The 213,832-nt window shown below is 47.5% G+C and overlaps 5 protein-coding genes across 14 annotated transcripts; 1 reads left to right on the top strand and 4 right to left on the bottom strand.

The window, feature by feature from the left end:
* On the top strand, positions 11,993-78,425 carry PFDN1 (prefoldin subunit 1). The gene is made up of 4 exons (XM_005661736.2): positions 11,993-12,141; positions 15,186-15,352; positions 42,704-42,788; positions 78,012-78,425. Exons 1-4 carry the CDS (start codon positions 12,109-12,111, stop codon positions 78,093-78,095), a joined length of 369 nt encoding a protein of 122 aa, XP_005661793.1. The 5' UTR covers positions 11,993-12,108; the 3' UTR covers positions 78,096-78,425.
* Positions 79,754-144,961, bottom strand: CYSTM1 (cysteine rich transmembrane module containing 1). 7 transcript variants are annotated; one of them, XM_013995211.2, is made up of 4 exons: positions 143,565-143,970; positions 123,895-124,117; positions 84,934-85,006; positions 80,207-80,231 (listed from the first exon to the last, which is right to left on the bottom strand). In XM_013995211.2, the coding sequence occupies exons 1-3, from the start codon at positions 143,688-143,690 to the stop codon at positions 84,951-84,953; spliced, it is 405 nt and encodes a 134-aa protein (XP_013850665.1). In that variant the 5' UTR covers positions 143,691-143,970; the 3' UTR covers positions 80,207-80,231; positions 84,934-84,950. The 7 variants fall into 7 exon arrangements, with proteins under 7 accessions (XP_013850664.1, XP_013850665.1, XP_013850668.1 ...); XM_013995210.2 differs by lacking the exon at positions 84,934-85,006 and having other exon boundaries at positions 79,754-80,231; positions 143,565-143,948; XM_013995214.2 differs by lacking the exons at positions 80,207-80,231; positions 84,934-85,006; positions 143,565-143,970 and adding exons at positions 97,613-97,942; positions 144,881-144,961.
* LOC106509580 lies at positions 117,026-118,951 on the bottom strand. Its single transcript, XM_013995208.2, has one exon. The coding sequence runs from the start codon at positions 118,423-118,425 to the stop codon at positions 117,793-117,795; it is 633 nt and encodes a 210-aa protein (XP_013850662.1). The 5' UTR covers positions 118,426-118,951; the 3' UTR covers positions 117,026-117,792.
* Positions 189,832-190,659, bottom strand: IGIP (IgA inducing protein). The gene has a single exon (XM_005661731.1). It carries the CDS (start codon positions 190,167-190,169, stop codon positions 190,008-190,010), a length of 162 nt encoding a protein of 53 aa, XP_005661788.1. The 5' UTR covers positions 190,170-190,659; the 3' UTR covers positions 189,832-190,007.
* Positions 190,734-212,218, bottom strand: PURA (purine rich element binding protein A). 4 transcript variants are annotated; one of them, XM_003354297.4, is made up of 2 exons: positions 211,431-212,218; positions 190,734-204,775 (listed from the first exon to the last, which is right to left on the bottom strand). In XM_003354297.4, exon 2 carries the CDS (start codon positions 204,629-204,631, stop codon positions 203,663-203,665), a length of 969 nt encoding a protein of 322 aa, XP_003354345.1. In that variant the 5' UTR covers positions 204,632-204,775; positions 211,431-212,218; the 3' UTR covers positions 190,734-203,662. The 4 variants fall into 4 exon arrangements, with proteins under 4 accessions (XP_003354345.1, XP_003354344.1, XP_005661787.1 ...); XM_003354296.4 differs by lacking the exon at positions 211,431-212,218 and adding an exon at positions 210,483-210,961; XM_005661730.3 differs by lacking the exon at positions 211,431-212,218 and adding an exon at positions 210,613-210,961.

The following is a 213,832-nucleotide window of genomic DNA, read 5'->3' as shown; positions in this document are numbered from 1 at the left end:
TCTCTCCCTTGTGTTCACATTCCACTGACAGGAGCTCATCATGTGGTGCTGACATAAGAGAACTGGGAAAATGCAGCCGAGGTGTATGTCCATGAGAAAGAGGAAATGGATTTGGCAACCAGCTAGTGAGTCTCCGGCACAGGAAGGCACAGGAGTGGAGAAGATCATTTGGCAAGTCTGGGGCTTGCACCTCTTCACTGATCCCTATTTTTACACGCCGACGTAGGCACAGGGCAGTCGGAAGTGAGGGTAAGCCACGCTTCTCCTCCCCAGGTTCAAGTTCTTGGCCATCAACAGGGGAGGGTAGGCGCCAGCCCGTTCTGGTCCCTGCTGTACATTGAACAGATCTTCAGGGTGAAATGATCTTTCAGTAGTTTGTTGTGTTGGCTGCCACTCCTGGCTGCCACTTATCTTCATATCTCAGTCCTTTACCTCAGCAAGCATTTATTGCGTATCTGCTGTGTGTCGGGTATACAATGTTCAGTTCTGGAAATGCAGCCGGGAACAGGGCGGGGCGGTGGGGGGGCGTGTTCATTTGTTTATTTGCTTATTGTCTTTCTCTCTTACTGGAATGTTAGTGTCATTAGCAGGGTCTGTGGCTTTTCTTATCTCCCACGGTATCCTCAGCCTCTGGAACAACACCTGGCCCGTAGGAGGAATTCTAGAAGTGATTGCTGCATACGTAAAAGTTTGCATGAAGACCCTTTGGTAATTTGCATCTGTAATGAGTGCTGGGTGTGGCCAAGAACAGGGTTCTCTAGGGCGGCCTACAGCACACCGACTTATTCCGGCTCAGGAGGTCAAGAGAGGGGTTCCTGGGGAAGAAATATTTAAGCTTAGAGTTGGAGGATAAGTGAGTGACCTGCAGATGGACGACCACATACAAAGACCTGGCATCGAAAGGGTGCGTGGAGGAACAAAGGAAGTTCAGTGTGGCTGGAGCCTACGGGGAGGGCGGGAGGGAGGCGGGGAGGGAATGCCGGGAGATGGGCAGGCAGGGACCAGACTGAGTGTCGTCTAGGCTTGAGGGACCACCCAAGTCTCTGTATCTGTTCTGAGGGTGCATCACTGAGTAGCTTCTCCCGCATGCAACTATTATATTTCAAGTCATCGTCCGATGACAGCATTATGTATTTATTTTATTTTTTACTTTATTAGTGATTCTCACTCTCTCATTAAGGTTTGACTTGGGATGGGCATTAGAGTTCCTGTCTGCCTGACCCTACAGCCCACGCAGAGACTTTTCTCCTTTTTAGCAAGACTGGCACCTAGACTCTTCTTGCAGAAGGGGTTTGGCGGGGGGCGGGGGGGGGGCGGATTGAACGACTGCCTTGATGTGCTTGGTGCTTTTACGTAAGACCTCATTTAATGATCCCAACCATTCTGGAAGGTTGGCATCTGCCTGTTGTAGATGAGGAAGCTGAGTCCTCTAGGAAAGGAGAATCTCCAGGCAGGCTCACGTTAGACGCATCGCTCCGAACCAGAGATGTTGAAGAAAACACGAGTCTTCATGGGGAAAATAACCCTGAATGGCTCTGACAGGCTGAGAACAGAACTGTAAAGGAGCCAACAGTCCTATGAGTCAGGCTAGGCAAGCAGCCAGTGAGAAAGTGTTGATTAATGTCTGGGCAGCTTAGCACGAGGACGGTCCAGGAGCGTTCAATGCGGTCCCACCCCACAGGGAGCGCACCGACTATGGAGAGAGACAGACAAGAGAACCATAGTTTCATCACCGTGTGAGAAGTTGCTCTCGAGGAGGTGAATCAGAGTTAGGGCAGCCCAGGAGAATCCATCAAGTTTACTGGATATGCAGAGCTGAGCTGGGACACAGAAGATGCACAAGAACTGGCAGTTCAGATACAGACCCAGTCTCTCTGTTCTTTTAACATCCTTGCATTTACCCCCAAACACTGGTGAAGTGCTGATTGTGAGTGAGATACTAAGGATAAGGCAGTGAACAAATAGACACTGTACCATCCTCAGCTTAGTACTGGAGGTAGCCACCTAATGAATTAGTACATGGACCCAAAACCTATATAGAATATCTAGGGTATACTAACATTTGCCCGTGGGAGGAAGAATTGAGAATCGGGGGGCCAGGGGGAGTTCCCATCATGGCTCAGTGGTTAATGAATCCGACTAGGAACCATGAGGTTGCGGGTTCGATCACTGGCCTTGCTCGGTGAGTTAAGGATCCGGTGTTGCTATGAGCTGTGATGCAGGTCAGAGACGCGGCTTGGATCCCACGTTGGCTGTGGCTGTGGTGCAGCTACAGCTCCGATTTGACCCCTAGCCTGGGAACCTCCATATGCCGTGGGAGCGGACCTAGAAAAGACAAAAAAAAAAAAAAAAAAAAAAAAAAAAAAAAAGAGAATCAGGGGGCCAGGAGCAGGAAGCTAATTTTCTTTTCCTGATATATGATTTATACATTTTTCATTTAATGCATGGTTTTCACATGAATTAGTTTTTTTTGTTGTTGTTGTTTTTTGTTTGTTTGTTTTTGTTTTTGTCTTTTTAGTACCACACCCTCGGCATAGGGAAGTTTCCAGGGCAGGAGTCGAATCAGGGCTGTAGCTGCCAGTCTATGCCACCAGATCCTTTAACCCACTGAATGAGGCCAGGGATTGAACCTGTATCCTCATGGATACAAGTCAGATTCTTAACCCGCTAAGGCACAGTGGGAACTATACTCAATATCCTATGATAAACCATAATGGAAAAGAATATGAGAAGAAATGTACAGATATGAATCACCTTGTTGTACAGCAGAAATCAACACATGATAAATCAACCATGCTTCCAAAAATTTTTAAAAATTCCTCTCACTGAAAAAAATGTGTTTCATGCATAAGTGGACAAAGCACCTTGTTGTTGTTGTTGTTGTTCAGAAACCACAAAAGTGCCAAGAAGTGGTTGATTTTCACTGATCCTCCACTGCCCTGAGGATTGGGAATTCACGGACTTCGACAGTCACTGCAGGGGCATGGTTGGGGAAACAAAGTCTGGGCTGAGTTCCTGGTTACAATGCAAAGTATGTAATTCCACTGTTTCCTCTAGAGCTTCTTGCATTTCAATGTCCTCCCTGTCCAGAAATTTGAATTTTCTTCTTGTCATTAACACCTGAAGTGTTTACATCAGAATGGCTTTAAAGTGCCAAGCCATGAGCTAATTTTTCCTTCTCCTTTCCAGAAAAGCATTCTATTAATATTGTCTTCTAGAGCTGCCCCTTCTAAGCCTGGAGAGTTTCTAAAAGATGCAGATTTTCTGGGCTCCAGCACAGATCCACTGAATCTACTGCTCCAGGAGGAAGGGGCCCAGGTATCCATCCTTTTGAAGTTTCCCTGGTAAATGTGATGACAAGCCACATTTGGAAGATCACTTTGGACAGGTAGGTCTTAATCTTTTGAGGGTTATTAGCCCCTTTGAGATGCTAGGGAGTCTATGCGCATCAGATCCAGAAAAAAAGCCATCTAGGCACAACACTTCGTGTACATTGCCAAGGAGAGCCTAGACATCGTAGGGTATTTATGGAGGGCCCGGAATTCCCAATGCGCAAGTCCAAACTGAAAGAACACCAGGTTCATCTTGCTTCTAGAGAGCAAAACCCTAGAGCTTCTCTCTCAACTTCTCTTTGTACTCCGGAATCGAGGACCTTTTCAAGAGCTGCCTGTTTAAGTGCAGTTGGGGGTAAGCGGCTACAAAAAGGACCTGCACGGTCTGAAGACAAATTGAGTCTCTGACTCCAAATCCTTCTTTTGTAGGCTCGAATGGTCTCGATGGAATCCACCCAAGAAAAGCCACGGGGCAGCATGGAAGGAACTGTGGAAGGGAACCCAAGACTCCTGAGCTCCAGTCTTAGCTTGGATACCAATTTCCTATGTTCTTCGTGAGCCACTTCCCCTTCGTAAGCCTCATTTTCTATATTTCTACGTATTTCCGTATGTTTTGTTTATTCTCAACTATAAGGTCAAGGAGTATGCCAGAAGAACTCAAAGATTCCTTCCACCTCTTTGAGTCTAGGATTCTCCTCTGGAAATTTTACACTGAACCTCACATGGCAGAACACATGGAAATATGCATGTGACAAATGGATGGGCCAAGGGTCCCTTGCAGAGTTTGCCGCCTGATGCGATATGGCTTTCTGTCCTTAGAAACTGATGTTTCAGGATAAGTATTCTTGCTAGGAATTCCTTAGGTATTCTACTAGTCACTGTGGTTAGAAAGACAAAGTCCTGTGTGGTCCTAGAAGCTATTTACCCATAGCCAGCTACCCTTTGCCAGCTTCCCAAACTCAGGCAGACTTTAGCTGAAGAGAAGAAAGAAACTTCCACATCCCTAGCAACTGTGGTTACTACTGGTTGTCTTTAACGAAACAGAGAGAGAGCACTTGTGTGTGCCCAAGCTTTAAACGCCAAACACTGTCTTAGATTCAGTCCCCTTCGATGGGACCCTCCATGCCTCCACTGCAAAAGAAGATTGTTTTCTTTCTTGCTTTTTTTGGGGTCTTTTTTGTCTTTTTAGGGCCAAACCCACGGCATATGGAAGTTCCCAGGTGGGGAGGTCCAATGGGAGATGGGGCCGCCGGCCTATGCCAGAGCCACAGCAACATGGGGTCCAAGTCACGTCTGCGACCCACACCACAGCTCATGGCAATGCCGGATCCCTAACCCAATGAGTGAGGCCAGGGATTGAACCCGTGTCCTCATGGATGCTAGTTGGATTCACTAACTGCTGAGCCACGATGGGAACTCCAAGATTGTTTTCTTGAAGTCCCCGACCTCCACCATCTGGAGAAGAATAAAAGTTCACTATTATGAAGTTCACGTACATATTAAAATAGAATTGATATACTTATTCAAGGCAACATGGAAACAATTGAAATTTTGGCAGCTGAGGTATAGTGGACACCTATTTTTTTTCTACTGTGACATCCCTCACCTCTTTCTTTGATAGTTATACCTAACGAACTCCTTTGTAAAGACGACACGCTTCCCTCGCTCTGAGCCAATGTGCTTTTTGAGTGGGGCTGATTCCCCTAACCTCCCAGGTATGGCTTGCACCTATCCCATCAGATGGGGAGCATTCCATGCCTTTGGCTATTGGGATTGTTTCAAAGATGGGCATATGATGGAGTTCCCTGGTGGCTCAGAAGATTAAGGATCTAGTATTGTCTCTGCTGTGGCTCTGACTGCTGCTGTGGTGCAGGTTCGATCCCTGGCCCAGGGTTTTCCACTTGCCATGGGTGCAGCCAAAACAAAACAAAACAAAAGAAATGTAGGCTACAGTAGCTTGTGTCTACATATGAGATTTAGTAACAAGGTGGGTGATGTGTGGTTTCCTGTTTCAACTAAGTTTCTTGCTTACTAGATGCCACATTCACTCATGTTCTTCTACTTTGTAAAGGGGAAATGTCACATTTTTAAGCTTCTTGTAATTTAAAAATCTTTATTCAGGAGTTCTCGTTGTGGCTCAGAGATAACGAACCCAACTAGTATCCATGAGGACATGGGTTTGATCCCTGGCCTTGCTCAGTGGGTTAAGGATCTGACATTGCTATGAGCTGTGGTGTAGGCTGCAGACGCAGCTTGGATCTGGTGTTGCAGTGGCTGTGGTGTAGGCTGATAGCTGCGGCTCCAATTCGATCCCTAGCTTGGGAACCTCCACATGCCGTGGGTGTGGCCCTAAAAAAAAATCTTGATTTAAAAACGTTTGGAGGAGTTGCCGTCATGGCTCAGTGGTTAACAGATCCGACTAGGAACCATGAGGATTCGGGTTCGATCTCTGCCCTTGCTCAGTGGGTTAAGGATTGGGCGTTACCGTGAGCTGTGGTGTAGGTCGCAGAGGCGGCTCAGATCCCACTACGCTGTGACTCTGGCGTAGGCTGGTGGCTACAGCTCCGATTAGACCCCTAGCCTGGGAACCTCTGTATGCTGCAGGTGTGGCCCTAGAAAAGACCAAAAAAAAGACAAAAAAAAAAAAAAAAAAAAAGAAAATTAAAAAAAAAAAAAAAAAGACATTGGGAGCTGCTAAATGTGGGTGCTCCGGGGAAAAGCTTTAGTCACCTTGTCCAAGGTGCAGCTCTGAGGGTGGAAAAACATCCTTCTGTGCCACTGCGTTTTGGTGCCTATTTTAAAAATGCATGTGGAGTTTTGTCCAGATCTCAACCCAACCCCATTGTATTCCTCTTCCTGTTTGAAAGGACCATGAACTTTTTCCATTTAGGGAAAGCCGGGGCGATAGCGACCTGGATCCTCCACTGGGCTTTTGATTTCCCTGATGTGTGGCTTTCCTATTCTTGAGCCTCCTGTTCTTGGCTCTCACCTCTGGCAGGCCCCACATCCTCACTTTCTCTGGTGAGCAAGGGGACAAATATCCCAGGCTTTGTTATGCTCTGTTACCCAGCTTCATCTCTTAGGCAAGGGTACATTGTCAGGTTAATTGAAAATACTCATTTTCTTGGGACATTTCCGAAGCAGATTGAATCACATGTGGCGAGGCGCCTGGAGAAAACCACCGCCGGTCCTCCTTTAGGACAGCTCACTTCCTCTCCTTGCATTTTCCAGTGACTCTTTCCTTTGGTAGGTACAGCTTAGTCTTCCCTTTCCCTCCTGGGAGAGTGCCAGCCCCAAACCTTTGTCAGTTAGAAGAGCTCCTTCAGAGTTTGTTGGCAAATGCGTCACTTGGGAAGGATGGCTCCTTAGTCGTGTCTCTAAAGCCCTCGAAGCACTGCTGTACAAGCTGTGCGAATGCCCCACGCCATCCCATCCAGCTCCCAGGCCCGTCACTGTACAGAATTCCTCTTCAAAGGAAGTGAGGGCAAACTCCCCATTCTTGAGAATCTCAGGAAGCAGCCCCCACTGGGAGAGAATCTTAAAAGCCTTCGATTGTATTTAATTCAATTTAATGCTCTCAGACTCTCCCCACATGCCACAGAGTCTCTGGAACCACAGAACTACTTTTTCTCACCATCCTTGGTGGAGTGACGGAGAGCTTGAAATGACGGGTCTGGAGACATCTAAGAAAGGATGACAGGAGTTCCCGTCATGGTTCAGGGGTTAAAGCATCTGACTAGAAACCACGAGGTTTCGGGTTCGATCCCTGGCCTTGATCAGTGGGTTAAGGATCCGGCTTTGCCGTGAGCTATGGTGTAGGTTGCAGATGTGGCTTGGATCTGATGTGGCTGTGGCTGTGGTGTAGGCTGGCAATGGTAGCTCCGATTGGACCCCTAGCCTGGGAACCTCCATATGCCAAGGTCCCCCACTTGGGGGGGGAGGGAACAACAACAAAAAGGTCCTACATCTGATACATGATGGGGTTAGGATTTGAATCCAGGCAATCGGGGTCCAGCATTTTTCTTTTAACCACTACACCAGAGTGCCTCTCCGTAAAGCTCTATGGTTGGGTGACCAGCTGTTTGGAAGTGAGGGATGTCCTGGATCACAGGACTTTGAATGCAAAAACCAGGAGAGTCTTGGGCAAGCCTGGTGGTTGGTCACCTGTATATAGAAATGTTATCTGAGAAGATGATTCTCTAGTCATTCAAGTGATGTAAAAGCAGCTGAGATAAGGCAGGGGAAGAGAGACCTTGCTTAAGAGAGGAAAGGAATTTTGAAAAGCAGGTGGGCTCTGGGGCTCTCCTCTTCCACTGCCTTAGTTTTGGCCCCCTGCTGTCTGGATGGCTCCTCCAGTTCTGCTCAGGTTTCTCCTGCCTTTTGGGAATCACGTCATCGAAAGCAGCCACGGCGGTTTTCTGGGGCTTAATGTGACCAGTCACTCCCCTGCTTCCAGTACTCTCTTGTGCTCAGTGAGCACTGCACTCACGGCACTTGGAATGCCCTCCACCGTTGGCCCTCATCTCTCTCCGTTTCTCTTAGTGGTTTACATGCTTCTGCGCTTCAGCCATAACATACAATGTGTATTTTGCTGAAGACATAGGCTCTTGCCTTGATGTGTTAGTCTCTTCTAGGAATATCTTTTCTCCCTTCATGGCCATTGCTTTTTTTTTTTTTTTTTTGTCTTTTTTGTCTTTTTAGGGCCACACCCATGGCATATGGAGGTTCCCAGGCTGGGGTCTAACTGGAGCTGTAGCTGCTGGCCTACGCCAGAGCCACAGCAACGCCAGATGCAAGCTGAGTCTGCGACCTACACCACATACAGCTCACGGCAATGCCCGGGTCCTTAAGCCACTCAGCAAGTGCAGGGATCGAACCCGCAACATCATGGCTCCTAGTTAGCTTCGTTAACCACTGAGTTCCCGCCGTGGCTTTTATTTTTCCTACAAGACCTGTGTGTTAGGAGCTCCTCCTCTGTGTTCTTCTAGCTCCTGGGATCACTTACTCTACAGGAGAATTTTCATATTCTTTTATAACCCTCTGTTCGCCTGTGACTCCCACTTTACTGTGAATTGCTCTTTTGTAGATCACAATACTTGACACATAATTATAGCTGAGGTAGAATAGCTGTAGTGTGTACCAGGAACTTTGTAAGCATTCTCCCATTTAATCCTGATAACAACCTATGAGCTGGGTAGGATTATTAACTCTATTTTACAGTCGAAGAGACAGAAGCTCTGAGAGGTTAGGTAATTTTCTTAGGATCTGACAGGTAGTAAATGGTGGACATGGGATTTGATGCTAGAGGGTCAGACTCCAAAGCCTATACCCTTAACACACTCTGCTGAACTTTCTCTCAAATGGAATGAATGCTTCAGGTTCTGTCTTACAAGATCAAATAACCTGAAGGTTAAGAACTTTGCAACCTGAAAAGCTCTGATGTCAGCAACTGCTAATCCCCCCCCCCAATATTTCTCTTTGAGTTCCTATTCATAATTACAGAATTCTTTGTGATTAGCTAGATACATAGTGGCCCATGATAATAACTACATTTCCCCCAGTCTTTCTTGTCATCAGGAATGGCCATGTGCTTCTGCCTGGGCCAATGTGATATGGACAGAGCCACACCTACAACTTCTGGGCTAGGCCTCTAAAGAGAAGGAGGGCGCCCCCTCATCCCTTTCCCCCTCCCACTAGCGAGGCTATGGACATGGCGGTGTTGAGTCATCTTGGATCACATGGAGAAGACAGAAGGAGCCTGGGAACTGTGCCGTTGTACACAGCACACACTTACCCTACCTTGCTTATGCCTGGATGGTTGTGACAGAGAAAGAGGAGCTTCTGTCTTGGTTCCGCCATTGCCATGTTGGATCTCTGTTGCAGCAGCTGACCTTATAGTCTAACTAATACAGTCCATTCACAGGGGGAAGGATTATTCTCATTACTCCTGCAGAGTGGCTTTGAGACTGCATTAGGCTAAATCGTAAGAATTAACTTTCTCTTCTCAGTAAAAGATATTATCATTGCTCAGGTCAAAACCTAGGAGTCTTGGAGTTCCCGTTGTGGCTCAGTGGTAATGAATCCAACTTGTATCCATGAGGATTCGGATTCAACCCCTGGCCTCTGAGTGGGTTAAGAATCTGGTGTTGCCATGAGCTGTGATATAGGTCGAAGATGTGGCTCGGATCTCATATTGCTGTGGTTGTGGTGTAGGCCGGCAGCTACCGCTCCAATTGGACCCCTAATCTGGGAACGTGCATATGCCACAGGTGCAGCCTTAAAAAGCAAAAGCAAAAGAAACAAAAGAAAACAAACTCCCCCCCAAAACCCCCAAATTAGGAGTCTTTATTTTTCTTTTAGATTTTTTCCCTGCTGCTGTGGGCAGGGAGGTCACAATGAAAGAAAGAGAGGGATCAAAGATGATTTGTAATCTCCTAATAAGTATGCTGAGTGAAAGATGGCTAAGAGTAACATGCTGTATGATTCCATGTCTATAAAGTTCTAGAATATGCAAACAAATCTAAAGAGACTTAAGAAGATCAGTAATTGCCAGAGAGATTGGGGGGGGGGAGACTAAGGGGGAAGCAGAAGGAGCATTAGATAACTTTTGTGGCGATAGATTTATTATCACAATTATGAAGATGGTTTCCTAGATGGGAACTTATCAAATTATACACTTTAATATATTCAGTTTATTATATGCCATTATACCTGAATAAAGATTTTTTTTTTAACAGAGAGTTTCCTGGTGGTCTAGCAGTTAGGATTTAGTGGTTTCATTGATGCAGGGTTTAATCCCTGGTCTGGGAAGTGAGATCCCGCATAAAGCAGCTGCCTGATAACTGTGTGACAAGTAATGTAAACAAAAACAAAAACAATAAAGGAAGAGTTTGCTGGACCTTGAAAGGCAAACACAACAATGCTAACTGCTACTTAATTACAACTATTTATCCAGTATCTACTTGTGCATTGTGTGAAACTTGGAACTTTTCACCTTGATCTTATTCTTTGCCCACATAACACTGTTAGGGTAATATTATTATTCTCTCTCTGTCTCTGTCTCTCTCTCTCTCTTTTTCTTTTTCTTTTCCCCCCAGGGCTGCACCTGCAGCATATGGAAGTTTCCAGGCTGAGAGTTGAGCTGGAGCTGGAGCCGTTGGCCTATGCCACAGCCACAGCAATGCAGGATCTGAGCCTCATCTTTGACCTACACCACAGGTCACAGGCAACACCGGATCCTTAACCCCTTGAACAAAGCCAGGGGTTGAGCCCTAATCCTCATGGATGTGAGTTGGGTACATTGGCACTGAATCATGATGGGAACTCAATAATATTGTTATTTCCATATTAAATAAGGAGACAAACTCTATTGCTACACAGTAAGTAGAACCAGACATATCTAGGCACAAGGTAGACCAAACCTTAGCTACCTTGGAATCTGTCTGGTTCTAAATTACCTGCCCTTTCCTCTCTCTTACAGGTTTTTAGACTAGGCAAAACATCCATTTCTTTCATTTCTAAAAGTCCAATTACCAGCCATCCCTCTGGTTCAAATGCCAGATATTTTACATAAGATTCTCAAAATGTGGTTTGCAGACCACTTGGGGCATTTGCAAAGGTGCAAATTTCTGGGCCCTGATCTCAAAGATTCTAAGTAATTAAGTTTGGGATAAGGACCAGAGAATCTCTGTGTGCGTGTTTAAAATATACATATTTTATTTTATTCATTAATTTTTTTGTCTTTTTGCCTTTTCTAGGGCTGCTCCCTTGGCATATGGAGGTTCCCAGGCTAGGGGTCTAATCGGAGCTGTAGCCACCGGCCTACGCCAGAGCCACAGCAACGCGGGATCCGAGCCACGTCTGCGACCTACATCACAGCTCACGGCAACGACGGATCCTTAACCCATTGAGCAAGGCCAGGGGTCGAACCCGCAACCTCATGGTTCCTAGTCGGATTCGTTTCTGCTGCGCCACGACGGGAACTCCAAAATATATATATTTGAAACAAACTAATTTGGTTTGTGAGAACCACTGTGTCAAGAAGGTCTTCCATGAGTGTTCAGTATAACTAAGTTCTTTGGAGGAACAGTTCGGCTAAGCCTTCCGGTTTTCTCTATATTGGCATGTATGAGGCGTGGGCTGAATTTTCGTTTTTTGTTTTTGTCTTTTTAGGGCCGCAACATATGGAGGTTCCCAGGCTAGGGGTTGAATCAGAGCTGTAGCTGTCGGCCTGCATCAGAGCCACAGCAGCCATCCCAGTCGTGTCTGTGATCTCCACCACAGCTCAGGCAACACCGGATCCTTAACCCTCTGAGCCAGGCCAGGGATCGAACCTGCAACCTCATAGTTCCTAGTCCGATTCGTTTCCTCTGCACCAGGATGCAAACTCCTGGGATTCTTTGTCCTCCCTGACAGCACAGGGACCCTGACTGAAGAGGTTTTGGCCTCATCTACATACATCTCAATTTAGCAGCACAAACTAAGGTATTTGTCAAAAATACTTAAAACCATGCACGAAATCTGCGCGTGGTGCGGTGTCTGGAAGGATGTGGAGAAACAGGCCAAGCCTATAGGTCACGAGAAACATGTGCTTTTAATCGGAATCTAGGGTTCTCTGGGTGGAGGGGGGATTCCTAGCGCTGGAGAGCGGAGGAAACCAAGCAGCTCGGCTCCTGCGCAGGCGTAGAAGGAAAGGGGACGATCCGCCAAGGCGCGCCCTTCCCCCACCCTTCTTTCCGGCCTTCTCCCAGCGCGCAGGCGCAGAGAGGGAATCAAGATGGCGGCTCCCGTGGATCTGGAGTTGAAGAAGGTAAAAGAGGGTTTTGAGCAGGCAGGCTTCTCTTTGGAAGCTAACGGGACCGTAGACAAGAATATCGAGTGAGACCCAAGTCCCGCGGAGGGAAGAAGGTCCCAGGGCATTGGGGAATGCTTTCCCAGAGTCCTTCAGGCGGGACTGGGTCGCCTTAGGCTGGAGTCGGGGCGAGCAGCTCTTTGCTGGAAGAGAGCTGGTAGGGCTGGGGCTGGTTAAGTCTGGCGGGCCGATAGCTGTTTTGAGTCCCTTGTTCCGGGCTCCAGAGCCCTTTCCTTGTTCTTGGAGCCTTCAGTCCTATTGTAAGGCCTGAAGTGAGCGTTTCAAGTTGGAGCCCCTTGAGACAGCTTGCCCGAGCTGAGGCATCCGTAATTCTGCATCCTAATTTGCTTTGACAAACTCCAGGTCCAACCTGTGTTTTTAGGCCACTTCTTCAATCCCGTACCTCTAAGGTCGCGACATACTCTTAAATCAGATATTCTCAGCACTGTTTGGCTCCCTCCCTAGCCCCTCCACCCCTCCCCTTTTAAAGGGTTTGTCAAAAAAGAAGCAAAGTCTAGTGAAAGTTTTCTAAATGGAATCGGTATCAGAAGGAATTGGGTTTCTCCCTTCCCATAGTTGCCTGTAAATGTGTTGTTACTCAGAGACGTTTTTGCCACTTAAAGAATTGTCAGGATTGTGACACCGCTACCAACTCAAAAGCATATCTTTTTTTTTTTTTTTTTTTGAGAGGGGGATGGGTTGGGGATTGGAAAGGATCTTAGACTTCATCTGCTCTAAACTTTTACTTTTCTAGAAATAAAAACAGTTACAGAAAAGACTCAGGCCATGGTTAGGATCAGAATCCAATATTTTCTGCCTTCCCGCCTTTTGGCCATTAGTTTAGGTACTTCAGAAGGGCATCTTGTACTAAAACCATTCCGGTCAACCTTTGTGTCAGACATAGGGCAGGTGAAATAGCTTTTGCACCCAATAAGCAAAGCTGTTTACTATTGCTCTGAGGATTTGTGTATGTCCTTTTTGCCATTTTTGTTTCGAAACTTGTATCTTTAGTCTTTACGTGGTCTCTAATGCTGTCCCATCTTAGCTTTAACAATATACTAGGTTCCTTAGCAAACTGTGTCGTAAAGCATCCTAAAAGCCCCCCTCCTTTTTTTTTTTTTCTGTTCAAATTAAGTCAGGGTTTAGTGAAAGAGCCAACAATAGAGTACAGCTGTGAATGGGTTTACCTCAGTATTATTTGAATTTGTTGCTAGGAAACCTGTGGGCAATGAATGCAAACTAAGAAAATGTTACGGACTTAAATTGATTGCAGACAAATTGATTACAGACTTAAACGATTATAGACTTAAATGAGTACAGACTTGAATTGGGTAGCTTTGACAACCAGTGAAATTAACTCAAAAAAACTTGTTTAAGGATATTCTAATGTCTTTATAATGTCTTTTTTTTTGGTCATTTTTGGCCACCCCACAGCATATGGAGCTCCTAGGCGAGGGATCAGATTGGAGTTACAGCTGCGACCTCAGCTGCAGCTGCAGCAATGCTGGATCCCTAATCCACTGTGCCGGTGGGGTTTGAACCCTCATCCCAGTGGCTCCCAAGACTCCACTGGTCCCGTTGCGCCACAGTGGGAGCTCGGGTCTTTTTTTTTTTTTTTGAGTGGAGACAAGTAGGACATTTTAGGCACCTCCTCTAACTCTAAACAAAATTTTGAAACCTTACTAGTAGGTGAGAACAAAGCCAGAGTAGAAGTTAAATAGCAGCTTTTGCCATGCATTGCAGCCACAAAAATTATTATTCAAGTATTAAGGCATAAATTTGACAGGATGTGAAAGTCATTCTAGGCTCTTCAACAAGAGTACCTAGGAGCTTTTTGAGTTAAGGGTACCCAAGGGTCAGATTTGGCTTGGTGTGTGCCTCTGTCATGATATAATTCTTCTTCCAGTGTTTCAAATATTTTCTTTTTTGTCCTTCTCTTAAAATATGCATTTTCTGAATATTACTATAGACAGCAGAACGGAAAGGTTTTTGAACTAGAAGTCAAGAAATGGACTTAAGAGCTCACTTTTAGACCTCTTAGTTGTTCAACCATGTGCAAGTCATTTATATCTCTTTCAAACATTTAGTTACTTAATTTATAAGCTGTGGTGATGAAACTGCTTGCCCTAACTCAGGATTGTTGAGAAGAGTAAATGAGGTATTTATTATTACATCTATTAGTGTTCTCATATTAATATTTACATATTAATAGTTCAAAAAATGTGGGAAAGTGCTTTGAAAACTAGTTGTAAAATATAAATGTAGTGAGTAGTTACATTTATGGTTCTTGTTTTGGATCTCTGGGTTTCATCCGCTGACTGTTGCATTTAGTGCCTATATTACTCCTTGGGTACCTGCTACTTGATATGTTTATTATTTACCATGTCTTTGTTCTGCTGCTTCAAATAGACAGCATCTTTTGAGGACTGGGTAAATTCAAAACAGTTGACCCTTGAACAACACAGGTTTAAACTGCGGGGATCCAATTGTACATAGATTTTTAAAGGTATTACTACAGTACCACACACTGTGTGATTGGTTGAAATCCAGATGTAGAACCAAGGATACAGAGGAACTGCTATATGGAGGGTCAGCTGTAAATTACACTGGGATTTTTTTTTTTTTTTGGCCATGCCTAAGGCATGTGGAAATTTCTAGCCCAGGGACTAAATGTGCTCCACAGCTATAACCAGAATCACAGCAGTGACAACTCCAGATCCTTAACCTCCTAGCCAGGAGGAAACTCCTGTACTCAGCATTTTGACAACATGGAGAGTCAGTGCCCCTAAGCCTTGAGTTGTTCAAGAGTCAAGAATATTTAGCATAGTGGCTTGATCATTTATAATTATATGAACGTTTATTGATGTTTGCGCAGGTAACAAACATCAAATTTTATAACTTTGTCTCAGCAGGCTTTATTTTAATATGTTTAAATTTGACTTAAATATTTTCTGTAAAATGTTTCACTTACTAAATCAAGGACTTTTTTTTTTTTTTTTAAGGCCTTCACAGAGCTTCAAGCTAAAGTTATTGACACTCAACAGAAGGTGAAGCTTGCAGACATACAGATTGAACAGCTCAACAGGACAAAAAAGCATGCACATCTTACAGATACGGAGATTATGACTTTGGTAGATGAGACCAACATGTATGAAGGTGTAGGAAGAATGTAAGTAAAATATATCCTTAAGGGGGTTATCTTGGAAGAGGTTTTGTCTGGATTAAATTGTAAAATTTGTTCACTTTAAAATTTAAATTAAAATATCAGAGTAGCTTTAAAGATTGTCTAGTCAATATCTTCTTTTTTTTTTTTTAAATGAGAAACTGATGTCTTTAATTTTTTTCTTTCTTTTTTTTTTTTTTTTTTTGTCTTTTGTCCTTTCCTAGGGCCGCTCCCACGACACATGGAGGTTCCCAGGCTAGGGGTCAAATCGGAGCTGTAGCCGCCGGCCTACACCAGAGCCACAGCAACGCAGGATCTGAGCTGCATCTGAGACCTACACCACAGCTCAGGGCAATGCTGGATCCTTAACTCATTGGGCAAGGCCAGGGATGGAACCCGAAACCTCATGGTTCCTAGTCGGATTCATTAACCTTTGAGCCGCAATGGGAACTCCTAATTTTTAACTTTGAAGTACATTTTTAAAATATTTATTTCCCTGTTCTTCTCTCTACTTACGTACATAAGCGTGTAACTTGAATGATAAAAACATGATTTGTTATGAAAAGATGTTTATAGTAGTTTTATGGGTGAAGATTGATTTAAGCAGTTGTAGTTTTAACCTCCCCTTAGCAACCTAATTATTAGTAGTCATTCACATTATAAATCTTTTAGTTGTTTGACTAGTGTTGTGAAATAAAAATACTCAGTTGTCATTTAAATACACTCATTCTGTCATACATGAGAAATCTAGTAAATCAATTTACCTATTGTTCTAATTATTATTATATGATTAACCACCTACATTTCACTTTTTTCCTTTTAAAAATATATTACCCTTATGGGAGTTCCTGTCGTGGTGCAGTGGTTAACAAATCCGACTAGGAACCATGAGGTTGAGGGTTCTATCCCTGGCCTTGCTCAGTGGGTTAAGGATCCAGCATTGCCCTGAGCTGTGGTGTAGGTCTCGGATGCAGCTCGGATCCTGCGTTGCTGTGGCTCTGGTGTAGGCCGGCGGCTACAGCTCCGATTTGACCCCTAGCCTGGGAACCTCCATATGCCGCGGGAGCGGCCCTAGAAAAGGCAAAAAGACCAAAAAAAAAAAAAAAAAAATTACTCTTTTGAGAAAAAATAGACCTGCTTTTTGTTTTCTAAGTAGTTAAATAGGAATGGAGAAGCCCTTAGCTACAGGTCACATTCCATCACAATGAGCTCAAAGAGACAGATTTTTTTTTTTTTTTTTTTTTCTTTAAATAAGTAAGAGAGGTACAGGAGGAGGGTTTTCTGAATTTTGGTCTTTGAATATTACTTACTAAGTGGACCATTACTTAAGTTTGGAGATCTTTTAGTTAGAAAGGAATTTGACCTCAGTCTTAGGATGACTTGTTTTGTGATTGATTGGAAGGAAGCATAACATGTGTAACATTTAGTAATGGCTTTGGAATGACATCATGAGAAATAGATCCTACTCTTGACTAGCTAATCCATATCTTTCTGGAAAAGAGATAGAATATGATAAACTGATTTGCTTTCTCAGAATAAATAATATACCACAAATAAATTTTATCTCCAGAGTTCATATTTTTCATTTTAGCTTGTTTTAAAAGGAGATTCTGAGAGTGTGTTATTGGGACACAAATTGGAATGAGGACAGAGTAGAACCCTTGAATGTGTCTATGCAGTGTGAACTGTGTTGTTGTATTTGCTATGGGATAATTTTATCCTTAATGTGAATATCCTTAAGTCTTAAGCTTTTCTAGCATGCTTGTTAATGTCGCACTTGGATTTCACATCATTACTTTAGCCTTTGTTCAAAACAGCTAAAGAATCTCTTTCCAGAATAGAAAAATTCTTTGATTATCTTTGTCCTTTCGATCTACAGTGAAGTTTTAATTTTTTATTAGAATAATTTAATTTATTAAACATTCTGCAGAAATGATAGGAGAGTTACTTTTTTTGCGTACTGCCCAAAGTGCTCCATATATGTTGTATTCCACACAAAGAACTGTAGAGTTTAAAGACTGGGATATGAATTAGTTAATGGTGGAGTTCCCGCTGTGTTTCAGCAGTAATGAACCCAGCTAGGATCCATGAGGATGTGGGTTCAATCCCTGGCCTTGCTCAGTGGGTTATGGATTCGGCATTGCCATGAGCTGTGGTGTAGGTTGCAGACGTGGCTCAGATCCCTTGTTGCTGTGGCTGTGGTGTAGGCTGACAGCTGTAGCTCCAATTCGACCCCTAGCCTGGGAACCTCCATGTGCTGCAAGTGCGGCCCTAAAAAGCAAAAAAAAAAAAAAAAAAAAATTAGTTAATGGTAGAACCCCTGTTCTACAGATGTGTTTACAGATTTGTTTCATGTAAATTATGCTTCTTAAATGTGTAGTTTTAAATGTTTAGATAAAGTGGAATACTTAAATGGTTTCAGACTGGTTCTAAATTTGACTTTTGTATTTTCTGCATCTCACTGGGGGGGTGTGAATTTGAAACTTGCATTTGTAGGGGCATGTAAGGTAGTGTTTATTGTTTGGCTGGAGTATTAGTGCCCTCAGGAAGAAAAGACTTGCTGAGTATTAGTCTGGTCATGAGTTCTCCTTCTTGATGCTAAACCTGAAATATCTATTTCTGCATTTATAGTCTTGAGTAATCTTGAGTATCATTGTGATTCACTTCTTTAATTCTAGTCTTTACCTTCATTTGACTTTTCTTTTTCCTTTTTAATATTATTTGGAAGTTTTAATTAGAATACTAAATTTTCTCAGTTGTCTTAAAATCAATAATTACGGAATCTAAAACAGTATAATTTTTTTAGAACCTGCAGTAGATTTATGTCATCCCTGAAATTCAGGCCTCATTGTGTCTAGCTCTGGACTATTGTAATAGCTTCTTAACTGTTGTTTCTGTCTTTATTCTCTTGGTCCAAATGCTTTCTTCATACATCTGCCAGAATTGATCACGTCATTATCCTTCATAAAATCTTCTGTTTTTCTTTACTTGCCCATGGGAAAAAGTCTAAACTCATTGGTCTAGCATTTACCATTATCATAACCTGTCCTTAATTTACCCTTCTAGCCTCAAATCCCACTCTTTCTATTCTCAGGTCAGCACATAGATTTCATCTCATAGATTTAACTCCATCCGTTGGTTTTGGGTTACCTTTGAGAAGGAATTTGAGTCTCATGTGGGTTTAAACATGTTTTAATTGATTAGTGATGTCTGTCTCGGGGTGAGGTAGAAGAGTAGTAGCACATATACCCCAAATTATTATCTCTACCCTTGGTGCATAGGCTTCCTCACACATGCCATGTTTTTGTGCTTTCTTGATTTTGCTAATTCTGTCCTTGGGCTGCAGGATCCTAGTTTCTCTTGTGAAATTTGCATCCTTCAAGACATAATTCATCTTTTCTCAAGATTTTTCCATCTTCCCTGGCAGCTTATTCACACTTTAAGTGATACCAGGAATTTTGTTCCTGTGGTTAGTAGAGCACATGGGCGGGTGGGGGGGCTGGGGGGTTGGGGGGTAGGGGTAGAGGGCAGAAATGGACAGAGTTTGAAATGGTATTGTCTCCTCAAGTATGTTGTCAGCTCTCTGAGACCATATACATATTTATTTTTGTTTTCTCAGTTCTCAGCATAATGTCTGGCACAAAATAGGTATTAAATGTACATTGATTTGAATTGAATATGATTCTCTTGTCTAAAATAACTGCATTTTCTTTTGGTTCTTTAGAAAGAAAATGTTTAGAAAGTGTCAGTAAGGATTGGAGTTTAGGAGTTCCTGTTGTGGCTCAGTGGTCACAAACCTGACTAGTATCCATGAGGACGTGGGTTCCATCCCTGGCCTTGCTCATTGGGTTGAGGATCCAGTGTTGCTGTGAGCTGCCATGTAGGTTGAAGACGTGGTTTGGATCCCAAGTTGCTGTTGCTGTGGTGTAGGACGGCGCTGCAGCTCTGATTCGATGCCTAGCCTGGGAACTTCACATTTTGCAGGTGTGGCCCTAGAAAGACCAAAAACAAACAAACAAACAAACAAACCAAAGAATTGGAGTTTATTATGCTGTTTGTTTATTTATTTATTAGCTGCTCCTGGGGCATATGGGAATTACTGGGCCAGTGACCCAAGATGCTACAGTGATCCTTAACCTATTGTGCCACCAGACAACTCCTACTTTTTATTTTATTTTTTTATGGGTGCATCCAGGCCATATGAAAGTTCCTAGACCAGGGATCAAATCTGAGCTGCAGCTGTGACCTACCAGTGCAGCTGTGGCAACACTGGATCCTTTAACCCACTGTGCTGGGCCAGGGATCGAACCTGGCCCAGCACAGTGACTGCAATTGGATTCTTAACCCACTGCACCACAGAGGGAGCTCCACAAGGGGACTCCTATTATGCTGTTTTAATATATGATTCAATAAAGATGAAATGATAAAAGTAACATATTTTGGAGTTCCCACTGAGGTGTGGGATCAGCAGTGTATCTGCAGCACTGGGATGCAGGTTCAGTCCCTGGCATGACACAGTAGGTTAAAGCATCTGGCATTGCCACAGCTGCAGCATAGTTTGCAACTGCGACTTGGATCTTACCCCTGGCCAGGGAACTCCGTATGCTGAGGGGCAGCCAAAAAGAGGGGGAAAAAATTTTTTTTAGCTAAGGTCGAAGGAATTGTTTATGACCAAAATCAGGTCCTTTGACCTGACAGGATTCTTCATTAAATCTATTGAGAAGTTTGACTAATTCTGAATGCCAACCAGTTGCAGAGGTGGTCAGAACTAACAAAGTAGAAAAACCCAAGCCTTTAGAATTACTTTGGGGGCAGTATAATCCTTAGAGAATAAAGGCTGTTTTATGCAGAATAATACCAATATAATTCTATGTATTTTACCTTCCCCATCCTCACATAGGATGGAAGTCAGGTTTTTTTTTTTAGGGTATGCGATTAGTTTACAAAGTCATTGCAAGCCCAGATTCCTTTCCAGCCATGAGCACGGAGAAAATTGTGGTGTTAAGTACTTCTTACAGATGGCTGGTTTTGGGGTAAAACAAGGAAAATCAAGCTACAGGGTAAGAGATGATGAATTGGTATATACCGTAAGCCCTACATATTCGTTGCTCAGAGCTATATATTCCATCCTGTCTCTTGGCTTGTTGCCAGCACATTTTAGTTCTCTTACTTCATATTCTTTGGAGAGGCTGTTATGTAGCCTGATACTACTACCACCAATTTCTAGTTTTGCTGCTTAAGCTGTTTGTGAGCTGACCTCACTATACTGCTTTGAGAACTATGATGAAAGTTACAACTGTGGAATGATCTGTCTGAATAGTTGGAAGTGTTTGTCTTTGCATCTTTCTAGCATGCAAGGAGGGAATAGACACAGATCCTAAATAAATGTTACATGAATGTTTGTTTGTTTCTTTTTTGTGTGTGAATAACAACCAGTTTATAATGGTTTATGGGAGTTTTCTTCCTAAATTTTGCATAGTAGAAGAGTATTTTTTAAAAATTGGAATTAGATTTGAAAGTGCACATAGATGACATTTAGCAATGACAGTGTTTGTAAAGGCCATCATTGGAATTAATGTCACATTTATTTTTATTAACAATAGGTATGATCCAGACTCTAATTTGATGTTAGGTCCATTATCCTAATATTCTTTTGCTTAAGCATTACATAAATAACATCTGGGCTTTCTAAGAGAAATAAATATCAAGCTTTTTATTTTTTTAATATGGGAGGAACTTGAGTAGATTAGCCTTTGAGAAGAATGATTAGTGCCTTTTTAAAACTTGAACCTAACTAAAAATAACTTTGTACCATATTTAAACTAATTTAGCAGTATGCTACCATTCTGCAGATATTTTTTACATTTAAGGAACTAAGAATGAACAATGGTATAAATCTACCAACTAGATAAGTGTCTAGCAATGCAGAAATTGCTCTTTGGGAGCAGTGTTGCTATTTCTACTTGTTGAAGTAATTTGATGGTTGATCTCTAGTGATTGAAAGATCCAAAAGTATAAAACTTAAGATAAATGTGGCACAGGTAGAAAATGAAAACAGTAGCTACGTTCCTGATAGGAAATAAAATTAACAACAACAACAAAAAATCTAAATACCGAGCAGTTTTTCAACTAATTAGGATGTAGAAATCTGAATTGGGTGACAGCTTGGTTGAAGTGCCCTTTGTTTAAAATATTATGTTGCTTTTGTTGAGATTTTAATTGTTAGTGTGAATGTTGACTTGTCATTTGAGTTGTGACATTTAGAAAAGCCAAGATGAAACATTTGCAGTTTGTCTAAGGTTGGCTATGTTAAATATTAATAGAAAGGAGTATAGTCATTGCTACCTCAAGTTTTGGAACCATTTTACAGTTTCCTGTTGCCGTAGAGGTGGTTTTCCAGTCAATTTGAAGTAATTTTAAAGCTGATGATATAGTTGTGCACTATTTTATTCCTAAGAGATTAGGCTGTAAACCACGTATCTTGGTGTATTAAACATTGGTCATAAGTATTATTGATATAGGAAAAATAGTTTATGTTGTTCTTTCTGGAACCAAGTTTGGATAATTTATTTAATGCTTCCTGTAGGAGAAAAAAAAATGCAGGTTACTTTTGGTGTGAGAGCCACATAGCAATTCACATTTATAAGCTCCTTTTATATTATCTTTAAAGGTATTAATCTGTATTTTAGATTGGAGAAAATGAAGCAAAGATAAAATAATTTTCAGAGGTAAGAAGGAATTTTTTAGTCATTTTTTGGATTTTATTTTAAAGGAAGAGATTTGGTATTGAGCTGCTTTTGCTAATATGACCCACCCTTCGTGTGTTTTTATATAGAGCCGTATAAAGTCATGACTTTGATTGCTCAGAGCTCTAAGGGGGAAAACATCTTTTCCTGTTGTGTAGGGAAAAATGACTTCGGTTTTGTTGATGCTGAGTACGTATGTAGCCTCAGCTGGGCATAGTCTCCTCTTCCGCAGATGTAGTACTCTAGGGAGGGGAGGTTTTTGAGTAATATTTTTAATTTCCTTGAGCTGTCAGTGATTTAAAAACTCGGTGTTGATTGTAACTGCTGACTGCTATTTAGAATGACATCACTGTTTTTATGCCGGGGAAGTTAACAGACATTTGTGTAGGAATTACATAGCCATGTTTCTTCTGCAGAAGAGTACTTGTAATAATTCTTTCTTCCCCTCCCATGTCCTTCAGAATCCAAACAATCTCTCTGAAACACTGGAAGTTAAAAAAAAAAAAAGTTATGCTAATTAGAAGTCTATTGTATGAAAGGAGGAAGAAGTCTGTAATGCTTAACTTGGGATATACAAACATGCTAAAATATTTTTATTTAATTTGCCCCCCCCCCACTACCCCTTTTAGGGCTGTACCAGTGGTATGTGAAAGTTCCTAAGCTAGTTGTTGAACCAGAGCTGCAGCTGCAGGCCCACACCATAGCTACAGCCATGCCAGATCTAACCCACAGTGGTGGCCTACACACCACAGCTCACAGCAACACTAGATCCTTAACTCGTTGAGCCGGGCCAGGGATTGAACCCCTGTCCTCATGGATACTAGTCTGGTTTGTTACTGAGCCACAACCTGAACTCCTAATTTGTCCTTGCTTAAAGTTGCTTAGTTTAGACTCAAACTTATTTAGAAGACATAAGTGTAATTGATTCGTTTTGTTACCATTACTTGGAAGACTTTGCTTCTGCATTTCCTAACATCAAAAGGCCTGACTTTTTTTTTTTGAAATCTGCTTTCCTTGCATGAAAGTAGCAAATTATTCTATAACACAAGAGGATGCTATAATATATCCCAATTGATAATAAGCAAGAATTAATGTGGCTAACTGAGGGAAGGGTAAAAAGTTACCTTGTTGTTCCCATGTAAATAAAAAAAATAAAGATAGCAGTAATCTTGAACTTCATTACTTTGTCATTGGGGATTTGGGTTCTTTAACTGACTCAACTCTAGCTGAATTTGAAGTAAAAAACAATCACTTGTAAGCTGTACCAAGATTTTTCTGATTTTAGCTGCTACTTATCTCATAGTGGCAAATTTAGGAACAACTTGCCATCTAATCTGTTTGAGAGAGGACTAAAATGTTCATGTCAAGAAACAGAGTCTACTTAGTGAGCCATCCAAAAAGGAACTCGGAAAAATGATTGGCCTAGAAGGTACGAGTCAGTCCATCTTTATATGCATACACACTTGGTGATAACTTACTGTTACCCTTTTCTTTCTTGTCACTTATATCAGAAGTTGCTGTGAATTACAAATATCCTTTGCCCAGATGGAATAATTAGAATTGCAGTGTTTTGCGTGCACCATTAGTGTCTGTGGTTTTGTAAAGAATGTATGCCCACTTTATTTTTAGAATTTAGGTTTGAACAGGCATTTCTGGGAGAATGTTATCTTATTTTCCTGGCCATAAACAAAGAGGTCTACCACTTCTTGTTCTAAGGAAGATCAGTTACCTTGAAATGGACCAGGTTACTTGGATGGCTTTGAAGAGGATTTTAAGTGTTCTTATATCAAAATTTGCACGGCAGCAGGAACCCAGTATTGCAAATCTATCTTTAAATTGATAGGAGCATGACTGCCCTAAGCCAAGCCTTTTTTTTACATTGTTTGGCTCAGAGTTGAAAGATTTGGATGGCAGTATGTATCCTATATGTGTATGCCTGAGTCCCTTGCCCTTGTGCCAAAATATGTTTATATTTCTCTCTGCCTTTCTGTTCTGTTTTGGTACCAGGAGTGTTCTGTACTGTTTGTGTCCTTCAATACTCATTGGATAGTAATTTTTGTTTGTTTGTTTTGTTTTTTAAGGCCACACCCATGGCATATGGAGGTTCCCAGGCTAGGGGTCTAATCAGAGCTATAGCTGCCAACCTAGGCCACAGCCACAGCAATGCCAGATCCTAGCCATGTCTGTGACCTACACCACAGCACACAGCAACGCTGGATCCTTAACCCACTGAGCGAGGCCAGGGATTGAACGCATAACCTCATGGTTCCTAGTTGGATTCGTTTCTGCTGCACCGTGACAGGAACTCCAGTAATTTTTTAAATTATTATTTTCTAGTGGTTATAGTTTATTTAGTGCTATATTTTAACCTACTAGGAAAATAAAGGTCACATCTTGGAAGAAGTTGGAGCATGGCTTGAAGCTTTTGTGTGGAAATGTTTGGCATTTGATGAGGCCAGAAAGTGGTAAACATCAGAGGTGATTATTTACCAGAATACTTAGAATACCAAATAGTGACCAAAAATAAGTGCCAGGTTTAAAATAGATTAACATACTACTGTTTCTTTTTCAGAAGTCATAGTGTGATTTAAAAATACACTGTGGTTTTTAATTAGCACAAGTGGAACCTAGTAGCGAGGGAGCTCCGCATCTGGAACAAGAGATGTTTACCTGCGATTGGGTTCCTGAAGGGCCCATGCTTTGAAATAATTCTGGTGAGTTCCCAGAACTCATCTTTTCTGACTTATGTGTGGCATGTAGTAGTTTATCTTTCTTTCCTTCTTGATGGACTTTCTTCCCTTGCCTTTTGGAGTATACCTCCTGGTTTTCTTCATTTCATTGGCCATTGCTCCTCAGTCTCCTTTACTGTTTGCTTTGCTTCTCCACTTCCAGGTATTACAGTGACCTCAGGGCTTGGTTCAGCCTTTGGATTTTTTTCTTCTCTCTTGTATACTTGATTTCTTAGTGATCTCATCCAGGCTTATCTCTTAAATGCTTTTATATATAGTGACAACTCCCAGCATTTTATCTTGGGTTAGAGCCCGTCCCTGAATTCCAGATTTGTGTATATCCACCTGCCTTCTGGTTTTTTTTTTTTTTTTTTTTTTTGGTCTCTTTAGGGCCGCACCCATGGCTTATGGAGGTTCCCAGGCGAGGAGTTGAATTGAAGCTGTAGCCACCGGCCTATACCACAGCCATAGCAACACGGGATCCAAGCCGTGTCTTCGACCTACACCACAGCTCGTGGTAACACCAGATCCTTAACCCACTGAGCAAGGCCAGGGATCGAACCCTCAACCTCATGGATGTTAGTCGGGTTCGTGAACCGCTGAGCTACGATAGAACTCCCCACCTGCCTTCTTTACATGTCCATTTGATAGTCTGATGGGCATGTCAAAACTAACTTTGCCAAAATAAAATTCTTGTTATTTACAAGTAAATCAGTTCCTCCCTCAGTCTTTCTTGTTTGAGCAAATGGCTTTTCTATTCTAGTTCTTCCAAATCATGACATCATCCTTGACTTCTCTACTTCAATCTTACTTTCAGTCTGTAAGCAAAGGCTCTGTTTAAATTTTGCCCAGAATCTGAACATTTTTACTTAACCCCAACCTGGTCTAAACTACCATTGGATTATTGCATTTGTCTTTTTATTCGGCTCCCTGTTTCCATCCTTAGCACTTTATAGCTGTTCTCAACTAAGCAGCCAAAGTGATCCTTTTAAAACATAAGACACATTACTCTAGCCAAAAACCTGCAGATGGCTTTTATGTTTTTATTAGTTAAAACAATCAAAGGCTTTTGTATTTGCTAGTCTTTGTGAATGAAGCCACCTTCTTCCAGATGTCTGTGTGGCTTATACCTTCTGCTGCTTCAGGTCTTTACTCAGAAGGCATGGCGGCCTCTCGTGACACCCTACTTAACATTAGTATACGCATACCTCCGCCTCCCACCTACTTGCCTCCTGTACTGACTCTTTTTTGGCTTTATTTTTCTCCTAGAACTTATAACCATCTGGCATACTATATAGTCCTAATTATCTTTTGTAAATCAACTTTATTGAACTATAACTTAATGTATAGTAGAACACATTCATTTTAAGAGTAGAGTTGGATGAATTTTGGCCAAGGTAACCACCCCTCTAACCACGGTATGGAGCATTTTCATCACCTTGAAACATTCCTTCTTGCTTCTTCCGAGTCAATCCTATACTCTGCCAAATTCTCTAGGCAACTGATAATCTGATTTCTATCCTATAGATTACTTCTGCCTGTTTCAGAACTTTATATGGACTATAGAAATAGAATCATTGTAGAATGTGTCCTCTTGTGGCTTCTTTCACTAAGCAGAGCACTTCTGAGATTAATCCATGTTGTGCATATCATTCCTCCTCAGGTACTGTACGTTGGCTTTTAGTCCTACTTGGTTAAGTACTCATAGCGCTGCCCTCCTCCCTGTGCTTGCCAGCTTCATCTTCAGGTTGGTTGCTGGGCTTCCAAGGATTCCATTTACATGTGACAACATCCAGAGTGTGAAAGTATTGTGGTTTTTGTGTCATTTTTGGTTTTTGTGGCATGTTTGTTGAAGCAAAGAATTCTTTCCCAGCTGACTTTCTTTTTTTTTTTTTTTTGGCTGTTCCTGTGGCATGTGGAAATTCCAGGGTAAGTATTGAACCTGTGCCACAGCAGCAACCAGAGCCACAGTAGTGGCAATACCAGATCCTTAACCCACTGAGCCACCAGGGAACTCCTTCACAGAAGTCTTCAAAATGACTGCCCTTCACATTTCATGATAAGAACTGAGCTTCATGCTTGGCTTAAATCTTGGGAGATGGAACTGCTGCAGTTGTGTAAAACCAATCATGGTTTACCACAGGAATCACCTCCCTGAGTCCTTGACTGTGGAAGCTACTCAAACAAAACTGGGGCTCAGGAGTTCCCGTCGTGGCACAGTGGTTAACAAACCTGACTAGGAACCATGAGGCTGCAGGTTCGATCCCTGGACTCGCTCAGTGGGTTAAGGATCTGGCATTGCTGTGAGTTGTGGTATAGGCCAGTAGCTACAGCTCCAATTGGATCCCTAGCCTGGGAACCTCCATATGCCGAGGGCGCAGCCCTAGAAAAGACCAAAAAAACAAAAACAAAAACACAAAATTGGGGCTCTGTTAACCAAGAAAGAGGAACTGATATTGGGTAGCCAACGAGTAGCATCTGCTAACATCATCAGCAGTGATCATAGTAGCCACTACATGAAAACTGTTGGTAAGATTTTTAAGCTGAATTAGGGAGAGTTAAATCAGGGAGTCCGGGTAGGAAGCTTTTGAAGTAGTTCAAGGCCACAAATTAAGATGGCAGAAGTGGGATGGAGAGGAAGAGGGTCAGTATGAAAGAAAGCGGGGAGTTGCAGTGATAAATTGGGAATCTGGGGATATGGAGGTTAGCTGTAGGTTTGGGACTTAGGTGAGTGAGCAGTGGGATCTGAGCTGCGTCTGCCATCTACACCACAACTCATGGCACACCGGATCTTTAATCCACTGAGCAAGGCCGCGGATCAAAACCGCGTCCTCATACATACTAGTCAGGTTCATTAACTGCCGAGCCATGACGGGAACTCTAGCACTTGCCTCTTTTTTAATACCTTTTTTTAAAAAATTGAAAATATAGTGGATTATAGTATTAGTTACAGGCGTCCAGTAATAGTGATTACAATTTATAGTTATTTTAAAATACTGGCTGTGTTCCCAGTGTTGTACAATATGTCCTTTTATCTTACTCGATAGCTAATAGTTTGTCGCTCTTAATCCCATACCCTGATACCGCCCCTCCTTTCTTCCTTCTCCTCACTGGTAACCGCTATGTTACCGTTTGTCCTCTATGTCTGTGAGTCTGATTCTTTTTTGTTATATTCACTAGTTTTTATATTTTATAGATTCCACATATAAATGATATCATACAGTATTTGTTTTTCTCTGATTTATTTCACTTAGAATAATACCCAGGTCCATCCATCTTGCTCCAAGTAGCAAAATTTCATTCTTATTATGATTGAGTAATATTCTTTTTTTTCTTCTTTTGGTCTTTTTTTTTTTGGTGCCTTTTCTAGGGCCGCACCCGTGACCTATGGAGGTTCTCAGGCTAGGGGTCGAATCGGAGCTGTAGCCGCCGGCCTACGCCAGAGCCACAGCAACACGGGATCCGAGCCGCGTCTGCAACCTACACCACAGCTCATGGCAATGCTGGATCCCTAACCCACTGAGCAAGGCCAGGGATTGAATCCGCAACCTCATGGTTCCTAGTTGGATTCGTTAACCACTGAGCCGCGACGGGAACTCCTGATTGAGTAATATTCTGTGTGTGTGTGTGTGTGTGTACGTACGTCTATATCCTCCCACCTTTTACCATCTGTGGATGGACCCTCAGGTTACTTTCATACCTTGATGATTGTAAATAATGCTGCTATGAACACTGGGATGTGTGTGTCTTTTGGAATTAGTGTTTGTTTGGTTTGGGGGGCTGCACCTGCATAATGAAATTTTGGAACCAGCAGTTGCACCTGAGCCACAGCAGTGACAATGCTGGATCCTTAACCCACTGAGCCACCAGGAAACTCCTGGAATTAGTGTGTTTTTTTAGTGTTTTTCTTTTTTTCAAATATTTACACAGGAGTAGAATTGCTGGGTCCTATGGTAGTACTGTTTTTGGTTTTTGAGAAACCTCCATACTGTTCCATAGTGGCTGCACCAGTTTATATTCTCTCAACAGTATATGAGGGTTGCCTTTTCTCCACTTCTCCATATCCTCTCCAACATTTGTTAATTGTGTTCTTTTTTTTGGCCATCATATGCAGTGGCTTGATGTGGGATTTCAGTTCCGAGACCAGGGATTGAACCGAGGCTGCAGCTGTGGAAGTGCTGAGTCCTAACCATTAGGCCACCAGAGAACTCCCTATTTGTGTGTATGTGTGTGTTTTTGGCCACCCTGCAGCATATGGAGTTCCCGGGCCAAGGATCAGATATGAGCCTCAATTGCAATTTATGCCACAGCTGCAGCAGTGCTGGATCCTTTAACCCACTGTGCTGGGCCAAAGATGGAACCTGCATCCTGGCACTGCAGAGACACTACGAATCCCATTGCACCACACAGCAGGAACTCTTGTGTTCATTCGATGATAACCATTCTGACAGCTGTGAGGTGATGTGCTATTAAGTTCATGTCTTCCTTTAATTCTTTTTTTTTTTTTTTAGACCGCACCTGGGCCATGTGGAAGTTCCCAGGCTAGGGGTTGAATCGGAGCTACAGCCGCCGGCCTCCACCACAGCCACAGCATCGCCAGGTCTGAGCCGCATCTGGGACCTACACCATAGCTCACAGTAACGCTGGATCCTTAACCTACTGAGTGAGGCCAGGGATTGAACCTGCAACCTCATAGTTCCTAGTCAGATTCGTTTCCGCTGTGCCACAACGGGAAATCCTTCTTGTGATGAGAATTTTTAAGATTTACGCTGTTATAACCTTCACATATACAGTATAGTATTAACTGTAGTAACCATGCTGTCCATTACATCCCCATAACTTAGTTATTTTAAAACTGGACGTTTGTATCTTGTGGTCACCCATTTTGTCCATTCTCGCCTCTGGCAACCACTGATTTGTTCCTGTATTTATGGGTTTGGTGTTTTTTCTTTCAGATTCCACTGATAAGTAAGTTCATACAGTATTTGTCTTTCACTTTCTGACTTATTTCCCTAAACATAAGGCCCTCAAGTTTCCATCCATGTTGTTGGTAATGGCAAGATTTCTCTGTTTTTAGTAGTTAATATTCTGTTAACTGTATTCCCTATTTTCTATATATATATTCATCCATTGAGGGATGATGAGGTTGCTTCCACGTCTTGCCTGTCGTACATAATGCCGTAGCGAACTTGGGGGTGTGCATATGTATAAAGTCGTATATCTTTTTGAGTTTTCATTTTCTTCAGATAAATACCCAGTAAGTAAGTAATTTAATTTTGAGGAAGCTTCATACTGTTTTCCATAGTAGCTGCATCAATTTACATTTCCACCAACAGTGCACAGGAGATCCCTGTTTCCACATCCTCACCAACACTTGCTATTTCTTGGTTTTGTTTTTTGTTTTTTTTGTTTGTTTTTGCCTCCCCTGCCAAAGTTCCCAGGCCAGGGACTGAATCCAACCCAGAGCTGCAGCCTACACCCCAGCTGAGATACAATTCATATATGACATTATACATCAATAACTGATTCTTAACCCACTCTGCTGCACTGGGGACCGAACTGGCACCTCCACAGAAACAAGCCAGATCATTAACCCACTGCAACACAGTGGGAACTGCTGATTTCTTGTCTTTTTTATAACAGCCATTCTGCCAGGTGTGAGATAAAATCTCACTATGGTTTTGATTTGCATTCCTCTAATGGTTAGTGATGTTGAGCACTTTTCCATGTACCTGTTGGTCAGCTATGTGGAAAAATGTCAATTCATATTGTCTGCCCATTTTAAAAATCAGATTGTTTTGTTATTGTTGTTGTGTTGAATGGGTTTTTATATATTTTGGATAGTAACCCATTATAGGATACATGATTTGTAAATATTTTCTCCCATTTCATAGGTTGCCTTTTCATTTTGTTGATGGTTTCTTCTGCTGTGCAGAAGTTTTTTAGCTTGGTATAGTCCTACTTGTTTAGTTTGGCTTTTTTTTGTCTTTACTCTTGGTGTCAAATTTAAAAAATGATCACCAAGACCAGTGTCAGGGAGCTTACCGCCTGGGTTTTCTTCTAGGATTTTTATGATTTCATGTCTTCCATTTGAGTCTTGAAGCCGTTTTAGGTTAATTTTTGTGTATGATGTAAGACAGTGGTCCAGTTTCATTCTTTTGCATGTGCCTGTCTAATTTTCCACCACTGTTTATTAAAGAGACTGTCCTTTTTCATTGTATATTTTTGGTACCTTTGTAGTAAATTAATTGGCTACATATGCATAGGTTTATTTCTGGGCTCGCCATGTTTTTTTTTTTTTTTTTCTTTTTCTTTTTTTGCTGCAGCTGTGGCATATGGGAGTTCCTAGGCCAGGGATTAAATCCGAGCTGCAGCTGTCACCTTGCCACAGCTGTGGTAATGCCAGATTGTTAACCCATCATGCTGGGCCAGGAATCAAACTCATGCCACCACAGAGACAATGCCAGATCGATAACCTGCTGTGCCACAGCTGGAACTCCTTGGGCTCTCTATTCTGTTCCATTGATCTGCATATCTGTTTTTCATGCCAATACCATACTGTTTTGATTACTATGGCTTTGTAAAAAAGTTTGAAATTGGGGACAATGATGCCTGCAACTCTGTCCTTGCTCAAGATTGCTTTGTCTTTATAAGGGTCTTCTATGGCTCTATATACTTTTTAGGATCATTCTGTTTCTTTGAAAAATGCCCTTGGAATTTTGTTAGAAATTGCATTGAATCTGTAGATTGCTTTGGGTGTGTGGGCATTTTTTTTTTTTTTTTTTTTTTTTTTTTTCCGCTTTTTAGGGCCGCACTTGCAGCATGTGGAAGTTTCCAGGCTAGGAGTCAAATCAAAGCCACAGCTGCCAGCCTATGCCACAGCCACAGCAACAGCAGATCTGAGCTGTGTCTGTGACCTACACCACAGCTCTCGGCAATGCCGGATCCTTAACCCACTGAGCAAGGCCAGGGATCCAACCTACATCCTCATGGATACTAGTTGGATTCGTTTCTGCTGAGCTACAAGGGGAATCCTAGTGTATGGGCATTTTAACAATACTATTTTTTTTTCCTGTCCATAGGCATGGAGTATCTTTCCATTTATTTGTGTCTTTTTCAATTTCTTTTACTAATATGTTGTAATTTTCAGTACTGGTTTTGCACCTCCAGTTAAATTTATTAGTAGGTATTTTCATCTCTTGATGCAACTATCGGTGGATTGTTTTCTTAATTTGTCTTCCTGATAGTTATTATTACATTATTAGTGTATAGAAATAGCAGATTTTTGTGTAATGGTTTTTGTATCCTGGAACTTTACTAAGTAAATTTTAGTAGCATTTTGAAGGTGTCTTTAGGGTTTTCTGTATAGGCCATGTCTTGTTTTATTGTGCCTCACTTATTGTGCTTTGCATATATTGCATTATTTGCAAATTGAAGGTTTTTTGCAACTCTCTAAGTTATTTGGTGCCATTTTCCAACAACATTTGCTCATTTCCTATCTTTGTGTCACATTTTGATAATTGTTGAAATATTTCTTTTTTTTTCTTTTTTTTTTTCTTTTTGTGATTGTATCTGTGGCATATGGAAGTTCCTAGTTTAGGGATCGAATTGGAGCTGCAGCCACAGCAATGTGGCATCACACCTTGTTTGCGACCTACACCGTTAGCCACAGCTTGTGACACTGCTGGATCCTTAATCCACCGATTGAGGCCAGGGGTTGAACCCCTATCCTCATGGATACTAGTCAGTCTTAACCTGCTAAGCCACGAGGGGAACTCCAACTTGCAATATTTCTAACCCTCTATCAGCAAAAAGATTAAGACTTGCTCAAGGCTCAGGTGGTAGTTAGCATTTTTTAAAAAATAAAATATTTTTTAGATAGGTACGTACATTGTAATTGTACATAATGCTGTTGCACACTTAAAGGCAACAATATTGTGTAAACATAACTTTATGTGTACTAAGAAATCAAAGAATTCATATGACTTGGTTTATTTCAGTGTTCATTTAATTGTAGTGGTTTGGAACTGAACCCACAATATCTCTGAGGATACTGGTGTGTAATATCATGTAATCTGCAATACTGATAACTTTACTTCTTCCTTTCCAGTTTAGATGTGTTTTTTTTTTTTTTTTTTTTCCTTGCCTAATTGCTCTAAGACTTCTGATGACATTGTTGAATAGAAGTTGCAAGAATGGGCATCCTTGTCTTTTTCCTGATATTAGCTGTAGTCTTGTTGTATATGGCCTCTATTAAGTTGAGTTGCATATGGCCTCGATTCTCTCTGCGTCTGCTTTGTTGAGCGTTTTTAGCATAAATAGATGTTGAGTTTTGTCATGCTTTTTCTGTGTCAATTAATATGATCCTGCGATTTTCATTCTCTTATTTTGTTATCGTGGTATATCATATTGACTGATCTGCAGATGTTGAACCATCCTTGCATCCCTAGAATAAATCCTATTTGATCATAGTGTATGATACTTTTTTTAAAAAAAATTATATTGGAGTGTACTTGTATTAATTTCTGTGGTACAGCAAAATGGTTCAGACAAACATATATATATGTTCATTCTTTTTCCCATATAGGTTATTACAGACTATTGAGTAGATTTCCCCCTGTGCTCTACAGTAGGTCCCTGTTAATCATCTATTTTATATAAAGTAGTATGTGTAAATGGGTGTGTGATTCTTTTAATGTATATGGTTTGCTGATACTTTCTTGAGGATGTTTGCATCTGTGGTCATCAGGGATATTGGCCTGTAATTTTCTTGTGGCATTGTTGTCTCATTTTACTATCAGGGTAATGTTGGCCTCATAAAATGAGTTTGGATTAGTTCCCTCCTAGTCTGCTTTTTCGGAAGAGTTCAAGAAGGATTGGTATAATTCTTCAAATGTTGGTAGACATATGACCCAGCAATTCTACTCCTGCATATATATCCGAAAAAAAGCAAAAACATTAATTCTGTATCTGCAATTGTACTTAAATCTTTCTTTTTTTTGTCTTTTGTCTTTTTAGGGCCACACTTGAGGCATATGGAGGTTCCTAGGCTAGGGGTCTAATTGAAGCTGTAGCTGCTGGCCTACACCACAGCCACAGTAATGCCAGATCTGAGCCGCATCTGCGACCTACACCACAGCTCACGGCAGTGCCGGATCCTTAACCCACTGAGTGAGGCCAGGGATGGAACCCGAAACCTCATGGTTGCTAGTCGGATTCATTTCCACTGTGCCATGACAGGAACTCCTTTTTTCTTATTTAAAAAAAATTTTTGGAGTTCCCATCATGGCGCAGTGGTTAACGAATCCGACTAGGAACCATGAGGTTGAGGGTTTGGTCCCTGCCCTTGCTCAGTGGGTTAACGATCCGGCATTGCCATGAGCTGTGGTGTAGGTTGCAGACGTGGCTCGGATCCAGCGTTGCTGTGGCTCTGGCCTAGGCTGGTGGCTACAGTTCCGATTCAACCCCTAGCCTGGGAACCTCCATATGCCTCGGGAGCGGCCCAAGAAATAGCAAAAAAAAAAAAAATTTTTTTTAATCTGTTCAGTAACTCTGTCTTTTGATTGGAGGTTTTAGTCCATGTACATTTTTTAAAGTAATTATTAATAGGTATGTACTTATTGACGTTTTATTAATTGTCTCTGTTTTTTGCTTTTTCTCATAGTCTCTTCCTTTGTAGTTTGATGAATTTTGTTAGTGGTATGTTCATACTCTTTTCTCTTTATATTTTGTATATATACTGTAGGTTGTTGCCCGTGGTTACTAAGAGGCTTACTTACAACAGCTTACATCTATTACCAGTCTATTTTAAGTTAATAACTTAAATTTGATCCCATTGTAATGCTCAACATTATTCCTCCCCCCATGTTTTATGTTTTTGATGTCACATTTGCCGTGTTTTGTCTTGTGTATCTCTTTTTTTTTCTCTCTCTCTCTTTTTTTTTGGCTGCCCTGCCAGCATATGGAGTTCCCAGGCCAGGGATCAGATCTGAGCTGCAGTTGCAGTTTGCACCACAGCTGTGGCAACGCTGGATCTCTTAACCCACTGTGTAGGGCAAGGAATCGAATCTGCATCCTGATGCCGCAGGATGCTGCCAGTCCTATTGTAAACAGTGGGAACTTCTCTCTCTATCCCTTAACTAATTATTATAATCTTTGTTATTTGTTCTACTTTTAAATTCCAGAATTTGGTTCTTTTTGTTATTAATCATTCTTGGTTTATATCTGCCCAATTTTATTTCAGAATTAAAAGAAATAGATGTTCTTTATCTTCGTCACATTTGAGACGCCTAAGAATATACTTATGTTAATGTCATTTTAAGATTATTATTTCCCTTTTGTTGGAAGTAAGATCATTTCCTGAATTAAAAAAAAAATTGCAAAAAAAAAAAAATGGAGTTCCCATCGTGGCGTAGTGGTTAACGAATCCGACTAGGAACCATGAGGTTTCGGGTTCGGTCCCTGCCCTTGCTCAGTGGGTTAACGATCCGGTGTTGCTGTGAGCTGTGGTGTAGGTTGTAGACGCGGCTCGGATCCCGCGTTGCTATGGCTCTGGCGTAGGCCGGTGGCTGCAGCTCCGATTCAACCCCTAGCCTGGGAACCTTCACATGCCGCGGGAGCGGCCCAAAGAAATAGCAAAAAGACGAAAAAAAAAAAATTGTTTTATGTGGGAGTATAGTTGATTTACAGTTTTGTGTTAGTTTTGGGTGTACAGCAAACTGATTCAGTTACACATAAACATTATGCATTCTTTTTGAGTTTCCTTTGCCCATATGGGTTATGACAGAATTTTTTTTTTTTTTTAATTTTTAGGGCTGCACTCACGGCATGTGGAGGTTCCCAGGCTAGGGGTCTGACTAGGAACCGTTTTTTAAGAATGGTCTGCTAGCCTAGAGGTTAAGGATCCATCACTGTCGTTCCTTTGGTTCAAGTCATTGCCATGACATGGATTTGATCCTTGGCTTGGGAAAAAAGATTTTAGTTTTAGTTTTCAGTGATTTGATTATACTACATCTAGTTTTCTTTGTGTTATTTTTTTTTAGTTTTAGCTTTCACATTTAGGTCTTTATTTTATTTGGTCTTTTTTGTCTTTTTGCTATATCTTGGGCCGCTCCTGCGGCATATGGAGGTTCCCAGGCTAGGGGTCGAATCGGAGCTGCAGCCACCGGCCTACACCAGAGCCACAGCAACGCGGGATCCGAGCCGCGTCTGCAACCTACACCACAGCTCACGGCAATGCCGGATCGTTAACCCACTGAGCAGGGGCAGGGACCGAACCCTCAACCTCATGGTTCCTAGTTGGATTCGTTAACCACTGTGCCATGACGGGAACTCCGGTCTTTTTTGTCTTTTTAGGACCCCACCCGTGGCATATGGAGGTTCCCAGGGTAGGGGTCCAGTTGGAGCTGTAGCTGCCGGCCTACACCAGAGCCATAGCAATGCGGGATCCAAGCTGCGTCTGTGCCCTACACCACAGCTCTTGGCAGTGACGGATCCTTAACCCACTAAGCAAGGCCAGGGATGGAACCCTCGTCCTCATGGTTGCCAGTCGGGTTTGCTAACCACGAGCCACGACAGGAACTCCTGTTTTTTGTTCAAATTTATTTTGCTTATGTTTCTGTGAGTGTCTTGGAACTGTGATTTGTTTTTTTTCCTCTTGTTTTAGAAATTGTTGTCCATTATCTCTTCAAATATTTCTTCTCCATTTTTTTCTTCTTTTTCTGCATTTCTAATTGCACATATATTTGACAGCTTAGTACTGTTCCTTAAATTTTACATGCTGTATCCTATTTTTTGTTTTGCTTATTTTATTATTTTTTACACCTTTCTCTGTGTGTTTAATTTTTATTACCCCTTCTTCAGGTTTCCTTGACCTTTGCCATGTACGTAATTAGTATTACTGTACATTAAATTCTGTGCTTGAGATTTTCTGGATCATATCATAGGTTGAATTTGGACCACAACCCATGAGAAAGTCAGCTTATGTTTACAGATTCTTAGGGAACATTTTTGTGTTTTGATTTTACTCACCACCAAGGCACAGGTGGACAAGTTTCTCTTACTTTACTTGCTGAGAGACAAGTTTATTTCTTTTTTCACCCTTAGACTAAAGGTGGAACTCTTTGGGAACCTGACTTTAATTGAAGATTCTCCTAATAACATTCTTACTCTGGATGGTGCCTAGGTTTTATCTTCTGTTTTATATCCTATTTCTGTGCCAGTTTGGATGCTCAAGATCTCTAGGATTCAGCAGAAGCTCTCAAGGTGAAAGCCAATTTATTGTCTCCTTACCTTCCACAATTCATGATTTTACTTAATTTTGGCCCTCTATAGAATCCTTTTTTTTCTTCCGGTTTTATTGAGATATATTAGTTTTAGGTGTACAGCATAATGATTTGACCTGCATTCATCGTGAAATGCTTATCACCTAGGTTTAGTGGACATCCATCATCTCGTATAGACACAAAATTAAATAAAAAATGTTTTTTCCTTGTGATGAGAACTTTTTGTTTTGCTGTTGTTGTTTTTTGTCTTTTTGCCTTTTCTAGGGCCACTCCTGAGGCATGTGGAGGTGCCTAGGCTAGGGGTCGAATCGGAGCTGTAGCCGCCCACCTACGCCAGAGCCACAGCAACGCAGGATCCGAGCCGCGTCTGCAACCTACACCACAGCTCACGGCAACACCGGATCCTTAACCCATGGAGCGAGGCCAGGGATTGATCGAACCACCAGCCTCATGGTTCCTAGTTGGATTCGTTAACCAGTGCACCACAATGGGAACTCTGTGATGAGAACTCTTTGGATTTACTCTCTTAACTTCATATGTAGCTTACAACAGTGGTAATTATGTTTATCATGTTATACCTTACATCCCTCGTACTTATTTATTTTAGTGGAAGTTTGTGTCTTTGGACTGCTTTCATCCAGTTCCCCTCACCTCACTCCCTGACTCTGCTAACCACAAATCTGATCTCTTTTTCCCTGAGTTGGTTTGTATGTTTGTTTTTGAACTATGTTAGTACCTGTTATACAGTATAGTGATTTGATATTTCTGTACATTTAAAAATGATCACCATGGTAAATCTGGTTATGATTTCTCACCGTACAAAGATACTAATAGTAATTGAGTATATCTCCCACACTGTACATTTTATACCCTTGACTCATTTCTTTTACAACTGGAAGTTTGTTCCTCTCAATCTCTCTCACCTATTTCTTTCTTCTCCTTTACTTCTCTCCCCTCTGGCAACCACCTGTTTGCTTTCTCTGTCTATAGCTGTGTTTCTGTTTTGCTACACTTGTTAATTTGTTTTGTTTTTTTATTATTTATTTATTTATTTTTTTGTCTTTTTAGGGCCACACCCACTGCATATGGCGGTTCCCAGGCTAGGGGTCTAATTGGCCTATGCCAGAGCCACAGCAACGCAGGATCTGAGCCATGTCTGCAACCTACACCACAGCTCACGGCAACGCTGGATCCTTAACCCACTAAGCGAGGCCAGGGATCGAAACCGAAACCTTGTGGTTCCTAGTCGGATTCGTTAACCACTGAGCCATGATGGGAATTCCTGTTTTGTTTTTCAGATTCCACCTCTAAGTCAAATGATAGAGGATTTGTCTTTTTCTGTCTCGTTTCACTTAGCATAGTACCTTCTGGTTCTATCCATGTTGTCACAAATGGGAAGGTATCACTCTTTTTATGGCCATTATTTTATCACATATGTGTGTATGTTTATATAATATATGCATATATTTCATATCATCATTAGCCATTCATCTATTGATGGGTACTTAGGTTGCTTCTATCCTGGCTGTTATAAATAATGCTGCAGTGATCATAGCAGTGAGTATATCCTTTGTAATTTGTGTTTTTGTTTTCTTTGGATAAATACCCAAGAGTGGAATTACTGGATCACACAGTAGTTCTGTTTTTAGTTTTTTGCGGTCTCTCAATACTGTTTTCCATAGTGGCTGCACTGATTTATATCCCCACCTGTAACAGTGCATGAAGGGTTCCTTTTTCTCCACAATGTGGAATCTTTCATTTGTGATTGTTCAGCAGTCTGAGCTGTTGTGAACAAAATGTTAATTTTTTTCTTTGTTGTTAATCAGGAAGAGTGTTCTAGGTGTCTGCTCTCCATTATACTGATAATAGAAGTCTTAGCCTTTCACAATATGGATGTATCATAATTTTAAGACTCAAACTGCAGCAGCTTGGGTCACTGTGGAGGCTTGGGTTTGATCCTTGACCCAGCGCAGTGGGTTAAAGGATCCTGTGTTGCCACAGCTGTAGCATAGGTCACAGCTAGGATTTAATCCCTGGTCTGGGAACTTTCATATGCTTCAGGTGTGGCCAAAAAAAAAAAAAAATTGAGGACTAAACCAAATTTTTTGAAAAAATTTTTTTGTTTGAATTTTGACTGTGTAATTGTTCTTTGAGGTAGACTTTTTTTTTTTTTGGCTTTTTAGGGCTGCACTCACGGCATATGGAACTAGGGGTCTAATTGGAGCTGTAGCCGCCAGCCTACACCAGAGCCACATCAACACCAGATCTGAGCTGTGTCTGTGACCTACACTACAGCTCACGGCAACGCCGAATCCTTAACTCACTGAGCAAGGCCAGGGATCGAACCTGCAACCTCATGGTTCCTAGTTGGATTTGTTTCTGCTACGCCACGAGGGGAACTCCTGAGGTAGACATTTGAATTTACTCTATACTCATCCTTGTTTAAAACTTGCATGGCTGAGATGTCCTCAGGCTTGGGATAAATAGGCCGGCTTCAGTGACGTTGCTCTGGCCTTCGAAGTTGGCACGGTTCAGTATAGCTACCTCAGGGTTGTGTGGCCATGGAAAAACATGTTTTTGTTGTTGAGTGTTCTTGCTTTCTAGTAATTTTATTTTCTGCTCAAGGGATTTAGTATCTGTTCAGATACTTTATTTTTAAAGGCCACATAAGTAATGACTTGACCTCTAATCTTAGCTTTGACAATTTCCCAGACACTAATAAAGATAATTTCTGATGACCTATTATTTGAGAATACTACTCACTGGGCAGCAATCAGTGCTATTTAAAAATGTATATTTTACTCTGAAAATTGTTTCCATGGCCAGAAGGCTTTGTTAGTAAAATTGTGCTTGTAATGACACAGTTTGGTGACTGTCGGGCCTAAATTTATAATACTTTCTACACGGTGTCACTGAAACTTATTACAGTTCAAAATAATTCTTCTTAAATACTACACTAAATAATTAGTTCTGAGAAAAATATTCTATAAGCCGTAGTCTTACCAGAAATAGCACCAGTCGCTGGGACTAATTGTAAGAATGTCTTAGACACATGGAGTTATGTAGTATTCCTTGTTTTGCATGAATGTGGGCTGAGTTAAGATTTTTACAAAGGATCAAGTTAGTACTGAACACTAGATAATCAATGAAATTATCTGCACTGTCCACATCAGGACACGTGCTTAATAATTTCTGGTGTAAAAGAAATTCAGGAGTTCCCTTCGTGGTGCAGTGGTTAACGAATCTGACTAGGAACTATGAGGTTGCGGGTTCGATCCTTGGCCTTGCTCAGTGGGTTAACGATCCGGCGTTGCTGTGAGCCGTGGTGTAGGTTGCAGAGGTGGCTGGGATCCTGCGTTGCTGTGGCTCTGGCATAGGCCGGTGGCTACAGCTCCGATTGGACCCCTGGCCTGGGAACCTCCATATGCCACAGGAACGGCCCAAGAAATGGCAAAAAGACAAAAAAAAAAAAAAAAAGGAAATTCACCAGATTGTATTATATATATGCCAAAGGGTATTTATGAAGGTGAGAGAGAGTTGCCTTCTGGATGTCTGGGCAAAGCTAGAGCTGCCCTTTTTGTTCTTTTTTTATATGTCTTGTATTTATAGCAACAGACTCTTGGTGAGACCCTTCCTAGACACAGTGTTTTTGTTTTTGTGAAATTGCTAACGGAAACTGCACATTGCTACTTTGATTGATTGATTGATTGGTGTTTTTAGGGCCGCACGTGCAACATATGGAAATTCCCAGACTAGAGGTCGAATTGGAGGTGTAGCTGACAGCCTGCACCACAACTACAGCAATGCAGGATCTGAACCTAGTCTTCGACCCACACCACAGCTCATGGAAATGTGGTATCCTTAACCCACTGAGCAAAACCAAGGATTGACCCTGTGTCCTCATGGATACTAGTCAGGTTCATAAAAGCTGAGCCATGGTGGGATCTCCCCCCCCTTTTTTTAAATGGTTGAACCTTGGCATATGGAAGTTCCTGGGCCAGTGATTGAACCTAAGCCGCAACTGTAACCTCTGCCAGAGTTGTGGAAATGCTGGATCCTTTAACCCACTGGTCCAGGGATTGAACCTGTGCCTCTGTGGTGGCATTCTTAACCCACTGCACCACAGTAGGAGCTCTTTGGCTTTTTCTTAAGAGATGATTAGTTTTTTGCTCAACTCGTAAATTACTTGCAAAAATTAGTCTGTTTAACTAATTATAATTTTTAACTAAAATCTATTATAGCTCAGTTGGACAATCCTGAAAGAGATTTGAATAATTGAGGTTTCCCATTGCTTCCAGTGGAAGGGGAATATTGCCGTTCACTTACTTGAGGCTATAAAATAATTTGTTCTTCCTTTCCCCACAGCCAAGAATTAAGTCACAAAACAGATTCAGTGTTAATTTTTAAAGCTTCCCCATATTTCCACTCTCATTAGCTGTAAATAATGTGCCTGAATGTAAAATGGAAAAAGTCGAAAAATTCCACTTGTATATTTTGGGCTTTTCAGAGGTATTGTACACTCTGGAAATAATAAAAAAGATACTGGGCCTTGTACAGTGCTTTTTGTGTGAGAAACTCATATAAACACTAATGCATTGATCCTAACACAGTACTTGATTGTGACTTTAAAAGGTCATGAATTACTGCTGTTACAAAAAACTTGTTTAAAGATTGGAGGAGGAGCTGTAATTTACAAATATTGTTTGAGAAATAGCTAGATAAAAGTTGATACAGATAAGTGAAAGATTAGTTATGAGGGATTTTTACTGTTTGTTAACTTTTCTCTTAATCTATGTTAGATTTTTACCCCTTTGTTTTATTTTTTTCTTTTGTCTATGAATCTTCTTTTATTACTATTATTATTATTTTTTGTCTTTTTAGGGCTACACCTACGGCATATAGAGGTTGCCAGGCTAGGGGTCAAATCTGAGCTGCAGCTGCCAGCTTACATCACAGCCACAGAAATGAGGGATCCATACTGCGCCTGCAACCTACACCGCAGCTCGTGGCAGTGCTGGATCCTTAAACCACTGAGCGAGGCCAGGGATCAAATCTGCATCCTCATGGATACTAGTTGGGTTCGTTACTGCTGAGCCACAATGGGTTCCTGTTTATGAATCTTCTTGAAGCCTAATTCCCTTCTTAGACAAGATGACAGAATTTACTTTTAAGGTTTTGTTCCTTCTCAGCCAAGGTTTAAACCTTTGGTGGTTTCCTGAGTTTGTCATATTAGCATTACAATACATTTTATTTTTTCTGATTTGGAAGATAATCCTTCTAGATTTCTTTTCCTTCTTGTCTGTCTGTCTGTCTTTTAATGGCCACACCCGAGTCATATGGAAGTTCCTGGGCTAAGGATTGAACCCAAGGTGCAGCTCTGGCAGCACCAAATCCTTTAACCCATCTGCACTGGATGGGGATTGAACCCACGTCTCAGCAGAGGCCTGAGCCACTGTAGTCAGATTCTTAACCCACTCTGCCACAGTGGCAAGTCCCCTTCTAGTTTCTTTAGTTTAATATTTGTGACATATAGCTGTTGATTTTGATGAATATAGTGGTCATGTGGCTTTAATCTTAAAACTTTTTTGTGTTTTGTAGGTTTATTCTTCAATCCAAGGAGGCGATTCATAATCAGCTGTTAGAGAAACAGAAAATAGCAGAAGAAAAAATTAAAGAATTGGAAGTAAGTTTTGAGTGAATATTGATAGTAGTAGTCAACTTTTAGGAGAAAAGCAATTACCTCATGGTGTAATACTAAATGAAAATGTTTGCCAGCCAAGGTCATGTTACATTGTTTTCATTTTTCCTAATTGTGTTTGAGCTATGAAGCAGTCTTTTGATTGCAGTGTATAAGACAGGAAAAAAAAAAAAAAAAAAAGACTGTATCCTCTTAGAACTAGGGAATTTTAGAAAAGATAGAATACTGTTAATCTAAATGTATTTTTTTCCATTGCTTTTGAATGAACATGTCTATTCTTAAAAAATAAAATAATACTGGAAGTTCATGTTGTGGCTCAGCGGGTTACAAACCTGACTAGTATCCATGAGGATGTGGTTCCCCTGGCCTCGCTCAGTCGGTTGAGGATCTGGCGTTGCTGTGAGCTGTGGTGTGGGTCGCAGTTGTGACTCGGATCTGGCAATGCTGTGGCTGTAGTGTAGGCCAGTAGCTGCAGCTCCGATTCAGCCCCTAGCTTGGGAACATCCATAATATGCTGCAGGTACAGCCGTAAAAAGTAAAGCGAAATGAAATGAATGTATATTTAAATACCATGATTTGTGGATGGGCATGAGAGTGGGTGATGTTAACAGTAGTTGAAGGATCTAGATATGTCATACTTTTACGTATTGTAATTCCTTTACATAGAAAGTTCTAGACAAGGACTGAGTAGTAAGCTGTAACTAATTAACTCTCTGAAGGATAGTGCTTCAGTGAGGAAAGCAATTTTTTTTTAAGCTAGGGAGAAAGATGATGGGTAACTTAGCAAATCTTTGGAAAATTGAAGTTTATTATTACAGTTTCTTTGAACATTAAAACCTTTGATGAAGTATTTCCTATGTGATGCAGTCTTTCCTATATATAGTAAAAAGTTGGACTGGACGAAAAACTGGCTACTACATTTCTTTGGGACCAAGATTTCCTGAATTGGGGGTGGATACAGTGACTTCATAGGTCACTTTATCTAATTTCTTTGAGTACTGTTTGAGGCAGTGGATCAGAATCTGACTCAGCCCTCTCCTGAATTGGTGAGACACCCCCTGTAGCCTCCTGGAGTTTCCCAGGGGCACTGACTTGGCATGGCCTGGGCAAGCATGTAATGTCTTAGGATACTTAGGCTTATTTTAGTTTGTCTACCAATGAGAATTTAAACATACTTGGTAATGGATTTGCAGCTTACAAAGATGTGTTGTAAAACAAAACAAGCAAACAAAAAGAAAAAAAACTTGTCCTCTAGTAACCAGGTTGTTGCTATGTCCTGTTTTATAATTTTTGTTAGCTCAACTCTTCTAGATTGGATTTTCCAAACAAAAGTATCTTTAAAAACTAAACAGGAGTTCTCATTGTGGCTCAGCAGGTTAAGAACCTAACTAGTATCCATGAGGATGCAGGTTCAATTTCTGGTCTCGATGAGCAGGTTGAGGATCCAGCATTGCCACAAGCTGTGGTATAGGTTGTAGATGTGGCTCGGATCCAGTGTTGCTGTGACTGAGGCGCAGGCTGGCAGCTGTAGCTCCCATTCGACCCCTAGCCTGGGAACGTCCATATGCCGCAGATGCGGCCCTTAAAAAAACAAACGACAGGAGTTCCAGTCGTGGTGCAGCAGAGACGAATCCAACTAGTGACTAGTATCCATGAGGTTGTGGATTTGATCCCTGGCCTCACTCAGAGGGTTAAGGATCCGGTGTTGCCGTGAGCTGTGGTGTAGGTTGCAGACACGTCTCAGATCCTGAGTTGCTGTGGCTCTGATGTAGGCCGACAGCAACACCTCCGATTAGATCCCTAGCTTGGGAACCTCCATATGCTGCACATGCTTCGGTGCGGTCCTAAAAAGACAAACAACAACAACAACAAACTCTAAGCAAAACTTGCTCATGTAGATTACCAAAAAAAATATTTTTGCAACTGTTGGTAAATATATCTAAAAATTGTCCTGATAAATATGTAGCAAGATACAAAGTAATAGTGTAAATAATTCTCTTATTATGGAAACAGAAAATAAGATCTGCATTTGAACATTAAAAGTGTTCATGAATATGTATATTAAATTAACACTAATTACCTTAAGGAAATTAGGATTTTTTTCTTATAATCTCTGTGTTGAATAAATTGTAACAATAACAAGTATATGTTAACTTAGAATTCACAATATTCCCAGGAGTTCCCGTCGTGGCACAGAAGAAACAAATCCGACTAGGAACCATGAGGTTTCAGGTTCTATCCCTGTCCTTGCTCAGAGGGTTAAGGATCTGGCGTTGCTGTGAGCTGTGGTGTACGTTGCAGATGCGGCTCAGATCCTGAGTTGCTGTGGCTGCAGTACAGGCCGGCAGCTGCATCTCTGCTTCGACCCCTGACCTGGGAACCTCCTTATGCCACGGGTGCGGCCCTAAAAAGCAAAAAATAAATAAAATAAAAAGCTATCGAGGTAAAATTACCCCGGGTGATGATTTTAGCGTATGAGTCCATTCCAATAAAGAGTAGGAAATTTTCCCAAAGTCTCATGTCATGGACTCTCTCAAATACTGGTAAGAGTATCTTGATATCTGTCAGATAGAAGTAGATGAGCTAGCTTGTTGGTACCCGTTTGAAATGCTAATTACAACCTGCTGAGAAGACTAGCTGAGTTAAACTCTAGTCGCTACCCCAGGAAGTTATTTTGCTTTTTTTGTTTTTAATACTTTGTTTTACATGGCATTTATGTTATAAATGCCATGTAAGTATACTGTAAAAAAAGAAAGAAAAGAAAACAAATGATTAAATGAAAATATGATCTTTCCCTTCTTCCCTGCATACCCTCAAATGTCATCTTTACAGTTTGGTGTATATCTTTAGAAACTTTATTGAATAAACGCATTCATACACACATATACACCTTTTTTTTTCTCTTTTTTTAGGGCTGCACCTGTGGCACATGGAGGTTCCCAGGCTAGGGGTCAGATTGGAGCTACAGCTGCTGGCCTATCCCACAGCCACAGCCACGCCAGATCCTAGCCGCATCTGTGACCTACGCCACAGCTCACGGCCGGCAATGCTGGATCCATAACCCCCTGAGCGAGGCTAGGGATTGAACCCGCATCCTCATGGATACTAGTTGGGTTCGTTTCTGCTGAACCACAACGGGAACTCCCTTTTTGCTTTTTTTGTTAATCCTCCTTGGACTAAGGTGGGTTTTCTGAATTTGAGGTGTAGTGACTTTCATCAGTGCTGAGAACTTATTTTCTCTGATGACTTCCTCCCTCTTTTCTGTATTAAATGGTGTTTCCCTCCAGGATTTTTTTCCCACCTTTAAACCAGCTGTTCCTACCATTGGACAGTAGCATCTTAACGGGTTTATCCATCTCCAACTTTCTCTTTTCTAATCCTTTTAACGTATTTAAGCTAGAATGATCTTTCTAAAATGTTAAATCTGGTGTGTTGTTCCTCTGTGTAAGTCCCATGTTGTTCCTAGGGTGACACTCAAGTTCTTTAATGTACCTTCAAGGCTTTTTATGAAATGACTCCTGTTTATTTCTCGCATGTCCCTCATATCCTCTTCCTTCAATTACACAGGATCTTCCAGACATGCAGAAATACTCTTTTCAGAACTTGCTGTTTTGTCTCTGTTTCTACTAAGTCTTTGCAAAAGTAGTTCCCTCTGGGAACTTCCTCCTCCTGCTCTTACCAACTCTGTCTGTTAACCCTTAAGATCTTAGCTTAGGGCTGCTTCTTCTAAGAAGCAGTTCTGATTCCTAGTGTTAAAGTATTTTTCCCTTGTCCTAATTATTCTCTTAGTTTCATAGGACAGTGTAGGGATTTGGGCATATAAACTGTTATCAGTTGAAGTAATCACAAATATGGTTTCCTTTTATTGGGAAGCTGGATGCACATTTCAGATCTCTACCTTGTTTTTACCAAGGTCTCCGAGTTATTACTCCACCTTCTTCAGGGCCTGAGTATTTACTGCCAGTCCACCCTGTTTCATCTTTATCCTGTTTAATTATCATTATCGTTATTAATTTCTACCCTAAGCTACCTTACAATTAAATTGGGGAGGCATGGTTTATACATAACTCTTCAGGCAAAGGCCAGGCTGTTCCATTTAGGATATTTTCATCCCTGAAGAAGAAGGGGTTTTGCTTTGGGCCCATAGTTGGGGTTTCTGACCAGAGCTCTTAACTTGGTCTCACTCTGTGTACCTCCTGACTTATATAGCGTCTGTATAAATGACACTATGGATAAAGCTTTTCTGTGACATAGCATAGGTGCTGGTCTGCTTCAGGGTCTCTCATCTGAGAGCCCATTTTCATTAGTATTTTCTGGACTCCTTTTTATCTACTTTCATATCTTACTGTTTGTGTGCCCCCTCCAAAAATTTTCCCCAGGATTTATTTTCGACTGCAGAATGTACCTAGAATTTGTTTAGCTTTTGATAACTCTAGTATGTTGCGCCTGCCTTGTGAAGCAGCCTGGTGTCTCACCTGCTGGCCCTTTTCCTCTAATGGAGCAGAGGTAGGGGTACTGTGCTCCTGCCCTCATATCCTTTAGATAGAGGGAGTTATATTACTTACTAGAAGGGTAAAGGCAAGTACTATCTTAACCTTGGGAAGATGGTCCACTGTCTTTTGCTTCTTAAAATTCCACATTTTAATACCCTTGTATTGAATTCTTAAGAATATAATCACTTTACTGGGGTTGATTTTCATAACACACTCAGGATGTGATAGTGTTAAGTAGATTTTTATCTTTGCTTGATAAAGATGATCGATCAAGTTCTTGGGAGAGAATGTCACCATTTCATCTTAGTGGTGATTAGTAGGCCAATGATGCTGACCCTATTCAAGAGAAAATATAAAATAGCTTTAGTATGATAGAGTTACCATGTTATTTATGTCATTGAGGGAATTCTCTGTTTTTTAAAAAAATTCTGAAGTTCTCTTGTGCAGTAGGTTAAAGATCTTGCAGCAGTTTGGGTTGCTACTGTGGCATGAATTTGATCCCTGGCCCAGGAACTTCCACATGCTATAGGCATGGCCAAAAAAATTTTTTAGATACTGATAACAAATAACTTTTAAAAGAAGATGACGGAGCATATAATAGATAATATAGTATATGTTGCTATTAGAAAAGTACAAATGAATAAATTTTTTCTTTGACCATGCCTGCATGTGGAAGTTCCTAGGCCAGGGATCAAACCCATGCCACAGCAGTGACAATGCCTTTAACCCAGTGAGCCACTGGGGAACTCCCAAAGACATAGTTTTTAAAAATGACATGAGTATAATTGGGATTTGGAATTATGACTTCATGAGTCTCATCTGTCTTTGTAAAAATATATTTTTTTGAAATGTATAGCATTGCTACAAAAAGAAAGTAAAGTGTTGTTTTTTAAAAGAAAATCAGGTTTTGGAGTTCCCGATGTGGCTCAATGGTTAGCGAATCCAACTAGGAACCATGAGGTTGCAGGTTCGATCCCTGGCCTTGCTCAGTGGGTTAAGGATCCAGCATTGCCGTGAGCTGTGGTGTAGGTCGCAGACGCAGCTCGGATCCCGCGTTGCTGTGGCTCTGGCGTGGGCCAGTGGCTACAGCTCTGATTCGACCCCTAGCCTGGGAACCTCCGTATGCCGCGGGAGCGGCCCTAGAAAAGGCAAAAAGACAAAAATAAATAAATAAATAAATAAGTAAAAGAAAATCAGGTTTTAAAGTTGAGTTAAAACCTTTTTGATTCAAGAGATTTATGTCTTCTAAAGAGTGAAAAATACAAGCTCTATTTTTGCTCATTTTTGGGGAAGTAAAAACAGAACAATTACTTGTGGATTTCTTTTGCAATTGCACAAACTTAGATTCACCATTCAGATGAGCTAGAGCTAAGTTTCTGACCTGATGAATCTCAGCTATTTGGAATCCTTGAGGTAACTGTAAGCTTTCAGGGATGGATTTGAACACATTTTGACCACCATTCTCCTGTGTTTTTCTCAGACACTTACTGCCCTCAGTCTAAAGTCCCCGTTATGTTTGAGGCACGTGTATATGCTGGTTGACCCCTTTCCTTCCCCTCTTTCCCTGACGTGATTACCGCCTTTCCACCACCCTGATGAGCTCAGCAATGACACAATAAAAATAAAAATAAGGAAACCAGGACATTCTGGCATGCATCATGTCACATCTGACGCAGCATGTTACCATCCCAGGGTTGTGAAATAGCTCTGCAGCCCATGCTATAAGTGAAATCTGAGAAAACTGTGAACGTCCTGATTCTTCCACAAAAGGTGGCTATTATAATGGTCGGACAGTAGTTCCCCAAACAAGAGAGGCAGGTGGCAAGAGACCTGGTAGAGGATGCCAGTGGCACTGTGCGTTTGACGGAGTTCTAAGACTCTGATGAGAGAATGTTTTGGAGGCGTTCCCATGATTGAGGAGGTTTTACTCTGCTGACTGAGCGTCATTTTTTCCGTGGTCTGGGTGGTGACTGGTAGGACCTTGGATAGAGGTCCAGGTTCTGCCCTAAGTGCTTTCCTTTGGGGCTGGTACCTTTGTGTGTGTGCGATGAGCTCCCTCTTTGGAGATGACGTCAAGTGGACACTACTTTGTCATAGGCACTGATTCTTGTGTTTTCAGTGAGGAGAGAAGGGCAAGTGTGAGCAAAGTCAGTGACAGAATGTTCTTTATATATTAAACAAGAATTACGCCCAGTGGTTCATCTGCTTGCATAACCGAGAGTTTAGAATTCATTAAAAAAAATTAGTCACTTATTTTGTGGTGAAATTTAGCATTTACAGACATATATATTAAACTGCATATCGTTGAACCAATAATTATAAAGCAGACACCTGTAACCATCCTCCGGGCCTGGAAATCAAAAATTGGCAGGACACCAGAGCCTTGCCCCTTTCTATTCCTGACTGCTCTCCCCTCCCCCAGGTAACCCCAAGTTCAGGGATCGTTGTTTCCTTTGTTAAATAATATAGTTTTACTACCTTCATATGTGTATTCCCTCAAAACAGTTTTTGAACCTTTTATGAACAAAATCTGTCTATTTTTTGCTGTGCTTCTGCTTCTTAACATTGTGTTTGTGAAATACATCCATGTTGTTACCCAAGCTTGTGACTTGTTCATTTTCATTTCTATACGTATTCCATCATGCGGTTGTACCACAGTTTATCTTTCCAAACCACTCATTTTTACCCTTGAGAAGTCAAGATGTCCTCACAGAATGTTTGCGCAGTTTCTCTCTTAGAGTTTTGCTGAGGAGAACTAATTTTCAGACACATCTCCTAGTCCAACCCAGGAGAGTTAGAGGCGGGAGAGAAGTGTCTCTACACTAAAAATTAGCTTGACGCTTTCCCACCTGCCGCTAGTAACTTGACAGCCAGATACCTCTGAGTGTCTTAAAATTTTTTTTTAAGTAATTGTAAGATTAGTAAATTTCTTTTCTATGTTGTTTTGACTTCTGGAGTCTTGGGTGAAGTTACTTCTATTGTTCCATATGTTGGGATTTCAGATATGAATACTTAATCTCTTTATAGAGTTCTTCTGCATTCTCAACATTGATAAACGTGAATGTTTGTTTTAAAATAGTTTTTAGTTATTTAAGACAAATCTAGAAGAGCCTGTTGGTTGGACGGCTAGAGTTATGGTGAACTATATATATTCTCTGTGTCCTGGTGTTTCAGGGCTTAGTGTAACTGTGTGATCTTCTGTGGCTTTCAGAGAAGAATGAGCCTGAAAAAGCCCATATGTGCTCTTTCTCTGGTTTAAGTATTCTTTATTTATTATATCTTGGTCAGTATATATGTGCTATGATTCAAGTGTTAATGTTTGCCCAGATATAAACTATCTGTGATGTATTTCATTTCCTCAGAAGAAGTATTTTAGGTCTGGTAAGAACTTAGAAATAAACAGTTCAAATAGATTTGCCCTTGATAGACAGCCTTTCGTACTTGTCTGTGGAGTACACATGACAGTTATTTAACACACACACACACACTCCTTTGTTTTGATCTTTTCACTGCTAGGTGTCTTCATTTTGTGATTAAGATTTTAAAAAGGATTTGCCTTCCCTTTAGTTCAGAATTCAGCTTTTCACGTCTTGATTGAGTTATCCTTTTCTTCTAGGATACATTCCCAGGGTGGCTTGATTCCCCTCCCTGAAACACTTAACTGTAACCCCAGCCAACTATCCCTTTGAATGCTTAAGAGGGTTGTTGACCTCAGCCTTCACTGCGGTATGCTTTATATGGTCTGTACTTTTCTGTGTCAAACCATAAATATTTGTCCCTAGCCTCCTCCCTCCCATGCTTGAGAGTTCCTCCAGTCATTTGCAGGCTGCCTAGTGAATTATTTCTCTTGGTGAGTTAGAATTTGAATTTTCCTTCATCTTAGTACATGCCTCCCTGTTCTTGCAACTAGATGGTAAGGTGAAATTAATCAGTATACTTTTCTTTTTGTTTTGTCTTTTTTAGGACCACACTCATGGCACATGGAGGTTCCCAGGCTAGGGGTCAAATCGGAGCTATAGCCGCTGGCCTGCACCACAGCCACAGCAACATGGGATCTGAGCCACATCTGTGACCTCCACCACAGCTCACGGCAATGCCAGATCCTTAACCCACTGAGCAAGGCCAGGGACTGAACTCATGTCCTTGTGAATACTAGTTGGACTCCTTTCCACTGAGCCACAACTGGAACTCCATCAGTATACTTTGCTTCACCCTAGATTCTTACTCTGACCCATCTTTATATCATGGGTCTTCTCTAACCTGAAGTAATAGATGCTGGCCAGAAGAAACGAGTTGTTCAGTACTCCGTGTGCACAAGGCCACACCCGTATTAATGAGCACACTGTGTACGTCAGCTCAAGAGATCAAGATCCACACTGATACTTGAGCCGTAAGTAAAGATCTCCAGGTCTACTAGACATAAAGCGGAACATTGCCGTAAGTAAAGATCTCCAGGTCTACTAGACATAAAGTGAACATTTATGATCCTGAACTAATTTAAATACCTTCTGTTGTGTTAAGAGTTCTGGATTCCAGCCCTTGCTGAACTCTAAGCCTCGGGGTCCTCATGTGTAAAACAAGGGGTTGGACTAGAAGATATCTAGGGTCACTTCTATTAAGTTTAACGTGACAGTCTCGGTCTTGTTCTGAATTGCCACTTTAGGAGCAAAAATGCCCCCTTAAAACCAAAAGATGGAGGGAGGCAAAACAAAAAAACAAGTTTCCTTTGAGTTGAGATCATTACCTTAATTTTAAAAGTTAATTGGAATCCTATTTTTGCAGCTAAAATAAAACCAGTTGTCTGCCTACAGCTTTTCCAGCTAAAATGTAATACGAGGTGACAGTATTTCCTTTGATATCTTTGTAGTAGTTGCGTAAATTACTGAAATTATAGAGATGTGTGTGATGGCTTAAAGGTAGTTTATATTAGCCATCACCTCTTCTTTTCTTCTTTCTTTCTTTCTGTCTGTCTGTCTGTCTGTCTGTCTGTCTTCTTTTTTAGGGCTACACCCATGTCATATGAAAGTTCCCCAGCTAGGGATCCATTTGGAGCTGCAGCTGCCATCCTATGCCACAGCCACAGCCACAGCCGTAGCAACTGTGTAATAGCTTATTAACTCCACATGAATAAAATAACATACCCAGGGATATACCGTTTTATCATTCATAGTGCCTTTTCCTATGCTGTCATATAAAATACATGACACTTAGAATAGTGGCAAAAAATGGAGTTCCCACTCTGGCACAGCAGGTTAAGGATCCAGTGTTGTCTCTGTGGCAGTGAGGGTTTGATCCTGGCCTGGGGCAGTGGGTTAAGGATCTGGTGTTGATGCAGCTGTGACAGAGATTGTAGCTGTGGCTTGGATTTGATCCCTGGTCTGGGAACTTTTGTATGCTATGAGTGTGGCAAAAAAAGAGAAAAAAAGTTCAGAAGATGTTGATAAATTATTAAATTCCTTGAGTGTACTTGGGCATTTTTTAATAGGTATCTTACTAAATTTTATAGAATGTTTTTAATGAATTTTAATCGATATGTAGATAGTTATACTGCTTAGGATTTTATCATTTTTATTTTACCATTTTATTTATTTTTCATAGCATTTTTACTACATTATTTCATTTAAAAATAATATCTATGGTGAGTTCCCGTTGTGGCGCAGTGGAAACAAATCTGGCTGGTATCCATGAAGACACAGGTTCAATCCCTGACCTTGCTCAGTGGGTTAAGGATCCAGCATTGCCGTGAGTTGTGGTTTAGGTCACAGATGTGGCTCGGACCTGGTGTGGCTCTGGCATAGGCTGGTGGCTGTAGCTCCGAATCAACTGCTAGCCTGGGGACCTCCATATGTCTCGGGTGCAGCCCTAAAAATCGACAAGAGCAACAACAAAATAATATCTATGGGTGATGCTGTCTTGCTAATTATGATTAATTAAAGGATTTTCTCCACTTCACTTCATCTTATTTTTAAACAAATCTCTCACCTGCCACCAGTATGATAAAAATACTTGAATTCCATCACTATTCACGAAGCCATTCTTTTGGGTACATAATTATCTTGTGAGGGAATTTTTCCAGAATGGAGATAGATGCATTGTACTCCTAACTTTTGTGTAAAGCAATTGAATTCATTTTATTCTGCTTTTGTTTTTAAGAAAATACATGAGGGTGGAACAGTACTCCAGGTCAGGAAGCATTATCAGTTTCCACTGATGTTTTATATGTGCTCTGTTTTTATATGAGACTCTAAAAGCTCAAACTCTGTGTGATGCTATAAAGACATGGAAAATGATTCTTTCTTAGGGTTGGAGGAAGTGATGACTAGTGTTTTTTTGCTGGTAGTATCTGATAATCCCCCTCCCTTTAGCTATTCTAGGCATGTTTAGTTGTCAGGCGTTGTCAGACTAAATTGCTAAAAATAACAAATAAGGGGGATGCTGTTCTAAGGCCAGCTCTTGCCACTGTCTGTAATCTGTTTAATTTAGTTCCTAAGGAGAAAGGGCAGAAGGAGCCCTGGTGCTTTTCTCATTGAATGGATGTTTTGTTTAAAGTGCTAACAAGTACATTGTTTGAGTTCTCTCTTTGCCCAAACCCCAGAGGGCTCACGTACCCACATGCACTTAGAGTGGAGAGCCGGAGCTGGGGGGCTCAAAGAGCATGCTCTGTTCAATGGTTGTTCTAGAGATTAACCAGGCGATTGTGGTCTTAAATGCTTTTGACAGTGGAAGTGTGTGTTAGCCTGGGAGAGAGAGAGAGAGAGACGGAGAAGATAGTGGTTAGAAATGGAGGAGTTGGGAGTTCCTGTTGTGGCTCAGCAGAAACAAATCCGACTGGTATCCATGAGGATGCAGGGTCGATCCCTGGCCTCGCTCAGTGGGTTAAGGATGATACGGCATTACCATGAGCTGTGGTGTAGGGCACAGATGCAGCTCAGATCCCATGTGGCTGTGGCTGTGGCGTAGGCCGGCAGCTGTAGCTCCGATTCGATCCCTAGCCTGGGAACTTCCATATGCTGCAGGTTTGGCCCTAAAAAAGAAAGAAAGAAATGAAGGAGTTATTGTGAGAACAAGGAAATCTCTTTAGTACTCTCCCCTAACCTAACTCAGCATTCCCAGTCAGGTTGTTTGATAAAATTAAGCACACATGGGATTCCAGTAGTTTTAACCCACATTACCAGCATAAACCTCTATATGGATTTGGGTCTTGACCTCTCTGTGCCTTAACGTCTTCCAAATAATAGCAATAACTTTGTGTAGAGAGAGCAGTCTAGTACTTGTGTGTAAAGCTGTGGAAGATCACTGAAGGAATGATTTCAGTGTCTTTCCTGTCCCTTGCTATGTATTTACCCGGCAGTGGAGTGTGTGAAAACTGGATCAAGTTTTCAGTTCTCTTTCTGGTGTTTGCACTCTGTGTTGACTCACCTGAGGGTTTATTGATTTTTATATTCTGAAATTGCTTATTGATTTTTATGTCTGAAGTCCTTTCTCCAAATCCTTTCCTTTGTGTAATTCTTCCCCTCCGTCTTTTTTTTTTGGTCTGAGCCTGACCACTTTAAGCAATAAAGAAAAAAATGGATTGCGGTTTTTTTTTTTTTTTTTTTTCCTTTTTGTCTTTTTAAGGCTGCACCCACAGCATATGGAAGTTCCCAGGCTAGGGGTTGAATTGGACCTGCAGCTGGCAGCCTACACCACAGCCACAGCAACTTGGGATCCAAGCTGCATCTGGAACCTGCACCACAGCTCACCGCCACGCTGGATCCTTAACCCATGGAGCGAGGCCAGGGATCAAACCTGAGTTCTCAAGGATCCTAGTCAGGTTCATTAACCACTGAGCTACAACAGGAACTCCCGGGAATGCTTATCACTTTCAGATATTTCTTAAGTCACCAAGCTGCCTTACTCCCTAATTTAATGAAATACATAATCATTTTAACTGAACTAAAGTTTCTCAAATGTTTAGAACACAGTCTTAGACATGCTCTGTGTTGTATGGATGATGAAGTCTAATGATTCTGATGGAATAACATATATGGCAGCGGTCTAAATCTTCACAAATAGTTCAAGACACATGTCATCTGTGGTTGAGCTTAATCAGCTCTAGAAATTTATTATGAAAAATATCACTTGGAGTTCCCCCTGTAGCACAGTGGGTTAAGAATCTGAACGCAGCAGCTCTGGTTATTGTGAAGGTGTAGTTTTGATCCTTGGCCCAGTGCAGTGGATTAAAGGATCTGATGTCACAGCTGTGGCTCAGATTTAATCCTTAGCTCAGGAACTTCCATATGCCACAGATGGAAAAAAAAAAAGAGGAGTTCCTCTCGTGGCACAGTGGAAATAAATCCAACTAGGAACCCTGAAGTTGTGGGTTTGATCCTTGGCCTTGCTCAGTGGGTTAAGGATCTGGCATTGCCCTGAGCTGTGTTGTAGGTTGAAGATGAGCCTTGGATCCTGCGTTGCTGTGTCTGTGGGTAGGCCAGCAGTTGTAGCTCCGATTCCACCTGTAGCCCGGGAACCTCCATATGCCATGGATGTGGCCCTAAAAGACAAAAAAAAAAAAAAAAAAAAAAGAGAGAGAGGGAGGGAAGGAGGAAGGAAGGAGAAGAAAAAAGAAACAAAAGGAGTTCCTGTCGTGGCACAGGGAAACAATCCAACTAGAAACCATGAGGTTTCGGGTTTGATCCCTGGCCTTGCTCAGTGGGTTAAGGATCTGGTGTTGCTGTGAGCTGTGGTGTAGGTTGCAATCTCGGCTCAGATCTGGCCTGGTTGTGGCATAGGCTGGTAGCACCTGCTCTGATTAGACCCCTAACCTGGGAACCTCCATATGCCATGGGTGCGGCCCTGAAGAGACAAAAAAAAAAAAAAAAAAACCCCAAAATAAAAACAGAAAAATATCACTTTCCACTCAGAGCCTAGACTTTCTTTAGGATTCAAATTCAAAGCCTTCATTGATGCAGACTCTGTGTCTCCCTTCTATCTCTAAAGAAGGCATGAGAAGCAAACAAAAGGTGGTCGAAGACATAGGAGCAAGAGGGAGTTTCTGGTCCTATAGTTGAAATCTTAAAATGGATCAGGTTTTGAACTGAATTATAAAAAACCAGTTGCCTTAATTTTTAAATGTGGATGCTCTCAAGATCAGAGGCTGCACTTTTCCACTTACAATTGATTTTTCCTTCCTTTGGGAGGACTAAACAATTCTAAGATTCATGACATAGGTTTTAGCCAATAGTAATTGTTAGACAGGCCACAAGAAATATATGCGTGTAAAAAAACAAAAGTATCATCAAGTGTTTGCTGGGTGTCTTGATTATATAGAGTACTTTGGGGCTGAGACTAACTATGGAGGCTTCTTGGTTTTTCAGTCTTATATAGTAAGGAATCTATAGTTTATTTGCTATGTCCATGCACTATTACAGGCAAAGAAGACATAATTAGCAAAGGCCCTTATGGTGTGGAGCTTATATTCCAGAGAATGGGAAGGGGAGGCAGATCATACACAAATAATACAATTGATAAATGCTAAAAAGAAAACAGAGTGAAGAGACAGATGGAGTTCCCTTTGTGGCTCAGCGGAAACAAATCCGACTAGGAACCATGAGGTGGCGGGTTCGATCCCTGGCCTTGCTCCGTGGGTTAACGATCTGGCGTTGCCGTGAGCTGTGGTGTAGGTCGCAGACGCGGCTCAGATCTGGCGTTGCTGTGGCTCTGGCATAGGCCGGCGGCAACAGCTCCGATTCAACCTCTAGACTGGGAACCTCCATGTGCCACAGGTGCGGCCCCCCAAAAAAAGAGAGATTCAGAGAATGGTGGGAGTGTGTAAGCTGTTTTATTTAATGTTGGCAGGGAAGGTTTCTCAGATAAAGTGATACTTGAGCAGAGGCCTGAAGGGAGGGAGGAAGCTGTGTGTACATCTAGGGGAACAGCTTCCAAGCAAAGGGAGCAGCAAGTATAAAAACCTGGGAATGAGAGTATAATTCACAAGTTGGGAGAACAGCAGGGAGGCCAGTTCAGCTGGAGCTGAGTGAGCAGAAATAGTAAGAGATGAAATCAGAGAGATGTCGGGGAATAGATTACATAGGGCCTGTAGGCTATATTAAGGATTTGGGGTTATGGTCTAAAATTGAGAGTTTGGGAGATTTTTGAATAGAAGAATGACATGGATCTGATTTAAGTTTTATTTTTATTTTATTTTTTTGTTATTTTAGGGCTGTACCCTAGGCATATGGAGGTTCCCAGGCTAGAAGCTGAATCGGAATAGCCTCTGGCCTATGCCACAGCCATAGCAATGCCGGATCCTAGCCTCTTCTGTGACCTACCCCTGGTTTGTGGCAACGCCAGATCCTTTGACCCACTGAGCAAGGCCAGGGATCAAACCTGCATCCTCATGGATACTAGTTGGGATCTTAACCCTCTGAGCCACAATGGGAACTGCTGATTTACATTTTTAAAGGACCATTCTGGTTGCTTTGTTGAGAATAGGTTTGGAGGGCAAGGGTAGAGGCAGGAAGACTTGTTAGGGGGCTACTGCATTATATCTGGGTGAGAAAGTGATGGTGGCTTGACCAAATGGTGACATTGGAAGCGGTCACAATCTGGATATATTCTAAGGTAGATCCAAGACAGGTGCTGTGAAGGGGCCGTGGCTGGGGGCTGTGCAGGCCCTTGGTTTCGTGTTGGCTTTCCGTGGCTTTCCCTTACTAGCACGGACCCCAGAGCTGGCAGGCCTGGGGTGCTGAGGGAAGCAGGTTAAGCTCCTCTGGGGTGGGGTGGCAGAACGTAGAGACTGACACCAGGTTCATCTCAGAGCCGAGCGTGTTGTCTGTGCAACTACGGTGCAGGGAGGGGTTGAACATAGTGCATTTAAAGCGCAGGAGATGAGAAACCTTGCTGTCTATCTGTGGTATCTTGAGTAAAATTTGAGGAAGGAGAGTACCTACATGGGTGAAAGCAGACATGCCTACTGAACTAGTTTTGAAGGTTAAAGTTCCCTAAGAGGATTTTATAATAATGAGTACTTTTACTCTTCTTCTGTACGCACTCACACATACGCAGATACAAACGTGCATGTTCCTATCCTCTTTCGGTATGTATTCAGAAAAGCTTCAACCTTTGGAATATATATATATATTTTTTAGTTCATCTTAAAGACTCTTAGCAAGTAATTAGTACTGCTTTTCTTTGCTTTGATATGCTTAGCATAACGCCTTGATATAGTTAAGAATATGAGCTCTGGAATCAAATGAATATAAATTTGAACCCAGACGCCGCCACTTGCTACCCACCTTTGGTAAATTACTTAGTGTTTCTAAGCCTACATATACTCTTTGTGAAACAGCCAGAACAACAGGGTTGATGGATAGGGACAATAAATAGCCACTTTATTTCCTGCTAAGTATGGAATCAACTGAAAGGCAGGCAGATCAATATACAAATTTTACATGTATTTTATCTTTATTACTGATAAAGATTTGGTTGAAGGCTGTGTCTTTTTTTTTTTTTTTTGTCTTTTGTCTTTTTTGTTGTTGTTGTTGCTATTTCTTGGGCCGCTCCCGCGGCATATGGAGGTTCCCAGGCTAGGGGTTGAATTGGAGCTGTAGCCACCGGCCTACGCCAGAGCCACAGCAACGCGGGATCCGAGCCGCATCTGCAACCTACACCACAGCTCACGGCAACGCCGGATCGTTAACCCACTGAGCAAGGGCAGGGATCGAACCCGCAACCTCATGGTTCCTAGTGGGATTCGTTAACCACTGCGCCACGACGGGAACTCCGAAGGCTGTGTCTTAATGTGCAGCAGTGATAATGCTTTCTAATAGTGATCCAGAAGTAAGTACACAAGTTAGATAAATTTACCCAGCAAATCTCTGGAAGTGTGGGACAAGCACAGGTTTCTCTCTGCAGAGGCAGCCAGAGCATATCTGTAAAACTTATGGAAAAAATGTATGCCTTCTGCAAGCAGGCAGATCCTGGCAGAGCCGCAGTTTCTTTTTCCAAACACACCAATCAGAAAAGTCACTGGTTTTCCTTGGAGTAGATTGAGGAGGCCCGGACTGTAGCTGATGAAGCCTGGAGGGGCGCGTTCTTTATTACAGAACGTACATACCTTAATCACTTGTATTGTGACTAGCACATGGTAAATACTTGCTAAATGCAGGGTTTTGTTATTTGCATACAATGGATGCTCAATAGCTATTTACTGATTGAGCATATTGCCACCACATGCTTATAAAGGTTTTTTTTTTTTCCTTTAAATTGGGAAAAAAATGAAAGATACACAAATCTACAGAGCTAATTTAGTAAACACTTTTGTGGAGTTCCCTGATGGCGAGCATGGTGGGTTAAGGATCCAGTGTTATCACTGCTATGGCTTAGGTTGCTACTGTGGCACTGGTTCGATCCCTGGCCTGGGAACTTTGCATGCCACGAGCTCAGCCATAAAAAAACAAAAACAAAAAGGAAAAACCTTTGCACTAGAATTAACCAGTGTTGGCATGTTGTAACTTTTTTTTTTTTTTTTTTTTTTTTAACAAAAATAACACCATGCTACTGAAATTAATGTATCCTTTATAACTTCCCTCCTGGCTCCACCTCCGTCTCATTCCCATTCACTAGAAGCAACTACTATCAGGCCTTAGGCTTGTCTTTCCATTCCATATTTCATAACATCTTATATTCAACGTGTGACATCATATTGTTCATGTCTTTCAATAACTTTCTTTTTTTAAGCTCTACCCACGCTAGTAAATATATGTAGTTTACTCAGTTTAACTGCTGTAGGATAAGCTTACTTATCCTGTAAGAATAGCTAACTTTCTATATTTATTCAAAGGACCCTTTTTTTTTTTCCTTTTCCATTTTGATTTATTGCAGGATATTGAATATAGTTCCCTGTACTATACAGTAAGACCTTGTTCTTTATTTAATATATAGTAGTTTCTATCTACTAATCCCAAACTCCTAATTTATCCCTCCCCCTGCTTCCCCTTTGGTAACCATAAGGTTGTTTTCTGCATCTGTGAGTCTTGTTTATGTCTTATAAATAAGTTCATTTGTGTCATATTTTAGATCCCACATGTCAGTGATGTCACATAGTATTTGTCTTTCTCTTTCTGACTTACTTCACTTAGTATGATAATCTCTGGTTGCATCCATGTTGCTCTGAATGGCATTATTTCATTCTTTTTTTATAGCTGAGTAGTACTTCTTTTTGTGTATGTACCACATCTTCTTAACTCTTTCATCTGTCGATGGACGTTGAGGTGTTTCCTTGTCATGGCTGTTGTGAATAGTGCTGCTATGAACATAGGGGCTCATGGACCTTCTGAGTTATAGTTTTGTCTGGATATATGCCCAGGCATGAAATTGCTGGATGATATGCTAGTTCTATATTTAGCTTTCTTTTTTTTTCCTCAGTGAAAATTATTTTTTATATTTAGTTTTCTGAGGAACCTCCATATTGTTTTCCATAGTGGTTGTACCAATTTACATTCCCACCAACAGTGTAAGAGGGTTCCCTTTTCTCTGCACCCCCTCCAGCATTTGTTATTTGTAGACTTACTAATGATGGCCATTCTGACCAGTGTGAGGAGGTACCTCATTTGCATTTCTCTAATAATTAATGGTGTCAAGCATTTTTTCACGTGCCTACTGGCCATTTGTATATCTTCTTTGGTGAAATATCTATTTAGGTCTTCTGCCCATTTTTAAAATGGGTTTTTTTTTTGTTATGAGTCATATGAGCTGTTTTTTGTTTGTTTGTCTTCTCTAGGGCTGCACCCGTGGCATGTGGAGGTTCCCAGGCCAGGGGTCTAATCGGAGCTGTAGCCGCCAGCCTATGCCAGAGCCACAGCAACTCAGGATCCGAGCCGTGTCTGTAGCCTACACCACAGCTCACGGCAATGCCGGATCCGTAACCCACTGAGTGAGGCCAGGGATCGAATCGCGCAACCTCATGGTTCCTAGTCGGATTCGTTAACCTCTGAGCCACGGCGGGAGCTCCATGAGCTGTTTGTATATTTTGGAAATTAAGCCCTTGCTGGTTGCATCATTTGCAGATATTTTTCCGTAGGTTGTCTTTGCACTTTGTTTTTGGTTTCCTTTGCTGTGATTAGGTCCCATGTATTTATTTTTGCTTTTATTTCTATTGCTTTGGTAGACTGACCTAAGGAAACAGTGGCATGATTTATGTCAGAGAATATTTTGCCTTTGTTCTCTTCTAGGACCTTTATGGTGTAATGTCTTAGATTTAAGTCTTGAAGCCAGTTTGAATTTATTTTTGAGTGTGCTGTGAGGGAGTGTTCTAACTTCCTTGATTTATATGTAGCTGTCCAGCTTTCCCAACACCACTTTCTCAAGAGGCTGTCTTTTCCCCATTGTCTATTTTTGCCTCCTGTGGTTGAAGATTACTTGCCCATAGGTGTGTGGGTTTATTTTGGGGCTGTCTGTTCTGTTCCGTTGATCGTTATGTCTGTTTTTGTGCCCGTACCACACTGTTTTGGTTACTCTGGCTTTGTGGTATCATCTGAAGTCTTGTAGGGTTATGCCTCCAGCTTTGTTCTTTATCTTCAGGATTGCTTTGGCAATTCTGTGTCTCTTGTGGTTTCATACAAATTTTAGGAGTATTTGTTCTAGTTCTAGGAAAAATGTTACGGGTGATTTGAGAGGGATCACATTAAGTCTGTAGATTGCTTTGGGTAGTATGGCCATTTTACCAGTATTTTTCCAGTCTAAGACATGGGATATCTTTCCATTTCTAAAGAACCCATTGTTAATAGCTTCAGTATATACCTTGTAAGTGCGGCCAGAGGGCCTGATGACTCCTTCCACGTGTAGCATAAATAGAGACATTGGTGGGTCTAGTCAGTGGGCTCAAGGATATGCAAGTGCCAGCAAATTAGTGATACTTGCTTATCTTACTTCCTAATAGCCATGGATTCTGTGGTGAAGCCATCTCATAAACTTTGTGACTTCTGCTTATATTTTAGAAATGGAGATCCCATGTTGTTCACAGAGCCAGAACCAGAATCAGTCAGAAGGAGAAGGGAGATCAGAGTGGGAACCCAAGAGTCCAGATTGCAGTCACTGTGTCATTGACCTGTACTCTGAAAGAAACGGGGAGTCTTATGCCATGGGGATACTCCCAGTAACTAATCCTTCTCGTATAAGTGGTCCTTTTCTTATAAAATGATACCCCCCCAAACACCAGTTCTTTGATTAAGGAGATTTGAAGTGACTTCTGAGTGGCCTAGCATCTGGAAATGGAAGAAAAGGCAGAAGGAAAACCACCCCTTGAATCATGTTTGCAAAGAGAAGTATGCCAAATGTTCTTTTATTACTCCAGTGTCATTAAAATTTAATTGGTGTTATGTCAGCTACTTAGATCAGAGCTAATAGCATATTAAACTACATTCTGTTTGTACCAGTTCCATGGTAACTTGGGTGGGTGTGGAGTTGGACAAGTGGCAGCTGTGACGTCTGGTCTATAGAGTGATTTCATTATGATATGAGCCCCTGTGTCACCCTGGATCACTAAGTGTCACTATGTGATGTGATCTGACTTCTCAGTGCCCCTCAGAATACTCAGAGCCATGAGCAAAGACCCTGAGTTGCTTGTCTGACCCAGAGGTTTAGCTTAGAGAATAGCGAATTCCTGGTGATACAGACAGGTAAAACTATGAGTTTTCTTTTTCTTGGTGAAAAGAAAGTCAGGACTTTTTGGAAGTTTTATAAGTAGTTCTTTGATATTAGAATGTGTTTGTAGTTTTCAGTTTGCCCTCTGATGACCTCTATAAATCAGCAGAGGAGGTGCCCATGAGTCACGCATATGGGCTTTTAGTGGCTTTGAGCTCTTACTTGTTTTCACTGTCTCCAGGTCCTTTTATGAGTTTCCGGTTGTCATATCTCTATTTTTTTAGTTGTATAAATATGTTACTCGATTGGAAAGTAGTAGTGATCACATAGAAGTTTCCTTGCCCTTGTTTGTCCATTGGCTCTCCCAGAATACCTTTTTTTTTGCTTTTTGCTTTTTAGGGCCACACCTGTGGCATATGGGAGTTCCCAGGCTAGGGGTCGAATTGGAGCTACCGTTGCTGGCCTGCGTCACAGCCACAGCAACTCAGAATCTGAGCCACATCTGCGACCTACACCACAGCTCATGGCAACGCTGGATTCCTAACCCACTGAGCAAGGCCAGGGATTGAACTCGTATCTTCATGGATACTGGTTGGGTTCACTGCTCATTTCCCATTCCCTAGCACCTGGCAAACATTAATCTGTTTTTGTGTCTCAATAGATTTGCCTGTTCTGGATATTCATATAAATGGATAATGTAGTATGTGGCTTTTGTGTCTGACTTCTTTCACTTAGCTTAGTGTTTTTAAGGTTCATATATGCTGTAGCATATATCAGTAATTCATTCCTTTTTATGGCTGAATAATATTCCATTATATGGGTATACCACATTTGTTTATCTGCTCATCAGTTGATGGGAGTTTGGGTTATTTCTACTTTTGGGCTATTATGAGTATTGCTGTCAACATTCACAGGTTTTTGTTAGAACACCTATTTTCATTTCTCTTGGTTGGTATATACGTTGGAGTTTGGAATTGCTGGGTCATATGGTAATTTTAGTAACTGCCAAACTTTTCCATAGCAGCTGCATCATTTTACATTTCTGACCATCAGTATATGAGGGTTCTGATGTCTCCATGTCTTTGCTAACACTTATTTCCCATTTTTGATTATAGCCTCCTTAGTGGGTATGAAGTAGAATTTCATTGTGGTTTTTATTTGCATTTCCCCAGTGAACAGTGATGTTGAACACCTTTTCATATGTTTATTGGCCTTTAATATATCTTTTTTGGAGAAATGTTTATTTGAGGATCCTTTGTTCATTTTTATTTTTTATTTGCGTGTGTGTGTGTGTGTGTTGGGTTTTCTGTTCCTGGACCATGTGGAAATTCCTGGGCCAGGGATTGAACCTGTGCTACAGCTGCAGAAACCCTGAATCCTTGGAGTTCCTGTCGTAGCTCAGTGGTAACGAATCTGACTAGGAACCATGAGGTTGCGGGTTCGACCCCTGGCCTTGCTCAGTGGGTTAAGGATCCGGCATTGCTGTGAGCTTTGGTGTGGGTTGCAGACACGGCTCGAATCCTGTGTTGCTGTGGCGTAGGCCTGTGGCTATAGCTCCCATTAGACCACTAGCTTGGGAACCTCCATATGCCGTGGGAGCGGCCCTAGAAAAGGCAAAAAGACAGGAACCCCCCCCCCCAAAAAAGAATCCTTAACCCCCTTAATTTTTATTTTTTGTCTTTTTAGGGCCGCACACGCAGCCTATGGAGGTTCCCGCGCTAGGGGTTGAATCAGAGCTACGGCTGTTGGCCTACACCAGAGACACAGCAAAGCCAGATTGGAGCTGCGTCTGCTACCTGCACCACAGATCACGGCAACGCCGGATCCTTAACCCCCTGACAGAGGCCAGGGATCGAACCTGCATCCTCATGAATCCTAGTCACATTCGTTTTCACTGAGCCATGACAGGAACTCCCTTTGCTCATTTTTAAATTGGATTGTATATCTTTTTGCTATTGAATTGTAAGAAGATAGAAATTCTTGACTTGTTTGGAGCATAGTAGGAGTGGCCTGACTTTAGGCTTTTGCCACACATTCTTGCATGTTGGTCTTGCCGCCACAGGTGAGTCAGTTACACCTCCACTTCCAAGAATGTAAGGTGTCGCCCTTACTTCCTCTCTCAGGAGGCACACCCTCATTCACCTGCCCCTTTACCGTGCCTACAGGCCACACTCCATAGTAAGCGCTGCTGATTCGATCTTCTTGCTCTTCTTGTAAGGATAGGGCAAACTGAAGCAAACTGATACTGTAAAGCTTGGAGGACTTGTAGAGTTTTAATAGTACTTATTTATTTATTTATTTATTTTTGTCTTTTCCAGGGCTGCACCCGCGGCATGTGGAGGTTCCCAGGCTAGGGGTCTAATCGGAGCTGTAGCTGCTGGGTTACACCAGAGCCATAGCAACGCAGGATCCGAGCAGCGACTGCAACCTACACCACAGCTCACGGCAATGCCGGATCCTTAACCCACTGAGCGAGGCCAGGGGTGGAACTAGCAACCTCATGGTTCCTAGTCGGATTCGTTAACCACTGAGTTACAATGAGAACTCCTACTAGTACTTATTGATAAATACTTGGCTTTCTGATCCTGGAGAAACACAGGAAAAATAATGTGTATTAGGAACTATCTTGCTTTTCTAAAATTTGTTTTCATGAGATTTCTTTAGTATGTATTGTATACATTTATTTGTCATATATAATGGAACTTAGAAAAGTGTCCTGGGTGGACTCTAATTTTGGGGAGTTTTTTGGGTTTGTATTAGAAAGGAATCAGGGACCCCAGGGTTGTGATATTGGTAGTGGTCTTTGTGCGTCCTTTTTCTGATCTCTTTTCCTCAGGCCCTGAATCAGACAAATCCTTGTCCTGCTTAGCATACTGTTAGTACGTTTATACCACACACAGTTCTCAGCTGTGGCATTGTGTGATCTCTGAAAGACATTTTCTTTGCTCCTTTATTTTCTGAATGTAGCATTTCAGCCCTCCTAATAATTTCCTTGGGTGTAGTTATACTGATACTTCTACAACCCTTGTGTTGGACCTGTATGAAGCTCAGTGTCTTCTTTGTAGACAGGAGGTAAAATTATTTGTCCTGACACTATAGTATGCATGCTCTTAGGGCTCATCTGTGACAGTTAAAATATCAAGTACTTTTCCTTCATGGAGTTTTAGGGTCAGGTCTCAAAAAGCCATAGACTTATTAAAATTGGAAGATATCCCAGAGGCCACTTGATAGAGCACCCCCCTCCCCTTCCTTCAGCCGTTTCTGCCATATCGTTCCTACTTGAATACATCCAGTGATTTCTAGTGCTCTCTCCTTTTGCCTGAACGACTCTTCTCTTGGTGTCTATGGCACAGTGTCCCTCCTTTTTTGCGTTCTTGGCTGCTTCCTCTTTTTTCTTCCAATCTTACTAAGTTCAGTTTTTAATAAGTCTAAGTCCTGTATTCTGTATTGTTTCTCTAGGAAGTCCAACCTTTTTCTGGGCTTCAGGTACTCCCTATATGCAAAAGTATAGCTGTAGCCTAGACTGGTTCTGTGAACTGCAAACCCAGTGTGTTTTTCCTCTCACCTCTCAATTGGATGTTTCACAGGGATCTTAAATTCAGCATGTCTAAAACTAAATTTATAACCTTCCCTGCAAACCTGGTCCATTTGGGAGTATTCTTTACCCTCCCCCGCCAAGTTCTGATAAATAATGAAGGTCATGGTGAAGGGCTTGGTGGAGTCCTTTTGTTGATTTTTCTCCAGAATATTTCTTAAATCTATTCTCTGTCTCCACTGCCACCACTTAAATAGTGTCACGTCCTTCTAAGATGATTGCCCTGGCTTCCTCATTGATTTCTCAGCATTCACACTTGTATTCTCTACCCCAGCGCTTCCAACCCGTTTTCCATCACACACCCAGAGAGCAAGATTGGCATGATTCGCTAGGGTAAGTGGACAAAGGCTAGGCAAGGCTGAGGCAGCTGCCGGGAGGGGCTTAGCCTGCCCTGAACCCACCCGGCCACTTGAGGGACAAAGTGGATCTAGATCTTGCACACACTTACCCATTTGTGATTCACTGGGCTTTCTGCAAAAAGCTCTGGTCTAACTCATTCTCTGTGTTACAGTCAGAAGGTTTTTGCTTTCTTTTTTTTTTTTTTTTTTTTTTTTTGGTCTTTTGTCTTTTTGTCTTTTGTTGTTGCTATTTCTTGGGCCGCTCCCGCGGCATATGGAGGTTCCCAGGCTAGGGGTTGAATCGGAGCTGTAGCCACCGGCCTATGCCAGAGGCACAGCAACGCAGGATCCGAGCCGCGTCTGCAACCTACACCACAGCTCACGGCAACGCCGGATCGTTAACCCACTGAGCAAGGGCAGGGACCGAACCCACAACCTCATGGTTCCTAGTCGGATTCGTTAACCACTGCGCCACGACGGGAACTCCGGTTTTTGTTTTCAATGGAAATTTTATTTTTGTCACTCATGCCTAAAATTCAGTGGTTTTTCATTGTCTTTGATACCAAATCTTTAATATGGCTTAAGACCCTGCATGATCTGACTCACCCTCCCCAGCCCCATCCTTCTAGGTTATCTGTCTCCCCGACTCCCCCCGTTCTGTACTTCAGCCTCACTGGCTGTCGTTTGGTGCCAGACATGCCTTGCTTCATGTGCCCTTTGCACAGGCTGCTCCATTTGCCTGGAATTGCGCTCTCCCCATGCCAACTCTCCACTTAATTAAGTCCTACTCATCCTCAGCCAGTTCAGAAGTACTTGTGTGAGTTCCTTGATTGTACCAGGTGGGTTTCCGCTACCAGACACTGTGCTTTTCCTCACAGTCCCTCTTGCAATGATAGGTCAATGTCTGTGTGCCCTGCAGCAGTGTAATCGCTGTGAATAAGGGAGTAACTTGTTCACCGCTCTGATGTCGATGCTCTCTGGGACTAACATATATTGAGTGCTCAGTGACTGTTGGTTAAATCCACCGTGTGTCAGTTCTCGGTGCTGGGATGAAGCATTAGTCAAGTCAGACCAAATCCCTGCTTTTACGGAACTTGCTTTCAGATACAGATAATCACTCTATAAGCAAAAAAGTATCATGTAGTAAAGGCGGTATTTTAGAAGGTTATTGAGGAGGCCTCTCTGAAAAGGTAAAATTTCAGCTAAGGTTGGAATGAAAAGAAGCAGCTAGCCACTTTAAAGTATCCAAAGGAAGAACATTCTAGGTAGAGGGCATAGATGATACAAATGCCTTAAGGTTGGTGGAATTGTTTAAACAAGTGAAAGGGGGAAAGAACTGAAGTAAAGTTGTAGTGGTTGGCAGAGTTCAGATCACGCAGGGCCTTATTGCCCAGGTTGAGGAGTTTGGATCTTTTTTTTAGGGCTGCACCTGCAGCATATGGAAGTTCCCAGGCTAGGGGTTGAATCAGAGCTGAGGCTGCCAGCCTGTGCCACAGCCACAGTAACGTGAGATCTGAGCCACATCTGCGACCTACAGCACAGCTCTTGGCAGTGCCTGAGCCTTAACCCATTGAGTGAGGCCAGGGATTGAACCCATGTCCTCATGGATACTAGTTGGATTTGTTACTGCTGAGCCACAGTGGGAACTCCAGGAGTTTGGATGTTATTCAGAGTATCATGGGAAGACATTAAAGGTTCTGAGCAGAAAGTAACCTGATTTATTCATCAGAGTATCCATGATAAACATCCAGGCGAGGGTGATGGAGGTTTGGACTAGAATGGTAGCAGTGGAGATGTATAGAAAGAAGAGGGTGGTTTTAGGGTATATTTGGAAGTAAGTTAAGACTGATGGCTGGATAGGAGGTATGGAATATGAGGAAAAGAGAAGAATCAGGGATGCTTTCTGTATTTTTTTGTTTCTGTGGTTTTTAAATTGAGCACTTGGATGACTGCCACTCACTGAGACGGAGAAGACTGGGAGGCCCTGGGGTGACTGTACATCAGGTGTGCTTGTCTTAGACATGTGATGTTTGGGTTCAACATCCAGGGGGATATGTTTTGTTTGTTTTTGTCTTTTTGCCTTTTCTATGGCCGCTCGCGCGGCATATGGAGGTTCCCAGGCTAGGGGTCGAATCGGAGCTGTAGCCGCTGCCCTACGCCAGAGCCACAGCAACGCAGGATCCGAGCTGCGTCTGCGACCTATACCACAGCTCACGGCAACACCGGATCCCCAGCCCACTGAGCAAGGCCAGGGATCAAACCCGCAACCTCATGACTCCTAGTTGGATTCGTTAACCACTGAACCACGACAGGAACTCCAGGGGGATATGTTTTATAAGCAATTTGATGTGTAAATCTGTAATTATGGAGAGGTCTGGGTCGGAGATACAAATACGGAAGTCATAGTGATGTTTAAAGATGTGAGACTAGATGAGGTTTCGGAGATAGAGGGATAGGAGTTCTGGGACAGCCTCTCAGAAAGTGCCAACATTTTGACGTTGAGTAGAGGAGGCGTTGTCAGCAAACGAGGACTTGGAAGGAGTGGGCAGGAGAGTAAGAGGACTATAGGAGTGTGGGATCTCGAAAGCTAAGAGAGGAAGTGTGTTGAATGCCATCGATGAGTAAGAATGCGCTGAGCAAGAAGAGAACAGCGTAACACCGCTTTGGGCAACAGAGATCATTGGTGACCGGGGCTGCAGTCATGCAGTCAGTTCAGGGGATTAGACGGGAAGCGTGATGGGAGAGGTTTGAGGAAGTGGAAGCAGCTACCCAACAATTGGTCCAAGAGATTTTTCAAGAAGGGGAGGAGAGAACGGGGGCAGTGACTATGGGGAATGTGGGGATGAGAAAGGGGTCAGGTTTTGGGTTTGTTTTCTGTGTTTTTTTAAAGTGACTCACCTTGCCAAGAAGGATTTTGCGGAGAAAGCAAAATTGAAGATTAAGAAGAAAGAAAACAAAATTTTGTGGGAACAAAATTTTTGAGGAGATGGAATCAATACCCAAATGGAGGGATTGTGTTTTGATAGGAGCTGACCCTCTATTTTAACAATAGGGAAAGAAACCTGTGTATGTACAGGTGTCAGTCAGGTAGCAGGTTTGATCATAGAAAGATGGAGCTCTCATCAGATTGCTTCTCGCTTCTCTGTGAGCTGGGAATGAGAGGGGAGGAGAGAGGGTAGGAGAGTTGAAGAGACAAGATAAAGCTTGAAAGAGTTATTTGGAGAGCAGACAAGTTACTATATTAAGGAAGTTTTAATAGAATTTCTGGATAGTGGTGAGTGCCTATTTGAGATTCATGGTCCCGCATGTAAAGTGAAACCATGCAGCGCAGTTAAGTGTTTTTCTCCAGCAGCATTCAGCTGTTTGGGTACTAACATATTTGGGAACAGTCATGGTCGATGGTTGGTTTAGCTTGGGTTGGCATTTTGCCAGGTAAGTCCCGCAGAGGGAGAGAGGAGCAAAGGGGGTTCACAAGCAGAATAAATACAAGTAGTGGACTGTGTGTGGGAGGGAGAAGCATGGAAGCAGAATGGATCATGAAAAACTTGAGTGACAAAGTTGAAGAAGTGCTGGAGGGAGAGTTACTAGATAGAAGTAAGCTAAAAAAGTAGGAAGTAGTGGTAGTGGAGCTGAAATCCTGGGGGAGCTGCTGTTACTGGTGGTGTCAGGATGTCTTGGTACGGCCGTGGTCTGGGTGGCTCAGGTGAAAATTGTGAGGGGAGAGGCGGTCACGGTATTGGATGGATCATCTTCAGTCTTGTTGAAGTCCCCTTGAGTGGGGCAGCAGTCGTGGAGAGAAAGACAGTGAGCCATCTGAATGAGGGTACTGATGGGTCGAGGCAGCAAGGAGGGGGGAAGAGGGTGGCACCCCATGATGCTACTGATTTCAAGAACCAGGGGTTTGGGAGGGAAAAAAGAGGAACCATCATTTGGCAGTAGGCTTGGATGAATGAATGGAAATTTATCCTTTGATGAGGCAGTTTTCATTGGAAGAGAAAACCTCTGCCGGTTAGATTCAGTGCTCCTTTTGAAGGCTCGCTCTTTTTTAAGAACAGAGGTTCGAAAACCATACCCTGCCGGCCAGGTCTGGCTCATTTGTTTTTGCGTTTTTACAACACAGTTATGCCCATTTGTTGACGTATTTTCTTTGTTGCTTCTGCACTGCAGTGGCAGAGTTGAATAGTTGTGATAGAAGCAACCCCACAAAACCTCGACTATTTACTGTCTGGCCCTGCATAGAAAAAGTTTGGTGACTTCCACTTCTGAACGAGGTTCTCAAAATTCACTGGACGTCAGCAGACTTGCCTGGAGGGCTTGTGAAAACACATTGCCAGGTGTCATCCCTAGAGTTTCTGATTTAGTGGGTCTGGCTTGGGGCCCAAGAATGTGCATTTCTAACAAGTTCCCCAGTGTTGCCGATGCTGCTGGTCTGGGGGCCACACTTTAAGAGAGCCATCGCTTTGGATATGGAAGGTCATAGTTGGGTTCCTTCTCCCTTGAATCTTCTCTGAGCCAAATGTCCCTACCTACGTCATGTGTTTATCACTTGACATGATTTATTGGCTTGCCTTATGCCTTTTAAGCTTGGTGCCCACAAATGTAATACCTCTTTGGAGGAGGCCTGATCTCCGTCTGCCATTTACATGGGAACATTGCCCCTTCTTGCTCTGAACTTAGGAACTTTCTTCCTCAGGTTGTCTGAGGACGGGCCTTTTTCTGGGACTTAAGGGAAACTGATGTGTTAGGGAGGCGATAGTAGGTAGAGATCGCATGAACTCTAGGGGCCTAAAAGGCTAAACATTGTCATTGGGAGGAAATGCTCGCGTAGCATAGAGGTTTGTCTTGGGTAGATTGAGCAGGGGATCAAAAGTGGGATTCGGGAGTCTGACCCCTACAGTGGCAGCGGCAGAGTCTCTTTAGCACATGAAAGAGCATCTGGGAGGAGCAACAAGGTCAGTGCTCAGGTGATCCAAGTCTTGTGTGCCTGTCTCTCGGGAGAGGGACCGCTGGAAGATGTCTCGAAAGCATTTGTTAAAAGACAGTAACCCCTGTTGAGATTTCTTTTTATTCTCCTGCTCCACGCGTAAAATTGCTTTCCCATTCTTTGAGTTTGTCTCCCAGCCACGTGCAGCTTAGCAGTTCCGTTGCAGCCCAGTTGTGTCCTTGACGGTGAAGTGGATGTGCCCAGATGAGTTCAACAGTGGACGAGCATCCTCCGCTCCCTTGTTTCTTTTGTACCAGTTCCGGTCCGGTTCGGCCTGTCTTTCCTGCCTGTGGTGAGCACTCCACACCCACTCAGGCCGTCACAGCACTTGCACTTTCGGGGCTCTGCCCAGCTGTCTCATTTCCCTTTCTAACTTCTCTCATTGGGCCCCCGCCTTGCCTTTGTTTTTCTCTTCCTCCTGCCGCCTTCGCATTTCACCCCACCTGCCAAGACGTGCCTGCTCAGCCTTCAGCGCCTTTGGCCACTAGCTGAGCTTGCTCCGTGTGGCCCGCTGGCCCCTCTGGCCGTCGTAGGGCTCTGCAGAACTGAGCGAGCAGGAGACCCAGGGAGGCCCTTGGGTTTGTAATTTGGGGTTGTCTAAATCCTCATTTTACAAGTGGGGGAATAAAAAGTGAGGGGGGAAACTTTTCTACACCCTAAGAAATGACAGACAAACCAAAACTACTTTAGAGAAAGAGAGAGAGGCAAAGTTCCTAAGAAAAGAAAAAAGTCTCTAGAGATGGTGTCACGAGATGAATTACCTCGGGAGTCTGTCTGATTGTGTCATGTCAGCAAAGTTCTGGACTTGGCCTCTTTCCTCTGTGAGAGGATGGGAATGAAACACCAGCTCCTCAGTCCGATGCCCGGAAAGAAGAACCTCAGGCTGATGCGCAGTAGCTCCAACCATGTCACCTCCCTGGTCGTGCCGAGCCCTACAGGAAACCTCAGAATTGGACGTCAGGACCAGGCCACACCAGAGAGTGGCTGCACCCAGAGCTCTGTGGTTGGAAGGCACTAGAGAACTTCCTAGGAACGGGATTGGAGGGAGGTCCCTTGGCGAGGCGGAAGGGCGCCTAGGCCTTCCTGGGGCTCCTGGTGGTGGTGGTGGGGGGGGGCGGTTAAGCGCCTCCCGGAGTTTCCTAGCAAACATCGCCCCCTTGTCGTGGCAGCAGCTCCGACGTGATGGCACCTGGAGCGGGACTTCCAACCCCAGGACACAGGAACTTGGGACGGTTTGTTCTATAGTGTCATGGGTTGACCGGGGACATCGTGAGGGCTTGACTCTTAGGGCCTGTTTGTGGGAGCAAGATTCGGATGCCCGTCGGGATCCGTGAGGGCCGAGCTTGAGTCTAGGGGCAGAGGTCAGAGGGCAGGGCCAGACCCCGAAAAGCACCCCGCGGGAGGAGCGTGGTCGGCCTCTGCCGTCGCGCCCTCTGGCGGGCGGTCCTCGTTCCGCAAGCGGAGAGGACGCGAGAAGGCGCGCGTGCGGGGCCATCAGGCAGGCGTCCTTTCCCCGCGGCGGGCACGTGTGGGCAGCACGTCCTGAGCTCCTGTCGTGAACCAGCCGTGCCTCCAGACACCGGGCCCGCGTCGAGGAGGAGAACACAGTCTTGCCCTCGGGGACCCTTTCTTCTCGCGAGGGCAGGCAGGCAGGCGACAGATGCGGCTTCAGGGGGCCTCGGGCGCTCTGGAGGAAAATCAGGGTGAGGAGGATAGAGCGTGGGCTGCCTGTGATCTAGAAGGCCTTTCCCACAAGGTGACCTTTGAGAAGGATCTGAAGGAGGCGAAGGAGCAAGTCACTCGGCTCTCTGGAGACGGGGGTTCCTACCCATAGACCCCAGGACAAAGGATAGGCAGGAGCGCGCCTGATGGGTTGGAGGCCAGTGTGCCCAGAGCTAAATGAGTGGGAGGGAGGGGAGGTCAGAGAGTTAGCGAAGAGCAAGACTATGTCGCTGGAGCTCCCGTCGTGGAGCAGTGGAAGTGAATCCAACTAGGAACCATGAGGTTGCGAGCTCGAACCCTGGCCTCGCTCAGTGGGTTTAGGGTCTGGCATTGCCATGAGCTGTGGTGTCGGTCTCAGACAAAGCTCAGATCTGGCGTGGCTGTGGTGTAGGCCGGGGGCTGCATCTCTGATGAGACCCCTAGCCTGGGAACCTCCATGTGCCACGGGTACACCCCTAAAACAAAAAAACCTATGCATAACTTTTTTTTGTTTTGTTTTTTTGTTTTTTGGTCTTTTTAGGGCCATACCTCTGGCACATGGAGGTTCCTAGGCTAGGGTCTCATCAGAGCTGCAGCTGCCACCCTACACCAGAGCCACAGCAATGCAGGATCTCTAACCACCCAGTGAGGCCAGGGATTGAACCCGTATCCTCATGGATACTAGTTGGGTTTGTTACCGCTGAACCACAACTCCAAAACTAGACAGAGCTTTTTGAAAAGGCTTTACCTTTTGTTTTGCAAGAGATAGGACGCCATTGGAGAGTTTTAAATGTTCAAAGATGACTCTGGCCACCGTGTGGCCAAGAAACTGAAGGGGGTCAAGGGTAGAAGAAAGCAGACCACTTAGGATGCTGTTCATTAAGGTCCGAGTCGGGGTCCGTTTTGAGATCGCACCAGCAGGATCCATTGCTTAGTTGGATGTCAGATGGGAAAGAAAGAAAATGCAGGATGATGGCAAAGCTTGTGTCTTGAGCAGCTGCAGGAACGGGGTGGTATTTACAGGAATGGGGAAGACCAGGGTCCATAGAGTTTCTGATATGACTAGTGGTTTTAAGAAGCTGTGGACATTCAAGGAAGAAAAAATTTAACTTAATCATTGGTTCCTTCACTTTCTCCATTCTCTCTGATGGTCTCACTTGTATTTGGGTCAATTCTACCACAGGCGTTTCTGGGAAAAGTACAATCCCAGCATAGGAACTTTCAGGGATTCTTAGCTAGGCCTCTGTGATTCAGTGTGGGCAGAAGCTATGGGTCTAGAAGAACTTGGGATAAATTTTGTCTCTGGGAGCATCCCTCATTTCAGGTGCTGTGTTGGTGGACTAGGGCTGCATAACAGATTACCAGATTACCACAAACTGGGCAATTGAAAACAACAGAAATTTATTTTTTCTTTTCTTCTTCTTTTTTTTTTTTTCTTTGCTTTTTAGGGCTGCACCCGAGACATATGGAAGTTTCCAGGCTAGGGTCTAATCGGAGCTGTGGCTGCCGGCCTACATCACAGCCACAGCAACTTGGGATCTGAGCCGTGTCTGTGGCCTACACCACAGCTGACAGCAATGCTGGGTCCCCAACCCACTTTGCAAGGCCAGGGATCAAACCCACATCCTCATGGATACTAGTCGGATGCGTTTCCGCTGCACCACAAAGGGAATTTCAGAAATGTATTTTTTCACAGTTCCTGGGATTGAAAGTCCAAAATCAAGGTGTTGCAGGGCCATGGTCCCTCTGGAGGGTCCAGGGAAGAACCCTTCCTTCCTTCTTCCTAGCTTATGGTAATTGGGGGCCATCCTTGGCCTCTGTAATCTGGCAGGGGCACCCCTTCACTGTCTGCCTTCATCAGGGCATGGCATTCTCCCTATGTGTCTCTTTGTCTTTATGTGGCCTTCTTGGAAGGACACTGATCATTGGATTTAGGGTCTCTGCTAATCCAGTATGAGCTCCTCTTGGTTCCATCTGCAAAGACCCTGTTTCAAATCCGGTCGCCTTCACAGGTACTGGGGGTCAGGACTGCAGCCTATCTTTCTGTGTGAGATACATTTCAATCCACACCAGATGCTTTGGTCCCATTTTGATTATGAGGGCCTTCTGGGCTTCGGTACATTTGAGGATGAAACAGGAACTATTGAAATATAGCTAGAAGAGTTCCCATTGTGGCTCAGTGGGTTAAGAACCTGACATAGTGTCCATGAGGATGCGGGACACTGGACTTGCATCCCTGGACTCTATCATCGGGTTCAGGATCCGGTGTTGCCTCGAGCTGTGGTGAAGGTTGCAGACATGGCTTGGATCTGGAGTTGCTGTGACTATGGTGTAAGCCTGCAGCTCCAACTTGAACCCTAGTCTGGGAACTTCCATATGCTGCAGGTGCAGCTATAAAAAGAGAGAAAATGAATAAAGGAAATTCAGTTACAAAATAGATACCGCTGTGCTCAGGAATGCTACATCTGTTGGGATGAAAAAAAATTTTTTTAATGTCCAGTTAAGTCTACTTAAACTAAAGATTTAAAGATAGACAAGTTCATTTTACATTATGTTTGAAACTTGAAGACTAGGAAAGGCAGTGGTAAAAAGTCATGAAAAAATACTGTACCTGAAAGGGAGCTAGAAGGGAGAGATGTGATAGAATGAAGAGTTTTAAAGCTGAGGATGACAGCCTGAATTTGCATGGCCAGAGGCCAGGGCAGTAGGGCAAAAGCTCTTGCGAATGTTCCAAGTTTCTGGTTTTGCTCCTGGGGCGGCAGTTTGGCAGAGATGGATTGCAACAGACCTGGGCACCTGGGCACTGGCCGACCACTGCAGGGCTAGAACCTTCCTTGCTCCGCTAGCCTTTTCCTTAGATTCTTACAGGGCTGGGACCCAAAGGTGCCCAGATGGCACACGGCACTCACTGCTTGGCAGCACCTGGTACCTGTACATCCTTCAGTGATGTGTCAGGAGTTACTAGTATTTGTCCCCTTTTCACTCCCCACCGATGCATGTAACAATTGTTTATCCAAGGAAGTTTTAAGTTCTCACTCTGATATCACAGTGATAGGACTGAATCAGGCTTAGCCACGTAGTTGAGCAAATTTCCTTAGCAACTGTGTACATTTGTGGCTGTCGAATTATCATGGTCACTGGGGCTTTTTAGTGGAGCTCCTGTTCTTTTGTAAGGAACTGTGTGCACGTTAGACAGATGGGAAACGAGTAGAGAGATAGGGCTCTTTCTAGCCTTCAGGAAATTTGAAGTTAGGAGACAAACAGGAACCAGAGGTTCACATAAGAACTGTGATAAAGATTTGTGGATGCCTCAGCATTTGGCACCGAAAGGAAACTATATCAAGTCCCCAAATGTATCATTTAATACATACCTGGACCGTGTGGGAGAAGGTAGAGGCAGGGAGACCTAGAGGGGCACCGGCCACGGCCTCAGGCAAGAGAAGCACTCATTTCCATCGTCCTGTCTCCGGTGGGAGATCGGTTCCCCAGCAAGGCCTGCGTCAGGCCGCTGAGCTGCCCTCTGCCCGGCCTTGCCCTGGCTTCCCCAGGTCATCTGGTCACTTTGGTGGTCCAAGTGAACCCCCAGCTGCTTGGGTAAGGGAAGGGCATTACTGGCTCCAGGGTGGCTCAGCCACATGCATCCTGGGAGGGGGTTATTTTGAGCAGTCCTCCGAAAGGGAGGCGTCCTGCATGTCTCTTAAGCAGGAATGCAGCCACAGCCGTGTCCTCAGGGCAGGGAGCAGTGGGGAATCACTTCTGGGGTGACCGCAGGGCAAATAACATATAGACATCATTTCCTTTGACTAATCTTGCGTAATCCTGGTCCAGATGTGCCTCCTTAAAGTAGTTTAAGCTCCTTGTCGAAATTGAGATTTTAATTTAGGACCCAGATGGGGTAGTAGGTACACTTCCAAAAGGTCTGTTTTACTCAGTGTGTCACTGTCCTGGATTCCTGGCAGGCAGCAGTTTCATGAGAAAAGCAGATTGCTTCCTGACTCATCTGCCCTGGTGAGATACGTGACAGAGCTTCTCAAAACTCACCACAGCCTATCGTCTCACCGGACAGGGCAGAGGCTGTGCTGTCCATTCAGCAGTGGCAGCGACCGGCGCCTGGCCTGGGCCGTGGAAAACCTTGAGAGACAGTCTGCTGTGGGGCCAGAGCTTTGTCCTGGAATTTCCTGGCCTTTGTCTGTCTGGTCTAACTTCATGTACCACGACGCCTGTTTTTAGAGTCTGCTTCCTTCTGGGGGAAGAGCGTCCCTGCTTCCTGTACCGGGTGACCCCTCCCCTGTGCCCATGGGTCGCGGTAGGGGACACTCCGGGCAGGTGTGTATACCTGACTTCTAAAGACAGCAGACTCCTGGATGGCACTGGTGACAGAGAAGCCATAACCATTGGGCATGTAAAGGCTGCCATCTGCCAGCCTGGCACACGCACCCTGGTCCTAACCCTTGTTTCTTTCTCATATTGCAGCAGAAAAAATCCTACCTGGAGCGGAGTGTGAAGGAAGCTGAGGACAATATCCGGGAGATGCTGATGGCACGGAGGGCACAGTAGGCAGCCTCTAGGGGAGGTGCTTCCTCCTGACCCCTGCCATTCCTGGCGAGGGCAGAGGGGCTTGTACAGGGAAACTGCGTCTGCGCTGCCTGATGGACATTTTATTATCTGGATGGTCTGGTAACCCTAGGTTTTCTGCACCATTTGGAGCCCCTTTCAGATCCCATCACTGTATTTTTCTCCTGGCTCTGTCTGCCACCCCTCTTCCCTGGGGGCGAGTCAGGAACTCCCAGGAGTGGGAAGATGGGAGCCGGGACAGATAGGGGAGCCCTGCCTGGGCCTGCAGCCAGTCACCTGGTCAGACCAATAAAGGACATCTGTCACACTCTACCAAGTCTGCTTTTCTTGAGCTGACGGATGAGAACAGAGAACCAGAGCGGCAGAGCTGCCTCTGCTCCTCCGTGTCCTCTCCAGGGCTGTGGCCCTGCTCCTCCTGTACTGAAGCGTTCCCCTCTCTTTCTCTGTTTCTATTCCTTTGAGTAAACCTCTCCCCTTCTGCTCCTCCGTGTAGTGCGCAGATAAGGAAAAAGGAGAGCAGGCCAGAGCTGAAGGTAAGCGAGCAGAGCAGTGGTGCCTCGGTGGCAGCTGCCTCCAGATCTCTTTCCTGCTTCCTACCAGACATGGGAAAAGGAAGTTCGATAATAAACCAACAGCACCTCCAAGATGGTCCCCCTCTGGCCAGTGTCATAGTGTGGACACCACAATCCTGAGGCCTCCTGGAGGCACGGGGGCCATGCTGTGCTGGAGCTGGCTTGTACCGGCTCAGGAGACCAGTGTGATTTTCACGAACTTCGTTGCAAGCCAGTTCTTAACCTACAGCCATTTAGTGAAATGTGTAAGTTTTCAGTTAAATTATATTTTTAGAAAGTTCGTAACTATTTAGAATATAGCCCTTCCTCATTTCTTGACTACAGCTGTCCATTATCTGTGTTTTTGAGGTTAACGGGCTGTTGTATCTGGACAGTGGAAAGACCTAACCGCGCCCTCCTGCACGTCTTCCCAGCTCCACCTTCAGGATACTATGTTGGTAGCTTGAAATCGGCTGCTGTGGGACCAGCCGTTTACTCCACAGAAATCAGGTGATGCTCCACAATCATGGCCTTTTGTTTGGTTTTGAGGAGAGGGAGAGCTGGTCGTTCAGGATTTACCAGCACGTGGGTGATTTGGAGGGAGAGTGGGCAGGCAGAGGGTAGGCAAGGCGCTGCCAGCTGCGCCTCTCAGGGCTGGCAGCCAAAGTCAGACTCGCTGCTGTGGTGGCTCAGCGCCACCCTGCGGCCAAAGCTGAGATGGATGGCCCGACTAGTTTGCATTAAGTGTGTGTGTGTGAGGGAGGCTCGGAGAGGGGACGGCCGGAAAAGAAAGCCTTGGGTATGGCCCTGAGCTCCGACTATGGCTTCCCCTCCCAGAGCAGGCCACGGGGCAGCCATACGTCCCACGAGGCCCGGGCCTAGGCTCTGGGTAAAAGGCCCCACGAGGCTCCTTGGGGACTCCATCTCTGAGTGGGACTAGGATGAGGATGCTAGCTCAGCCAGGGCCCCGTGACCGTGGCCGCCACCTGCCTGTAGAAGCTGGAATGAAGAGGTAGAAGCCCCGCATCATGTGCTGGATAGTGGCTGAGCAACCCAGGGCTTAAATTCTATCTGGAGTGATTGAGACAGTTGAGGTGTAGACAAATTTATTGAAACATACAGGGTGTTAGCAGAGAAATCATTCCGTGGTGTATTACATCATGCCACACTACCTTGAATGTATAATTTTTAAATTATAAATATAACGAAGGCTTTGGCCAAAAAAATAAAAGTCATTTAGCACATTTGTGAAAGGCCAACAAGAAATGGATTTTGAGTATTAAAAAGATCAAGTCACTGAATTACCCAGCAGCAACCCGTGCTAATCTAGAATCCCACTGTGGTGAAGGTAGACGTGTCTCTGCAGAGCTAGTCGTTGATTTCAGCCGTCGGAAGAGATGGGGGCAGGCACACCTGGCGGCGGTGGCGGCAGAGCTGGCGGGACAGGAGAGCCGGGCTGGTCAGGTGAGCATGTCCCAGAGGCAGCAGCAGCAGAGGGCCGTCCAACAGGCTGTGAGGCAGGTGGAGGGGCCCAGGTCATCCCTCCTTTGGTCTTCCACCACATACACTGCCGGAGGAAGGGGACAGGGCGTGAGCGTGGGCTGGCACAGAGCCCAGGCCGTCCAGCCTGTGTGCAGCCTTTCCACTTCCGGCATCTCCGGTGACGAGTGGAGGAGGGGGGCTTAGCTAAGGACAGTCCTCCCTGCAGGGGCAGACACTGGAGGACCCCACACAGTGGCTCAGGGCACAGCAGCTGGAGGGGAGCTGAGAAAGGTCCAGGGCTGTCGGGCCGGAGTTGGCCGGCACCGCTGGGTTTGTAGGAAGCAGGCCCATGTCCCGAACCCCACATGGCCGGGCCTGGGGGGAACAGGGGCATTTCTTCAGCTATACCCAAGAGCCAGAGAGTAGCGAACATCTCAGGGGGGGCTTTAGGCCCCAAACCATTAACCAGCAATCTTGGTTTTTCACCCCTGGCCAGCGCAGAATGTGCTCCAGCTTCTGTCCTTCTGCACAAAGCAGTGGAAGGCACGTGGGAGGGCTGGCTGGTGCCTGGATGGGGAAGGGCCTCTGAGCCCCGCCGGGGCCCAGGGCTCGATGAAGAGATGTGCGTGCTGAACGCATCCCCGGATCAGGAAGGACCCCCACCCACCTTTCACCCGTCAGCTGACTTGTGGCGGACATGAGCCGCCACTTCCCCTTCCACTGGCTGGTGCTCCGAGGACCTGCAGCCACGCTGCAGAAAACCCCCAGCCAGCAACCCTCATTCAACTCACTTGTAAGCAGTCAGGACCTTAAAACGTGCTGCACGTTCATGACTACATGGATCGTATAGATTAAACCAGGCCTTAGGCAGGCAGCTTTCAGTTCTATTTTCGTGTATCTATTTTTGCACCTCCTCTCTCGGGAGCCGGGCAGAATAGTCAGAATACGCTGCGTGAGGATGAACGGGGCCCAGTTCTGTTGCATCAGCCGCCTCCGTAGAGACATTCCTCCCTCGTCACGGTGTAGGTCGAACCTCAGCCCATTTGCATGGCCCCACTCAGCAGCACAGGCCGCAGTGTTCAGAGTCTGGGCAGGAGGACCGCCACCAGGGCAGCCCCCCCAGAGAGGAGAAGACCAGCCAGTCAGCGTCCTGAGGCTGGCCACGGCACAGGATCTGACTTCGAGCTAGATGCTACCACCACTCCCATCCCACAGGCAAGGAACGCGAGGCTGAGAGGTTGAATCTCTTGGTCCCGCACACGTGCCGAGCCGGGTCAGGGGCAGGGGGTGAGCCCAGGCTGCAGAGGGTTCGGCCTGAGGACCAGGAAGAGCACCGTCCACCCGTCCACCAGCCAGAGCCCACCCCCGCCCCTGAAGACCTGGGCCCTCCAGACTCCGGGGTCCCCAGAGCAGGAGAGCCCAAGCGGGGCGTCCCCTGCCCCAGTCCCCGCCTTCCCTGATCCTGCAGGGGCGCCTCTGGACAGGGAGTTTGGGGGTGGGAGAATCGCCCCGTGCCAGAGGACTGGCTCTGCTGCCCGTGGGACAGAAGGCTCCACTCCCCTGCCAGCTCTGCCGACAGCCTGCTCGATCCAGGCCTGAGACCGAGCCCCGGGTTGGGGTGCTACGTGCGAGCTCCTGCACAGTCTCTCTTAGGCTACCGCTCGTGGAAGGGCTCACCCCGTGCCAAGCGCCGTGCGGTGGGGATCGGGCCCCTGAGTCCTCAGGGCTTCCCCTTCTCCCAGCCCGTCCTCTGTGCGGAGCACTGGCCCCCAGGTGCCTCAGGCAGGGAGACTCCTTCTCCCCAGGTGGTCCCTGCCAGGCTGGAGTCACAGGGCAGACTCCAGCGCCTGCGGCCGCGGCCACTGCAAGCCTGTTCCGCCCAAGCAGCGTTTACAGAGGCTAGAAATCTGCCTGGCTCCGACCCAGAGGACTCCAAGCCAGAGGCCTGCGTCAGCGTGCCCGAGGTGCTTAGCGCTGTCAGAGCTTAGAAAGCCGAGGCCCTCGGGTCCTGGAGCACCGCGCCTTCCACAGCCCTTGGTGGCCTTTCCCTGTCCATTCGCCGAGGACAGAACCTGTGCCCCAGGCTGTTGAGAAAACGGAGGCTCCCCCGGACTGGGGTGGGGTGCTGTGCTGTGCGCGGGCGCCTGGAGGTAGGAGTGGCTTGGGTGTTCCTTGCTTTGCTTTCATCCCCCAAAGCAGCGGTCACTGGCCCAGGAGACGGCTCTGCGGCCAGCCCCACAGTTCCTCACAGCATGGGCTGCGGGGCCCGGAAACTGCACATTGCAGCGCCTGTCTTCCTAGATGCTCTCCGTAGGCGCAGACTCTGAGGTCCTGCCCCTTCAGAGGGTGCCTGCCGAGCTGGGCTGCCCCCGCACAGCACCCCACTCCAGGGGGGCCTCCCTGCTCCTCACACCTTCTACTCGGCCCAATGGGTGCCTCTGCCCCAGAGCTCCCGTGCTGCCTTGGCTGAGCCGTCAGGATGCAGCCCGAGGCCCAGGCCTCGACACGCTCCCTGGGCACCTGAAGCCAGGGGGCTGTGGACACCACAGCTTTACTGGCAGGAGCTGGGGCAGAGCTGATGCTCACGCAGGTATTCCACACCCAGTCCGCGTGGGCACTCGGAGCAGATGGCCTGTGCTGGCGAGCTGGTCATAAAAAGGGGGCAGGACTGTGGTTATGGAAGATGGTAAACTTGAAGGAAAGCTGGATCGAGTGTACACAGAAACCATACTGTCTCTGCCTCTTACGTGAATCTAGAATTTCTCCACAATTAAAAAAAAAAAAATCTCTTTGAGAGGAAGAAAAAATGTAGAGGGATAAGAAGTGCACTGGGTGGAGGTGGGGGCCAGGCAGGCAGTCAGTGCCCGGGTTGGGATGGGGCCGGTGTATGCAGGGGCTGCTCACACTGAGCTCCCCTAGGGATCAGGTGCCCCCGTGGCCAGCCTGGGCTCGGGCTGGGCCCCAGCTCCTTCTGCCCATGCAGGCCGGGCTTTAGACATTAGCCTCCGTACACAGCATCCAAGAGGCTAACCCTCCCATTAGCTGTCTGCTGTCTTAGGAGCCAAGACCACCCTATTCAGCCAGTGCCAGGAGGCCCTGCCCTTGTCTCAGGCAAGGGACTGATGCCCCTCTCTATTCCCGGATTGCTGTGGCTGAGTTGGGAGATTTCAGCTCCAGGGGTTCCTTTACCAGTTTGTCTCTCCTGCCTCCAGACAGCCCTTTGGCACCAACTTCCAGTGTTCCCAGCCCCAGCCTAGGGGCCAGAGCTGCAGAGGGGCGGGGACTCAAAGCTTCGTCTCATGCATCCAAGTGCAAAAGAGAGAGTGCGGCTGGCCGTGGTGGGGAAACGAAGCACACAGACTAGGTCACAAAGACCCAGCTAAGTCTTGGGTCTTAGGCGCAGTTTTGGGGAGCTGAGCAGCCTCTGGCAGAGACTCGCAGCCACCTTCTCATGTCTGTGCGGGAAGCAGAGGGAGAAGACGCAAGATGCTGGGAGGCGCACCGCTGCCTGTGCCCACCTGTCAGCTCCCCACGCCCTGGCTCTTCTCCAGGGCCACCGGCCACCCCAAGTAGAACTACCATATCATACAACCCAGGCCTGCCATTCAGGTGGGCTGCTCAGAAACCTGCTTTGGGATGTGCAGTGGGCAGGTGGGGCTCTGGGCCACGCAGGAGCAGGGCAGGAACGTGGGCAGGGGCCTTCTCAGCTAAAGGCTTCAGTTCCTCATCATCCTGGAATCTAAAACCTTTACTTGCTCAGCTCAGACATTTTAAATGATTAATCAAGGGCTTTGAAGTGGTCATAGAGCCTGATGAGGCTCGTCTTACTTGTGTAAGCAACTGTGCACAGGCCCGACCCAGGGAGCTAAGAAGGACAAGCAAACAAAAGACAGGGGCCTCCCACAGAGTTCTGCCGCCTGGGGCCTTCTTGCTCCAGGAACTGAGGAAGCTGCTCCCTGGCCTCTTGTGGCCCAGACCAGTGCTGGGCTTCCTGGGCAGCTCCTCCACTGCTAAAACTGTCACGGCCACAGCGCCTCCCCAGAAATGCCCCCCAGTGGAGAGGACAGCTTTGCCAGAGGCAGAAGGCCTGTAGTCTGTGCTTAGCTGCTCTCACCCATCTTCCAAGCCAGCATCTAAACAGAGAGAAGAAGGCCAGCCTTCCAGGAGGCATCAGAGGATGCCCAACAGCCCTCGTCCTGCTCAGACCAAAGGGAAGAAGGGAGGAGAATGTCTCTAAGTCCCAGAACAAGTAAAGTCTCAAGACAGCCCTGGCTGCTTCCTGCCCCTTCCATGCAGGGGTGGAAAGAAGACAGCTCGTTGAGGACACCCCAGCTTTCCTTGATGTGCGTGTGCAATGCACAAGGGGGCTGTACTGGTGGGAAAGGTCCTAAAGGCAGTGCCACTCGGCCACCCACCCTGCAGGCCGCGAGCACCAGGTCAATATGCTGAGGGGGACACTGAGGGGATGCAGGGGGCCAGGAAGAGGAGAGGCAGGCAGCGGGGTGTGGCTCTCACTGGGTCTGGAGGTTAAGAGCAGAAGAGGAGGAGGAGGAGTTTCCTCTCCCCAAAGGTAATTGTGAAGGAGGCCGGCTCGGCCTGGGCTCTGCAGCAGCCGCCACCTTTGCTGGCTAAGCTCGGAAACGTCCCCGGGCCTCTGCCCACCCTGCTTCTGCTGCAGCTTCAGCCATGTCTCCCAAGGCTGTCCCTCTCCCTGCATCCGTGTCCCAAGATCCCCACACTAAAAGGAGTCTGGGAGCCGGCCAGCCGTTTCCCCCACCTACTCCTACCTGCCGCCAACGCTCCATCATTCAGCCACCCTCACTGGCCAGACTCTGAGTGCCGCGTGTTGATGGGACCAGCCTGGAAAAAGTGAGAACTGGCTGGCCTCTGCGTGGTACCTGTTCCCAGATGGCACACAGGGTGGCTGCCTCCATCCTTTGAGGAGGCAGCTGCTAGACATCCCGAGGAGAGGGGCCCCAGCCGCCTCCTCCCTGGGCTCAGTCATGGGCCAGCTTGTACTTGAGCCCTGCCAGCCCAGTCAGTCTAGAACAGTAGGCCTGATGGTAAAATGCCCCCATGAACAGCAAGAGCAGTGTGGTACACTGGGACATTTCATGCCAGCCTGCTCAACAGGATTGCACCGCCACTACCTCCTGCAGTCCTTTTCTTGGCTAGACGTGCTGAGGCCCTGGGGCCAGAGCTGGTGACAGATACTGGGACACGTGAGGACAGCTTAGATGCTAGACCTGCAGATCAGACTGCCTTGAACATCATGTGCCCAGTCGATTTCTGGTGAGAGAAGGATGCTGAGCTCAAAGAAGGGAGGTGGCAGCTGAGGTCATGAGTTAAAGGTATGTCCTGGCCTGTCACCCAGCCCTCCTGCCTCTTGGCTTCGAGCTCTCCATGCATCACAATTAGGCTCACTTCACATCAGACAGAAGCCTGGCTGCGAGTCACGTGAAGCGTGGCTGCGTGTGGAGCAGTGAAAGGCCTCTCCTCTCGCCCTGATCTGCCCAGAGGTCCAGGGTCGGGGTGGGAGTGCAGCCTGTTTCGGAGTGTGTCCCCCAGGAGTCAGGGCCCCGTACCGCAGAAGGCACCTGGTCCAGCAGTCACCTGGGAGATGGAGTGAGTTTCAGGATTCTGCCTGGCAGCTACTCCTCAGTCTCCAGGCAGGCGAGCAGGCGTGTTGGCACAGAACAAGGCCCCTCCTGGGGGTGGGGAGACGGAGCTGGACTGTTCCCCTCAAGAAATCCACATCGGGCTTCCCTTGGGCCCCCCACCTGAGTTGCTGTATTTTCTAAGGACAGTAGCTGTGGACATGGGCTCTGGCCCAGGTTCCAGTCCTGGCCCTGGCACCCATGTCCCAGTCTGCTCACTTGCAAAGTGGTGGGGGGAGTAGTGCTTAAGAGCCTATGTTTTGTGACAAAAACTTAGGAATGCAAAGTGCTTGGCCCAAGGCCTGGCACGAAGTGAAGGAGAGAGGACCTTATCAATAGGAACCACGGCGTGATCAATTCCTACAGGAAAACCACCACCCAAAACCTGTTTCTTTATTCTGGGGCGGGGGCAGCTGTCCATATTCAGATGGGTATCTGTATATGTGGCGCCAGATGGTCAGGACGATACGAGCGGAGGAACGGACTTCCACCTGAAGCTCAGAGAGCAGCTCAGAGCAGCGGGCGAGAGCGCCTCGGCGACAGGCAAGGGGCCGCGTGTGCCTGGGGCTGGGAAGCCTGAACACAAACAACTTGAGCCGCGCGGAGGCGCCTCGGAGAACAGAGGCGAGGCGACGTATTCAGAAGCATCCCTTTTCCCCGGAGGAAGGAAGGAAGGAAACCCTCACGCGTACCCCTGTGAGCACCTGCCCGCCTGCCCGCGCAAGTCTGGGGCTGTCACCCAGACGCCAGGGTCTGCAGGTTGTGACAGGAAACGCGGTATGAAAGACGGGTCACCTTACACGGGCTGTACACGCAGAGAAGACTCAGCTGAAGCATAAGGTGATTCTCCTTCTCCCTGAACAAAAAGCCAATCGTCTCATCGGCTCACAACTCCAAACTTGGAAAAGTCAGTGGAATTGGTGGCCCTGTGCATTCGGTCTCAGGAGAGGGACTGAATTCCGGGACGAGAGAGTATCTTAGAGCAACGGTTCCCTCCAGTCTTGTTTTTCCGTCTGGGAAAAGGGCACCGTTGAGGCGCTGAAAGCATTTCGGGTCCATGGTCACAAAACATTCAGGTGGAAGGACCATCCTCCTCCCACCTGCCAGACGGAGATGCTGCAGGAGGCAAGAAGCCTGCTGAGGAGCCCGCGCGGGGGAATGCGGGGCCGCCGCCGCCGCCTCTCGCGGACTCCGTGCAGAGCTGGAGGCGCCCCGTTTGGGGGCACGTGGCCAGGACAGAACTAGCAGCGCTCAGAACTGTGCGGTAAAAGCCACGCTGTTCCACACGTGCGAGACTGGCACGCGCCCCTCTGATAGAACAGACAAAAGAAGAGCTTTTTTCCCTTCCCTATTCCCAGCAAAAGAAGTGAAGCGCAGGGTCCGGAGCGCAAGACGGAGCTGAGCTGCCGGCCTTCTTCCCTGCCCCCCGCTTCTCTGCACTGAGCGGCGCGCTTCCCGGCCTGCACGACAGCAGGCCGCCGGGCTTGTCCTCCGCTCCTAGCAATCCTGTCCTTCCTTCCGTTGTGTCCTTCCAGAAAAGGAAAGGGAGGGAAGTCCACCCCCCCAGTGACAACCGTGACAACACGGCTGAGTTCTTACCTGAGCTCCCAGCACTATGTGATGCCACCGATCCCTCCCTTTTCTTTATCTCTGCTTTTTAGGGCCATAGCCACGGCATATGGAAGCTCCCAGGCGAGGGCTCTAATCGGAGCTACAGCTGCCGGCGTTCGCCACAGCCCCAGCAGCTCAGGATCCGAGCCGTGTCTGCGGCCTACGCCAGGGCTCACAGCAACGCCCGATTCCTGACCCACTGAGCACGGTCAGGGATCGAACCCGCACCCTCACGTGTACTAGTGGACTCGTTCCTTCTGTGCCCCAACGGGAACGACTCCTCCCTTCCTGATACAAATTAATACAAATTCTCCTCTCAGCTTTTCAGACACCACACTCTCCCGGTTTTCCGTCTTTGACTCCTCTGCAGTTTCATCACCGCCATGTCCACGGCAGTTTTCCTTACAGCTCCGCCCGACCCTGCCACCTCTTCCCTCCAGGTCCGGGCGCATCGTGATCTCTTTCACTCCCACGGTGCCGACGCGTACCAGTACGCCAGTGCCTTCCACGTGTCCACCTCCGACCCGTGTCGTTGAAGCTCCGGGTGTACACACCGCTGCTTCCCTGACATCTCCACTTGCATGTCTCAGAAGCACCTCGACACTGCAGTGTAAACCAGCACGTTCAGAGCCCAGCCTGATTGTCTTCCTCCCAACCAAACGGGCTTCCTTTCCCTTGCTCTCAGCCTCCACAACCACCACCGCCAGGCATCCGGCCCCACTTAGCAGCTCGGGATGCACCCCACTCCCCGACTTTTCTCCCTATCCAATCCATCACCCAGCCCTGGTGATTCTGCTGCCAAATATCTCAAGGCCATCCGTGTCTCTCCATCATCTGCACATGACCTTGTGCCCTCCTCAAACCATTCTCTGCAGGGAAAGCAGAGCAGTCCCCTCAGAAAGGCAGGCTTAATCATGTCATCCCTTTGCTTAAAATCCTTCAGTGGCTTCCCACTGCTCACAGGACCAAAACCAACATCCCTCAGGGGGCGAGGAGCCCTCTGTCTTTTTTCTTTTTCTTTCTTTTTTTGCTTTTTAGGGCCACACCCACGGCATGTGGAAGTTCCCAGGCTAGGGGTCACATCGGAGCTAGAGCTGTTGGCCTATGCCACAGCCACAAGGGATCTAAGCCACATGTGACCCACCCCACAGCTCACAGCAACGCCGGATCCTTAACCCACTGAGTGAGGCCAGGGATTGAACCCGCGTCCTCATGGTTACTGGTCAGATTTGTTTCCGCTGAGCCACGACGGGAACTCCCAGGAGCCCTCTGTCTTGTTCCTGCTTGTTTCTCATGTTTTCAACATTCCACTGCTATCTGCCAAACCAAAGTCCTCTTCTAGTTTCTCAAATGAGCTCTGTTCCCTCCTGCCCTTGGGCCTTTGCCCCTGCTTTTCCTATAGTCGTTTTGCCTATTAACAGCTATTGATCTTTCAGCGCCCTCCCAGACTGTGCAGTTTGCGCTTTTTTAAAATATATTTTCAGAGCAATGCATATCTTCTTTTCCCTCTTTTCACCGGAAAGTAATGTCAGTAATACTTGCGGGTTTATTTAATGTCTGGTTCCCTCCCTTCTGTGGGAGCTGGATGGGACCTGCTCCGCGTGGCCCATTGCCTAACACACTGGAGCCATTCCCCACCTCCTGAATGAGGGTCAGTCCGTGCAGACCCAGGGTGGCTCCCTGGGAGTGCACTTGGGCAGACTGGAGAGCTGCCCCTCCTGCAGTGTAAAGTCTGCCAGAGCAGTGTGGTGATCAAACTGGGTTCAGATCTAATCTGTGACCCCGCCAGAGTGAAGACATTATTTTCACACAAAAGTATTTTTTTAAAAGTCCCCAGACAATAGCATTAAAACGATCATGTACCTGAGAAGATACTCAGATTTAAAAACCAACAAAGGATATGTGAAAGGTACATGAAGACAATGATACCATTTTATGTAAAGACATAAAAGACTTGAGCCAAAGATGGAGAGATACCATGTTCGTGATAGGGAGGTGACACTGTATGTCAGCTGTTCCCCCAGGTGTTTTGTAAATGACATGCCAAACACAGCTTTTCATAGAAACTGACACATCCTAAAACCCAGACTAAAGAGGCCAAGAATATCCAAGAAAATTCCAATGAAGAAAAAGGAGTCTGTGTGAATGCATGCCCTGGGGGCAGGGGAGCCGCTTATCACACCAGGCTAGAGCCCATCCGGAAGCGGGAACTTGGTGTCCGACACATCTCAGTTCAAACCAGTGGGAAAGTGTGACCGGATCAACAGATGGTGTTGGAACCATCGGAATGGAAAAAGAAAACTAGAACCCTGTCCTGCACGTGATCAAAAACAAATTTAGGTGAGCTAAAGACTGAAAAAGTTTTGGAAGGAAATATAGGCTTATCTTTGAAACCTTGGAACAGAAAGTGATTTTTCAAAGATTAAAACCTATAAAGCTTCAGGGACAGTTTGGGAAACATGACATTTAAAAGCTTTCATACCAGAGGCGCGATCCAGGTGGCCGAGGAGTAGGACGTGGAGCTCACCTCTCACGAACACATAAAAAACCAATTCACACGAGCATCTACTGAACACCAGCAGAAGACGTCGAGACTTCAAAAAGAGCAAGAGACCCCCGACATAACCGGGTAGAACAAAAGGGGGAAAAAAGGAAGAAAAGACTCGAGGATGGGACCAGCGCTGCTGAGGGCCCCGTCACAGAGGAAGGGAATCCACATCCCTGGGAGGCCCCCTAACTGACAGGGACATAATTTGGGACGGAGTGGGAGCCTCAAAGCTTTCGAGAAGAGCACAGTGGGCAGGCCAGGAGGGCAAAGCAGACGGAACGCCTCGCAGACGGTCAGTGCCCCTGCCGAGCGCTCCCCAGCCTGCTCCACTCGGGCTGGAGCCGGGCACAGAGACTCAGGCTTCAGGGGTCAGTTCAGGGAGAGAACCAGGGTTGGCTGCGAGGCCACGGCCTCGGCGGGTGCCGGGAAGCAGCGCGCCACAGCCGAGGGCGTACAGGCCAAGGCCTGGGCCCGCCCCAGAAGCAGGGCGCCACTGCAGGGGACCCCGAGAAGGGGTGGGGGCAGACGGCCACAGGAGCTTCTTTCTCTGGGCAGGCTCAGGCTCTCGGGTGGCAGGGCACCCCTTGCATGGGCTGCAGACATGGACTCCAGAGGTAGGCGCAGCCCACTACCACGACGGGTCCTGTGACCGAGCACCACCTGCAGCCCCAGTCACCTCAGGGGTCGCCGCCACGGAAGGCCCTGTAGCCAAGCACCACCCATTGTCCCCACCTCCCTGGGAACGCACACAGCCTGCCATTGCCACCTCCCTGAGGGTCACTGCTACGGCCAAGGGCTCTATAACCACGAGCAGCCTGCTGCCCACACCTCATATAGGTGCCACCCATTGCCCCCACTTCCCTGGAAGCATGTGCAGGCTGTGCACCTGCACTCCCGCTATAAAGGCGGCAACGGCCTGCACGCACTGAGGAGAAAGACGGTAAGCGTCCAAACTAAAAGCAGCCCTCATGCAAAAAAAAAAAGCCCTCACAAGCGCTCCAAGGAAACTCTCACATGTAAGTAGCCCTGCAAGACTACAGTAGGTAATTGTTTTCCCTAAATTCACAGAAGAAAAATATAAGCAAAATGAAGTAGCACAGGAACCATTCCAGTTAAAAGAATGGGAGAATACCCTAGAAGGAGCAAGTCATAGAGACCTCTACAGTCAGTGGACGCTGTGCTCAAACAGGAGGTAATGAAAATACGGACGGAATTAACAGTTATCAACAGTAACGCAGATGACTTCAGAAAGGAATGAGAAGCTATAAGGAAAATTCATTTGCAGAGACTAAAGGCATTGAACAGCAGGATGAATAGTGCAGAGTAACAAATAAATGACTTGGAAGAGAGAATAATGGAAACCACCCAATCAGGAGAGAAAGCCAAATTGAAAAAAAAAAATGAAAGCAATATTAGATCCCTGGATAATACATAGTGTGCCAATCTATGCATAATAGAGCTTCCAGGAGGAGAAGAAAAAGAAAAAGGATTGACAATACATTTGAAGAAATTATGGCTGAAAAATTTCCAAATCTAAGAAGGAAATAGATATCCAGATACAGGAAGCACAGAGGGCCCCCAATAGGTTGAACACAAACAGACCTACACCAAGACATACTCTAACAAAAATGGCAAACGCTAAAGAGGAGAGCGAAAGGCCGCAAAAGAAAAACAAAGTTATTTGTAAGGGAAGCCCTGTAAGGCTGTCAGCTGATTTCTCTTCAGAAATGCTACAGGCCAGAAGAGAGTGGCAAGATACAGTCAAAGTTCCAAAAGTGAAGAATTTGTAATCTAGAATACTCTAACCAACAAGATTATCATTTAAAATAGGAGAGATAAAGAATTTCTCAAACAAAAACTAAAATACAGCAATACGAAACCTATCCTAAATGGAATACTGAAAGATCTCTAAATAGCAAAGATTTAAGATACAGGATAGAGGAAATCACAAGTGGACAGTAATTACTTAAATAAGCCGGTGTACAGATCAGACAACCTGTGTGTGAAATCGATGATAAACACAAGGAGCAGCAAAAGGATGAACATGAAGATGTAAAAAATGACATCAAAGTCATAAAATGGGAAGGAGAAAAAGAAAATCTCTCCTGCTTTAGAATGTGTTTTGAGGCTATATGACTAGCAGATATAGGAAGGGGTTAACATACCTGAAAGACAGGGCAACCACAAATCAAAAACAAATAGAATTACAAAAACCAAAAAAAAGAGGACACAAGTAAATAAAAGGGAGTCATCAAACTGGAAAAAGGAAAAAGCAACAAAGGAGAAAAACAGAAATGACTAGAAAATAAGGTTTATAATGGCAATAAATACATATTTATCAAAAATTATCTTAAATGTCAATGGACTGAATGCTCCAATCAAAAGACACAGAGTGGCAGACTGGATAAAAAAACAATCTACAATATGCTGCCTCTGAGAGAACCACCTTAAGGCAAAGGGCACATATAAATTAAAAGTGAGGGACTGGGAGTTCCCACTGTGGTCAATGGGTTAAGGACCCAACATAGTCTCTGTACAGATATGGGTTCAATCCCTGCCCTCACTCAGTGGGTTAAGGATCCAGTGTTGCCACAAGCTGTGGCGTAGGTCGAAGATGCGGCTCGGATCTGGTGTTGCCATGACATTGGCGTAGGCCCCAGGCGCAACTCAGATTCGGTCCCTAGCCTGGGAACTTCCATGTGCCACAGGTGCAACCATAAAAAGAAAAAAAAAAAAAAGTGAGGTGGCAGATGGAGTTCCCGCTGTGGTACAACGGGGTCAATGGCATCTCTGCAGTACCAGGAGGCAGGTTCGATTCCCAGCCTGGCACAGCAGGTTAAGGATCTAGTGCTGCGGCAGCTGTGGTATAGGTCGCAACTGTGGCTCAGATCTGATCCCTGGCCTGGGAACTCCATGTGCTGCAGGGTGGCCAATAGAAAAAAAAAGTGAGGCGATGGAAAAGATTTCATGCTAATGGAAATGATAACAAAGCAAGAATTGTCGTACTCATACCAGACAAGATCGACTTTAAAACAAAGGCCGGAAAGAGAAAAAAGGATACTATTTAATGATGACAGGATCAACTCAAGGAGAGGATATTACACTAGTCAAGGAGTCCCCAAATACATACAACGAGCACTAACAGACATAAAAGGAGAAAATGGTGAGACTACAGTAACAGTGGGAGTCTAACACATCAGCGGACAGATCTTCTAAACAGGAAATCAGTAAGGCAACGGAGATCCTAAACAACAGAGAATAGTTAGACTTAATTGGTATTTTCAGGACATTACATCCCCCCCAACAAAACCCCACTGAATATACCGAATTTTTTTCAAGTATACATGGAACATTCTCTAGGAATGATCACCTAGAGTACAAAAATTTAAGAGTATAGAAATTATTTTAAGCTTCTTCTCTGATCAAAATGGCATGTAACTAGAAATTAACCAGAGGAAAAGAAATGAGAAAAAAAACCTGACTACATGGAGACTGATTAAACAACATGCGACTAAGAAGCCAGTGGGTCAATGAGGAAATCAAATAGGAAATAAAGAAATACCTTGAGACAAATGACAGTGAAAACACAACCATGTAAAATCTAAGGGATGCTGCAAAAGCAGTTTTTAGAAAGAAGTTCATAGAAATACAGGCCCTCCTCAAAAAACAAGAAAACTCTGAAATGACCTGACCTACCACCTAAAAGAATTAGAAAAAGAACAAAACCTAAAGTCAGGAGAAGGAAATCATCAAGATGAGAAAGGAAATACATAAAACAGATTTAATAGAAACAAAAATCAAAACCAAGACCTGGTTCTTTGAAAGGGTAAACAAAAATTAACAACCCCCTGGCCAGACTCACCAAGAAGAAGAGAACCCAAATAAACAAAATTATAACTGTAACAAAAAATCTCAACTGATACTGCAGAAATAAAAGCCCTAAGAGAATACTATGAACAGTTATTTGCTAACAAATTTGACAACCTGGAAGAAACAGACAACTTTATAGAAACATACGGCCCGCCAAAACTGAATCAAGAAGAAGTAGATAATTTGAATAGACCTATCACTAGAAATGAAATTAAATCTGTAATAATAATAGTTTAAAAAGAACTCCCTACAAACAAAAGTCCAGGAGCAGATGGCTTCACAGGCAAATTCTCCCAGACATACAAAGAAAAACTTAAACCAATCCTTATCATACACCATGACCATGTGGGATTCATCTCAAGCTCATGAGGATGATTCAAAACACACAAATCAGGGAGTTTCCCATCGCGGCTCCGTGGTTAACGAATCCGACTAGGAACCATGAGGTTGCGGGTTCGATCCCTGGCCTTGCTCAGTGGGTTAAGGATCTGGCACTGCCGTGAACTGTGGTGTAGCTCACAGATGCAGCTCGGATACCGTGTTGCTGTGGCTCTGGCATAGGCTGGCAGCTACAGCTCCAATTGGACCCCTAGCCTGGGGACCTCCATGTGCCGCAGGAGCAGCCCTAAAAAAGGCAAGAAGACAACAACATCAACAACAAAACCCACACAAATCAACCGAAGTAATACACCACATTTATAAAAGTCAAAAACTACATGATCATCTCAATAGATGTAGAAAAAGCATTTGACAAAAGTTAATATCCCTTCAGGATAAAAACTTACCAAACTGGGTGTAGATGAAACTTATCTCAACATAATGAAAGCCACTTATGACAGATCCACAGCCAATATAATACTCAATGGAAAAAAGCTGAATGCCTTCCCATTAAAATCTGGAACAAGACAAAGATGCTCATTCTCACCACTTTTGTTCAACATAGTATATTGTAAGTCCCAGCCATAGCAATCAGGAAAAAAAAAAAAGGGGAAGGAAAGAAAAAGTATCCAAATTGAAAGAGAAGAGATAAAATTGTCACTCTAGGCAGATGACATGATACTATATATAGGAAACCCTAAGGACTCCACATAAAACCTATGAGAACTGATAAATGAATTCAGCAAGGTAGCAGGATACAAGATTAACATTCACAAATCAGTTGCATTTCTGTATGAAATATTAGGAATATTAACAATGAAATACTAGAAAGGAATATGAAAAAAGACATTTTAAAATCACACTGCAAAAAATAAAATACCTAGGAATAAATCTGACCAAGGAGGTGAAAGACTTATATGCTGAAAACTATAAAACATTAAATCATGTAAGTTAAAGAGGAGTCAAAGAAATGGAAAGATATCCCATGCTCCTGTTGGAAGAAATAATATTGTTAAAATGGCCATACTGGAGTTCCTGTTGTGGCGCAGTGGTTAACGAATCCGACTAGGAACCATGAGGTTGCGGGTTCGGTCCCTGCCCCTTGCTCAGTGAGTTAACCATCCGGTGTTGCCGTGAGCTGTGGTGTAGGTCACAGACGTTGCTCGGATCCCGCGTTGCTGTGGCTCTGGCGTAGGCCGGTGGCTACAGCTCCGATTAGACTCCTAGCCTGGGAACCTCCATATGCCGCGGGAGCGGCCCAAGAAATAACTAAAGACAAAAAAAAAAAAAAAAAAAAAAAAGGCCATACTATTCAAAGCAATCTAGAGATTTAATGTGATCCCTATCTAATTACCCATGACATTTTTCACAGAACTAGAACAAATAATCCAAAAATTTATATGGAGCCATTTGCCAAAGCAATCCTAAGGGGGTGGGGGGGGACCCAAGCTGGAGGCATAACTCTCACAGACTTCAGATGATCTTACAAAGCTTCACTCATCAAGACGGTGTGGTACTGTTACAAAACATACATGTGGATCCTGAATAGAGAGCCCAGACACCTGCAGTCAATTAATCTTTGACAAAGGAGGCAAGAATATAACATGGGAAGAAGACAGTCTCTTCAGGAAGGGGGACTGGGAAAACTGGACAGCTACATGTAACGCAGTGAAACCAGAACACATCCTCACACCAGGCACAAAAATAGACTCAAAATGGCTTGAATACTTAAACATAAGACACCATCAAACTCCGAGAAGAGAAGACAGGGAAGACATTCTCTGACATCGGCCATACAAATCTTTTCTTATGTGGCTCTCCAAAAGCAACGGAAATAAAAACAAAAGCAAATAGAACTTAAACTTACAAGCTTTTGCACAAGAAAGAAAACAATAATAATAATAATAATAATAAACCCAAAAGACTACCTATGGAATGGGAGATAGTTGCAGATGATGCAACCAACAAGGGCTTAACCTCCAAAACATACAAACAACTCATGCAACTCAACAACAAAAAACAACCCAATCGAAAAATGGGCAGAATACATGAGACATCAACATCAAATGCTTTCACTGACATGTGGAATCTGCAAAAAGGACAGACTGAACTTTGCAGACCAGATGCTGACTCACAGACATTGAAAAACTTATGGTCTCCGGAGGAGACAGTTTGGGGGGTGGGGGGATGTGCTTGGGCTGTGGGATGGAAATCCTGTGAAATTAGGTTGTTATGATCATTATACAACTACAGATGTGATAAATTTATTCGAGTAAAAAAAAAATCTGAAAAAAAAGAAAAATGGGCAGAAGACCTAAACAGACATTTCTTGGAAGAAAACATACAGATGTCCAGTAGGCACATGAAAAAATGCTCAACCTCACTAATTATTAGAGAAATGCCAATCAAAACTACAATTCGGTGCCACCTCACACTGGTCAGAATGGCCATCATTAGTAAGTCTACAAATAACAAATGGAGAGGGTGAGGAAAAAAGGGAACCCTCCTACAGTGCTGGTGGGAATGCAAATTGGAACAACCACTATGGAAAACAGTATGGAGGTTCCTCAGAAAACTAAATATAGAACTACCATACGATCCCACTCCTGGACATGTATCTGGACAAAGCTTTCATTCAAAAAGATACATGCACCCCTATGTTCATTGCAGCACTATTCGCAATAGCCAAGACATGGATACAACCCAAATATCCATTGACAGATGAATGGATTAAGAAGGTGTGGTACATATATACAATGGAATACTACTCAGCCATAAAAAAGAATGAAATAATGCCTTTTACAGCAACATGGATGCAGCTAGAGATTATCACTTTAAGTGAAGTAAGAGGAAAAATACTGCATGATATCATCTATATGTCGAATCTAAAATATGGCACAAATAAATCTATCTACAAAACAGAACAGACTCACAGACAGAGAGAACAGACTTGCGGCTGCCAAGGGAGAGGGGGAAGGGAGTGGGATGGACCAGGAGTTTGGGGTTAGTAGATGCAAACTATTACATTTAGAAGTTAAGCAATGAGGTCCTGCCGTATAACACAGGGAACTCTATCCAATCTCCTTGAATAGAACATGATGGGAGAGAATATAACAAAAGGAATATATGTGTATGTATGTATGTATGACTGCATCACTGTGTACAGCAGAAATTGGCACAACATTGTAAATCAACTATACTTTAAAGAGTTCAAAAATAAAAACTTTCCTACTAGGGAATAATACACTATAAAAAGGTTAAGAGACAGGAAGAAGAAAGCCACAAGACTATAAAAGTGACAAATATTAGTATGTGGAATAGTTAAGATCTACAAATCAGTAAGACAAACCAACAGAAAAAGTGGGCTAAGAATACAAGTTAACAAGTAATTCACAAGGCTTGTAAAGGCCAATCCAAAACTTATTTATTTTCAAAGTCATTAGAACGCAGGGAAGGTAAATTAAAACAGATACCATTTCACACCTAGCGTACATGCTACCATTGTGAGGTCTGTGGATGAGGTAATTTTCAAAGAGAGAAAAAATGGCAACTGTGCAGCACTAGTTGTTTATTCCAGTAACAGCAGGGAGCGGGCCTGAGGGCGCCCTCGGGTCTCGGCTGCTCAGTCCAAGTTGTCCAGGAGGCAGCAGCAGCAGAGAGCAGCCCAGCAGGCCGCCAGGGCCGCCTGACACCCGGTGTTGTCCGTCGTCCTTTCTCGTTCCACCACGTACACTGGGGGGAGGGCGGGCGGGGAGAAGAGAGAGACCCCGTCAGAGGGCGCTGCGAGCAGCGGCGCCCCCTGCTGCTAAGCCCTCGGCACTACCGGAGCCGACCTGCGTGGTCTCCCTCCCTCTCCAGGCCGTCAGATGCCCCCTGGTTCCTGCTCCATCCCCGCTCTGGCGTCCCGGGCGCTCACGGAAGGGTGCTCCGCATGTGTGAGTGAAGGGACATCTGCTCAGCAGCCGTCAGACCACCGTTTCCTGCCACCACCCCTTCCCCAGGCGGACCCTGAAACCCAAGCCAGCACTTCACAGGACTCGTCCAAAGTGATCCAGTTTGCAGGGAGGCCCACTCTATGGCCTGGCGTGGCAGACACTGGCCGAGAGCTTTACACACCGTCTCATTTAATCCTCACCAGGGCTCTGCCGCTGTCATCACGGGGACCTCAGTGTTTGCAGCACTGTGAACTGGCAGAAACCCTTTGAAAGAGGACGGTGGTAGTGCGGCGGGTGCATAGAACTTTGAGCCCCCAAAAAATCTCTATGGTTTTTTCTACAGAAATAATTGTCCCATTGTTCAAAAATGCATATACTGTGACTGCTGCTCTATCAAAGTAACACCCAACCAGCAGCAACTTTGATGTCTGTCAACTTGCGACTAATTAGCTAAGTTAATGCGTTCCAGGCAGGCCATTAAAAAGAACTAAGGGGTGCTTCTGTGTTGCCAATAAATTAAGCAAGGGATAAAAGCAAGGTAGATAGAGGCGTGTTGTTTTATTTGTACAATTAAAAGGATACTCGTACACACGTATACATACTTGTTTCGGAAAGAATATAAGAAACGGAGGTCGGTGTGGGGGGAGGTGGGGTCTTTTATTCTGCTTTGCATTTTGTGTTTTTCTCAAATGCAAGCTTGTCTGATCTCAAAGCTGCTCCTTCACTATCACTGCCGAGGAGGATCCGTAGGCAGGAGGAGGGCTGTGTCTCAGACCTCTTGTAGCCTCTGCCACAAGTGCTAGCTCCAGAGGCTTTGGGGGCAACTGGCATCAATTGATCTGGGTTCCCTGGTGGCACTGGCCTCAGTCCTGGATGCCTTCCCCAATGTCACTGTTACCTACAGGCCCCCCCGGGCCCACCCAGCTCCCCAAACCTGTGCTCCTAGTTATGTGGCTCCCTTCATATCCTGGCCTGGCCTCTGCGACTTGTTTTACTCATCAGATCTGCCTTCACTGCTGATTCTGTTGCCCCTCAGGCTCTGCTGACTCTTTTGGCCCTGGCCACATGCTGGGGTTCCTACTGGGGCAAACCTGGCGAGCAGCAGCTGTATTAGACCACGGCTCCTTCCTGCAAGGAGCATCAAGACCAGAGATCCTGCACTGGAGCGATTCCTAGGGCTGAGCCGAAGGGGCTATAACCCACCTCCGTGGGCAAGGCGTGCATCGGCAGGGGCTGCCCAGCACAGCCCAGCCTGCACCACGCCTCACCCTTCAATGCCCGCGAAGACAGCCTGCAGGGGGCACTGGCTGTGTTCCAGAAAAGCTATCCCCACCTGCCCAACCCTCCTTCCTTGCTGAAGGCCCCAGCTGCTCTGACACCTCTTCCGGAACCCCAGGCTCCGCAGGAGGTGAGTGGAGGGGGAGGGACGGCGGGCTCCGCAAGTTCAGAAAGAAGCAGGGAGGAGACCGCCACCTGATCCTGCTGCTCCAGGTCCCGAGTCCCAAAGACTCCTCTTCTAACTTAGGGGGAGGCACCACACTTGGAATTCCAGAACAGAGGCTTTAATAAGACCTTTCAAATTGGATTTGAATAAAAGCTCGTCTACTCACGGGCCATGTATCCTTGGGCAGGTGTCAACCTCTCTCAGCCTCAGCTTCCTCTGCTATAAGTTAGGGGTAACAGCTAAATCTATACCCCGGGCTGCTGGGAAAGTCAAGAGATCAGGCGTGTAAAATGCTTACAGCGCAGCGCCTGGCACACTGTCAGGTGTTCAAACAACGCTTCTGGATGTTATTGCTGTTACTCAGATGACTGACCCTCCCAGGGCTGACTTAAGAGTGGACCCAAATCGACAGAGACAAGGGAGGGCTCCCCTCTGCTTTGGGGTGAAGCCTCATAAATAAAGAGGCCAGGAGGAAGGGTCACCGGCTGTTTGGGGAGCAACCTGCAAAGGACGGAGGGCAGTAGAGGAAGGACCCTGCCCTCACCCCGACCTAGCCCCTGGCACTTTTCCTTTGGGCTCTACCAAGCGCATAGCATCAGGGCCCCAGTTCAAAGTCGGGGAGACAAGGTTACACTTTTGGGAAGTATGACTCCCGGCGGGCCCAGGACAGGGGATGGGGACCAGATATCCTGTGCCTGGGACTGGAGAGGGACTTGGTCACCATGGAAACAAAGAGGACGGCAGCACAAGGCCACAGGCCATGGAAACAAAGAGGACAGCAGGGCTGTAGCCAAGGGCCACAGGCAAACCTGCATCTTCACTGCCAGGCCCAGGCCTGGTGACAACCCACCCCACCTGCTGAAGGCCAGGGCACTGACTCCAGCAGGAAACCCCACAGTGGGGTCCCAGGACCTCCCAGACCACCTGCCAGACCTTGGCCTTCCCCTAGGGGGATGCCCCAGCAGAGACCCACCCAGCTCGCAGCCCACCCGTGCAGCCCAGAACAACCTCCTCCTTCTCTGGCTGCCGGGGGGAGGGCAGCACAGCAGGGCCCCCCCCCCATCCAGTCAGCTCCAGGAATAGCTGCCTGATGCAGCGGTGGCCTCTCGCAGGCTTTAGGCCAGAGCTGGAGGCTGGGTTACCGTGGAAAGGGCTCCTCTTCCACACCCCACACAGATCTTTTGGCTCCTCTGAGAGGCATCTGCTCTGGCAAACTCCATCTTCATCCCCCAGCATTAAAAAAATTATTATTATTATTTTTTTTTTGTCTTTTCTAGAGCCGCCCCTGTGGCATATGGAGGTCCCCAGGCTAGGGGTTGAATCGGAGCTGTAGCCGCCCGCCTACACCACAGCCACAGCAACTCAGTATCCGAGCTGCATCTGCAACCTACACTAGGTCACAGCTCTCAGCTACACTGGATCCTTAAGCCACTGAGCAAGGCCAGGGATCGAACCCGCAACCTCACGGTTCCTAGTCGGATTCGTTAACCACTGAGCCACAACAGGATCTCCCTCATCCCCCAGCATTAAAAACCAACCCAAACAAGGCAGCCGCCGGGGGCCTAAACCGGCGGCCACAGTCCTAAGCAGGTACGAGCACCTTCGCTCAGGTCGCCCCGCTCAGGCTCATCTGCTCGCCTTCCTTCCTTCCCGGTTCAGGCTCGAGCTCAGCGTCCTTGGCCTGAGCCCTCCCATCCTCCTCTCCGAGTAAAAAGTGGGTTGAACGTGGTGTCTGTAGTCAGGCCCCAAAGAGACAAAAAAGGGAATGGCAACAAGGTACGACTCGATCCACTCCCTCCTGGCTGCCCCGCAGCCACGGCCCGGGCCGATGGAGCAGGAGAGGGCAGCAGTCAGCACGCAGCGAAGGGCCCCCTCCCCTGGGCCTATCCACCACCCAGAGGCCTTCCCGGACCAGCCCAGCGCATCAGGGATCTTTCAGACTGAACTGCTGCCGCCACATTATCAGTACAATCACCTGAATAACTTAGTCTTGAAATACCCAGCAATCCTCCAGAAGAATGTGGCCCCAGGGAGGCCCTTAGATGAAAAGGGGAGGCTGCGGTGCTCAGGACGGAGCCTGGGCGGTGAGAGCAGGTGACTTGCAACATTTTCTTCTTGCTTGTGGCGTTGGAATAGATAAGAAAATAGGGCTATCTCAGAAATGGCTGGTTTACCCTCAGCGTTTCGAAACGCCTAACTGGACGAAGAGGTCCTGGAGCGCAGGCTCTGGCTCTGGTCTCCACGCGCTCCCAGCGCTCCTTCCTAACCTGTCTGGCAGACACAGAGGCGCCGGGCCAGACCGAGCCCCGTCTGCAGGTGGACAGACCTAGGACAGGACAGGGGGCTCCATCGAAAGCCCACTCTTCCCCAGATGCGCACAGCTCCCCAGCCACCGCGGGCCTCCACGCTGTCCTAAGCCGGTGCGGGGGAGGGGCCGGAACCAGTGCTGGGGCAACTCCAAAGGCCAAGGCAGTGCAGCAAACGACTGTCCTTTCCTGGGGGGAAAATGACCTAATCCTAATAACGCTAAGTGTGGAGTAAGAACTGGATGAAACAAAAGCAGGCCAAGAGCCAGGAGACCTGGGGGCTGACGCCATGCCTGCCCAAAGCTGAGTAGAAGCCAGATGACCTCAGGTGCCTCAGTGGTCAGCGGGCTCTGGGTTTCAGGTCCCTAGATGGAGCCAGGCCTGGGGACAAGGCCCAAAGACCAGCCCGCCTTGGCTGAGGAGGCACATAGTCAGCAAGAGTCTGCGCCCCAGAGCAAGGCGGCTGGAGCAAGGGGCACACCTAGCGTCAGCGCCCATCCCCAACGACAAGGAAGTGGCCAGCTCAGTCAGGGACAGGTATTATGTAAAACTGGACTGTAGCATGTTGTGAAAGCTCATCAAATATCAAACGAAGTCTGACGTTACGAGTGACCAGCGGTGGTTACGCTGGAGTCTAAAATTAGGCCGTGAGTAATAAGCTACCTTTGGCTTGTGAGTCTGGCTGTCAGAGGCGTAGTCATCAGAAAGTGACCTTCAAAGACAGACAGCCTGCTCCTGGGCTTCAAAACTCACCCCCAAAGAACCGAAAGCAGGGTCTCGAACAGGTGTCTGCACACCCGCGTTCACAGCAGTAGATTCAAAACGGCCAAAGGTGGGAGCGACCCAAGTGTCCACAGATGGATGGAAAGATAACAAAACACGGTTTATATCTACAAGGGCGTATTCTTCAGTCTGAAAAAGAAATGTTGACACCTGCTACAACAGGGGTGTAGCTAAAGACACTTTGCTGAGCGAACTAAGCCAGTCACGGAAGGACAAGCACCGTGAGATTCCTGTTCCGTGCGGCACTGGAGCAGCCAAATTCCAAGAGACAGAAACTGGGACGGCGGTTGCCAGGGCCTGGGCAGGGGATTCACTGCTTCCCGGGCGAGGAGTTGTGGTTGGGGATGCCGAAAACAGTTTGGGAGATGATGGTGATGGTTGTACAGTAACGGGACCGGGCTTAATGCCACCCAGCTGCACACTTAAAAATGGTTAAAACAATAAACCCTACAATAAGCCCTTCCTTCTCCGCCTATTCCTAAGGATTCGAGGCATCTCAACACTGTGGGGTAGCAGACGAAGCTGGTGGCTCAGGGACGTTCTGCTCCAGCCGCTGTTTCAGTTCTCCTGGTTTGGTGGTGAGATCCATCCTCCCGTCCCCTGGGGCTGGCCTGGACGCCAGCCGGTTAGTGGCACATTGTGGTCGCATATAAAGGAAGTCCACTCTGGAGTTCCCATTGTAGCTCAGTGGTTAACGAATCCGACTAGGAACCATGAGGTTGCGGGTTCGATCCCAGGCCTTGCTCAGAGGGTTAAGGATCTGGCGTTGCTGTGGCTGTAGCGTAGACCAGCGGCTACAGCTCCAATTCGACCCCTAGCCTGGGAACCTCCATATGCCGCAGGACTGGCCCTAGAAAAGACAAAATGACCAAAAAGAAAAAAACAAAAGAAAGGAAGTCCATTCTGCCTGCCAGCTACCTACCTGCCCTCTGCCCTGAGGACCCCCAGACTCCAGGCAGACCCTACAGAGGAGGTGCTGGAGGAGAAGGGAGCCGCCGATATGGACACTTGGCTCAGGCTCCTCCCACCTCACGGGCTCGCTTGTCATTTTCCCTGAGACAGTGACATAGCCAGGGTGGGGAGTCCCTGCCTCAGGCAGCTCCTAGCCCACCTTGCAAAGAGGAGCCAGCGACCTACTGGGGAAGTGCATGGTGATGTGTCACACTGGGAGGACCAGTCATCAACGAGAATCCAGAATCCCACCGGGGGCCTGTCAATGAGCTACGGGGAGGGCAGGTGGGTCAGTCCCCCCTCTGCCCCGCCTTCCTTTTGCTTCCCTGACAAGAAAGTGTGAAAAAAGGCTGGCTAGTGAGTGACTCCCCCAGAAAGGGGCCCAGGCTGTGCTGCAGCCCTGGATGCTCTTGACCGGAGTTGCCACAGCCTGACCCCCTGTCCCACCCTGCCTGCCCCAAGACGGGGGTGGTACTGATGATGCATTAGGATCTGTTAAGGTCATACCCTGCTGAGCAGCAGCCAAGCCCTCTGAACCAAGGAGTCCCAGAATCAAAGCAAGGAGAGCAAAGGAGATCAGAAGAGAAAGAGACGCCGAGACCACAAACCCCGACACCAGTGGCCCCTGAATAGAAGACAACGACGGCCAGGACCGTGGACGCCAAGCAGAAACCAGGAAAACCATCTTTCCCGTTTTCAGGCCCTGGGTTACGGTTCCTTTGAGGGGAGCTGGCTCTTTGGAACAGGCCCAGAAGGGCAACGATCACCCAGGAGGGAACTGCTGGGTTCCCCCAGTTAGTGTCTGGGCACCGGCGGGCACCGGCAGGCACGGCGGCTCTGCTATCGGCAGCGTCAGTCTGACGCACTCCTGGCCCGGCCGTGCCGATCAAATAAGTCCTGCTGCATTTTCTAATACGGCAAACACCAGCAAACACCACCATATCGTTTCTCCTGAACACAAAGCGTGTTTTTATCTTAGGTATACAGACCACAACTGGCTTCCAATGGCACTAGATTCCGCGCGTTACTGATTAACTGTTCCAGCTGATACATTTATGCAAAATGCCCCGAGGTTTTCTTCCTCCTCCGTCAGGCTTCACTTGCCCTTGTGAAAACAGCTGCATTTTCACCTGAGTGCACCTCAGTTTAGAGCCCCGGTGCCTGGTGAGTTCGAGGTAGGGATGCGACAGGATGACCGTGGTGACAAGGTGATCCGAGGCAGATCCAGCGGTCACCCCTGCAGATTTGGAAAGAACTGTGTGGGGCGCCTGGGCTCCGCCAAGTACCCGCCCACAGCTCCTGCTGTTCAGGAGCACCGCCAACAAGCCGACAGCTACCCCAAGTCAACCACCAAGGGTCCTGAAAGCACCACCTCGCCCGCCGAGATGGGCCATGTGGCAAATGCGAGGCCAGAGACTCCGCAGCAGAGAAAGGGAGACAGCGCCGGGCTGGCCTGTAGGACTGTGACGAGAATTCTGGTGCCTGGGAGGCTGGGCCGGAGTCCAGGAGAAGAACTTCCCTCGGCGGTCACCGCTACCAGTCCTAGCCAGCCTGTCACTAAGCTGGAACCAGCCGCAGGAGCAACCACCTTCCCAGCAAGAGAGAGAGAGGCTGGGCTCCAGTGAAGCCCTGGGGTGGGAAGCTGGTGAGGCCGGCCTCGGAGGCAGAGAGGGTGTAATGTGAGGGGAGCCTCCAACGTGCCAGGGGTGACGGAAGGCATCTGACTGCCACTCCCGCCCCACACTGAGCAGGGTCCAGCTGCTCCAAGTGGAGGGGTTTGGTTTTTGTGTTTTTTGGTTGCACTCGTGGCACGTGGATCTTCCTGGGCCAGAGACCGAACCTGCACCCCAACTGTGGCAACAGTGGGTCCTTAACCCACTGTACCACACGGAAACCTCCGATATAGGGTAAAGAGGTTTCTGTTTCCCTTTGGAAGGAACTGCTTGGGCCCACCTTGTGGATGCCAGGCTGCTGGGCGAGAATCCAGGAAGGTCAGGGGCACACAGCCATCTAGCCACCCAACTCCCGGGCCCTCCACGTCAGCAGGCTGGGCTGGCAGCCACCAAGAATCCTCCCACCAAGCCCTCGCCCTCACCGCCCTTCTCCCGGGTCTCGACAAGGGATGGTCCCTCCTCTTCAGGAATTCCTTCTGGTCTCCAAGATGAACCCAGCGACCCTTAGCTCCTGATCCCACCTGGACCAAAATGCCAAGCATGCCAACGTCACTTACCACGCCCTGCCTCTAGCCTGACACAGGGTGCTTGGTAGGCCTGGGAAGAGGGGCCACGGAATGAATTCAGTGAATGAGTGAGTGAGTGAGTGAAGAAACAAATGAACAATTTGTCTTTCACCTTTTACCCTGGTTGGAAAAGCTGTTTCCAGCCTGCCTTGTAAGCAACCTGCAGATATGGGCTTAGCTGGCTTTTCTCTGAAGCAACAGCAAAGCATTTCTGAGAAAAAATATGAAGACCCTGTCGGTCTTAAGTTCTTTTTTTTTTTTTTTTTAAGGGCCATACTCATGGCATATGGAGGTTCCCAGGTTAGGGGTCCAATTGGAGCTGTAGCCACCGGCCTACACCACAGCCAGAGCAATGCAGGATCCAAGCTGCCTCTGTGACCTAGGCCAGAGCTTGCGGCAACGCCAGATCCTTAACCCCTTGAGCGAGGCCAGGAATCGAACCCGTAACCTGATGATTCCTAGACGTATTTGTTTCCACTGCTCCATGACAAGAACTCCCGAGTCTTAAGTTCTTAGGGAGGGGTGTCACTCCCATTTCTTCCCTTTAGGAGATCTTGGCTCAGCCAGAACTTTCCTGAAATGGTTCAGGGCGGTCCCTGGTATTGGGGTCATCACTCTGTCCCATTTGACTAGGAGGAGGTCCTGGGCAAGAAGGAAGCAAGCAAAGGGAGCCTGGGGTCCCAAGGCTGGCTGGCCAGGGAGAGGGGCCCCGACCCTTTTCCAGGGGGGCCCCCAGGGAGGAGCTTCTCCTCTGATCTAGGGTTTTGTGCCCACGGCCTTACGAAGTTGGTGGTTACCCACGGCTGCCCAAGGAGACCTGAACAGGGCTTTTGTTTGGGGAACACGGGTCCTTCATACACTACTCAGGACACACCTACTCGCAGAAGCAAAAACCCATTTTCTCCCCTTCAGGAACAACTCAAATACAATCTTGCACATGCTAAAATCCTTCAGGCTGGAGTTCCCGTCGTGGTGCAGTGGTTAACGAATCCGCCTACAAACCATGAGGTTGCGGGTTCGATTCCTGGCCTTGCTCAGTGGGTTAAGGATCCGGCGTTGCCGTGAGCTGTGGTGTAGGTTGCAGACACGGCTCGGATCCCGCGTTGCTGTGGCTCTGGCGTAGGCTGGCAGCTACAGCTCCGATTCGACCCCTAGCCTGGGAACCTCCATATGCCGCAGGAGCGGCCCAAGAAATAACAAAAAGACAAAAAAAAAAAAAAAGAAATGAAATTAAAAAAAAAAATCCTTCAGGCTGACAAGGTAGCCAGGCCACCATTTGGATTCATTTCAAAGGTAAACGGAAAAGCTCAGAGGGAGACACTACTGAAAAATAAGCCTAGTGGAAATTTTTTCCCTGAGGAAAATGCAACTGAAAGGCACTGAAATCTTTCCCAGGCTATTCCCAATCCATGGTCTTTAAGCAGGTGGGTCCCTGGGAAAAGGTTCTGCCACCTGGGACGCCAAGGAGAAAGCTCTCCACACCACACACGCCCAGGTACAACCTCTAGAGCCAAAGTGTGTGCATGGGGCTGGGGGGGGGGTACTACCTTCCCCAGCTTCTGAGAGCCTCTCAGGTCCACAAGGCCAAGCAAGGATGGGGAAGTGCATTGCTGGGGAAGGCGCCACCTCCTCCAACCAGGAGCCCAGCCTGGACATGCAACTCAGCACTGATCTGACGAGGAAAAAGCCCCTGAGCCCAGCACTGGGACAAGGAGGGAAGCAGTGCCGGCCCCACAAAAGCCCAAAAGGCTGCAGCCCTGACAACAGCAGCAGCAAGCTTCCCGGCTGCGAGCTGATAAGGCTTTCCAGAAGAGTCGATAGGAAAGTCAGGATTTCCTGGAGGAGGAAGCCACTCCCCCTCAGGGAGCCAAAGCGAGTCTGGACCAGCTACAAATTACTGCCCTGACCCACTGGCTGGGCGGTCCCAGGGGTCTCTCAGCCCCCACCAGACCAGCTCCCTGGGCAGGAGTCGAGTCCTCTCTGTCCCTGTGGCCCCCAAGGCCCAGCCGCTGCAGGTTCACCGGGTTCAGGGGCCAAGCTTGCCACACGCGCCGTTCATTTCAGTACAACGCCTTCCCCTTAACCTCGCTGCGGCTCAGTTTCCCCACCTGAAAACTGGAGACAAATAACTCCACCAACTTCTCAGGCTTGTTATGAGATTATCTGATTAACTCCTTGAAAAAAACAGCACAGTGCCAGGCACAAAGTAAACAGATAAATTATACCTATTATTGTTGATGCTATTCCATAAACTAAAGAAAAGGCTAGAAAGAAAAGCAATCTATATTGTAGAGCTTTACACTGTACTTAGATTTTTAAAAACAACAACAATTTAGACTGAGGGTGGGGGTAGGGACGAAGTCAGCCATGTGAGACTGACAATGCAGTGGAGACGCCAGTGAAAGTGGGTCAGCTCTCCTAAGACTCGCACATTCTGTGGGGCCAGGATGCAGCTGCGGACAGATTGAAGAATTTACAATGAAGAAAAAAACCCAAAATACCCAACAATTTTTTTTTTTTGGTCTTTCTGCCATTTCTTGGGCCGCTCCCGAGGCATTTGGAGCTTCCCAGGCTAGGGGTCTAATCAGAGCTGCAGCCGCTGGCCTACACCACAGCTCACAGCAACACTGGATCCTTAACCCACTGAGCAAGGCCAGGGACCGAACCTGCAACCTCACAGTTGCTAGTCGGATTCGTTAACCACTAAGCCATGACAGGAACTCCTCTTTTTTCTTTTTTCTTTTGCTTTTTAGGGCCACACCTGCGGCATATGGAGGTTCCCAGGCTAGGGGTCTAATCAGAGCTGCAGCCACTGGCCTACACCACAGCCACAGCAACGCCGGATCCGAGCCGCATCTGCGACCTACACCACAGCTCGCGGCAATACCGGATCCCTAACCCACTGAGTCCAGGGATCGAACCCACATCCTCATGTATACTAGTTGGATTTGTTTCCACTGAGCCACAATGGGAACTCCTCAAGAAAGCATTTATGTAGCATGCTATGAGCCAAGACCTGTCTCCTGGACAGAGATGAACATACCAGTCGAATTTCAACAAAGGTCTGCCCCATGAAAAACGAAACACAGACCAAGAAACTTAGACGAGAATGTTAGCTACTGTCTCTGCAGAGCCAAAGTATGGCGACTATTTACCTTCTTTCTGTAAGGAAGAGCTAGTTCTCTAATTGTAAAACTTCTTTTACACATGAAGCTCGTTTCTCTGGGGAGACCCGGCCGTGGCCCAGGAGCAGCAGCGGGGGCTCCGGCAGAGCAGCACCAAGTCAGGCTTTGGGGAAAGCCGCTCTTCGGGCCCTGACCACGCGGCCAGGTCCCCACACTCGAGTCAGCAGCTGCTGGGCCAAGTCCCCGTCCAGCCATACGGACACCCGTTCTCATCATCCGCGTCGAGCCACGGCGTCGGCGGAATACAGGCCTCCCCTGCGGCTGTGACCACGCGGACCACAGGCCACACGGGCGAGGCGCGGGGCCAGCCTGGGCCTCCCGGCACAGCTAATGCCTCACCAGGGTCCGGCCTAGGGAAAGGCTCCTGCCACCGGAGGTGACCTCGCACTCCCGGGGTGGTCCCAACACACGGTGCGGGCTCCGCCCCCAGAGACCACCTGTTCTATCCCGCCCGGAGGCCTGTCACCCATGTGGCCGTCCCTTCCGCGCCCATCAAAGCAGCACCCTCCCCGCTGAGAGCAACTCAGCCTCACAGAGCCTCTGCCACCACTGCCAAGGGAAGGCGTGTGTCAAGTTTCAAGACCCGCACAGAGCAGAAAACCGGGCTGAGGAGGGAGCGTCTGGGGGAGGGTGGGATCTCATTCAACCACCCCCACCCCCGCCCCCGCCCCCGCCCCGAAACCCCGGCCAGCCCGGCTGCCACCCGAGCCTGCGCCCTGGCCGGCTGAGCAAACTGGATCCGTCCAGAGCAGCTGCCCCTTCATACTCCATTACCCCCAGTGCTGGGCAGGCCCCGGCGTTTGAAAAGAGCATTTTGCATAATGTATTTGACCAAAACAGATTGGGTCTCTAGAGCCAAGAAAATGGAAAAACCCAAGGCCATCTTTAGGAGCCTACGGCCCCCCAGGTCCCCCAGACCCAGTGCAGCCGCTGCGGAGACTTGACGGAGCACTGGGCCCAGCTGAGCCCATCTGTCACCCTAAAGCCTGAGTCACAAATACTCAGCACAAGAGCCAGCACTGCTCCAAGGGCCCGATCCACTCCCTCAAGGCCAATCTCATCTACTTTTGTGAAAGGAAAGGAAAAGAGTTGCAACTGAGTGTCCTGGAGAGAATGGCTCTGCGGCACCAACAGCCCGGGCTGTAGCGCATTTTCAAGCATTTCAAGGCTGTTTCCTAACGGAATGCAAATGAGCAAAAGAATTAGGAATACAATTTGAAAGCAGACAGACCTGGGTCCTCTCACGGCTCAGCGAGCTGCTCTTGGACTTTAGCCAGGTGACCCGTCTCTGAATCTGCGTCCTCACCTCTGAGACAAGAAACCACCAGGGCCACCGTACGCGTTCATTAAGATAATGAACACTTAGCCCTGAACAAGATCTAATTGGAAAAAGTAACATCCCTTAGCGCTTGGCCCTGAATTACACAAGGCGCTGAACTACTGGTGAATGAGGGAGCCGTGAGATTCCAAAGAAGGAAGACAAATGATAGAAAAACTTGCACATGGGAGGCCCCGTGACACATGGAGGCACTTCAGGCTCTGGGTCCCCACGTGTAAGCTCTGGGTTCATACCACCCACCCAGGAATCAAAGCCAGATTCCTACGGCCAGGGCCAGGCACCCCGCGAGGTGCTCAGTAAGTGGGCAGGCCTTGGGCTTAGACGGCGGGTCTGAATCTCGTCCAGCACCTCCGCATTCATCTCTGCGGTGGGAGGATGAGACCCACCTCAGAGCGCTGAGCTCAGCTCTTTTATTTAACAGTGAATAATCAATATTAAAAGTTCAAAAACCTGGACCAATGACCTCAAACTTCCTGTCCTGCTGGTTTCCATCTAGGAGCTGGTGTCCAAAACCCAAATTCTCCAGCCCCAGATGGCAGAGAGGCTCAGAAATACAGCCTCTCGGTCCAGTCGGAGGTAGAGAGGGAACTCTTTATAGCTTCATAGGCCTAAGCCAGCTCCCTGGGAGGCCACCAGGAAAGGGCACGTGGTTTTCAGCTGCTGCTGAAGCTGATCAGGAAAGCCTTTTCCTCCACTGGCCTCAAAAGCCCAGCCAAGAGCTTTCATTAGGAAGACGCCACAGCAGGGGTTCTCAAAGGCAGGGCATCTGGGCCCCAGGGAACATCTGGTAACGTCTGGGTAACATTTGGGGCTGTCATCATTGAGCAGATACTGCTGGCATTCGGTGGGGAGAGGCCAGGGACGCTGCTCCACACCGTACAATGCGCAGCACAGCTCCTCCCCGCCCCTGCCACCATCATCCGGCCCAAACGTCAGCAGTGCTGAGGCTGAGAAGCCCGCCCCTCGGGAGGCTCACGACAAGTAAGGGAGGCTACGAACAGGACATGCAGCGGAGGCTACTCTGCAACGGCAGCCAGGTGCCAAGGACGAGGGCAGGTAAACAAGGGCGGCCTAGGAGACAGAAGACAAAAACGATGTGAGATGATGGGGGATCTGGACGATGTGTAGAAAATTAAAAAAAAAAAACAACTCTATGAGAGCTGTCACTATGTTTAGAGACCAGAGAAACAGGGCGGCCTCGCACTCCTGAAGGCGAAATGACCCAAAGCCACGTATCTCGGTTCTGCTAATTCACACACATCTGTGAAGGCCAGGACTGGACCAGCGCTCCACAGGGAGTATTTTGCTCAGAACCCAGACAAAAAATGAATGACGTGAGGGAGGGAACAGCAGTGCAACTCGCCTTTTCTGCAAACTCAAGCCCAGAGTCTAACGGCTTGTGCCTCCCGCTTTTCCCTCCCCCCTCAGGACTGCTTTGGCAATTCTGGGTCTTTGATGGTGGTACATAATACATACAATGGAATATTACTCGGCCATAAAAATGAATGCCATGTGCAGCAACATGGATGCAACCACAGATTCTCATACTAAATGAAGTCAGAAAGAGAAAGACAAATACCATATGATATCACTTACATGTGGAATTTAAAATATGGCACGAAGGAACCTGTCTACAAAATACAGACTCACAGACATGGAGAACAGACTTGTGGTGTCGGAGGGGGAAGGGGAAGGAGTGGATGGACGGGGAGTTTGGGGTTAGTAGATGCAAACTATTACACTTAGAATGGATAAGCAATGAGGTCCTTCTGTACAGCACAGGGAGCTACATCCAATCTTCCTGGAATAGACCAGGATGGAAAATAATGTAAAAAAAGGAATGTGTGTATCTGGGAGTTCCCCTTGTGGCTCGATGGTTAACAAGCCCGCCTAACTATCCATGAGGACCAGGCTTCGATCCCTGGCCTTGCTCAGTGGATGAAGGCTCCCACCAAAACCTCTTGTTTTTGGTCTTTTTAGGGCCGCACCCGCCCTATGGAAGTTCCAGGATAGGGGTCGAATTGGAGCTACAGCTGCTGGCCTATACCACAGCCACTGCAACACCAGATCTGAGCCGTGTCTGTGGCCTACACTGCAGCTCACAGCCATGCTGGATCTTTAACGCACTGAGCGAGGCCAGATATTGAACCTGCTTCCTCATGGATACTAGTCAGGTTTGTTTCCACTGAGTCATAACAGGAACTCCCCAAAACCTCTTTATCATCAGATAAATCAGAACCTCTGGCCTATCACACAAAACCCCAAGCCAGGGGCAAAGCCCCTAAACTAAACTGAAGCCACCAGAACCCGGCAAACAGCAAGGAGGAGCAGTTTCCCCTCCAAACCAAGGGTCAAGTTTCCCCTCCAACCAAGTTCTCAGCCCAATGAGCCACCAAGGTCCCTGTCCTCCCGGGAAAGGGACAGGAGAGCCCCCGAGTGTTGAGCGAAACAGGTGGTGTCAGAACCCTTGTCAAGAGCCACAAATCGCAGGAGGCCCCATGGGCAGCCCGCCCATGAGGGGCGGGTTTAGGCTGGATCACACCAGAGCAACTCATCCATCTGCCCCCAGGTTCTGTGCATTTATCTGGGTAAGTCCTGGGGGTTGATTATTTTAGTAGATCTTTCTGGAAGCCCTACTAATTACCAGCCACTGTGCTAGCCCTGGGAATCATACTGTCTCCAACCCACACTCCTTCCGTGTTCACTTCCTTCTCCCTCCCCCCTCTCCAAGGAGCTCCCTCCATGGAGTCTCTTGTCTCTCTTTTCACAACAAAGAGTCTCTGTGACCAGATTCACAAGTTTCTCAATTCCAACAGGCCTGACTAAAGTCTTAAAGATGTTGGCTCAGGCCCACGAGGGGCACTTTTCCAAGGAATTCCACGTGAACCTGCCAGCTGAGCATTAGAGAGTTCAATTGAATGTCTCAGAGCTGCAAGAGGAAGGATGAGGTTTAAAAGAATTAATGAACAAAGATCAACTGAGGATAAGGTATGTCAACTCTGGCCATGATGAGGCAGCTATCAGGATAAAGCAGGAGGCCCAGAAGGAAGAAGCTCAGGCCAAGCATGGATCTGGAAAGCAGCAAGGAACAGAGCCCCCGGCGCTGCCACCCATCCCAGTGGGGGAGCCTCTGGGGCAGTGTCATCACAGAGAGGGGGCTCCCGGGTCAGACAAAGGGTTAAAATGCTTGCTCTCCGATTCCTAGCTCAGACCTTGGGCAAACTCTCTTTTTTTTTCAGCCACGCCCACAGGATGTGGAAGTTCCCAGACCAGGGATCGAACCCACGCCATAGCTGTAACCTGAGCCACCACAGTGACAAGGCCGGATCCTTAACCACTGAGGCACTAGGGAACTCCCCCAATCTCTCTTTAAGAGGACCCACCTCACAGAGCTGTCACGCTAACAAACGCTGAAGGATGGACAGTGTTCAGCTGCAGGCCTGACCCACAGCGAAAACTCAGCAGCAGCTCCTTAGAGTCACTCCCAGGACTCTGTACAGAGAAGGGGTGGGGAGGAGCCCCGGGTGGGGCTGGAGGGGTGGGAGAATGCCGCAACCACGCCTGCACAGGCAGAGGATGGGGTGGGAGGGACACAAGTACTTGGAAGGGAGTAATGAACCTGAAAAATGAAGTCCCTGCCTTCAAGGAGCTTACATTCCTGCAGGAGGGGAAGGCAGCCGGGGAACCCGTGACCCATGTGTTAGGAAGGAAAGAGAAGTGCGCAGAGCAGGGAGAGCGCCAGGCAGGGTGCTGCGCTAAACGGGACGGGGCAGGGTGGCTGGAAGCCTCTCTGATCAGGTGACAGCTGAGCAAGAAGCAAGAGAGGCCACAAGCCCCGCTGATTTCAGAGAGAAGGGAAGGGAACGGCAGAGGGAAGGGAACGGCAAATACCAAGGGGCGGGGGACGGGGACAGGGCGGCCTGTGAAGGTGGAGCGTGTCTTGGGGACAGCCTGCTCAGGAAGGCCTGGCTGGCCTCAGTAAGGACTGGCTTTTACTCTGAGTGACATGGAAGCCACCTGGGGGTCCAGGGAGAAAGGACACGGCAGCAGGCAGAGCAGGAGGAGGGAGACCAGCACATGCCGGGGCTTTGGAGCTGTCTATCCTCGGCTGCCGGAGGCCCTCGGGGCCCCTCAGGGTGGATCAGGAGTGACCTGGGCAGCTCTCCCTCCGAGGGCTCCTGTCTTCACCACCCCATCCACCCACAAGCAAAAACTCAGAAAAGTGCTCTGGGCCGAGGGAGCGTCCCAGGTTCCTCGCTGCCCGTCAAGCTGCCACGTGCTGGGAGGTGTAGGACTTGGTTTACGCTTCGCCACAGTCCTGTATCCCCAGCTTACAGATAAGGAAACAGAAGCTCAGGAAACTGGAGAAACCCCACCTGGATTCCTAAGCCTCTGCGACTTTTGGGAGCACCATGCGGCGTCCGTGCTGGGACATTCTGTCATGTGATATCTGGCAAAGAAAGAAGGTACTGAGCTGGACTTTACCTAAGCTGCAAAGGCTTTCCAGGGCAATAAAAATGCCTGATCAGAGTTTCTGATGAAAAAAGTGTAAGAGGCTCAAACAAGCCAAGCTGTAATTCCAGACCTCAGGCCAATCAGCCAGTGATGCCAGACCATTAGAGTCCTTTTTTGTCGCCCCTCCCAACCCCCAATGCTGAGTGACAGAGGGACAGAGCAGTGACGGACAGCAAAGGGAGCGAGCAGGGAACCTCACCACCTTACCAGCTGCGCTCAGCTGGGGATGGAAGAAAGGCTGCTGGCTCTCGGCATCTTGCTGGTTGGAGGGACCCGGGAGGGCTCTCCTGCCACAAGCACTCCCCTCTTGCTTCTTCCAATCACGATGAACAAGATCAGGGTCACTTTTAGGTCTTGATTAACAGGCTTAGAAACCCAGTTCCGGAGTTCCCGTCATGGCGCAGTGGTTAACGAATCCGACTAGGAATCATGAGGTTGCGGGTTCGATCCCTGGCCTTGCTCAGTGGGTTAAGGACCCGGCGTTGCTGTGAGCTGTGGCGTAGGCCAGCGGCTACAGCTCCAATTCGACCCCTAGCCTGGGAACCTCCATATGCCACGGGTGCGGCCCTAGGACAGGCAAAAAGAAAAAAGAAGAAAAAAAAAAAAAAAGAAACCCAGTTCCAAGGCCAACGGGCCTTCTGAGCTCCATGGGGGCGTCCCAAGGACTCTGATGAAACAGAATTCGTTTATTTCCCGTCGACGCATTGCCAGCTTTCAGTCCTTACCCAGGAGCACATGAATAAAACCCCAGGAGCTGCACTCACAAGAGTTCAGTAGCAAGGGAAGGGTCGCGAGGGGAAAGCGGACCAGACAGGGAACAGGAATTCACCAGCACCTTTCGAAAGGTGCTATCTGCAGCCATCCAACAAACATTTACCGAGCACCCACCACGGGTCAGCCCTGTTCTCGGTTCTGTGGAAGCAGAGACGCAGGAGAGAAAAAAATCACCCTGGTGAAGCTTACGAGGGGAGGCGGGCACGCTCAAAGGATCAGGGCACACTCACAAGCAAGGTGCCGGGGTTCTAGTGTTAAAAAGGGGATTTGAATCCAACTTTATCATGGTCCACTTCACCCACCTACTAGGAAGCTGGTGCCCAGCTACAGCCTCCAGGTTTTGGTGTTTGTTTAGCTGGTTGGGTCAGGGTTGGGGGGGCAGTTCTCCGGGTGGGGGGTGGGGGGGAGCTGAAACGAAGGTGCCTCCCTCCGCTGAGTGTCTGAGGACTGCTGTGGAACCAGCGCGGAGGGGAGGAGAGGCGTTTAGCCTGGAATCAGGACTTACATCCCAGGCAGGACTCACGGACCCTGGGCAGGTCCCTAAACCTCTCTGTACTGCAGTTTCCGTGTCTCTAGTGGTGAACGGCCTCGCCCCACAATCCCAGCCTTGTTCAGAGCAGCCGCCTGGGCCCCCCGGTAGGAGGATCCTGCAGCCGCATCTGGGCCGAGCAGAAAGGGCCGGAGTGGATGGGGGATGCCGGCCTCGGGCTTGGAGGGTGCTTATCCCCCCCTTGGGATGACCTGAGGTGGGAGCCGTTTGAATTTTGGTGATAGAATTTAAACCCCTCCTCTTTCCTAAGGCAGAGGGACGCTTTCACAGCGCGGTCCTTAACAAGCCAGACGGCCTATTTTCTGATAAAAGACTGCAGATACGGTTGTGTTTAATTTTCCCTTTCAACAGTTCTGTTACTCTGGCATATTCACCAGAACCTGAAGGAGTTTTGTTACTTAGAATGCTGCACCCATCGCGCCCCCCACCCCCGGCCCCCGCCCCAGGGTAGCAGCCCCCCCACCCACGGGCCATGCTGCTGCCCACCCATCCAGAGTAAAGTCTATTCCCCTGCCCTTGCACCTATGCGAGACACCCCGGGGCTGCAGGGCCCGAGGGAGTGGGAGGAAGGGAAACAGCCGCCAGACCAGTGCAGGTCTGAGCAGAGCTGGGTGAAAGCAATACAGAGTCATCTGCACTATTTCAGCACAGCTTTCCTAAGTCTGAATTTTTTTCAAAATTAGAAGTTAAATAGAAGTTATTTGTTTCTCTCTTTTTTTGGTTCAGGGCAGGCCTGGCAGCTGCTACTTTTGTACTCAGCCAGGGAAGGAGCCCAGACCTGCCCAGGGTGTCACGCTGCGGGGAGGCCAGCTGGCAGTTTTTTTTTTTTTTTTTTGCATTTGAAAGAAGAGTTTCTTGTTATAATGAAGCAGAAGTACAAGGTTTCACTGAAGCAGCTGACGGACTATGACTGAACTTAAACCTTTAGGGCAAGTGGGAGGGTCAGAGCAAGGCCGTAAGAGTGGAAAAGCCCCAGCCCGGATGGACAGACATGAGGACAGCGGCTTCTCAGCGTGAGCATCGCCTGACCCCTCCCGGCAGTCAGAGGGCCGTCGCGCCCCCTCCCTCTCCTCCTTCCAGAGCATCTGCCCCACCAAAAGCACCCCTTCAGACCATTATAAAGGCCACGAAGGCAAGTCCGTACGTCTCATTCAAGGGGACAAAGTCCACATACTCAACCCAGCACAAAGGTTGTCATCTGTGTCCCAGCCCCAGGAGGCAGAGGCAAATCTTTCCTGCCAAACCCTGCCCAAAATACAGAATCTCAAACTCCAAGATTTGGGGTGGTTTGCTGCTTAGCAGGAGATAACCAAACTTCCACCTGGGGCAAGAAGCCTTCGGCTCTGGTTTGCTAAAACCTGGCTATGGGAATGGGTGGGTGGACACGTGCTCCCTGCCTAAATGCTGTTGTTTCTTGAGTTGCTTTTTATACAGCACCCTACTCTTATAACTTCCTGCGTGGCTAAGAATAGCAGAAGACTTCGCCCCTTATTTGCAGTAGGGTTTTTGTGCCTTACGTCACCTCGGTTCTCTCAGTGTCCCTCTTTCCTATCTGTTGTGGTCACCATCTGTCATGGGGGGCTTTCCTCAGGTCTCTGGTGACACCCTGTTCTTGGTTAATACGTAAGGGCGAGATGCTGACCCTTGCAGCCTTCAGCGTCTCGACTAACACGAATGGTGACAGCCAAAACTCCAACAGTACAAGCAAGGTGGACGCAAGTGAGACATTAAAGAGGTAAACTAGAGAGAGCTCGGAAACCAACTGAATTTGGAAAGAGGAGACGCTTTGGAAGAAGTCCGTAAGCGGTGTGCCTGGGACTAGAAAATTCCACTGGAGGTGTGGGTCGGGGGACGAGGGCTTCCCGGAGGAGGTGATAGTGGTGTGCTCTCCAGACGTGCATAGGGTGGGGCAGGGTGGGAATGGGGTGGGGAGTGAAGGGAGCAGCTTGGTAGGTGTGAGGCCACCCTCAATGGTGACATCAAGCCAAGGCAGTGACTGGATGAGACAGCTGGCGGTCCCAGAAGGCAGTGGATGGATTTTGCACGAGGGAGGGAGGTGAATTGTTTCAAGAGTGGAGCGTGGGGGACTGTCTGCCCAGACGGCCACTAATAATCCCTCCCACTCCCTCTTAACGTGCTGTCCCTCCTGGTGAAACGCAGGGGATGTTACACCCGGGGTTACACTGGCCACCATGTCTTATTCCCGAGAGCCCTGGAGCGGAAATGCAAAGGTCCATCCCTAGTGAACGGATGAGGGAAGCACGGTCGATCCGTGCAGCGAGCCCAGTCTGGCAAATGCAAAGGAACGAAGCACTGACCTTGGCCGTCACGTGCCTGAACCGTGAAAACGTTGTACTAAGTGAAAGAAAACAGTCGTAACAGACCGTGTACGACACGATTCTGTGTGTGAGCCGTGGTCAGCACAGGCGAATAATCCACAGCGGCGGAAAGCAGATAAATGGAGGAGAGGGAAGGAAACGAGGAGCAAAGACAGAGGGTTTCTTTCGGAGGTGATGAAAATGTTCTGGAATTAGGGGGGACGGTCACACGACTCCGTGAATACACGAAAACCCAATGGATTAAAAGCCACTTTAGGATTTCCCATCGTGGAACCATGAGGAGCCATGAGGTTGCGGGTTCGATCCCTGGCATTGCTCAGTGGGTTACCCATCTGGCACTGCCATGAGCTGTGGTGTAGGTTGCAGACGTGGCTCAGATCCCGTGTTGCTGTGGCTCTGGTGTAGACTGGTGGCTACAGCTCCAATTAGACCCCTAGCCTGGGAACTCCATATGCCACAGGAACGGCCCTAGAAAAGGTTAAAACAAACAAACAAAAAACCCACTGTAACCGGGGGAGAAATAAACTGTATCTCAATGAAGCTGTCACCAAAAAAGCGGGAGTGGGGGGCTGGCATTTCAATCCCCTCCTGTTGAATCTGGCCAGCCTGGTGTCCTGCCCTGGGCAGCCGTGTGCACGGCAGGTAATGTGGTGCCACCTCTGGGCCTGACCAACAAAAGCTTGGCAGCTTCTGCTTTCGCTCTCTTGGAAGCTCGTTATCAGGTGAGTCAGACCACCTTGGGACACTGTGGCCCCAGCCAGTTGACAGCTGGATTAAGGTGTGCAAGTGACCCCTGGGGAAAACCCATAAAGGCAACTTCCAGAATCAGGAGAAATAACAAACCACTGTTGACTTAAGGCCCTGCGTTTGGGGCTGATGTTCTAACAACAGGTAACTGAAACGCAACCTCTCTGAGCCTCAGATGCCACCGCTGCGACAATGGACTGGTGCTGCAGGGTCATCGTCTAGATTATGTGATGCTAACGCCAGGTGTGATGCTCAGGAAATACCAGCTGCTACAGTTATTATTATTATTACTACAAATCGCCCCTGGAGACCCTGACATACTGCTCTCCGGGAGGGCTCACCCCCACCAGCACCTGCTGCTTCCCATCACATGGTTTCCTGAGAAAACAGAGGCTCAAAATAAAATAAAATTTCAGAAAAAGGAAATCTGGGAGTTCCCGTCATGGCGCAGCGGAAACGAATCCGACTAGGAACCATGAGGTCGCGGGTTCGATCCCTGGCTTGCTCGGTGGGTTAAGGGTCCGGGTGTTGCCATGAGCTGTGGTGTAGATCACAGACGCGGCTTGGATCTGGCATTGCTGTGGCTCTGGTGTAGGTTGGCAGCTACAGCTCCGATTGGACCCTTAGCCTGGGAACCTTCATGTGCCGCGTGTGCGGCCCTAAAAGGACAAAACAAACAAAAAAATGAAATCTAAACTATAAACAGACTATCAAAGAAGGTTCTGCTTGGATTGGCCATCTACTGCCCGCCTGTCCACTCAACACAACTTTACTACTGATCACCAGCTGCCAATTAAGGATAGGTAATAGCTAGGTGGAAACAATTTCCACTTAGGCGCCTGTTAAAAAATAGACTACAAGAGTTCCCGTCATGGCGCAGTGGAAACAAATCCAACTAGGAAGCATGAAGTTGCGGGTTTGATCCCTGGCCTCGCTCAATGGGTTAAGGATCTGGCTTTGCCATGAGCTATGGTGTAGGTCAAAGATGCAGCTCAGATCCTGCATTATTGTGGCTGTGGTGTAGGCCGGTGGCTACAGCTCCAATTGGACCCCTAGCCTGGAAACCTCCCTAGGCTGCCCAAAAAAAAAGGACTACACACGTGAACTTCAGCTGAGAGATGGTTGGTGCAGTAGGAGCTACATCTAAAATTGTCCTGCTAGAGAAAAAAATCCCTCCATTCCTGTAGAGAACCCAGAGACACATGTGTAGAAAACAGGCCCCAAGACCGATTCCCAGGAGCAAGACGAAGAGAAAGAATTGAAGCGCGTCCCTAAAAGGTGCGTCCCTGAGTGAGGGGGTCAGAGGGTCCCGGTCACAGAACCTGGACCCCAGGTCGAGAGAAGCACTCGACCACCTGGCATCACCTGCCGAGTCTGGTGCAGAACCAATCTGGACAATCAGCAACAGGTTGATGACAGAGAGAAATTCTACAGAAAAGGATGCAAAACGGTTTTCAACTGCCTTTATGAAATCATGATAACCCTGAACTAAGAGAGCCTCTAATCCTAAAAAGAATTGAGATTATTTTTTCCTCAAAAACGCTGACATCATACTTAAATTCCACCAAGTTAAGAGGCCCAAACCCAGAGGATTTTCTGCAGGAGGGGACAAGGTCCACTGAGCCCAGGAAGCACTTATTTTAGACAAGCTCTATAAAGTTCCGAATCCAGTGACTGCTGGTTACAGTCAATACGAACAATACACACCTGGAAACGGCCTACCTGGTATAGACCAGGAGGGCTCTGGGTGCAAAACACGACCCAGGGAGGCCCTGGCTGGGTCCGCTGGCTAACACAAACACTGGGCTGACTTTTTTTCTTCTTATAGTAACATACGGCACATACTAAAGGGCACAGAGGTTAAGTGTGCAGCCTGAAAAAAGTTTATACCCAGGTTAAAATAAAAGAATATTTCTGTTACTCCAGAAGGTTCCCCATGCCCTTTCCAATCAAAAAGAAACCCCACCCCAGCCCCAACTCCATTGCCAGGAGAACTGCTATTTTTGTCTCCATCGCTGTAGATGAGTTTGGCTTGGCCTTGAATTGCACGTGAATGGAATCATACATTATGTGGTCTTTTCTTTCTTTCCCTTTTATTTATTTATTTATTTTTTTTTTGTCTTTTTGTGTTTTACGACCACACCAGCCATAGTATATGGAGGTTCCCAGGCTGGGGGTCGAATTGGAGCTGTAGTTGCTGGTCTACACCACAGCCACAGCAACTCAGGATCTGAGCCGCATCTGTGACCCACACCACAGCTCACGGCAACGCCAGATCCTCAACCCATTGAGCGAGGCCAGGGATGGAACCCATGTCCTCATGGATGCCAGTCGGGTTCCTTACCCACTGAGCCACGATGGGAACTCCCATTATGTGGTCTTTCCGGGCTCTCTTCTTTCATTCATCACAGGGTGACCTTGTTTTGAAAGAGAAAACCCCAAAACCTGAGCTTTATTTTCAGGAGATCCCCCATGACGTCAGAGACCTAGATGCCAGACTCTGCGTACCCTGGTCGGAGCGTGTGTTCTAACAACTCACGACAAAACAGAAGCTTGGATGGGACCAGTTTTCCTTCAAGATCAACTAAATCTTTTAGAGGTTCTCGAATCTCTTCAATCTTAACACAGCCTCTGACTTGATAGCATAAAAGTATCGTCTTTCCCAAACTGAATGCCAAAGTCCTCTCAAGCCTACTGTTCTTCCTTGGCACCCCCCCTTCTAAAGAACCCCCAAATCCGGAATGAAATCAACTGTTGCTTGTGTCACTACTTTTGGTTACCAAAGAGTTAAACTGGAGGGAAATCTCCCAGGTGGCCTGAGGCCCTCAACTCAGATGAATGTGTCCGCTCAGAGATACAGGTGCGGCCTACAGTCGAACTCTGAGGCTTCGAATCTGGGGTCTGCCACTTCCGGCGAGGCGACTGTGGGCAAGTCATTGCTCCTCTCTGCGCCTCAGTGACTTCACGGTAAGATGGGAATAACCTCGGAGGAGTGTTGCAAGGATCAACTCTGAGTGCGTGTCAAGTTCTTAGGAGGAGTTCCCGTCGTGGCTCAGTGGTTAACGAATCTGACTAGGAACCATGAGGTTGCAGGTTCGATCCCTGGCCTCACTGAGTGGGTTAAGGATCCGGCATTGCCGTGAGCTGTGGTGTAGGTTACAGATGTGGCTTGGATCCCGCTTTGCTGTGGCTCTGGTGTATGCCGGCAGCTACAGATCCGATTAGACCCTTAGCCTGGGAACCTCCATACGCCGAGAGAGTGGTCCTAGAAAAGGCAAAAAAAAAAAAAAAAAAAGGCAAAAAACGATAAAACTCTTCCGAGAGCATCAGGCACACAATAAGCACTCGGTAAGAAGCAGCTACTTTCAAAAGCTGCAGGCTCTATAATGGAGCAACTATGCTGCACACTCAAAGGTTACACAACAATCTTAATACTCACCAAGCCCCCCAGCACAGTGCTTCTCAAGATGTTTCCTTCCTAACCTGTCTTGCCTGATAGTCTTTGTAAAATGCAAGATGACCTGCTTGAATGTCACAGCAATGACAAATTGCCCTACAAGATTTAAAGCATTTACTCCCGCTTTGGGTATTTATCTCACTGCAGCCTGATGGCCGTTTATGGACTGGCACTTGTCTGCAGAGAAGGCTTTGAGCAGCAGTGTCCTGGCACACGAGGAGCACTCAGAAGCCTGCTGACGACTCGGTTAGCAGGTCAAACAGAAGGACGAAAACATCTTAGTAAAGGAAACCAACCCCAACCGCGGGGGCAAGCGGATGACTTGAGGGTCAACCAGCCGAGAGGCACAATAATCCCAACAGGCTAAACATGAAAAACAAAACAAAGGGCCACCAGAGCAAGAATCCAACTGGTTCTACCCCGCCGCCCCCAGCCACCAGCTCGAGGAGCCGCCCTCCGCGAACGTGTTGGCCAGGAAGTCATCGGCCCAGAGGGGACAAGGACATGGCGGAAGGGGGAGAACTGACGCAACTCCCCGGAGCGCGAAGTCCTCCTCAGGAGTCAGAAGCCACCGCAAGCTGTCACGCTTAGGAATGTCAACCACAGCACACAAAGGCCAGAGTTTCTTTTCTGCCAAAGGAAACATGCCAACATTTCCCTCGGTAACGTGGGACTGCACACAAGCATGTGCCCAAGTGTACAGACACACACACACACACACACACACACAGTCGTCCCTCGGTATCCGGGACAACTGATTTCAGGACCCATGTGATACCAAGACCTGGGGATGCTCAGGTCCCTTACACACAAACACCTCCTGTGAAAGGTCTCTGCACACAACCCACGCACATCCTCCGGGATACTTTAAATCATCTCTAGATTACCTGTCAGACCTAATACAAGGTAAATGTTATTTAAATAGTTGTAAAAACAACATGAAGGTTATACAAGTAGTTTCTGGAGTGCGGCAAATTCAAGTTTTGCTTTCTGGAATTTTCTCTCCCCCAAATATTTTCAATCCGGCGGTTGGTTGAATCTGCAGGTGTGGATCCCATGGGTGCGGATTCCACGGATACGAAGGGCCGACTGTACGCACGTCTCGTTCATTTTACGGTACCTGTGGTTTTAGGAGGCTCCTGAGGTCCGCCCTGCCAGCCGTACTGGGGGTAGCCCTGGTAGGGGTACCCCTGAGGAGGTGGTGGGTAGGGCCCCCCCGCAGGTCCTGGAGGGTAGACCTGCGGCCCCATGGGTTGTTGTGGATAAGGTGGGTACGGGGCCGACGGACCAGGGCCTGGATACGGAGGAGGATTCCCTGGGTTCATCGGGACAGCAGAGCACACCTAGGGGACAGACAATACAAGTTATTTGCATTTAATCTGTGGACATCGTTAAGGAAAAAAAAAACGTGTCATCAGGAGCTCATTCTCACACTGCCTCAAAGCTGGCCGACACCGGCACATCTTGGGCTCTGCCCACTTCGTTTCCTTCTCATCCTTGCAACCAGCAAGGACCTGCCGTGCCTGTTTGCCTTTTGTCTGCCTCCCCCACTAGACCACAGGCTGTGACAGCAGCAGTCAAAGCCAGTTTGGGATCATCGCCCTGACCCTGGAGTTTAGCCCAGCACGTGGCACAGGGCAGGGCCCTCGGGGAGTGTGCTGATTATTATTTTGGTTTTTAATTCTCTGAAACGTCCACAAATGTGACTGCGTCACTCGAAGAGGAAGGCAGGAAGTCTAACAGCAGTAATGATGGGATCCCATCAGCAGAGGCCCACCAATTGCCAGAAATGCTCCACTAAGCAGGGCTGAGCCACAGTGGGGTCGGCACTGGGTGACCAGTCAAAGGGGTGCCCCCCCAATGTCCCGCCCGGGGAACTGTGGTCTCCCCAGACGCACAGCTCTGAGCCGCTGAGCAGTGTGCGCAGCTGTCACTGCACCAAGGACAGAGCTGTCTGCAGGGGATTCCGAGCACCAACCCTGACCCTCCAGGCTCCCAGGACTTTGGAAGGTTCACCAGGAACCCCACTTGGCTTTAGGGCTTCCTGTTCTGGGTGCTTCGCTTCTGTGAGGGAGGCCATTTCATCCCAGCCCCCAGAGGCTTTTAACCATTCTCCTGATCGGGCCCCAAGTCTGGAGGGCTAGCTTCTCCTTCCATCATCTCTGCTGCCCCCGCAGTGCCTGACACAATGACTTCCAGATGAAAAGCATTACGGGGTTATGCCAAGGGCACAGACCCTGGATGACATTTGTATTGTCACCCCCTCTCCTGTACGGATACTTAACTGTTCACCTATTTGAGTAAGTTATTAGAGGGAAGAGTCATGCTCAAAATTTATTAATTTCACCACTAATTCTTTTCATAACATTGCAATCAATAAATTCCTATGTGCGTATACAAGAAGACCGGAACAGCCATCGATTAAGCTTCCCCAGAAAGTCTGGTTCAAGAGTGGACTTTGCTCGAGTTCCCACTGTGGCACAAGTTAAAGATCCGGCATTGCCACAGCTGTGGTATAAGACACAGCTGCAGCTCGTTTTCAATCCCCGGCCTGGGAACTTCCATATGCCAGGGGTGCGGCCCCCCCAAAAAAAAAACTAGTGAATTGTGCTGGCTGCCCACACAGCAAGCACATCCCCCTCTGCGACAGTCAGATTTCCAGTTAAATAGCCCAGATTCCTTCTTCCTCTAGTCCACACACGTCAGGGGAAACTCACCCCTTACCAGCTCCAGGGTGAGCCCAATCTAACCTAAGCCAATCCAGGTCCCCCAATGCTCTTCCTCACTGAGACTGATTCAAGGAATCCAGGACTCAGCCAGTGGCAAATGGCATCCCTTGGCCGCTGGCACTGGCTCTGAAGTGGCTTCATCAGTTAAAAGCACGGGGCTCTCCTAACACACTCCCCTCTCCCGTCCCATTCCCTTCCCCTAACAGGGGCACACGCGGTCCAGCAAGGACAAGGCCTGCAATGTCGCCGAGAGCCAACGTGCAGCCCTGAGGGAGTCACCAGCCTTAAGACCAAGGAGACACGTCAGAAAGGCAGAGCAGGAAGAAATGGGATTCCAGATTACTTCTAACAGCTCCTAGATCAGACTGAAACCCAACCCAACCTCAACAACCTCGGCAGAATTTCCAGTATTGAGACAAGCTAATGAACCTCTCTGAGTGACGTTCAAACACACAGGTATTTACACAGCGCTGACTGGGCCTGGCGCTGTGCTAAGTGCGGGCTCAAATCCTTCACTTGGGCAACAGGTGACGAAGACACCTCTGGGGTTAGAAGATGAAGGCTGTTAGGTCTGGAGAGGAGGGGCGGTGGGCTGGTGCTCGAGAGCACGGGGAGCTAGATCCAAGCACGTGCGATGGAGCAGGAAGGAGCACAGCGTGAGAAACAGAACATATATACACTTAAAACTGGCTCACGTGGCTATACAGCAGATATTGGCAGAACACTGTCAATCGACCATAATAAAAAATGAAAATTTAAAAAAAGAAGTGTAACTATGTGCGGTGATGGACGTTACCTTTGTGTGCGTGTCATTTTACGACATGTACGTAACAGGCCCAGCTTGGAGATGCTGTGGATTCCATTCCAGACCCCATCACAAAGCAAGCATCATAATTAGAAAAAAAAAAAAAGACAAACCTAAGGACAGTGGTTTTTGGAAACACTGGTCAACAGACTGCTGGGTAAGAAGAGCAGGGGCTTAAAACCAGTGGAAGGAGGAGGGAGCTGGGCGAGTGTCCCCTGAAGGAGAGGACTGTATATACTGAAACTTTATAATGTGCAATCAGAATGGCTGGAAGGTCTCTGGTTCTGACCACCTCTGCATTCCGTCTCTCATTCACTCTTCTTTTTCTCCAGGAGCCTGGCAGCGATTCAGAGAAAACGCGAGTTCTTTCCCTTCTTTGCCCTCTGGTCTGTGCCAACGTGGCTCACACTCTGATCCGGGAACGGCCTCGCCCTTTCCCCTAAAGCAAAGGCTCGGGCTGACTAACGCTGCCATTCGTCCCATGAGTCGGGGCTCAGCTATCTGCCGACCGCCTCTGCATCCCCTCTCCTACCTGGAAGGCAGCAGGAAACCCAGGGAGCACTGGTTAACACAGAAACCAGCTCATTAACCCCCAGCCCCTCTGGCCATTCCATTATCCATTGTTTAAGTCACAGAAGTAGAACTCGCCATCCTAACTACTCTTTCCTGGAACGGGACTGGGGGGGCGTGGGGGGAGTCCTCAGGACCCACCGAGCTGAGCTCCATCAAAACTGCCCTAGTTTGGAGTTCCCGTCGTGGCGCAGTGGTTAACGAATCTGACTAGGAACCATGAGGTTGCGGGTTCGATCCCTGCCCTTGCTCAGCGGGTTAAGGATCCGGCGTTGCCGTGAGCTGTGGTGTAGGTTGCAGACGCAGCTCGGATCCCGCGTTGCTGTGGCTCTGGCGTAGGTCAGTGGCTACAGCTCCGATTAGACCCCTAGCCTGGGAACCTCCATATGCCGCAGGAGCGGCCCAAGAAATAGCAAAAAGACAAAAAAAAAAAAAAAAAAAAAAAAAAAAAAAAAAAACTGCCCTAGTTTAACTTCATTAGTCCCACGGGACCCTGCAGGAAGGGTCGCCCCCCCGCCCCAGCAAAGTCCAGATCTTTATTTCTCTGAAGACATTTCCTTTCTAAAACAGTGAGGGGCGAGCAGAAAAAAAAAGGGAACTGTTTAGAACTATCGTCACCTCACACCTCAGTGTTTCATGACTTTTTGTGATCGAGCCGCGTGCATCTAGTCATTATTCCTGGGACCCCCGAAACTCTCTCAAATGTATGTGTCCTCCTCCTTCTCGCTCAGTCATGCTTCCCCCCTTTGTTGGGACATACCTTTCTCCCAAACCCCATGTGCAACTCAGAGGCACTTAGAGCAAAAACCAGCTGATGCAAGGCCACCCCACCCCTGCTGTGCTCCCAGTCACCTTGGAGGGATAAAATCTGGATCTATTCTGGGTGTCCTCTAGGCAGGAAAAAAAATCCCAGCAAAAGAAAAGCCAAAAGTCACAGAAACAATATTTGTGTCGAGATCAAAGATTCTAGATCTGGCATTTGCAGGAATTCACCTGGTGGGAATCAAATGTTCCCAAGCTTGTACAGAAGCAAACCCAGGGGGAAAAAAAAAATGATTCCCCCACAATGACACGCTCTAGTATAAACCAGTTAATATAACCAAACACAAACGAGCTGCAGATTTAAGGTATGACAAGGAACTTTATAACCAGAAGGTTTTGTCTTATCCATTTGGCCAGGTGAAATATAAGCCCTGCCATCATGGCGTGTGTTACTTTGAGGGTCGAATGTCAAGAGTGGACACTGTAGCATCCAAGACAAGTCGGAGCTCCAAAGAGACAGCTCAAACCAAGCAGCAGCCAGGGCCCATCAAGACCGCACTGAACACTCTCATTTGACCATCCCCCTCAAGACATGTTCAGAGTCACAGGATTTTCTGTCATTCAACCGTGCACCGAGAAGAGCAGAAACTACACTTTTGGAAAGTGGAGATAAGATCACAACAAAAGACCTCATCAGAGATGAGGAAAGATGAAGGAAAGAACAGTATTTTTCAAGGTTGTTATTATTTTTTTAGATGACAAGATACCTGGGAGCCTGGCACTGACCCCGCAGGCAGCACGGTGGAGAATTTGCCTCTGGAAAAACTGAGCAGCCCCAAGAGGAAAAAATTACTGATACTGATGCTCGAGGAGACTCCAAAGAAATGCTTCACCCAATCACCCCACGGAAAAGCCCTGCACACAGAATGCCTAATCGACTTGTAATTGCCTCATAAATAAATGAATGGACAAGATTAACAAGACATTTGAGGAAAGCCTGCAACATAAAAGAGCAAAACCAAATAGAAAAAAGAAAAAACAATCCAAATGTTCAAAAAGAGAAAAGAATTAAGTAAACTATGGTACATCTCTATAATTGTTCTTTTGCAGTTTTATTTCTTTATTTTTAGGTCTGCACCTGCCGCATATGGACGTTCCCAAGCTAGAAGTCGATCAGAGCTGCAGCTGCCAGCCTACACCACAGCAATGCTGGATCTGAGCCACATCTGAAACCTACACCACAGCTTTTGGCAATGCCAGATCCTTAACCCACTGAGTAAGGCCAGGGATCGAACTCACATCCTCACTGATACTTGTCGGGTTCTTAACCCACTGAACCACAATGGGAACTCCCAGTTTTATTTTATTTTTTGGCCATACTCACAGCATACTGAAGTTCCCAGACCAGGGATCCAACCCACACCAAAGCAGTGGCAATGCTGGATACTTAACTTGCTGAACTACCAAGGAACTCCTTTTCCACTACCTTTTTTTAGCTTTTCAGGGCCACACCCAAAGCATATGGAGGTTCCCAGGCTAGGGGTCCAATTGGAGGAGCTACAGCTGACAGTTTACACCACAGCAACGCAGCATCCAAGCTGCATCTGTGACCTACACTACAGCTCACAGCAATGTTGGATCCTCAACCCACTGAGCAAGGCCAGGGATAGAACCTACAACCTCATGGTTCCTAGTCGGATTCATTTCCGCTATGCCACAATAGTAATTTTAATTTGTTTTCGAAGCATGATATCATATTCAGTGTAAAAAAAATGTAAAAGCTATATATCTGGCATGACTCCAATTTCCGTTAAAATAAATATTAATAAACGGGTCAATCTTAACGGAATGAAGAGTTTTACAACAGACCCACACAGTAGTCACCTAATTAACAGAAAAGCACCACTGCAGCTCAGAAAGTAAAAATCACGTTTTCCAATACATAATACTGGCTATTCTTGTGGCAGGAAAAAAAAAAAAAAAATGAATCTTGATCTCCAACCCTGTAAACAAAGAATAATTCATACTATATCACAGACTATATAAAGCTCTAACAATCATGCTTTTTGAAGAAAAGTATATAATATAATGTTGACGTTGGCAGTATTTACCTTACAACCCAGCAACTCTACTCTGAGATAATATACACTGAAATAAAATGAGGGCTTAAGTCCACCAAAGACACACACGAGAATATTCAAAACAGCTTAATTTGCAATAGCCCCAAACCAGAAACAACCCAAATGGTCCTCACAGCAGGACAGGCAGATCACAGGATGGTTACACCTGCCCAGCAGGAAGGCACGACGCTTACTCGCTACAGCAGCCAGCGCGGATGAGTCCCGCAGACAAGGAGGCACCAAAGCAGCAGACTTCACGCCCTCCAAGGCCACTTCCAGGAGGTTCAAGAACAACCTGGGGCACAAGAGGTGGGAGACTTCTGGGATGTCTCCCACCGAGATGTCCCCCATCTGGGGCTGAGCCATGTTCCCCAAAGACCATAAACTCTTGGGCTTGTACATTAGGATTTTGATGCGTGAAGCTGACAGTAACAGTAGACAGACAAAATTTGGCTAGAAGGAAAAAAATATGTATAGTGGCTTTCTCTGGGTGCTGGAATTATGGGCAATTGTTATTCTTCTGAATTTTTTTCTTTGTTTGCTTTTGAGGGCTGCACCCGCAGCAGGTGGAGGTTCCCAGGCGAGGGGTTTCATTGGAGCTACGGCTGCCAGTCTACACCACAGCCACAGCAATGCCAGATCTGAGCCAAGTCTGCGACCTATACCACAGCTCACAGCAACACCAGATCCTTAACTCACTGAGCGAGGCCAGGGATCAAACCCGCAACCTTATGGTTCCCAGTCGGATTCGTTTCCACTGCGCCACAGTGGGAACTCCAATTTTTTTCTTTTTTAAAAAAATTTAAAAAAAAAATTGTTTTGGCTGTGCCCATGGTATGCAGAAGTTCCTGGGCCAGGGATCAAACTCGAGCCACAGGTGTGACAATGCTGAATCCTTAACCACCAGGCCACCAGGGAACTCAAAAAAAATTTTTTTTCTTAGTGCTTTTTTGGTGTTTTCAGGCTACCTATATTTTTAAGTGGCTAGAATGCCTCTGTAGAACTCCTGTCTACTTCTAGTGCCCTAGTTTCCCTTCTTATTACGAATTTTCCCCTTGTGAATAACCTATTTTATATCTGTTCTTGAATGGGTTTTTTAAAGTAGTTTTTATTATTGTGATTCTTTTTTTCATACGATACTTTGACTCTCTAAGTTCCTGAAACATTTTCTTTCTGCTTCAAGTAGAAAAGTCAGTTGGCGAGGTACCAAACTTGGGGCTAAAGAAAAAAAAAAAAAAAAAAGACAAAATTCTTTGGGTTCCATGCAGACCTCCCCCAACTTGGAACTGGTCTTCAAAGCCAGAAGTCACGCTTATTCTTCCGTGTTTACACAGCCTTCTTGGGAATTCATAAACCTGCCACGTTTAAAAACCTGAGAGCTGATCTTACTCCGCCTCTGTCTCTGAACTCCCTGATTAGCCAGCTTTTCGTGAAGAGAGTGTCTTATATTCTCGTTCCCTTAGTCTGCCTTGATTCTCATACCCGTAATTGTGGGTATGGTTGGCTGGGCTAAAAAAGGCTTTAGAATGACTGGGTTTGGGCTGCTCTATCATCTCAGGATGACGGTTTTCGTTCAATTTCGGCACTGACGTATTTGTTTATCCCATTCACACAGTCCTGTTTTCATTCTAGAAATACTTTCACAAGGGCTTGCTATGGCCCAGCACTGGGGTTCCGGGCCCTACGGAGAAGGCTAAGCAAGAGACAGTTTCTTTCTTTTTTTTTTTTTTTTGTCTTTTTGCTATTTCTTGGGCCGCTCCCGCGGCATATGGAGGTTCCCAGGCTAGGGGTTGAATCGGAACTGTAGCCACCAGCCTAGGCCAGAGCCACAGCAACGTGGGATCCGAGCCACGTCTGCAACCTACACCACAGCTCACGGCCATGCTGGGTCCTTAACCCACTGAGCAAGGGCAGGAACCGAACCCGCAACCTCATGGTTCCTAGTCGGATTCGTTAACCACTGCGCCACGACGGGAACTCCAAGAGACAGTTTCTACTCGAGGTAGTGACACAGACGTGAGCATCAGCAATTATTTAAAAAAAAAAAAAAAAAGAGCTAAGAGAGACGAAGCACTGAGTACTGTGATCTCAACGTAGAGACCACGGGTCAAGGAGGCTTCTAGAAGGAGGCCACGATGGTGTGGAGGGTGACACCACACGAGAGGCACAGCCCACTCAACCCTCACACGTGGTCAGAGGCCAAGCCCGCAACAGCCTTGCTAAGAGCAGACTCTCAGCATCATCGAAGCCTCCTCCGCCGCAGTCATCGTTTCTCTCTTTTAAAGAGATTCATGTCATTTTGAGTGCTTGTCAGCTACTGTTGGCAAACCTAATCATTTGTGTATTCAACGCTATTAAGTACTTACTGCATGACAAGCCCAGGGCTGGGGACGTGAGACAAACAGCTCTGGCTGGCTTGCTCCTTCCCTTCAGGGCTGCCAATAATGAAAATTGAATTATCTTTTCCATTTGTCTCTTACTGCATCAGATGGAAAGTGCACTAAGTTCTGCAAATTGCAAGAGTATTGTCAGGACAGTTTGGCTCTACAGAGGAGACAAAATTCACTTTGGGTGGTCACCTCCAAGAATTACGTGAGTTTACTGAAACTCAAGAGCCCCAGGGAGCCCAACACACTGTAAGTGTGCAGTGAGCTGAGGTCAAGAGTGATGGCATCGAATCCGAACCCCAAAGCCAAACCACATGAACAGGGTTTCTATAATGTCAGGGCTTCACCGAGGAAGAACCTACCACTGACATGGACGGCTTTACACAGGAGCCGCGGGGAACAGCAACAGCAGGCACTTACCTCTGAAAGGCGGGAGTGACGTCCCGGGACCAGAGCAATTCCAGGAGACCCCGACAGCTATCCGAACACGGACAACCACAAAATGCTAAGATCTGCACAGACATTTCTCCCAAGAAGACAGACAGATGGGCAAAAAGCACATGGAAAGATGCTCCACATCATTAATTTTTCAAAACTACAAGGTACCACCTCACACCAGCCGTAACGGCCATCATCAAAAAGTCTACAAATGATAAATGCTGGACAGGGTGGAGAGAAAACAGAACCCTCCTACACTGTTGGTGGGAATGTAAATTGGTGCAACCACTGTGGAAAAGTCTGGAAGTTCCTTCAAAAGCGAAATACAGAACTACCGCATGATCCAGCAATCCCACTCCTGGACAACTATCTGAAGAAAACCGTAATTCAAAAAGACACATGACCCCAATGTTCACTGCAGCACCATTTACAATAGCCAAGACATGGAAGCAACCTAAACATCCACTGAGAGAGGAATGAATAAAGAAGATGTGGTACACATACACAGTGGAATATTACTCAGCCATAAAAAATAACACAATTTGCAGCAACTTGAACGGACCTAGAGATTATCACCGTAAGCGAGGTAAGTCAGACAGAGAAACACAAATATATGATATGTGCAATCTAATAAGAGGTGATACAAAGGAACTTATTTATAGAACAGAAACAAACGCAGATTTCAAGATCAAACTTATGGTCACCATAGAGGAAAATGCGGGGAGGAGGGAAAGACAAACGTGCTACTTGCATGCGGAATGGATAATGAGCGGGAATCTACTGCGGAGCACGGGGAAATCTACTCCGAATTCTGTAATAACCTATGTGGGAAAAAAGAACGTCTATCTGTCTATGCAGACTGATTCACGTTGCCGCACAGCTCAAATGAATACAACACGGTAAGTCAACTATACTCCAATAAAAGTTTTAAACAATAAAAATTATTTTCACTTTGGTATAAAAATAAATTGTTTTTTTCTTTTTCTGCTGCACCCATGGCACATGGAAGTTTCCGGGCCAGTGACTGAATCTGAGCCTTAGCTGCTACCACAATGGATCCAAACCCTCCTGCACTGACAGAGGAATTCCTAAAATTCCTATTTTAATACCAACCCCCCCAAAAAAAGAAAAAAACATGGACAAGAGCTTTGTTTTTACGACTTGCTCACTAACACATTTGGCTGTGTTACCATTTCCTAAGCGGCTTTTCTTTGGGGGACGGGCGGAAGGAGACCCCCGCAGTTTTACTTCATTATTGTGCAGACACTGATTCTGGAGTTAACCTTCCCACATCAAATTAGCCTTCCCCCACCTCCGTCAGGATCTTTTGTTCACCAGACTTCTACCAGGCCCCCAAGCTGTCCTCATATAATCAACGAATGAATAAATGAGAGCCTGTCTTTTGTTTTTAGTATTTTGGCTTCTGCTTTCAGCACAGCCTCTAGGCAGAACACACAATGACACACAGCGCAGAAATGGGACCCTTCACTGAGCAAGGGCTGCAAAAAAGGCACAGGGGAGGCAAAAAAGGAACAGTAGATCATTCACCTTGGAGGCCCTAGAGTAATGAAGAGGTTCGCAGACTATCCTATTGGATTTTCCTTTCGCATAAAGGCTACAAAAACGACATGTGGATTGTACAATTTGATGCATGTGAAACAAACAAACAAAAATCAACCATTTAGTACCATGGTTTGCTAATGCCCGCCATTCAGGTAACTGCTTTAAGCATGAAGCTAACACAAAGATGCGAGCATTCTCAATTGGTCCTGCTACATGAGCAGTAAAGCTTGAACAGTCACACCCACGGTAAGAACCCACAGCAGTTCAACATTACTTGAAAGTACGGCTGCAGCCATTCAATCTCGCTTCCCTCTACCAAACTCGGTATGTGTATTTTAGCACCATTCCAGCCTTGGAGACTTGGACAAAATCCAGAGAGGTTCCCCTCAACAAAGGAAAAGCCAGCATCTGCTAAATCTTCTTGCAAAAAGCTTCCTATACAGAACTTCTAGCTGGATCCAGGACCTCGCTCCCTAAGAGATAAGAGCTGTAGCACTTATTAAATAGCCTTTAAAAAAAAAAAAAAAAAAAAAACTACTTGGAGTTCCCTGGTGGCCTAGTGGTTAAGGATTCAGCCACTACTGTGGCTTGGGTTTGAGCCCTATCCTGGGAACTTCTGCATGCCTCAGTCACAGACAAAAAATAGATATTTTTTTTTAATTAAGTATTAAAAAAAACCCCATTAGCTGAAAATATCTAACAACTAAAATAGCCTACCCTGAGCCGCTCAGGCACTGGTATCCCATTCCTCCCCTAAAATATGGAGGAAACACCCTTTCTATTTACAGAAAGTCCATTCTTTTTTCTTATAAATTCTTCAATAAAGATTCATTTTTAAGTGAAACCTCAAATAAATAAGTAAAAAACCCCCTCTTCTGTGAGCCAGCAATTCCACCTTGAGGAATTTATCCTACAGCTACATTCTAGCGCCAGTATGTTGAGAAAACCAATTTTATACCACAGACACAAATATTTTGCATAACATGTGCTTATACTAACAGTGCAACATACATATAAAATACATACACACACATATATGATAGTCGACATCCTAGTGGCCCATAAGTACGGGGATGGTTAAATAAACCATGGAATTTCCAAACCACGGAACTGCTATTTGACCCTTAAGACGGAGGCAGAATTCCGCGTGCTGATAACGGAAAAGTGCCAACATCGTGAAAAAAGCAAATGACAACACTGAGCATTTACTATCCCATTTGGGTTTAAAAATAAAGTTCTATTTCTAGACCTGAAGAGATTACAGTTGCATTAATCAATTATTCATTAAACTGTACTTTTTTATTATACACACCTTTCTTCACAGTTGGCCCTCTCTAGCTGCGGGTTCCACAACCTTGGATTCAATAATAGCAAACTAAAAATATTTGGAAAAAAAATTCCAGAGTTCCGACACACAAAGCTTGAATGGCAACCACTTACGCAACATTTACCATGTGCTGGGTATTGCAAGTAATCTGGAGATGATTTAAAGTATGCAGAGGGTCGCGTGGGTTAAAGGCAAAGACTATGCCATTTTACCTAAGGGACTTGAGCAGCCACTGTTTTTTGGTACGGTGGGGAGTCCTGGAACTACTGAGGGATAATGATATATACATTAAAACAAAATGAAAGTTTCAAACTTTTGCTGAGCATCTTCGGATAAAAGTCTGCCCCACGGCTTCAAGGAGAAAATAACCCATTTCTGAACTCACTGAGCAGGAAAGCCATGCTTCTAGATGCTTCCAACCACCATCCACCCACCTCCGAGAACACGTTTTGTGTGTGTGTGTGTGTTTGCCTTTTCTAGGGCTGCACCCGCAGCATATGGAGGTTCCCAGGCTAGGGGTCTAATCGGAGCTGTAGCCACCGGCCTACACCAGAGACACAGCAACGTAGGATCCAAGCCACTTCTGCGACCTACACCACAGCTCACGGCAACGCCAGATCCTTAACCCCCTGAGCAAGGCCAGGGATCGAACCCCGAAACCTCGTGGTTCTTAGTTGAATTCGTTAACCACTGCGCCACGACGGGAACTCCTGAGAACACGTTTTGTTCCAGCTCCAGGGCAGGATTCACAGTCCCATGGGTTCTAGGCCAACCTCACCAAGGGCCCCTTCTCTAGCCGTTATTAATCATGGATGGTCCTCCGGATGCAAGACCTCCTGCCTTCAGCTTCTAGAAGGACTTCCCAAGGGCGGAGCTCAGCCCCTTGTTTGACAGCTCCTGGCAAAGCCAGCAACCCCTCTCCCCTACTCGGAACTCCAACCACCAGCTTCATCGCCCCCTCTGCTCAGGGGCTCTGGCCAGCACCCCCGCAGATGCTGCGTCTGAAGGCCATGGAGGAGGGCCGGCTGGCTCCTCCTGGAAAAAAGGCTGGGCCCCTCTGAATTACATCCAGTCCCTGGGATGCACAGGACAGCATGGTAACTTCAAACAGCCAGCCCTCAAAGTGACAATGGAGAGAAAATGAGCCCAGCAAGAGGGAGGCTCAGAAGCAAAAGCAGCAGTGAGCCGAAGGGGAAGAAAAAGGGAAGGAAGCTGTTAACAGGGAAAGCGAGTTGGGGAAATGAAAGGGCAGGTTAGAGGCGGGGGAGAGCGCGGAGGGAGGAACTCTGCCCCCTGCCAACTTGAGAGGACACACTAGAAAGGGACAGGGCCACCCCTCCCCACGAGCCTGCCAAGGCCACGTCCCAGGCCAGGTCCCCCACCAGCACAGCCCCTGAGAGACGGGCTCTGCCTGCCCCTCCCAGAGCATTAGGCTTGGTGGCAAAGTGGACATCTTGATGGCTTAGAAAGAGGCCCCGAGAGCTTAACGTGCCGGCGCCTGAACTGCGCACTCCCGGCTCCCGTGGATCCCAGGCCAGCCCCAGTTCCGCTCCCCAGTGAAGCTCGCTCCCCTGACCCTCGGAGGGAGCAGCAGAAGCAGGGCAGCTCTTAGTAGACAGAAGAGTGAATTTCACCAAACACCAGTAAGTACCAGTCATATCTGCTGTGTGGACACCCTCAGACCCCACATGTCCCAGGGGAGCTCACTCTTCCCTCCTCCTCCTCTTCATTTTCAGTGAATTTTTTTTCTTCTTTCCCTTTTAGGGCTGCACCTGCAGCACATGGAAGTTCCCAGGCTAGTGGGGGCTAGGGGGAGTTGCAGCTGTGGGTCTACATCGCAGCCACAGCAACGCAGGATCCAAGCTGCATCTGCGACCTGTGCCGCAGCTCGTGGCAACACTGGATCCTTAACCCACTGGGCAAGGCCAGGGATTGAACCCGAGTCCTCATGGATACTAGTCAGGTTCCTAACTTGATGAGCCACAGCGGGAACTCATTTTCATAGAATTTTTAAGGGCTAGGCATTATGGACAAAAAAGGGTTAGAAACAATAGATGCTAAACGGTAACTTGAGTTCTGTCATTAGTAACATCCTCTAAGAAGACAAGGGGCCCAAAGCAGTACAGGGCCCCTTGCTGAGTAAAAAAAATAATAAATAAAAATGAATAAAATTGCATGCACCCTGAACAAAAACCTGAGTTTTCCAAGAGTACTCCTGCACAGAAAGAACTACAAAACACAGCATCAATGAAGTCACATCCTTGGCGAAGGGCCTAGAATTGGATCTAGTCTATAAAGCCTCACCACCACTCAGGCCTCCTTGTTGGCAAACCTCATCAAAACACCAGTGGTTTCAACTGACTGCATGTATTTCTTTTTAGTTCCTAGACTCTTCACTTTGCTGTCTTCCAGGCATCACAGAGCCACGTGGAGTTTCAGGAGATTCAAGGGGCCTTCTCCTAAGGCCTGCCTTCCCCAAGCCATCCCTACCACCTGTCTACTGCCACCTGAAAAAAATTCAGAGTGAGTCATTTCTTTGGCTGAAGGTAGTATTTTTCCAAGTGGGGTATGCGGTATGATATGGAGAATGTGAACAAACAACTTGGTATTAATAGTTAAGCTTTTTTTTTTTTTCCTTTTGAGGCCCACACCCAAGGCATATGGAAGTTCCCAGGCTAGGGGTCCAATTGGAACTATAGCTGCTGGCCTACACCACAGCCACAGCAACACTAGATCGGAGCCGCGTCTGTGGCCTACACCACAGCTCACGGCAATGTCGGATCCTCAACCCACTGAGTGAGGCCAGGGATTGAATTCGTTTCCACTGCGCTAGGATGGGAACTCCCTAGCTATGCTTTTTTAAATTTACCTTCCATTTTTGACAGGTGATAGTGTTTTCAATTTAAGGCAACGATAGTTTCCCTTTTACATGTTTTAGAGTTTTTAGAAAGTGGATCAGCTTAAAGAAAAATGTCACATAATAGTACAGATGGCAAAGAAAGAAGGCAAAAGTCACGCAGGTGGAACACAAATGAAGTGTGAGAAACAGGTAAAGCATCCACTTCCAAGCCCCTTGGTTTAGATGCGACCGCCCCTCACTGGACTTTCTACTGCCACCAGCACACACCCAAGATCACCAAGGTTTAGTTCAGTGATGCAGAAACTGAATCTGAGCTAGAAGAATCACACGGGCCTTAGAGAATGGTATTGCCTGAGAAAGGCTGGTGGGGGGCTGGGGTGCCAAGGAGGAAGGGCAGGGTCTGGGGTCTCCGGGAAGGGGAAGCTAGCCTAGCAGCAGCAGGAAAGCAGAATTAGGCTTAATGACAAGGACTCACGGGAGTCACATTCCTGCAAAAGTCCCCTCTTCACACATGCTCTCCCCAAATGCTCTGGCCTGAGGTCCTGATACTGAAAGCTGACTGGTGAAGTACCAAGGGCAGCGTTAGAAATGGAACGTGGCAGGGAGTTAAGAGGCCAACACTGTCCCTGAGGGTGCAGGTTCATCCCTGCAGCAGGTTAAGGATCCAGAGTTGCTGTGGCATAGACCAGCAGGTGCAGCTCCTAGCAACACCCCCTGGCCCCGAACTTCCATATTCCTCAGGTCCAGCACTACTTCCTGGGTTCTTCCTCTCTCCCCAAGTACCCTTGCAATTCAACTGCTCCCCACCCCCACCTTTCTTTCAACACTGACCACGTGGTCAGAAAGCCTTCAGTCAGCAAAGGGGCAGTGTTGCCTGATCCTTAACCCACAGAGCGAGGCCAGGGATTGAACCTGCATCCTCATGGATCCTAGTCAGACTAATGATACTTTAGCACAAATCAGAGAACTGATGATAAGCATCTGTGACGAAGACAGTACTGCCCAGAGAGTAAATTCAGGCGGATCAAGCCTTCCTCTCACCATAATTACCAAGACTCCCTTAAACAGGCATCACCACAATAAACTGAACGTTGTGACAAAGGGAGTCACATGAATTTTTTGGTTTCCAGTGCAGATAAAAGTTTTGTTTTCACTATGCTCTCGTCTATTAAGTGTGCGATAACATTATGCCTAAAAAAAACAATGAACAAACCTTAACTTAAAAATACTTTAGGAGGAGTTTCCACCGCGGCTCAGGGATTGCAAACCCAATTAGTATCCATGAGGACTTGGGTTCGATCCCTGGCCTTGCTTGGTGGGTTAAGGATCCAGCATTGCCATGAGCTGTGGCACAGGTTACAGATGCAGCTCGGATCCCCACATGGCAGCTACAGCTGGCAGCTACAGCTCCAATTCAACCCCTAGCCTGGGAACTTCCATATGCCATGGGTGAAGCGCTTAAAAAAAGCCAAAAATTACTCTGAGGAATTCCCTTGTGGCTCAGCGGGTTAAAGTTCTGGCGTTGTCCCTGCTGTGGCTCTGGTTACAGCTGTGGCTCAAGTTTGATCCTTGGCCTGGGAAGTTTTGCATGCTGCAGGCACCGCCAAAAAATAAATAAAAATACTTTGGGAGTTCCCTTGTGGACTAATGATTAGGATTCGGCGCTTTTACTACTCTGGCCCAGGTTTAATCTCTGACCTGGGAACTAAGAGCCTACATCAAGCTGTTGCATACCATGGCCCATCAATCAATAAAAATTTAAGAATACTTTGTCACTGAAAAATGCTAATCAACACCAGAGCCTTCAGGGAGCTGTAATCTTTTTGCTGGTGGAGTTTTGAAGTATTTCAAGAATTACCAAAATGTGACAGAGACACAAAGTGAACCAATACTGATGGAAAAATGGTGCCAATAAATACAGGGTTGCCACAAACCTTCGATTTGTAAAAATTACAATATTGTGAAGCACAAGAAATCAAAGTACACAAGTTCCTGCTGTGGCACAAAGGGGTCAACCATCTTAGGAGTGCTGGGACACAGGTTCGATCCCCAGCTCCACAGTGGGTTATGGATCCATTATTGCCACAGCTGTGGCAGAGGTTGCAGCTGCAGCTTGCATTAAACCACTGACCTGGAACTTCCATGTGCTGTGGGTGTGGCTGAAAAAACCCAAAAAACAAAACCAAACAAAAACCTACAGAAATCATTCTCAGCTCACTTCCTGGAGTTCCAGTTGTGGCACAGCAGAAACACATCCAACTAGTATCCATGAGGATGTGGGTTCGCTCCCTGGCCTTGCTCAGTGGGTTAAGGATCCGGCATTGCCAGAAGCTATTGTGTAGGTGGCAGACATAGCTCAGATCTGGCATTGCTGTGGCTTTGGAATAGGCTGGCAGCTGTAGCTCCAATTTGACCCCTAGCCTGGGAACTTCCATATGCCCTGGGTGTGCCCCTATTTAAAAAAAAAAAAAAAACAAGAACAAAAACAAAAAACACTGCCTTTTTTTGGGGGGGGGGGGCTTTTTAGGGCTGCACCTGCAGCATATGGAGATTCCCAGGCTAGGGGGGTCAAATTGGAGCTACAGCTGCCAGCCTACACCACAACCATGCCACGCCAGATCCGAGCCACGTCTGCGACCTACACCACAGCTCAGGGCAACACCAGATCCTTAACCTACTGAGCGAGGCCAGGAATCGAACCCACAACCACAGTTCCTAGTCAGATGCGTTTCCACTTCGCCACGACAGGAACTCTTCACGCACTTCCTTTTGAAGACCCCTTTGTACGTGGTGCCCAAAATGGTGTGAACCTTTTTGGCTGGAGGGTCAAGGCTTGCCCAGTCCCCTTGCTTCTAAACTGCTGGTTTTAATTGCTGACTCTCATTTTACAGCCAAGCCCATTAGTAGCCTTCCGTCAAGCATGAGGAGCTTGGAGGCCTGGAGCGCAGCTCGCAGCTCAGCCTTGAGGAAAACAGGAAGCCTCTTCTGTCAGAACTTTCCTCCTGCGACAACTACGCCTAGGCGACACGTCACAAGTCTGAGAGATGGACGTTACAGGTCCACAGCATCCCTGGGCACATCAGCAAGCACCTGACTCTTCTTGTGCGCCCGAGGACTGGCAGGGTGACGAGGACTGGCAGGGTGACGTGGGCAAGTGTTAAAAGGTGACTGTCCCACTCCCCATTCAGTGGAGCGCATGGTACCGCCCACTTCAGCCTCCGAAGAACTTAATCATTAACTCCTTTAGGGTTGAAAGGATGTAGCTTGAAAGCCCAAGAGGCTGCCAGGATACACGTGTATTCCAGGCTCTAAAAGAGCCGCATCAGGTGTGAAACCATCTGAGGTTATCGACACATGAAATACACACCTGACCTTACTCGTGATTATTGGCTTATTGGTAACTACGACCAGGTAACCACACCTGCAAACAAAACCAAAATGCCTCAGGGCATTAAATAAGGCTTTTTTTTTTTTTTCCAACAAAAGTTGACAATGTCCACCTCTTTATTTGACTACATCTCAAAAACAAAACAAAAAAACAACACTCCATTTATCCAACGACTAAAATATTCCGTTTTGAAGGAGCTCGAATGTCATATAAGCCTCCCATTAACACTCCTGGTACCTCTGTGAAGGGGGCACTGCCCATTACCCTGTTTCAAGGTCAAGGAATGTTTCCAAGAGAATGATGGGGCCCTGTCCTTGGGTGACAAAGGGCAGGCCTACAACACTCCGTGGTGGGTCTCTGGCTCACACCTCTCAGCCCAGTTCCCCTTAAAGGAGGGCATTTCTGTTCTTCAGGAGAAGAACTTCCAGCCCTGGTGTTTACCATAGCTGGTGTTTAGGGAAATGCTGAAATTTTTTCCCTGACACTGAAGTCTTAAGGTCTCTACCAAGGGGAAAACTTGTGGGGGCAGCAGAGACGAAGGAAAGCGGAAAATTTCCCCAAACTCTTGGCCTACTTCACTGCCTGACAGCACAGAGTTGTAGCGCCGGGGGTGGGGGGGACTGTTTCTTTCCCAGGGAAGCATGAGTAGTTCAAATACTTCCGAAGATATTTAGAAAAGGGTTAATATATATACATATATGTTTTGCTTTTTAGGGCCACACCCGCGGCATATGGAAGTTCCCAGGCTAGGGGTCTAATAAGAGCTGTTGCTGCTGGCCTATGCCACAGGCACAGCAATGCCAGATCCGAGCCACAGCTGTGACCTACACTTCAGTTCACAGCAACGCTGGATCCTTAATCCACTGAGTGAGGCCAAGGATCAAACCCGCAATCTCATAGTTCCTAGTTGGATTCATTTCTGCTGCGCCACAATGGGAACTCGGAGAAAAGGGTTAACTTTTTTTTTAATGTGGGCTTCAAGATATTGTAAATCAACAATACTTCAATAAAAAAAAAGTACTTAAAAAATATTAAATGTGACCCAGAAATCTAATTTCCAGTGATTCTGAATATTATGGGGCACCTGCAAGGTCCCATTAAAAAAAAAAAAACAACCCACTATCGGAACAAGTCCTACAGGGTCCGTGGGGGGGTGCTGTTCTCTGGCTACGCAGTAGTGTGTGGTAAACACACCTTGCTCAAGTGACCTATCTTAAGACATCTTTTTACACAGCAGGATGTCACGGATCTGACTGGAAGTTCACTCTCCCCAGTTGCCACCACTCTGGATTTGTCCCCCCCTGGGCGCTGCGCTGGCTTCTCTGTTGAAGCATAAAGCAGCTGCAGCCACTTTGCCTAGTTCTCAGCAATTCCCTCAAGTGCCTTTTCCTGTACAGGATCCCTAGAGGTCCAATTCTGTTTTCTGGAGTCAAACAAATACAAGGCAAATTGGTGAGAAGTTTTAGCTATTATTTTACTTCCTCCCAGAAACCAGAAGTTGCTAAGTTTCAATATAAAATGGACAGCTGTGCCGGACAGGATCAGCACATTTCAGAGTTGGGAAAAAACCGTCAACTGCCAAATCATCCCTCTTCAATAACCAAACTATGTTTTTCCTGTTTCTCAAGAATTTAAGAAAAAAAAAAAAAATAGCCCATTAACACTTAAGCAGCCTTGCTTGAGAAGCCCACAAATTGAGGGTAGGAGGTAAGAAACGGCAACACTGTTCTCTAATTAACAAAGAGCAAGCGACTCCCTCCAGCTTCCCCCACGCCACACATTCATGTTTTAGGCAGGGATTTTCCTTCGATAACTTTCTCGCCATTAAATCTACCACTCACCTGAGGTTTGGGTTTCGCCCTGGGGATAAGACGCGTTTGAAAAACACCCTGAAACCTCAAAAAGATGAGAGCTGTGGACCAATTAAGCTCAGGGCGGGTCCGAGGGGGCAAAGCTCTCAGAGCCATTAACTCATCCGGAAAACGAGCTGCACTTGGGCGCTTCCTTCCCCCTTCACAGCAAGGAATTTTTAACAATCTGCTCGCAAAGGGCTGGGGTCATTGGCGTCTGGCTGCCTGCGCCCCCATCCCTGTCTGCTACAAACATTTCAGAAGCAGGGTTCACAGAATTCCCAAGAGACCCGAGTTCTAGGCGTTGTCACCTCTTTTCGGGGCTGTCACAACAGCCTCCTGCATGTCTCCCCAACCCCAATCCAGCCGACGCTTCAATGGCTCCCCAAGATACTCAACCCCCCCCGACCCCGAGCCGAGCACCCCGAGTTTTTCCTAAACGGCCCTAACCTAATTCTCCAAAGTCCCCCCCGCCACCCAATCGCCCTAGCTCTCGGTGCAGTAAGTCACCGAATCGTCATTCCAGCGCCAGACTCAAGGTCTCCTTCCCCGAGGTCCCCTTTTCCACCCTCTACTCTTCCAGCCCCCACCGCTGCCGGGAGATTAGTCCCCACCCCTCAGGGCTCAGCTCAGATTTCACTTCCCCCAACAGGTCTCCTCAGATCCCAATCCCCTGCTCTCAAGTCAGGATTCCTCGCCCCTCGCCCCTCCTTTTCTCAATACCCCGGTCCCTTGATCCCACCCGCGGGGCTCCCGAGCGGCCTCCCGTCCCAGCAGGCCCGACTCAGAGAACGGACTGAATTCCCCGGCAGCGCCCTAGAAACCGCAGCCCAAGGCGAAGAGATGCAGAAGCCTCCCACAGATGTCCCCCGAGACCGGGTGTGGCGAGCCTCGCACTCAGTCGGCCAACTCCTCGCAACGCCGAGCCCCTGGGTCCACCGCCCAGAGGCCCGGCCGGCGGCGCGGGAGCTTCCCAGCCTCTGCCAGCGGCCGCGATATGCCGGAGTGGGCACCGGGCCGACTGCAACCGCTTCCCCGGTTCCTGACCTCTACCCCAGGGCTGCGCGCTTCCCGGCCTGAGCCGGCCCTTCCCCGCCCGAGGCCCCGTAGCTCTCCGCGCACCCTCTGGGGAGCTCAGGAGTGAGCAACACCCCGGTAGGGCCCTGCCCGCGCCTCACTCCCTCCCGGGTCTCAGCTGGGCCGGCCTGGGCTCCGCTGCGCCTCACCTTTCCTCTCTACGAACCCGCCGGGCACTGGTTCGGCTGGGACCGAAGGGCTCGGACGAGACCGCACAAGTTGTGCCGCACCTGCTAAGGAACAAGTGAGGAGCCTGGGCGCGCCTGACGTCACGACCGCCGCGAGCGAGGCGAGCTCCGAGTCACCTGATCACCCTGGCAACGCGCGCGGGGGCGGGGCGAAGAGGGGGCGGGGTCACAGCGCGAGCCCCGCCCCCAGCGGCCGGGCCTCCGGGCGCGCTCCCGGGCGGTTGCCGGCGCGGGAACCCGAGTTCCGGCCCTGGCTTCCCTGCTTGGTCTTTGAGTTGGGATGGATCCCTGAGACTCCAACAGGCACGCCCCTCAGTGTTGAGAGACACCAAAAATTACCCTCTTGCCGCCACTGCAAGTGCCCGAAAGGCGGGGCCTGTGTCCCCAAGGCACCCAGTTCAGTGCGTGGCACTCAGGATTCCCTGTGGGCTGCGCTTCCTGGTATCTCCTCTGGTCTAGAGCCAGCTAGGTTCAGGGGTTTACTCCGCGAACTGTACTTGGGAGGGATGCGGCCAAGGCTGATAACTGGTTTGCTTTCTAGCAACTTTCTCCATAAACCCCCAGTCTTTGCTAGATAATGTAATAAGACTGCTTTCGTTCAGGAGAGGGGAAGAGACGGGCTGTCGCCCAGGCCCAGATTTTCTGTCCTGCAAGCCTCCTTCTAATCCAACAGAATGAGAAATCACTGCAACACTCTCAGAGCAAAGCCTAGGACAAGCCCGAAAGTCCTACTTGGAAAGATATTTTTATTGTTTTTCAGTTTAGAAATTGATTTTCTCGTAGTTCCTGACATGGCTCAGCAGAAACGAATCTGACTACCATTCATAAGGACGCAGGTTCGATCCCCGGCCTAGCTCAGTGGGTTTAGGATCTGGTGTTGCTGTGGCCTATAGTGTGGGTTGCAGACACGCTGGGATCCTGTGTTGCTGTGGCTGTGGTGTAGGCCTGCGGCTACAGCTCTGATTGGACCCCTAGCCTGGGAACCTCCATATGCTGTGGGTGCGGCCCTAAAAAGCAAAAAAAAAAAAAAAAAAAATGATCTTCTCTTCAGTGTTCTCCCCTTGCTCACTATAATCCTGTCTGCACCTCTGTGACCTTCCAGTCACTGGCCATAGAAGCAGCTTCAAAATGAAAATTCAACACCTCATGGAGGTCCTGGCCGGAGAGAGCGTCTGTTTATTTCAGTCCTTAACTTCTTTTTGCTTGAGCTCCAGTTAAGGTTACTCTCCTATTCCCTGCACCGCTATGGAGGTTTCATGCATGTCATCCCTCCCTCTCAGACTATGGGATTTTAAACCCAAGAATTACTCTATAAACAGCTTCTAGGGAGCATGTCTTGAGGCCTGGCAATAGGCAATGCCAGGCTGCTTGGGGCACAATCCTTGAAGATCAGGAGTTTATGGATGTTGTTTACCTGATAGTTGTAAGTGACACTTTTTTGCTTTTTATACATTTATTTTTAAAAACAAAATTAGCATATACATGGGAAAAAAGACAATGGCGAAAGCTAGAGAAGAATCGTGGCTCCAGACAGAGATGCATTGATAAGAGAGGAGAGGTCTGAAACCTGAGCCGAGGTCCCGAAGGGCAGAGACTGGGAGGCGGGAAGATGCTGGGAGCAGGGCAGGGGCTCAGATCTGGGTGGCAGATCTGAGCTGCCCCCCCCCCTCTAATTGCCCTTAGGGAGGGGTGAGGGAAGAGCTGGGCTAGAATGAGGTTTAAGAGAAGTGCTGGGAGCAAAGAGAATGGAGAAGCAACCTAGAGAAAGGAGAAACAGCAGTGGTTTGGGGGGGTGGGGGGTTGCTGAAAGGGAGGATGTGTTGATAGCAGTAAGGGAAAGGCGCCCGAGGAGTTACAACAGTGAGCACTTTTGTAAGGGGGGTGGGGTGGGGTGGGGCGGGGGAGAGGAGCAGGTGAGAAGAACGGTTCTCAGCCCCAGGGGATAAGCCTCTGAGGCTCTCCTCTGGGCGGGGCAGGGGAAGGATGAGCCTGAAAGTCAAGGCTAACTCCCCTGGAAACTTCTCCTGGCAGCTGAATATGGCCACCGGGACATCTGGGGGCCCTCACTGGGGGGGAAGAGGTGATAGCACCGTGTTTTCAGTAAGGTCCTTGGCCGCTCCCCTTTTACTGAGCTGTTGGGGCCTGAAAGGGCATAATCATCAAAGGAAAACTAGACAGGTCCCCATCCCCGTCCCCACCACCCCCTCGAGGAAGGAGTGCTGTCACGTGAGTCCAAACTCAAGGAATGTTACTTGGCAGCATCTGAGAACCAGAGACCTGGCCGGGAAGCACGTCCCGTGTGTGGCTCTTTTCTAGGATTTGATCTCAAGTCCCAGGAGTAAGTCGGGGGGTGGGGGGGGCCCTGTGGAGAAGTTGCCAGAGTTTGGTCAAGTTTCTTCACAACTGCAGTGAGTTTCCTTTCCTGGAAATAAAGAAAAATGTCTGTGTGGAAACTCCTGACAAAGCATATGTGTGTGTGTGTGTGTGTGTGTGTGTGTGTCCATTATCCACAGGAATGGCAAAGGATTTTAAACACTTACGAATTCAGGGGAACGAACCATCCAAGGACTGTGGAGGCGGCATGATGCAGGGGTTGGGAACCTGTGCTCTGAGATGTATCCCTTTGGTGAACTCAGGCAAGTTACCCGGAGCCTCAGTCTTATCTGTAAAATGGGTACAATCATACCTACCTCCCAAGTGTGTTGGCTCAACAACTGGATGAAAGAATGTTTCTTGGGTGCCTAGTGGGTGCTCCCCCCTGGGATGGATCCTAGAGGAGCGAGTTCTCTGACCCCTGATGGGAAAGCGAGACAGCACGAGACCTCACAAAGCCCCTGTGACCCTGGATGCTACACTCACTGCGTCATGTCCTTCCGGGCCCTCAGTCTTCACAGCGTCCCCACCACGGCAGCTGCCCTGGCTGAGGCAGGATGCACGGAAGCCAGGGTCTGGAGCAGAGCATGAGAAGCAGGACTGGGAGAAGAGGGCACTCTTGGTTGTGGCATCCAAACGACACGAACACCTGGGGCAGGGGCTCTGTAAATATTTGCTGAACGAATGAACAAATCAGCAAGGACGATCAAGTTTGGGAAGAGTGGGCCGAGCCAGGAGGCAAACCGAAGTGGACCGTGGAAATTTGAGCGTTGTAAGAAATAAGGTAGAGGAGTTCCCATCGTGACTCAGTGGTTCACGAATCCGACTAGGAACCATGAGGTTGCGGGTTCGATCCCTGGCCTTGCTCAGTGGGTTGAAGATCCGGCGTGGCTGTGAGCTATGGTGTAGGTTGCAGACACGGCTCGGATCTGGTGTTGCTGTGGCTCTGGTGTAGACCGGCAGCTACAGCTCCGATTAGACCCCCAGCCTGGGAACTCCATATGCCACAGGAGTGGCCCAAGAAAATGGCAAAAAGACAAAAAAAAAAAAAAAAAAAAGAAAGAAAGAAAGAAAGAAAGAAGGTAGAAACAGAGCCAACTGTGGAGGAGCTTTGGAGATGGCAGAATCTTCCGGTAGGAATACAGGGTCTGGAGCCAGAGAGACAGAGTCATATTTGGGCTCCATCACTTACTGGCCACAGGACCTTAAGCGAGTTATTTAACCTCTCTGCATTAGTCTCCATCTGGAAAAAAACAGGGATAACACGGACAGCTACTTTATGGTGTTATTTTCCCAGCCCCCATGCGTCTAGTGTGTGATTTTGAAGCCTACCTGAGATAAAGCACATGAAACCTAAACACGGCGCTTGGTACACAGCAAGTGCTCCAAAGCGTTAGCTTTCCTTTATTATTAGTCTTAGTTTTATTAAGGCCTGAGAGGAAGAGCATAGATTAAATGCAAAAACCCTATGAAACCGTTGAAGCACCTCAGAACAGGGAATGGGAATGGCACGAAGTGTCAAGACTCCTTTGGCAGGAGTTCCCATCGTGGCTCAGCGGTTAGTGAACCTGACTAGCATCCATGAGGATGCCGGTTCGATCCCTGGCCTTGCTCAGTGGGTTAAGGATCCGGCGTTGCCGTGAGCTGTGGGGCAGGTTGCAGACATGGCTTGGATCCAGCGTTGCTGTGGCTGTGGTGTAGGCCAGCAGCTACAGCTCCTATTGGACCCTTAGCCTGGGAACCTCCATATGCAGCCCTAAAAAGACAAAAAAAAAAAAAAAAAAAAAAAAAAAAAAAAGAGTTCTTTGGCAGCAGAGTTTTAGGAAGAATGGGGCCAATGCAAAGGGGGACCCCACAAGGTAAGGAAGGGCTGACCAAGGACTAGAAACCTCCCCATTTCCCCCAGAAAAGAGAAAACCAGTGTCCCTTTGCTCACAGATGTGGGGCAGTTGGCACCTGGCAGGCGTGCAGTAACCCTATTAAGTGAACATCTCTACACATTGCACAAGTCCAACGTTTTGGAGCTCACGGGCTCAACAGCAGACGTTATGGAATCCCCCTAAGAACAGAGAGTTTTGGAGTTCCCGCTGTGGTGCAATGGATTAATGATGCAGCTTGTCTCTGTGAAGGCGCCAGTTTGGCCCTAGCCTAGCAGAGTGGGTTAAGGATCTGTCACTGCTGCAGCTGTGGTTAGGTTGTAGCTCCAGCAGCTCTGGGGCAAATTCAATCCCTGGCCCAGGAATTTCCATATGCTGCAGGGGTGGGCGGCTGAAAAAGGGGGGAAAAAAAAAATCCATTAAGGCCTGGCCTCTGGCTTATTTCAATGTCTTCCCCCTGTGGAAGCAGACAAATGAACACATGCGAAAGGAAAGCCAGTGAATGTGGCCAGCACATGCACAAAAGCCAGAAAAAAATAACCAGATTCCTTTTTTTCATGTCAGAGAATTAAAGAAAGGAGAGAGGGGGAGTTCCCATCGTGGCGCAGTGGTTAACGAATCCGACTAGGAACCATGAGGTTGCGGGTTCGGTCCCTGCCCTTGCTCAGTGGGTTAACGATCCGGCGTTGCCGTGAGCTGTGGTGTAGGTTGCAGACGCGGCTCGGATCCCACGTTGCTGTGGCTCTAGTGTAGGCTGGTGGCTGCAGCTCCGATTCAACCCCTAGCCTGGGAATCTCCATATGCCGCGGGAGCGGCCCAAGAAATAGCAAAAAAAAAAAAAAAAAAAAAAAAGAAAGGAGAGAGGGGAAAAAAATGCACTGCTACTGTTTCCTAGCTCACGGCTCTGCCCAATTCTAATGGAAGATGAGGTTTATATGAAGAAGAAAGAGGCAAAGTCACCAGTACAGGGAGAGAGAACTTAAAGGCATTTGAAACCAAAAGTCCAGAGGCAAATGTAAGCTTCAGGTACAGGTGGATCCAGGCACTCAAACACTGTTACCAGGAGTCTCCTCTCTTGCTCTTATTTCTCAGCTCTCTTTTCTCTGCATTTTCAGGCATCCCCCTGAAAGCATCAGAATTACATTCTCACAGCAAAAATTCCATCAGACAAAAGCCTCTTTCCCAACAGTACTAAGGAAAGCTCCAGATTGGAGTCTTACTGCTTGCATTGGCTTTGGGTAACTTGCTTTTCTCTGAATGTGTGGTTGTGCTCAGGGGCTGTGACCCCTTAGCTAGTTCCAGGCTCTCCTCTGGAGCAGGGGGTGGGGTGGGGGGGTAAGGTTAGCCTCTTCCACATCCCACAGTTGAAGATGTAGAAGGAACAGCTTCCCCAGAAAAACGGAAGTTTGGTTACCAGAACTAGGAAGAACGGATGCCCAGCAAGGAAAAAACACAGCTGACCCCTGCAGGTCACCGATCCCCACACCACAAGGTTGTTGAAGGCTCCTGAAGGCACGTGGAATATGATATCCCAATATTACTCCAATACGCTAGCTCTGAATCCCCTTGGGAATCACCTCGCCTTCTCCCGTATTTCCCGGAAAGGTGCATCCAGTGGGGAGCAAACGCTGCCACTCAGAGGTTACGCCTTGTTGAGATCCCGACATGGAACCTGCCATTGCTTTTCCATAAGTGCACTCTCCTTTCTGGAAGGATTACTTCTGAGAAAAGTGCTTCAGGGAGCCCTTCCTGCTCTCAGTGTGTTTGCAGGGCACCCTGAGTCCTCAAGGGGCATCACTGAAAGGCGTGTGGTTTTCATGGTGACTTCGCGAAGCCCTGATTGCTGAAGGGGACTGGCATTCGGATAAACCCAGTGCTGGAGGGAAACACGTTTTTCCTCTAGCTTGTGACTCAGCTGAGTAGGACAAGGAGGTTCCCGTCAACTCTGAACAATCTCTGCTTTTTGATATTTTCAAAGTAAGAAGAAAAAAAATCGGCGCACATAAATTAGAAAGAACCTAGGAGTCCTCGTTGTGGCTCTGTGGTAACGAACCTGACTAGTATCCATGAGGACGCGGGTTCAATCCCTGGCCTCACTCAGTGGGTTAAGGATCTGGCACTGCCACCAGCTGCGGTGTAGGTCACAGACATGGCCTGGAATCTGGCATTGCTGTGGCTCTGGCTTAGGCAGGCAGCTGCAGCTCTGATTTGACCCCTAGCCCGGGAACCTCTATATGCCACGGGTGGGGTCTTAAAACAAAAAGAGAAATACTCAGCCTATATGTCCATGTGCATTTAAATTTATACAGTGGACTAATAATAATTGAGCACATGACATACGAAGAATAAGGACGCAAAGAAACATTAAATCCACACATTCATTCAACATACTTATGAAGTGCCCGCCATGTGCCAGGGACTGTGCTAAGCTCTGGAGAGGTAGGAATAAGCAAAACAGATTTTTTTAAATGCTTGCTTATATGAAGCTTACATGTCAGTAGGTGCGTCCATTTGCATAGTTTTGGCTCCCTTCCGAGTCACTGAACAGGAATTAGTTATAATCACCAATAAACACGCAGGGGAGATTCTCCATTGAGCAGTTCCTCTAGGCGAGGCTTCTGGCCAGTGCTCCACATACATTATCTCATTATTCTCTTCCTCCTGGGCATTAAAAACACACCTGTTCCAGGGGCCCTAGGAAGTAAGGGGTGGGGTCAAGATTGAAACTCATTCCTCCATTTCTGCTTTTTGGACTCATACCCTCTCTCAGGGTGTGGGAGAGGAACAACCGGGAGTGGTGGGGATTGTGGCAAACTGGAGAACAAACTCTGTAAAAGGAGCCACTATCTATGGCCACTCGTCACAGGGCAATGTGGCCCAGGGTGGCCAAGTTTTCTGATTTTCAAGAGAAGCTGGCAAACAGGATTTTGATGTGAAAACCGATTTTTATTTTATTTATTTTTTTACTTTTTGCTTTTTAGGGCCTCATCCACAGCATATGGAGTTTCCCAGGCTAGGGGTCAAATCGGAGCTACAGCTGCCAGCCTACACCACAGCCACAGCAACATCAGACCCGAGCCGCGTCTGCGACCGACACCACAGCTCACGGCAACCCCGGATCCTTACTTAACCCGCTGAGCGAGGCCAGGGATCGAACCCGCAACCTCATGGTTCCTAGTCGGATTCGTTTCGGCTGTGCCGTGATGGGAACTCCGAAGAGCAATTTTTAAAACCTGGTGAAAGCCAAACAAAATCGGCGTGATTCAGGCCACAGGGCTGCTCCTCTGTGAGGGGTGCGTCTAAGGAGGCCCCTGGGGCGACAGGATTTCCGACGGCACCCCCTAAACCTCAGGGGTAGAGAACTGCAAATACAGCTGCGGTTCTTGCAGAAAGTAGTCCTGGGGTTGATTTCATGAGGCTCAGGTAGGAAAGAAAAAACAAAAAGTCCAGTCCTTCGTGAAAGGCCACAGCGGGGGAGCCCGCACCTTGCACCTCGGTGGAGGACGCCTCGGCCCTCGGGCTCGCCCGACAGGCGGGCTTTGCGGTACAGCCGAGGTTTTAACCATGATCATTACGCGGTCAGGCTTCCAGATACGTGTCCTCCTAAAAGTCCCCTGGTGCCGGCTGCCCGGCCCTTCCCGGCCCCCTCCGCGCCGAGGCCACCCGCGCTCAGCCCTTCTCTTCTTCTGCCCGTTTGCCCGTTCGCCCGGGGCTGGCAGCCGCGGGACCCGACGGACGGAGCGAGGGCTCCTCGCTGCGGTGGAGGGGGGGGGGGTGCGTGACGGGGACGGCCTCGGTGGCCTGTGGGTGGCAGCACCTCTTCCTGTGACGGCCTTCGCGGGGAGGGAGGCAGGGGGCGCAGGAAAGCTTCCGCAGTTGCACCGAAACGACCGAGGACAAACAAAACACACCTCTGCCCCCTCAGCAGACAAGGGACACTCTGCCAGACAAGGGGTTCACGGCATACGCAGCCCAAGGCATTTCGCAGCTCTGGGGTTTCTAACAAGACCCGAAAACCGCTGTTTACTACAAGAACTGTTTCAGAAGGGCAAGTGGAATCTGGCCCATGAACAAGCCCCTTTCTAGCCGCTCTCAGGATGGTAACTTTGCAGCCATATGCCATGTGTGTGCCATCAGAGCCAACAGCACTGCCGTGCGCTGGGGACAGATCTGCGGCTGCCGCTGCGGCGGCTGCTGCCGCCACCACCGCCTCCAGCAGCTCCTTCTGTTGCTCGGATAAAGCTGAGGCATGTGGCGCTGCTGTGAGATTCTTAGAAGATCGGGCAAGTGTTCCTGGCCCGGGACCCTACAACTCAGTTTGTACCCTGAGGCTCTAAATCCGAGCTCCGCCCTGCCCTGGGAGCCTCTTCTTTGGAAAGAACACAAACAGAAGAGGCTTAGATACCTTCTGCAAGGGACAGCACGAAGAAAACTTGTACTTTCCCCGGTCCCTTGCTTGGAAGATCTTTTAAGAGATGAACTGAGGGAATTCCCGCCGGGGTGCAGGGGGTTAAGAATCCGACTGCAGGAGTTGCTGTCGTCGTGGCTCAGTGGTTAATGAACCCGACTAGGATCCATGAGGACGCGGGTTTGATCCCTGCTCTCATGCAGGGGGTTAAGGATCTGGCGTTGCTGTGAGCTGTGGTGTAGCTTGCAGACTCGGCTCAGATCCCATGTTACTGTGGCTGTGGTGTAGGCCGGCAGCTACAGCTCTGATTGGACCCCAAGCCTGGGAACATCCATTTGCTGCCGGTGTGGCCCTAAAAGACAAAAAAAAAAAAAAAAAAAAAAAAAAAAAAAGAATCTGACTGCAGAGGCTCAGGTCACTGAGGAGGGCCAGGATCCGGTTAAGGGAGCCCGTGTTGCCATAGCTGTGGGGTAGGCTGTAGCTGTGGCTCAGATTCATTCCCTGGCCTGGGAACTGCCATGTGCCACAGATGCTGCCATTTAAAAAAATAATAATAAAATTAAAATGAAGTGAGGAGTTCCTTTATGGTGTAGCAGGTTGTCCAGCATTGTCACTGCTATGGCTTGGGTCACTGCTGTGGTGCAGCCAAAAGGAAAGAAAAAGGGGGTGGGGGGAGATGAAGTGACTTCTCCCACTCCGGGATGCAGGCCAGTGCTAGGATTAGGGGTGTCCAGAGACCTGTGTTCCAGCCCTGGCTCCCTTCTATCCTCGCTTTGGAACCCAGAACAATTTACTGAATTTTTCTGCGCCTCCGTCTTCTCATCTGTAAAATGGATATAATAATAGGGTCAAGCACACATAGAGCTGTCGCGAAGGTTAATCGGTGCTGCTCTCTTTGCACAGGGCACACAGGTCTCTGGTTCCCCCCGATCTCTGTGAATCCGCACCATGCCCCCCACGCACGCCCTTGGAGAGGGTACAAGTTAAAAGGCATCTGCTTCATTGCGGCCCCATCCCTAATTTCTGTGGCTCTGTGGCCAGGGAACAGGAGTTACACGTGATGACCAGGGCCACTCAAGTGTAATTCTTTAGCTGCGGCAGGGGAGACCTTTGCTCCCACTATGCCCAGAGCCTTCTATTTATTTATCTGTTTATTTGTTTTTCGGCCATGCCCACAGCATGTGGAAGTTCCCGGGCCAGGGATCAAGCCCACACTGCAGTTGCGGGGTCCACAGCGGATGTTTACTCACATGGGAGATTACTTACGTGTCTATTTGTTTGTTTGTTTATTCGTTTTCATTCCCCACCCCCCCCACCCCCCCACCCCCCGCCCCAGCATATGGAAACTTCTGGGCCAGGGATCCAGTCCAAGCTGGAGCTGCAACCTATGCCACAGCTGTGGCAACGGAGGATTCTTAACCCACTGCGCCGGCTCCGCAGAGAGAAGCCAGGTCGGGAACCCACTGCCCAGCCACAGTGGGAACTCTCCACAGAGCCTTATTTTATTTTTTTACTATTTATTTATTTATTTATTTTTGGTCTTTTTGCCATTTCTTGGGCTGCTCCCATGGCATATGGAGGTTCCCAGGCTAGAGGTCAAATCAGAGCTGTAGTCACCAGCCTACGCCAGAGCCACAGCAATGTGGGATCTGAGCCGCATCTGCGATCTACACCACAGCTCACGGCAACACCGGATCCTTAACCCACTGAGCAAGGGCAGGGATCGAACCCGCAACCTCATGGTTCCTACTTGGATTCGTGAACCACTGAGCCACGACGGGAACTCCTTTTATTATTTTTAAATTTTTTTTGTCTTCACAGAGCCATATTTTAGATGACACCTTGGCATGAAGGTCTGGGCCGCTTCAGTCACAGTCCAGAGGAGAGTGTGCCCACCTGCCTCTGGCTCCAGGCTCTGTAGGTGTGGCATTCACCTGCATGAGACTGGGAGGGGCGCTGCGCTGAAGTAGGTTCCTGGGCTCAACCCTGGACCCCCTGCTTGTGAATCACTGGGGCCAGGGTCTAAGGATGCTCTGGCAACAAGCCCTCCGAGGAAGCAGAGGCCCTAAAAGTCAGTGTTCACGGCCCTGTGGTGCCTCAACTTCTGCAGTTCTTATCCTCAACCCGTCTCTCTCGTATATCTCATTTAACTCGCACATCATTGCACAGGGAAGACAGGCCCTCCAGCCAGAAGCCTCAAGTCCCCCGAGTTCGGGAGAGTCCCAGTTACCTGGTGGCAGGGTCTGGTCTGTCTCCCTGCTCCACCTGCCTTGAGACATCACGCCAGCACCAGCCATCTGCTCTCCACCTGTCCTAAGTAAGGGAGTATTGATTTGCCCGCAACAGGCACTCCCGATGAGGCGTTTATTTATTTTGCTTTTCAGGGTTGCACCCACGGCATATGGAGGTTTCCAGGCTAGGGGTCTAATTGGAGCTACACCACAGGTACAGCAATGCCATATCCGAGCCACATCTGCGAACTACACCACAGCTGGCAGCAACGCTGGATCCTTAACCCACTGAGTAAGGAGGCCAGGGATCAAACCCGCAACTTCCTGGTTCCTAGTCAGATTCGTTTCTACTGCGCCATGATCTACTGCGCCATGATGGGAACTCCTTTATTTATTTATTTATTCATTTTTGGTTTTTAGGGCCACACCTGCGGCATATGGAGGTTCCCAGGCTAGGGGTCAAATCGGAGTTACAGCTGCGGGCCTACACCACAGCCACCGCAACACAGGATCTGAGCCACATCTGCGACCTGCACCACAGCTCACGGCAACGCCAGGTCCTTAACCCACTGAGCGAGGCCAGGGATGGAACCCACAACCTGATGGTTCCCATCATGGTTCCTAGTCGGATTCGTTTCCGTTCCCCGTGCACCTTGACAGGAACTCCCAGATGAGGCTTTTTTTTTTTTTTTGGCTTTTTGCTATTTCTTGGGCCACTCCAGCGGCATATGGAGGTTCCCAGGCCAGGGGTCGAATCGGAGCTGTAGCCACCGGCCTACGCCAGAGCCACAGCAACGCGGGATCCGAGCAGCGTCTGCAACCTACACCACAGCTCACGGCAACGCCGGATCGTTAACCCACTGAGCAAGGGCAGGGACCGAACCCGCAACCTCATGGTTCCTAGTCGGATTCGTTAACCACTGCGCCACGACAAGAACTCCCCAAATGAGGCATTTAAAAGCCTCTCTCTTTAGCCTCAGGTCTCTGGCTCTTCCTCTTCCTACTGGGAAAAGACCAGCTGGACTTAAGTTATGCTCAGGTCTTAGAATGTTCCATGGGGCTGCTCGCCTTCAATAGACACAGTACCCCCCACTGGAATACCTTGTCTCCTTTGCTACTCTTCCCTCAAATCCTGGGTGAAATGTCACCTCCTCCGAGGAGCCTTCCCAGATGCTCCTAGGGAGCGCTGACTGCTCCCTCCTCTCTCCCGTGACCCTGTACTGCCTTTATTTGCTTAGGTGTTTCTGCCCCACTAGACCCAGGGGCGGATTTGCATTTTATTCATTTCAAATTCCAAACCTTTATCGGGGCTGATAAGGTCCTATAGGATCTGAGTCTCGCCTACTCTCCACCCTGTTTCCTGCCACTCTCCGCCCTTACCCGCTTCACCCAGTCGCACAGGCCTTTGGACTGTTCCCAAGATTACCAAACTCCTTCCTGTTCCGGGACTTTGTTCTGGCAGTGACCTTTTTCTGGAATTCCCCTCCGCCCCCCGCCCCCCAAAAAACTTTCCATGGCTGACTCCCTCCTGACATTCAGATCTCTGGTCAAATGCCACCTCCTCAAGGATCACTTTGCCAGTCAATCAAAAGTAACCTTCCTTTCCCCCCCACACTACAATACCGTATTTCCTTCCCTGTGAGCACTTATCACAACAAGCTAGAGTTAATTCACTTTAAAAATCAGCCTTATAATGGAGTTCCCGTCGTGGCGCAGTGGTTAACGAATCCGACTAGGAACCATGAGGTTGCGGGTTCGGTCCCTGCCCTTGCTCAGTGGGTTAATGATCCGGCGTTGCCGTGAGCTGTGGTGTAGGTTGCAGACACGGCTCGGATCCCACGTTGCTGTGGCTCTGGCGTAGGCCAGTAGCTACAGCTCCGATTAGACCCCTAGCCTGGGAACCTCCATATGCCGCGGGAGCGGCCCAAGAAATAGCAAAAAACACAAAAAAAAAAAAAAAAAAAAAAAAAAAAAAAAATCAGCCTTATTGAAATGTAACTTGATACAGTAAAATGCCTATGGGTTTTTGTTTGTTTGTTTGTTTTCATTTTTTGTTTTTTGTTTTTTTTGGTTTTTAGGGCCATACCCACAGCATGTGGAGGTTCCCAGCTGGAGCTGGAGTCCAGGTGGAGCCAGTTCTGAGCCGCATCTGCAACCTACACCACAGCTCACTGCAATGCCGGATCCTTAACCTGCTGAGTGAGGCCAGGGATGGACCTGCACCCTCAGGGATCCTAGTCGAGTTTGTTAATTGCTGAGCCACGACGGGGACTCTGAAATGCCTATGTTTTGAGTTTTAACAAATACCCAAGTATCCACGGCTCTACACAAGATACAGAATATTTCCATAGCCTGTACAAGTTTACCGATTCCTCTTTCTGGTCCATATCCCCCCGCCCATGGCCAGCCTCGGCCAGTCACCGCTCTGCTCTCTGTTCATGGCTTCCTTGTGCGTGTTCTAGAACCTCACTGAAATGTCATCATCCAGCGTGTACTCTGCTGCTGGGCTTCCTTCACTCGGCATAATGTTTTGGAGGTTCATTCAGGTGGGAGCATTTATCAGTATTTGTTTCTTTTTATACGGAGCAGTAAGCTATTATATGAATCTATCATAATTTAGCCATTGGCTTGTTGATGGACACCGGAGCCATGTCCAGTTTGGGGCTATTATGAATAAAGCTGCTCTGACAATTCATGACAAGTCTTTGTGTGGACACACATTGTCATTCCTCTCAGGTACACACCTGTGATGGAGACGGCCGGACATATGGTAACACGTATGCTTTGCTTTCTGAGATATTGCGAACTCTTTTCCAAAGTGATTTTCCATCTCACACTCCTGCCAACAACATATGAGCGTCCCAGGTGTTCCATATCCTTGCCACACTTATTACCGGTCTTTTAAATTTTAGCCATTCTAATGGGTATGGTTTTAATTTACCTTTCCCTTGTGGCTAATGACACTGAACAATTTTTCACGTGTTTATGCATATTTGTATATCTTTTTTAAAAAGCATTTGTTAAAATCATTTGCCCATATTTTAACTTGGTTATTGATCTTTTTATTGAGTTGCTTTTTTTTTTTTTTTTTTTTTTTTTTTTTTTGTCTTTTTAGGGCCATGCCCTCGGCATATGGAGGTTCCCAGGCTAGGGGTTGAATCAGAGCTGTAGCCCCCGGCCTACGCCAGAGCCACAGCAACATGGGATCCAAGCCACAGCTGCGATCTACACCACATCTCATGGCAACGCTGGATCCTTAACCCACTGAGCCAGGCCAGGGATCGAACCCACAACCTCGTGGTTCCTAGTCAGATTCGTTAACTACTGAGCCACGACGGGAACTCCAATGAGTTGTATTTCTTTTCTTTTTTTTGTCTTTTTTTTAGGGCTGCACCCATGGCATATGGAGGTTCCCAGGCTAGGGGTCCAATTGGAGCTGTAGCCTCCGGCCTACACCACAGCCACAGCAGTGCCAGATCTGAGCCGAGTCTGAGACCTACACCACAGCTCATGGCAACGCAAGGCCCATTGAGCAAGGCCAGGAATTGAACCTGAATCCTCGTGGTTGCTACTCGGATTTGTTAACTGCGGAGCCACAACGGGAACCCCAAGTTGTACTTCTTTATATGTTGTAGATACAAATTATTTGCAAAAATAAGGTTGCAAATCTTTTTTCTAGTCAGTGTTCTTAATCTTGTCTCTACCCCCTCTCTTATAATTAGTTCTTTCTGTGAGTTGAAAAATCTCTGCCTATCCCAAAGTTATGTAGATTTTCCTATGCTTTTGTCTAGAAGTTTTATAGTTTTCTTTTCTTTTTTCCATTTTAGTTCTTTGATGCATTTCAAGTATCTTGTGATGGTAGGAATCGAGAGTCGTTGTTTTCCACCTAGATATTCAGCTATTCCAGCACTATTTGTTGAAATATCTAGCCCTTCACCTGCAGTTAATTAAATTTTAATTATTTCATTTTAATTTCATTATTATTTGTCTCTCCCACCAGGCTAGCAACTCCATATATTTGTTCTGGGCTCTTTTCCATCTGGGCTGCCTCCTTGCAGGCAGAGAAAGCAGGGCTAGGGCTCGCTTGCAAGTTCATGTGAGACGTGATCCCAGGGAACAGGAGTGGGGGTGAGGGAGGCGAGCAGGCACGAAGGGAAGCAGGATGACAGTGCCTTGGGGAGCTGCTCACCACTCTGGGCAAGAGCTTGACGGCGGGGACCTGCACCGAGGAGCGGCACAGAGGGCACCTCAGACCCACCCCCCGAGCCTCAGTGAGGTGAGCCTACATCTACCAGGGCTGGCCCTGTGGGTCCGGGGTTGCCAGCAGGGCCAATGTCCTCAAACTTCCAGGCCACAGTGCTTGAGTCCAGACAGAAGACTGGGCAGAAGGCAAGAGCTGTGGGAGCAGCTAAGCCAAGGGGCTTTCACCTGCTCCCGGCTAGTTGCCGTGGCAACGGCTGAGGCCAAGGTGGGCCAGAAGGATGGGAGGAGGGTCCCAAGAGGTTTCCAGGACACCTGCACTCAACCGAGAGTCTCCTGTGTGCTGGGCACCAGGGTAAGCCCCAGAGACGGCCATCAAAAAGCCAGTCGCTGTCCTTATGGGGGAGACAGACATTAAAGAACTCCGGAACGGGAGTTCCCATCGTGGCCCAGTGGTTAACGAACCCGACTAGGAACCATGAGGTTGCGGGTTCGATCCCTGCCCTTGCTCAGTGGGTTAAGGATCCAGTGTTGCCGTGAGCTGTGGTGTAGGTTGCAGACGCGGCTCCAGATCCCCCGTTGCTGTGGCTCTGGTGTAGGCTGGGGGCTACAGCTCCGATTCAACCCCTAGCCTGGGAACCTCCATATGCCGCGGGGGCAGCTCAGGAAAACACAAAAAGATGAAGAAAAAAAAAAAAAAGAACTCAGGAATGGATGTGCTATTTTCTCAAGCAGAGATACGTGCTATGCAGAAAAACAAAAGCGGGTGGGAGAACTGTGGGGCTGAGTGGGGGGCCGGGGCTCATTGGGGCCATCAGGGCAGGTCTCGCGAAGCTGACATGAGACAGAGGGCAAGGGGAGGGAGAGAGGGGCCACGGGGAGACGGAGGCCAAGAACATTCCGGGCGGAACAAGCTTCGAGTGTTAGGGGCGGTCGCTGTGGCCAGAGCAGCATGAGGCACAGAGGTCCGGCGAGAGGGTCGAGCTGGCCTCAGAAATGAGGTTGAATTTCGCTTTGCGAAATGCGAAGCCACTGGGGGCTTTTAAAGGGGGGGGGGTGTGTGTGACATGGTCTTATTTACAGTGTAAAAGTTACGGGGGTACCACTGCACGGGTGTGAGAAGGGCCAAAGGTTTTTCCCAAAGTAGTAACAGCCAGTGCCGGCAGGAAGGCGGCGCATCTGCAGCTCCCCTCGGCTGCCGCCTGGGCCGCGAGTGGCAGAGCCCGTGGACCGAGAGCTCGGCCGCTGCACACGAGGCCAGACCCGCACCCGCCACGCAGCTCCGCAAGCCCGCCCCGCGCGACGGACCAAAGTGAGGCCACGCGGACATCCACACACAAACCTGTCCTACAAAAGCTCACGGTCACGGGACGCGGCATCGCCGCAAGCTGCAAACAACCCAAGCCTCCTTCTACCGGCGAATACGGCTCCACGGCGGCACGTCCATGCGAAACTAGGGCTGGGCAATGAATCAGAAGGAACCACTGAGAATCCAGGCAGCCACCTGGAGGAACTTCCAAGGCCTGATGCTTCGTGACAAATTCCGTCTCAAAGGGTGACGGGCTGTACGACTTCATTTCTACAACAGTCTCAAAATGACAATGCCATAGACATGGCCAACAGACGAGCAGCTGCCTGGGGTCCGGGCTGAGGACCAGGGAGGCATCAAGTGGGGGATGGGTGTGGCTACAAAGAGGGGGCTCTAGAGAGTTCTTCCACAGTCTAGGAGAGGTTACCCATTTTGACAGTCGTGGTAGTTACAAAAAGCTCTCTTCGGGATTTAGGTGCAGAGAACTAAACACACACCCCCACACGCAAATGAATGCGGGTTTAAAAAAAAAAAAACTGTTGAAAACCGAATAAGGTCTGTCATCTCGTTAACGACTCTGTACCAATGTCAGTGTCTTGGTTTGGATACTTTACTAGAGCTCAGTATTGTCATATTGATATATGTCACCCTTATGGGGAGCTGGTTAAAGGGTACGTGAGACTCTATTATTTTTGCAACTTCCTGTGAGTCTGTAGCTATTTCAAAACTAGAAGTTTAAGGGAGTTCCCTGGTGGCCTAGTTGTTAGGACTCAGCACTTGCACTGCTACGGCTGGATTCAATCCTTGGCCTGGGGAGTGAGATCCCACATCAAAAGGCTACACACAGTGGGCAAGAAAGAAAAGAAGGGAGGAAGTGCGTTCTTGGTCCCCCGGTGGCTCCTGGCCCAAGGGGTGAACATGAGCCAGAGTTTGTGAACTACGCCACAGTGGCGGCAGCACCGAATCCTCAACCATGTTGGGACTGGGGATCAAGCCCGAGTTCCTACCACTGCAGAGACACTATCGACCCCACTGCGCCACAGAAAACTTCAGCAGGTGGGGGAAAAAAAAAAAAACTATAAAAGACTTTTTGTCCTTTGAAATGGGGGAAATTTGCACATGGATGGGGGAGTAGATGGTATCTGGGGATTCACGGTCATCTTTCTTAGCTGTGACAACATATGATCGTCACACATTCAGAAGTGCTATATGTACAGCTGAGGTTTTAGAAGTGAAGTGTCAGTGTCTACAACTTACTTTCAAATGGTTCAGCAAAAATATGCCTACGTGGAGACAGCACTTTAAAATTCAGCGAAATGCAAACAATTATGGAATCCAGGTGGCAGGTTTATAGGTGTTCACTGTATGATTCCTTTACATTTATAGCTGAAAAATTTTTGTAATGGAAAGTTAAAAGAAAGAAAAAAAGAATGAATCGATGATATGTAAGACAATATGGATGACGCTCAAGTTCCCATCATGGTGCAGCAGAAACAAATCTGACGAGGAACCATGAGGTTGCGGGTTCGATCCCTGGCCTTGCTCAGTGGGTTAAGGATCTGGTGTTACCATGAGCTGTGGTGTAGGTCGCAGATGTGGCTCGGATCTGGCATTGCTGTGGCTCTGGCGTAGGCTGGTGTTTATACCTCCGATTTGACCCCTAGCCTGGGAACCTCCATGTGCTGCAGGTACAGCCCTTTAAAAAAAAAAAAAAATTATGGATGACTCTCAAAAGCATTATTACAGAAGAAGTAGAAGAAAGAAGCTGGATTCAAAGGGTCCACAGTGTTGTAAGATTCCATTTTGGAAAAGGCAAAACTATAAGGACGAAATGAGATCAGGGTCAATATATAGATATATTTGCTTTTTAAGGCCGCACACACGGCATATGGTAGTTCCCAAGCTAGGGGTCAAATCAGAGCCACAGCTGCCAGGCTACATCACAACCACAGAAATGCCAGATTCCAAGCCATGGCTGCAACCTATACCACAGCTCACGGCAATGCTGGATGCTTAACCTACTGAGCACGGCCAGGGATCGACCTGCATCCTCATGGATACCAGTCAGGTTCATTACCGACGAGCCACAATGGGAACTACCCTGTATGTTTTGATTGTAAAGGTAGTTACATGACTTTGTCGTAACTCACAGAACTGTACACTTTATTTATTTATTTATTTATTTAGTCTTTTCTAGGGCCATACCCGTGGCATATGAAGGTTCCCAAGCTAGGGGTCTAATCAGAGCTGTAGCCGCCAGCCTATGCCAGAGCCAGAGCAACTCGGGATCCGAGCTGCGTCTGCAACCTACACCACAGCTCATGGCAACACCGGGTCCTTAACCCACTGAGCAAGGCCGAGGATCAAACCTGCAACCTCATGGTTCCTAGTCGGATTCGTTAACCACTGCCATGATGGGAACTCCAGAGCTGTACACTTTAAAAGGTAAATTTTAATATGTGTAAATTATTACTGACCCCGAAAGCAAAGTATCATGTACGTAAAAACCATAAAGACATAAGCTATAATACAAAGCTACAGTTATCAAAACAGTATGGTACTGGCTCCAAACCAGACATAGAGATCAGTGGAACAGGATAGAAAGCCCAGAAATAGGAGTGTCCCGTCATGGTGCAGTGGAAAGGAATCTGACTAGGAACCATGAGGTTGCGGGTTGGATCCCTGGCCTCACTCAGTGGGTTAAGGTTCAGGTGTTGCTGTGAGTTGTGGTGTAGGTCGCAGACACAGCTCAGATCTGGCATTGCTGCGGCTGTGGTGCAGGCCGGCAGCTGTAGCTCTGATTCGACCACCCCCTAGCCTGGGAGCCTCCATATGCCTCATGTGCGGCTCTGAAAAAAAAAAAAAAAAAAAAAGAAAGAAAGCCCCAAAATAAAACCACACGCACATACGGTCAATTAATTTATGACAAAGGAGACAAGGACATACAATGGAGAAAAAACAATCTCTTCAATAAGTGGTGTGGGGAAAACTGGACAGCTTCTGCATGTAGAAGAATGAAATGAGAACATTCTCTAACACCATACACAAAAATAAACTCAAAATGGATTAAAGATCTAAATGTTAGACCAGAGACAATAAAACTCTTAGAGGAAAACAGGGCAAAAGAGTCTTTGATGTAAATCGCAACAATATTTTTTTTGATCCACCTCCTAAGTAATGAAAATAAAAACAAAAATAAGCAAATGGAACCGAATTAAACTTAAAAGCTTTTTTGCACAGCAAAGGAAACCATTCACAAGACAAAAAGACAATCCACTGAATGGGGACAAATTTGCATACAAAGCAACCAACAAGGGATTAATCTCCAAAATACACAAACATCTTAAAAAAGCAAACAACTCATCAGAAAATGCTCTGAAGACCTAAAGAGACATTTCTCCAAAGAAGACAGACAGACAAAGAGAACAAGAAAAGATGTTCAACGCCGCTAACTACTAGAGAAATGCAAACCAAAACTACAAGGAGATATCACCTCACACTGGTCAGAATGGCCATCATCCAAAAGTCTACAAACAGGAGTTCCCATTGTGGCTCAGCAGAAACAAATCTGACTACCATGAGGATGCAGGTTCAATCCCTGGCCTCGCTCAGTGGGTTAAGGATCCGGTGTTGCTGTGAGCCATGGTGTAGGTCACAGGCACGCCTTGGATCCCACATTGCTTTGGTGGTGGTGAAGGCCAGCAACTACAGCTCCTGATTCCACCCCTCACCTGCGAACCTCTGTGTGCTGAAGGTGTGGCCCTAAAAAGACCAAAAAAAAAAAAAAAAAAAAAAAAAAGTCTACAAACAGTAAATGCTGGAGAAGGTGTGGAGGAAAGGGAAATTGGTACAACCACTAGGGAGAAGTAGGCAGGTTCCTTCAAAAACTAAATATAGAACTACCATAGGATCCAGCAATCCCACTCCTGGGCATCTATCCAGAGAAAACCATCATTCAAAAAGGTACACCCACCTCAGTGTTCACTGCAGCGCTATTTACGACAGCCAAGACATGAAAGCAACCTCAGTGTCCATCCCCAGAGGAGGAGATAAATAAGATATATATGTACACACACACACACACACACAATGGAATATTATGCAGCCATAAAAAGCATGAAGTAATGCCATTTGCAGCAACATGGATGGATCTAAAAATTATCGCACAAAGTAAGTCAGACAGAGAAAGACAGCATATGAGATCACTAAATTGTGGAATCTAACAGAAATGATACAAAAGAACTTACAAAAGAGAACTAGACTCAAAGATTTTGAAACCAAACCTAAGTTTGCCAAAAAGGAAACATGGGGAGGAGGGATGATTAGGTTGAGAAAGATACATACACACTACTATAAACAGAAGAGACGGGTAAGGGGGACCTACCGTATAGCACAGGGAAATGCGCTCGGTACTGAAGGGTAACCTCTATGGGAAAAGAATCGGAAAAGCATTGGATATACATACGTATAGCTGATTCACTTTGCTGTGTGCCTGAAATTAACAATTGTGTAAGTCAACTACATTTCAGTAAAACATGTTCTAAAAAGCGACAGGAGGACAAAGATCTTAGCTAAGACTTGTTCACTGTCCTTCTAATACACTTGGCATTTACTAAGCTCCAAATACACATTAGCTAGGGTGTGCAATAAAACCCCTGTATTGCAGAGACCCTCAACTGTGCCGGGCTGGGGAGTCCAGGCTGGGCGCCCAGCAGCTGCCCTATGGCTACTTGCGGAATGGGTGCTAGGGCCTGGTCCTACTCACGTGATGTATTTCCGGTGGCATTCTCTGGAACAGTGAGGTCCTTCTGGCGTCCTGTATCCTGCTGCTGTCTGTGACCACCTTACGGACCAGCAACAGGCCCAGGAAGCAGCCCCTGGCTGCTTCGACAGAGGCCAGGTGAAGGCCTTTACCTTTTTTGCTCAGACTTGCAAATCAAAACCGAACTTCCTCCCCCACGCAGCAAAGGCTAGCTCATTTTAAAAAGAGAGACGTTAGAATGTCCCTTTGCAAACATAAAATGCTAAATAAACACACTTGCTTTTCCAACACAGTAACAGCTACTCTGCGGCTTTCTCAGCGCCAGCTCCCTTCCCAGGCACTGTGTTAGCCTCACAGCCCTTAAACGTGGCAGCTATTGTTAGTAGCTCCATTGTCCAGGTGAGAGAACTGAGGCTCACACAGGTGAAGTGAGTTGCCCTTGGCCACGCCTTGGGATGCTCTGACAGCTGACCCTACAGGTTGCTAACCTGCTTCACCCTGTGGCCTTTCGCCCACGCCCCTGCCCCCATCCTGCCCCCTTTCAGCCACCGTCCCTACCACGACCCAGGGGACAGCCTTTATAGAGTCAGTGTGGGTCCAAGAGCACAGTATGCGCCCTGAAAACTTTCTTTCTCTGGCATAGGATGGAATGTTCTCTCCGCACTGGGTGAAGACTCGCATCGAGGTCAAATACGGACAGGAAGGGGCGGGAGGCAGAGGGGAAGGGACCAGGAGCAGAGAACATGCAGAAAACACCAGATGCTCTTTCTCGTTTAAAAAAAAATAAACCCACACAGGCATGAGGGGACACAGATTTTTATCACAGTCTGTTAGGAGGGAGAAAAGAGGAGAGAAGAAGGCTAGGGGAGAAGACAGGGCTTCTCTGCGGACCTTAGAACTGGGTCTGGGGCTCAGGGATGATGACAGTGACAACGGTGATGATGACATCAGCTGTCACCGAGGCCATGTGCCAGGGGCCGAGCTAAGCCTCCAGTGAATGATCTCAGACAACTTTCTCAGGAACTCTCTTCGGATTTAACTACCATGGTTTTCATCCCCATTTTCACATTAGGAAACTGAGGCCGAGAGGGTACAGACACCGAATCATCTATTTGCATATTTCAGACTCAGGTAAATACCCTGCCTGAGGTCAGGAAGGACACACATCAATCTAGCGGTAGAAGTTACCTGACGGGGGTGTGTGTGTGTGTGTGTGTGTGTGTGTGTGTGTGTGTGTGTGAGAAAGGTGGGGAGCTTCAGCTTTTTATTGTATTGTATGATATTTTTGACAATGGGAATGTGTATCTCATTAAAAAAAAAAGTGGGTGGGGCTAAAAGACTGCCCAAGGGCTCCATAGATAACCAGGAGCTCGAGTCTACCAGACTGACGATCCCAGCCCCCAGCTACTAGGCAGCACTGCTTTTCAAAGTCCCGAGTTCTCATCCCCACACTCCCACTGGTGGGTAGGAAGGAGGAAACCACTTCTGAGAAGCACTGGCCCCTTGCCCTATCCGCCTGTCCTGGATTCCGGGGGGTGGGGACGGGGATGGGGGGTGGGGGAGGGAGACTGAGCCCAGGGCGCGTCTTGGCCCTCGGGGAGCCCAGTGTTCGCGGTCCAGCTCCGGGGCCCGCCCACTGTCACGGAACGGACTCCGGGCCAATCAGCCCCGGGTGATGCCACGCCGCCGGGAGAAGAGAGGGGCAGGAAATCAAGGTCAAGGCCCCGGACACAATGGGGCCATTGTCGGTCTCCAGTCAGTTGACTTTCTAGCAGCAGTTCCCCATCCACCCTCGCTCCTTCTCCCCATCCCCGCTGCTTGCCAGGAAGTTCCCAAGCCCACCGCCTCCTTTTCAGCCTCCGCCCGAAGGGAGCCGCATCCCGGATCCTGCCCGAGGCGCCGGAGGCTGGGCGCTCCCGTGCCTGGCCTGCTTCGTCCACCAGGTGGCGACAGAGCACCACACTTCTGAGGGCGGGGAGGGAGCCCGCGGCCCGCGCTCCATCAGCGATCACGGCGAGAGGGGACGCGGCACTTCCTGTTTCACCCAAAAAACCACGGCGGATTATAGTTTCCCTCACCCCTGCCTCTTAAGTCACTGGGACCTGGAATCTCAAGACCGCTTCTCTCAGCAAGCTCTCAGGAAAGCCGAAGGGGACCTTTTTACTGGGCAAATCCCAGACGGAGCAACCTGACCGCTTCTCTGGCCTGGATGAACCAGCTGGCTGATGCCTTGGTTTTGCTAGTATGTAAATGTCATCTCCAACAGGCCTTTCTGGGCCCCCCTCCCAACCTAAATTATGTTCCTCTGGTCGTTCGCCCTGAGAATCAGCTGCAGTTTTCCTTCTTGGCAGACATCACGATTCGTAATTGGACACGTATTTGTTGGATTCTTCTCCACTAGGATGTATGCTCCATGAGAGCAGGCACTGGATCCGCTTTTGTGCACCAGCGCATCCTTGGTGCCTCGTATAGGATCTAGCAGCACTTAGTAGGTGTTCAGTAAATACTTGCTCACATAATAAATGAGCGAGGGCCCTACTGAATAAGCACCAGGCTTCAGACTCCCGGCACTTCAGCGGGTGTGGATACAGGTGGTGCCTGGCCCAAAGCACAGGCTGTACCTGCCCGGGAAGGGGAGGAGCTTTGGGTCCAAGGGGTCTGAGTCTGGGCTCTGGCCGCCCGGCTCCACATTCTGCCCTCCACCCCGCACACGATGGGCAGCTCTGCACACAGCACGTAACTCTTCCGAGTGTCAGTCTCCTCCTCTGTAAACTGGGGCTGAAGATGGCTCCTATCCCCTGAAGCCATCCTGCGGGTTCTTTTTTTTTTTTTTTTTTGTCTTTTTGCTATTTCTTGGGCCACTCCCGCGGCATATGGAGGTTCCCAGGCTAGGGGTCGAATCGGAGCTGTAGCCTCCGGCCTATACCAGAGCCATAGCAACGCGGGATCCAAGCCACGTCTGCAACCTACACCACAGCTCACGGCAACGCCGGATCGTTAACCCACTGAGCAAGGGCAGGGATCGAACCCGCAACCTCATGGTTCCTAGTCAGATTCGTTAACCACTGTGCCACGACGGGAACTCCATCCTGCGGGTTCTGAGCGAGCATGCATGCAAGGGCCTGGGACACAGTAAGCACTGGGTGAACATTAAGTCAATATTATTATTGCCGCTGCTGTTGTTATTGGGGAAGGAACCTTCAGAGACGGACGCCTGAGTGCTCCAGGCAAGTGCCAGCTGAGGCGAGGGCTCTGGGGCTGAGAGGGCCATTCCACTGGGAACTGCCCTTTGGCAGTTCTCCTGGTTTGGTTTCTTCTATGAACTGGTCCAGGGAGTTGCGTCTGGGGGGCCGCCCCTCTCTCCGGATGGCAGGTCTCACCCTCTGGTCAGGGTCAGATTTACCTCTGCCGCCCGTGATTATCCTCCTGCCGCATCTCAGCCTCCCCAGGACACCGTGGCTCAGGAAGCCCTTGTTTAATATGCACGTGTCAGGAGCCAGGCCTGGGACGGCGGCGGTGAACAAAGCTGTCTTGTCTCTGCTCTCAAGAAGCACCGCTCCTGGAGGCGATAGGAGATGGTGATTAAGGCAACGCAGAAAGAAGTGCTTCCTTTTTCCTGTGATAAGGGGACAGGTCCAGGGCCTGGCCTGCGCCCTTCCCTCAGGAGGTGACGCCGTGTGGGCTGGGAACCGAAGCACGTTGGTGAGGAGCCATCCAAGAAAACCCCTCCCTGAACACAGCCCCTCCTGGGGGCGCTCCCACGACCCAGTGGAACCTCAGGCCCTTGCTGGGCCAGGCAAGGGGTCAGATGGCAGAAGATGCCAAACAAACACACCCCAGGACAGACTCCTCCTGAGATGTGCTCTCCTCAAATGTGTCCTCAGGACATGAGCCCTGGGGAAGGAAGAAGAGCCTTTTGGGGAGGTGGCCAGGAGAAGCCGCCGCTGGCCCCCAAAGGCCCAAGAAGGGGGTCCCTGGGCAGGTGCCAATCCTGAGGTCAGCACTCGCGCTGCTACCAGGACCCGTGCAGCCTTGTGCAAGGTGGGCTAGGGCGTGAGGATCCGAGGCCCCAAACACACCAGCCACGGCACACCGGGGTGGCTGCGAGCAGGGCGTCTGGAGGCCTGTCCCAGCTCCGAGGCTTACCCGTCAGCCTCCTTGTCTGTGAAATAGGAGCAACGATAACAGCTCGGAACTCCGAGGGTGGAGTTGAGGATTGAGTGAGATAATACACGAACTATCCTGGCACGAGTGGGGGCTCCTCGTCGCAACCATCAAAAGTGCCCGCGGCTGCTCTGACGGCTGTGTGATGCTGAGGCTGCCCAGGTGCCCCTCTGGCAGGAAAACCTGCCTGCTCCCTCGCCAGCTCTGCACGGGGGCCAGGAGCTGGGGCAGAACTGGGCTTGTGGAAGAAGGGGTCAGAAGGGCTGCCGAGCGTAGAAGAGGCTGCCCTGTGCGGCCGGGGGTTTGGGGGTGAGCAGACATGGTGGGGGAAGGGAAGACTCCAGCTTCGTCCCCCCCTCTGGAGTCAGTGAGACCAAAACCATGTAACTCTGGGATGTCGCTTAACTTCTCTGAGCCTCAGTGGTCTTATCTGTAAAATGGGTTTATTAACCTCCCCTGAAGTTTGTGGGGACTTGAAAAGACAATGAGTGAACGTTGGGGGCGCGCTGCGCAGACCCTGAGCCAGCCCCCCCACACGTGATCTCCTTTACCGCTGCCACCGCCGTGGTCGCTGGTACTGTCAGTGATGACAGCTCCCGGCCTGGTCCCGCTGACCCTGATGCCAGCTCCTTGGACCTGAAGTAGGAAGCTCAGAGGTCCTGGAAGGGAGAGTCACCTCCCCCCACCGCCCCACCACCAGCACACAGTGTCCTGCCAGCCTGTGAGGTGGGCTGGGGGCCCCAGCCCGGGGCAGCCTAGTTTCTCTTCCTTTCCTCTCCCTGCCTGTCTGTCACCAGTGCCAGAGACCTGCTTTTCTATGTGGGGTTGGGGGGGTCGGGGGAAGCGGGGTTGGGGGGGAGACTGAGGGAGCTGGGGGAGTGGATGGAAGAGGTTCTCTAGTGTATAAAGAGGATGGGGCGAGTTCCCATTGTGGCTCAGCAGAAACGAATCTGACTAGGATCCATGAGGACACAGGTTCGATCCCTGGCCTCGCTCAGTGGGTTAAGGATCCGGCGCTGCTGTGAGCTGTGGTGTAGGTCGCACATGTGGCTCGGATCTGGCGTGGCTGTGGCTGTGGCTGTGCCTGGCGGCTCCAGCTCCAATACGACCCCTTGACTGGGAACCTCCGGATGCCACAAATGCGGCCCTAAAAAAAAAAAAAAAAGAGGACAGGGCCACTTCTCTCTCAGGCTGAAACTGGTGACATTAGGTGGTGTATCTGAGACTTCTGCCCCCACGCCCTGCCACCCCTTTAGCTCTCTTCCTAGGCATGATGCCATCTGCACAGTAAACGAATGGAAGCGTTAATGAAGAAATGAACACTATCCCCTCCCTCTGCTGACAGACAAGGGCCTGCGGCGCTGCCGGGGGTAGCCAGCAGCAGCCTGTAGAGGATGAGGCAGCCGAGGCCTCTGTATTTGCCACCAGTCTGTGGTCCAGTTGGCCTCCCCGGCCCCATTTCCAGGGCGGCGCTGCCCCATGCTGTGCTCCCAGCATCCACCCAGGATGCCTTAACGCAGCCCTCAAGAGTCAGAATTCACCGGACATTTATCATACCTCGAGGAGGAGCTGAGTCAACCTAATGAAAGGAGCAAGGGCCCCTGCCAGGTTCTAAGGCTCGGGGTGCTCTCCTTTCCTGCCCTACCCCTGCCAGCGCCCCTGGTGATCCTGCTGCTGGCCTTAGCGTTTCCACACCTAAAAGCTCAGAGAGGTCTCGCTGCATCTTCCTCAAGTGAGAAATTCGGGCAGGTGGGCAGCCCTGCCAGTCGAGGCCCCAGTGCCCTGGCCTGGAGGCCGTGGGGTCCTTGGAGGGGAGCTGGGACGGGTGCCGGACCAGCAAGTGCTATCAAGGGCCATGCCTTTGCTGGGTGCCTGCTTCTGGCTTTCCATCGAGGATTCGGCAAACTTTCCTCTCCATGGAAATGACTCACGGGCAACGATACCCGCAGAGGTGGCCTCTTCTCTCTCTCCTGGGGGGTCTCAGGGGCAACCAAATTCAGCTGCAAAGCGTTGTAGCCACTGTGAACGTGGAGTGGCCGGCAGAGGGGAGGGCGGAGGCTGAGAGATCCCCAGCCTCCCCACCTGGGCCACTGAGGGGAAGCGGGCGTGTAAAGCACTCCCCTGGCTCCCAGGCTCTGGCTTCACTATGTGGGCAACACAGGCGGTGACATCCACCCCAAGGGCAAACACAGCAGGAAGCAGACACAGAGGCCACAGCTGCCGGAGGGTCCAGGCCGCCTCATCCTCTACAGGCTGCTGCTGGCGAACCCCTGGCAGCGGCGTTGGCACTTGTCTGTCAGCAGAGGGAGCCTAGCCGTCCCAGGCAGGCCACCCCGGAGGACTCTCCCCGTGAGACCGAGAGGCGAGACAGCGAGGCTCTGCCCACGGACTAAGGCCAGTGGGTGGAGCCCTGGAGGCCTTGAGCCTGAAACCCCACCCCTCCGCTGGCCTGGAAACTTCAGTCAGCGACCACAAGGGGCACCAACGGGCAGCAGGGAAAAGCGGCTGGCATCCTCAGAGAAAGGGGCTGGCAGAGTTCCTGGCTGTGGGGCTGAGGGAGAGGGTACAGGGAGGCGGCTTCTCAAAGCTCTGGGGTCAAGTTTCCGGAGGAAGAGGAGCGCCGGACCCCGTGCAGCCAGGTAGGCAGGCATCCAGGTCCGCCCCTCCTACTGCCCCGCCCACCCAGGCTGGCTCCGCCCCCCGCCCCCGCGTTGCACAGGCTCACCAGCATCCAGGGATTCTCCTCGTCGCGGCTTATGAGTTTCTCTTTGCCAGATGGCTTGATTAGGGGCTGTCTCCCCTACGGACGTGGGTCTGCAGGGTGGTACTATTAGGAGGGCTGGGGCGGGGCTTGTCTTCTCCCCCTGTCTCCCCAGCACTTGGCCAGGGCCTCATTCATTTGGTGAACGAATGCGTTAAAGAATAGGTTCCTTCAGCAGACACCAGGAGCTCTCTAAGGGCAGGAATGGCTTTGTTTATTTTTGTATCCCCGACCCCTGGTCCCGTGCGGGGCACAAAGCAGGTACCCACTACGTGGTGTGGGATGGAAGACTCACTGGGATTAAGAGTGGGCCAAGAGGAGCCTTCGCAGATGTGTTGGCGTCTATCCTTTCCCACCTGTGAGGCAGTGAAGATGCGGCCCTCTCCCCTGGGTAGCTCTCCTGGGAAAAGGGGGCTCCCCAGCAGAGCTGAGAAGGGGGAGGGTGCAGCTGATTCTAGAAGGGGATGGGCGTAGAGGCCTGGGTGGGCTGAATTGGTGGAGGGTGCTCCTCTGGGCAGCTTGCTGCTTCCGGGTGAATGGGGAAACTGGGAGCCACACCTGGTGAGCACTCACCTCTGGGGAGGCTCAAAGGACCCAGGGGTCAGCAGGGCAGGTGTCTGGGCAGGGGGCGGTCATACAGGCTGTTCTTCTGACCCCCTCTCCAGAGTCCCCTGAGCTTGGGGATTGGGGCCACGGCTCCCACAAGTACTGCTCTCTAGATGTGAGGCTCTGGACTTTGGGCTACTCCTTGCCTTCGCAGCGCCAGAAGTCTCAGACACACACGGGAACTGAGGAACAGAGGGAGCAGGGGCGGGACCTTGCCTGGGGCTTGGGTGGATCCCTTGCCCTGTAAGCAGAGCCTCAGTGGCAGCGCTGGGTCCCAGGGATGAGGCTCCCCCAGGGCTGTAGAACTGCCCAGGCTCTTGGACCATGGGGTACTTTCTGGGACCACCTTTCAGGACCAGGTGAACTGAGGAGGAGGTAGAGGGTCTACTGGGACCCAGGTCCCAGATGCTAAACAGATTTGAAGTCTGCTCTTTGCAGCCCAACCTCACATAGCAGAGCCTGAAAGCAACTTAAGCCCCTCTTGGCGACAAACGGGTCTTGTCTTGCGGATTCCCGACTGCCTGCTGTTGGCCACCGAGGAACGCACTGGCTTAGGATGCCCTCCCTCAGGGGTTTGTGTGAGCATCTACCTGAGTAGCACGAATCAGGATACAGCGGACACGGATGTCAGCCCTTGCACTCCTGCTGTGGAAGCCCAAGCTAAACGTTAGGGTTTGAAAGAAGAGCTCATGCGCGCAGCGTGAGACATAATTTAAGTTTTAATTCTTGCTTTAAGGGTTGCAACCCCCCCCCAAACCTAACCAAATCAAAGCAAAATAAAACATGGGTGATTGAGTAGTGGCAAGTAGAGAGGTGCTGGTTCAAAGACTCCCTTGGAAACAAAATATAAACTTGACATCCTTTTATCCAATGGTAGAAATATTTACCTAGAATGGATGCAGGCTAGTGTGTGGATACCGAGGAGGATTTAAACACATACACACGTTTACCAACAACTCTGTCACGCTCAACATGTTTTGATACAGGCTGACCTGGGTTCCAAAAAAAAACGAACTGCTTTTCTACGGAAATAGCATCTCATCAAGCTGAAAGATCCTCAGCAATGCCAAGACCAGGGGGCAGCTCCTGAGCTGTGGGGAGGGGGGATGGCGTGGGGGCGGGAGGGGTGGCTCGGGCTGCAGGCTGAGATTTACCGAAATCTGGTCCTAACCAGCTGACCCAGAGAGGGGCAGAGTACGCAACTGTAAAGCCACGTTTTCGTTTTGTTTTCGTGAAGCCGGCTGTGGCCCTTCAGGAGGTGACCGCAGCCCTGGTGGGGTGTAGCGTGGAGGCCAACTCGGGTCCGAGCGGGTGGAGGCCCGCTCCAACAGGTGCAATGGGGGTGGGCCCCGCCGGCCTGGCGCGGGGGCCCTCGCTGGCACCCACACCCGCACAGGCGCCGGGCCTGACCGGCGCCCCAGGGCGCGGAGACCCGCCTGCGCACCGCTCCCGCCGCTGCGCTGGGCTGGGGAGAAGGCAAGCGACCGAGTCGCGTCCTCCCTCGCCTCCTGCTTAATTTCCAGCATCCTCCATTTGCTGCGCCCGGGGTGCGGCCTATTCCATTGCCGGCCCCGAAATCGGGGCAGCGGCGAGAGCCGAGCCGGGGCTGCCAAGAGGGCGGCGGAGCGGCGGGAAGGGAGCGCGGCGAGGCCGCGGGGCAGTGCCCGGTGCACGCAGAGTTGGCCGCGCGGACGGCCCCGCCACCCCGGCGGGCGCGCGGCGGTTGCGCCCGCACCCAGGCCTTCGGGCGCCCGGAGCGACCGAGCGGGCCCGAGGGCGGGGCTGGAAGTAGCGGCCGGGCCGGGCGGCGGCGTTGGCGGCGTGAAGCCAAGGCGGTTCTGGCGGGCGCGCCTTCCCCGGCCGGGCCTCTCTGGAGCGCAGCGCCGGCGCGCCGGGCGTCCCAAGAGCCGCCGGGCACCCTATTCGCCTCCTGGCGGCGCCAGGGCCCCGCCGGGCGCCGCCGCGCCACGGCCGCGCAATGAGCTGTCCACAGCAGCACTGGGCGCCGCCCGAGGTCACGCAAGAATCTGCCCCGGGGCTGTGAAGCGGGGGGCAGGTGGCCCTGGGGAGCAGCGGAGGGGCGGTGGAAGGAGGCGACTAGGCGGCCTGCGGTTTTCCCGGGATCCCCGTCCTCCATCTCCCGCGTGGGCTTCTCCATCGGCATAAATGACGGCACCCGGGACCTCCCCCGCGACTGATCCTCCCTCCCTTGCCCTGAAATGAAGCCTCCCTCTTATTCTTACCCTCTCTGGGAAATGTCCCCATACCTTCCCTCCTTCTGCAGTGCCCTGACAACGGTAGCCTTGGAGGCCCGGCCACACCCGGTCCTGCCACTCCCCGGCCCTTGCGCAGGCAGAGCTCCGAGGCAGCGCTAGGAGGACGGAGGACGGCAGGATAAGCTCTGCACTGCAAGCGGTCCCCGGGGCCCACTGGGGGCCTAGCGGCCCTAGGCGTTGCAGGAGGTAAAAGTCCTTGCCCCCTGGGCGCCTCCCATCTCAGAAGCCAAACATAGTCAGGGGACCCCTGGCACAGCAAGTGGCCTGGCAAGCAAGAGCTTCAGGAGAGGACACGGTGGGGATGGGCTGGAGTGTGAAGAGTGGAGCCTTCAGAACTTGCTAAGTGGAGGGGATTTGGAAGGGGAGAGGGGGAGGGAGAGGGAGGGGAAAGAGAGAGGGAGGGGAAAGAGAGAGGGAGGGGAAAGAGAGAGGGAGGGGGGAGGGGAAAAGAGGGGGAGGGGGAGGGAGGGAAAGAGAGAGAAAGAAGACATTCCTGGCCCAGTCTGGAGTGGTGTGGAGGGCTGGTGAGCTAGAGGGGGCCCCCCAGAGGGTGGGCTTGTGCTCTAAGGGTCGCCTTCTGCAGTGAGACACACAGAAGGAGAAGCTGGAGGCCAGATGCCCCTGGGAAGCAGCAGCAGAGCCTGCTCTGAGGCAGGCTGCCACCTGCACAGTTCTGAGGGGCTTCTTCAAGACGCCGGCTTATACACTACCGGGGAAAAAAAAAAAAAAGCTTAAGTCACTCCCAGAGGTTTTCGTCCAGAAGGAGGAAGTCCAGGTTGGGAAGGAAGAGGGAGAAGCTGTAGGCTAGGTCCAAAGGTGAAACAGATTAGAAAGAGTGTGGCTGATGGGGACAGATAAAGTTAGCTGAGCAGCCGGGAAAAGGAAGCCAAAGGTAGGCACCTGCTTGAGGGGCCAGCAGGGGGCGCAGGGGCCCCAGAACCTCAGACCACCCCCCACCCCCCCAGCTGGCGGGAGTTGACTGGCTGGCTGGTCAGTTTCGGCCCTCCGCTCATTCCATTTTCTTTACCAAAATCATCTCAGGTAACTGGAAAGACCCTTTCCTACCCAGCCTCTGGCTTTGTGCAGAAGATGTGGCAAACTCAGGTTGAAGCGTCAAAGCCTCAGTGTGTCCCCCTGCCCAAATCTGTCTAGGTCTTAGAGCTGCTGGTATCTCGCCTCAGTCTTTGACTTAGAAAAGTTATCTTTCTGGCACTGGAGACAGCCATTGGGTCTTGTCTCAGTAGCATGTCTGCCCACTTGGCCTTGGCATCCAGAAAGGCCTCTCCATGCCTGGCACTGCTCCTTGGGAACCTCTCAACCTGAGTCTGGGGCAGGTGCTCATGGGATCCCAGGGTCAAGCCTGGCAGACGGCCAGAAAAGCCCCCACACCTGGGCACTGGCTCTACCAGCCTTTCCATGAGGAGGGCTGAGCCTTCCCAGATGATGAGGTGGGAGAGGGAGGGGCGGGCTGTCCGAGCCACCAACAGCAAAGGGAGCTTGGGGCAGTGGGACTTGCCTGCAGCCCAGCAGTCAGACCAGGCAGGCTGTGAGATGCTCGTCAGGCCTGGCAGCCCTGGAGGAGGCGGGGGAGAGGACGAGCACTGTCACCAAACCCTGCCTTTGGGATGGCTCCATCAGGGCACCAAGGCAGGGCCCAAGGAAGCGCCATTTGAAAGAAAAGCCAGAGTTGAAAGTCTTCTGGGGTGAGAATGGAGTGGGGTTCTGGGGTGTGCAGAGACGGGGAGGGGAGGGGGGAGCCTCCTGGCCCAGCAGGGCCTGCTGGGTCAGCAGTGGTCCTTTCCCCAGGCCAGACTGCCTTCCCTCTGCCATCAGACCAGAGCTAAAGGAGAGTGTCCATCTCCTCAAGCTCTGCCGGAACTCTGCTGGGGCCAGCCGCCCCCCCGCCCCATCCAAGGGGCCTGCGGAAAGCGGGGCAGCAGCCCCTTTGTGGATGCGGCCTGTAGCGGTGGGCCTGCGGGCTGGCGCGCCTGCTGCGCCGCCAGCATCACCTCTCTCTCCCTACCTGGGAATGAACATGCCCAGAGGTAAACGTGGGCTCCCAGCCACCCTTCCCTACCTCTCATTTTTAAACTTTACAAACACGGCTGTCAATAACAAAGTCCCTACTGTGTGCTGGGCACCTGGGCAAACATGTGACGTGCACGGCCTCATGTGCGCCTCACAATAGCCAGAGGCCCCATCATCCCTGCTCTTCGATGGGTTCTGGTTCCCAGTCCCAGCCAGGCACAAGGGGTTGAAGTTTGTTCCCTTCGCTGATACAGAGGACACAGTCCAGTCTTGGCGTCACTCACTGTGCGGTGGCTCAGTAAATATTAATTAACTCTGAGGACAAGCTGCACTTTGACTCACCTCTGGCTAATTAAATAAACCTGCCATGTAAATCAGCAGAGGGGACAGAGCGACATGAGGCTGTACCGAAGGGAAATTGGGCTGAGGGACAGGAGGACCGCTGGCCTTCAAGTAGCAATCGACCTTGGCCCGCTCCGGTTCTCTCTGCATCTTTGAAGCTAAGGCCAGAGTGGCAGGGCTGAGGACCAGCCCCTCCTGGGGAAAGCCTCCCCCTCAAGTCTTGGGCCACCGAGAGCAGGGAGGCAGGGTTCACACGCACACTGGGCCCTGCGTGCCCGCAAGGACATGAGAGGTCTCTAGGAAACAGGACCCAGCTGCCGGGCCTTGGCCCTCTGCTCTCACTCCATCCTCATCCCTGAGTTGCCAGGTCCTATGATGCTGCATCAGCTGGAGGAGACCCAGGGCCCAGGAAGGCCATGTTCTGAAAGCTCCTCCCCGCCGCGCCTGGCAGGTTCAGCCTTGCCAGGCTGTTTCCTCCCGAAGAAAAAGAGCCATGGCCATGCTCCAGGCCCTCTGGAGGGCCAGCTCCCCCTTGGACCCATTGGGAGACCTGGGGCGGGCCACTTAACCTCACCAGGCCTGGCCCTACTCTGTCGCACGGGGGCTGCACACAGAGCAAGGGCTCAGGAGGGAGGAAGTTGTCAAGGATGACAATGACGATGACGATGGCGACTCTATCTGGTTGATAAGGACCAACTGCATCCCCAGCAGGGCTGGTCTGTCTCAAGATGTAACTGGAGTAGCTACTGGGTTTGAGCCCTCAGCTGTCACTTTGAAGGTGACTGCTTTCTATATCGAAAAAGAAAGAACATCGTCTCAAAACACTGTCATGAAGTTCACAGGTAAGAATAACATTCGACAAGGTATGGACGAGGGCCGGGCCAGAACAAGTCCAGAGGTCGCTGAGAAAGCCTGTGGCGGTGTGGCAGGACGCCTCTGCCCCTCCGCTCCCCGCCACGGCCCTTTCTGCAGCCACATAGGAGCCTCTGCCCCTCAGAGCCCTCGCCCCTTCTCCCCCGGGATAGCATTCCAAGCAGAGCTCCGAAGATGAAGGCCAACTCTGGGGACCTGTGGTTCACAGCAGGCAGTCCTCCACACTGTCCTCTCCTAGGGAAAGCCGCACAGGTCCCCGTGGTGGGCCCCAGGAGCCCTGCAGAGTGCCCCAGAACTGCCAGGCAGGCCCAAGACAAACCTTTACGTTCAAGGCTTTGGAACAAATCAAACGTGGTTCTCAGGAAGCTCAGACTTGCGAGCTTTGGAGAAAGCCCAGGTCTGGCTCCTTTTAACTCCCAAGCAAATTCTTGTGGGATGTTGCAATTACTTGTGACAATCCCTCTCCCTGCGTGAGACTCTGATTTCAGACTTAGACACGAGAAACTGGGTGGCTGGCTGGGCCTTGAGCAACTTGAGGGGTGGGGTGGGAGATGGCCAGGGAAAATTCTTTTGTAGCATGTTGTGTTTGGAAGCAAGATCTCGAGGAATCAGAAGCTGGAGCTCTCCTTGTGTTACCAGAACTTTTCAGCCACTGTGGCAGATTTCCTGTCCCCGAAATTGGTTCACTGTGCTGGAATGGCTCATCATGTCCTTTGAAACGCAAATCTCTAGGAATCATTTCCTCTAATAGTCTTATGCTGGAGTCACCTTCCAATTACTGTAACAAATTCCATAATCTGTATACCCTGAAATCTTATCCCCTGGATAAGTAGCAGGTGAAGATCTGTCAAGGCCGCAGGAGATATTTTAGTGGTAACTTGTGCTGACCTGGCCCAAAGGGGCGTGAAAGCAGGAGGACGTGATGCAGAGACAGCCAAATGGATGCAGAAACAGAAGAGGAGCATGGCTGGGCAAAATGTGTGGGTGTCAGGATTGTGTGGCCTTTCCGGGTACCCAGGTGGACACACAAATGCTTTGAAGAAACTGCCTATGTCTTTGTGTTGCCATTGTACCTGCCTTAAAGCACATTCAGCTTTTCGGGCGGGGGGGCGGGGGGGGACCTAGACCCTGACCAGGTTCCTGTTGTCTTACTTCCTGGCTGCCACACCAGGTCTGAGAGCGCCCTCAGTTTTAGTTCTGGCCTTTTTGGCTTTCACACTGGGGACGAAACAGCTGGATACTGTTATTCCTGAAAAAGATGGGAGCAGAAGGGCTAAAGCCTCTTGCTTCATCCCTAGGCCTCTGGTGTTCAGCCAGATCTAACACCCTGCCTCTGGAGGCTGCTGCTCATGACAGAAATCGGGACGCAAACATGGCTGGGGATTCCTAGACGCTGTGAAGTCGAGGCTGGTGAGCAGAGTCACAGGCTGGTACCGGCTGGTACGTCTGGGGTAATAAGCTCTTGCTTTGACAGCTGGTGCAGAATCACTAACGCTGCTATTCCCTTGAATACCTGGGAGCTCTCCTTCCAAGCTATCATCCCGCCTGGATGAAGTTTGGAAATTACGTGGAACAACGCGACAAGGGAGAAGGCCAAAATGAGGGGCTGTGGGTTCAGATCCTCAAGGAAATGGGGACTAAGGAAAACATGAAGCTGCCCTGTTCTAGATTTGAAATCATGTAATTCCTGAGGGAGCAGGGTGGGAAGAGGATTCTAGGAAGGGGATGTAGAGGCAGGGGATAGAAGAGAGGGGACAATTCCCCGGAAGTTCTTCTGGGTCTTGGAAGGATAAAGCTTGGTGCTCCTGACCAAAAGCAAATACTCAACTGCTTCATCCACCTGAGTGGGACCAGGGAATGAGTGTGTGGGGATCGCAGGACACTGAGACACAAGGCGCTGGTGGCTCAGGGCACCAGCCAATGGACACTGAGGGCCTAGAGGGGTCCGGAGAAGAGAGGAGGTCTCCCCTGCAGGCCCTGAAGAGCACAGCTGAGACAGTCTCTTTCTGGATGAGAAGACTCAATATGGTAAACATAGCAACTCACTCCCAACTTCATTCATAAAATCCCAACCAAAATCCTAACAGGACTTGTTAAATGAAACTTGACAAGTTGATTGGAAAGCACATCTGGAAAGAAAAACTATATGAGAATAAACGAAACAATTTTTAAGGAAAAAAAGGAGAAAAATACAGTGTATCAAGTCACACTCAAAAGCTACCACTACTAAAATGGTCTACTGTACCAGGAATATAAAAAGTTCAATGCAACTGAATAGAGAATCCCAAAATGGCCACATGTATTTATGGGGCTTTCGAATATGAGAAGAGTATTTCAAGTCACTGGGGAGAGGATGGCCTACAGAATAAATAATTCTGGATGTGACCCTCTGCCAAAAAAAAAAAAAAAAAAGTCAGATCCCTAACTCACACCATATATGAAAATAAATTTCTGATGGATTAAAAGGCTCTCTATCACCCCAGGAACCATTATAAGGTTAAAAGGACTGGTTGGCCTGGCCTGAGAGGTGGCGCATTCTGCCTGGGAGCAGCCTGTGAGACCAGATGGCCCTGGAGGCCTTTCCTTTCCCTCGCGATTCCTTCATAGAAGTCAGGGTTCAGGAGGAAGCAATTAAACACCACAGGGTGGCGGCTTCCCATTGTTACCATCCTCAGAGCCCTACAATCAAGAGACAAGCCGGAGTTACTCAGAGCCGGCTTAACACGCATGGCTTCAGTGGAGCAGGATTCAGGAGAAGAGCAGTGAAGCAAGACGGAAGGAGCAGAAACAGTCCTTCTGGCCCTGGAGGAGGAGCAGGAGGAAGGGCTGACTATGGGGCCTCGTAGATCCATCTTTCGCAGAGGGGATGAGGCTCAGGCTGCTTCTCCCATGATCCCATTTTCCCTGCAGAGAGCCTTTTGGAAGAGCATGTGCAGAGAATGTTGCCCTCTGTGGGCTTTAATACCTCTGCGAGACCCCTCAGCTCTGTGGGGCTCAAGGCAGTCCTGGGGTGATGGCTCCTACCCGTCCCCCGCCCAATGGCAGTGAGAATGGATGTATCGGTGTTCTTGGGTGGGCTGGGTGGCCTTATACATAGGTCTGATAGCTCCAAATCAGAGGCCTCACTCTTCGAGACGTGATTCTGTTCCATGTTTGAAGAACACGCCAACTCGGAGCCCCCAAAGCAAAATGAACCTCTTGTCTGTCTCATGGAGCTTTTTTATCAGCAAACTCGCCTTACAGGGATCAGGCTCTGCTCTCAGGGGGATCCAGGGAAGCACGGTGTTCAGCTGCTCTCAGCCCAAATTTCCTACTTGTGAGCTGACCCCAAGCTCAGAGCATATTTGCCTGATTCAGGTAGAAAAACAGCCAATTCTGATGCCATCCAATAAGCAGGGCTGAGCACACGGACTTGGTGTCTCAGAGGAGGGGGAAAAGTCTCAGCAGGGAGACAGATGCTATTTTTTAAAACATGAATAGGAAGCCATAGCAAGAAATGATAGGCATTGAGAAAAGCAGGGGACAGTACGAGAAATGGCCAGAATTGGGGAATAGACTCAATGATGAAACCACATTCCAAGGACCATCAAACAATCTCATAGGCCTCAAGATGACTTTCGGAGCAATTGATTGTTCAGGATTTGTAGGGGGAGGGGTAAGGAGTAAACAAGCACAGTGGAGGCTAAGACCAAGGCAGCGGGCCCTCAAGAAAGGATTCCACAGGGTGTAAACAGAAGACATTAGTCTCGGGGAAAGTAAAAAATAGACTAGGGAGCTTATGTTTAATGTCTGCAAAAGGAAAGGCAACAACGCAAAAACTAGCTGAGTACCACAATGTAACCAGCATCCAAATGAGGACAACATAAGGAGACCCCTGTGCCACCCCCGCCATCACTATACCAGCACGCCCTGAACACAGCCACCCAGCCCTGCCTCCCACATCTGAGATGACACCGGACCAGTCCCCCTGTGTGGCACAAAATATGGCAGTTTAGTGTTTCATAATACTGTAACCAAAATTCAGGGAAAATAGGGGATATTTAGCTAGCTCAAAATTGCCAGCTTCCCAATGGCTAGGCCAGGCTTCAACCAGTCAACTCAGGTCCAATAAAAAGAATAGCTCTCTCTCCTTGAAGCCTAAGCAACCCTGCTTCCAGGCCCTTTTCATTAATAGTCCTGCTGATCAGCCAGGCTGAAGGATGCAGCCTCTCAGAGACCCCCTAGAGGAGGGTTCTATTTCTACTCTCAGATCTGGACCAGCGATTCTGAACCAATTTGGGCTGTGACTTCCCTTGGGAGTTTGGAAGAAAACGATGGATCCTCTTCTCAGAAAAATGTACTTTGCACATACAGGTATAATCTTACGTAAAATTTCAGGAGCTTTACAGAGCGCACCACCCCCCCCGCCCCAAGGGCAAAATAGCCCAGCTTAAGAATTTCTACCAAAGGCAAGTCTCTCCTTTTCTTATGCAAGAGCTGTTCCCTAGGGCTGATTAACTGCTATCTTAGATGTCCAACAGGTGAATTAATATTTAGCATTGACCTCTAGTCATCCCGCACCCATGGCAGATGGCAGAGTCTCTGCTGTTGCCTTTAGCCAGAAGAACACAGAGCCCCTAGACGGAGACCTCATTTTGTTTTTCAAAAGAGCATTCTCTTCCACCATCACCAGAAAACCGCAGACACGCCAGGCCTGGAACAGAGATGCTAAGGGACAAACCGAAAATAAACGTGGTCCAGAATACAGCCAGGCCTGTGACAACCTCCCACAGACCGGACCCTCTGCAAGAGGGCTGGCCGGAGACAGGCATGAAGGTAGGATCGAAGCGGAAATGGGAAGGGGTCAGAATGGAGTCCCCTCCCTTCAGCTAAATGCCAACGAGCTGACCACTCTAGAGAGACATCTGTTCTCTGCATGGTTCCTCTACCTGGGACTCCGAGGCTGTCGGAGGCCGTGCTCCTGGAACTACTCAAGTTCCCCATGTGTCTCCCTTTCTACAAACAGCTGCAACAACAACGAGGATAATGACGACAAAAGCATTTACTGACCACTCCTCTGTGCTGCAAGTTCTTCACAAAAATGATTTCGTTTAATCTTCCCAAGGATCAAATGCAGGAGGTACTCTTAACGCATTTACGGATGAGGAAAGCGAGACCAGGAGAGGTGAGGCAGAGTGGCTGAAGGCCACCAAGCCAGGGAGAGACAGAGTTTGAATCTGCATCTAGGCCTGATTTCAAACCTAGTATTTTTAACCTCCACCTCCATGCTCCTTCTCCAAAGGCCAGAACTGAGGCAAATGCCTTGGAAATCCTCCAAAGCGACGGTCCGGTCCCCTAGCCTCTGCTTCCCCTTCCCTGTCCTCTGCCCACCATGCAGCAGTCTGGTTCTCATCAAGGACTCGCTCTACGAGGGGCTGGTTGGAAAGCCTCAATCTCTAGCGCCTACCTCTGTATGATTTTGCTATTGGAGTCCATATTCCATAGCCCGAAATTCATCCCGGAGCCTAAACTTATTTTAAATTCAGCTGAGTTCAGGCGCCTCATTTGCTCCTCAGGTTCAGAATGAAGGAGGGCTGTTCTTTTTCACTTCTGTCCTGGAAAGTTCCTGGGGAGATGGGGTGTAGCTGTCATCACTCCCACTCTCAAGACGGGTGGCAGGGCCAAGGAGAAAAGAGTAACACAGGCAGGAGGTGATGAAATGTCACTCATGATGCCGGGGCTCTGCGGGAGCCCTACTTCTCTAGCCGCCTCTTAGCCCGAGGCATTTGGAAAGAGGGCACAAACCCACTGACTGGACGGCTTAACTAGCAGATTCCAGGGAGAGTGAGTTCCCAACTCATCAATGGAAAAGCCCCAAAGGACGCTGCCCAGCCTATGCTGAGTGGCCAGGCGGTCCCCCGAGGGCATTCTGATGGCTAGAGCCTCAACCAACAGTGCTTTGAAGGGCAGCTGTGGGCAGAGTGGGTATTAGGCTATCTGTTGAGGCTAATGCCCTTTCCCCAGAACTTCCTCTGGAGATGAAATACCTCGGGAGAGGAGATGCTGAGGGCCAAACTGAGGTGGGAGGTGCCAGAAGCTAAGGAGGGCTGGCAGCAGACAGAGAAAAAGCAGCTCACATTCAGGGTCCCTGCCCTGTGCAGCCTGTGGCCAGAGGCGAGAGAAAACAGGATGGCAGGGCTAACATCCACCATGGATGAGGACGTCAGCCCCAGCGATTCCCAGCGTCGCCCAAGTTCAGCTGCTTCACTAAGAAATGTTTACGGAGTATCTAGCTGCTGGGAGCCAGACTTGCCTGGGCACCGGGGATGCCTTAGACCTGCCCTCGCAGAGGCAGCCCAACTGGAGACGAAGCCAGAGAAGATAGTTTTGGACAGCGAGACGCGCTGGGAAGAAAGCTGAAACAGAGCGGTGAGGGGGAGTGATGGGAGGGGCCCCCTCGAAGTGAGAACACGAAAGCTGAGGTCTGTTTATGAAAAAGGGCCAGTGGGTGAGGACTTGTAGGGAAGCGCGTTCCGGGCAGAGGCAAGAGCAGAGTCAAAGACCCTTAGGGGGCACTGGGCTCCAGGTAAGCGAGACATGGGACAATGACCAGCGCGGCCTCAGAGACGTTAAAGGAGGGACAGCAAGCTGCGGAGCCGGATGGGGCCTTGCAACCATATTTAGGAGCCTGCTGCGGTGGGGAGACTGGACGGCAGGACGTTAGGTTAGAAAAAGGGTGACCATAGAATTGGTCATCCGAACCAGGATACGTGTGCAAGTTGTGAGTGCCACCAACAATTAATTATTCAGGGCTGGCCAAGAGGCATAACCAGGACTCGCCACGGACCAAGCTTGAGCTGCGGTCAGTGTGCCCGAGCCAGGACGGTCACGGGAAGTGCCACAGTTTTTAGCAGCTCTGCTCTGACACAGAGCTCCCAGCTCCAGGAGAAGGAATTGCTTTTTTGTTTGCCCAGGCCTGGCCTGGTGCCCCATGCCTGAGCATTTGGTTTCTGTCTAGAGGCCACAGGGCTACTGCTGCAGCACAAACAGGGAGCAGCAAGGCCTTTGCCCTGCGCCCCCTGGTGTGAGGGCTCCCACTGCCAGCGACAACCAACAGGACATGGATGAAAGAACAAACAGGGAGCATGTGGCCAGCCTTCCCCAAGGTGGTGTGGAGAGGGTGGAAGCTCGAGAGGCATGGACAAGCTCTCAGTTCCAGAGCAGGAGGTCTGCGGAACAGGCGAGAGGGTCCCAAGCGTTCGTCAGTTCGCAATCCTCAAGCTCCAAAAGAGACAAAGAGAGCAGTGCTTCTCACACGTCAACGTGTGTCAGAGCCACTGGAGGGCTTGTTACAACGGGGAGTGCTGGGTCCCTGCAGGTTCTGATTCCGTTCACTCTGGAGTGTGGACCAAGAGTTTGATGTCCACCAATTTCCAAGGGGATGCTAATGCTTTGGTCCAGGGGCCACACCTTGAGAATCTCTGCCTTAGAGGATACAAACAAAGCGAGGGATGATGCCCTTCCCTTTTCAGACAAGAGATCTACCGGATACCACAGCCCTCTCTAAACCATCCCTAAGGACCAAGGAATTTCATACTTTATTTTTGGAAGAAGCCCCTGGAGAGTGACAGACTCTGGGCCTTCCCTTAGAGGTCCAGAAGCATCTGGGAAATCACATTTTAGAGGATGGAGGAAAGGGCCTTGAGAAACATGAAAAGTCCGAGCAAACCTCTGCGCTGGAAGCTCCAGGGCTGGCCCTGGCTGATCCAATTACTGGGCCGATTCCTGGCGAATAGTGAGGTTCTGGGAATCTGGGTAGACCCAGATCCTCTCCCAGAGACCACCTTCTGATCCTTTTGAGCCTATTATTTGGAGCCGAATGGGCCCACAGAGGAGGTCTGCTGTAAGGAAGATGGGGTGTCTGTTGGGGGGTAGAAGCTGGGAATAAGAAAGAAATGGACAGCTCCACCCGACAGAGGCGAAGGCCTCCTCCACACAGCTCTGTCATCAGGTCCCTGGTCCCTGCGGCGAGGACAGGAAGAGGCAGGAAGCGTCCTCAGCGCTGTACTTCGTTTAAGCAAGAGCAGTGGAGAGAGCCTGGAAGGGCCATTTGCCAGCTTTCCTGGGACCGGCTCTGAGTAAGTCATTCCACCGTGAAAGGGGCGGGGGGATGAAAATGTGGATTCATTCATGAATCAACCCTCCGAGCAGGAAGTGTGCCTTTGCACTCACTGTACAGAGACAGCTTCCTTTGCTGCGGGGAACGCTGACTTTGCCATCCAGCTAAATACGTCCTGACGCGAGGCACCCTCAAGGTCAGGGAGACCCTACAAGTTAGGGGGCGAGGAGGAGCTCGGGTGACTGAAACCAAGGGTGCGCTCTGGCATCAGCCAGGACTTGTGACTTAACTCCAGACTGTGTGACCCTGGGTGTGTTACTTAATCTCTCTGTGTCTTCGTTTCCCTCTTCTGTAAAATGGGGGTGATAATAGTGCCTGTTTCACAGGGTGGTAGTAAGATTTAAAGAAATAACCTAGATGAAACACTTAGCTTGCATATTTTAAGCATTCAACCATAGTTCTTTAAAAAAAAAAAAAAAGTGGTGGGCTTGGAAACAATTACGATGGTGGCAGTACAGACCCACCCTTGGTGTCACTGCCAGAGACAGAAAGAGAAAGCCAAGCGAGGTTGGAGAGGCTGCCAACCTCCCGGGGAGGCTGACAGAGAAGCTCCTGCTCCCTGGGGAAGGTCTGCGCTGTGATGCAGGGAGAGTCGGTACTCCTAGGATGTGGGGTGAACTGGCCAACCCTGCTGGCTGTGAGGGGCGGATATCCTGCTCTTTTTAAACATTGCAATCTTCAGTGAGTCTGTTTTGTGACATTTTCTCACTGTCAACCTAAGTGCCAAATGGCCTGATCTGAACAAATCGAAACAAATGAAAATCAACATTGGTAGGAAATTTGGAAAGACGTTATTGGAAACAGTCTGGAGATTTGCAAAATTAACGGAGAATCCCCATTTTCAGAGAAAAAAAAGTGCCTCTTCCTCAAGATCCAAAAGTGGGGGGGGGGGAATGGTGCTGAGGTGAGAGCAGTAGTGATGCATGCTAGCCCTGAGGTGAGCAGCAGCCCAACACTGAGAAAGAGATCTCTCGTACCTCTGATCCGGAAGGACCAGAGCCTCTTCCAAAACGCACTACTCCAAATCAAGAAGACTGGTCCACTTAGAAAGACATTGTTACTGGCACCAGGAACAAAGAGATTTCTAAAAACCATGCAAAGGAGCCAAAGTAAATGACATACACATGGTTAAATAAAAGTTTGCACCCACTGGAGGTGGGGGTGGGAAGAGACTGCCAATTGTAACTCTTTAGAAAAGAAAGTGCTGAATCAAAACCACCGAGAGCTCTGTTGACCACGCTGGGCCCCTTTCTTGAGCGGTCCCCATGGGCCCATCCCAGGTCGGGCATGTCTCCTCGCCCCCCCCACCCCCGTGGCCCTGCAGGAGACCCTCACGGCCAGCTCTCCACAATGCCCACGGGGCATATTTAATCATCATCTCGTTTGGAATCGTTTAAAGATGTCGGGCCACAGGAAAGTTAAGAGGGGCTTCTAGCTTTCAATTCCCTCATACTTACCGCCAATCATGGCCAGAGTGTCTGCCACAATCTCCCTTTCCTAGGGACCCTTGTCTCGAGCAGGGACCCAGGAGTTTGCGGGAACCTGCTTTGAGGAGGAAGGGGAATCTGGACCCTTACTCAGGAAATACCCACTTGTCCCCCGAATGCCGCACAAGTCAGAGGCCCTGCTGAATCTAGAGGAAAGCGGCGCTACTGTGTACCTACCCGGCCTACCCCAAACAGCAGCACTCTGCTAAGTTTCCATAGGGCAAAGTCGTATTCTAGTATGATTTTTACTGGAGTTGCCAGATGTGGAAGCTGGTTCAACAGCTAGTCTGCTGTTCTCTCTCCATTTCAGCAAGGAAAAAACCCCCCAAACTACTACTTGTTCTAAGCCTTCTCACATCCGCCTGAAAGTAAGTGAACGCATCAGAGAAGATGAAATGAGGAGAAAGCCCAAATAAAACTTCCAACTCCACTTCTAAAGGTTGAGGAAAGCAACATACCCCTGAAGCTTCTGCTGGTTTTTGAGTTACAGGCCAAAACTGGGACAGTTCTTTTCGGTCAGAGAGTCTAATCTTCTATGGGAAGGTCCCATTAAAACTAGTCTGAAGGGTCACTTCTGTGGCCACACTTTTACCGGGAACTGCATCCACGGTCTATCACTCCACTTGCTAGAAAAGCAGTTTTGAAGAATCTTATTTTCAAGGCACAACCTCTATTTTCTGCAAAGGATTCTCTTCATCTTTTGTTACGTACTCTTTTGTAACCCTTCCACTACCCCCGACCAACTTCAAATTTAAAAGGACAGAAAACAAAAAGGCTTCCCTGGAAAAGGGGCATGAACTACGGGAAAAGTTCCTCTTCAATTGGGAGGGCTTCCTTAACGGTCACACCATCAGAGAATTTAGAAAATGAACTCAAGAAGCAAGATAGGGAAGCCACTCACATCAACTCTTTAAAACTAAATACATTTGTTTTAAAATAAAATAGAAAATAATAGAGTCTTCCAGTGTGAGAGAGCACATTTAATGCTTGTAGCCAACTGATGATCAGGCAATACGCCTGCTACCGAATCCTAAAAGTGGTTCTTATCTATCCCTTCCCCCCCTCCCCCGCCAAAACCCAAGAGCAACGGTAACCGCCAACCCCCCCCCAACAAAGGCACTGAAACAAAAGACTGATCTGTTTATATAGTCACATGAAAAATAAACATCTTTATTTTTTTGCCTACTTTATTTCATTTTTTCAAATAAAATTTAAATCTGTACAAAGTATACTGTTACAGTATATATTTTGTAAGAATCAATGCCTAAAAGAATCACAATACTTCAATAAGCAGTACAGCAGACCTCGCTAGTTTCAGCTTTGATATTGAACAAACTCAAGCCGGCTGATGCACAACACATTTGCTTGGTTTCCACATGGTGAGTTCCCAGCACTGAGATGGGAGAACATGACAGCAAGTATGGTTATATTACAGCCCGACACACTGCGCTTCTTCATGTGATAATAACTGCACATATTTAATACAGAATGCTCAAATTTACTTTTTAAGTTGCATTTGCTTACTTCTTAATTGGCAAAATTCAGCATTCTTAATGGGGTCCCCAAACAGTGCAAATTAATGATATTCTACTGTATAATTGGCACGTCTCCAATAAGGATTAACTTGTAAACTCAAAGAATATGACAACTTTGTCCTAAATTTTAACTTAATACACATCTGGTCCATTTAACCAAAGTCATTTTGGAAAGATATTAAAGAACAATTCTATTTCTGAAAGGATACTGTTTTGACCATCCTTCAGAGAAGATAAATTTTTAAACTGTCATTAAAATGTTTTACTATAAAAATTTTACAAACTCCATTAGAAATTTCAATATTATTTTTCACAGCAGACAAATACAAACTGTTGATATTCCAACAATATCTACTCTTAGACTTTCAAACAGAGCACAACCGTGTCAGCTGTGTTAACTAAAATTTTGAACAGTGTACTAAATTTGTAAGTGGTGCTGGGTCTAGCAAGTGTAAATACACAGTATATTTTAATGAAAAGAATTGTCTTCTTTATACTTTATTTGTTTTCCCATAAGGAAACATTAATGTTTACATTCTTTAATAAAGTTAATCTTACATCAGAATATAACTTAATACTGTCAGCAACAGGGACCACACACAGTAAATAAGAAGCACATTTAAAATAAGTCTGAATTCACATAGATTAACATTTGTTGGTTAATAAAATATCGACAGTATTACAATCTTACAATATTTACAGTAAGAAAAATCTAGAGTAATATATACCTTTCACAGCAGGATTCCTCTTTTTTTAATTATTATTTCTTCCAGTTTGGGATTGTGTACACAAAAAGCTCAAATAAAGCAACTCCGCAATATAACCTTAAAATAATGGCTACTGGGGGAAATTCTATCACAACCATTGAAAATAATGGTGACTTTTCACGGAGTCTGTGGCATCTGAGAACCTAGTTAATTAACCAAAGTCTTGCTCAAACCAGCCTCAGTTACCCAGATTAAAGCTGCAGAACTCCGGCCTTCCCTGACTGCTAAAAACCCAACAGATTTTTCTCAACATGCTATAAGAAAAGAGAGAAAATAGGTTTCAGTTCACACCTCATGGCTAGAAGCCTCCGGCCAGTGCACATTCCCCAACTTATGCTAAAAAGAGGGCCAATTTCATCCCTAAAACATCCTAAGAGTTTCCCCTCCAACCACAGGGCACTTTGACACTGAGCTCCCTCATTCCTCAACTTTCCTGCATTAGGAGAAGGCATGAATTTGGCCCATATAATACATACCAGCATCTTAGAGACTTGGGATCAGGGCAAAGAAATAGACTTGTGCAGTTTGCACCAAGATCAACAGGGAAAATGGAAAGCGATGCACATTTCCAATTAGAATGGCAAGAAGACCCACATCCCTAAACTGGAATTTGGCCAGGGCATCAGAGTTAGCACCCCCTCTCTGAGTACCACAAGCGATCAGGATGTGTGCTCTGGGCCTCCTCCATGAGAGAGCATCTACAGTAAGTAACACCATGTGGGACGTTAGTTCAGTGATGACTCCCAAGAAAGCAGATCCAATTCTTGAAATCTGGGGCTGTCCACAGCACCTGAGGTCACTCACAGAGCTGTGACCTGTCCCAATGCTGCTTACTTTAAGAGATCTGATGGGCACAGAGCACTCAGGGATACGGCTGCTGGCTACTTTGGACTCTAGATCTCACAGGTAATCAACAGGTATCTGGGATTGAATTAGCAAACTGTACCATAGCTCCTTAAACAGACACTGTCAGGTTTGAAATCATGTCAAGCATGAATCTTCACTGTCAGGTCAGAAATCAAAGTGGGTGTCTTCCCACATCAGCCAAGGTTATTTTGTCAAAACCCCAGAGGAGTTGGACAGTTTTTTATGTTGCGCGTGGTTCGTTCACTTATTTCAGTCAAGCCGGACTGGCAAACCAGACTGATTTAGTTAGCTTTGTTTTTTTTTTTTTTGTTTTTTTTTTTTGATTCTTATGTATGTGTTAACCCAAAGCTGTTCTGTTTGGGCTAAATACACTGACAGAGAAAATTCAAACGACAAAAGTTTTCAGCAAACTTCTGCGGCATTTTCTTTGTGGAAGTCAATGCAAGATCTAAAGGTATTTCTACCCAACAAAGTCTGTTTAAGTGTTTAATGTTATTTCCTTTTTAGTCCTATACAGAATGCTATGACTTCTATATAGGTCTGAATGCTGCTCCATGTAGATTCCTTCTGTATATCTAAAAATATATACTTTTCAGTAGTTCAATACATGGTTAATCTTCCCACAGAGGAAGATTTTGTAATCACATGTTGCAAAGTAGAAAAACATCTCCTTTCTAAGAAAGGAAATACATATACTTTCCTATTGTACACTTTTGAATAAGCCCAAAGGCATGCACCAAAAAATCATTAAAACTAATAACATGCACTAAAATGGTGTACAGTTAGACTTAAATAAGGTGCTGATTCTCAATTTTTAAATTTGAAGACATTTCTGTCAGTTGTTGACTCAAAGATCTCCCCCCATCCCACCCACCCTACTCCATGGCATCAAGAGAGAAAAAGAAAAAGTATGCGTAAACCTTTTAACTATTCTTTACAGGGGGGAAAGGGCAGATATACCAACTATTCTATTTATAAACTGGACTCCCAGCTTTAAATAAAACCAATATATACTGGTAAAAATTGTCAAAGCTCAAACATCCAAACAAATGTTGCTAGTAAATAATGTTCTACATAGAGAATAGTTTACTTTGGTTTTATGCACCTTCTCAAAAAAATAATACCGGTGTCCCAGACATCACCAAACGGATGTGTTCCAGCAAAGTTGTAAGGCAAATCTTTTTCTTCCCTAGTGACATCTTATCTCCAAACAGGCAAAAACTAAAATCTTTTGGTGAGGAAGGGGTTAAGATAATAGCTAACCCCTTGGCATCCTGAGCACTGTGGTTTATCAAACTCTACCCTGCTAGAAGCTGTCAGGCACCCTGACCCCTGCCTTGAACCAGGAGTGGCTCCCATGTCTAGAGATGCCCTGATTCCTTAAAAATAACTCAGAACTTTGCGTTTTTCCCATCTGTCTGGATGTTATAATGTCTTACAAAGCTGGCTGCAATGTCACATATTGCTAGTAGGGGCCACCATGTAACAGTAATTCCAATCTGAAATGTTTCAAGCCAATAGTTAGTTCCTAAATTTATCCATTAATTGCATTAAAAATTTCTCTATAGAGTTTTACTTAGAGCAGAGATCCTTAACTGGGGTTTCAGAAGATGTGTGATGCCCCTGAGGTTTTATGCAAAATTATCTGTGTATGCGCATTTTCTTTCTGGGGAGAAGGGTCCACCACTTTTGTCAGATTATCAAAGGTATCTGTGACCCCAAAAAGGGGCTACAGGGATTTAGAGGGATACCCGTAATTCATTTGATACGAGGTTTGGGAAATCGGGGCAAAACACTAAAAATGGCCTCAAAAAAGGTGGGGCCAAATTGTTGATCTTTTCCCTTTATTCATAATTGGGAAATAAGTACTTCAAACTAGGAAAAATAATTAATTAAGCTGATTAACGTCATTTAAAAATAATCAAAGCTACTCTCTAAAATTTTTTCATTTCCACATATGGTAAATTTAGACTCCAAGAAAAGGCTTGGAGACTGAATTTCTCTCTTTTCCCAAAGGAAATTCATAGATATGATGCTGATCATCAGCCACATTCAACCTAAGACAACATAAAACCTAAGACAACTCTAATGATATAAGCCTTTAATTTATGATTTGAGTAAAGGATTATCTAGAGTCAAATACCCATTTGTCAACCTTCATTTCCCAAATTTGGTCCACATTTAGACAACTACCGGGCACAAGGTTTATCTAATAGATTTATCTATTAGATTTCTCAAAATTTATCTAAAATCTGAACAATAGATTTTCTACCATTTAATTAAATTCCACCTAATTAAAAACAGAGTCACAAGGTTCTACAATAGAGTCCAGCCACAAACATTCACACTATGTCAAACTTTCTCATTTCAAATACATCACTGAATTTTCAACAGAATTTGCAAACATAAGATCCAGACTAAATAGCAAAATACGCCAAGAAGAGCATGTCAAGAACTAAAACAGCCCCCCCCCCCCCACCGCTCATCCAGAAACACACTCAGGCATTCCAAAAATAAACCAGATCTGAAAAGAGGCCTCTCACTTGTTGGTTTTAAGTATGAAGCGCCTAAAAGACTATGGGAAAGGGAATATAAAATGAAATAATTAAATAACTTACAAAAAATAAGTATAGCCAAAACACATTCCTTTTCTATTGACAAAACTGTCAAAAATTTTTTTTTGCAATTCTGAACACCTTGCTGCACATTCTCACTAAGACAAAAAATATGTTCACAGGTACACTTTTTGTGTTCTTATTCTTTCTAGAGCACAATCTTGAGGTTATAAGAATGTCTCTAGTTAAAATAGAGTCTCTTATCCCTTGCCACCCTCCCCCCCATCAAAAAGTGAGTCAACCTTGAATTCCAAAAAGGAATATTCATTTAATATAATTATTTCAATACCAGAGATATCACATAGACCATGAGGAAACTCCATGAGTATTATGGAAAACTACATGAAAGAGGGAGCTGCCACTTGCCACCCACTTCACTTCCAGCTCTTATAAGCCAATACCCAGCTAACCTCAAATCTCATTGACTTCAGTGAAAACAAATCAACACTCCAAAACCATGCCATTTCAGGCTGGAAATTGGATCTCAAAGACATCATTTCATATATATATATTTTTCTATCCTAAACTTTCACTTTATTCAAATAGTTTAATAAAACTCACATTTACAAAGGATTTTATTGGCAAATAAAGGCCCATATTAAAAATTTTATCAAAACAAATTTTTGTTCTACATACCTAACACTAAGAAATATGTTCTTGGACTTATAAAGAATATTTAATTGCATATAAGTTTTGCTTTGGGTGGGATATTGAAAACATAATTCTGTAAGAAACTAGAAAAGACTAGAAACAAAAGTGAAAGTGACTAGTCTTAACTTTCAAAAAATCAAGTGCAAAGATAAATAGTGCAAATAATGAAAACTAGAAATTTTATAGGCAACTTTTACATAGACTTTCCTGCTTCTGCACTTTTATATACGGACAACTTTATAAACCCTAACAACTCTATGCAGCATGGAAATGGGCTATCATTTATCTCCATTGATTAGACTCAAGGAAGCCTTTCAAAGACTTGTCTCACAGTCATTTTAATCACTGGTTCTTGACACAGGTTTGGGAATTCACTTCTTTCAAAACAATTCCTAAGGGAGGGATTATTTAGGAATGCTCTGCACTGACTTAAGTTCTAGCACATAACTATTATAATTTAAAACATGACACACAATATTACGTGAAAATCATCCTAAGAGCCAACGCGACAGAGTAAGTTAAAATAAAAATGACCCTGCTATTATTAATGTATTTGACATTTGTAAAAAAAAAAAAAAAAATCCGAATACAAAATCAGAACCTCTTTTTTAAGTTATTTTTAAAGAGGTTTTTATCACTAACATATACAGATTTGGGTAAAATGCAATTGGAAAGTAATCTGTCAAAATCACTGAGGGCAAGTCCATAATAAACTAGAAAACAGAGTTAATCCAAATATACTTATTTAACTTTAAAAACAAATATTAAAGTAATTCTTCATCTTAAATAATTTAAAATGCTCCTGGGATACTGGGAACAGAGATCTAGATACTATCAGTTCACCCCATAAAGGACGTCAATGAATTCTCAAGATGTACTAAATTATATTATTAACATTTGCCACTACGGAACTCTTGGGAATTCTACAATTTTAAAGTAACACAGAAAATGGGAAAACAAACAGAAACTTGAGTTTGGGGAGGTATGCTGTCTAATTTCAGAAAGAGTATTACTGAGGGTCTCATAAGGTCCACAATGTTAAATGGTTGCTAGGATTGCAAATATAGAAGAAATAGAAAAGACACCTAAAGATGCAACTTAATGTTTTTATCCAACTTATTGTCCTCTTCTGGAAATTTACATGGACCAAAGGCTCAAGGTTCTGTAAAAGCAAGGCATAATATGGATCTTTGTGGACTGAAAAATCAAATAATTTGATCGGAAGAATATTCTGAAAAGCAAAGGCAAACTACATTTAACATGAGCCCAGGAGAAGAGTCTGTATGATAAATACTTTGGATAGTTTAAAAATGCTAATTGTGAAAAAGTTTGAAGTTTTCTTATTTCTTGGCCTCAAAATAACATCTCTAGCATCAACCTGTCTTGACCAGAAAAGTTGCCATTTCACAATTGTGCTATATGTCCAAAAAAGCAAAGATCCTACCCCTGAAAACAGATTTGTATAATGCATCATCATCGTGACACCTAGTTACAGACCAACAGCTTTCTCATAACCAACAAGGGACCCATTTTTTCTCTTTTACTGAAACTTCCTTAGTGAATATCAACTTCATTGTCCTTAGCAAACAATTCTCATTTAAGACTCCACCTCAGTGTCCTTTCCTACCTCCAATAAAAATTTCTCACTCTTGACCTCCAAACCATTCCCTTGTATACCTCTCACAGTCCCATTCATGAACACATTAAACAGCTCTCCCCTTTCTGCTCTCAAATTTCCAAACCAGTAAGTCTCAGCTTCCAGAACTTACCTAAAATACACATACATCTTACTTTCTTCAATTCACAAATTTCTTAAACAATTTCGATGCTCTCCAAACCGCCAACTTCAGACTATAGGGAAAAGAGCAGTCTGAAAAAACGGCCCTTAAAATACAGAAATCTTCCTAGGATCAGTTAGCTATGTCCTAAGGCAGGAGTCAGCAATTTCTTTACTTCCCCCTTAAGGAGGTAATCTGGAGTACCACTGGCAGGCCTATGCCAAGGAGAAGAAAAAAGTAGAGAGAAACAAGGAAAAAGGAGGATGGGAAAAAGAAAATGCCAGTGTATGTGGTAGGGAGGTAGGTCGAATAACACCAACAACTACCTGCATTGGAAACTGCCAATCCGCTCCAGCTCAATGGGAGCTTGACCTGTTCCCCCAACATAAGTCTATTAATTCATGAACTGATGGCCAACACTGTCTGAGCTGGTCAAAGTGAATACCTAAGTCACCTATCCCATAAGTTTGACTGCCCGTAAGTTTCATTCATAATAAGGACATCTTTTCTTAAGTCTTAGGATCCTTCCGGTTAATCCAGTTTAGAGCAAAACACATGCTAATAAGAGTATTTCCATGTTTCTCTAAATTGTAGAATATAAAGGTTTGGTCCTTGAACTTGTAGGCTTCTTGAATTATTAAAGTGCACCCTAAATCAAGACAATTAAACTCTTTAGCTTATTTTTTTTTTTACAGAAAAATGCTACAAAAATTTAATTAATAAGCAAATTACTAGTAATCATCAAAATGACACTGTAGTCATGAAAATGCAAAACTCTTGCGATTCCAAAATGAGTAAAATATTTCTGGTCCATAAGAAGTAACTTTATTTTACACAGAGGATCACCACCATGTTTCTACCTATCAAACAAGACAATTTTCCACAAAAGCAAAGCACATCAGGAAAAAAAAAAAAAAAAGAAGAAAGAAAAGAAATGCCAAACACGATATGGGGACAAAATAAAAATAAATGAGTAGCTACGAAATTCTTTTTAAGAAAAATGTTTCTACAAGTAACCTTTGCCATGCTCAACTTTACTAAAGACGTGAACTGCCTAGGACCATTCAACATCAAAACTTGGTGGTCAGTTTAGCAGCTGAAAGATGACAAACTGTTGGCTTGAAACCGGTCATATATTTCACTCTCCACCTGGGTGTTCTTGCATTATGAAATTCTACCTGACTCATGCTAATGCTAGTTTAGATGATCTTCACCTAGTCCATAATAATGAAATTTCTGCTCAAAAAGAGTCTGTCAAATGGCCTAGGCCTTAAATTTAGCTTTTTTTTGATCTAATAAGTTCAAATATTAAAATCAGCTTTTCTTAAAAATTTATCATAAATTCTTTATAGTAATTAATGCTGCTGGGTGTAAACAGTAATTCTAACAGCAGTGATCACTAGCTTTATGTAATTTCATGATGAATGGCCTAAATTTAGTCAATTTGCAATGAAAATAAACAAGTATAATGTATGATTTAAATGTGGATAAACTTTAAAAACTCTGCACAAAGAACTTTAATGAACTTATTCACTTAAGCAATAAGTGAATTAAGCAATTCCAATAATCTTTCCTACTCATTCCACTCTCAAGGGGAATATGTGTGTGTGTGTGTGTGTGTGTATACATACATATATATGTATGTCTGTATATACATAGACATACATATTATATATATAGTATTCAAATTTAGGGATCATCCACAATAAATGTTATACTCAGTTATCACCAATTTTGCCCTAAGTTGCTAAATATTCTCATTTTAGCATCCTTTTACATAGAAAGCAGAATCTCATTTGGATAGTGAAAAGGGAAAAAAGTCATTAGATTTGGTATCTCACTTTTTATGGGGAAAAAAAAAAATCTTAAAAGTATGCTGACATGTACAGTAAAATGAATCCAGTGGCTATGAAAGCCACCAGAGAAACAGCTTCAGAAATCCCCATTCTAAAATCACGTGGAAATGTGTACGTAACATGAAAAAAAATAAGTGCGAATATCGAAGAGAGGGTGAACCATGTGTGGAAGATAAAAATAATCACGCTCATGGTGGGGTCAACCATGACTGGCAGATAACCCAAAAATCATAAAAGAAAAATGTGTTAGTTTATAAAGTTTCAACATTGCCAAATGCAAAATGTTAAAACACAGAAAGAAATGAACGCGATAACCCCCACAAACACTGTTTCATAAGAAAAAAGGTAGGAAAAAAGTGACCTATACATCTTTTTAAATATACCAACTCTTAACTGACTTAGAGACTATATAAAGTGCTTGGGCCATGGTGCCCACCCAGATTTCCATTATCAAAGGACTTATACGTTCCCCTCCCTTCCACCCCAATTTAGTTGTTTTCCTGCAGAAAAAGTACAGCATTCCTATATTAATAAGTATAAGAAAAGAAAACAGTGAGTACAACTGATATATATCCATTGACTTTTATTACAAATGTACTTGATCACTTGGCTTCAAAAAGTTTAAAATCAATACCCTATTTTCTGTATGCCAGTACAAAGCAAACTGTTTTACAAATTAAATACTAAAAATTTGACAAAAATATTAAAATTTGATGAAAAACAATTATAAAAATCCTTAATCTCTCTCTCTTCAAAAAAGGAGGCAGTCTTCCCAGTCCTATAGTACAATATTAATAATACTCACCATTTTAGAATAGGTAGCTAAATTATATTTTTCTGTTAGCATACAAAACTTAGACTAATAGATTTTATCTGTATATGCTCCAGTTAAGTTTGTGAATGCCATCTGATTGCAATATAATCAACTATCTTTAATCGAGTCCTAATTTACATTATTTAATAATTTGCATAGTTTAAAAGGGATAAAGGTTATTCTATAACTAATTATATCATAGGCTATTACAGTGCTATTTTTCAAGGCAACAAGTATTTGCTCCCAAATGAAATTATTTGTCTTCTTTAGGCAGGGGTTAAAATTACTAGCAGCTTTCTCCATTACCTGAAAAATCAAACTGGAATAGTTATCCATCTCTAGATGTGAAGATCTAAAAAACACACTGATATATTTTCTACTCTGAGTCAAACTTCAACCCCTGCATGGGACAACTAGAAAGTGAGACTTTCAAGGTTTTTTATTTCCCTGTTGGGTTTGGTTTCTACTCTCCATGGCTTTTGAGAAGCTGGAAAAGTTTGTCTTTCCTGACTCACACTGTCCTTTTTTTTTCCATTTGGCAAATATTCATCTACCTCCAACCTGTATCTAGTGGAGGAAAAGCCAACATGACTTTTCTTGTGAACTTCCTTTGTTGTCAAAGGCATGTGTAATGATTTCTACAGTTCTGGTTAGTTAACTTTAGCTCCCTCTGTGGTTGGATGACTGCTGCTTCCAACATCAGCATTATAAATAGGAGGCACAAATAAAAAGTATCTTTAAAAAAGATTTGGTGACTTAAAAGGAAAACAAAAACAAAAACAAAACAAAACGAACAACACCAAACACACACACACATAATATGGGCATTTCAAATCTGGTGGCTGATCTCTGGATTAAATTACTTGACAGTGTCTCTCATTTTAAAGAACGCAATGCATTTCAAGTGTTCTTTTATACTTAGGCAAGTAATATAGTTTAACCAAGCTCTTGGACCTTAATTGTAAGACAAAAGCAGATCATTAAAAATAAGGCATACTTGTCATGAATTAAGTTTTGTTTACTTGGTTTTGGCACATTTGATCATACTGTCTTCTATGAATAACACATATGGTCAAATATACCATTTCCTTTTTTTGTTTCAACACAAACAGGGTTCACCAACTAGTAAAATAAAAACAAGGAAAAACTCCAACATAAAACACTGAGATATAGAACCATGGTAAAGTACTGAGCACCTGGGGTGGGGGGTGAGAAAAGGAAGGAGCAGGAGAGGGGAGAAGGGAAGGCTGGGAGGATACTTGGGGAGGTAAAGTGAGATGCAAAAAAAGAGCATCTTTACAGTCAATAGTCTTTTCTATGATCACGTCTTAAGTCTTAAAAGATCTGCATGTGGATTTCTTTTTAAACCCACTGACCATAAATCAGACACTGGTTTCAAAATCTTAGTAAGATTGTGTTTAACTGTTATATAGTGTGAAGACAATTGCACAATGCATGTGCTTCTTGATCCGGTAGGATTCCAAGCAGAATCTGGAGTCTATAGGTAAGAAAGGCTTCACTTTAGGTAACTCGGACCCTAAAGAAAACCTCATGAAAGAACTCGCATCTCAAAGAAAGGACACTTTGCCTAAGTTTGCTGTGTTTTTGTTGACTTGCACTACTTATTGCTGGCTACCATGAAACACTGATCTAGGAGTACTCCAACAACCTGTAGTACAAGGCTTAACTTCAAGAAGCTATAGTAAACAAGAGACAAAATCAAAGCAATTCTCTTTCCTAACTAGTAACAGCACAGAGAATGCAGTCTTTTCCATATCACAGTTAAAGTACAGTGAACAAAACAGCTCAACAAACCTTAAGACAAAAAAGTGCAGGTTATTAATGTTTACATGCAGTTGATAAGCATTCCAAATGTCACATTATGCACTGTAGAAGCTCAACTTTACTATATGGAAAGAAAAATGCACCTTGGGGGAAAGGGAAAAGCAATTTAATCATTTCCAGTGATTTTTGTAAGTAAAGAAACTCCTAACTATTTTACGGTCACCTCATATTTAACATTGTATGAATATTAAAAGCAAACAATTTAATGGGAAAATGCACAGTACAATGGAAATAGCTTGTTATTCAACACATACAGTAGATCTCAAAAACAAAGACAACACACTCAACCAGGGAGCTTAAAAATACCAACTCAAAACCCAAAGAACCAGCAGAAAAAAAAAAAAATCCTTCAAAAAGACAACTTTTTCACCTTCCTAGGCCAATGCTTTACAATGTGAGAAGCATGATCCCTTCCAGCTCCTACAGGTGGTGTCTTCTACATACAGCAGTTAGATCTACACGGCTGGATTTGCCAAGAAAACAATTCCATCCCCAGAACTCTCTATGTCAGACAAGATCCTTTTTTTTTTTTAAACCAAAATACTTTCTACAGAATTCCAAACCAAAATGTACTGTTTAAGGCATCTTTTTTTTATAACATTTTCTCTTCACTCAAAGATGATAGTCATGCAGCAGTTTAATGATAAAAATATATTAATATTTTACTATACAGCAGCAAGAAGTTAGTTGTCAATTAAAAGCACACGAACATCTTTAAATGAAAACCTGTAAAAGACTATCGTTACAAACAATTTCAGTTTGGAGGACACCAGCTTTGTAAAGTGCTCTCCTAAGCTTTGCATTTTCATACCCTACACCTTGAATATATGAGTTATAGAACATACTTTTGATAAAAGGCTTGTACACTTGGGGAACACAAATACATTAGCATATAATGTAGCCAGTAATAACTAGCACCACAGCTACATGGAAATCCTTTACATACACCAACTTGGCTTTCACTTTTAAAATGAAGCTCAGAATCCATGGCTCAGTAGGATAACTATAATTGTGTTGCTCTGCTTTTTAACAGGTCTACATAAGTTAATAGCACTGGCAAAAATCAAAGGGTAGCTTCAGACTTCTTACAAGTTTAGGAGACAGTGCTAGTGACCACAAATAGACTCACTACCTGATGTCCAAGAACAGGTTCACTGGAAATTGCTGCACGTTAGTTTTTAAAATCTTTCTACACATAATAAAAAAAATATATTATGAACAATACAAGTACATCTCATATACACAATAATGACAAAACGCCTACTCAGTCAAAGCAAACAGATGCAGAAAAATATTATGGGAGATTTCCTTTTCTTTCTCTTTTTTCTTTCACTATTTGAATAACTTTGGTTCCAACCATAAAAATCACAACTTAGCAAATTTCATTTAAATGCCTTTTTTAATAATTTCTTCATGTTCACAGAAGTTTCACTGACCATTTTTTTATGTTTAAGGTCCAGATGCAATGCATATTGTATAAAAGAGAGCACTTATTGTTTACCTTGCATGAATTAAACCTACGTACCTTTAACTCTACAAACTTCTGCATAACATTTAGACAAAGCTCAGACACACAGCATGCCTAGCCCTCATATATATACACATCTCTAATCACAGGTATATAGGGTGTCAAATATACTATAATAACCTCCATGTAAGGTTTGAAATTTGGTAACAAAATGAGAAAAACTAAAAATATTATTTTACGTGTTCTAAAATATCTCTTTTTTGTGCTAAAGTCAAATGTTAGCTCAACATGAAAAGGACTTTTATATAATTCAGCAATATTATAATCTTGACCATTTTGCAAACACTTTTAATAATAATAGCTTAAACGTGTACAAAAGTTCTTGGTTAATTAGGGAAATAAACACTCAGTTCTTTATATTTTTTAATCAAGTAGGAAACACAGTTCATATAATGTTATTACTTTTTGTATTTTTTTTGTTTTTTTTTTTTTGTTTTTAGCAGCTGCTTACTGTTTTATATGGTGGATAAAGTGGACAACATCCAGCGATGGGTGGCAAGTCAAGAAGAGAAACTGTCAGTTGGTGGAGGTTCTGTGGGTGGTGCTCCCTTGGAGTTAAGAGTTATTATTTTTTTTTTTTTACTTTTTTACTTTTTATTTTCTCTCTTTCTTTACAGTATATTTTCTCTGTTGTGGCTCTGTGTGTGTGTGTGTGTGTGTGTGTGTGTGTGTGTGTGTGTATGCATGTGTGTGGGGTTTTTTTGCCAGTTTGATCAATCTTCTTCCCCTTCTTCCTCACCCTGCAGCAGCAGGGTGGCAGCGGCGGTCTCCTCCTGCTGCTGCTGCTGCTGCTGGTGGAGCTGCTCACAGGCGGCTCGCTTCTCCCTCTGCTTCTCTTGGATCTTCTTCATCTCTTCCGAGTACTTGCAGAAGGTGTGTCCAAACTTGGCCCACACCTTGTAGGGCACGGTGATGGAGTTGCGGTAGGTGGGCTTCACCTCGCTCACGCGCATAAACACACCGTACTTGTTGGAGCCCACATCGAAGAAGAAGCGCTTGTTGTCCACAGTCAAGGAGGTGCCCTCGGGCAGCTCGGCCGGCTCCTCCTCCACTCCGTAGTCGTCGATGAGCTTGGCCAGAGCGTCGCGGAACTCGATGAGCCCCTGTGCGGGCAGTGCAATGGTCTGGCCCTGCGTGGAGCCCAGGCCGGGCCCCCGGTTGACCGTCTGGCGGATGCGCAGGAAGCGGCCGCGCTGGTTCTCCTTGAGATCCATGTAGTACTTGCGGTTCTCGCGCACCAGGAACTCGCTCTTGAGCGCCCGGCGCGGCTCGTCCTGCGCCTGGGCCAGGTCGGGCGGCTGGCTGGGGCCCAGCTGCGCGTAGTGCTCGATGAAGTCGCCCAGGTAGTCGCGGAACTCCACGGCCACTGACATGGAGAGAGTGAGGCGGCTCTTGTTGCCGCCCGCGCCCACCTCGGCGATCTTCAGGAAGCGGCCCTTGGCGTTCTGCTTCACGTCCAGGTAGAAGCGCTTGTTCTGGATGTCCACCCGCTTGGAGGCCAGCTCCTGCGTCTCGTGCTGCAGCCCCCCCGGGGCCCCGCCGCCGCCGCCGCCACTGCCGCCGCCGCCCCCGCCGCCACCACCGCCCCCGCCGGAGCCCGAGCCCGAGCCCGGGTGCCCCAGGGAGCCGCCCGAGCCCAGCGCCGCACCACCCTGCTCGCTGCCGCTGTCTCGGTCCGCCATGATGCTGCGCTCCGCCGCCGCGCCGCCGCCGCCTGCCGCTCCGCCCGCCGCCGCCTCAGCCGCCTCAGCCGCCGCTGCTTTCCCTCCCCGGCTCCGCCTGCTGCCGCCGCAACCCCCACAGCCAGTCAGCCACTCTCGCGAGATCTGCGGGAGAGACGAGACAGACGAGACCCGGTAACAGGGCACTGACTCCCCAGTACAGTAGCAGGGCGCCCTACTGTACGCGCCCACCCGCCCGCCGGCACGTGACCGGCGCCCCCTCCCCGCTGCCAGCCCCCATCCGCCCGCCCGCCAGGCGGCGCCCACCCGCCCGGCCCTCACCCTACACCCCTGGCTGGGAGGGGGGAGCAGGACGCGCCGCGTCGCAGCTGCTGCCGCCACCGCCACTGTGGCTGTCGCTGTTGGCCAGACCCTGGGCAGCCTCGGCCCGGGGTTGTTGGGGGACTAGGGGTGAGACGGGAACTGCCATTCCGGGCACAGGGAGCAGGCCTGAGCTCTGCTTGCCAGTGACCCTAAAGAGGATGTGGGGGGGGAGGGGCCTGCGTAGCGCAGTTGAGCCCGCTGCAGAGAGGGGACACCGAGTCACGGCCACCCCCTCCCCTGCGGGTCCTATCCAGAACCAGACCCAAGCCCAGACAGGCCCACCCTTCGCCTGGCTGGACTGTCTCCTACCGCAGAGCCCTGGCCGCAGAGGCGGGCGAGGAAGGGGAGAGGTGTTGCGGCGGTAACCCTTAGCTGCAGAAAGGGCTGCCAGGGATGAGGACCGGGCGCCGGCAGCAGTGGCGCGGAGCAGCAGACACCTAGCCCGGCCCTCCCCTTGCTCCCGCCGCTCCCCCTCCCCGCGCAAGGCAGCGGCTCTGGCCTCAGATGATCCCGCTCCCCCTCCCCCCAACCGCAGCCCCGCACAGTCGGGCGGGCGGGCGGGCGGGCGCACTCACCGGCAGGGGGGAGCCGAGCAGAGGACGGCAGCCGCACCAGGGCCGGGGTGCCCGCAGTGCCTGTTCCCATTGGCTCTGCCCTTCTCCCCAAGCAACAATCAAAAAGAAACCCCACACTCACCCCCAAACCTCCAAACAAACCCCTTTGGGACCAGGACGGCCCGCCGGCCTCCCCCTCCTCCTTCCGAGATTTGGGGAAGGGGGGCACCCTGTTCAGCGCTGAGCCCAGCCTTAGTAGCCGGCCAGCTCTGCAGATGAACCAGGCCCTGCCGAGCCTTCAGCCCCTGGCCCACTCTTGCTCTCTGCAAGGACCCAGAATGGAGAAGAAAACCAAGCAGGCTTTAGGAAATTCACAAGCTAAAAATGTCAGGAATTTCCTGGGAAACGCAGTTCCTTACGGGACTCATTAACGCAGGTTCGCTCGCCACTTTCACTCCTCCTCCCAGATACTCCTAAGTGTCAAGGAGAGCCCCCATCTCTCAAAAAGTCAAACATTAAATGATCACTGGATTTTAGGCAGGCAGGCAGCTAGGTTACCAATCATTACTTAACCAATGACAGCTAAAGGGGGTCTTCTCTGGTCTCAGAAGTAATTGACTTCTCTCTTCCTAGATTTGAGGCATCATCTAGGGCCTATTTTCCTTCTCCTAGATAGACAGGGAATGCTATACTCCCTCACCGCACTCTGCAGTCCTAGCAGCCGTGGGAAAGGTAAGGCCTATGTCCAGGGGATCTCCTGCCTATGCCCCCACACGCTCCCCATCACCTTCTGCAAGGCACTTAGTTAGAGGATACAGACCTTACAGCCCCAGCCCTGGCTTTCTCAAGCACGAACTGCTGCCTTCATCCTGAGAAACTATGTCTATCTCATTGGTAGGCTCCATTCCCAGGGAACACCCCTCACCCGCTGAAAGTCAGGAGACTTGCCTCCCTTCACTCTTAGCCCCAAAGACAACTAAGTACCTGGTTGCCCAAGCTTCCTGGAAAAGAGAGGGGTAAAGAGAGGACTAATGATCAAGAAACCCAGACCAGTCCAGGGCATAAGCCTTGACAATGCTTAAGACCTTAAGGTCCCCTGATCTATTCCTTCAACTCCTGGGCAAACCTGCCTGCTAAATATTCACAGCTTCCTTTTTCTCTTAGCAAGGCCCCCATTCAATCCAACACTGGTTACTACAGCTCTGGGCTGAGGTGAGCTACTTCCCGCTAAAGAGGAAGAAACAGGGCAGAACACCCAGGCTCCCAAAAAGCAAACTGGGGTAGTCCTGTGAACCAGCCCCAGAACCACCCACCTGTCCAGTCGTCCCTGAAATGGCTCTGTGAAGAAGAGGCCCACTCTGAGAGAGAGACATCCAGGTTTGGGGCCCCATAAAGAACTTCCCCTCAGTTTGGGGGCATTCTTTAGCACCGCGTAGTACCCTTTCCGTGCTGACTTTCCTCCGCTCCCTACCCTGTCCCCAGGTCTGTCGGGTGGGGGATACAGGAACTACTGACGGACTTCCCACCACACAAAAATACAAGTGCGAAGAAGCGGCGGCTCCTGGAGGTTCGCAAGGCGGCGATCAGGACCCTGGATAGACCTCGGCCCCAAAGAGGGTCACAAAAGCTGAGTGGCAGGGTCTCCGTACGGAACTGGGCGGGGCATGATGCTCCCACCGGTAAGCTAAGACTAAGACCAGGCTAAGACCGATCTAGAAGAGCCAGAGTCCCTCCTCAACGATTTACACCTGGCGCTGAACCAAGCCCTTACCCCCTCAGGAGAGCTCAAAGCAGCCAAGCCAACAGGGCTGCGAAGAGGGGGCACACCCCTGCCAGTCCCTGTCACTCTTCCACGTAATGATCGCTTCCCCCGGGACAAAAAAAAAAAAAAAAAAAAGGGCTCAAAATTTCCTGCCTTCTTGAACCAACTTTGGACTCTAAATCTTGCCCTCCTTTCCAAACATTCTGAAGCGGTTCGAGTTTGGGAATGCCCTGATTTTCTGAAAAAGTGACTGCCATCGGACCTGAGTTCTTAGTTCCCTAGCTCAGAGGCAACTGATGAAGTTTCTAGACAAAGCACAAGTTCAATATCATTTGCACACATAAACTGGGAATTTTAAGCTCAAATCAGCAAAAAACTGAGATCTGAATCTCTCCACAGAAATATGTACTTGTTTTATGCTGTTTATTATATATGCATAAAATTTTGCCACCATATATCAGCTTCTTGCCAACTTTATAAATGTATCTAAAAAGCAAACAATGGTAATAATACCTTCTCCAAAATAATACAATGATAAATAGGCTATTTAGCACATTTTCACTACTCAAACAAGAGAGTTAATTTCAGGACAAGCCTGTAAGAGTGGGCTTTTGGTCCGAATGGGAGCGGCTGGTGAAAGGCAGCTTTCCTTAAGCTATAGAATACTGTACCCTTAAAAGGCAATCTGAAAGAAAAGTCTTCAAACAGAGTTTAGACCTTTAAACAGAATTTCAAAGCTAGATTTGCATCTCAACATTGAAAATCCATCAACACATTTATGGACTTAAAAACACTCCTAGCCATTTGTTAATTACCTAAACAACATGGTAACTCCAGTAAATGAAAAGCCAGTTCAAAGGTCCAGATGTTTGCATGGTTACTTTAAAACAAATAGTTGTAGAATTAAAATTATAATTTCAATACAATGAAGGCAAGAAAAAGGGAAAACGAAAAATAGTAATATGCACAAAATATCTGTGTTAATGAAAAACCATCCAAAATATTCCTTTTCTTCTCAAAGTGTGCTTACATTTTTAAAACCTGAGAAACATCCCTAGACTTAGGATGCTCTTTTATTAACGCTACACACACAATTTGAAGAGAATAAAGATTGCTTCTTTCTAATCCCTCTACCTCTACATCTTTAACAAACTCTTACCAACAAAAATCTGTTCGAAAGTGAAATAATAGGCTGAACAAGAAGGAAAAGAGCCTCATTTTCCTCAGCCTCCCTACGGGTGAATGTGAAATAACCCCAATTCAGCTTTGGGTTTTAAAAGTAAAAGTTAACATACGCATTTAGAAAATAAACCTGAAGAGAGGGAATGTACCTCTGGGTAATAAACCCTTCTGATTCTGGAGTTGACAACAGAAACAACATGCTCATTAATATTTCACCGAATCACAGATTTCCCAAATAAAAGAGAAGCAAAAACATTAGAACTTGTGTTTTCAAGTGCTACTTAGGTTAAATGCCTGTCTTAAACCAGACAATTATCTTCAGTACCCAAATCATTAAAACTAACTGGAATGTTGTACTGCAACTGTTCAAAGTGGCGAAATTACCCATTTCTTCTCATGGCTAGCTCCCAAGGAATTGAAGGGAAACTCTCAAGTAAATCTTAACATTGAACAACAACGACTAATAGTATTTCATCAATCATTTTTAAAAAGCCTGTTCCCCTTCTATAGTTCGGTTATCTTTAAAACTCTGCCTCTCCAAAGCTATTTCAATGTTGAGGGTTAAAGATATGAATTAAACATTTAAAATCTGAAGAGAACAATCCATGTGATAGAATCCTTGCATTTCACAAAATGTTATTTTAAGCATTTGCAGAGTTAAATAAATGTAGCACACATTCTAAATCCGATCAAAGATTCCAAGAACCCGACATTTTATGTACCAAAAGGTCCAAACAGAACCGATGCAAATGTCAATCGCTCTCTCTCGGCTGATTCTTAAATGGTTTCACTCGTACCCAGAGGAATGAAATCAGCAACCCTCTCCACACACTCTAGTCAACACTCCAATTTTCAAAGCCGCAATTCGAAAACGTCAGTTTGGGCGGGGAGCAGTGAGGGTCTTGAAGAAATCAAAAAATTCATTTCCTCCTCCGACAGGTCTACCAAAAAATGGCAAACCAAATTCAGCCCATTATACAGCACGGGGACCTCCCTTCCAAGGGCACGGGACACAAACACAGACGCCGCTGCGAAAGCGCCTGGCCCGACAGAAACGTTAAGGGGGCCAGATAAGAACGAATTAGAAACCTCAAAAGGGTCCCGCTGAGACAACGAAAATCAAAGTACCATTTATTCAGGGGTAGACAGCAACGAACCCAAGAAAGTTTCCCTCGCCGGACTCTGGGGCCTTTCTTTCTATCCAAATTCAGGCTCAAGGCAAATATATTTGTGGAAGTCCCTGCCCCTATTTACGTCTCAGCTGCTGCCGGGGCCCCACCATCGCTCAAAGGGCAGCCTCTCCAACTTCACATCCGTTCCTCTGGCCCTCGGACAGAGGCAGAGGCGGCTACGGAGCTGAGCGAGCTCCGTGGGGCGGCGAAAACGCCGTGTTCGGGCCACCCATCCTTGGGCCTGGCTTCATCTGCGATGTCAGCACCAATGTATTTTTTATTTTTACAACGCATACTGGGCGGGTGTATGCATTGCGGGGGTGGGAGGGGGGGGTTCAACAGAGGAAAGGAGGGGTTGGTAGTGGAGCCTAGAACCCTCCTTCCTCTCCCCTCCTGCCAGGATTGCCGGGCAGGGAGTGTCGGCCAGGTTTGGCGCACTGTCCCAGGCCCCAGGCGAAGGTGGCTAGAGGGACTGGGGCTTAGGCATCGCTAGCAAACGGCATCATTGGTGGTCTCCAGCGTCTGCCGAGGTAGGATTGCCTTTTTTCCTTTTCCTTTTCTTTTCTTTCTTTTTTTTTTTTTTTAAAGGGGCGTGTGATTTTCTTCTTTTTTGGAGATGGGAGGGAGTTTGTCCCTTCGAGCGCTCGGGAGGGAGGGGGCGCGTTGCTGCACTGCCAGGGTCCCCGGAGGGAGGGTGCGGGGACGTCTACAGCGCTCCAGTCATTATTCCTGGGGCATAAGAAAACACTAAGAGGGGACAAAGTGGGCGGCACCTCGAGCTAAGGCAGTGGCAGCAGAGAAGGTCGCGAGGGGCTTACCGGGGCGGGCGGGCGCTGTCCTGCCGCAGGTGAGGGAGGGCGCGGGCTGGAGGGAGGGAGGGCGCGCGCGAGGCAGGCGCGAGGCAGGCGCGAGGAAAGGGGGAGGGGAGGAGGGCGCGCGCGCGCACACCTGTCCTGGACAGCGGCGCGAGCTGAGCTGCGCCTCACTCGGGCTCCGCCGGCTGAGGAGGGAGAAAGGCGGGCTGGCAGGCGGGGGCGGGACGCCGAGGGGAGGAGGAGGAGGCGGCTCGGATGGCTGGCTCGGCTCTCGCTCGTTCTCCCTCCCGCTGGCAAGTCCGGCTCACACCCTGCCTCTCCCGCTCACTCACAGCCCCCTTGGCTCTCCCTCCTCCTCCTCCTTCCCCTGCGGGATCCGCTCGCCGCCGCCGCCGCCGCCGCAGACGGCAAGTCGTGGCAGCCAGACGTCGGCGCGTAACCCGGCGCTCCGTGCGTGACTCCGGGCGACGTCAGCGCGCGCTCCCCGCTACCCACCATCTCCCCCCCACCTTCCTCCCGTGGCTCGCGCCCTCCGCCCTCGCGTCCCTCCGTTTCAGTTGCCGCCGCGGCGGCGGCTGCCGAGCGCGCTCCCTCCGCCCCCCAGCTCGCGCGTGCGCGCGCCCTCCCGGCCGTTGGCGCGTCAACAGCCTGCGGCCCAGGCCTTGAGGCGGGTCTGAGAAGGGGGCTGCCTGCCGCTTCTCGGGCCGCACTTTCTCCGCCCACCTCCGGTAGCGCCCCCCGGAGGATTTATTCCTCGTTGGGCTCAGAGGGCGGAAGCCAGGCTCAGACGGGGACAGAACCCTGTAGGGCCTGCGTCAGCTCCAGTTTAGGGCCCTCAGCGTCGTTGTCGGTGCCGCTACCGCTCGGTCACCCCCCCCCACACACACACATCCCGTTCCGCCCGCATCTTTCTGGAGGCGACAAGCCTTTCATCGCCCGGGAGGGTCTCACCTTGGCCTTCAGACGCGCGTCCAGAGGGGCTAGAAGGGCGGAATTAGCATGAAGAAGAAGGGGCTAGTCCAAGTTCAGGCTCTAGCCCCAGGAATCCTTGACAGGAAGCGTGGGGTGGCAGCCCAGCCTCCCACGCAGTGTAGGTGAAACTGGGCCCCTTTGAGGGACTGTGACTAAGGACAAAACCCTGATAAATATTACTTATGCGTCCTTGGGTCGAGAGGGAGAGAGTAACAGGGACGAGTTCATTTTCAGAAATTGCTATACTAGGGTGAAATGTAGAACTGTAAAAAGTCCTTAAGAGTTTTCTTGAAATCTTAACCAAATTTGACAAGGTTTTTGGTACATGTTAACTTTCCCCCTCACTTTGGATACTGCCACATCTCCATCCTGCAACACTGCGTACGAAAATTATGGACTGCAAAATAAGCAGAAAATAGCCTTGCCCATCTTTATCATTATTTAAATAACTCTCAGGGAAGTCAATCTGTGATTAAAGAAAACTGAATCATTGTTTTAGCTTATTTAACTGAATATATTTTGAGGTTACTTTGCAGTACACCGTGAGGTACTCTTATTAGGCAAAAGGAGACTTTTAAACTCATTTAATTATAGGACCTTTTCCAAGAAGCTTATCTAGCTAAGACTTAGAGGCAGATAGAAGAGAGGGGAAATTAACCCCATTTTATAGATGAGAAAATTGAATTACAAAAGTATGTCAGTTGTTGAGAGTTGCATGGAGTCTGTCACCCAGAGGAGGAAACACCATGCATGGGTCTTTTATTACCAGCTTTAGCCACTAAACCAGAAGTTCCTCAATAGTTTTACTTCTAGATATCTTTTAATCCCCCCCCCCCCACACACACTTTATGTATTAGAGGAAGCGACTGAGGTCTGAGAGAAATTTGGGGGATATTCTTGGAGACCTCAAATCACAGATCATTTTAAAGGGTTTGAATTTGAAAATTTCTGCCATGGAAAATGACAGCAACACTTCATTGTGAAACAAGCTTCCCTACTAACAAAACAATGTTTTTTTTTAATCCCTAGGTATGAGAAATGTTTTCCTTATAAAGTTTAAACAAATGTTTTTATTTAAGAAGTGAGAAAATTTTTGACACAGCCTTAAGAATGATGGGTCATTTCCTTTGAATTACTTATTCACCTCATCTTTAGGTGGCAGCACTACTGTATAAATATCTCTGAAACTACAGTCTTCTGCAACTTGATATCCTAAAGAGGGTTTGGTCTTAAATGCTTCCAACTATATAGTGGAGATTAGAAGCTGGTGAAAGTACGAAATCATAGCAGAGGTTCTAGAGGAGGAAAAACAGGCTTAATTCCATGGATAAAATGCCTGGAGCTACTGAGGGAAAAGATTCGAAATTTTTTTTTAAGCTTCTTAATATATTTTTTAGCTGTATAAGGAGCAAGTAGCATCTTTACTCCAAAGATCTCTTACTGAAACAGCACAAGATTACCTTCCAAAGCAAATCGTAATTTCTCAGTACTACATATTTATCAAGCATTTACAAGTGTAAAGTTGTCTGTTGTATAGTTGCCGGTATTCGCTATAATTTTAAAATTCATTTATTAAACTGTGTCAAACTTATGAAGATCCTCAAAAGGGACCCTGTTGTTGACCCCTGTGGAAGGGAACTCATCTTGTCTCCTTTCCTAACTTCCTACATTATTTATTTATTTATTTTGTCTTTTTGTCCTTTTAGGTCCACACCTGCAGCACATGGAGGTTCCCAGTTCTAGGGGTCTAATCGTAGCTGTAGCTGCCGGCCTACACAAGAGCCACAGCAACGCCAGATCCGAGCTGCATCTTCAACCTATACCACAGCTCACAGCAATGCCAGATCCATAACCCACTGATTGAGGGCAGGGATCAAACCCACAACCTCATGGTTCCTAGTCGGATTTGTTTCCACTGAGCCACGATGAGAACTCCTCCTACATTTTTTCCTGAAAAAAAAAAAAAAAAATCATTCCTCAAACTCAGAGAAATGAGAAGATAAGCTAAAACAAACATAAAATGGTAAAAATTTACAGATATTCTATACCTTAATTTCTCCCACATTTTTTGAAGGTTGTGATATATGGGGTTTATGTGGAGCAAGTGTGTTCCAAGTAGGACTTTGCTGTAATCAATTTCTTTTTTTGTCTTTTTTTTTTTTTTTTTTTTTGCCTTTTCTAGGGCCGCTTCCCACAGCATATGGAGGTTCCCAGGCTAGGGGTCTAATTGGAGCTGTAGTCACCGGCCTACGCCACAGCCACAGCAATGCGGGATCTGAGCCACATCTGTGACCCACACCACAGCTCATGGCAACACCAGATCCTTAACCCACTGAGCAAGGCCAGGGATCGAACCCGCAACCTCATGGTTCCTAGTCGAA

Source organism: Sus scrofa, chromosome 2 (assembly GCF_000003025.6).
Source record: "Sus scrofa isolate TJ Tabasco breed Duroc chromosome 2, Sscrofa11.1, whole genome shotgun sequence".
NCBI classification, from domain to species: Eukaryota; Metazoa; Chordata; class Mammalia; order Artiodactyla; family Suidae; genus Sus; species Sus scrofa.
This window is presented reverse-complemented; position numbering and strand designations above follow the sequence as displayed.

Bases quoted from the DNA above. Each gene is read 5' to 3' on its own strand.
- PFDN1 (XM_005661736.2), top strand. From the start codon at position 12,109: ATGGCGGCTCCCGTGGATCTGGAGTTGAAGAAG. The intron at 12,142-15,185 runs GTAAAAGAGGGT...TTTTTTTTTAAG, and splicing joins TGGATCTGGAGTTGAAGAAG to GCCTTCACAGAGCTTCAAGC. The intron at 42,789-78,011 runs GTAAGTTTTGAG...CTCATATTGCAG, and splicing joins AAAAAATTAAAGAATTGGAA to CAGAAAAAATCCTACCTGGA.
- PURA (XM_003354297.4), bottom strand. From the start codon at position 204,631: ATGGCGGACCGAGACAGCGGCAGCGAGCAGGGTGGTGCGGCGCTGGGC.
- CYSTM1 (XM_013995209.2), bottom strand. From the start codon at position 143,690: ATGGCTCTGAGAGCTTTGCCCCCTCGGACCCGCCCTGAGCTTAATTGG. The intron at 124,118-143,564 runs GTGAGTGGTAGA...TCTGTCCCCTAG, and splicing joins GGGCGAAACCCAAACCTCAG to GTGTGCTCTGCTGTCCCGAT. The intron at 97,943-123,894 runs GTACCGTAAAAT...CCCTCCCCCCAG, and splicing joins GGAGCCTCCTAAAACCACAG to TGTACGTGGTGGAACGAGAA.
- IGIP (XM_005661731.1), bottom strand. From the start codon at position 190,169: ATGTGCAGTTATTATCACATGAAGAAGCGCAGTGTGTCGGGCTGTAAT.
- LOC106509580 (XM_013995208.2), bottom strand. From the start codon at position 118,425: ATGGTGGCCAGTGTAACCCCGGGTGTAACATCCCCTGCGTTTCACCAG.